Source organism: Prionailurus viverrinus, chromosome A1 (assembly GCF_022837055.1).
Source record: "Prionailurus viverrinus isolate Anna chromosome A1, UM_Priviv_1.0, whole genome shotgun sequence".
Classification (NCBI taxonomy): Eukaryota; Metazoa; Chordata; class Mammalia; order Carnivora; family Felidae; genus Prionailurus; species Prionailurus viverrinus.
In genome coordinates, this window is record NC_062561.1 from 136,857,894 (window position 1) to 137,146,251 (window position 288,358).

General features: G+C 39.4%; 4 protein-coding genes across 14 annotated transcripts; 3 read left to right on the forward strand and 1 right to left on the reverse strand.

The window, feature by feature from the left end:
* The first annotated feature begins 5,419 nt into the window (after positions 1-5,419).
* Positions 5,420-48,087, forward strand: NAIP (NLR family apoptosis inhibitory protein). Of its 7 annotated transcripts, XR_007153028.1 has the most exons (16): positions 7,598-7,616; positions 7,963-8,533; positions 10,014-10,113; positions 11,454-11,535; positions 12,438-12,489; positions 15,679-15,798; positions 18,122-18,221; positions 24,815-24,896; positions 26,060-26,117; positions 26,235-28,340; positions 31,646-31,813; positions 33,268-33,420; positions 33,762-33,848; positions 35,901-36,065; positions 39,374-40,896; positions 48,076-48,087. XR_007153028.1 is itself a non-coding variant. In XM_047863112.1 (15 exons), exons 2-15 carry the CDS (start codon positions 7,966-7,968, stop codon positions 39,736-39,738), a joined length of 4,206 nt encoding a protein of 1,401 aa, XP_047719068.1. In that variant the 5' UTR covers positions 5,420-5,554; positions 7,963-7,965; the 3' UTR covers positions 39,739-40,931. The 7 variants fall into 7 exon arrangements, 6 of the variants coding, with proteins under 6 accessions (XP_047719068.1, XP_047719152.1, XP_047719004.1 ...); XM_047863112.1 differs by lacking the exons at positions 7,598-7,616; positions 48,076-48,087 and adding an exon at positions 5,420-5,554 and having other exon boundaries at positions 39,374-40,931; XM_047863196.1 differs by lacking the exons at positions 39,374-40,896; positions 48,076-48,087 and adding an exon at positions 38,344-38,390 and having other exon boundaries at positions 7,181-7,616.
* Positions 44,502-85,989, reverse strand: SMN2 (survival of motor neuron 2, centromeric). 2 transcript variants are annotated; one of them, XM_047863536.1, is made up of 10 exons: positions 85,869-85,989; positions 70,739-70,810; positions 68,708-68,827; positions 67,603-67,803; positions 67,291-67,446; positions 64,709-64,801; positions 63,221-63,331; positions 53,176-53,226; positions 48,857-48,882; positions 44,502-44,857 (listed from the first exon to the last, which is right to left on the reverse strand). In XM_047863536.1, exons 1-8 carry the CDS (start codon positions 85,938-85,940, stop codon positions 53,179-53,181), a joined length of 873 nt encoding a protein of 290 aa, XP_047719492.1. In that variant the 5' UTR covers positions 85,941-85,989; the 3' UTR covers positions 44,502-44,857; positions 48,857-48,882; positions 53,176-53,178. The 2 variants fall into 2 exon arrangements, with proteins under 2 accessions (XP_047719492.1, XP_047719558.1); XM_047863602.1 differs by lacking the exon at positions 48,857-48,882.
* A 19,018-nt stretch (positions 85,990-105,007) lies between these two features.
* BDP1 (B double prime 1, subunit of RNA polymerase III transcription initiation factor IIIB) lies at positions 105,008-194,131 on the forward strand. 2 transcript variants are annotated; one of them, XM_047862993.1, is made up of 40 exons: positions 105,008-105,028; positions 105,180-105,453; positions 108,385-108,658; positions 110,241-110,350; positions 111,466-111,525; positions 112,626-112,754; positions 113,923-114,056; positions 115,265-115,359; positions 125,000-125,054; positions 127,790-127,933; positions 130,385-130,669; positions 131,016-131,163; positions 137,001-137,159; positions 141,084-141,243; positions 143,219-143,310; positions 144,201-144,405; positions 145,168-145,280; positions 146,212-147,802; positions 149,091-149,278; positions 149,724-149,946; positions 152,598-152,776; positions 153,531-153,735; positions 154,799-154,938; positions 157,822-158,020; positions 158,293-158,483; positions 159,497-159,881; positions 161,536-161,658; positions 165,691-165,727; positions 166,529-166,621; positions 167,703-167,928; positions 168,903-169,060; positions 173,773-173,923; positions 174,174-174,354; positions 177,152-177,215; positions 177,771-177,957; positions 178,945-179,149; positions 184,219-184,252; positions 184,883-185,150; positions 185,611-185,860; positions 191,424-194,131. In XM_047862993.1, exons 2-40 carry the CDS (start codon positions 105,242-105,244, stop codon positions 191,550-191,552), a joined length of 7,782 nt encoding a protein of 2,593 aa, XP_047718949.1. In that variant the 5' UTR covers positions 105,008-105,028; positions 105,180-105,241; the 3' UTR covers positions 191,553-194,131. The 2 variants fall into 2 exon arrangements, with proteins under 2 accessions (XP_047718949.1, XP_047718875.1); XM_047862919.1 differs by lacking the exon at positions 105,008-105,028 and having other exon boundaries at positions 105,061-105,453.
* Positions 194,132-201,552: 7,421 nt separating this feature from the next.
* On the forward strand, positions 201,553-272,801 carry MCCC2 (methylcrotonyl-CoA carboxylase subunit 2). Of its 3 annotated transcripts, none has more exons than XM_047865903.1 (17): positions 201,553-201,875; positions 210,518-210,584; positions 214,292-214,376; positions 216,668-216,769; positions 225,238-225,365; positions 227,071-227,183; positions 240,093-240,206; positions 246,832-246,896; positions 252,347-252,446; positions 252,558-252,653; positions 254,114-254,186; positions 257,526-257,602; positions 258,541-258,607; positions 262,025-262,181; positions 263,029-263,143; positions 265,613-265,698; positions 266,715-267,269. In XM_047865903.1, exons 1-17 carry the CDS (start codon positions 201,747-201,749, stop codon positions 266,782-266,784), a joined length of 1,644 nt encoding a protein of 547 aa, XP_047721859.1. In that variant the 5' UTR covers positions 201,553-201,746; the 3' UTR covers positions 266,785-267,269. The 3 variants fall into 3 exon arrangements, with proteins under 3 accessions (XP_047721859.1, XP_047721866.1, XP_047721851.1); XM_047865910.1 differs by lacking the exon at positions 266,715-267,269 and adding an exon at positions 266,525-266,707; XM_047865895.1 differs by lacking the exon at positions 266,715-267,269 and adding an exon at positions 270,497-272,801 and having other exon boundaries at positions 201,554-201,875.
* The last annotated feature ends 15,557 nt before the right edge of the window (positions 272,802-288,358 follow it).

Consider the following 288,358-nt stretch of genomic DNA (forward strand, 5'->3'; position numbering starts at 1 on the left):
CAAGAGTTCATGAGAAAGGGTGAGAAGTTTGAGTCCCCGGAACCTAGCAAGGAAGAAGGGGTCAGAAAACATTGGCACACTTTTGGGAAATAGTCTTAGGAGTGTCCTAATACCCTCTTTGGATTTGGTTTTATAAGAATAGAGGGTTCATTATATTCTTTCCATGTTCTCTAATCTCTGGGGCCTCCAGTTATGAGGTTGACTGGGGACTCTCCTGGGGTTTTCATGGGACTTAAATTCTTTATTTCACTTGACTAAATTGCTATTTGAGTCACACCTCGGGTCAGGGCCCTGGAAATAATACACAGCTTCTTGATTTATAAATTCTCTAAATAAACCTTGTACACCTGCTGCCTACCTGATGGGATCGTAGGCATTAGGACGTAGACACCAAAAAAAGGACACAAACTCTAACCCTGTGGATCGGTGGACCTCCCAGGCTAAGAGGCAGAGCTATGAAGAAGTCAGTTTGAAAGTGCTAATAACGAGTTCTCCTAAGTTTTAAGTGTTGACATCTAATTTTTTTTTAAATTTTTTTTCAATGTTTATTTATTTTTGGGACAGAGAGAGACAGAGCATGAACGGGGGAGGGGCAGAGAGAGAGGGAGACACAGAATCGGAAACAGGCTCCAGGCTCTGAGCCATCAGCCCAGAGCCTGACGCGGGGCTCGAACTCCCGGAGCGCGAGATCGTGACCTGGCTGAAGTCGGACGCTTAACCGACTGCGCCACCCAGGCGCCCCGACATCTAATTTTTAAAAAGCGCACAGGTTATACGATGTATAGAATTGCTGAATCGCTACTTGTACACCTGAAACTAATAAAACGCTATGTTAACTGTACTAGAATTAAAATAATTTTTCAAAAGCCACACAGGCTAAATAACACTTATCTACTGGCCTGTCTCTATCTTACTGTAAGGGCAGATAATCTTTTAATTTTCAGGTATCTGACTTTCCTGAGATGTGCCCCTCTTGGGATAAATCAGTTCCAATTTTAGGTATTAAGAATCGACTCTTTGGAGGAAGAGGGATGTTTCAAGGACCTTTATAATCAATGATTCTAAGGGCGGTTCCTGGACCAGTAGCACGAGCATCACCTGGGAACTATAGACAGGCATATTCTCAGGCCTGTCACCAGCGTTGGGAATGGGCCTAGACATCTGTGTCTCAGCAAATCCTCCGGGTGGCTGGGATAAATGCTAAAGTAGGAAAAGCACTGCCTCTCACCATATTGTAAACGTGCCCAGAGCTTAAAAACAGGTCCGAATAATAGAATTCTACTGACTTTTAAGGCTATGCAGAGTTCAGTGTCACTGGGAGTCAGTGGGGACTTCTTTCAACTGATAAGGGATATCCACTAAAAATCCACATCAAATATTCTTTTTTTTTTTTTTAACATTTATTCATTTTTGAGAGAGAGAGAGAGAGAGACAGAGTGTGAGCGGGGGAGGGGCAGAGAGGGAGAGAGACACAGAATCCAAAGCAGGCTCCAGACTCTAAGCTGTCAGCACAGAGCCTGACATGGGGCTCAAACTCTTTAACTGCGAGATCATGACCTGAGGCGAAGTCAGACGCTCAACCAACTGAGCCACCCAGGCACCCCCCACATCAAATATTCTTAAGGGTGAAAGTTTAGAAGAATTCCTAGTGAAGTCAAGAATAAGGGTGGGGTGCCTGGGTGGCTCAGTCAGTTGAGGGACTCTTGATTTCGGCTCAGGTCATGATCTCACGGTTGATGGATTCGAGCCCTGCATCTGGGCTGACGATGTGGAGCAGCCTTTGGGATTCTCTCTCCCTCTCTCTCTGTCCTTCCCCTGCTCACACTCTCTCTCTCAAAATAAATAAATAAACTTAAAAAGAATCTTATAAAAAGTAAGATAGGATATCAATTATCACTGTTTTAAAGCAACATAATATTGGGGTGCCTGGGTGGCTCAGTCGGTTGGGCATCCGACTTTGGCTCAGGTCATGATCTCGCGGTCTGTGAGTTCGAACCCCGCGTCGGGCTCTGGGCTGACAGCTCGGAGCCTGGATCCTGGAGCCTGCTTCGGATTCTGTGTCTCCCTCTCTCTCTGACCCTCCCCCGTTCATGCTCTGTCTCTCTCTGTCTCAAAAATAAATGTTAAAAAAAAAATTTTTTTTAAATAAATAAATAAAGTAACATAATATTGAAGCATAGAATCCATGTGAGAAGACAATGAAATGACTGTAAAAGACCAAAGTGTCATCATGTTGAGAAGATACAAATATCTACTTCCAATATACAAGAGGATTTACACTCATACATTTAAAAAAAAGTTTTTTTAACATTTATTTATTTTTGAGAGAGAAAGAGACAGCGTGTGAGCAGGGGAGGGGCAGAAAGAGAGGAAGACACAGAATCCGAAGCAGGCTCCAGGCTCTGAGCTGTCAGCACAGAGCCCGACGCGGGTCACAAACTGTGAGATCGTGACCTGAGTTGAAGTTGGACACTTAACCGACTGAGCCACGCAGGCGCCCCATTACATTCATATCTTTAAAACAGACCAGAAAGAGTCCTGTACATCACCAATAAATATTTTGAAGATAGAATTTTAAGTTAAAAAAAAATCCAATCCATAGAGGCAACAAAATCTATAAGGTGTTACAATAAATGTAATGTGCAGTGGGCAAGACGCACACAACATTATAGATGAACAGTAAGGTCGATTGGGGAAAGTTTTATAGGCAGAAGGGTCAGCGGTGTGGACAGGTTCCACCGACCTCTGGACTACCTATAAGAGGAATTGTTGGTTCAACAACAGCGGGATGCACCACAGAAAGTGCTTCAAAAGAGCACTGTCCCTGTAACATTATACATGCTATTAGAAAAGCGAGGAGGGGCTGGTGAATACCTGGTCATCTAGTCAACAATGATTGCTTCTTAGCTGGGAAAATGACCTTGTTGGATCAGAGCTTAGCCAGTGAGTTCACATTCCAATGATGCGGGTAACAAAAGCCTCCCTAACTCAGCAATTTGCTCAACTACCAAAAAGGGTAGGGAATGAGCTTTCTGGATTACCTAGGTTTGCCTTTCCCTAAAATCTAGCCTTATGGCAGCATAACATAGCGGTTAAAAGTGCAGACTCCATAGCCAGACTATCTGATTCATCTGAACCCCTATGTGCCTGAGTTACCCCGTCTGTAAAATGGAGATCATAATCATACCTACTTCCTTTGGACTGTTCAAGGGATTGGATGGACACATCTAACATGCTTAGAGCTGTGCCAGGCAAGTACTAGACCTTAATAAATTTACCTGTTAAATTACCTACTTAATAGACCTATTTATTTTAGACCCTAGTAAATTGCCCATTATTGGTAATAGTTACACAGTCTTGCTGAAATGATGTTAAAAAGTATAAACCCTCCAAAATTAAGAAAGCAGGAGGGGACCATCCGTGCATAGAATATTTTAACAAATTTTTGGAAGGTGGGAAGGCCACTGGGAGTTCCCTTGGGAACAGCACATCGCTGTAGTAATCAATGAATAGGCCGAAGAAAACCACAGCCCGAATGTACCCATAACCTGTGGGAGAGTATGTCCCCTGCAAAGAAGACTGGGGACCCAAATTGCCAGGTGAGAAGGGCAGGAATGGCAGGAAGGGCTGAATGTCGAGGGACCAATTTAAAGGCCAGCTCCCTCTACTGCACCATTAGGTTATTTGTAGCCAGGTGTTAGCCCCAAGGCAAAAAATCAGATTCTTCTCGAGAAAAACAGAGAAAAACAGAGAAAAAATGAACTTTGAGGAGTTAGTGTGGGCACTGTCACTCCCAAAGAATCCTTCCAGAACCGACCATTTGATGCTCAAGGAGCATCTCAAATGAGCTTTCTTTCAGCTGCTAGCTCTGTCCCTACAGGTAACTGGAAATCATTTTCTGAGGGGTTTCTCTGACATTTAAGGCTGGCTTGGCTGGGGTAAATCTTGGTTTTCCAGCGTGTTCTCCATAAAGTAAAGGGCTTAGGTTCAAATCACACTCATGTGACTTAATTGGATTTTTTTTAACCCTAACTCTGACCAATCAGCATTTAATTTGCTTCATTCTTAAATGAGAAACCGAAGACCAGGATACATTTGAGGAAAGCTGATGATGTGAAAAATAGACACCAAGATAAATGGTAAGAACCTTCGAGAAAACAGATAATGCAGGAGACAGATGGACTTAAACATCAGTATTGATAAAGTTAATTTGTAGAGAGGGACCCACAAAATGGAGATGACCCCAGGGGCCCAGGCCAAGTCACAAATCTAAACGTAAGTCAGGGGCAGCTGGGTGGCTCAGTCGGCTGAGGATCCCTCTTTGGTGCACAGTTTGTGAGTTCTAGCCCCGCATTGGGCTTCGTGCTGTCGGCACAGAGCCTGCTTCGGATCCTTTGTTCCCCCGCTCCTCCCCTCTCTCATGCTCTCTCTCAAAAATAAATAAAAACATGAAACAAACAACAACAACAAAGCCTAAGTCAGGCTGCACTTACAAGAAACACCTGTCAAGGAAGCCTAACAATACAAGTCACAATCCTTCAGCTCAGCTTTAGCTACTTTAGCTCACTGTAGAGAACAGAGCCTGCCAGCCTTACAAGGGAAGCGTCGCTCCTAGCCAGTCATACTGTTTCCATGTTAACTCTTCTCTCTAAAGCTGGCGCCAGCGCAAAATCCCTCGGGCAGAGCACGCTAGCTGCTTGTGAGGTCCTGTACTCCCCCATGCGTGGATTCTGTTCCCTTGAAAAAAGGACATCAAACTTGTTACTAGATTGTTTTAGTTTTGTCATTTGATAGTATCAGAGAAGAGACTGACAAGGATTGCACTGGTTTAAAAAATTAGATGTGAAAACAAGGAACCGTCACCACAAGGAAGAGCTGTGGGGGAAATAGAAGTAGAATGGCTGACACTAAGGATTGTTGTGGGAGAATTGAAAGAATATAGGAGAGGAAATCTCCAGAAAGTAGAGCAAACTAGTAAGAGAGTGTTTGAGGGAAAAGAAAGTTAAGACTTAGATTTCCAACTGAATGGGGATACCAGGCAGAGTGAAAAGAGAAAAACAGTAGGAAGTTAGGAAATTAAAGATAATCACCCAGGGCTGTTGGGAGCTCCACCTGTTCAGAATGAAAAAGCCCACTGGGTGCCCAGGGCAATGGATGTAAAAGCACCCACACCTAGACAATATCCTAAGAATGTTTATAACCCCAAAGATAAAAGAGAAAATCCTCAAAGATACCAGAAAGGTTAGAAACTGCCATCATCCCAGAAAGAAGATTTATACTAGCATCATAAGCTTTCATTAATCATGAACTATTTAGAATAAAATACTTTCTGCTGTGGGACTTGGCAGGTTTTATTATTCCTTTCGAGTTCTGACCTCATGCCTGTTGACTCACAACCCTGGAACACTGACCGGTAACTTCCCAGTGAACTGCGCAATTTGAGTTTTGGTTCCTCAAATGTTTTCTCAGTGCTTCCCATTAAAGGGCTAGCACAGAGGCTCTGCCACACACTCTCCTTCCTTCTGAGTGGGACCCCGGACGGACAAGCCTCTCAGTAAGTAAATGACCTTCTCTGACCATGGTGCTTTGCTTCCACACCTCACCTCGAAGTTCTCATGTTTCTCTCATTCCTGTTTGTCTCTTGGGAGGCCAGAGGACAGGCACTAGGGTCACACAGATGGGTTTGAATCCTAGCTGCACGACACAGGAGCCTCCCTGGCTCTCTTAGCTCTTACTGTAAAAGAACAGGAAGGCAGGGGCGCCTGGGTGGCTCAGTCGGTTAAGCGGCCGACTTCAGCCAGGTCACGATCTCGCGGTCCGTGAGTTCGAGCCCCGCGTCAGGCTCTGGGCTGATGGCTCAGAGCCTGGAGCCTGTTTCCGATTCTGTGTCTCCCTCTCTCTCTGCCCCTCCCCCGTTCATGCTCTGTCTCTCTCTGTCCCAAAAAAAAAAAAAAAAGAACAGGAAGGCTGGAGAGGGCTTCGGAGGTCTCTTCTGCCCAGAAACAGCCTGGGGACCAGCAAAACTGACCGGTGAACTTTGTTGTCTACGTACAGGACGACTGCGGACCACGGAGAGATAGGGATCCGAGATGCTGCATGTTGGCCAAACCTGAATGAAATGTCCAAAGTGGTGATGAATGTAGTCAGTCGTGTGCTAGGGTCTGAAACAGACCGGGGCGGGGGGGTGGGGGCAGCTGGCGTCAGCTTGTTTCTGGTTTTGGGACCGGTCACGCAGCCTAGTTTTGGTCACAGGACCAGAGGGGTCTCTAAGACTCCTCCTCAGATGAGATTATGGTTTCTCTAAGAGCTATCTAGGTGGTTCATTACCTAAAATGAAGAATGTCCTGTGCAACAGAGAAAAATCCCTAGGTACTGATCCTGGAGTCTGAGTCCCTCTCTCGTGTAGACCTGTTTTTAATTTTTTTTTCAATATTTATTTTTTGGGAGAGCACAGGTGAGGGAGGGACGGAGTGAGGGAGACAGAGGATCTAAAGCAAACTGCGCTGACAGGCTGACAGTGGCCAGCCCGACATGGGGCTCGAACTCAGCAACCACAAGATCATGACCTGAGTGGAGGTCAGACGCTTAACCGACCGAGCCACCCAGGCACCTCATGAATTTTAATTTTTGTATCTTATCTTTCACTGTTGTTAAAGCCTTATGTAAGTATACTGTGTAGAGTCTTGTGAGTTTTTTCAGTTAGCCAACCCTGGGTGATGGCTGGAGACGGGGCACTGTGATTGGCATAATGGAAACCCGTTGTTCCTCTTTAAAATTTTTTTTTATTGTTTTTTATTTATTTTTGAGACAGAGACAGAGCATGAACGGGGGAGGGGCAGAGAGAGAGGGAGGCACAGAATCGGAAACAGGCTCCAGGCTCTGAGCCATCAGCCCAGAGCCCGACGCGGGGCTCGAACTCACAGACCTCGAGATCGTGACCTGAGCTGAAGTTGGACACTTAACCAACTGAGCCACCCAGGCGCCCCCCTCTTTTAAATTTAAATGATGGCTAAGACTTTGGGAGAAAAAAAAAAAAGAATGAAAAGTGGGAGAATGAGAAAAGAATGAAAAGAGTTCAAGCCACAGAGGCCAGGCTGGCTGCTGAGGCATCAGTGGCTTGATTTCAAGTATGAGAACTATTGATGGGAGGAAAGCAGAGCAGGGAGGGACCGGTGGTAGATCCTGAACCAGAGCAAAGAGCTAAGCTATTCACACAAACTCAGAGACGAAGTCCTCCAAGAAAACCATTTCTTGGCTGGTTTGGGCTGCTTTGGCAAAAATGAAAGTAAGAGCCTCAGGCAGCCGAGCCCACCAAGGTTTGATCTGTTCATTCTGGGAAGGGATGTGATGGCAAAGGAGAGTTGGGGAGATATTTCTTTGGGTCATAATGTGATTCTCATCTGCCGGCCACCAAAGGGACTGTACAGGGCAAAAGAGAATTGGAACAAAGGGGCGATTCCGTCGAAACCTCGGTAACCTTCTGGTCTGATAGACCTTCCTGGATAACCTCCGCGCGGAGACAAATTTCCTGCACTAATGACAAAGGAGCTCTTCCTTGCACTGGATCCTGCCAAAACAAGGGCATGCTTGCTCTTAATCAAGATCCTCAGCTGCAGGTTTGCAGAAATGTGGGTAGATTGGCAAGTTCTTGATCAGCTGAACCGGGTAAAGGCGGGAGTGGGTGGGAAGTGCATAAACCCACCTTGCAGAGCTGAACCACCCCACTTCATGTTGGGTTTAACAGAAGATTAGCAGGGATTAACAGAAGATTAACAGAAAATTAACAGGGATTAACAGAAGACTCCTGAGGCTCCCAGAGTGTGGAGAATGCAAGCAGGCATGTTGCGGCTTGTTATATGATGGTGCTATGGGAGCCCCTGTTTTATGCCTTTGACCTAAGTGGTGACTTACCCGCAGCTGCTCAGGTGGAAGTTCATCAACCTGCTTTTCTTTCCTTTTCAGAAAATGGCGGCCCAGGAGGCGGCCCAGGAGGATAGGATTTCCGAGTTTGATTTTGCTTTGCTCCCGGAGCTGTCTGCTTTTCTCGGCATAGATACAGTTCAGTTCGCCAAAGAAATGGAAGAAGGATTTCAGAAGGAACGAGAAAAAATGCAGAAAGGCTTTAACTCACACATGCGCAGTGAAGCAAAAAGGTTGAAGAGTTTTGTGACCTATGAGCACTACAGCTCATGGACGCCACAGGAGATGGCAGCAGCCGGGTTTTATTTCACTGGCGTAAAATCTGGGATTCAGTGCTTCTGCTGCAGCTTAATCCTCTTTGCTGCCGGCATCCACAGACTCCCCATAGAACTTCACAAGAAGTTTCGTCCACGTTGTGAGTTCCTTTTGGGCAAAGATGTTGGTAACGTTGGCAAGTATGATATAAGAGTCAAGAATCCAGAGAACATGCTGAGAGGCGACAAAGCAAGGTACCAGGAAGACAGGGCCAGACTCGAATCCTTCCAGAACTGGCCATTTTACGTGCAAGCGGTATCCGTGAGGGACCTCTCAGCTGCTGGCTTTGTCTTTACAGGTAATTTTTTTTTTTTAATGTTTATTTATTTTTGAGACAGAGAGAGACAGAGCATGAACGGGGGAGGGGCAGAGAGAGAGGGAGACACAGAATCTGAAACAGGCTCCAGGCTCTGAGCTGTCAGCACAGAGCCCGATGCGGGGCTCGAACTCACGGACCGCGAGATCATGACCTGACCCGAAGTCGGCTGCTTCACCGACTGAACCACCCAGGTGCCCCTACAGGTAATTTTTAAAGTCATTTTCTGAAGTATTTCTCTGGAGTTTTGCGTTTGGGTTCCATGTTGGAATTGGAACATTCTGTGAACTTCTCCTCAGTTGTTAAATGAGTTACATGAGGCATAAGGTGTGTTTTATTAAAATTGAACCCTTGTAACTTGAACACACTGTACAAAGCATCAAGTTAATTTGCAAAATGTATTATAAAGTAAGGAAGTTACTTTTCCTTAAATTTGGACCTCAGACAATGCTGGTTGCGTTCTCACTGCCCTCGTAATAAATCACGAAGTCAAACTGACCACAGTTTTCTTACCCGTTCCCTGGTTCTTCTATGATCTTTAATTCTTTGTTTTTTTTTTTTTAATGTTTGTTTATTTTTGAGACAGAGAGAGACAGAGCATGAACGGGGGAGGGTCAAAGAGAGGGAGACACAGAATCTGAAGCAGGCTCCAGGCTCCAAGCTGTCAACACAGAGCCTGACGCAGGGCTCGAACCCACAGATGGTGAAATCATGACCTGAGCCGAAGTCAGATGCTCAACGGACTGAGCCACCCAGGCGCCCCTTTCCTTAATTCTTTTAATGGCTGCAGTATTGGGAGGGGGGGAGTTGTTTGCTTTAATTTTAAGGCTAACTTTAATGTATAGGGAGAATTGCACTCTAGAAAACTGCACTATGTTTGAAATCTCCTGGCCATGCCATAAATGTTAGGACAAGTGTGAATGACAATTTTGAAAGCAGCAATCATTTACTAAGTATGTGCTTGATGCTAAGTTCAAATTCAGCCTTAATTCTAATCCAACAACTTGCCCCTTCCCCACGTCTCACAGTTGAGTTTATTAGGCTCAAAGAGTTTAAGAAATGTGCTTAAGTCTCCACGGAAACTTCATGGTGGAACTACAAGTTACAGCTTCTAATGGTACCTTACTTTATGAGTGCTGGTGTTTCTTGGCTTCCTGACTCCTTCCCTGAGAGCTCAAAGAGCAAAACACCAGCCCTTGGAAGGAATTGGGGCGAGTGCATGAGCAGCTGATGGTTCTGTATGTGAAGTAGGGCTGTGGCTGAGGGGTATGGTACCCTAACTGCTCCCTTAGGGGAGCAGGGCTGTGTGTGGGTAGAGATTCAGCCTGCAGGGGGTGTGAACAGACAGACATGCAGCAGTGCCTTTTGCTCATGCACCAAGCAGTCAGCTCCTGGAAACTCGTCTTCTGCCCTACCCCATGGAGCCATTGCTGGGAGATCTAAATGTGTCCTTCGCATGTAGGTAAACGGGACACTGTGCAGTGTTTTTCCTGTGGTGGATGCTTAGGAAACTGGGAAGAGGGAGACGATCCTTGGAAGGAACATGCCAAGTGGTTCCCCACGTAAGTAGATAAATATATTTTTCCTGTAATTATCTTTGTTTTTGTTGTTGTTGTTGTTGTAAGGCAAAAGACAAGTCATCTGGAGTAGCGTCTTCAGTCTTGATCGTTTCCTATCCGATATTGGAACATTTCAGAATTTATTCAAGAAAGGCTTGATTACTTTGTGGAAAATGTGAATTGTATCATTTAAAATCACTTTGGGGCACCTGGATGGCTCAGTCGGTTGAGCGGCCATCTCTTGGTTTCAGCTCAGGTCATGATCCTTGGGTTGTGTGTTGGAGCCCCGTATTGGGCTCCACACTGAGCGTGGAGCCTGCTTAAGATTCTCTCTCTGTCTCTGTCTCTCTCTCTGCCCCTCTCCCCTGCTTGTACTCTCTCTCTCATTAAATAAAAAATAAAATAAAATCACTTCTTTTTTTAATGTTTATTCTTAGAGAGCACATGCATGGTCATGCATGTGAGCAGGGGAGGGGTAGAGAGAGGAAGAGAGAAATCCCAAAAATTCTGTGCTGACAGCCCAGAGCCTGTCATGGCATTCAAAGTCACCAACCCTCAGATCATGATCTGAGCCAAAACCAAGAGTTGGACACTTAATTAACTGAGCCTCCCCAAGCGCTCCATTATAAAACCACTTCTTAAAGGTTGTTTTATTATATCAGAATCCTATTTGGCAAAGTAGTTCCAGATCTGCCTTAATTAATAAAGAATAATTTGCAGGGGGATGATGTAAAATAGTGTATAAAGGAAGTTGGAAAGTAACGCCATGTTTAAAATCTTACTACACATGGTTCCATGTACTGCTGAATATATACCTCGTGCAAATGTTTTATTTCAAAAACTGAAAAGTTTTGATTACAACGTTTAGTTCTCTGCTTAGAAAATGAAGTATGTTTCAATTATCTTTAATGCTATATTGAGTAGTATTTTCTACACGACTTTACATCTCCCACATATGGATTTATTGCTTAAACCTTTTTTTAACTTTGATGTTGAAAAATTTTAACATTTATTATTTTTGAGAGAGAGGTAGATAGCGAGCAGGGGAGGGGCAGAGAGAGAGAGAGACAGAATCCCAAGCAGGCTCCCTGCCATCAGCACACAACCCGATGTGGGGCTTGAACCCATGAACCATGAGATCATGACCCGAGCCCAAACCAAGAATTGGATGTTTAACCAACTGAGCCACCCAGGAGCCCCTGATGTTGAAAATTTTAAACAAAAGTAGAACAGTTGGGGCACCTGGGTGGCTCAGTTAGTTAAGTGCTGGATTCTTTTTTTTTTTTTTAATGTTTATTTTTACTTTTGAGAGAGAGATGTTTACCCTTGTTTACCAATTACAGATGTGAATTTCTTCAAAGTAAGAAATCCTCAGAGGAAATTGCACAGTATATCCAAAGCTACAAGGGATTTGTTGGTGTCACGGTAATTTATAACAGCAAATATTTTCTCAAGTTGGCTTTTGGTTACCTGATACTTTGTGAATTAGAAGCGGGGGGGGGGGGGTGGCATTCTTTTTTTGTCATCGGCTCCATTTGTTTCTTCTTCCCTTCTTTCATTTCTCCTACCTCCTTTCTGGTCGACTGCAGAAAACCACATTGTCATGCTGAACTACAGCCAGTCTTACCCTCTTTGACTGGAGTCACCCTCACCCCCACCCCCACCCCACTTCCGATTCTGATGGCTGCCCCCACCTGAATGCCTGCATAAGATATTCACACCTGGTACCCCCAGCCCAGCTGGCCTCAGAGCTGCTGCCTCCCAGCTGGTTACTTTATACTCTATTAGTAAGGATTCCCTAGTGTCCGGTCACTTCCCGAATTGGCTTAAACAAGAAAAGAGTGGATTGGCTAAGAGGACTCAGAAGGTGAGAACCCTGGAAAGAAGATGGCCTGAAAGGGAGGAGGAGTGTTTGCTCAGAAAGAAGTCTGGGTGCAGTTTCAGGATTGGTTGCTTAACACCTAACCACCTCACTGAATCCGTTTTCCTCCATATAGCTTATACTGCCTCATTAGTCAAAGTACATCTGTGCAATGTTAATATAACTCTGATTTTGAACTGGATCTTTGGAAAACATGACCCTGAGAAGGCTCCCTGTTGGCTATAGATAAACACTCACAGGTGTTTTTTTTGTTTTTGTTTTTTGCACTGCATTAAAAAATTCCAACATCAATAGAGATGGAAATTAGGAATGATCCCACAAACCTGCCGCAACCCAATGAAACTATGGGGGGGCGGGGGAAGGAGAGTTCTTACCACTTGTGATTCATAGATCACTGTATTGTCTAAGTCAAATAGTGGATAACTTGAATATTAATTTTCTTCAGGGAGAACATTTTGTGAATTCCTGGGTCAAGAGAGAGTTACCTATGGTGTCAGGTAATATCCCAAAGGCTTTGCTTATTTCTTCCTTTGCTTTTTTTTTTTTTTTTTTGATCATCTTTTTTTTTTTTTTTTTCCATTCTCTTCCTTACATTATGGTGTCATAATCATTTTTTTTAATGTTTATTTTTGAGAGAGAGAGAGGGAGACACAGAATCAGAAGCAGGCTCCAGGCTCTGAGCTGTCAGCACAGAGCCCAACGTGGGCTCATACCCACAGACCACGAGATCATGACCTGATCCCAAGTCAGAAGCTTAACCAGCTGAGCCACCCAGGTGCCCCTATGGTGTCATAATAATTAAAAAAAAAAAAACTATTTTCATAAGAGATTTCTAGTCTTCGGGAGTGACTTAGTTTTTATTTTGTTTGGTTTTTTTTAATGTTTATTTTTGAGTGAGTGAGACAGAGTGCAGGCAGGGGAGGGGCAGAGAGAGGGATACACAGAACCGGAAGCAGGCTCCACTCTGGGCCGTCAGCACAGAGCCCAACGCGGGGCTTGAACTCAGGAGCTGTGAGATCATGACCCGAGCTGAAGTCAGACACTTAACCTACTGAGCCACCCAGGTGCCCCTGGAATTACTTTGGTTTTTTTTTGTTTTTTGTTTTTTTTTGCATAAATGAGCATACGACAGAGTTGGGTCTTCAACACTTTCTTTAGAACAATTTCCTAAATTTTCTGGATAAAACACTTCTGAATATCTTGAATGGATCAGTGTTAAGAAATTAGGTGTGAGGGGCGCCTGGGTGGCTCAGTCGGTTAAGCGTCCGACTTCAGCCTGGTCACGATCTCGCGGTCCGTGAGTTCGAGCCCCGCATCAGGCTCTGGGCTGATGGCTCAGAGCCTGGAGCCTGCTTCCGATTCTGTGTCTCCCTCTCTCTCTGCCCCTCCCCCGTTCATGCTCCGTCTCTGTCTCAAAAATAAAATAAACGTTAAAAAAAATTAAAAAAAAAAAAGAAATTAGGTGTGAGATAAAAGAAAATACATAAATTCCCCCAGTTCCTGGCACCTAGCGCCTAACACCCTTAAGAATTCCTAAGTGATCAGGGGCACTTGGATGGCTCAGTCGGTTAAGTGTCCTACTTCTGCTCTGGTCAGGTTCTCTGTGAGTTTGAGCCCCGCATCTGGGCTCTGTGCTGACAGCTTGGGGCCTGGATTCTGTGTCTCCTTCTCTTCTTACCCTTCCCCTGCTCATGCTCTGTCTGTCTCTGTCTCTCAAAAATAAATAAACAAACATAAAAAAAAAAAAGAATTTCTAAGTGATCAGAGCACTGAGAGGATCTTTTGTTCTAATGAGGTGGGTGGCTCTTGGGTGCTGTGGGTGGGATCCTGGATGGGGGCTGCTCATTAGGAAGGCCAAACCACCTTTAGAAGCTTGGAATTTTCAGCCCTTCCTCCCATTTTTCAGAGAGAGAGAGAGAGGAGGGGGCTGAAAGTGGAGGTAGTGATCAATCAGGCCTACATGAGGAAGCCTCCTTAAATAGCCCAGTAGTATAGTGTTCAGAGAGCTTCCCGGGGAGAGAATACACCCATAGCCAACTCCCCGTGGGACAGAAGCTTCTGTACAGAAGCTTCCCACACACACATACACACTGGGCCTATGTATGTCTTCATCTGGCTGTCCATGTGTATCCTTTATCATCGCCTTAAAGAAAGTGGTAAGTGTTTCCCTGAGTTCTGTGAGCCACTCTAGCAAATAAAGTGGTGTGGGAGCAGTCTTGTGTGGTTGAGCCCTTAACCTCTGGGATCTGACATATCTCTGGTAGAGTTAGATTTGGGTAAATTGTAGGACACCCAGCTGGTGTCAGAGAATGGCTTCAGGGGGTGGGCGTAGGACCCTCACACATCTGGTGTCAGAAGGGTTGTGAGTGTGATAGTTGTGTGAGAGCAATGGACACATAGGAAAAGATGGGTTTTTCCAAAATACTAAGTAATATTCAGATTAAAAACGAAGTTAATGGGGCGCCTGGGTGGCTCATTCGGTTGAGCGTCCGACTTCGGCTCAGGTCATGATCTCGCGGTCCGTGAGTTCGAGCCCCGCGTCGGGCTCTGTGCTGGCAGCTCGGAGCCTGGAGCCTGTTTCAGATTCTGTGTCTTCTTCTCTCTCTGACCCTCCCCTGTTCATGCTCTGTCTCTCCCTCTCTCAAAAATAAATAAATGTTAAAAAAATTAAAAAAAAAATAAAAATAAAAATAAAAACGAAGTTAATGGCAGGATCCTGTGTTCAAAGGTAGAACACCAAGGCAAGCTTTCATCTTAAACACGCAGAACCAAATTAACATAGGTTAGTTATGTTAGAGGACAGACGAAAGGGATATAAATGCTTGCCATGGTGATGTGGGAAACTAAGGCAAATGAAAAATTGAGTTCCCTTACTGCCTATAGCCCACTGACAAGTCCTTGAAACTGGCAGACTGTCCTCCTCGGAGCTCAGCTGTCTGATGATGACACTTTGCTGGGGGCAAAAGGGAATCTTAGTCTAACATTATCTCAATCTCGAGGATCCTGTAAGTCTACTTCCTTTACCTCAACTGCCCCAAGATGTATGCTGGCAATCATCCTCCAAGCTTATGGCCCCCCTGATAAGCATCTGCAGGGTCTCATGACTGAGGTTTTATTAAATATTAATAACTGACATTTCCCTAGCAACAGCTAGCCCCTCAAGGTCCTGGAAACCTTGCTTTCAAAATACCTTAGAGATTTAGTCTATCCCTGACCCCCTCCTAACATGAGGGTATATAATGAGTTACCCCTCACGACCCCATGAAGCTCTTCCTGCCCATGGGTCCTGTCCCCATATTTTAATGAAATCACCTTTTTGCACCAAAGATGCCTTCAAGAATCCTTTTTTGGCCATCGGTTCTGGACCCCCCCGCCGTCACCCCAAAACTTCATCAGTAGATGATGAAGAGATCCTTTTGAAAGGTTTTATTATCGAAAAATTCGAACCTACGCAGAAATGAGACGGTAGTATTTAGCCACCACATATCTACCAGTGCTTCAGCGCTTCGACATGTGGTCAGTCTTGCTTCATCGTAACTATTCCATCTTTTCCAACCCCTCCTCCAATTACATTGAAGCAAAACACAATGCATCCATATTCCATCTCTAGATACAAAGGGGTAATTTGAACACTGATAGCTGGAATCTCAAAGCTTGCTGATCTCCCCGTATGCCTTTTTTTCAAGCGTATTGCAATGACAACATCTTTGCTAATGAAGGACTACGACTGGATTCTTTTAAGAGCTGGCCCCACGCGTTCCCTGCAGGAGTTTCAGCTCTGGTCAGAGCAGGTCTTCTCTATACAGGTGAGTCGCTAGTTTCTGCCAAGCTCTGGTCTTGCTCTTTCTTATGTCCACTTAAACTCCATTGATACCTTATGGTCCTGGACTTGTGTTTATCTAGACTCAACAGTCTCTGCTTTTCTTTTTTAAATGTTTATTATTTTGAGAGAGAGAGAGAGCGCTCACAGGAGAGGGGCAGAGAGAGAGAGGGAGAGAGAGAATCTCAAGCAGGCTCTACACTGTTAGTGCAGAGCCCAACATGGGGCTTGAACCGTGAACCATGAGATCATGACCTGAGCCGAAACCAAGAGTTGGATGCTTAAGTGACTGAGCCACCCAGGTGCTCCTACAATGCCTTTTACTTTCTACACATTATTCTCCAACCCTCACCCCCTACCAACCTTGGCTTCCCTGGAAACTGTCACATGACCTTTGTACTTCCCTTCTGCTTCTATCTCTGTAAACTGAATTTAGTAGTCACGTGGCCATACCTACCTATAAGAGGAGCTAGGACGTTGGTTCTTTTTCCTGGATGACTAGCAAAAAGGGGGGTTTCTGTTACCATGGAAGAAAGAGAGATACCGGGAGTGTGGATAGCAGCCTTTGCCATACTCTATTTGGAAGAGAACATCAGGAAATTCTTGTGTTTTAGGTAAGTTTTTTTTTTTTTTAATGAAAGTTGATTTTTTTAGTCATCTCTACACCCAACATGGGGCTCAACCTCACCACCCCACAATCATGAGTCACATATTCTTCCGACTGAGCCACCTAGGCTCTCCCAGGAAGTTCTTCTTTATGATTTCCAACCATGTAGCATCTGCTGTCAGTTGGTAATGTTCTCTGTTTAGTTGTTGGTCCTCAGGCAGCTCCACTCTGTAATCCAGAGTGGGTTGGTTCTCCTCAGCAAAATATCTGTATGAGTACAGCAAGGTGATCAGAGAAAAGATAGTGTGCCCTTCCTAGGTATCTTGCTGGCCATTGCCTTTTTTTTTTTTTTTTAAGTGACCTCTAGGCCCAATGTGGGTCTTGAACTCACAACACGAGGTACAGGCTCTACCAACTGAGCCAGCCAGGTGCCCCTTGCTGTCCTTCTTTAGACCAAACACACACATGGAGTGATGATAGCAGAGGTCCATGCAGATCTCGTGCTGAGCGGTCAAGTAGGTATCAGAAATATCACAGGGCGTTGTGGGGTACGGGAATGCTATGGTCACTTTAGCAGACCTATTCCATTGGTACAAAAAAAATTTTTTTAAGATTGCACATTAAAAAAAAATTATTTATTTTTGAGAAAGTGGGAGACACAGAATCTGAAGCAGGCTCCAGTGTCTGAGCTGTCGGCCCTGAGCCTGACGTGGGGCTCGAACTCGTGAACAGTGAGATCATGACCTGAGTGGAACAGAGGCTCAATCGACTGAGCCACCCAGGTGCCTAGTACAGAAAAATCTTAATGCCTCACATTCTTAAGCATTTAAAAAGACATCCCCCCCCGCCCCCACCCAGCCCCGCTTTCTCCATACTCTATTCTTTCTCTTGTCAGTGTCCTCACCCTCTTCCTTTTCAAGCCTCCAGCTCTCCCCACAAATCTGAGTCCTCTGACCCTTTTAAGATTTTGCAATCTCTAAGACCTTGTAGTTTTGTCCAGATACAAAGGGGGGGTTTTCTTCTGCCCTAGCTTTGCGGTGCCTACAAGGGTCCAAGAGGAGAAGGAAGATGATGGATGTTCCATTTCTATTTCAATCATTTGGTGGGTTCTAATACTAATTTCCTTTCAGAGAAATAATTTCATAAGGCGACTTGATGCTGCTTGTAGTGAAATAAACCAGGGAATCATGTAGTAAGAGGCACTTGATTCTTCGTGAATTTACTTATATAAGGGGTGCTACATTTCCTCAAAGATTTTTCCCCTTGAGCTCCAAATACATTCTTTCTGTCCTATTCCTTAAACAAATACTTACTGAGTGTTTAATAAGAAGTGCTAGGTATTTTTCTAGGTCAGTGAGATTCATGAGTGAGCAAAACGGACAAAAATCTCTTGCTTCGAGGAGCTATAATTCCACATTCTGATTTGCAAATCTCTCTCTCCATTAAAGGAAGATGGGACAGGGAGAGGGTGTTCATCAAAGTGCCTGGTACCTTAGGAGCATTTGGTTCGTTAGTTGATTACTCTGTTGGCCAAGAGAAGAGTCCTACATAGAATATCACCTTGCTGGTGACCCCAACTGTGACTCTGTCGCAAAATCCGATTGGAAATGCGAAGAGCGTTTTGCTCATAAAGGCTTCGTGATTGTTATCTGTGACAGTTGACAAATGCACATACAAGTGGATGGAATTTCCTTACTTTTAGGCATGAAGGACATCGTCCAGTGTTTCTTCTGCGGAGGATGTATGGAGAACTGGAAGGAAGGTGATGACCCATTAGAAGATCATGCCAAATATTTTCCCAAGTGAGTGGAATGAATGTTCAGTGTCTGTGAATTTGGATGCACGTTTAATAATTCTCCCTGTCCCCCAGTTTTATTTTCTAAGTCTTCACCTATCTCTTGGATTCATGTTATGTAGCATGGGTGTTTATTTCTTTCATCCTCTTGCTCTTGTGGCATCCTTCACATGTAGAATTCCTTGCTACATGTGTAGTTCTGGTTAGAGCAATAATTTTTACATTACAAGTTTTTATTATCATGACTATATAAATGCTGTGCAGAGCTAAACCTTGTAGTAAATTAACACTTACTTTTCCTCCCTGTACAACTTTTTTTTTTTAATTTTTTTTTAACGTTTATTTATTTTTGAGACAGAGAGAGACAGAGCATGAACGGGGGAGGGTCAGAGAGAGGGAGACACAGAATCTGAAACAGGCTCCAGGCTCTGAGCTGTCAGCACAGAGCCTGACATGGGGCTCGAACTCGTGAACTGTGAGATCATAAACTGAGCCAAAGTCAGATGCTCAACCAATTGAACCACCCAGGCACCTCCCACCTTTTAAAATATTTATTAAAGAAGGTATAGCCATTTGCTTAGTTTTTTATATATAGTTAGTTCATCTTCAAATTCTCCCAAACGTTTAAACCTCCAATCCTTCATTTGGACCTACAAGATACCCCAGCATTTTCATTTTCTTGAAAGGGTCTGTCCTGATGTCTTCTGACCTGATCCAGTATGAACTACTTGTCCTGTAGGCACCTGGGATCCCGGGATCTTCCCTCACATTCATCCTGGGTATTCCCATTTCTTCCCTCCTGTGTTGTAGCTCCCGCTTGCTGGATCTAATGCCATCCTCTTGGTTAATTTACTAGTGCAGAAGATTATGCATATATTTATACTCCAAACCCCACACTTGTGTTTGGGTAGTTTAGCTAGTTTTAGTACTCTAGGTTAGAAGTCCTTCTCATTCTGAATCTTAGAAGCATTGCTACATTTCCTAATAGCTTCCACTGTTGCTGTTTAAAGTTCCATGCCTTTCTAATTCTTAATCCTGTGAGTGCCAACTACTCTACCCCTCTCTGGAAGCTTTTAGAATTTTCTGTTTGTTTCCAGTGTTCTAAAATTTCATGAATGAGGAAATGCCCATTTCTTTAATATTTCTTTTCTGTGAATTTTTTTAAAAAAATGTATTTTAGAGAAAGAGAGTGTGAGAGGGAGGGAGGGAGGGAGGGAGAGAGAGAGAGAGATTGAGAGGATTAATTCCAAGCAGGCTGCACACTCAGCACAGAGCCTGATGGAGGGCTCAATCCCACAATCCTTGGATCATGACCTGAGCTGAATCCACAAGTTGGACACTCAACCCACTGAGCCACCCAGGTGCCTGCAAGAAGAAATAGGTTCTTTTCACTTGGTAATTAGTAAGAGTTTTCCCAGAAATACATATTAATACATACAGATCTTCAAATACTTCCATCTAATTCTAAGATTCTAAAGAGGATACTGCTTCGAACAGGTTTTGACAGGAGTAGTTGTTGAGTTCTTCTTTATTATTTGGATTTAGTATCTAGTAAACTGTTGGGAACAGTAAGGACAATTTTTTTTATTAAAAAAGTTTTTTTTTTAATGTTTATTCATTTTTGAGACACAGAGAGAGACAGAGCATGAATGGAGGAAGGTCAGAGAGAGAAAGGGAGACACAGAATCTGAAACAGGCTCCAGGCTCTGAGCTGTCAGCACAGAGCCCGATGCGGGGCTCGAACTCACGGACCGCGAGGTCATGACCTGAGCCGAAGTCGGCCACTTAACCGACCGAGCCACCCAGGCGCCCCAGTAAGGACGTTCTTAATTCTTGGACAGATTAGTGAGGATGTAGTCTAATATTATTTAGAACATTTCTGGGAATCTATCAAACTCCCTTTTCTTCTTCCTCTTTTTTTGAAAAAAATTATAGTTGATACATAATACGTGAATTTCAGGTGTACAACATAGTGATTGAACATGTTATGTAGGCTATGCTCATCACAAGTGTAGCTTCTTTTTCAGTCGAAGTGCAGTTGACACTATGTTAGGGGTTTCAGGTGTACAATGTGGTGCTGTGACAGTCTAAACCACAACGTAGCTATCATCTGCTGCCATCTGCCTTTTTTATTTTCTAATTTTTAATTTTTTTTATTGTTTATTTATTTTTGAGAGAGTGCAAGCACGGGAGGGACAGAGAGGGAGGGAGACACAGAATCTGAAGTGGGCTCCAGGCTCTGAGCTGTCAGCACAGAGCCCGATGCGGGCTGTGAGATGACCTGTGAGATCATGACCTAAGCCCAAGTGGGATCCGTAACCAACTGAGCCACCCAGATGCTCCTATCTTCCTTTTTTGGGAAAAAAAAAAAAAAAAAAAAAAAAAGGAGCAAACTAGGATGCCTGCACTAGAGTACCTAAAATATTTACGTATGATTTAAAGGACTGTAATAAACCAATGAATCCATCCGTAAAGTTATGAAATGGAACATTACTAATTCTTTAGAAGGTCCCTCTGTGCCCACCCTCCCCAATTCTGATATCCTCATCCTTCCAATCCAGAATTAAACATGATCCTGAATTTGGGGTTGTTCCTTTGCTTCTCTTTAGGGTTTTATCAACTAAGTGTATATCCTTAAACATATTTAACCGCCTGTTCTTCAAGGTCAAATACATGTAAACATACTGCATGGTTGTTGTGTGATTGTTTTGTTTCATATGTTTTTTGAGACTGATCCATAATTACATGTTGAGCTGTAGTTCACTTGTCTTCACTGCTGTGTTCGTATGTTATTTTATGAATATATAAAATTTATCCATTTTTTTCTTGATTCAATACCTGGCTTGTTTTTTTTTTAAATTTTTTTTTCAACGTTTTTTATTTATTTTTGGGACAGAGAGAGACAGAGCATGAACGGGGGAGGGGCAGAGAGAGAGGGAGACACAGAATCGGAAACAGGCTCCAGGCTCCAGGCTCCGAGCCATCAGTCCAGAGCCTGACGCGGGGCTCGAACTCACGGACCGCGAGATCGTGACCTGGCTGAAGTCGGACGCTTAACCGACTGCGCCACCAAGGCGCCCCAATACCTGGCTTGTTTTTGAAGTGTTGCAAGTAATGCCACTGGGAACATTCTTGTATGTATTTCCCAGGGCTCGCGTTTGTTACTCTAAAATACATAACCATAAAATTGCAGGGTCATAGGTTTGTACCTATTCACCTTTGCTAGGTTATGCAAAACGTTTTTCAAAGTCGTACCAATTGATTTTCCCACGAGCATAGATGAGTTTCCACTGGTCTGCTTCCTCACTTGGTATTGCCCAAATTTTAATTTTCATCATACTGAAGATATTTAGCATAATTTCATATTTTCTGTATAACTGCCATGTTCTTTTCCTTCAAGAGAATGTGTCTTGACTATTCTTTGCCCTTGGCTCTTTCATAGAGAATATATGAAATGTTCTTCCCTATCCTTCATAATATTCCTTATTTTTAAGTCATTATCTAATATAGACCAGCTTTACTATAATCAGTTGTTACATAAGTGTTTTTTGAAATCATTTTTTTTTTTTTAACTTGAGAGAGACACACCACACCAGTGGAGGAGAGGGGCAGAGGAAAGAGAAAGAAAATCTTTTTTTTCTTTTAATTTTTTAAAATGTTTATTCATTTTTGAGAGATTGAGAGAGACAGAGCATGAGCGGGGAAGGGGCAGAGACAGAGGGAGACACAGAAGCCGAAGTAGGCTCCAGGCTCTGAGCTGTCAGCACAGGGCCCAACGTGGGGCTCGAACTCACGAACTGTGAGATCATGCCCTGAGCCGAAGTCAGACGCTCAACCGACTGAGCCACCCAGGCGCCCTGAGAAAGAAAATCTTAAGCAGGCTCCACACTGAGCATGGAGCCCGATGTGGGACTCTATCCCACAACCTTGGGATTAGGACCTGAGCCAAAATTAAGAGTTGGACACTCAACTGACTGAGCCACCCAGGCACCCCGTTTTTGAAATAATTCTACTTTTATATTTATGACTTGACATTTAAAGTGAGTTTCTGGTAGGCATAGTTGTGTCTTTGATTTTTTTTTAATAGTCTAATATCTGCTTTCTAATGGGGGTGTTTAAAAAATGTATATTTAATGTAATTATTGATATGGCTAGATTTAAATATACTATTTTGATACTTGCTTTCTATTTCTCCCATCTTGTGTTGACTTTCCTTCTTTCCCAATTGTTTCTAATTGTTTTTTTTTTTTTTTTTAAGTATTCCGTTCTATCTACTGTTGGCTGATTAGCTGTGCATCTTTATTTTGGCCTTTTACGGCCTGCTCTAGAATTTACACTATGCATGTTTAATACATTACAGTCACCTTCAAATACTATTATAAGACGGGACATAGAATGTATGAACCATATAACAGTAGACTCCTGTTTCTCCGCTCTTACGCTTTGTGCTTGTGTTGTCCTATGTTTTTACTTTCCACATATGTGACAAATCTCACAATACAGTGTTAGGTCTTTGCTTTCAACTGTTACCTTTTAAATACATTTTAAAAAGAAGAAAAGAATATTTTTTTTCTTTACCATCCAAGTTAAACATCCAAAGCACTCTTCGTTCCTTTACGTCCATCTGTTACCATTTTGCTTTTACGGAAGAACAGTGCTGGTCTGCTGGCTACCAAGTGTATTGGCTTTGTATGAAAAAGTCTCTATCTTATCTTCCTTCAGAGTCCTTTCCTTGATGGGTTTGTCAGTATAGTAACCTTGGACAGAAAAATTAAAAGTCCTACTTGCTGATGGGGCCCCCTGGGTGGCTCAGTTGGTTGAGCATCTGACTTTGGCTCTGGTCATGATCTCACAGTTAGTGGGTTTGAGCCCTTCGTCGGTCTTCTGCACTGTCGGCACAGAGCCCGCTTCAGATCCTCTGTTGTCCTGTCTCTCTGCCCCTCCTGGCTTGCGCTCTCTCTCTCTCAAAAATAAATTTTTTTTAAGAAGTCCTACTTGCCGTTTACCTGCAACTATCCTTTTATTCCTGGACTCCTTTCCAACCATGTAGGAAAATAAGAATGTATTATCCTTTGTTTTGATTCTGCAGCATGAAAATGAGCCTGAGACAGTTGGTTGTTCCTAGTTATCCAATTTATCTAGTCACTTCTATAGTTTTCATGTGTCCAAGGTAATCATTGTAGAACTCTTTAGAAATTTCCCCCTGGGTTCTTCAGGCAAACATCATACCTGGGTTTAAAGGATATCTACACCCAGTTTGATGATGTCTGGCAAATAGCTTTTGTTTCAAATTTTTATTTCAAACAAATTTAAATTCTAAATTCTAGTTAACATACAGTGTGATAGTGGTTTCAGGAGTAGAATTCAGAGATTCATCACTTACATATACCACCCTGTGCCCATCATAACAAGTGCCCTCCTTAAATTAATATCCATCACCCATTTAGCCCATCCCCGTACCCATCTCCCCTCTAGCAACCCTCAGATTGTTCTCTGTCATTAAAAGACTCTTATGGTTTGCCTCCCTCTTTTTTTTCTCCCCATGTTCATCTGATTTGTTTCTTAAATTCTGCATATGCATGAAATATATGGTATTTGTCTTTCTCTGACTTACTCACTTAGCATAATACATTCTAGCTCCACCTATGTCATTGCAAATGGCAAGGTTTCATTCTTTTTGATGGCTGAGTAACATTTCATCTTCTTTATCCATTCATCAGTTGATGGACATTTGGGCTCTTTGCATATTTGCCTACTGTTGATTGTGCTGCTATAAACATTGGGGTTCATGTGCCCCTTTGAATCTGTACTTTTGTGTCCTTTGGGTAAATACCTAGTAGTGCAAATGGTTTTTAAGTATATTTGTGGTTTTTATCTACATTCATGTTGATGGAGCTCTTTAGAAAATAAACTTTCGATTTGAGAATGACTTTAGATTTAGAGATCAGGTACAAAGATAAAACAGAAAGTTCTTATATTCCCATACCCAGTTTCTTAAATCATTGTGGTATGTTTGATTTAAATCACATTGGTATGTAGCCAACATTGGTACATTACCATCAATTCCAGCTTTATTTACATCTTAGTTTTTCTACTCAGGTCCTGTTTTTTGTTTTGTAATTCATAGATGGAGTTTTCTTCTCTGTTTTTGAATCTTTAGGTCCATTTTAGTAAGTTTCATGGATGCGTATTAAATGTGCACTCATTCCTCCAAATTTACTGGCTGTCTGCATTGTTATTTTGTGAACCATTTGCATTGCTGTTGCTGAGAACCATTCTAAATGTTTAATTTTTGCCGTTAAAAACTTGGTAACAGTGGGGTGCGTGGGTGGCTCAGTCGGTTGAATGTACGACTCTTGATTTCAGCTCAGGTCATGATCCCAGGGTTGTGGGATCGAGCCCCAGGTCTGGCTATGTGCTGGGCATGGAGCCTGCTTGAGATTCTTTTGCCCTCTGCCCTGCTCGTATGCATGTGCACTCTCTCTCAAAAAAGAATCCCAAAAACAGAAAACACAGAATTTTATTACAGTATATTTGAAAACCTAATGCAAACATTTAATTGCATACAACTGTTCTTATAACTTTTAACTTTGTGCTTAGTTGTCAGTTTCTCCAAAATCTGAAGTCCTGTGCAGAAGGGATTCCAGACGATCACAACCACTGTGAACTTTCTGAATTAACGGTAACGAACATCACCTTGTGAATTTTAACAGTATGTGATCATGTGATAGAAAAAATTGGTTTGTTTGTTTGTTTAGGGAGAGAGCTGGAGAGGAGCAGAGAGACACTGAGAGAGATTCCCAAGTGGTCTCTGTGCTGTCAGTGTAGAACCCCGTGTGGGGCTCAGACTCACTAATTGTGAGATCATGACCTGAGCCGAAACTGAGTTAGATGCTTAACTGACTGAGTCACCCAGGCACCCCTAGAAAATGGTTTTTGAACAGGAATTGCTCATCCTAAATAAGGAAATACGTTCTACAAATACCTATTAAGCACCTATCGTGTACTAAGTATAGATGAGGATACTATAACAAACAAGACCTAAAACTTAGCTTCACGAAATGTAGAGTCAGTCCCTTCTACTTTGGGGCCCAGACTCTTAGACTTAGATCTGATTAGCATCCAGGCTACCTGGATTCCCTATGTGATCTTTATTTGGAAGACATGAAATTTGACTTGGCCTTTCTCTAGGGCTCGGAAGATAATATTTTTCTTTACAAAAGCAAATGACCAACTGATAAATCCAGATCATAGGCTGGTCCCTTTAAACTGAGAAATCCTACACTGTTCTCTGAGATCAAAGTCACTGTTAACCTAGTACAGATGCACACACCTCTTCTTTGAGGCTGTATGTTAGATCTTTTATGTCTTTCATTCTACGAAAAGAAAACAAAGTAACTTGATCTGCACTTGATGGAAAAATAAAATTGAAGAAGAAAGTCTGGGGATATCTCAGTAACTTATTTTGTAAGAAATACGATCGTTCCATATCCCAGGTATGTATATTAAAAATGTGAATAACTATGGTCAGAAGCTGCACTCAGTTATGTTTGGAGGGCCCCTCTCGTTGCACACGTTGTGGTTCTGGTTGTCTAGAGAGGAACCACTGCCCGATTCACCTGTAGCATGTGTCGTACATGGGCCACCTAGGAGACACTTGAGGGTATTTGCAGATCATTTATTGTTTCATATTTGTGCTGCTCTCTCCTTCACCTGGCATAAACATCTGGGCGGGGGGGGGGGGCGGGGGCGGGGGCTTTGTTTAGATGTTTGGTCCCCAGCTGTGACATGATGCCCTACTGTCTTACACAGAATTTGATTTAACAGAGCATTTTATTTTCAAAGGACACCACAAGTGAAAGCTATGGTCAAGATTCAGCAGCAGTTAGTTCTGTAGTACCGGGTAAGGATTTCAAAGCGACACAGGGGATGATACGCATGTGTACCTCTATTTGTGTGTAGCAGATTTGAAGAGAGAGAGTACATCTTTGCAGCTCTGCCTTTTTTCTTCTCTCCACAGCAGCGGCCCAGGGTGAAGCCCAGTGGCTTCAGGAGGCGAAGAATCTGAGCGAGCAGCTGAGAGAATCCTATACCAGTGCCAGTTTTCGCCACATGTGCTTGCTTGAGGCCTCTCCCTCTCTGGCCACCGACCACTTGCTGGGTTGTGATCTAGCCCTGGCTTTAAAACACATCAGCAGTCCTGTGGAAGAGCCCGTGGTGTTGCCGGAGGTCTTTGCCAACTTGAACTCTGTCATGTGTGTGGAGGGCGAAGCAAGTAGTGGAAAGACAGTCCTGCTGAAGAAAATAGCTCTTCTATGGGCATCAGGATGCTGTCCCTTGCTGAACAGGTTCCAGCTGGTCTTCTATCTCTCCCTTAGTTCTACCAGACTGGACCAGGGGCTGGCCACCATGATTTGTGACCAACTCCTAAAAACGGAAGGCTCTGTCACCGAAACGTGCCTGAGGAACATCATCGAGCAGTTAAAGAATCAAGTGTTATTCCTTTTGGATGACTACAGAGAGATGTGCTCAGTTCCCCAGGTCATAGAAAAACTAATTCAAAAAAACCACTCAAGGAGCTGCTTATTGATTGGTGTACATACAAACAGGGCCAGGGACATCCGCCGATACCTAGACACGATTCTGGAGATAAAAGTGTTTCCCTTCTATAATACCATGTATTTATTACGGAAACTCTTTTCACACGATATGAGTTGTCTGCGAAAGTTTATGGTTTACTTTAGAATGAGTGAGAGTTTGCGGGGAATTCACAAGACTCCTCTCTTTGTAACATCACTGTGTGCTAACTGGTTGCAGTATCCTTTGAACAAAGCCATTGATGGTGTGGCTGTTTTCAAGTCGTATATAGAATGCCTTTTCTTAAAGCACAAATCTAAAGCTGAACTTGTCAGAGCAACCGTGTCCTCTTGTGGCGAGCTGGGCTTGAAAGGTTTGTTTTCATCTTGCTTTGAGTTCAGTGATGATGACCTTACAGAAGCAGGAATTGATGAAAGGGAAGGTTTAGTCTCGTGCCTCTTGAGCAAATTCACAGCCCAGAGACTAAGACCGGTCTACCAGTTTCTAAATCCCGCATTCCAAGAATTTCTTGCAGGGAAGAGGCTGATTGAACTTCTGGATTCTGACAGGCAAGAAGATCAAGATTTGGGACTCTCTTATTTGAAACGAATTAACTCATCAGTGAAGGCTGTAGGTCTCTACAGCACTCTTTTGAATTACGTCTCCTGCCACCCTTCAACAAAGGCAGGGCCAAAGATTGTATCTCATTTGCTTCATTTGGCAGATAGTAAAGAGTCATTGGAGATAATATTGAAAAACAATAACTACTTGAAGCACCATCCAGAAATTTCAGAGCAGTTGGAATGTATGAGGTCAGTGTGGCAGGTATCTCCAGAAAGTTACTTTTCCATCATTTCAAACCGGTTACTGTCTCTTGCCATAAAAATTGCTTACCAAAGTCACACTGTTGCTGCCTGCTCTCCATTTATTTTGCAGTTCCTTCAAGGGAAAACCCTGAATTTGGATGTACTTAATTTACCGTATTTTTTTGACCACCCAGAAAGCCTATTATTGTTGAGGAGCATCCAGGTCTCCATAAGAGGAAATGAGGTACACACACTAGATTTGTCAATCTTGGAAACATGCATAGACAAATCACAGGCACCGACTGTTGATCAGGACTGTGTTTCTGCCTTTGAATCTGTGAGTGAGTGGAAGCAGGATATAGCTGAGAAAGAAGAAAACATAAAGCACTTTGAGAACCTGAGACTCGCGAAACTACCAGACATCAGTTCTGGCTACTGGCACCTTTCTCCAAAGCAGTACAAGATCCCCCTTCTGGAAGTGCATGTGTCTGGAGGGGCCACTGTGAACCAGGAGATGCTCAGGGTTCTCACAGTCATTTTCTCAGCCTCGCAGTGCATCGAACTCCATGTACAAAACAGCGGGGAATTTATGGCCGGCATCAGCCCTGCTCTGGAGCAGAGTAAGGACTCTGTCACCAAGTGCTCAGTGTTCTGCCTGGAGCTGAGCACAGCAGAACAGGAATTGCTTCTCACCCTGCCTGCCCTGGAGTCTCTTCAAGTCTTGGGGACAAGGCAGGTACCAGGTACACCTGAATATATCTTAGATGACTATTCTGATGTGTAATTTTATTTTCTCACTCTTAGTTTTAGGTTGATGGAAACTTCTGAAAGCATGAGACCATAAATGCTGGCTGATAGAATAGATACAAGATAATCCTTTGACAAAAAGGGAATTAGATGACAAAAAAAAAAAAAAAAGATAACCATTGGCTAACCTATTTTTTCAATAGGATTAGTGAAAGGCCTCTGAATAATAGAATGCTTTTTGAATAATTGACATAAAATTAAAATATTAACCAATGAAAGCTTTTTTCTTTTTTTTTTCATTTTTTTTTTCAACGTTTATTTATTTTTGGGACAGAGAGAGACAGAGCATGAACGGGGGTGGGGCAGAGAGAGAGGGAGACACAAAATCGGAAACAGGCTCCAGGCTCTGAGCCATCAGCCCAGAGCCTGACGCGGGGCTCGAACTCACGGACCGCGAGATCGTGACCTGGCTGAAGTCGGACGCTTAACCGACTGCGCCACCCAGGCGCTCCTGAAAGCTTTTTTCTTAAAGTTTGCTTATTGATTGATTGATTGATTGATTGCACATGGGGGAAGGGGCATTGGGATGGAGAGACAGATCCCAAGCAAGCTACGCACTGTCAGATGGAGCCCAACTCGGGGCTCAAACTCAAAGTGAGATCATGACCTGAGCCAAGGTCAAGAGTCGGCCACTTACCCGACAGAGCCATGCAGGTGCCCCCCCAGTGAAGTCTCTTAATAACCAGACACAAATTACTTACTCATAAAAGGATAGGGGAGCCTGGGTGGCTCAATTGGTTAAGATCTGACTTCGCCTCAGGTCATGATCTCATGGTTCCTGAGCGTGAGTCCCACATGCGCTGAGCTTGAGCCCACTTCGGGTACAACAGGAGCCTTGCTGCTCTTTCTCTCTCTCTCTCTCTCTCTTTCTTTCTTGTGGGATTCTCTTTCTTTCTCCTTCTCTCTGTCCCATGCTCACTTGTGCCCTCTAAATAAATTCATTCATTCATTCATTCATTCATTCATTCATTCCATGTACCATGATGCTTGAGAATTACACTTACCCTGCCTGCTTAACAGAAGAAAGGGCTTGTACCCTCTGGGAAATAATCGCTCTCATTTGTGTCCCCTGTCACTTGTCTAAGCAATATTTGAGAGGTTTCAGTGTCGCCTTTGTGTGTCCTGCATTACATTTATTCCTAGATATTTTAGACACTTTTGTAAATAGTATTTACGTTGGTTTTTTTTTTTTTGTTTTTTGTTTTTTTAAATTTTCTGCTGCTAGTATGGCTTTGGTTTTCAGCAGTTTGTTATATGCCTAGGTGTGCTTTACTCTGTGTTACCTTGCTGGAGGGTCACCGAACGTTATTAGGATCTGTGGGTAGATATTTATCCTCAAATTTAGAAAACAACATACTCTTTTTAAAATGCCTTTTTATGGTGAAATATTCCTAACACTTAACGTTTTAACCATTTTTGAGTGCACATATCAGTGTCATTAAGTACATTTCCAGTGTTATACAACTAGCACTTTTATCCATTTCCAGAACGTTTTCATCGCTCCAAATGGTAACTCTGTACCAGTGAAACAGTGCCTCCCTCCTCCACCAAGCCACTGATAAGATCTATCCTACTTTTCATCTCTATGAATTTGTCCATTCTAGGTATTCCATAAGTGGAATCATACAACATTTTGGCTTTTTGTGTCTGGCTTGTTTCACCTGGCATATTTTCGAGATTCATTTGTATTGCAGCCTGTATCAGAACTTGGTTCCTTTGATAGCTAATCTTCCCATGTATATATCATGTTTTGTTTATCCATTCATCTGTTGATGGACACTTGCTTTGTTTCTTCTGGCTATTGTGAGCAATGTTGCTATCAACATGGGTGTACAAATATCTTTTTGAGATCCTAGTTGCAATTCTTTTGGATATATACCTAAAAGTGGGGTGCTGGATGATGTTAACAATAATTCTAATTTGTTTGGAACCTCTAAACTGTTCACTACAGTGGCTACACCAGTTTATATTCCCACCAGCAATGTATGAGGGTTTCAGTTTCTCCACAACCTTGTCAACGCTTGCTGCTACATATATTTTTTTTAATTAGAAAGTCATCCTATTAGGTGAGAAATGGTATCCCGTTGTGGTTTTGATTTGCATTTCCCTAATGACTAACAGTGTTGAGCATCTTTTCATGTACTTACTGGTTATGTGTCCTTTTTTGAGACAGGTCTATTAAATCTTTGCCCATTTTTTTTTTTTTAACATTTATTTATTTTTGAGACAGAGAGAGACAGAGCATGAGCAGGGGAGGGTCAGAGAGAGAGGGTGACACAGAATCCGAAACAGGCTCCAGGCTCTGAGCTGTCAGCCCAGAGCCCGATGCGGGGCTCGAACTCACGGACCGCGAGATCATGACCTGAGCCGAAGTTGGACGCCCAACCGACTGAGCCACCCAGGCGTCCCTATCTTTGCCCATTTTAAAAATAATTTTTAACACTTATTTATTTTTGAGAGGAGAGAGGGAGAGACCGACAGAACATGACCAGGGGAGGTGCAGAGACAGAGGGAGACACAGAATCTGAAGCAGGTTCCAGGCTCTGAGCTATCAGCACAGAGAGCTTGAACTCATGAACCATGAGATCATGACCTGAGCCAAAGTCAGATGCTTACCCTACTGAGCCACCCAGGTGCCCCATTCCTTGCCCATTTTTTAATTGTGTTATCTTTTTGTCTTGAGTTGTAGGAATCTTTATAGAATAACTAATATTGTAGTTATTGAATCTTTAATGGACATATGATTTGAAAATATTTTCTATTTTGGAGATAGTCTTTTCATTGTGCCAATAATGTCTTTAAATGCACATAAGTTCTAAATTACTGTTTTTGATAGCATATCTAAGAATCCATTGTCAAAGCCAAGGTTATGAAGATTGACTCCTATCTTTTCTTGTGGTGGCGGTTCCATTGTGAGTTAGCTATGTATGGTGGTGGGAAGTAGAGTCCAACACCATTCTTTTGCATGTTGAAATTCTGTCATTTCAACACTGCTTGGGAAGATGTCTTATTTATTTTTGTGCATCCAGAGTAGCACAGGGCTTCTCATAGAGTAATCAGTAGACACTACAAAAAGCAGCATGTTCATATATGTGCTTTCTAGAAACAAGAATGTTTTATGATATATGGAAGGTTTTTATTTGAAAATAAGAAAATAGATTGCTGACTCAAAATGACAGTTTCAAATTTTCCATTTGGAATTCCTTAGATTAATAATGGCAAACTGTGTGCTGATTTCTAGGTAAACTTCTTACTAATTTGGACAAGTTCCTATGCCTGAAAGAACTCTCTGTGGATCTGCATCATCAACAAAATGTTTTTGCACTCATTCCTGAAGGATTCTTCAATCTCCACCGCATGGAGAAATTATTGATCCAAATTTCAGCTGAGTATAGTCCTTCTAAACTAGGTAAGGATGGCACTTAGATTGACGTGTTTTTGCATCGTTTGGAAAGGCAACTTGGCCAATAACTAAGAGTTAGAGCTTTTGTAAATCTCAGGTTGTAGCCTGTATCCATAATGAATTGTGGGAATAGCACTCGTCCTCATGAAGAAAACAGAGAACTGTAGGGGCACTTGGCTGGCACAGTCAGTAGAGCCTGCAACTCTTGGTCTTGGCCTGAGTTTGAGCCCCATAGTCAGTGTAGAGATTAAAAAAATCTTTAAAAAGAAAGCAGAAAGGTATTTGAAATTATTGAGCCCTTACTATACACATCCTAGCAATTGTTTTTTTCCTTAAAACTTTTAGCGTTTTTATTTTTGAGAGACAGAGACAGTATGTGAGGGGGGGAGGGGCAGAGAGAGACACAGAGACGCGGGGCTCAAACCCACCAAAGGTGAGATCATGACCTGAGCTGAAGTCATACGTTTAACTGAGCCACCAGGTGTCCCGACATGTTAGGAATTGTTCTAAACATTTTTCAAATATTAACCCATTTAATCTTCAGACCCTTCTATGAGGTAAGGTACTATTAATGTTACCTTAAAGCTAGGGAAATTGAAGTATAAAGAGGATAAGTAATTTGCTTGAGGTCAACCAGCTAAGGAAATGGTAAATCTGGTAAATCTGGGATTCTAGGAGTTCTGATTACTCCTAAATCTGTGCTTTTAACCACTGGTAAAATGTCTCTCCAAACTATTTGGGAGAATTATTTTGATTTTATTTAATTTGCTCTTAAATTTCAACTTCCAGATCTTCCAGACTGGAGTGGAGGAGGGGGAATCTGCTGATGGGTAGCAATTGGAAGTATTTCCCCTTTTCTCACCAGCCTATGCTACTGATTGAACAATTTGTGCAGCCATCTTTCCTAAATGCATCTTGTAACAAAATGACTTAGGTGTCCTCAATTCCTAGTTTAGTGAAGACTGAGCCCTACATATTGAGGCAATGTAAATCTCTGTGGAATTAACATGAAGAGTTGCATGCTATAAAATTCTTTGAAGCTGGAAGTGGTAGTTTTCTTGTATTTGTCAGTAATTTTTACAACAAATTTAGGTTTGCATCAGATTTGTCATGGCTGTTATATTTCTTTGTATCATATTCCTACTGTGTAAATGCCGGTCACATGCAAACTTAAGACATTAGCATGTTAAAAGCCTAAGGTGACCTTACTGAGTCTAAACTCTTAGCTCTTATTTTATAAAAGAGAAAACTGATCTCCAGAGAGTGTCAGTAACTACCTGTCCAAGTTAACATAACTCACTGGTTAGTTGCAGAACTTGAACCTATAAGTGGCCCAATTCTTGGATCATTACTTCATGGTGCTTTGTTCTAACTCTGTATTGTTGAATCAGAATGATATGGCTAATTCTGAAAGAAATTTGCAATTTTCTCTAATTTCTGAAATCTTTGATATTTTATAGTTAAATTAATTCAGAATTCTCCAAACCTTCATGTTTTTCATCTGCAATGTAATTTCATTTCGGATTTTGAATCTCTCATGACTGCACTTTCTTCCTGCAAGAAACTCAAAGAAATTAATTTTTCTGGATCATTTTTCACACCCATCCCATTTGGTAAGACCTAAGATCATAAAATTTTGGTTTTAGATGCATCTGTATGCACAGTCATTTTAGGCACTTTTAAAAGGTAAATTTTATTAAATATGTACTTGAGGTCAAAGAATTAAGCTATTAGATCTGATTTTAAATGAATTTTCAAATAAGGTGTATTTGTTTCTGGAAGTTTAAATATTTGTAGTTATCAGAATTATTTCCTGAGCTTTAATTATTTAGCCATACTAATTAATAAAATCTGAATTACTGTATTGATTTCAGTCATTTAAAAAATACTCTTTACATACATTTGTTGGTATAAAAAATGTAGCTGACAAACCTATTTGTTTTCCCTTTTATAGTCACTGCTTTGCCAAATTTTATTTCCCTGAAGATACTAAGTCTTAAAAACCAACAATTTCCTGATAAGGAAACATCTGAAAAATTTGGTATGTTTGCAAAATTGTGCCTTTTACTTTTTATTCTTCCCCTGAAATCCTTCTTCTATTTTGTGTAAGCCACAGCAGATCACTATAGGTATTAGCAGCCCTTACTCATTTGGAGGAAGGGGCAGGGCTGCTCAGCTTTGAGCCTCCAAATGCCTGATCTCACTTGATCTCATTCAATAGTCACTCATTCTTAGAGTGACTTATTTCTTTGAATACATGTTTGGTCATTACAGCATGATGCAATTTGTCAGGGACCCATTCCAAACCTGCTAAATCCCTGTTATGTCAAAGGTTTTTGGAATATAGATAAAACTATCTTTTCAAGGTTAAGAGAACTTTGTGAAAACTCAGAATTAACAAAATGGTAACTATCGAAGTTGCCTAAATACTCAATTTTTTTAGGATTACAAAAGGAATGTGTGCTCATGGAAGAATTCTAATAGATGTTAAAAGATAAATGCAGGCATATTAGAAACTTTGAGAGTTCATTTGATCAAAAATGGATTTGAATCCCGCAGTGTCCAGTGAATGAAGGACATAGCTCTGAGAGGCTGAACCAAACGAAAGATTTTTTTATAGGCATAAGGGAGCAGGAACAGGGAAGTTATAGTAGACAACAAAGCAGGTGCGTTGGTTACTGTAAGGTTACTTTCCTTTAGAGGGGATGGCAGAGTTCTATTGGGTAGATTACCTAACTAGTGCTCATCTGGCGATTCCTGATTGGCTGGATTTAGATTCCATTTCTGGGACAGCTCAAACTAAAAATTAAGTCTTGGTTTAGTGATGTGGGGCTAGGCAAAAGCAACTCATTTTGGGCTTTTTTCTTTTTTCTTTTAACACAGGAAAATATAAGAGGAGGCAGTGGAGATAGGGAGTATAGAGCAGTTGTGCTTCTCAAACGTTAGCGTGATCACCTGGATGCCTTCCTCTTCCCTTCTCTCCTCTTGCCTGCCTTTGCAGGCAGCATGTGGCTGGGGGAGGGAGGAGCAGGAAGACTGAGTGGGGCAGAGGCAAAATTGAGGGGCCAAGGAGGTGGCTGGCATATACAACAAGTTGATTAAATTAATAATACATTAAGTATAATGAGAATCAAATTTCCTCATGGTTGGAGAAGGAATTGACAAATATTGAAAGGAGAGGCTAGAAAGAACTTTAAGGTATTAAATTAGATGTGGAAATACTGGTGTGGACTCATGGTTTTTAATGTGTGTGTGTGTATATATATATATATATATATATATACATACACATGTTTATATATGTATATATATACACATGTTTATATATACACACATATATATATGTGTGTGTGTGTATATATACACGTATCGTGAGCTACATATCTCTATATACACACATATACATAACTCGGTCAACTGAGATATTAAAAAAGATCCTAGTATTAATGAGTGCCCCAAATGCCAGATCTTGACTCCTAAATACTGGCCTCCCTAAAAGGAACCACGGTCTTTAGAGAAATGGCTGATAGAAGAACTGGATGGAACACAGAATTTAAATCCCAAGCTTGGAACACTGTTGGATGCTAGAAAATGTTAAAAATATTTCCAAGTCTAAGGTCTTAGAAGGAGATCACTTTCAAGTGATCCATAATGTACCAAGCCAAGGTGGGGTCGAAGTGCAAAGGTATAAGAGTAGCGGATTGTGAAGCTTTAGTGCTGGGAGGCAGAAGTAGAAGTCACTGAGGATGATATAGCAGGAGATAGGATTGAAAGGAAGGTGGCAAGCCATTTAAGAAGCTAGGAGAATATCCTGGAGGCCAGTAGAAGCTTAAGTCTAAAAAGGAAGTATCGTAGGCATTCTGGACCTCAGTGCAGGAGAGACTGGTAGGGGGACGGTGGAGGAATTGTTGACTGGAGGGAGCAGTGAGGATCAAGGTGTAGGCTGACCCCTTTCTCTTGCCCTTTGGAGAGGAAGAGGAACAGCCTCCATGCTACATGGGGCCTCCTGGACTATGCATGATCTTGAGGCTATACATTACCATTATTTGGTAACACATTGTATGGAAAATACCTTTTTTGTCTCTTCTGATAGCCTACACCTTAGGTTCTCTTAACAACCTGGAAGAACTGGAACTTCCTACTGGGGATGGGATTCAGCAAGTGGCCAAACTGATCATCCAGCAGTGTCAGCATCTTCAGTTTCTTCGAATTCTCTCATTGTGCCAGATTTTGGATGATGACAGTGTGATGGAAATTGGTGAGTTAGCCTTAGATAAATGGTTTCAGCTTGCAGAAAAGCCAGTGTTAGTACTCAAGCTTTCTCTTGCAAAATGTTGATAGCCTCCTGTTTGAGACTACACAGTGCCTCAAGTCTGTTTTGACTTTGTGTTCCTGATACCAGGCCCCATATCCTCCATACACTCCTTTTTATAGCATTTTAAAAACTGAAGATTACACATACAGAAAAGTACACAAATCCTAAATGTACAGCTCAATAAATTATCCAGTAAACATACATGAACATTTTATTAACCATACTTGGTGATTAACCATACTTGGTGGAAATCACCCAGATTACAGAGTATTGCAAAGATCACAGAAGCCTACTTCCTGTGTGCTCTGACAACATTCCCCTCCTTTCCACAGGTGACCATTAGACCCCTTTTGTTCACCATAGATTAGTTTCACTGTTTTAAACTTTTATGTAATGGAATCCCTCCCAGTATGTACTTTACCTTTTTTGGCTCACCTTTATATTCATTGCATATTGCTACATGTGGCTAGCATTCACGGATTTTCATTGCTATATATTATTCTACTGTATGACTATATATACTTCAACTTACCCATTCACAACTGGGTATTTGAGTTATTCTCAATATTTGACTAGTGTGAATAATGCTATGAACATTATTATGCATGACCTTTGATGTATGTATGGAAGTATGTTAGGGGTCGAATGTGTCTCACATGGTATAGACAGATTCAGTTTTCCACAGTTGTACCAATTTACATTTCTACCAGCGGTTGTGTCACATTCTGGCCTGTACTTGTACTGTCAGATCTCTGACCTTCAGCCATTCTGATGGATCTGTAGTAGTATCTCATTGTGGATTTTTTTCTATTGGTATATTTTTATGTTTTATGATGGGTAAATTTCAGCAACTTAGGTTTTTTTGCTTTTTTTTTTAGAGAGAGAGAGAGAGAGAGAGAGAGAGAGAGAGAGATGAAGAACAGGGCAGGGGCAGAGAGGGAGAGGAACAGCATACCTGTATCCCTTAGGTAAATATCTAGTAGTGGAACTGCTGGGTCATAGGGTAGTTCTCTTTTTAGTTTTTTGAGGAACCTCCATACTATGTTCCAGAGTGGCTGCACCAGCTTGCATTCCCGCCAGGAATGCAAGAGATCCTCTTTCTCCGTGTCCTTGCCAACATCTGTTGTTGCCTGAGTTGTTCATGTTAGCCATTCTGACAGGTGTGAGGTGGTATCTCATTGTGGTTTTGACTTGGATTTCCCTGATGATGAGTGATGTTGAGCATCTTTTCACGTGTCGGTTAGCCATCTGGATGTCTTCTTTGGGCAAGTGTCTATTCATGCATTCTCTCTTTTTTTTTTTTTTTTTTTTAAGCTGATTGGTTTACCAATTTATTGCTTTCATTTCTTTTCTTACCTCTATTGTCTTCTACAGATAGGTTTTTGTCCTAACGTCTTGAGATGGGATAATTTCAGTGCTTTTGGCTTTAGCTCCATCTCACAAATTTTACATGTCATATTTTCTTACATGTCTTAGTTCAAAATATTTTATTTTTTGGCCACACCAGGTATTTAGAAAGGTACTGCTTAACTTCACTGTTAAGAAAGAATATACATTATATGATTTTAATTTTGAAATTTGTTGAGACTTGTATTATGGGTCAACATAACATAAAATCACACTAAAATGGTCAATTTTAGTAAATGCTCCATTTCACTTGGAAAAAAAAGTTTTCTGTGGTTCCAATGAAATGTTGAGGGATGCCTGGCTGGCTCAGTGGGAAGAGTATGTGACTCTTGATCTTAGGGTCATGAGTTCAAGTATGCTCACATTGGGCATGGAGCCTACTTAAAAAAAAAAAAAAGTTGAAATTATTGTTCAAACGTTTGATAATTTTATGGATTTTTATTTGCTTGTTCTAACTAGGACAGGGGTGTTAAAATCACTCCAACTAATCTTCTTTTCCCTTTGGTTTGTTTTTACTCTACACATTTAAAATATATAGGTCCATACATATTTAGGATTTAAATCTAGCTACATAGAGATTTAGAATTGTTAAAGATTCCTGGCAGATCAACCCTCTTTATTTCTAGTAAAACTTCTTGCCTTATTATCAGTCATTTCATCATACATTAATACAGTTGCTCCGGTATGCTTTTGGTATTTGCATCTTGGCTTTTCCCTTCCTTTTAATATTTTCATGTCCTTATATTTAAGGTGTGTCTCTTGTAAAAATCTATAATTAGGTTATTTTTCTTAATTTTTTTAATGTGGGAGACAGAGGCTCTGAAGCGGGCTCTGTACTGACAGCAGAGAGCCTGATGTGGGGTTCAAATTCACAAACCATGAGATCAGGACCTGAGCCAAAGTCGGCTGCTCAACCTATGGAGCCACTCAGGTACACCCCCCCCCCCCCCCCCATTTTGCCTTCGTTTTTGACATTTGTTTCAGAGAGTATGGAATTTGATTTTGGTGCTCATTTTCTTTCACATTTCTAGCTCCCATCACTTCTTTTGCTCGGCAGGCAGTCTTTTTTTGTATTTGAATGTAAGGTTTATCTGGCCCTGCTTTAGTGGCTTTTAAGATTTTCTTTGCTTTACATTTTGTCATTTGCTATGAACTGAATTGTGTCCCTCAACGATCCATGTGTTGAAACCCTAACCTTTGGAGACAGTCTGCTTGAACAATGACAACACAATACCCTACAATGGTAGTTGTACTATGTTGTGCTTAGGTGTGGATTTCTTTGTATTTATTCTGCTTGGGGTTTATAGACCTTGAAGCTGTGGCTTGTTGTCTTTAGCCAGTTTGGAGAAGTTTTTGGCCAACATGCACATAGCTGCTTCCCAATTCTTTGTCATTTTCTTTACTCTCCTTCTGATAGCAGAACTCAACCTAATTTGGGGTCATAGTATCAGGAAAAAGAGTTCTATAGAGAACTGAAGAAAGAATGGCCCAGACACATTTGGGAGGGGAGAGATTGAGAGAGCATTTCAAATAGAGGTAATCATTTGCATGGATTAAAGATAGGCAGGAATTTGTTGTGAGAATAGACTGGAGAGGAATGTAAAAGCCAGACTGGAGAAAGCTTCACAGGATGTGTTAGAAAGGGTGAGTCTCGGGGCGCCTGGGTGGCTTAGTTAAGCATCTGACTGGCTCAGGTCATGATCTCACAGTTTGTGAGTTCGAGCCTCATGTCAGGCTCTGTGCTGACAGCTCAGCCTGGAGCCTGCTTCGGATTCTGTGTCTCCCCCTCTTACTGACATGAAAGTCCTTATGATTCTATTTTCACCAACACTTTGCTTTTATAGCCAAGGTAGCAATCGATGGAGGTTTCCAGAAACTTGAGGACCTAAATCTTTCAGTCAATCACAAGATTACAGAGGAAGGATACAGAAATTTCTTTCAAGCACTGGACAACATGCCACACTTGAAAGAGTTGACTATTTCTAGGCATTTTACTAAATGCATCAAAGCTCAGGCCACAACAGTCAAGTCTTTGAGTCAGTGCATGTTACGACTGCCAAGCCTCATCAGACTTAACATGTTAAGTTGGCTCCTGGATACAGAAGACATCACACTGCTTACTGCCATGAAGGAAAGACATCCTCAATCTAAACGCTTATTTATTCACCGGAAATGGGTACTGCCATTCTCTCCAACTGTTCAGGAATAGAAGATGTACCTAAAAACTGAATTACAAATTTGTGTCAACAATTCTAAAAACTTCCCTCTCCAAAAACATTTTATTAAGTCTTGCACACAAAAGGATATTTACAGTAAGGCATGTTAAAGAAAACCCCAAAACCACTACCAGAACCTTTGCAGTCCCTGAATGATTCTCCCCAACTAAATAGAAATCAGTTCTTCAATCAAGTTTATACACCTAACCCTCCATAATTGAGGATCAGCATCCGGTTTTCAGACTCACTGTGGTAAGGAGGATAAAAACAGCTATGGGAATGGAGTGAGGTACACAGATGGGTCTTAGAGCCACAATACGGAAGAAGTATTCAAGTTACATATAATGTGAATTTCAAGCCTTTACCACCAGTCCAGTTTAATCTTTTGTGGGCCAAGAGATACGCCTTAATACTTCTAAGATTTGTTGGGTATATTAATTTTGGTATAAGAGGCCCATACAATGTAGAAGTAAGATTTACGGGAAAAAGCTCCTAGCACAGAGGCTTTTGATTCAACACTTACTGTATCAGCATAAAGTACAAAACAGCACTTCTAAGATTCAGACTAAAATGGAGAGGGCACAGCCCTCAACATCAGGTTTGTTGAAATGCAGCCCAAGAAGGTTTGAGCTTTGGGCATTTGGCTGACGAAGTGCCTTAGAGGTATTAGAGGAAGCCATTCGTGTGGGGGTACTGCATTAGAAAAACCACGCGTTGCGTCGATCTGCTAGAAGAACACACTGGAAGCAGGGAAAGAAGTCTCTTGCTCCTACAGTGTCTTACCACTGCTCTCTGCTGACAAAGCTTTATACTGTGCCTGCTGCGGGGACAGGTCGTTACAGAGTGAAGATCTATTACTGCAGAGAAGGGCAATAAAGGCTGGATTTGGACACGAGAAGCAACAACTTGATAACTGATAAAACTATTACTTATTAAATAGCTTAGACCTAAACTAAAAGAACCTTGTTAGATTTAAGATTGATAGGATGCACATAAATATTTATAGAAAACGTCTTACATGATCTAGAAGACACAGGGAACCGGCTAATGATTGACTTCAGGGAGGGGGCCAGGATAGCAAGGGAATAGGAGGAAGGTCTGATTCTTTTTTCTTTGCAGATCTTTTGTACTATTTGAATTCTGTACCATGTGTGTGTACTATTAAAAATGGTATTTTAAAAACTAAGAGAACTCCATGCAAATACCTCTCCAAACCTTCTGATAAGGGCTTCTACTTTAAAGCAGGGGTCTCCAAGTATGGCCTGAGCCTGTAGAGCCTCTGAGTGAAGACTATTTTTTACATTTTTCCAATAAAAAAATAACATACATGGGACAGAGACCATGATCAGTGGCCTGCAAGGCTAAAATAATTCTGGCCCTTTACAACGAATGGAATACTTCCATGACAGACTGTTTTTAGATTTTAAGATTACCATGCCCTTTTATTCCTGTATATGTTAGTCTCCACATGATGCCCAGGCCATCCCTCATTGCCCTGACCGTCACCCTCATGTTTCTAGACTTCTCCCTTTCTGATCACACTTTCCAACACTCTACCACTCTCTAAATCCTTCCACTGTACCCTACCCACGTGAGAAACATCCTCTACCATTCTCAACTTCTTATCCAAACAATACCTTTATCTTCTTGTTCTAACTTCCCCTTTCTCGAATTTTTACCATGACTCACAGTAAGAAATTTCCTATCAACAATCAACACGTTTATAAACATGTACACAAATGAACCAAGATTCACAAAAAACTCTAAAAGCTGTATGTGATTTTACTAATATCATTTACTAATATTCAGAAATAGAAAATTCCTTGAAAGAGTTGTCTATACAGTGTTTTATTCAATTGTTCTTTCTTACATTCTCTCCTGCAAGGCTTTTCCTTTCTCCATAGCACTGGAAGAGCTCTTAATGAGGGTCACCAATGATCTCTGCAATGCTCAATTCGATAAACACTAGTCTGCATCCTTGACTTATTCACAGCACCTGACCCGGCAGTAGCTTGATGCCGCTGGTCACTCCCTCAAGTTTCATTTGGCTTCCAGGGCATTCCTTCTGGATTTCCTAACCAACCTAGAATTCTCTCAGCCTCCTTTACTGCTTTTTCTCATATCTGACCTCTAAACACTGACAGCTCTATGTAAATGCACTTGCTTCGTGATCTGGTCCTGTTGCATGGCTTTAAATTCCAAGTCTATGCTAACTTACCTATTTTCAGCTCTATCCCAGATCTCTCCTCTGAACTCTTGACTCCTATCTGACTCCTGTTAATGGGCATCTCAGATTTGACCTGTCTTAACCCAATTCCGGTCTTTGCTTTCCCACAAGTACTCTTGGTTACTTAATTTTTTTAGAGTGCATGCAACAAGGGGAGGGGGCAAAGGGAGAGAGAGTGAATCCTAAGCAGGCGCCATGCTCACCTCAGAGTCCAACACAGGGCTCAACCCATGACCCTGGGCTAACGACTAGAGCAGAGGTCAAGAGCTGGGACACTGAGCCGATTGAGCCACCCTGGCAACCCTCCCACAAGCACTCTTTATGCTGACTTCTCCATGTCTTTAATTCTAGCTTTGTTCTTCCACTTGCTTAGGCCCAAAATCTTGGGGGGTCATCCTTGATTTCTCTCTTTCATACTCTACATGTAATCTACTGACAAATGCTGAGCTTTACTTAGCATTTGTCAATAGATCCCATCACTACTGACCACAGGTCCTAGTCAGCCTGCTTCCTCCCTTGAAACTTATGGCCTATTTTCTATTAAAAATTTTTTTAAGCTTATTTTTCAGAGAGGCAGAGGTAGCATGAGTGGTGGAGGGGCAGATAGAGAGGGACAGAGAGAATCCTAAGCAGGCTAAGCATAGCCAGTACAGAGGCTGATGTGGGGCTGGAACTCACAAAACCATGAGATCATGACCTGAGCTGAAACCAAGAGTCGGATGCTTAACCAGACTAAGCCACCCAGATTGCCTGTAAGGTCTATTTTCAACACAAAAATTGCAGTCATAAGACTCTTCAATACATTAGATCACGCTATGCCTTTGGTTCAACACCTTCCCATGGCTCCCAGATCAAAGTAAATACAGTGGTCTATGTGTGACCTGACCCCTGACTACCTACCTCTCTTACCTCTATCTTTTTAATCTCTCCTCCTTGCTCACTTCCATTCCAGCCATACTGGTTTCTTTTGCCATTCCCTGAACAGACCAAACTTATTCTTAGGGCCTTTGTGCTTGTCATTTCCTTTGCCTGGGAGGTTCTCTATTTATGCGAATGGCTCTCATTTTCTTCACATCTCTGCTCCAATGTCAGCTCAATTTCCCTCACCGTTTTTTTTTTAACTTTTTAAAATTTTATTTTTAATCTCTACACCCAAATGGGGTGAACTGACAACCCCGAGATCAAGAGTTGCATGCCCTACTGACTGCGCCAGCCAGGTGCCCCCTTGATCATTCTTTTTAAAAAAGCATCCACAGGGGCCCCTGGGTGGCTCAGCAGGTTAAGTGTCTGACTGTAGATTTTGGCTCAGGTCATGATCTCATGGTTCACGGGATCAAGACCTGTCCTTTCAGCGTGGATCCTGCTTGGGATTCTTTCTCTCCCTCTTACCTGTTCTCGCGGGCTCGCTCTCTCTCTGAAAATAAAAACAATAAACAAAACAAAGCATTCACATTCCAACTGCATTCTGCCTAACCCCCTTTCCTGCTTCATTTCTGTCTATGGCATGTATTACTATTGCCACCTTATACATTTTGTTTACTAGTGTTCCCCACCAATGTAAGCAGGAACTTTCATCTGTTTGGCTTACTGTGGTCTCCAAGCACGTAGAAGAGTACCTAGCACATAAACAAAACTGAATAAATAATTCCTGAGATGAATGATTTGCCAGAACCTGCAACCACCTTCCAACGGCATTAGGTATCAAAAGACGTAAGATGCAAAAATGTCACTGAAAGCAAATAAGCTACCTTCATAACTGAATTTAATCTGCCACACCTACTTAGGCAATGAAAATATGCAGAATGTATAAAATACTGGCAGACTGTCATGAAAAATAAAAATTTACTCACCGATACCAGAAAGCTTAAGCCACTGAATATCCCATTCTGTGAAGCTTACTTACCAGGAATTGAATGTTCATTTTATTCAACAAATATGTACTGGGCAGCTACAAATAGGTTAGGCATATTTAGTGTTTCCAGGCAAAATCTCTGAAAGAAATAGAACTTTTTATATTAACCTCTGCTCCCACAGCTAAAAGGACTAGGAAGAATCCCTGGTGCATGGATACCAATGCTTACACTCAACTGAAACAATAGGATTTTCTCCCTCTCCTGAGAATTTGAAGTGACACACACATAGTCAAATGGTTGGTAGACGGAACCACAAGGTAGTGATGAGGGCAGAATAGCTTGGATAACCATGTTAGGCAATGGGCATGATGAAAATGTGAAGGAAGCTAGATGAAAGAGAGGCAGATAGGTGAGAGAAAGAGGAGAGGATAATGACAATATGACTTCCAAGAAACGGAACAAAGCTGTGGTTCCTGACTGGCGAGGTCTACTCCTGTGACACTCAGCTCCAGAGAAGCTGTGTTTCTTAAGCCTGGATTATCAGCAACACTGTTTTACAACTGGTTGTGTCTTTACAATACTACCTTTTCTCCAAATAAGTCTGACTAGTTGTCTTTATCCGTTACTAGATTTCCCTCACCATATATATTCTAAAAAAAAAAAAATACTCATACAGTCAAGCTTAAAAAAATTTGTCATTTATTTTTAAAGGCATTAATAAAAAGCTTAACATACTTACTAAGAAAGTTACAATATACAAATATGTTCAGTCGATATTTTCACAGATTGACTTTTCTGCACTATGTGTGACTTTGAGTTTCTTTTAGTTACTCACATTTCCACTGTTGAGTTATTCAAACTGATTATTCTCTTGAAACACATGGCTGGTTATCGAAGCATGAGTCACATGCAACATAGGGCAATGCAGATGGCTATGCCACCCAACCAACTGTTCATGAAGAAAAACATGAAATTTTATTCACATCAACCATGGCGCATCAAAATACCATTCTCCTTGGGAGAGAGCTGCACCTGAATTTGGAGAGAAAAAGTCCAGATATAATTATGCAATTTAAAAACTTATTTTCTTATAAAATAAAAAAAAAGGAAAGCAATACACTCACCATGGTAAATAAAACTAGAACAAAAGTATGCTAATATAGACTTTATGCAATACTAAATTCAATCTTTATGGGATAAATAGACTAAATGTGATATTCATTTGGAAGAGTAAATATGAAAGATTAAAAAAAATTTAAGGAGCACTGATATTTCATCTGTCCTAACAGAATTTTTTTTTTTTAATTTTTTAAACGTTTATTTCTTATTGAGAGACAGACAGAGACACACAGGGTGAGCAGGGGGAGGGGTAGAGAGAGGAGAGACACAGAATCTGAAGCAGGCTCCAGGCTCTGAGCTGTCAGCGCAGAGCCCAACATGGGGCTCGAACAAACTGTGAGATCATGACCTGAGCTGAAGTCAGTAGCCTAAGCAACTGAGCCACCCAGGCACCCCGGTCCTAACAATTTCTTTTTTAAAGTTTATTGAGAGAGAGGGGCACCTGGGTGGCTCAGTCAGTTAAGCATCTGACTTCAGCTCAGGTCATGATCTCGTGGTCTGTGAGTTCAAGCCCGGCATCAAGCTATGTGCACAGAGCCTGGAGCCTGCTTCAGATTCTGTGTCTCCCCCTCTCTCTGCCCCTCCCATGCCCATATTCTGTCTCTTTCTCTCAATAACAAATAACCTTAAAAAAATTAAAAAAAAATTTTTTGAGAGAGCGAGTGAGCTCGTGTGCAAGTGGGGTAGGGGCAGAGAGATAAGGGGGAAAGAGAATCCCAAGCAGGCTCCACACTGTCAGTGCAGAGCCTCACATGGGGCTCGATCTCACAAAACATGAGATCATGTCCTAAGTTGAGATCAAGAGTAGGACGCTCAAATGACTGATCCATTCAGAGCCCCAAAAGTACTGTGCTTTTATGGAATCCACGAGAATCAAAGAAATGATAAACTAGAACATAGTAAAAATGTATCTGAAATCTAGAATGAGTATTTATAAGATAAACATATTCAGGTTCATGCATACTAATGAACAGTTAGCTGCATATAAACAATGTTATCTACTTGGGCACCTGGGTGGCTCAGTTGGTTAAGTGTCCAACTTTAGCTCAGATCATAGTTTCATGGTTTGTGGGTTTGAGCCCCACATTGGGCTCTGTGATGACAGCTCAGAGCCTGTATCCTGCTTTAAATTCTGTGTGTGTGTCTCTCTCTGCCCCTGCACCACTAGAGCTCTGTCTCTATCAAAGATACACATTAAAAAATTAAAAAAATTAAAATTAAAAATTTTTTTAAAAAGTTAAAAAAGTTTAAAAAAAGAAAAAAAGAATGTTATCTGCTTTAGGGTGTCTGAGTGCCTCAGTGAGTTGGGCATCCAACTCTTGGTCTTGGCTCAGGTTATGATCTCATGGTTTGGGAAATTGGAGCCCCACATTGGGCTCTGCGCAGACAACCTGGAGTCTACTTGGGATTCTCTCTCTGCCTCTCATTGATTGATTGATAGATAAAACAATAAATAAAACGTTATCCACTTTAGATACACACAGACATACATGCACATGAATGAAATACTGGGAAAAGATGGAGTAAAAACTTGGGTTTGCTGTATGTAAATTCTCAATGAAATTGCTAACAAAGTTATTTTCACTCTCTCTCTGTTCTATGTACACTGCTAGTAAAATGACTTGAAAAGAAACGCATTCAATTCTCATTATTCATGGTAGTTATGTTCTAAAAAGTCACAACAGGTGGTGCCTGGGGGGCTCAGTCAGTTAAGCGGCTGGCTCTTGTTCTTGGCTCAGGTCCTGATCTCAGGGTTGGTGAATTAGAGCCCTATGTCAGGCTCTGAGCTGACAGTGTGGAATCTGCTTGGGATTCTCCCTCTCTCCCTTTTCCTCTGTGCCTCCCCATCTCTCAAAAATAAATAAATAATAAAATTAACACTGTTGTTTAAAGTAAAATAAAATAAAGTCACTAAAAACAATAAATGTGTGAGTACTAAGCCAATGCTCCTAGAAGAAATACAAGGCTAGGTTCAGGCAAGCCTCTGGTCACATTCTTATCAACTGACCAATTCCTAATCTTTTAAAATGTGTCTTTCTGATGAAAGACACGTTACTTAATATATATTGATGTTACAGGTGACTTTTTTTTTTTTTTTTTAAGTAATCTCCAAGCTCAACCTGGGGCTCACACTCACGACCAGGAGATCAAGAGTCGCATGCTCTACTGACATAGCCAGGCTCTTCTAACATACTGATGATTCATTAACACTGAAATTACAGTCAGTGGCACTAAGTCATGCCTGAATGGGGCTTACCTAACACATATAATTTCCCTGTCAGGCATATCATAGCCTTCTTGCACTTGAGAACACAAAGCACAATGTCTGGTGTCCACTTTATTTTTAAAACAAAAAAATTTTTTTTCAACGTTTATTTATTTTTGGGACAGAGAGAGACAGAGCATGAACGGGGGAGGGGCAGAGAGAGAGGGAGACACAGAATCAGAAACAGGCTCCAGGCTCCGAACCATCAGCCCAGAGCCTGACGCGGGGCTCGAACTCACGGACCACGAGATCGTGACCTGGCTGAAGTCGGACGCTTAACCGACTGCGCCACCCAGGCGCCCCTCTGGTGTCCACTTTAAAGAGTGAAATCAAAAGGCGCAGACACATGAATAATCTGGCACTAAAAAGACTGCACAAAGAATGCTTGTTTAGAGCAGGAGATGACACATGAAGACAGAGCACTGTTCAACCTCAGCTGAGAGTATCTGTGTCAGAGGATTCAAATTTTTTGCCACTCTGCCCTTGTCCATGAATGACGGCGAAACCACTGTAATTCTTGACTTGGGTATGATAGATAAATTTTGGCAAGCTGGCAAATTTGCAAACACAGTCTGTGAATGAGAACTGACTGTAGATAAACTATGAAAAACAATTTAAAGGAAACACAAATATCTAAAACGATAAAGGGAAAATAATCACACAGATAGAGGAGAGCAAACATTTCTGTCCAAATGACAAGAACCACTACCACCAAAAAGGAAGGTCAAATAAATGATAAACTAGAAAGCAAGTATTTGCAAATCCTATCACAGAGAATTCTTGGAAAACAAAAAGGAAAAACATAGATCCCAGTTAAAAAGTGGGCAAGGTGATACTCATAGTTTCCAGTAAACATAAGACAGAGCTCTTAAACACACAAAAAGATGAACTTTACAATAATAAAATCAATAAAAAAATTATAAGTACAATTAGAGGACTATTTCTAACTATTTGATCATGAATGATCCAAAGGTTTCACAGATTACTGAATAAGAATGTGGGAAACAGGAGCTCTCAAACAATGTTGGTGAGAATATAAATACAGTCTCTACTGAGAAGCAACATGGAAAAAATCTATTAAAATTAGATGGAGGTTCTCTTCAATCTAGCAGTTCTAATTCTAGAATCTAAATCCAGATTAGAATTATAGATTCTATTTAGAGAATTCTAAAGATGTGTTCATACATCTACAGAAAGAATTATGTAAAAGAATATAACTATAGCATTAAATAGCAAACAATTGGGAACAACCTAAAATTCCATCCATAAGAGCTCAATTAAATTAGTACAATTCTGTATACAAAAATATCATGCAATTTTAAAAAAACATTAAAAAAATTTTTTTATACATTTATTTTTGATAGACAGAGAGAGAGCACAAGTGGGGGAGGGGCAGAGAGAGAGAGAGAGAGAGAGAGAGAGAGAGAGAGCGCGCGAGCGAGCGCACGCGCCGAAGCAGGCTCCAGGCTAGGAGCTGCCAGCACAGAGCCCAATGCGGGGCTCGAACTCACAAACTGTGAGATCATGACCTGAGCCAAAGTCGGATGCTTAACCGACTGAGCCACCCAAGCGCCCCGAAAAACAGAACATTTTTATATCCTGGCATTGAGGATTCTCCAAAAAAATTCTGAAGAAAAAGCACTTACCTAATAAAGAACACTGTATGAATCACCTATAAAAATGAAAAATTTAAAGAGTTGGAAGGAGCAATAATGAAACATCTTATCAGATCTTTTTCAACTATATATTAATTTTACTGCCAATAAATGTACACAGCACAACACAACCATATAAAAATGAAGGGTTTTGTTCTGTGAAGTCTCCCTCACATTCTAGTCCCTCTTCAGAGATTACTTGAGTACAGCCCTGAGGCGACCCATCAATTCACACAGAGACATGTATGTAAATGCGTTTACATAAATGGCAGGTAGCATAACACATTTCTGCCTCTAACTTTCTTCATTTAAAAATATTTTCCTATCAGATTGCTCTATATAACAAGCAACAATGTAATTTTTTAAAATAAAATTAAAAGAATGATAGAATACAAGGATCCCCACGCTTCTCCAGAGTTTTAGGCCACTGCTGTTTACCAAAGACTTACACTAGCAACAACTGTTTTCACTAAACAAAAAAGTCTGAAGAGGATTTACCCTGTTATGAAAAAAGGCAAAGGGGTGCCTGAGTGGCTCAGTCGGTTGAGCGTCCGACTTTGGCTCAGGTCATGATCTCACATGATCTCATGGTTTTGTGGATTTGAGCCCCAAGGAGGCCGGAGCCTGCTTCGGATTCTGTGTCTCCCTTTCTCTCTGCGCCTCCCCCTGCTCTCATTCTATCAAAAATAAATACACATTATAAAAATAAAGAAAAAAGTGATGTCAAGGGAGGAAAAATGTATTGTGCATAAAATGCTATGATGGTATCTGTATCAAATATAGATGAATATGGAACAGTGTAAAATAATACATGAAAAAAGAATACTGTGATAGACACACATCTTAATTTAAAAATAGTGAACATTTTTCTTACATACTTTTCAAACATAAATAGAAAAAGGAGTACAATAAACATCAATATGCACACCATGTACACTCAACAGCCATAAATGCATGCACACACACATTTTGCTAAATCATGTTTTTTAAGTTTATTTATTGGGGGGTGGGGGGGAGGGGCAGAGAGAGAGGGAGAGAAAGAGAATCCCAAGCAGACTCTTGGCACTGTCAGCACAAAACCTGATTTGCTCAAGCCACACCCCTGGGATCATGACCTGAGCTGGAATTAAGAGTCGGATCTTCAACCAACAGAACCACCCAGGCACCCCACTGCCAAGATTTTATAGATGGTTCTTTCAACCAGATTCCAACCAGGGATACCACATTGCATTTGGCTGTTGTCTTCCAAGTCACTTTTAATCTAGAGCAGTTACTCCATGCCTTTTTTTTCACTTTTTTTAATTAAAAAAAATTTTCTTAATGTTTATTTTTTGAGAGAGAAAGAGTGTGTGTGTGTGAGAGACAGAGACACAGAGAGAGAGAGAGAGAGAGAGAGAGAGAGAGAGAGAGAGAGGGAGGGAGGGAGAGGGAGGGAGAGGGAGGGAGGGAGAGGGGCAGAGAGGGAGACACAGAATCCAAAGCAGGCTCCAGGCTCTGAGCTGTCAGCACAGAGCCTGTTGCGGGAACTTGAACTTGCGAGCCGTAAAATCATGACCTGAGCCGAAGCTGGACACTTTACTGACTGAGCCACCCAGGCACCCTTTTTTTACTGACTTTTTTTAAAAAATTTTTTAAATGTTTATTTATTTTTGAGACAGGGAGAGACAGAGCATGAACGGGGGAGGGTCAGAGAGAGAGGGAGACACAGAATCGGAAACAGGCTCCAGGCTCTGAGCTGTCAGCCCAGAGCCTGACGTGGGGCTCGAACTCACGGACTGCAAGATCATGACCTGAGCCGAAGTCAGACGCTTAACTGACTGAGCCACCCAGGCGCCACTTTTACTGACTTTTTGAAGAAAGGAGCCCAGTTATCTACTACAGCATTTCACATTCTGGATCTATGTGATCATTTCTTTTGTGAGGTCATTTAACTTGCTGCTCTAGCCCACTATTTCCAGTAAATGGGAAGCAGATCTTATAGGCTTGATTAAATTCCAGTTACACTCTTTTCACCGAAACACTTCACAGGCTATTTTGTGTATTTCACACTGCATCATATCAAAATCAAGTCTGACTGTCCCATCACAGTAGTGCAGTATCACCAGTGATTCTAAGAATCTCTTTACTGTAAAGATGGTTTTCTTTCCACACCACTAACCAAGTATTTGCTGAGATGATACTTTGACATCATGATGATTCTAGAGAGCACGTAGCTCAATCTTTTATCAAATTGTTTTGACATCAAATGCATTTAATATTACTATATGTATAAAACCCTCAAGACTGCACTAAAAAAACTAGAACTGATAAATGAATTCAGTAAAGTCACAGGATACAAAATCTGTTACATTTCTATACACTAATAATGAGCTAGTAGAGAGAGAAATTAAGAAAAACAATCCTGTTTACAACTGCACCGAAACCAATAAAATATCTAGGAATAAAATTAGCTAAGGAGTTTAAAGACCTGTGCACCTGAAAACTGTAAGACACTAATAAAAAAAATTGAAGATAACACAAATAGAAAGATATTCCATGCTCATGGAAGAGTTAATATAATTAAAATGTCCATACTACCCAAAGTAATCTACAAATTTAATGTAATCCCTATAAAAATACACAACATTTTCCATAGTACTAGAACAAATAATCCTAAAATGTGGATAGAACCACAGAAGACAAAGAAATCAAAACAATCTTGAAAAAGATGAATCAAACTGGAGGTATCACAATCTCAGATTTCAAGATACACGACAAAGCTGTACTGATCCAAACAGTATGCAACTAGCACGAAATCAGACACATAAATAAGTGGAACAGAACTGAGAGCTCAGAAATAAAGTCATGCTTATATGGTAATTAATCTTCAACAAAGGAAGCAAGAATATACAATGGGGAAAACCCAATGTCTTCAACAAATGGGGCTGGGAAGACGGGACAGCTATGAATGAAACTGGACCACTTTCCTACACTATAAACAAAAATAAACTTAAAATTTATTAAACACCTAAATGTCAGACCTGCAACCATAAAATTCCTAGAAGAAAACATAGGCAGTAATCATTTTGACATTAGCTATAGAAACGTTTTTCCAGATATGCAGCCTATGATAAAGGAAATAAAAACAAAAATAAACTATTGGGATTACACCAAAATAAAAAGGTTCTGCACAGTGAAAGAAACCAGCAAAAATGCAACCTATCAAATGGAAGAAGATATTTGCAAATGATGTATCTGATAAGGGCTTAATATCCAAAATACATAAAGAATGTGTACAACTCAACACCAAAAAATTAAATAATCCAGCTGAAAAATGAAAAGACATGAATAGATATTTTTCCAAAGAAGACATACAGATAGTCAACAGACACATGAAAACACGCTTAACCTCACTCATCATCAGGTAAATGTATCTCTAAACCAGAATGAGATACCCCTCACACCAGTCAGAATGGCTAAAATCAAAAACACAAGAAATCGTAACTATTAGTGAGGATATGGAGAAAGAGGAACCCTCAAGCACTATAGATGGTAATACAAACTGTGCAGCCACTGTGGACAACAGTATGAACATTACTCAAAAAATTCACAATGGAATTACCATATGATCCAGTAATTCCACTACTAGATGTTTACCCAAAGAAAATGAAAACACCGATTTAAAAAGATATATGCATCCCTGTACTTACTGCAGCATTATTTATAAAAGTCAGGATATAGAAACAACCCAAGTGTCCATCGACAGACGAATGGATAAAGATGTGATATGTACACACACACACACACACACACACACACACACACACAAACTGGAATATTACTCAGCCATTAGGAACAAAACTTTGCCATTTGAGACAACATGGATGCATCTAGACAGTATAACGAAGGTAACTAAACTAAGTCAGAGAAAGACAAATACCATATGATTTCACTCATATGTGCAATTTAAGAAAGAAAACAAAGGATCAAATTAAAAAAAGAAACAAAAAACAGACTCTTAAATATACAGAGCAAACTTGTGGTTGACAGAGGAGAGGTGGGTGGTGGGATAGGTGAAATGGGGAACGGGGATTAGGAGTACAGTTGTGGTAAGCACTGAGTAGTGTGTATAACTGCTGAATCATTGTGTTGTACACCTGAAAGTAAAATAACAATGTTAACTGTACCTGAATTAAAAATAATTAAAAACATATTTAATAGCTTTACATTAGCTTTTGTTTTTTTTAACATTTGATTTTTAAAGATATGTTTTCCCCAAACTGAAATTCATATAAAAGTAAGATTCACTTTTATAATGACAGTAGACTTACTTCTTAATTGAAATGTGAGCACCTTCCTTCTTTTTGGTTTTGTTTGAAACCCTGTAAGAAAACAAAGGAATTTTAAAGAATAGCATACACATTTTATACAGATATGAATAAACACTTTGTTTCATACAAGATGTTTTACTAATTCTATTTAACAAAATATCAGAAAATAAGTTTATGGCCTTCAAATGTGCTTTAAAAGTGATCCTAAAGAAAAGCACCTGAGTGGCTCAGTAGGTTGAGTGTCCGACTTGGGTTCAAGCCCCACATCTGGCTCACTGCTGTCAGCATAGAGCCCACTTGAGATCCTCTGTTATGTTCTCTCTTTGCCTACCCCCCGTTTGTGCTCTCAAAAATAAATAAAATCTTTAAGTGTTCCTAAAGTAAACAATTATTAGGCTGTAGTTAAGAAATTTTCTTCTTTGGGGGTGCCTGGGTGGCTCAGTTGGTTAGAAGTCCGACTTCAGCTCAGGTCATGAGCTCGCGGTCCGTGAGTTCGAGCCCCACATCGGGCTCTGCGTTGACAGCTCGGAGCCTGGAGCCTGCTTCAGATTCTGTGTCTCCTCTTCTCTCTGTCCCTCCCCCACTCATGGTCTCTCTGTCTCTCAAAAATGAATAAATTAAAAAAATTAAAATATAAAAAAGAAATAAAATTTTCTTCTCTCACTATGCCCAGTGATGTTCCTGAGCTAACTTACACCTTAATTCTTTCAAGTAAAATAAACACTGTGTCACACTTCATTTATTAAAATAAAACCATTAAGGACCACTACATACTAAAGAACACTTTAGAAGTTAAAACAAAACAAAACAAAAAACAAAACAAGATCAATACTCAAATATTTATTGTTTTTCCTGGTCAGACCTAACCCAAATGTCCTATTCACCTCTTCTGGCTTCCACATCTTCTATCTTCCCTTTTATATACACTAACTTTCTACTTCATTGTTAATCTATGTCTTACAGGCCATAAGATGTATTAAAAGTTATTTGTTCTTAAGAAGAACCAAAGTTATAGCCTATTTTATGTTATTCCAAGAACACTACTTTCACGTCATTTGCATTTGCTTGGATTTCTAGAGGTTAAGAGCTGGACCCAAATTCTATCTAGCTGGTCTTATGAGAACGGGTTGCCAACAGAAAAGTTGTCCAGCTCGTGTTTCTGTGAAGCAGTGGTTAAGAAACACTAGCTGAAGCTAATGGTGGCTCAAACATACTTAAGCGGTTAGGAAATCTGACAATGAGTAGTGGCTTCTTTTTAATGGTAACAATTTCAAAGAGATAAAAAATGCAAGATCCAGGAAACTACAATTTCTTTGCATTTTTGAATGTAAATGTATGTTTACATTGTATTGTATACAGATATAGAAATAATACTCTGTAATCTTAAGATCCTTTCTCAGGAACAAGTCAGTCATAGTTGGCCCTGAATTTCAGGCACATAATTCTGGGGACAAGACTGCTTTCCCCAAAACTGCGACTTGAACTCATAAAAGAAACAGAAACATCAGCAACTTAATTGTCAGGACCATAGTTAAAAGTCCAGTGCAAATCTGCTAGGTTTTAGTAACACAGTATAATCAGGTACATGTAATAGTAGTGCTTATAAATACAAATGAACCAAGTCTAACTTTCGTCCATGTCATCCTTCAAATTAAATATATTTAAAATGTCAGTACGTTCCTATTCTTTAATGGTTGCTAGAACTATCAAAATAGAAAATCAGGTCCATATCTACTTAAGGCTGTGGTAAAAGAGATGGTTTTTTTTTTTTTTTGTAATGTTTATTTATTTTTGAGAGACAGAGTATGAGAGGGGGAGGGGTGGAGAGGGGAAGCGACACAGAATCCGAAGAGGCTCCAGGCTCTGAGCTGTCAGCACAGAGCCCAACATGGGGCTCAAATTCACAAACCGTGAGATCATGACCTGAGCCGAAATCAGATGCTTAACCGACTAAGCCACTCAGGTATCCCCAAAATAGATGTTTTCAAGAGGCAATACACATGGAAATAAAAATTGTGGAAAGCCAGTCAGCAGTATCAAAAGCTATTAAAATGTTTACACTTTTTGACTCAGTAACAGTACTTCCAAATATCAGAAGGAAATAATCTACAAGAAGCTTTATATCTAAAAATGGTTATCTACGTTGGGGCGCCTGGGTGGCGCAGTCGGTTAAGCGTCCGACTTCAGCCAGGTCACGATCTCGCGGTCCGTGAGTTCGAGCCCCGCATCGGGCTCTGGGCTGATGGCTCAGAGCCTGGAGCCTGTTTCTGATTCTGTGTCTCCCTCTCTCTCTGCCCCCTCCCCCATTCATGCTCTGTCTCTCTCTGTCCCAAAAATAAATAAACATTGAAAAAAAAATTAAAAAAAAAAAATGGTTATCTACGAATCAGAGGAAAAACGTGTTAATGTTCAACATTCAGCAAACTATGAACTTATTCTGAACCACACTGAACAGGAGCTAGGCACTATCCCAGATGCTAGAATGCCAAGAGTTACCAAGATAGACAAGGTCCTTCCTCTTATGGAGCTTACGTTCTACTGGAGAAACAAACAGGTAAGGAAAATCAGGTTTCATAAATGCCACACAGAGAATCTAAGTGGGGTGATATGATAGAGCATATGGGCCTATCAGTTCTGGATTAAACTGGGAGAAATTTCAGGTGAGTTCTGAAAGACAAGAAGCTAGACAAGTGAAATCTGGGTTATGAGTTTCCAGCCTAAAGAGCAGGGAGTACAAAGGCCCTGAAGAAGGTATAAACCTGGTATACATTTGAAGAGAGGCCAGCTTTGTAAGAATGGACACGCATAGAATAAAATGTACATACAGAAGTGGGCAATATACACATCATGTAATATTCTGCAAACCAGGATAAAGTTTTGATTTTAACATAAGTGGAACTAGAAGGTATCAAAGGGTCTTAAGGGGTAGATCTGATCTATGTTACATTTTAAAGTATCACTTCTAGGGGCACCTGGGTGGCTCGGTCGGTTAAGCGTCCGACTTCGGCTCAGGTCATGATCTCACGGTCCGTGAGTTCGAGCCCCGCGTCGGGCTCTGTGCTGACAGCTCAGAGCCTGGAGCCTGTTTCAGATTCTGTGTCTCCCTCTCTCTCTGCCCCTCCCCTGTTCATGCTCTGTCTCTCTCTGTCTCAAAAATAAATAAACGTTAAAAAAGAAAAATTAAAAAAAAAAAAGTATCACTTCTAGCTGCTAGGTGGAGAACAGATTTGGTGGGCAGGCAGGGGATGCAAGATTCTAAAAGCAAAATAATACTTGGGATCTGCTGCAGAAAGAAAGATAAGAGATAAATAATGCCATATTATTCAGACATTAAATAAATAGCTATTACATGAAGAGCTATTACAACCCATCAACAAAGAGATAAACAGCCCGACTAAAAACAAAAACAGGCAAAAAATGTGGTTACTTCTTCAAAGAAGATATAACAAATGGCCAGCAAACATATGAAAAGATGCTCAACATCCTTTAGACATTAGGGAAATGCAAATCAAAACCACAATAAGTCCATTCCCGAAACCAATACTGCACTGTATGTTAACTAAAAACAACAACAACCCACAATAAGGTATCACTTCACACCCAGGGAGATAATAGTAAGTGTTGACAAGAATGTAGAGAAAAAGGGACCCTCACACATTGCTGGTAAAAGGTAAAGAGGTACAGTCATCTTAGAAAAAAGTTCAGCACTTCCTCCAAACTTCTCAGCCAGCAATTCTACTCCTAGATATATATCCAAGAAAACTGAAACTTATGTCCATACAAAATTTTACACACAAATGTCTGTAAAAGAACTACTCACTATAAAAAAAAAAAAAGAAGAAAATGGAATTACTCATTGTAGTCAAAAAGAGGAAACAACTCAGTGTCCATCCACTGATGGATAAACAAAATATGGTATTGTCCATACAAGAGAATAATTACTGAGCAGTAAAAAGAAATGAAGTACTCACACATACTATAGCCTGGAGAAACCTTGAAAAACTGAGGGTAAATGAAATAAATCAGGCACAAAAAGCCATGTATTTAACAATTCCACTTATATGAAAAGTTCAGAACAGGCAAATCTGTACTAATGAAAAGTAGATTAGTGCTTGCCCAGGGCTGGGTGGGTATACTACCAGGTGGGTACTGGAGAGTGATTGCTAACGGGTACAGGTTTTCTTAATGAGTGATAAAAATGTTCTGGAATTAAATAGTGATGGTGGCTGTAGAACTTTGTGAATATAATTTAAAAACCACTGAATTGTATACCTTTTTTTTTCAACATTTATTTATTTTTGGGACAGAGAGAGACAGAGCATGAACGGGGGAGGGGCAGAGAGAGAGGGAGACACAGAATCGGAAACAGGCTCCAGGCTCTGAGCCATCAGCCCAGAGCCTGACGCGGGGCTCGAACTCACGGACCGCAAGATCATGACCTGAGCCGAAGTCGGACGCTTAACCGACTGAGCCACCCAGGTGCCCCTAATTTGCTCAATTTTTAAAATGTATTCATGTATCATCTGTAATCAAGAAATGCATATATTCTTAAAGGATATAAAACAATGTAAATGGCATGATGTGAACAATATAAAAAACAAACCATGTAAAACTCCAGAGACAGGACAATAAAATGCAACAGATGGCTCTGGATTTAATCCTGGATCAAAGAAAGCAATCTTGGGGGCACCTGGGTGGCTCAGTCAGTTAAGCGGCCGAATTAGGTTCATGTCAGGATCTCATGGCTCTTGAGTTCAAGCCCAAGCACGGGGCTCTGTGTTGACAGAGCAGAGCTTGGAGCCTACTTCAGATTCTGCGTCTCCCTCACTCTCTGCCCCTTCCCTGCTCACGCTCTGTCTCTCTCTCCTTCAAAAATAAATAAACAGTAAATTTTTTTTTTTTAATAGGGGCACCTGGGTGGCTCAGTGGATTGAGTGTTCAACTTCAGCTCAGGTCTCGCAGTTGGTGAGTTCGAGCCCCACGTTGGGCTCTGTGCTGACAGCTCAGAGCCTGGAGCCTGCTTCGGATTTTGTGTCTCCCTCTCTCCCTGCTCCTTTCCTGCTCACACTCTGTCTCTCTGTCTCTCAAAAATAAATAAACATTAAAAAAATTAATGTTAAATTTATGTTAATTTTTTTTTTATTTAAAAAAAATTTTTTTTTCGTTTTATTTATTTTTGGGACAGAGAGAGACAGAGCATGAACAGGGGAGGGGCAGAGAGAGAGGGAGACACAGAATCAGAAACAGGCTCCAGGCTCTGAGCCATCAGCCCAGAGCCTGACGCGGGGCTCGAACTCATGGACCGAGAGATCATGACCTGGCTGAAGTTGGACACTTAACCGACTGCGCCACCCAGGCGCCCCTGTTAATTTAAATTAATGTTAAAATTAAGCAAATTTTAATTTTAAAGAAAGCTACTTTTAATTCTCTTGTAAGGGACATTGGTGAGACAACAGGCAAGATTCAAATAAGGCCAAAAGATGAGATCACAGAATTATATAAATTTTAATTCCTGATTTGATTACTATACTACGGTTGTATAACATTCTTAATTTAGGAAACATACTGCATTTAAATGTAAAGGGGTATAATGTTTGCAACTGATTATCAATTATTTCAGGGAAAAATACATATGCACATAAACAAAGAAAAAAAAGACAAGTATGAAATAAATGAGAATAATAAACCTAAAGTGGTACAGGGGCACCTGGGTGACTCAGTCGGTTCAGAGTCCGACTTCAGCTCAGGTCATGATCTCATGGTCCGTGGATTTGAGCCCCTGGACCGAGCTGACAGCTCAGAGCCTGGAACCTGTTTCAGATTCTGTGTCTCCCTCTCCCTCAGCCCCTCCCCAGTTTATGCTCTCTTTCTCCTTCAAAAAATAAACAAACATAAAAAAAATAAAAAAATAAAAGAAACTTAAAGTGGTACAAAGGTGACACTTGGGGACAATTGCATGAAGGATACATAGAAATTCTTGTACTATTTTCACAACTTTAAGTCTGAAAGAGATTTTTTTTTTAAGTTACAAACAAACAACAACAAAAAGCACTTGTATTTTGGTTTGGTTATCCGCCAAAGGTAAACTTTCACACACTACATGACCTAGCAATTCCACTTCTAAGTGTATACCCAAAAGAAATGAAAATGTACATTGACACAGAAACTTGTATACGCATGTTCATCGCAGCATTATTCGTTAAAGCCCCAAAGGAGAAATAACCCAAATGGAAAAAATGAGGTACACTCAATGGATTATTATTCAGCAATAAAAAATGGAGAGAGGGAGAGAGGGAGAGAGCGCGAGAGAGATTATGCTAAGTGAAGAAAGAAAGACACAAAGGATGACATTTAGTATAACTCTATTTATCCGAAGTGTCCAGAAAAGGCAAATCCATAGAGTAAGTTAGTCATTGCCTAGGCCTGGAAATTTTGAGGAAAATGGGGTACATGTTTGTTTTCTTACGGAAGGAGGGTAGATAATGAAGACATTCCATAAATGACTGTAATTATGGCTGTGTAATTGTGAATATACTAAAAACCCAAACCAGTGACTTGTATACTTTAAAAAGTGAATTGAATGCCATGTAAACTATATCTCAATAAAACTTAATTAGTTAAAAAAAAAAAAAAGTCACAGGCAATGCTGTTTTCCAAACTGGAAACAAGCTACATATCCATCAATGGTTAAAAGAAATAAACAGATTATAGAATATTCATGCAGAAGAACACAACAGAGCTACGACTATACACAACCATGTATATTACTCTCATAAACTGCTGAACAAAATATGCCAGCCACAAAGGAGTGTATGTATAATTCCAAACCATAAAAGTTCAAAAAAGGACAAAAGTACTCTATGACACTAAACGTTAGGAAAATGGTCACCCTTGGCAAAGGGATTAGTGAGTGATTAGAAGAAGACATAAGGAGGCAGTAGCTTATGTTTTTTTTAAAATCAAGCTGTTCACTTCTAATATATGCACTTTTCTGCATACATCTGTTTTTTTCTTTTTTATTAGAGAGGGGGAGGGAGGGAGGGAGGGAGAGAGAGAGAGAGAAGGTGCAAGTGAGCCAACGGCTGAGAGAATCCCAAGAAGGAACAAGAAGGGGAGAAAGGGAGGGAGGGAGGGAGGGGGGGAGGGAGGGAGGGAGGGAGGGAGAGAGAGAGAGAGAGAGAGAGAGAGAGAGAGAGAGAGAGAGAGAGAAGCGGGGCTCACCTGAAGCAGGGCTCCAGCTCATCTGATAAAGATGGGACTAGAAATCATGAACTGTGAGATCACAACCTGAGCCAAAGTCAGATGCTTAAAAGACTGAGCCAACAGGCGCACCCACCCCCGCTTTTTTTTTTTTTTTTTTAAGTTTATTGATTTGAGACAGACAGCATGAGCAAGAGCAGGGGAGGGGCAGAGAGAGAGGAAGAGAGAGAGAAACCCAAACAGGCTCTGCAATGTCAGCGCAGAGCCCAACGCAGGGCTCAACCTCACAAACTGAGATCATGACCTGAGCTGAAATCAAGAATCTGAGGTTTAACTGACTGAGCCCAACAGGTGACCTCTGCATACATATTTCAATACAAACACTATAAACACCAAATAAACCATGAACCTCTGTATAATATGAACTTGAAAATAAGTCAAAATATGGCCTATCTGGGTAAAAGAACTCTCTTTCCTTCCAAAAAACTGAATAAATATAAATCACATCAATAGTTTACTTATACACTATATGTAATATTTTTCCAAATATTTCATAATGAAAAATACACGCAGAGAAATACGAAGTGCAGAAAAGTGAAGCTTAGTATGTTAGGTAATTGGTCTCAAATTATAAATGGTTAACTTGTTACTTTCCATCATCTTTCTATTCATTAAAAGGGGAACTTCATCATACTATACAAATATACCAAGTTTATACAATGACACAAGAATACCTTTTATTATTTTTATTTAATTTTTTAAAAAGTTTATTTATTTTAGGGCGCCTGGGTGGCTCAGTCGGTTAAGCGTCCGACTTCAGCTCAGGTCACGATCTCACTGGTTGTGAGTTCGAGCCCCGCATCGGGCTCTGTGCTGACAGCTCAGAGTCAGGAGCCTGCTTTGGATTCTATGTCTCCCTCTCTCTCTGCCCCTCCCCTGCTCATGCTCTCTCTCTCTCTTTCTCTCAATAATAAATAAACGCTAAAAAAAAAAAATTTTTTTTAAGTTTATTTTAAGAGAGAGTGGAGTGGGGGGGGACAGAGGGAGGGAGGGAGGGGGAGAGAGAGAGAGAGAGAGAGAGAGAGAGATAGACAGAGAGAGACAGAGACAGACAGACAGACAGACAGACACAAAGAGAATATCCCAAGCAGGATCCACACCACTAGCGCGGAGCCAGATATGGGGCTCAAACCCATGAACTCTGAGATAGTGTGACCTGACGAGAAATCAAGAATCAGATGTGTAAGTGACTAAGCCACCCAGGTCCCCCAAGAATAGCTTTTATTTATTTATTTTTTTAAACTTTTTTTTTTTCAACGTTTATTTATTTTTGGGACAGAGAGAGACAGAGCATGAATGGGGGAGGGGCAGAGAGAGAGGGAGACACAGAATCGGAAACAGGCTCCAGGCTCTGAGCCATCAGCCCAGAGCCTGACGCGGGGCTCGAACTCCCGGACCGCGAGATCGTGACCTGGCTGAAGTCGGACGCTTAACCGACTGCGCCACCCAGGCGCCCCAAGAATAGCTTTTAAATAACATTAATGGGAGCACGTACAGATGATACATTTAAAAAAAAATCATACCTTTGAGTCAGTTTATTTATATCTTCCATATATTAACCAAAATTTCAAGTAGTTATAATATCACATCATGTCAGCATGGCATAGTAGCTTCCTTTCAAAAATTTAAAAATTTCCTGAAAAGTCACAATACATGTGTGAAACAGACTGATGTGTAAAATGGTACATACGGAGCGTCAGTTCGTAAGGTCCAGTTTGGGATGTATCACCTCAGGCCTTCCTCTATGCACAAAAGAACCTAACACCTTTTGTCTTTATTTCTTTTCTCAAGCTATTATTCTTTCTTTTTCTTTTTCTTTTTTTTAACGTTTATTTATTTTTGAGAGACAGAGCACGAGGAGGAGAGGAAGACACAGAATCCGAAGCGGGCTCCAGCCTCCGAGCTGTCAGCACAAAGCCCGATGCCGGGCTTGAACTCACAAACTGTGAGATCATGACCTGAGCCAAAGTCAGCCGCTTAACCGACTGAGTCACCCTGGCGCCCCTCATTTTCTATTTCTTGCAATGCATTTTGTTTTATATTAAAACACAAAGACAAGTGAGACTGGAAAATAATTTAAAAGAGTGTCATTAAATTAGAAAATGTATAATCAACATAACCTAAGAACAGGAACAAAATTTTATTTTTATTTTTTTAAGAGCAAGAGAGAGACAGAGTGAGTGAGCAGGGGAGAGGGGCAGGGAGAGAGAAAGAATCCCATGTTGGCTCCATGCTCAGCATAGAGCCCACCACGGGGCTCAACCCCACAACCTTGAGATAGATCATCATGACCTGAACTGACATCCAGAGTTGGACATCCAACTGACTGAGCCAACCAGGCGCCTCAACATGAAAAAATTTTAAATGAACTATAATTACACTTAGCAGGGACAATTCAAGAGAATGTAAGCCTTAAACAAAAGTTATATATATATATGTATTTTTGAATGTATTTATTTATTTTGAAGTAGAGACAGAACGTGACCAGGGGAGGGCCAGAGAGAGGGAGACAGAGAATCCCAAGGAGGCTCTGCACCTTAAGCGTGGAGTCCGATGCAAGTAATGAACTCATGAACCAGAGATCATGACCCGAACCAAAATCGAGTCAGATGCCCAATGGACTAAGCCACCCAAGCACCCCAACAGTTGTATGTTTTTAAACTTTATGAGGTAGTTTCAACCTTTATGATCTGCCAAACATAACAAACCACTTTTTAGTCACAAACAAAACAAGGTCACATAACCACAAAGTGATTGTCAGGAAAGATGCTGAATGATCACTTACCATATAGTAACCAGTATGATAGCCACTCATGTACCAAGAGATTAACATACTTCCCAAAGCATCAGCATCATCAAGAGAATCTGGACATATGGGAGGTGGTGGGGGAATTATCTGGAAATGGAGAAAGATATAAAGTCAATAACAAAAACTGAAGTCTGGACATCCATTTTACATAGAGAATGCTGGATGTTAGCTCTATCTTTCCCTACATTTCATGCCATTACCTATCTAAAATTTTTTTTTTAATTTTTTTTTTCAACGTTTATTTATTTTTGGGACAGAGAGAGACAGAGCATGAACGGGCGAGGGGCAGAGAGAGAGGGAGACACAGAATCGGAAACAGGCTCCAGGCTCTGAGCCATCAGCCCAGAGCCTGACGCGGGGCTTGAACTCACGGACTGCGAGATCGTGACCTGGCTGAAGTCGGACGCTTAACCGACTGCGCCACCCAGGCGCCCCTAAAATTTTTTTTTTTAAAGACATTTTGAGAAAGCCAACTGGTAACAACAGGCCAACAAAATTAAGATAAATAAAAATCAAAAGATAAAAGATCACATAAAATGTTTAGATATTTTGTTTTGATTTTCCAACTATTATTCTGTTCCATTATGAAGCTATGGGTAAAAGACCAAGTATATATACTTTAATGGTTTTCCTTAAAAAACATCCAGGGGCACCTGGGTGGCTCAGTCAGTTTAGTATATGACTTCGGCTCAGGTCATGATCTCGTGGTTCATGGGTTCGAGCCCCACATCAGGCTCTGTGCTGACAGGTCAGAGTCTGGAGCCTGCTTCTGATTCTATGTCTCCCTCTCTCTCTGCCCCTCCCCTGCTCGTGCTCTGTCTCTCTCTCAAAAATAAGTAAATGTTAAAAGAAAAAAAAATTAAAATACAACACTAAACAAAACATCCAAATAGCATTTCAAGTAAAGGTCTTGAGTAGAAAAACTGAGCAGCTCCCACTGAAACACATGGAATTTGCCACAAAGTATCTTGTATCTAGCCTACTGTTGATATCTCAAAGTCAGTCTACCGTTAGAAATTGGGACAGACCATGTGACACTAAATTCCAAGCACATCTGGAAGCACATTAATCCTTGTATACAGTGTAATTAAGTCCTTTAAAATAAGAGCTTCCTCCCTATAGAATGAGATATAACTTCTAAGAGGAAGGAAGCATGCAACATAGGGCTCAGATATTGGGGTAATAAGAGGACTAAGTCTGGATAGCAGAAGGACATTTAAAAAAGTAATCCAAGTTGGTTGGTTGGTTGGTTGGTTGATTTATTTATTTGAGTTTTTATTTATTTATTTTGAGAAACCAGAGGTCGGATGCTTACCTGACTGAGTCACAAAGGTGCCCCCAAAACCCTGAGGTTTACACATTAGAATCTGGCTGTAGGGATGGTATAAAATGACACTTCCATGTCCTGCTAAATCCCTAACTATGTATGAAAGCAAATTTTAATCTGAATTCTTTTACACTTACTGGTGGTCCAGAAGGAAACGGAGGCAACCAGCATGATAGGAAGTGTGGTGGTGGTGGTGGAGGTGGTGGTGGGCCATTGAACTTTAGACCAGGCTGTAAAGAACATTTCAAAGGAAGATTAATTTATCAATTTAAATATGAAAAGAGGAAAAGGATTCAATGTCTTAAGAACCTAAATAACCACCCAGAATGATACATTATACATATCAAAAGAGATGAAACAGGGGCACCTGGGTGGTTCAGTTGGATAAGGGATAAACATAAGCTTCCTACTCTTGATTTTTGCTCAGGTCATGATCTCATGGTTCCTAAGATTCAGTCCTGTGTCGGGCTCTGTGCTGAGTGTGGGGCCTGCTTGGGATTTTCTCTCTCCCTCTTTTTCCACCCTTCCCCCGGTTCTCTTTCTGTCTCTCTCAAAAAAAAGATGAAATAGAATTTCATATACCAAATGGTGAATTTAAACAAGACTCATAAATCTAGATTTTCCTCATTTCCTTTCATATCTAAACATTCAGAAAGTAAAACCAAAGTAAAAAGATTGCCAATTACCTCAGAAATCAGAGACTCTGTATTTAGCAAGATATTTCAATCATAAAAAAGATTGTATCTGCCACAATGTCGTTAATTGTGTAATCTTTTTATGGATGTCCCCTGAGTTACATATACTAACATAAGCATATATGGTAAAAATTAGTAAACCTCTCATTTAACAAGAAAAGTCAGCTCCCTCAGACCAATGAAGTACGATATGTAGATAAATTAAGAGGTCTGATCATTCTAGAAAGTGTAATATAATGCAAACCTCTTTAAGAAAGCATTCACAGGGGTGCTTGCGTGGCTTAGTCGGTGAAGTGTCTGACTCTTGGTTTCTACTCAAGTCATGATCTCACAGTTCATGAAATCAAGTCCTGCATCGGGCTCTGTACTGACAGTGAGGATCCTGCTTGGCATTCTCTCCCAGTCTTTGCCCATAACCGACTCACGCATGCTCTCTCTCTCAAAATAAATAAACATTTTTAAAAATGGTAAAGGGTCACCTAGATGGCTCGGTTAGTTAAGTAACAGACTCTTGATTTCAGCTCAGGACATAACCCCACCGTTTTGAGTTCAAGCCCACCTCAGGTTCCACAATGACCACACAAAGCCTGCTTTGGATTCTTTCTCTCTGTCTCCCTGCCCCTGCCCTGCACACACACACTCTCTCTCTCTCTCTCTCAAAATAAGTAAATAAATAAAAGGTTAAAAAAAAAGCACTCACAGAAAATCTTCAGAAAAAGCTTTAATAAGTCAACACTGATTTTTAATTTTATTATTATTATCGCCTGAAAACTATAACCTACAGTGAAGGGGTGCCTAGATGGCTAAGTTGGTGGAGCGTCCAACTTAGGCTCAGTTTGTGAGTTTGATCACCACATCAGGGTCCTTGCTGTAGGATGGATCCTCTGTCCCCCTCTCTCTGCCCCTTCCCCGCTTATGCGCGTGCCCGCTCTCTCTCAAAAATAAACAAACAAACAAACATTAAAAAATTTTAACTGCCTTGGTGCACCTGTGTGGGTCAATCAGTCAAGGGTCTGAATTCCGCTCAGGTCATTATCTCACGTTTCATGAGTTTGAGCCCCTCATCTGGCTCTGTGCTGACAGCTCAGAGCCTGGAGCCTGCTTCTGCTTCTGTGTCTCCCTCTCTCTGCCCCTCCCCCGCTCATGCCCTGTATCTCTCAAAAATAAACTTAATTAAAACAAATTATAAAGAAAGAAATCACTCATCTTCTCTAAAAAAAAAATTTTTTTTTAACCCCCAGTGAAGAAATCACTCCTTTATACAAAACAACTGGAGAGGGACACACCAACTTGGGTTCCATGATATAACTAAAAATTAAAAAAAAAATTTTTTTAAATTTTTTTAATGTTTGTTTTTGACAGAGAGACAGAGAGCGAGCAGGGGAGGGGCAGAGAAAGAGGGAGACACAGAATCCGAAGCTGGCTCTAGGGTCTGAGCTGTCAGCACAGAGCCCGACGTGGGGCTCAAACCCACAAACTGCGAGATCATGACCTGAGCCAAAGTCAAAGGTCCAACCGACTGAGCCACCTAGGTGCCCCAAAATCTTCTCTGTTTAAGTTGATTTGCTACTTACAGCCAAGAGACCCATAAAGGAAAAGAGCATTTACATTTTATTCTACAAAACAATCTAGGGCTTCAGGATTTAATGTATTAGATGCTTCTGTATTAGATGTAAATATTGTGTTTCTCACCAACTGTTATGTATCCTAACCAAATGACATGGAGAACCAGAGCATAACACCCTGGTGACAGTAAAATACCACTATACTTTCTAATGTAAATTCATGAGATTATTAGTCTAATACCCAATCCTCCATAAGAACAGCTGGGAAAGTCTTTCAGTGTAAAGTATTTTGCATTACTATTTTATTTCCTTTTCAAAGAATTTTCAAGTGTGAATTTATGATATCTACAGAAAGCTACAAAACTTTCAAGGAAAAGCTAAAACTCATCCAATGGAGGGGTGGAAAGTTATAAAATTATTAACTGTTTCCTGGGAAAACTTTTCTGGGCAGAAATGTACCTTTCCCGGTCCCAGTCCTGCTCCTGGCATGGGGGGTGGTGGAGGCAGAAAAGAGTTCCACGAAGCAGCTTTTGACTTGACGTTATTTGATTTATTTCCAGGAGACCTGCAGGAGTTCTCACTTTCATCTGTTGAAATTTGACTTTCATTTTCATTCTTTAAAAAGAAAAAATATACATACTTTTGTTATAAAGGTATCATGGAAAAAAGTGAATACTTCAGGGGATCAAACAACTTTGATTTTCTCATCTCCTCTCTGCCTCCAAGAATTCTTTTTTCTTTCCTTTTTATTTTTATTTTTGGTATCCTTACCTCCTGAGCATTCTGTTCTACATTATTATCCACTGCAGAGGCTGGGGAAAGTAGATCAGACACATTTTGCTCCTCTCTATTTCCATATCCAGTGTAAACCACAACGCAGGTTTCTCTCTTAAAATCAATTGAAGCAATGGTAGCTGGGTAAACGCAGCCGTCTTCTGACCAAATGGCAGAACACTTGTCACCAACTTTCCACTATAAAAGAAACCAAAGATACACACCCACACATATTTCTTTTGAAGAGGATAAATTGTAATCTTGTTTAGGTGGGGTAAGGTAGGTTGTGGAGTGGATAGTCTCTAGGTAACTGATCTGGAAGGCAGAATGATCTTTGGCTTGGGGCCAAAGACACATAAATCTGAATTTCCAGTATCAATATAATTTTGCTGTTTATATAATCATGCCACATATTTACCATGTAATATGAATTCTGCCAACTATATAATTAATTAAGACAAGTTTGTTAATCTCTTTAAGTCTCAATTTCTCATCTGTTAAGGAATTACAATAAAATCTACCTCATCTGTTTGTTGTGAAGAACAGAAAGGAGGGAGAATGTGTACAGGGTCCTGCACTCTGATTCAGCACATAGCCAGTGCTTATCAAATGGTAGCTCTCTTCCCCCTTGGTAATGATAATACTAAGGGGACTGACAAGGCACCAAAATATTTAGCTTTCAGGTCTGCTGTTTTAAATAGCAGAAATGATTTTACCTAGAATTTTTGGTTCCAGGGTATTAGTTTTAGGGTTTTTGAGGAAAAAAAAAAAAAGCACAGCCATTTCCCAGTTTTACAGTGCCAATGCAGTTTAAGGCCCCGAGGTGCTCATCCCAAGTGGCCATGGGCTCCTGTACCCCACGTCCCACATAAAGTAAACACAATCTTCAACATATTATTTACATTCCCACCTAACTCACTATACTTTTACTGACATGCATGTTCCTAAACAATAGAAAGTTTATCAGCTATCTTAGAAGTTTTATGATTACGTGTCAGTGGAAAACACTATACTAATCATGTAAGTTAAACATATTTTACACTATTATTACAAATAGTAACAAGAAATTCTTTGAAGTTCAATCTCAAGGTTTTAAAATAACCTGCTTCAGGGCTGCTGTGGTATTCTTTTTTTGGCTTTTATTCTTCTTAGCAGGTTTTCTTTTAGGTGTGCCTTTTGGTTTATCTGAAGCTTCAGAAATGTCACCATTCTTTAGAGCATGCTGTGAAAATAGGAAGAACAATGGACATGTTACAGGGTCATACTTGAAAACAAGTGTAACAATATAACCCAGTAACTACCAAGGCCTCAAGGCCCCATCAACTCAGCCTCCACTTCCTCTTTTTATCATCCCACATGCTACAACAACTATGCTGGAAGGCATCATATATCTGGTTATCAGCTCTAGGGACCTTTTTAATCAAGTCCTCACTCTCAACCTTCCTGTAAACTTAGATTCTGATGATCATTTGTCTTGATAGTCAAGACATTTTGGGTGATCTAACAATGTAGAGCTCCAATGCTTTATTACTCTAATCAAGTCTTAAACTTGGGCATTCCCAAAAAAGAACTGTCCATCCTTCTTTACCTGTTTATGATCATCTATCCCTATTACTTCAATTATAACCTCTATGCAGAGAGACTTCTCTTTTTTTTTTTTTAATTATTAAACAAAAATTTTTTTAATTATTTATTTATTTTTGAGAGGCGGGACAGGGGCAGAGAGAGGGAGGGAGACAAAGAACCCGAAGCAGGCTCCAGGCTCTGAGCTGTCCGCGCAGAGCCTGATGTGGGGCTCCAACTCACGAGGTGTGAGATCATGACCTGAGCAGAAGTTGGATGCTTAACAGACTGAGCTACCCAGGTGCCCCTTATGCAGACAGACTTCTAAATCTACTAACCAACTGACATTTCTTCTTCATTCAATGCAACATTTCCAATTACCAATTTCATATCTTCACATTTACTTCAAAAAACACAGTTTAAAATTAAACTGTCTTTTCCCCAAATTAAGTTATTTTCCTCTACTCACACTACTTCCCTCTGCAATATCATCAATCCCAGCCAACAATGAGCCACACTTTAATCTGCATTTTACAGAACCTGCATTAGTGTGCTTCTACCTTAAGGGTATATTGAAAAGCATTACTGGAGTGCTTGGGTGGCTCAGTCAGCTGGGCCCCTGACTTCAGCTTAGGGCATGATCTCATCACTCGTGGGTTTGAGCCCTGCAATGGGGTCTCCACTGTCAGTGTGGAGCCCGCTTTGGTTCCTGTCTCCCTCTCTCTCTACCCCACCCCAGCTAGGGCTTTCTGTCTCAAAACCAAATAAAAACATTAAAAAAAAAACAAAAAACCCTAATAAAAAAAAGAGAAGTATTACTGAGAAACTTGAATTCAGTTTTAAGGATAACATAGAGGTCTTATCTTTACCTCATGCAGTAAGAGTGACTAAGGGAAAGAAGTGGACTTTGTATTTGGTGCTCTGTATGAGGATATGCTCTTTGTCTGGACTACTGATGGCTCTTGCATGGTGCTCAATAAAGCTAAATACCTCACACAGTAGAGAAAGTGATGATGTTGGGCAACTGTGTAAATGTCTTGCTGGGGCCACAAAAACAGACTACATCTCCTTAAAGAATTGAATATTCCTGCCCTCAGGAACACCTGACTTGATAACCAACTCAGGATTTGGGTTAGGATTAATTTAATGTAAGTAAAGCACCTAGAATAGTGCCTAAAATACTGTGAACAGTCTACAAGTACTAATTATAGCACTACTGATATTTATCATTATTATTTCAACGAAGGCTTGTTAAATGAAAATTGTAATTTAGACTGCCCTTCTACTAATCTGAATTAGACGATTTCTATAGTCTGATACAATGCAAACACATTAAAAGTAATTAATGTTTAAGATTCTACTTAAATTGACTTTGCTAAAGGGGTGACATACAGAGAGCCTACCTACCAACTTCTAAAGGAAGATTATCATCTAAGTTAATTAACCAATGATATCTATTGGCCTTCAACATTAGAACGGAATAATATGTAATTCAACACTTTAAGTATGTTATCAGTTAATTTTGTCCCAAATGAGTAACATGAGGAAATAAGGAAAAGAGTTTTCATACCTTAAATGAAGCTACAGCTTTATCATAAGCTTTTATCAAAGCTGTATCATCCCAAATGTCAGAATCATCACTCTGGGAAGGGTAAAGAACAAACACAATTCATGTTTAAATGGGTTTCATAAAAAATGTAGGTTAGATACTGTCAGCAGCTATCTTACGCCACACATGAAGTTACACTAAAAACAGGTATTTTAAATCCTAAACAAAACTAGAGGAAGCCTACCTCCTTATAGAGTATGTGACATTACCCCCAAAGCTAGGCATATGTAAATATTCTAAGAGGAGTAAACTGAATGCTCCCTAATTGAATTTCTATCCACCAACCATAAGTGGACCTGTTCAAAGATAACTATGTTTCAAACTTTTCTAAGAGTTGATAAAAGGTTTAGTTTGGCAATGTGGGAAAACATCTCGCTATTAGCCTGACTTTGTTATACAGACTATGGTAATGCTATTCCGACCAAAGAATCTGAGGTCCAAAGAATACTTTTTTCCCCTTGACCTTGCACTATGTCTAGATTAAGCAAGGAAGAATTCTCAAAAGGTTTCAAGTTACAAATTACTAGTAGTAATTAATAAATCAATTTTCATTTTAAACAGGAGTGGTATTAAGTAATCTGGAAAAGACTGAAGTAGCATTTAATTCTATTTTTATTTAAATTTAATTCAATTCAAAAACATATTTTTGAGCATCCACTATCTCTTACACACTCATTTCTGAGAGGTATATGAAATCACGCTACCTGCTCTCTTCAGCGATGGTCTAAATAGGAATTTAAAACATAGTGTCACAGAAAATCAAAATAAAAAAATACAAAACATTTATGATGAGACATTACAGACAATACATGTGTGAATTAAAAGAAACAGATTTTCTCTGGTTCAAGAGGCCGACTTTGGAAGATCCTGAATTCACCTGCTCCCCACCAATGCACCAGATCTATAGCTACATACGGAACAACTTGCTCTAGGGTAAAAAGACAAAATCAAAAATACCCAGAAACTAGTTGAGCAATTCCTACACATTAGGCAAACATGAAAAAACAAATCCCTACAAAGAAGAGAAGCTGAGACATAGTCTTGCCATAAACCCCTTCCCAGTGCAGCAACCCATTATAGGGAGGAAACTCAAAACTCAGAGACTCTCCCTGAGAAGAAATGAATTTGAACCCCAAACTGGGCACTTGAACTTTTAAGACCTGTACCTGAGATAAGCCCCCAAGACATCTAGCTTTAAAAACTATGGGGATTCACATTCAAAGACCTACAGGAAAATAGCAAACTGAGAAAAAGCCATTAAAGCGCTCCAATGCCTGGATTTAATTGCCCAAGGCAGTTAGTGCAGAAACAATGGAGTAAAAGGCACACAAACTTTATGTGAAAGAAACTCATTTGCTTATTAAAGTGTTAGCCTGAGGGGCAGTCTAATTTAACACACACTTACAGGGCCCTGGTGGGATATTCTCAATGCACACAGGCTAGTGGGCACCATGTTTCTGCTCCTGCCTCGCTCCACACAATGCCATCTGTGTGCTCTCCCTCTTCTAAGTTCCAGAGCACTTGTGTTTCCTAGAGGGTAGCATTTGTTTACATGCACTTGGTACCCCAGTTTCCACACCTGGTGTCCCAGGCTTTTGCAGCTGTTGCTCAGGGAACACTCCGTAACCATCTGTCCATGGTAACTAGGGGGCTTTCCATTCCTGGGTTCCATAAGGCTATTCACTCTCTGCCTTATTCCAGCTTACTGTTACCTCCCAGAAAGAAGCTTATGCACTCTCTGGGTACCCTGATTATTACAAGTGCTACCCAGGGGATATGTCCAGATCACCTGCTCTGCAGGCTGAGTGGGCTTCTGCTTGCATTCCCACAAGACTGTATATATTTACGTACTTTAAAAGCTGCTGCCCAAGGGTCTGGCTCCCCAATCATCCTGAATCAAATTGTTGACTGAGATCCTCCTCCTTGGGAACACAGAGAGGTCTTTGCACACTCTCAACTACTGGGAACCACTAAAATTAAAATAGGCTGCTTGGATAATCACAAAGGTTTGAGAAACAACCAAGAGCTAGTGCAGGGTTGAACGATAAAGTTCATCTTCTACAAGATACTCCTTGAAGTCTGGCAGAGGTGGCTGTTATCTAATGCACAGAAACCAACTCACAAAGTCAAGCAAAATGAAGAAACAGAGGAATATGTTCCAAAAAAAGAATAAGGTAAAACCTCAAAAACCATTTCTTAAAAGTAACAGAGAAGTGATTTACCTGATAAGGAGTTCAATAGTCATAAACATGCTTATCAAGCTCAGGAGAATGAACGAGCACAGTGAGAACTTCAAGAAATAAAAAATAAAGAAAGTGCCAAAAAGAAAAAAAAGTCAGGGGCGCCTGGGTGGCTCAGGCAGTTGAGTGGCTGACTTTGGCTGAAGTCATGATCTCACGGCTCACGGGTTCGTACACTGCATCAGGCTTGCTGCTGTAAGAGTGGACCCTGCTTCAGATCCCCCGTCCCCCTCTCTCTGCCCCTCCCCACCTCAAAAATAAACAAGCTTAAAAAAAAAGATTAACTCCCCCCCTCTGCCCTTTCCCCCCTCCGGTGTGCTCTCTCTAAAATAAAAATTAAAAATAATAAAATAATTTTTTAAACTATGTATGGTGTTAGATGTTAACTAGACTTATTGTGGTGTTTGTTTTCCAAAGTGTACAAATACTGAATAATTATGTTGTACACCTGAAATTAATACAATGTTATATCTCAATTATACCTCAATAAAAAAAAGAAGAGAAAGAGGAATGGCTGGTGGATGATCATGGAGCAAACAGGCCTAGGAAATAAAAATCAGAAGGATGAGGACAGGTAGAAGAGAAAATAGAAAGCATTTCAAGAAAGATCACGGGCCAAAAAAAAGGCCTAGAAGCAAAAATAAACCCACTGACTATATGGTTTCACTTGTGTGAGATATCAAAAGTAGTCAATCACAAAAACAAAGTAGAAAGTTGGGGTTGGGGGGAAGAAGCAATGCTTTTTAATGGGTAGAGTTTCAGTTTTGCAACATTAAAAAGTTCTAGGTGTCTACCATACAATAACATGAATATATTTAACACCAACTGCACAGTTCAAAATGGCTAAGATGTAGGGCACTTGGTTGATTCAGTTGGTAGAGCATGAGACTCTTGATCTTGTTCGAACCCCACGTTGGGTACAGAGTTGACTTAAAACAAATGGCTAAGATGATAAATTTTATGTTATGTGTGTGCTTTTAAGCCACAATTAAGGGACACCTGGGTGGCTCAGGTGGTGAAGCATCCAACTCTTGATTTCGGCTCAGTTCATCTCACCGTGGCCAGAGTGGAGCCTGTTTGAGATTCTCTTTCCCTCTCTCTCTCTGCCCCTCCCCCATGCTTGCTTGCTTTCTCTTTCTCTCACTCAAAATAAATAAACATTTCTTAAAAATAAACCACAATTAAAAATAAAAATAAAACAATGTATTTTGATCACTTAGACTCCAAGTCCAACTAGAAGAATCAGGTTCATTCTACATAGTAGCTGAAGATAAGTTTAGATACATAATGTTGATGATGAGAGGACAAGTTACAAAACACCTTCAATTAGTATCTTGGATTTGGTATGTTAGTCAATTAATGAGTTCCAAAGAAGCCTATAATAAAACTTGTTTAGTTGCAAAACTAATTTAGGTGGCTCTCCTGTTAATCTCCATTATACAGAGAAACAGCTAATCTCATTTTTTGATAAAAACTCATTAAAAATCATTTAATCATTCTGTAGATAAGGAAAGTAATCACAGAGGTAACTGATTGTTCAAGGTTACACTTCCACTTAGAAAGGGAGATGTTCCTTAGAGATTTGGTACAGCCTGAGTTAGCAAACAGTAGAAATTAAGGATGATGAAGACATATTTTTTTTAAAAAACACAAAATTACAAGACACATCAGTGCTCCTACAACTGCAAATGGGGGCCATCTGTCTGGCTTAGTCAGAGGAGCATGTGAGTCTTGATCACAGAGTTCTAAGTCTGAGCCCCAGGTTGTGTATAGAGGTTACTTAAAAATAAAATCTTTAAAAAAAAATCCTGCAAAAAGTACTACTGATAAAGGAAGATGAATTCCACTGTTTCAATACAAGAGGGCATTCTTTTTTTTTTTACATGTATTTTGAAAGAGAGAACAAGAGAGTGCAAGCAGTAGAGGGGCAGAGAGAGAGAGAGAGAGGGAGAGAGAGAAAGAGAGAGAGAGGAGAGAGACAGGGAGACAGGGAGACAGAGGGAGGGAGAGAGAGAATCCCAAGCAGGCTCTGCACTGACGGAGGGGTTCAAACCCATGAACCAACCATGAGATCATGACCTGAGCCAAAGTCACACACCCAACCAACTGAGCCACCCACGTGCCCTCAAAAGGGCATTCTTAAAAGTAAAATACATAGCAACCAAACTCCTCACATGGCAATGATTATGCTCAGATCAAGGAAACAACACATTTCAAAATGAAGACACCTAAGATTTTATAGAAAGCTATTAGAACAAAAAATAGTTCAGCTAATAAAACTTCCCAAATAACAATCACAAAAAAAAGAAAACACCCCATTGAAATTAAATAAACTAGCATCTGCAAACCATCCTGAATCAAAAAATTTATAAACCAAGATGGGAAAACAGGGCAGAAGGGCAAGATTTGAATTGGGAGTTAAAATCAAGATAGAAATGAGAGAAAAAGTAACATTGGCTACAAAGTCTCCAAAGCAGAATATATCTGACTGAAAATTTAGGGGGTACCAAAGAAAACACATTAAAAAAAAAAAAGAAAAAGAAAAAGAAAATAAGTGTTAAATACAGACAGCTAGCAAAGAATATTTAATATATGTATAAATGTATATAGGAGTGCCTGAAGAATAAAAGCTAAAAATCAAAAACAAAATAAAATTCTAAAAAAAATCTCAATGCCTCTAAACAAAAAGACCAAGTCAGGTATAAAATAAAGAAAATTAATTAGTATAAGATTTTCCCAGAGAAATTTGTGGGAAAAAGTATGAGTCAAGGATTTTGTGATATGGCCTAGCTGACCTGTGAGCAGGAAAACTAAGTTTACAATGTTGAAGAATACTATACTCCCTAATCTTTCCAGAGAAATCTACTGAAAATAAGCTTCAACCAACCAAGTATGATCAGGGAAAACTTGGGTTAAAACAAAACAAGACCCAACCTTAGCAATTCTAACAGAAAAGTAAACTACAGTTGACCCTTGAACAACTGTGGGGGAGGGAGGCTAGGGGTGCTGAAAACTGTAGTTTTCATATATATATATTTAGTATTTATTTTTGAGAGAGTGCTAGTGGGGAAGGGGCAGAGAGAGAGGGGCGGGGGAGAGAGGACAGAGGATCTGAAGCAGGCTCTGTGCTGTCAGCAGCGGGTCCAAGGTGGGGTTGCAACTGGCTAACTGCAAGATAATGACCTGAGCTGAAGTCAGATGCTCAAATGACTGAGCCACCCGGTTGCCCCAGCTTTTTTTTTTTTTTTTTTTTAAAAGCAGGCTCCATACTCAGTATGGAGCTGGAACTCATGACCCCAAAATCAAAAGTTGCATGCTCTACCAAATGAGCCAGCCAGGTACTCTTCTGTGTATAATTTTTGACTCCCCAAAACCTTAACCATTATTAGCCTACTGTTGACCAGAAGCCTTACAAATAATATAAACAGCCCGTTAATATATGCTTGATGTATTATACACTGTATTCTTACAATAAAATAAAGAAAATATTAAAATTCTAAGGAAGAGAAAATACATTTATAATACTGTACTATATTTATGGGGAAAAAAATTCACATATAGGTGGACCTGTACAGCTCAAACCATAGCTGTTCAAGGGTCAATATATATTAAATTGACAAGCTGTAAAACTCAGGTGGAAATACAAAGGACCTAGAAAAGACAAATCAATTCTGAAAAAGCAAAGCAAAGCTGGAAGATTTACATTATCTTACTTCAACAAGTACTGTGAAGCTACTGTAATCAAAAAGTGTGCTATTAAAAATAGATTATTATTAAAGTGTGCTATTAAAAACACAGAAGGAGTACATGCACCCCAGTGTTTATAGCAGCACTATCAACAATAGCCAACCTATGGAGAGAGTCCAAATGTCCACTTACTGATGAATGGATAAAGAAGATGTGGTATATACATACAATGGAGTATCACTCGGCAATTAAAAAGAATGAAATCTTGGGGCGCCTGGATGGGTCAGTCGGTTGAGCGTCCGACTTCGGCTCGGGTCATGATCTCACAGTTTGTGAGTTCCAGCCCCGCATCGGGCTCTGTGCTGACAGCTCAGGGCCTGGAGACCGCTTCAGATTCTGTGTCTCCCTCTCTCTACCCCTCTTCTGCTTGTACTCTCTCTCTCAAAAATAAAAATAAATATTAAAAAACATTAAACAAACAACACATCTCAGCGTTTTGCCAAACAAAATAGTATACTGACAGCAAATAAACATATGAAATGATGATTAATTGATGGCTCAATTAGTTAAGCATCCTATTTGGCTCAGGTCATGATTTCATGTTTCGTGAGTTTGAGCCCTGAATTGGGCTCTCTGCTGTCAGCATGGAGCCTGCTTCAGATCTTCTGTCTCTACCTCTCTCTACCCCTCCACTGCTTGTGCTCTCTCAAAAATAAACATTTAGGGGCACCTGGGTGGTTCAGGCAGGTAAGTGTCTGGTTTTGGCTCAGGTCGTGATCTCACGGTTCCTGGATTCAAGCCCTGAGTTGGGCTCTATGCTGACAGTGTGGAACCTGTTTGCAATTCTTTCTCTCTTCCTCACTATCTGCCCCTCCCCCACCCTCCATTTCTCTCAGAATAGATAAATTAACAAACCTTAAAAAAAAGATGACCATGGGAATGCAAGTTGGTGCAGCCACTCTGGAAAACAGTATGGAGGTTCCTCAAAAAACTAAAAATAGAACTACCCTACAACCCAGCAATTGCACTACTAGGCGTTTATCCAAGGGATACAGGTGTGCTGTTTCGAAGGGACACACGCACCCCATGTTTATAGCAGCACTAGCAACAATAGCCAAAGTATGGAAAGAGCTCAAATGTCCATCGATGGATGAATGGATAAAGAAGATGTGGTACATATATACGATGGAGTATTACTCGGCAATCAAAAAGAAGGAAATCTTGCCATGTGCAACTACATAGATGGAACTGGAGGATATTATGCTAACTGAAATTAGTCAGAGAAAGACAAACATCATATGACTTCACTCATATGAGGACTTTAAGAGATAAAACAGGTGAACATAAGGGAAGGGAAACAAACATAATATAAAAACAGGGAGGTGGACAAAACATAAGAGACTCATAAATATGGAGAACAAACAGAGGGTTGCTGGAGGGGTTGTGGGAGGGGGGATGGGCTAAATGGGTCAGGGGCACTAAGGAATCTACTCCTGAAATCACTGTTTCACCATATGCTAACTAATTTGGATGTATATTTTAAAAAATAAAAAATTAAATTAAAAAAAAAAAGATGGGGGCGCCTGGGTGGCACAGTCGGTTAAGCGTCCGACTTCAGCCAGGTCACGATCTTGCGGTCCGTGAGTTCGAGCCCCGCGTCTGGCTCTGGGCTGATGGCTCAGAGCCTGGAGCCTGTTTCTGATTCTGTGTCTCCCTCTCTCTCTGCCCTTCCCCCGTTCATGCTCTGTCTCTCTCTGTCCCAAAAATAAATAAACGTTGAAAAAAAAAATTAAAAAAAAAAAAAAGATGACCATTTCAAAATTAACAAGAGTGTGGAAAAAGTGGAACCGTCATACACTGCTAGTCAAAATATAAAATGGTTCAACCACTTTGAAGAAGAGTTTGGCACTTTTTTTTTTTTTAAGGTCTGACTGGATTTATTCAATGGGTAGCATCCCATTTAACAAATAGAAGGGTGCTCCCAAGGCAGTTTTTTTTTTTTTTTAAATGTAGGCTCCATACCCAATGTGGGGTTTAAACTCACCACCCAGAGATCAAGAATCGCATGCTCTACCGACGGAGCCAGTCAGGCACGCCCCAAGGCAGCTTCTTAAAAAGTTAAAACACACCTACTCCATGAGTAGACTTCCAACAGAAATGAAAACTTATGTCCACACAGTCTTCTCCACTAATACTCACAGCAGCTCTATTATTAACCGTCCCCAATGAAAACAATCGATGGCACAAAAACAGACACATAGACCAATGGAATAGAATAGAAGCCCCAGAACTAGACCCACAAAAGTATGGCCAACTAATCTTTGACAAAGCAGAAAAGAACATACAGTGGAAAAAAGACAGTCTCTTTAACAAATGGTGCTGGGAGAACTGGACAGCAACATGCGGAAGATTGAAACTAGACCACTTTGTCACACCATTCACAAAAATAAACTCAAAATGGATAAAGGACCTGAATGTGAGACAGGAAACCATCAAAACCCTAGAGGAGAAAGCAGGAAAAGACCTCTCTGACCTCAGCCGCAGCAATCTCTTACTCGACACATCCCCAAAGGCAAGGGAATTAAAAGCAAAAGTGAATTACTGGGACCTTATGAAGATAAAAAGCTTCTGCACAGCAAAGGAAACAACCAACAAAAGTAAAAAGCAACCAATGGAATGGGAAAAGATATTTGCAAATGACATATCGGACAAAGGGCTAGTATCCAAAATCTATAAAGAGCTCACCAAACTCCACACCTGAAAAACAAATAATCCAGTGAAGAAATGGGCAGAAAACATGAATAGACACTTCTCTAAAGAAGACATCCGGATGGCCAACAGGCACATGAAAAGATGTTCAGCGTCGCTCCTTATCAGGGAAATACAAATCAAAACCACACTCAGATATCACCTCACACCAGTCAGAGTGGCCAAAATGAACAAATCAGGAGACTATAGATGCTGGAGAGGATGTGGAGAAACGGGAACCCTCTTGCACTGTTGGTGGGAATGCAAATTGGTGCAGCTACTCTGGAAAACAGTGTGGAGGTTCCTCAAAAAATTAAAAATAGACCTACCCTATGACCCAGCAGTAGCACTGCTAGGAATCTGCCCAAGGGATACAGGAGTGCTGATGCAGAGGGGCACTTGTACCCCAATGTTTATAGCAGCACTGTCAACAATAGCCAAATTATGGAAAGAGCCTAAATGTCCATCCACTGATGAATGGATAAAGAAATTGTGGTTTATATACACAATGGAGTACTACGTGGCCATGAGAAAGAATGAAACACGGCCCTTTGTAGCAACGTGGACCGAACTGGAGAGTGTTATGCTAAGCGAAATAAGCCATACAGAGAAAGACAGATACCATATGGTTTCACTCTTATGTGGATCCTGAGAAACTTAACAGAAGACCATGGGGGAGGGAAGGGGAAAAAAAAAAAAGAGGTTAGAGTGGGAGAGAGCCAAAGTATAAGAGACTCTTAAAAACTGAGAACAAACTGAGGGTTGATGGGGGGTGGGAGGGAGGGGGAGGGTGGATGATGGGTATTGAGGAGGGCACCTGTTGGGATGAGCACTGGGTGTTGTATGGAAACCAATTTGACAATAAATTTCATATATTGAAAAAAAAATAAACTCTTCAGCATAAAAAAAGGAAAACAATCGAAACATTTATGAACAAGTGAATGCATAAACAAATTCTAGTATAATAATAAAAAGGGATACTGCAGCAATAAAAAGGAATGAACAACTAATATGTACAACAAAATGTGTGAAACTGAAAACTATGCTGAGTAAAGGAAGGCAAACAAAAGATTTAATGTTTATAAACTTCTAGAAAATGCATACTAATCGGCGACAGAAAGTGTGATCCAGCAGTGATCAGGGAACAGCAGATGAGAGAAAGGAGAGTAGGATTATAAAGGGGTATAAAGAAATCCAAACCAGCCCACACAATGAGATCATGTGAAGCCCTGAGAGGACAGGAAGAAACAAAACAGCTTTCAATCTCTAGCTGCTCAGTCCTGGGCGGGCTACTGTAGCTCCAATGTCTATGTGAATGCAACCACGTGAAAGATCTAAAGGACAAGTGTCCAGCAAGGCCTTCACAAATTCTTGACCCACAGAAACCATGACAGATAATAAAATGATAATTACTATTTCAAGCTACTAAGTTTGGGGGAGTTTGTTAGATAACAAGAGACACCAGAACAGACCATCAGCACTGCTTTTATATAGCTGTTTCTTGGTCACTAGTATGCCTCATGTTCTCGTATCTTCTACAGTTGTCAACTGCTGAAACTTCTGCTGAGATCTCTTGAGTCATCAGTAAACCCTGCTCCCAATATCTTTAACCTCTTCTCTGAATATTCCCTTTACCTCCTTGCTTTAAAATCTAACTTTCCCCAAAGATGCCTCTTTCCTTGCAGATATCACAAATGAAATGTCTTCTCCATATCCCTCAAATCATCATACCACAGATAGGGAAGCAATCTTACTTGCTCCTTACACCCACTTCCAGATTTTTCCTCTCTCCTTCCTTCCTAAAAACCCTGTTTCAAGAACCCTGTTACTAGACTCCACTGTCTGCTGTTCCTCTTTATGTAATCATCTACAGCCATCTGAGCCACGCTTCCTCACTCCCCTGAGATTTAGCGTTGTCTCCAACGCTACTCCTGCCATTCTTGGTTATTAAAAAACCCACATAGCTGATTCTGCCAATACCCTAACCGTCCAGGTCCTTAAACTCCTCCATACTAATGATCTTGTACACCACCCAATCGCAGTTACTAGCTTCTATGGTTAACAATAACCGAACCTTTCCATAAACTCAGTTTAAAGAATCCTACTCTCCTTGAACAGAACACATGAACAGACATTTCTTGGAAGATGATAGAGGGCCAAAGACACATGAAAAGATGCTCAACATCACTCATCATCAGGCAAATGCAAATCAAAACAATGAGCTATCAACTGACACGTCATGTTAGCTAAAATCAAAAAAAGAAAAGAAACAAGGGTTGGCGAAGATGTAGAAAAAAGGAATCTTCACACACTGCTGGTGGGAATGCAAACTGGATCAGCCTCTATGGAAAACAATATGGAGACTCCTCAAAATATTAAAAACAGAACTATGTCCTCACCTGCCATGAAAACAGAACCATCCTATGATCCAATAAATTGCATTGCTGGGTATTTACCCAAAGAACACAAAAACACCACCCTGAAGAGATATACACACCCCTATGTTTATTTTAAATATCAATTTATCTTATAACTGTACTCTTTAATTCCCATCCCTTATATCCCCTATACACACACACACACACACACACACACACACACACACCCCTTTATCCATTCATCTATCAATGGATAATTGGGCTGCTTCCACAGTTGGCCTATTGTAAATAGTGCTGCTATAAACACAGGGGTGCATGCATACTTCTGAATTGGTGTTTTTGTATTCTTTTGGTAAATACTCACTAGTGCCATTGCTAGATCATAAGGTAGTTTTATTTTTAATTTTCTGAGGAACCTCCATCCTGTTTTCCACAATCTGCATTCCCACCAACAGTGCAGGAAGGTTCCTTTCTCTTCACATCCTAACACTTGTTCCTTGTATTCTTTTAGCCATTATGCCACGTCAGGTAATATCTCATTTTTTGAAGTAAACTATGTGCCCAATGTGGGTTTTAAACTCATGACCCTAAGATCGAGTCACATGTTCTACCAAATGAGACAGCCAGGCACCCCTCATTATGGTTTTGGTTTGCATTTAACTCATGATGAGTGATGCTGAACATTTTTCATGTGTGTTAGCCACCTCTATGTCTTTGGGGAAATGTCTGTTCAGTCTTCTGCCCTTCTTTTTTTTTTTGGTTTTTAAATTTTTTTTTAAGCTCAACATCCACCAACCTGGGGCCTGAATGGAGGACTCTGAGATCAAGAGTCATGCACTCTACTGACTGAGACAGCCAGGGGCCCCTCTTCTGCCCATTTTTAAATTGGATTATTTGTTTTTTGGGTGTTAAGTTCTATCAGTTCTTCACATATTTTGGATACTAACCCTTTATGGGCTATGTCATTTGCAACTATCTTCTCCCTTTCAGTTGGCTACCTTTTAGTTTTGATAACCATTACCTTTGCTGTGCAGAAACTTTTCATTTTAACGGAGTCCCAGTAGTTTATTCTTGCTTTTCTTTCCTTTGTCTCAGGAGATATATTTAGAAAAATATTATGACCAATGTCAGAGATTTCACTGCCTGTACCCTCTTCAAGGCTTTTTATGGTTTCAATTATCATATTTAGGTCTTTAATCCATTTTGGGTTTATTTTTGTGTATGGTCAAAGAAAGTGGACTAGTTTTGTTCTTTTCCATGCGGCTGTCCAGTTTTCCCAACACCATTTGTTGAGATTTTTTTTAAGTTCTTTTATTTGAGAGACAGAGAGAATATGAGCAGGGTAGGGGCAGAGAGAGAGGGAGAATCTCAAGCAGGCCTTGAGCTGTGCACACAAAGAGCAACACGGGGCTCGAACCCACGAACTGTGAGATTATGACCTGAGTCGAAACGAATTGGACACTTAACCAAATGAGCCACCCAGGCACCCCTAAGAGATTATCTTTCTCCCAATGCATACTCATCTCGCCTTTGCCAAAGATTAACTGACCATATAATTGTGGGGTTATTTTTGGGTCTTCTGTTCTATTCCACTGATCTATGCATGAATTTTTATGCCAGTACCATACTGTTTTAATTGCTACTTCTTTGTAACCTAACATGAAATCTGGAGTTGTGATACCTTCAGTTTTGTTCTTGTGTTTTAAGATTGCTTTGGCTATTCGACATATTGGAGTTCCATACAAATTTTAGGATCGTTTTAGTTCTGTGAAAAATACTGTTAGTATTTTCACAGGGATTTCATTAAATGTGTAGACTGCTTTGGGTAGTGCACACATTTTAACAATATTTGTTCTTAAAACCTATAGCATGGAATGTCTTTCCATTTCTTTGTCTTGAATTTGGCTGGCATTTCATTCACCTCTAAGTTTATTGCAGCATTATTTACAATAGCCAAATTACAGAAGCAGCCCTAGTGTCCACTGATAGATGAAGGCATAAAGATGTGGTATACATACACAATGGAATATTACTCAGCCATCAAAAAGAACAAAATCTTTTCACTTGCAACGATGTGGACGAAGCTAGAGAGTATAATGCTAAATGAAATAACTCGGAGAGAGACAAATACCATACGATCTCACTTATATACAAAATTAAGTAACAAAGTAAGAAAAGGGAGAACACCTGGCTGGCTTAGTCAGTACAGGATGCAATTTTTGATCTCAGAGTAGTGAGTTCAAACTCCATGCTGGGCTTGGAGCCTACTTAAAATAATATAAATTAAAATAAAATACTTTTAAAAAAAGAAAAAAGAGAGACAAACCAAGAAATAGACTTAACTATCAAAAACAAACTGATGGTTAACAAATGTGAGGGGGCTGGGGGGGGGGGGCACTGGTGAACTAGGTGAAGGGGATTAAGAGTAAATTTACCATGGTAAGCCCTGAGTAATGTATAGAAATTGTTGAGCCACTATGCTGTACAGCTGAAACTAGTTTAACATTGTATGTCAAGAACACTGGAATTAAAATTAAAAAAAAAAAAAAAAACTAAAAAAAAAAGAATCCTACTCTCCAACTATCACCTAACCTCTGCAACTTACTTCTTCTATCTGGATGATGACAATCATTCCACTTGACTAGAACAAAACAGTGATCCTCCAAATTTTTAAACTTTTACTATCCTAATGTCCTCCCTTCCTTTCTTAGCCAGCTTAAATTCCATGGTCAATTACTAACATAATTACCTTGTACCCCTCCCTCCCTCTCTCATATCCACTTGGTAAAACTACAGCCCTATTATTTTCAACACTTAATTCACTGTGTGCCTACCCTCACACACCTGAATTCAACTTAGCTGGAGAAAAACGCAATCAAGCTGTCTAGTATCTTTTAAACTCATGACCAAAATCTCAAGTAAACCTGTCATGTTGCCTAACAACACTTCCACTACATTTCCCTAGTCCAATACTCCTCTACTCTCCCTACTTTCCACCCACTTTCTACTTTCTTTCTGCTCAAAACTCCAACACCTGCCTCCCCTCACTCCTAGTTGATGACCTTATTTCTTTTACTGAGAACAGCCACAATCAAAAGACAGCTTCCACAAATCTCTCCACCCACACAAGTCTGTGCCCATGTAATTGTCACATGAACTGTCAATGTTTCTAACAAAGGCCAAATCCATCTTCTCTTATCTACTCTAGAACACTGCTTCGACACTTCTCTTTTGCCCCTTGTATCAAGTTTTCCATCCTTATTCAATCTTTCGCACCAGACCAAAAAGCGTCGAAACAGATTTCTATCATCTAACAAAAAAACCAGTTAAGAATCCTGTTTATTTTACCCTCCCCTTCATCTATCGGCCAATTTCTCTACCTTCTATTTACAAAACTTGAAATATTTATTTACAAGTTTTGCCTTGACTTTCTCCTCTCCCCGCTCCAAACTCACTCCAATCAGATTTCACCCTTATAAACCTATTTTCCTCCCTTATAAACCTATTCCACTTGCAGTCTTCTGACCTCAGTACATCTCCGGAAAAAACAATTTCATCTTTTCATGACTGCAGGTCAATCTTGGAATTATCTTTGATTTTCCTCTCTCAAACCTCCATTATCGAATCCATATGCAAAACCCGTTGCCTCTGATTTCAAATTATAACCGGAAAGCAAGTACCTTGCTTTCCATCGCTAACACCTCGATGTAAAACTGGCACATTTCAATAGTCTCCTCCTTGGTTTACCTGCTTCACCCCAGCCTGCCCCCGCACACTCCCCAATCAGAAACAATGGACAAACCAAGGCAAAATCAAGTTCAGGTAGGGAATCAGTTCTAACCCATCAGGGTGCCCAAGCCGCACGAGGAAGGAGCCTGTAGCTAAAACTCCCAAATGAGGAAAGCCGTAGAAACCTGTGGAATACCGCCCCGCAGTCAGCGAACCCGACCGGGCCAGCCCAGACGCGGAAGCCCCTAGCGGGACGCTCGGAGCGAGCCCAGTGAGCCTGTCTGAAGGCGATGCCGTCCAAGATCTCACCTGGCCCGTGCCACGCCGGAACAGCACCGAATCCTCCTGCTCGGGGACACCGCTGCCTCCCCCCATCGCCATGGCGAGCCTACTGCCGGGTACACGGCGTGGGCTCCGTCTCTCTGAAAGTGACAACTTCCGCCGCTGGAGGCTTCTGGGAGCGGAAGAGTACGGTGTCCTGCAGATCGGCCACGAGGCCTGGGACACTCCTGGTGCTTTCTCTAGGAGTCGACTTGCTCTTTCCTGTGTTCAATTATTTGGTTTCACATTTTCCTATGTTGGTAGAGTGATTCCCACCAAGGGTTTTTTTTTTTTTTGTTTTAAACAATATATTTTTTAAACAATAGATTTACATAGAAAATAATGTTCATTGCAAGTAACATAGAAAACATGGGTAATACAAAAAAATAAGGGGCGCCTGGTGGCTCAGGGGTTTGAGGGTATGGCTCTTGATTTCCCCTCAGGTTATGATCCCAGGGTTTTGGGATCCAGCCCTGTGTTCTGCTCAGCGCTGAGCCTGGAGATTCCTTAAGATTCTCTGTCACTCTGCCCCTCTCCCGTACTGCATGTACTCTCTAAAACAAACAAAAATAAGCCCAGATGTAACCAATGATGATGATATCGCCACCATTTAAAAAGTGCTTTACAGAGTTTTTTATTTTATTTTTTTAGAGAGAGCACGTGAGCCGGGGAGAGGGGCAGAGGTAGAGAGAATCTTAAGGCGTCTCTATGCTCAGCGCAAGGCCAGACAGGGGGCTCAACCCCAGCACCCTGGGGTCATAACCTCAGCTGAAATCAAGAGTCCCACGCTCCACCTGCTGAGTCACCCAGGCTCCTTTGTATTTTATTTTCACGACCCAATAAACGACGGGTTATTATTCCCATTTTAAAGATAAGTAAACTTACTGTGGTACTTGTATACTATAGACTACTACTCAGCAATTAAAAAATAGGAATGAGAATCTCCCGAAATGCTTAGGCTTGATTTGGGGGTTGTGAGTTTCAGCCCCACAATGGGTTGTAGAGATTAGTTAAAAAGAAAAATCTTTTAAGAAAGAATTAAGTACTGATATACGAGGGAAAGAAAAAAAAAAAAAAAAAGGAAACAGCACAGAGCATTTACACAGCTGCCTGGATTCCAGGTAGCAGAGTTCATTCCTTTAGCTACTTCTCAATTTTAACATTTAAGTTAATATCCATGCTCCCAAGTCTTCTTTGGTAAATTTTCAAACTTAAAAAAAAAAAAAAGGTCAAAATAAACAAAGGGGACTGCATCAAACTTTCATCCTTTCCACAGTGAAGGAAAAGACAACCTACACTGAATGGGTGAAGACATTCTCACATATGATCTGATAAGGGAATAATATCCCAAATCTATAAAGAACTCCTAAAACTCAATGTAAAAAAACCAAAACAGCAATCTAATAAAAAAATATGCAGAGGCCCTGCATAGACATTTCCCCAAAGAACACATGCAGATGTCAATAGGTACATGAAAAGATGCTCAGTATCACTAACCCTCAGGAAAATGCAAATCAAAACCACAATGAGCTATTACCTCACAGGTGTCAGAATGGCTATTATCAAAAAGATAAGCGAGAACAAGTGTTACTAAGGATGCAAAGAAAAGAATTCTCGTGGACTATTGGTGGGAACATAAATTGTTGCAGACACTAGATGAGTGGTAAAGATATGTTTACACACATGCACAATGGAATATAGTTATAAAAAGAATGAAATCTTTACAACAACATGGACACACCTAGAGGATATCATGCTAAGTGAAACAAGTCCAAGAAAGACAAATTACCATACGACTTCATTTATATGTGGAAACTAAAAAACAAATGAACATAATAGATTTATAGAGAACTCGCAATTGCCACAGGATGGGGGTGGGGGGAGTATGAGGATAAAGTGAAAGGGATAGAGAAGAAAAGTGGGATCAAATGTTGTCTCATGTTTAATGATATGCTGCGTTTTTTTTTTCCTGTCTTTACATGGGTCAAGCAGGTCTTTAAATCTTACTAGGCATTTACCATTTACTCTTCCAGATTATTCATTAATATTTAGATTGCCAGATGGATTCCATGTATATATGTATTATAATTTTCTTAAAAAATGTATCTACCCAAGGAAGTTTGAGGGCTCCCCTTTGGCTTCTATCAATATCAGAAACAGATCTATTTTTTTAAAAAGCCACTTAGATTTTTCTCAATTATAAAAATTCTCATAATGGCATTAAAAAATTTTTTTTTATTTAACAATTTTTTTTACATTTTCTTATTTTTGAGAGACACAGAGAGACAGAGCACAGGTGGGGGAGGGGCAGAGAGCAAAGGAGACACAGAAGCCAAAGCAGGTTCCAGGCTCTGAGCTGTGAGCACATAATCCAACCGAGGGTGCCTGGGTGGCTCAGTCGGTTAAGCGTCTGACTTTGGCTCAGGTCATGATCTCATGGTTTGTGAGTCTGAGCCCCGTGTCAGGCTCTGTGCTGTCAGATTGGGGCCTACTTCAGGTTCTGTGTCTCCTTTTCTTTCTGCCCCTCCCCCACTTGTGCTCTGTCTCTCAAAAATAAAAATGTAAAAAAAAATTTTTTTTAATGTTTAATTTTGAGAGAAGCTAAAAAAAAATTTTTTTTTTAACGTTTATTTAATTTTGAGAGAGAGAGAGAGAGAGAGAGAAGCTCAGAGAGAATGGGATAGAAGGTCCAAAGTGGGCTCTGTGCTGACAACAGGCCAAAGCAGGGCTCAAACTGACCACCTGGAGAGCAATAGTCACATGGTTCCTCCGACTGGGCCAGCCTGGCATTTGATGTAGAAATTTAGACAGAATTTGCAAAGAGGTGTTTGTCTTTATATTTTTTGAGATATAACTTATATACCATAGAATTCACCATCTTAAAGCATACACTTTAGTAGTTTTTAGCATATTTGAAAGGTTATAAAGCTGCCACCAATTCCAGAACATTTTCATCACTTTAAAAAGAAACATTAGCAGTCACTCTCCATTCTTCCCTCCTTCCAGCTGCTCACCACTACTAATCTACTTTGTCTTTATGGATTTACTTGTTCTGGATATTTTATACAAATGCAATCTATGGCCCTTTGTGTCTGGACTTTTTCACTTAGCTTAAGGTTTTCAAGGAAAAATTAGCATTTTAATACATTTAGAATGGCAGGTTCTTTGTTGAAAAAAGTATTTTTACTTACCAGGATCCTCAACAAAAATGAACCTATGGCATTTTTGCTCTCAAAGAAAAGATGATGTTCTTTTATTCCTGATGGTGACATTCATAATTGAATTACTATATTTTACAAAGTTATTTCATAAGACAGACAAAGCACTCAAAGCACTGTGTAGTGAACTTCCAAAGGAAAACCATTTCACCCGATTTGAAGGCACTTAAACATTAAATTTAACATCAGGAACTGGAACAGTCTTTGTGTATATGGAATTTCAATACCAAAATCCTACCTTCCAGGACTCTTGGAAATTGCCCTTGAGCAAATAAAGAATTCAAATGATTAGTGACCAGTCTTCCAATTTGATTTTCCAATTTGAATTTCAAATGGGATAGTGCATAAACAAATGACAAGGCCAAAGCCAATTAGTTCTTTAACGTTACATTATCAGGGTCTAGGGGCAGGAGATCATAGATGGGTCTGTGATTTTAGTACAAAATGGCTCACTGAACTGTTAAAGCAGCAGAATGTTAAAAATTACAAATGATGTTTTGGAAGAATATTTGAATGATTTAATAGACAAACGGTAGTGTAATTCATAAAGGGATAGATAGAATTGGCCATCCAGTATGTGAAGGTTTGAGTCCCCACCCTCCTATCCTATATCAAAATACATTCTGGGTGATTTTTATAAAACTTGGGATGGGGGAGATCTTAAGATAGAAACAAGAAACCATGAAAGTACTGAAAACTTGAATACCTTTTGGGAGTCAGGTGGGTAATGTAAATGAGTTAAGGAGGAATAAGCAATAAGAGGTTGTGGGTACTGTCATCAGTAAAGTGGAGCCTATACCTCCCCACCTCCCACTCACTCTACTCAATCTCTGCCCAAAGGTATTCAAGTTCACATTAAAAAGCTTTGACAAATGGGGTACCTGGGTGGCTCAGTTAGTTACGTGTCTGATTTTGACTCAGGCCATGATCTCTCAGTTCATCAGTTCGAGCCCCACATTGGGCTGTCTGCTGTAAGCCTGGGACCCTTCAGAGGATCTGAAGATCCTCTGCCCTCCTCTCTCTCTGCCCCTCCCCTGCTTGTGCTGTCTCTCAAAAATAAACATTAAAATTTTTTTTTTAAGTTTTAACATGTCAGTCAGGATAAGTCTGCAGTCTGCACCCTTACTTATAAAGAAACTACACTTATGGTAATGTAATTACAAGCAAAATAAAATGAAACTACAAAAAATAGTGTGGAAAATATTTGTAACCTATTAAAAAAACTGCAGAAAAACAGACAAGAACAAACTATTCCTTGAAGAAAAAAAAAAATGGCCAATAAATATGAAAATAAGCCTCAGCTCTGCCCTCAGCTGGCCTGATTTCACATCCCTAACCTGCCACTTACTAGCTGGGTAACCTTGGTGGCGATTCCTTAATTAAAATCTCAATTTCTTTATCTATAAAGATAGATATAATAGTACTCACATGTGAAAGCTAAGTAAAATAAAAAGCATAAAGCAGAGAAAATATGAGTACATCAGAAGAGAAAATCCAAATGCCCAATAAACGTGGTAAAACATTCAACCTCTGCAGTCAAGAAATTACAGGGGCACCTGGGTGGCTCAGTCCATTGAGTGTCTGACTTCGGCTCGGGTCATGATCTCGCAGTTCGTGCATTGGAGGCCTGTGTTGGGCTCTGTGCTGACAGCTCAGAGCCTGGAGCCTGCTTCAGAATCTGTGTCTCCCTCTCTCTCTGCCCCTTCCCTGCTCACACTCTCTCAAAAATCAACATGAAAAAAAAATTACCAACTAAGATACCACTTTTCCCGCTCAGGATAGCAATATCAGAGATTAATATTTGATGTTATCAAGGGCATGGGAAATGGAGAGCTATTTTCTTGTGGGAAATATCTGCTTAAAATTGCAAATGCATGGCATATACCTTTGTACTAGGAATCCTACCTTTAAGAATCCATTCTTATAGGAATAAAAGAACTATTACATAGTTAAGTATGCCTATATTACAGAATTGTTTTTAGTGGCAGAAGCTTACAATCATCCTCAATTTCCACGAGTAAGGAAATTACTTGATAAATTACTATACCAAGGTTAGATTTATAGGGACTGACCTGTAGGCATAGCTTAAAAAAAAAAAAAAATCAAGTTACAGTAAGTTTTCCACTTTTGTTTAAAAAAAAAAAATTCCCTGTAGTGGGTTGAATGGTGGCCCCCAAAATGATATGCCCACCAGATACAGCTATTGTGATTTGACCTTATTTGGAAAAGGGTTTTGGTAATGTAACTAAGGAACTCAGGATGAGATCATCCCAAATTAGAGTGGGCCCTAAACCTAGTGACAGGCATCCTTAAAATAAACAAGAAGAAACCTGAGAAAAGAAGGCTATGTGAAGAGAGACATAGGAGTTATGGTGCTACAAGCAAACCAATGTCCGAAGCTACTAGAAACTGGAAGAGGCAAAGATTTTCCCCTCAAATCTTCAGAGGGCTTATGGTCCTGCTGATACCTTGTTTTTAGACTTCTGGCCTGTAGAACTGTGAGAGAATAAATTTCTATTGTTATAAGCCACCAAGTTTGTGGTAATTTGCTATAGCAACCCTAGTAAATCCTCAATATCCGTTAGTTATAGTTATGTTTACGAATGCTTAAGTGAGAATTGAGGAAAACTAGACCACAGTTTTATGTATCTTATGTCCCAGCAACTTTTCATTCTTAATATATAATAAGTAGAAGTCATGACTACGAAAATATATATAAAAAATGTTTATGACAGAATCATTCTTAAAAACTTCAAACTAAGAGCAAACCAAATGTCCATGAAAAGTAGAGTGGATAACTAAGTTATGGTGTATTTATGTAACAGAATACTACACAGTTTCATGTTTAAGATGGAACTACTGATACATAAAAGACAAAGCATTCTCAAAGACATAATGTTGAACAAATGAAGTCCAACTCCCATGAGTACATACTGGGTGATTCCACATATGTAAAATTCAAAAACACGCAAAATGAATCTATAGTGATTGTCACAAAGCAGCCTGCTAGAAATGTCCATGTACCTTATTCTTGGTACAGTCTATGTAAAAGCCAATAAAAATAATATACTTACTATGTTCTTTAATACCATTTCACTGGGATAAATGCCCAGGATTGCAATTACTGGATTATACACTAAGGGTATATTTAGTTTCTTACGTTACTCATTTATGGCTAAAGTTCTTTCAGTCTTTTTGTTACATTTTCCCAAATTTTTAATCATGAGCAGACGTTGAATTTTGGGGGGTTGAAAGCTGGTGGAGATAACAGTGTATGACCTTCATCATTTGTCACACTTCAGACATTTCCTTCCCACCTTCACCATTAACCATATCATGTATCTGTATTTTTTAATTTTAATCTTAGCCTTGCAACAAGATTAGTGGACTCTACAAGGTTGCCCAGAATCTCTTCCCTCCTTTCTGGCAACAGAACCCCACATTTGCTAGGGGGACCAACTGTTCCTCACTGGATGAAGTCTTGGTTATACCATCATCTTAGGCACCGATCCTCCCCTTGCTAAGGGGTAAGCGTGTAACCTAAACAAGTTCATTTGGAGGAACTCTGAATGGCATTATGACTGAAAATAATTGCCCAAATTTCAATCTGATAGCAGCATTGTGGGGAAAAAAGCTTCTCATGGTACCTGGAGCTATCCCCACTGTTGACTTTTCCCGAGGCTTCCGTCTTCAACTTTTCCTTGGACTCTGGAGTCTGTCATCCACTTAAATATTCATTGTGGTTATTTGTAATTAATGATTCTGTTTGCAACTAGAAATTTCAATATACCATCAAATCACAGACCTGATGTGCTTCTAGGTCTTCAAGCATACCAATACATAACTCTATGTTAAGTGTTTATTCATAAGCCACCCTAACAGTCATCTTTAGTACAATACCTGGAACAATACCAACCCCCCTCCCCCCAATTCCAAGTCCTTGACAAAATCCTTCATCATGCAATATATGTCTGTAAAAACAAAGTATTCAACAGGATTTTGTCGATTACAGCCAGGTTGGTAGACTATTTCTTGGAAACTAAAAAAACTGTAAAAAACCTTTTTTCAGTAATACTGAAGGAAATGTTCCTGCATGGATCACCAGCAAGCAAAGTCATGTCCAACTGATAAAGTAGCATGAGTAGGATGTGGTATGGAAAATATTTCTATAAAAGCTCTATTAACCAAAATCAAATTTTAACATTTCAATTTTCCTGGGCAAATAGCCTAACAGCAGGCTACTCTGAACTTTTTCATGTTAGTTAATTTAGTGGTAAAAGGTTTTTGTTTTTAAGAAGCAAAGTTCTAAGGAAAAGCCTGTATGAAGTTTTAAACTTTGCTGTAATTTATGGGAAATTCTAACGGAAAATTATGATTGACAAGTCCATAAAAATAATTCAGTTTTTCAATTGAATTCTCATCGTTTTTTTTCTTTTTTTTTAAATAGGTCCTCGTCACCAAAGGCAAATAGGAGTTTACCTCAACAAGTTGACATGCTCTGTGCTTGGGTTGTATCATTGCTAGTACCCGACACAGATGGTAAGACGTACCAATCTCATTATCTAAACCGCCAAAGTCAATTTTATATTAGGTTTCCACATGAGGGATATTTTCCCTTCCGTAGCTTCATGAGGTATGATTGACAGTGTATTTAAGGTATACAATATGATTTGACATACACATATTGTCAGAGGACATGCTTTTTTAAGGTCAATAGTTTTCAAATAGCTTATAGGCTCAAAGCTACCAGCAGGACACATGCCTTGAATAGAAAGAAGAGCTCTTTTCATAAAGGCACAACTAGAAAATACATCAAGATTCTCACTTTATACAAGTGAGTAGACTCTTCCCAACTATGAAAACATGCAGAAAAAGAACAAAATATACTTTTTAAAAAGTGAGAAAAATAATGTCAGTAATCAGTATTTCCTGCAAGCTTTACTTTTCAAAAACAACCTACAGTGTGTTAAGTGGGTAACAATTTCTTACACACACAACTAACAGAAAAGGCATTCAAAAGGAGTCAAGCAGCTGATGAAACTGACCTGTTATCACCTTGGGCAGGAGTGGCTGCTACCTCTTACATTTCAGCAGGACTTAGGAAGATTGCTAACAACAATCCAGTACCTCCTATTAAGGATGATGCAAGACAGCAACTTTAACGCCTAGAAGAGTGTTCCGTGGTCTTCAGAATTTAAGTTACATTTTAAAGTTGGCACTACTTTGTCTAAATTTTTTTTTTTCAACGTTTATTTATTTTTGGGACAGAGAGAGACAGAGCATGAACGGGGGAGGGGCAGAGAGAGAGGGAGACACAGAATCGGAAACAGGCTCCAGGCTCTGAGCCATCAGCCCAGAGCCCGACGCGGGGCTCGAACTCACGGGCTGCGAGATCGTGACCTGGCTGAAGTCGGATGCTTAACCGACTGCGCCACCCAGGCGCCCCTGTCTAAATTTTATCTTGCTTTAGCAACATACCAAAAGAATTAACTAAAGTGAATATATAAATTTACTTCACTGACTGGATGCAATTATTCATCTATATTTTTCCTTACTCTCTTCTTATTCAGGTATTAAGGGAAATACCTTGACCAGTTACCCTCTTAGGCTGGAGCCTGCTTTGGAATCTGTGTCTCCCTCTCTCTCTGCCCCTCCCCAGCTTGTGCTCTGTCTCTCTTGATCTCGGAAATAAACATGAAAAAAAAAGTTTAGCTATTTAACTTACCCTGCTTAAATATACTACAACCAAAGAAACTAAAGTGTTAATACATTAGAGCAATTAAACTTCATTTCTTCATGTCACATAACTTTTGTCGGCTTTGAGGAAACAGTCATGTTCAAGTAAAAAATGAAACCCTTTATCTTAACAATGAATTCATTCAAGTAAATGCCAAATAATTAAGATTCAGTTTTGAAATCTTAATCATTACAACATAGAAATCTTCCTTATCCTAATATCCATGTTCTTTTACAAATTGTATTTTTCCCTAGATTTATAAGGATTAACTGATTAAGAAAAGTTTACATTTTGATACTTTTTATTTTTGAGAGACAGAGAGAGAGACAGAGCACAAGTGGGGAAGGGGCAGAGAGAGAGAGGGAGACACAGAATCTGAAGCAGGCTCCAGGCTCTGAGCTGTCAGCACAGAGCCCAACCTGGGGCTTGAACCCAGAAACTCTAAGATCATGGCCTGAGCTGAAGTTGGACACTTAACCAACTAAGCCATCCACCTAGGCACCCTGATTTTTTATTTTTACTTTTTTAAAGAGACAGAGTGCAAGCAGGGGAGGGACAGAGAGAATCCAAAGTAGACTCTATGCTGCCAACACAGAGCCTGACACAGGGCTCAAACCCACAAACCTTAAGATCAATGACCTGAAGTTGGTCGCCCAACCAAGACATTGGTAGAGAGAGAAGGAAACAGAATCCCAAGCAGGCTCTGTGCTCCATCCTAGGAACCTGAGATCATGACCAGAGCCGAAACCAAGAGCCCCTCTTGGTGCCCCTCTAATTCCATCTCTCAGTAGAGCGCTCACTTGGGATTCTCTGTCCCTGTGTCCCAAAATAAAAAAAATTAAAAAAAAGACATGGATGGCACAAAAACAGATACTCAGATCAATGGAACGGAAGAGAGAATCCAGAAATGGACCCACAAACGTATGGCCAACTAATCTTTGGCAAAGCAGGAAACAATATCCACTGGAATAAAGACAGTCTCTTCAGCAAGTGGTGCTAGGAAAACTGGACAGCGACATGCAGAAAAATGAACCTGGACCACTTTCCCACACCATACACAAAAATAAACTCAAAATGGATGAAAGACCTAAATGTAAGACAGGAAGTCATCAGAATCCGCGACGAGAAAGCAGGCAAAAACCTCTTTGATCTTGCCCACACCAACTTCTTACTCAACACGTCTCTAGAAGCAAGGGAAACAAAAGCAAAAATGAACTATTGGGACCTTATGAACATAAAAAGCTTCTGCAGAGTGAAGGAAACAATCAGCGAAACTAAAAGGCAACTGACAGAATGGGAGAAGGTATTTCCAAATGACATATTAGATAAAGGGTTAGTATCCAAAATCTATAAAGAACTTATCAAACACCCAAGAAACAAATAATCCAGTGAAGAAATGGGCAAAAGACTTATCTCCAAAGACATCCAGATGGCCAACAGACACATGAAAAAGTGCTCAACATCACTCATCATCCAGGAAATACAAATCAAAACCACTTGAGATACCACCTCACATCTGTCAGAATGGCCAACATGAACAACTCAGGCACCAACAGATGTTGGTGAGGATATGGAGAAAGAGGATCTCTTTTGCACTGCTGGTGGGAACGCAAATTGGTACAGCCACTCTGGAAAAGAGTATGGAGCATCCCCCAAAATTAAAAATAGAACTACCCTACGACCCAGCAATTGCACTACTAGGTATTTACCCAAGGGATACAGTATGCTGTTTCAACGGGGCACATTCACCCCAATGTTTATAGCAGCACTATCAACAATAGCCAAAGTATGTAAAGAGCCCAAATGTCCATCAATGGATAAATGGAAAAAGAAGATGTGGTATGTATGTACAATGGAGTATTACTCGGCAATCAAAAAGAATGAAATCTTGCCATTTGCAAATATGTGGATGGAAGTAGAGGGTATTATGCTAAGCTAAATTAGAGAAAAACAAATACCATAGGACTTCACTCCTGTGAGGACTTTAAGGCACAGAACAGACAAACCCAAGGGAAGGGAAGCAAAAATAATTTAAAAACAGGGAGGGGGACAAAACAGAAGAGACTCTTAAATATGGAGAACAATCGGAGGGTTACTGGAAGAATTGTGGGAGGTGGGATGGTCCAAATAGGTAAGGGGCATTAAGCAATCTACCCCTGAAATCACTGTTGCACTATACACTAACTTGGATGTAAATTTAAAAAACATTAAAAAACTTTTCAAATTACAATTGTGAAAACAAAAAGACATGGAAACTACTCATTATGGAAAAAAAAAAAAAGCAAAGGATACAGCTCAGAGCCTAACAAGTGCTTTGTATTCACGAATTATCAGTATGTAGAAAATCTGGAGATGGGAGTTCAGAAATCAGACCCATCAGGAATCTTTGTGGATGGGGTGCGTGGTTCAGTTGGTTAAACGTCAAACTCTGGATTTTGGTTCCAGTCATGATCTCATGATTTGGGAGATTGAGCCCCTGCTTGAGATTCTCCTCTCCCTCTTCCCTTTTATTATAAAGTTGACTTTAATACCTACATTAAGTTTATGACAAAGATTCTAGATTTAAAAGAGATTATGTTAGCTTATCACATTACCTGTTAGATAAACGCTCACTGCTGATAAAAAAATAACATTCAACAATATGTCTCATGCATAGTTTTTGTTTTATTCTTTGAAGAATGGTTCTGAAACATCACACTAAGTCAGGCTGAGAGGTAAAGTTTAAATAGTTTTGTAAGGACGTGTTGTAACATAGGACTGCTTACTCCACAAAATTTTAATCAGAGCTTATGATACACCTTGTTGGCAGAAGCACCCAGGTTTTCCAAACAGTCATCATTTTTCTCTCGTCTGCATAGACTTCTTCTCATTAGCTGCCTTCTGCTTTTGTTGCATTATCTCAGAGTCCCTATAATGGGGGAAAAGGCTGTAAGTTGTTACATAAAAACTCATTTTACATTCTCACTTGTTTTCTATACATAACCCATTAAGCATATTAAGATACAATTTAAAACAAGATAAGAATTCATGTCTTTGTTTTCTTGGAGACAGAATGGGAAAAAAAAAAGAATGGAAGGGCTTTGAAGCTGGATCTTATTTTGAAAACCATCCCTGTTGTTATGGTCTTGGGCAAGTAACCTCAAAGATCTTTCAAAATCACGACACTACTTACCAGGGTTGTTCTATGGAATAGCTACCAATGTATACACTGGCCATTAGGCAGCTACATACAGAATAATGGCAATTACTCTTGGTTGTCAACACGAGACCCTTATTTAAAAAAAATGTATTTAGGGGCGCCTGGGTGGCGCAGTCGGTTAAGCATCCGACTTCAGCCAGGTCACGATCCCGCGGTCCGTGGGTTCGAGCCCCGCGTCGGGCTCTGGGCTGATGGCTCAGAGCCTGGAGCCTGTTTCCGATTCTGTGTCTCCCTCTCTCTCTGCCCCTCCCCCGTTCATGCTCTGTCTCTCTCTGTCCCAAAAATAAATAAAAAACGTTGAAAAAAAAATTAAAAAAAAAAAATGTATTTAATGCCTTTGTAATCAACACCTACTATCTGTTCATGAGTTCCAGCCCTGCATCAGGCTCGTTGCAGACAGATCAGAGCCTGGAGCCTGCTTAGGATTCTGTGTCTCCCTCTCTCTCTACCCTCCCCCTCTCGTGCGCTCTCTCAAAAATAAACATTAAAAACAAACACAAAAAGCTTATGTATGAGTATGAAGGAAAAACAACACACCTACAAAGAAAAAAAAAAAAAGCAATATTTACTTTTCTGTTTGAAACCAAGCTCTGTTGTGCTTGCTGTAACCTCAGTAATGTTACTGAAGTTCAGAGCATCAGTTTCCTGTTCTAAACATTGAGGCTAACATTCCTTCTCAGGGTGATGAGTAGAGGTAAAATGCACATAGTACCTAGAACAGAGCTTTCTAACAAGTGGATAATAATTCAACAGTGACTATTATTGAACCAAGCTAGACTAGATCTAGAGATCTAGACATCTTCACTAAAAATTCCAGGTTCAGGGGCGCCTGGGTGGTGCAGTCAGTTAAGCGTCCGACTTCAGCCAGGTCACGATCTCGCGGTCCGTGAGTTCGAGCCCCGCGTCGGGCTCTGGGCTGATGGCTCAGAGCCTGGAGCCTGTTTCCGATTCTGTGTCTCCCTCTCTCTCTGACCCTCCCCCGTTCATGCTCTGTCTCTCTCTGTCCCAAAAATAAATAAACGTTGAAAAAAAAAATTAAAAAAAGAAAAATTCCAGGCTCACTGATTGGTACTATGTTCACTTTTACTCCAATGTGAGTAAGGAGAAATTTAAGACAAACCTTATCACTTTACTACCACGGAAAGCATCAAGTGATAATTATCCCAATGTGGGGCTTCAACTCATAACCATGAGATCAAGAGCTGCATGGTCCACAGACTGAGCCAGCCAGACACCCCAAAACACTGATCTTTAACTCCAGTTGCACATCAGCATCACCTGAGCAAATTTTTAAAGTTAGGTTTAACTTACACACAATAAAATTTATCCAGAGCACCTGTTATGCCCAGCCCCAAACCAATTAAAGAAGGACTGGAATTAAAACACAGGCTTCAGTAACACTCAAGGCTTCCCACGTGTTTCTAATGTGCAGGCTTGAGGACCACAGAGAAGCCCTGCTAAAGCATGTGCCGTCACTTCTTCACCTGACCTCCAAGTTGTACATAGACAAAATTAGAGGGTTTTTTTTTTTTTTGTCTCCCATTATACCATGCTTTTATGTGTTCTGGAAGGCCTAACAGTGGGGAAATAAACTACTTGTTACCATCTTAAAAACAGAATGCCTATTTGCAATGATGGCTGCTTCTCTTTGTTCTTCCTCTTTACATACTACCTCAACCCTACACGTGCTCCCCTTAAATGGGAATTTAAAACACTGACATTTATTAAAGACCTCTAATAATTTAGAGACCCAACTTTCTAGTTGTGGAAGCACTGACTTTCTCAACAAATTATGCTTGGAGAGTTCTAGAATTAAGTAATCTCCTGGCCTCAAAGCCATTCTTAATTAAAACAACAAAAATTGGGGTGCGTGGGTAGCTCAGTCCATTAAGCATCAGACTTGGATCTCAGCTCAGGTCTTGATCTCAGGGTTTTCAGTTCAAACACCTCATTGGGCTCAGTGCTGGGCAAGAAACCTACCGAATAAAACCTTTTACAAAGCAAAACCAAAACACATGCTGGCTTTCATTAAAAAACAAAACAAAACAAACCCCCCAAAACCCCCAAAGTACAACAAAGTAACTACAGTGCAATTTTGAGTTATTTGTTTACTACTGTAAAAAGGCAGCAGATTGATGAAGTTTCAAGGGTTTAAGTACACGTATCATTTAAAGCCATCTTCTTGGTGAGAAATTTTAAGCTGTGCTCTGAGAGTATTTCTGTATTATTACAAAATTACAATTAATTTTCTATTATTTCTTACATAATTACGTATCAAGGCTGTGGACCTGCATTTTCTCCAACCCAATGGATCTTCAGAAATGAATATAGCTACACACACTTTTTTGTGTCTCTTTCCTAACATTTATCACTGTAATTGAGTCACCTGTCATCCTGACAAGGTTGAGTCGGAGGTCTGCTTCGGAAATGTATCCCTAGCACCTAACAGTGTCTTTCATATGGGAGGCATTCCATTACTTAGCTAAATGAAGTTCTTATGGTTGTGGTGGGGAAGCAGAAGATTCATCCAGGGATTGAGATGACTGCAGTCATATAGTTACAGCATGTGCAGCACAGCTGTTCATCTGTGACCCCTACTACGCAAGCTAAGCTTAGTTCTACCCAGGATTTAAAAAAATTCTTTCCATTCTTAAAAGGAAAACTTCAGAGATTTGACAATTCGATTAGTATCACTTACCTCTGCTTTCTCTGAGAGGTAGTCAAGCTATCCTCTTTTCTTTTTCCCTTGCTAATTTCCTGGGATTTCTTCATGTTTTTCTGGCGGGCAAGTTCTCGCTGATTTCCGCCTGCAAAGTTAAACAGTCATGCTCTTTTCCCATTTCAAAAATTAATACGAATTCCGTTAAAAGACTCTTATTTAAATGCATCTGAAGTTAGCTTTTTATTTTTTAACAGGCCAGCAGAGCACTGCACTGAACAGAGTTCCCATAGTAGCCGAGGAAGAAGCTCAAACACAAACACTTCAAGTCTTAAGGGTATTATCATACCAATTCAGGTGTTCAATTAATGTAAATACCGGATCACTTATAGCCAGCACTCCACTCCTGTGTCTATATGGGTCAGTACGTTCCAAATTAAGGTCTAGCTTTTGAGGAGTATGGAGAGAAGGATAGATACACAGGGAACACAGCTCCACAAGTTGGCCCATCACAATTCCACTGTTAAGCGGGTAAACGCAAACGGTTCGGGATGCATTACCTGGAAGGGCCAAACAAAAGAACTAGGGAGGGAACTCAACCAGAGCTTCCTGTCCTTCTCAGGCCTTAGGACCTTAAGGACCAACTATAAACCACTTTCTGACCAAGCCCCGTCCCGGGGCCGCAGTCTTCACACACCTCACCTCCGGAGAGGTGTCCTTTACCCTGTAACTCGCACTTGGCCGGCAGGCACATGCCCCACTTCTCAGGCGGGCCCGAAGCTAACCGTCCCTCTCCCTCGGTGGGCTGAGAATGGGGTCCCCGCGCCGTCGGACCTAAGGGGATACATCAGCCGGCTCCCGCCTCCTCTCCAGCCGCGCCTACGGACCTCGGCTTCCTCTGCAGACGCTCCCCGCCGCGTCCCTCACCCGTCCGCATACTCACGGGCCATGCCGACACCCGACCGAACCCAAAAGAGAGCCACTCGGAGAAGCAACGGCCTCCTAACACGCTCAGCGGTCGTCCCCCCCGGCGGCTCTTGAAGGCTGAGCCCGCGCGGGCGCTCAGCCGGGCTACGCCTCTGCTCCTTCCATCGCCCCGCCCACCGAGGCCCGACCGCAGCCTCCCACGAGTCAGGCGGCTGACTGCGCGTGCGCCGCTGGGCAGGCGGGGGCGGTCCTCGCCGTGGGTCCCGGGCTGGCACCTTCTGGAGTTTAATCTGGGCTCGCATCCCCTCGGTCACGCAAATTTGGTCGAGTCTAGAAAGCAGGTCCTGCGTCTGTGGATTTTCCTCACTGTGTACCGAGCCCTGGGGGTTGGCCAGCCCCCTCTTTTTGGTAACGACAAAAACAAACGCCACTATATCTAACTTTTAGACCAAGAACGTTAGCGTTCATTAATCCCCTTGCAGAATCGGGAAGAGGAGGAAGGGGACAAAACCGATTAAGGGTTAACTCAATATGCAAAAGACAGTTTTGGCTCTTTACATATTTTTTTTATTTCAGCACCAAACCTAAGTAGGCTTCATTGTTCCTATTTTGCGGAAGAGGAGATTGAGACTCTGAAACGAGGAGCGACTGTCCTAACAGGTAGGGACTCTTAGAAGTGAGATTTATAGTGAAGATGGACTTTAAATCTGTTAATTTCCCTTTTAGTCTCATTGCCTTTGTCGCGGTGGACAGTACCGAAGGAATTTTAGGTTAATGGCTCTGTGCTTGGGTTGTATGATAGGAAGGGAATAGCAGGGGATGCAGTTTTATCTCCTATTCACAATAACCTTAGAACGTGGGTAAAAGCCGTGGAGCATTTGCCATTGCTAGAAGCATGTGCAAAGATGCCTGAGGTTAGTTTGATACTTACGTTTTTCATCTCTCCCGTTACTTATTACAAACAAACGTGTAGAGTTACTCTGTACACCCTAAAATCACCTTTTTATAAAGGCTTTTATGTTGGAAAATTTCAAACATCTACAACAGTATGGAAAATACTGCAATGCATTCTCAAGTATATGTGACCAAGCTTCAACAATTTTTATTTTAACTCCTAAAAGTCACCTATTTTACAGAAGGTAGGACAAAGTGAAGACTTGGGGCTCTGGAGATGGAATGTCTTGGTTGAAAGCCCAGCTCTACCAATGAGTAGATGTGTGAACTTGGGTGTGTTATTGCAGTAAAGCTTCCATATTAAATGGGAAGGTAAATGTACCTCTTTAACTGAATTAATGTATGTGAAGTACAAAGTGTTCAGTATATGTTAGCACTCAATATGTTAGCTATTAGCAATCTTTTAACCTCAGAGAGCCTTGTGTGCTTGTCACTCAGCCTAAACCCCACCTGTCTTCAATACTGTTTATGAGCCAAGCATCTGATTCCACTTAAACAACCTCTTCTGGAGTAAATTGAGCAGGGGGAAAAGATTGACTTGTGTGCTGGGTCATTGCGAAGAAGGGAGGGAAGCAATTTGGGATTGGAAAGTAAGTGGAAGTGTTATTGTTTGTGTATGTAGTCTTAATTTACAGTCTAATTGACCTTTTTCTTTGCGGTTGAAAATATACTTTGTGAATGGTAGGGATATACTCAAGAGATATTTGGTGTGTCTGCTAGAGAAAACTGAAGACTTTCAAAATTACTCTGATGCCTTTAAGAATTTACTCCACAAACTTGGTTGTGTAACATATCTTAAGACTTTATATTTAATAATAAAATTAGATCTGATTCTGTTCCCTTATTTATAGTAATGACAAATTAAATCCTTGTTATTAATTGCCTTACCTACAGAATTGTGGGAGTGCCCTAGATTCTTAGATGGAACATAACATTTTGGGAAAGGCAAGATCTTTATACCAGAATATACTGGGCAAAGCTAAATGGTCCTAGTAGTGGCTACAAGATTCGTGAGACATCTTCATTAGGGGGCTCTTTGTCAAGTTCTTGACGTTTTTTAGGTGTATCTGAAGCCCTGTTCCCTCCCCAGATTACTGGAGGGAGCCTACAGAATCCACAGACTTCCATTTTCTTTCCAGTCTTAGAGGAATCTCTTCTCTCTAACGTGCTTTCATCCCTCTTACTCTCAAAAACGCTTCTCTTTCTTCTTCTGGATGACATAGCAACCTCTTTAATTAATTAAAGATTTTATTATTTTGCCATTAATATAGCAGGATGTTCTTGTAGAGTTTTATTCTTCCAAAAAGGAAGTTGGGCCTGGCTGTTGCAATGAGTCAGGGAATTAAAAAGCTCGCCCATACTGTGTACAGCCAATCTCATCTATGGCCATTTTTCTTCTAATCATATAGGTCTTCCCTAACCATATTACCTAAAGTAAGCCAGCCTCCCAATAATCTCTTTCATAATACTCTTTAAATTTCTTTCATGCATTTAATACACTTTTAATCTTGTTTACTTGTTTTATTTTTTTCTCCCCAACCTAGAACACCTTATTTATTGCTCTAATGCTACCTCCTGAAGCAGATTATGAATACATATATTAACTTACTATATAACTATATAGTTAAATTTTTAAAGTGTTTATTTTTGAGCAGACACAGAGTGCCAGTGGGGGAGGGGCAGAAGAGAGGGATACCTATATTCGAAGCAGGTCCCAGGCCCTGAGCTGTCAGCACAGATCCCTACACAGGGCTCAAACTCACCAGCCAGGAGATGTTGACCTGAGCCCAAGTGGGATGCTAACTGACTGCGCTACCCTGGAACCCCTATAACTATATAGTTTTAACTATAATACTTTTTGAACACGTACATTAAAAAGTATACAAAGGTATACGGTGAATGATCTTCATGCCACGACATGTTTCCCGTAAACCTAGTTCCCCTTACAGGAGATAACTTACCAGTTTCTTCATAACTGAATTTGTAATCTATGTTCTACTCAATTTAGAATTTCTAAGCCCTGGGGATGCGCTGGCGAACAGGCACTACTCTACAATACCTTCTTCTTTTTCAAGTTTTTAATTATTTTTCATAATCTCTACCCCCAATATGGGGTTCGAACTCATGCCCTGGTATCAAGAGTGGCAAGCTCCTCCGACTGAGCTAGCCAGGCGCCCCATGATTTTAATAGTCTTATAAAGGGTCTTGGGTCTTAAAAGGGTCTTATAAAAAGTCTATACAGGGTCTTGACTACCTCCTTTCACTCGTTTCTGTAACTCCTAGGGACGCTGGGAGAGGGGAGAGCTGACCACGGAACATCTCAATTTCCGATTCACTAGTAACTCTGTAGTTTGACAGTTACCATGGCTCCGGGCGCTGTGCGTCTTACGCTTTTCCTAGGCGCTGGCTGATGGCGTAATCAGTTCCGGCGCCCTACGAGGGCGGGGAAGCAAGGTACTGGGGGAAACTTAGCAGGGTCATGAAGAAGAGGCGGCGGCGGGAGGAAGGAGGAGGTGGTGGGGGTGTGAACCTGCGGTAGCTGCCCGCTGGGCTGGTGGTGTGGCCGTGTGGAAAGGACGTAGTTCTTAATCCCTTCTCCCGGCAGCAGCCGGGGCTCGGGGCTGAGAGCGGCCGTGGGGCCGCCTCCCCGGGCCCCCTGGCTCCGCCATGTTCCGCAGGGCACGCCTTAGCGTGAAGCCGAATGTCAGGCCTGGTGTAGGCGCCAGGAGCTCCTCCGCTCCCAACCCCCAACGTGGACAAGAGGCTCCCAGGCCCCCGGATACTGCAGCCGCTTCTTCCCCGAAGCCAGCGGAGTCTACAGATGTGCCCCCGGTGGATTTCGGGGGAACGGAGCCGCAAGAAAACCCTCCCAGGAGCAGGTAAGAGCATGCAGAGAGGAGCATTTTCATCTGCCCCGCCTCTCTGGGCCTGTCACCCGGAATATGACCCCATGAATTTACTTTAGGAGTATTCTGTCGCTTGCATTGAGTCTTACAGTTGAGACTCTATGAACCTACTCCAAACTGCAGTTTGTCACTCTGGCCACAGGGTGTGGCACATGTGGATTTTGTTAAAGGTCTGTAGTTTCTCCGGGTGGGAATCTTGTCTTCAAGTGGTGGTGAGAAGAGTCTTGACGTGAAATTTACACGTGGTAATGTTAGAGAGCTTAGATTACTTTGCCATAGTTTTTTTTTTTTTTTTTCTTCCTTCTGGAGCACTTTGCAGGGGTAGGTACTTTTTTAGATTTTCAAAAAAACATTGATGTAGTCTTAAAAGACCAGTGTTACATTGGTTATGCTGAGTTGTGTCAATGGGGAGGAGATATGGCTACTTGATTTGATTCCAGGGCGTGCCCCTTTATAGTGGCCATGTTTTCTGAAGGGAAAAAGCATGTGCTAATACCACATTTGGAGTCAGGATTTTTTTTTTTTTCCTTAAAAAATTTTTTTTTAATTTAATGTTTGTTTATTTTTGAAAGAGCGGGAGAGGGGCAGGGGAGAGGGAGACACAGAATCTGAAGCAGGCTCTGAGATGTCAGCGCAGAGTCCAACACCCAGCTGGACCTCACAAGCACAGAGCCCAAGGCAGGGGCTCGAACTCACAAACCGTGAGATCATTACCTGAACCTAAGTGGGACTCTTAACCGACTTAGCCGCCCAGGCGCCCCAGGATTTTTTTCGTAATTTAACAGTTTATCAGACTTTGCCCAGGCAGAATTTGCTTATCTGTAAAATGGAAATAATATTCTCTGATTTGGAGAGTCAAGTTATTGTGGAGTTTAGAAAAAACTGACAAACTCTTGAATAGGACATGGCAGAATAGTTGTCTACAAAAAGTTGTCTTTTTTAAAATAAAAGCAATGGTAGTAAATAACAAAGTAGTTAAAATTAAGCCATGTTGGGCTACTAATGGTCTCTGTTTCTGTGATACATATGCGAGGAAACCAATAAAAATGGATCCTATTAAATGACAATGAGATGGTGTAAATTGTTTGTATGCTCTAACCAGAAGGTGAAAATTTTATCCTTTTCTTTTTGGCTTAACTTCCTCTGTTGGCCTGAACTGGTGCTGGGTATAGGATGTTATTTTGCCAGCTTACTGATACTTAGTAATATCCATGTTTCTTATATGAATATTTTTTTCAAAATTCCTCCTCAAAAAAGAAATAGAAGTAACAGTCACTGTTAATAAAGTTTGCAGAGGTCCTGTTAACTTCATACAGATGCATGATGATTGATAATTTAATAAATTACTCTGATTCTGTAGTCTTGAGACATTAGAGGTTGGGAATATTTGCTTTCTTAGAGTTGGCATTTAGGGAGTATATTTGATTATTATTATTTTTTTTTACTATGTGTTTTCTTTTTTTGCGGGTCTTTGCAGCTGTAAAAATCTATACGGTGTATGTTTTGTCCTCAACGATTCAACATAATTGAATGAAATGCACAGATGCATGTATCATTACAAAGCCTGATCTCGGTGTCATAAGTTTGGGCCCTATGTTGGGTGTAGAGATTACTAAAAAAAAAAAAAAAAATTAAAAACATGGAGCTATCCTGCAAATAACCTGGAAAGGTTATTCTATAGGTTTAGGCATTTTCTACTTTTACATAAAACTAATAACATGAAAAATGTAGACTGCTTTTAATTCTTACACCCTCTCTCTTCTTGACTTAATTTGCTTTCAGGCCATTCCTGAAATGTGTATATCCGATCTGAACCATATCTAATATGTATTTTGGAGTGACCAAGTACTTTTTTAAGTTAGGAGTTTGATAGCTGTGTAAGTATTCATACCAGACGAAAGATGAATGATTTCTACCTCAAACAGTATTTGATTGGATTAATGTAGCTCAATGTAGATTCTCAAATACTGTAGTAGAGATATTTTAGCAATTTGATGTTTTGTGTGTTTGGTTTGACTCATCTCAGGTTGATAAAGTAATTTATAATTTAGATCAGGTAGGGGGATGTCAATATAGATTATAAACTTAGTTTTTAAAAAAATAATTGTCGGGTCACTTGGGTGGCTCTGTCGGTTAAGTGCCCGACTTCATCTCAGGTCATGATCTCACGGTCCATGAGTTAGAGCCCCTCATTGGGCTCTGTGCTGACAGCTCAGAGCCTGGAGTCTGCTTCAGATTCTGTGTCTCCCTTTCTCTCTGCCCCTCCCCTACTCTCCCTTTGTCTCTCTCAAAAATTAATAAAGATTAAAAAAAAAAAAACTTAAAAAAAATAAAAAACCAATTGTCAGTTATATAGTGATTGAAAGTAGGGTAATAGAGTTTTAATTTGTAACTTGGCCTTTTGTTTTTCTTGAGCGAGTTAGGATGAGCATAAACTTATATGTTGTAATGCACTAAGGGACTTGACGTTTGAAAAAGATCAGCAGTCTTTGTTAGAATTTATGCATCTGTTAAAATTTTAGTAAAGGGGCGCCTGGGTGGCTCAGTCGGTTAAGCGTCCGACTTCGGCTCGGGTCATGACCTGTGGTTCACGAGTTCGAGCCCCGCCTCAGGCTCTGTGCTGACAGCTCAGAGCCTGGAACCTGCTCTGGATTCTGTGTCTCCCTCTCTATCTGCCCTTCCTCCACTCACACTCTGTCTCTCAAAAATAAATAAACATTAAAAAAAATAAAAATTTTTAGTAAACAAAGTTTTTATTGGAATCTGTCATGAATAATGTGTATCTCAAGTCGTTGATTGTTTTAATAATGAGATTTTACTGGTTTAGATTTTTACCAGGCTAGTTTTTAAAACTAGAATATGAAAGATCCATGGTGTCTTTTTTTTTTTTTTTAATTTTGACAGTGATGAAAAGACTGACAATGAGAATTATGTTGAAGAATCCAGTAAGTCTTCCTCTGCTGTTTCACAGAGAAGAAAGCGAATATCAAGTACTACTCTGGTTAAGCCTGGTGTCAGTGTTCCTTCAGAATCTCATCCCTTATCTACAGTTAATCAAGAAGTTCCACAGCCAAAGCCTATTTCAACAAAAGAGAAACAGCCATGTTCAGACAGATACCGAATATATAAAGCCCAGAAACTAAGAGAAATGTTAAAAGAAGAATTGAGAAAGGAGAAGGTAAGGGAGAAAAATCACATTTGACTGTTCCTACTAGGTTTCTGTTTTTATGTTAGGCATCATTTGGAGGAATAATATCTGTAGTATTTAATGGAGCATAACCACTTAATGTTCCTTATTTTAATAGAAGATCCCCTTTTGTGAATTGAATGATTAATAAGCGCGATGGACTTAATAAGCTATTTTTTCCGCTACGTTAATTTTTATATTCATCTATATCTTTTTTTTTAAAAATTTTTTTTTAATGTTTTTTATTTATTTTTGAGTCAGAGAGAGACAGAGCATGAACAGGGGAGGGGCAGAGAGAGAGGGAGACACAGAATCCGAAGCAGGCTCCAGGCTCTGAGCTGTCAGCACAGAGCCCGACGCGGGGCTCAAACTCACGAACCATGAGATCATGACCTGAGCCAAAGTCAGATGCTTAACTGACTGAGCCACCCAGGCGCCCCTCATCTATATCTTTGATTGATTTTGGTGAAGACCAAAAATAGAAGGTCTGTTTCTACACACATAGAAAATATACAAAGCATATTTATAAAATAAACTTTAAGTATGATTTTTCGTGACATGAATAACATTCATTTGAATTAAGACAAACTTGAGCAAAATGAATTGGTAATATTTTATAAATTGACAGTATGGAAATTATAAATGGGAAAAATTTGCATTTATGTGTATAGTAAAGCCCATCTTTTTAATCTTGAAGAGCGATTATTTTTCCAAGATTGCACTGTACCAATAGTGAAACATGTAAGCTCTGCAGTTAGATACTTAAGATCTGAATCTTAGAGTCATCCCTTAGTATGTATTGTTGGGCAATTTAATTGATTTTTCTGTCTGTCTCCTCATCTGCAAAATAAGACTGATGATAGTATGTATCTCATTGGAGGGTTGCAAAGATTGGATGAGTAAATATATGTAAAACACATTTAGACTAGTGCCTGGCAAACAGAAGGAGCTTAACAAATGTCAGCTTTTATTATTACAAAATCCCCTTGTTAATTCAGAGGAAGGCACTTAGTATGGTGCTTTATATTATTCTATCATCTTTGTATAGTAGATACCACTGTTTTACGCAGGTGGAAACAAGTTTAGAGAAGTTATTTGCTTTGTATCACATATCAGTGCGATTTGAATCTATGTTGTTTAAAATCTAGGTCTCTAAAGATGTTCTATAGAATCTGCTTAGGTAGATTTATTTTCAGGAAGTAAAAAATTAAACATTTGCTGTAAGAATTTTGTAAAATTCACAGAAATCTAGTTCATTACAGGGTAAACAAAAACTATGTATTTATAAATGCTTAGCAAACTATTATAGTTAGAAGGCATTAGTAAGTATGATTTTATACGTTGAGCTTTTATCCAGACCTAGACACTTTAGTTTTTAAAATTCCTTGATGTGCTACACTGTTTAATAATGCAGTTTATGAAGTTTGTCCTAAAATTGGGAATAATCATGATAAGAATAATACTAAATCACTTGCAATGAATATAACAGTGGGATATACCTTTGAATATAGTACATGTGAAATTCTACATTTATAAAAGAAAAGTGGATCTTTGTGTGTGTTTGTGTGTCCAGAAACAATGGAAAAACAAATATGCCATAAATGAAAGTCAGAAGCCACCAGATCGTTCAAAAATGACTATGAGAGATTTCATATATTACCTGCCAAATAATAATCCAATGACGTAAGTAAATTTTTCTTGTTGTCCTTTCTTTGGGTATGTTGTGAGTTAAGTATCACTTTTAGAGTACAAGTTCTTGTTTTCCAAAAGTATGTTGGCAAAACTTATAGCAAATACGATGTTTTTTCGATAGAATTTTTAAACAACATTTAGTTGTATTTCAGGTAACTGCTTTCTTGGGATGGTGCCCTTTTCCTCTGAAATTAAAAATAAGTTTCCTTTCTTTTTATTTTATTTTATTTTTAACATTTATTATTTTTGAGACAGAGAGAGAGCATAAATGGGGGAGGGGCAGAGAGAGAGGGAGACACAGAATCGAGAGCAGGCTCCAGGCTCTGAGCCATCAGCCCAGAGCCCGACGCGGGGCTCGAACTCACAGACCGCGAGATCGTGACCTGAGCTGAAGTCAGACGCTTAACCGACTGAGCCACCCAGGCGCCCCCAAAATAAGATTCTTTTGTTACATTACCAAAATGTTATAAAACTAAACAACTTTAACCAATACTGCAGTTTGTGTTTCTTGTACACTATACCCTGATTTTAAAGGAACGCTATAATTTTTATGCTCTACCTCCTAATTATTTATAGTGGATATTATTTATCTTCTAAGAACAAAGCTTCTTTAGTAAAGTTAGCCTGAGGAGGCAGATGGTTTATAATAAATCTCATTGTTATGTTGTTGATGGTTTAGCAGGTGGATGCAGGAGTGTAGCTTTTTTCAGGTTTACCAGGTCTTTGGGTTGCTGCCGAAGGGCCAGAAGCCTAGGTGGTAAGTTGTTTGACATGTAGGATTTGGAGATAAGCCATGTAGGTTGCTTCAGACATGAGGACTGGGAGAGCCTCCCTTCACTAAGGAATTAGAGAGTAAAAACGTTCCTACCTAGGGCATGGCAGGTTTATATTTGATGACAAGGTTTTTGACTGAGAAATTGACTCTTGGGCCACACCGTTATTAATAATAGTGTTATGGTTTATCATATAAAAAAATGCAAGTTAAAATAATTTCCTTCTTGCCAATGGGTAGAATTGACAAGATATATATTGTTCATTTAAAAATATTTTTTATATTAAATATTAAATTGTCTCACATTTAAAAACAGTTGTTGTTTGTTTATTAGTTCTTCACTGGAACAAGAAAAGAAAACTGAAAAATCATTGACACCAGTCCAGACAAGAGAGTAAGCATTTTATCTTAGTGTTTTTTTAAAATAAGTTATTTGATGGGTACAGTTTTTAAAAAAAGAAATCAAATGATGCTTTTTGTTATAGTCAAATTGCATGTGATAGGAATGTTTAGATAGAATCACTAGCAAGAATAAAACTTACTGTCTGATTTAAATCAAAATGTAAGGCGGCCCATACTGTGTATTATAATGGAAATGGCCAATGGTGTTATTTTAACGAAACCTTATATTTTATTTTTATTTATTTTAAAAATATTCTTTTGTTTAATATTTATTAATTTATTTTGAGAGACAGAGTACGTGTTCATGATTGCGGGGGAGAGGGGCAGAGAGGAAAGAGAATCCCAAGCAGGTATTCCCAGAACTATCAGCATGGGGCTCCATCTCCACAAACTGTTAGGTCATGACCTGAGCTGAAATGTTGGATGCTCAACAGATTGAGCAACCCGGGGACCCCTCAATTGAAGCTTTTAGAATTAAAAAGGATTTTGTTTTGTTTTAGAATAGCATAATAAAACAGTACAAAAATCAAATGGAACGAAAGTGTACTGAGAAGTCTTCCAACTCTGTTTTTCTGTCATCTGGTTCCGCTTCCTGAAGGCAACAATTGTTACCAATTTTTTAACGTATCATTCTAATTCTATTCTGTGTCTAAACAAATAAACGTGTATATATTTTTCTTTTTCTTTCCCTTTTATAGTTTAAAAAAAAATTTTTTTTTAATGCTTTTATTTATTTTTGAGAGAGAGACTGAGTGCAGGCGGGCAAGGGGCAGAGAGAGGGAGACATAGAATCCGAAGCAGGCTCCAGGCTCTGAGTTGTCAGCGCAGAGCCCGATGTAGGGCTTGGACCCACAAACCACAAGATCATGACCTGAACTGAAGTCGGATGCTTAACTGACTGAGCCACTCAGGCACCCCATAGTCGGGGAAATTTATAAACACGTCCTTAACATGTAGTATCTTTACTTAGGGTATAGGGAAAATTGGAAATCGAATGAAGGTTGGATTTGAAGTAATTTATTTCAGAAGTTGATAGTACTCAGGAGATCCTTCTCCTGGATATATGAATTAAGCTATCTTTACATTTGGTAGGCAAGAAGGTAAAAGTACTCCTGATGCTGAAGGTCATGAAGAAGTAGAAGAAGAAGTGGATGACGGGCCATTGCTGGTTCCTCGAGTAAAAGTGGCAGAAGATGGTTCCATTATTTTGGATGAAGAAAGGTAAGTTAAAAAAAAAAGAGATTGTGGTTTCAAATATAAGAACAAATGTGCTTTGTCTAATGAGAGAGATTGAATTTCTGCATCATTCATGGTTACCTGAACATATAAACACTAATGTTTATATTTTTTAATGCGTGTTATAAATAGAAAGACGAGTTAGATTGATTTGTAATTTTTAGCAATTTTTATGCTGTGTTTGTTATAAGAAGATGGTATTGCTGATCCGTCATCCATTAACCTTCCACAATTGTTTTACTAACTTTACTGGTAATTGGGATGAGCTCCTGAACTAATTATATGCTGGTCTCTACTGATGATACATTTCAAAAATTGGCTCAGTCTTGAACTCAAAATTCAGGTTTTCTTATTATTAACTAATACCATATTTTGGTGTGTGGTTATAACTAATGAAAATGCAACAAATGAATCAGGTTTAATCAGGGCTAATATTTTATATAACTTTTGTTATGACAAGGTTTAAATTCACTTTGTAGTTTCTCAGTTATAATATTAAATTTTTCAAATTTGGCATTCTGGAATTTGTTGTTTGTCCAAAGTGTGTTTTTTAAAAAACAAGATAAATTCACGAGTAACTAAATATAAAAGAGGGATGTAAAGTAGTCTGACAGTTCAGTATAAAAATCTTTTTATAGCATATAAAATTCTACGATAATTAAACATAAATGCAGTACTTTTAATAATTGTGTGTTTTTTGCCATTATTTTGTGATGATCATTTTACTGGTCATTAAATAGTTAAAAGCATTGTACTGCTTTGCTTACAGGAATGTAGAACAAAAACATAAGATGCTTATGTTTCTTATCTTCTCTTGGGTTTAGCATGATAAGGTAATATGTGTTAAATGTAGGGGACATACAGAAGTCAGTAAAATATAAGTAATTTTTTGGTGGCCCAAAGATAATGCGTAAATTTTATATTGCTATTAACGATTTCAGAAGAATGTTGGCATTTAATTTTATTCCTTGGCAATCACATTTTAAGTGAAAATTAACAGAATCTTGGAAAATATGCATACCTCAAGTATATATTATTATACTTTTGTTCCGATTCTGTCATGGCACATTTCAAAATATAACTATTCAAATATCATGTATTATTTTCTTTCTTGTTCTAAGTGCAGATCTATTTAAAAGTGTGTCTCTTTCAGTTTAACTGTAGAAGTTTTAAGGACAAAAGGCCCCTGTGTTGTTGAGGAAAATGACCCCATATTTGAGCGTGGTTCTACAACTACATATTCCAGCTTTAGGAAAAACTATTATTCTAAACCATGGTCGAATAAAGGTAACTAATTTTCATTTTAAATTTTGTGGATATTTATTTGAAGTAAAGTGAATTATTTAAGTAAATGAAATGAAAACCATGTTATTTTCTGTCTAGCTAATTTTATTGGAACTGACCTCTGCATCCGTTCCCCCCCCCCCCCCCCCCTTATTATGGAACTCCATCTCTGGCTTTATCTTAGTGATCTTTTTAGGAATTAGCATTATGGTAATTTGGGTAGAGTAGTCCTCTCTGTCAAATCCCTGTATAAAAAATAACATGGAAAACTATTAATATTTCTAATACTCATAATAATGTTCTATCTTAGATACTGTTGTATAACAGAGTTTCTAAGCGTCAAAATTGTGCTGTTAAAAAGCATATACTACTTTTTTTTAAGTTTATTTGTTAATTTTGAGAGAGTTAGTGCAAGCAGGGGAAGGGTAAAGAGAGAGGGGGAGAGCGAGAATACCAAGTAGGCTCTGCATTGTCAGCATGGAGGCTGATACCGGGCTTGAATTCATGAACCGTGAGATCAGGACCTGAGCCAAAATCAAGAGTTGGTCACTTAACCGACCGAGCCACCCAGGCGCCTGAAGCTTATAATACCTTTTGAATGGTATCGCTTATTCTTATAAAAAATAATGCAAGTTGTTTTTGGGGAAAAAATGAAACAGAACAGAGTAATTCAGGACAACAAGAAAGATTCTATACTTTCCTCTTCTGTATTCCCCAATCCTATTTTATTGAGGTTACTTCTTTTAATATTTTCTTGTGTGTTTTTTTGGTTACTTTCACATACTACTTAGTGCACCTTAGTTGCTTATGTTAAGGCAGTAATATAGTGGCTGTGACTGATGGTTTTCTTAAGAACACTTTGAGACCAGATAGGCAGAATGTTGTTTTCTTCTTCTTCCTCTTCTCTTTCCCCTTCTTCCTCCTTCCTCTTTCTTCTCTTCTTCCCCTTCTCTTCCCTCTTCCTAATTTTAGCTTCTTGGTATGAGTTTATAAATTTCTTATGTTTCTGTATTAAAGTTTAGACATTATTTTAGATGCATGAAGTTCTTAGCAATAAAATTGACTAAAGATTTCCTGGCCTTTAATAAAAGACTATTAGATACTCTCAAATTTATTTTTAACTCAAAATATATACTTCATGTAAGATTTTTTTTTTTCCTCTGAAATATTGGGATTAATTTTCATTCTTTCTAAATCTTTTATTTTTACAGAAACAGATATGTTTTTTTTAGCCATCAGCATGGTAGGAACTGACTTTTCTATGATTGGACAGCTTTTTCCTCACAGAGCAAGGATAGAAATTAAGGTAAAGTAAACCCAATACATTTGTTGATTGGAAAAGGACCAAAAATTACTAATACTATTTTTTTAACTTTTGTTTAAATCTCAGTTCATCCTTATTCGTTACTAGTTTTGAGTACATGTGTCCTTTTTTACAGCTCAGAAAGTAATGCAGTATTACTGAATTTTAATATGAGTACAGTCTCCTTACCTTTTAGTGTATTATCTATGTCTTGCTCACTTCTAGAATGGATTTTAGGGAGTACCCATAAAACCAGTGAATCTAAGATAAAAGAAGCATTATGTAACGAAGAGGGAAGAATAAATGTATCAGAATACGTATTTGGATTAAGGGTAGCTTTTGAACAGAGTGTATTGCTTAATTTCCTAGGAAGGCATGAAGAGAGGCATGCTAAATTAGATAATTCCCATGATCTGATCTAACTGTTGCATTCTTAGGCTACCTTAACTTTGTGGACAGGGCCACTATTAACAAGAGCAGTGATGTAAATTAGTGCTTTACTATGCCTAACAGAGTGAGTAGTATTCTCTGTTTTATTTTTCCCTTTGTGAGAAACTTAGTTACAAGTTTCCTGGGATGGAGTGCATATGAGTGCACACTATTTAGGCTGTCATGCATTTTCAATTAAAAAAAATTTTTTTAATATTTATTTCTGAGACAGATACAGAGCATGAGTGGGGGAGGGGCACAGAGAGAGAGAGGAAGACAGAATCCGAAGCAGGCTCCAGGCTCTGAGCTGTCAGCACAGAGCCCAACACGGGGCTCGAACTCACAAACCATGAAGTCGTGACCTGAGCTGCAGTCGTTCGTTCAACTGACTGAACCACCCAGGCGCCCCTATGCCTTTTCAATATATTGTGAGCCCTTTTTTTATTAAAAAAATTTTTTTTTAGTTTTTTATTTTATTTTTGAGAGAGAGAAACACACAGTGAGAGCAGGGGAGGGGCAAGAGAGAGATAGAGACAGAATCTGAAGCAGGCTCCAGGCTCTGAGCTGTCAGCGCAGAACATGACATGGGGCTTGAACTCACAGACTGCAAGACCATGACCTGAGCTGAAGTCAGACACCCAACCGACTGAGCCACCCAGGCACTCCTATAGTGAGCTCTTTATTCAACCATGGGTTTTTTTTTCTTCATTAATTAAACTATCAGGAAAGACAGATGTTTTGTTCTTGTGCTACACTAGGCATGGATCCATCACCTGGGGACCATTATATGGTGTAAAGGTTATTCTGTTTCTGCAAAAGAAGAATTGTTTATATTTATGTTCCTTTTCTAATGTTGATCTTTGATATAAGGAGAAGAAAACGTTAAAGTATGTGAAGGCTAGAAATTGTCTAGGGGAGCTCTCTGATCTGATTAATTAATGATATATTTGTCACTAAACTATTTCTCCCCAAAATTGTTTAGACTCCTCCCCTAAGTTTAGTGTAGTTCTAACAAATCTTTGGGCAAAATTTAGAAAAGTGAAAATTTAGACTAGTGGATTGTATTGGTTTTCAAATATCAAACCAGACTTGTGTTATTCTTTCTGATGTTGGATTTTATTATATTTTCTTGAGAATTTTTTTTTTTTAAGGTCATAGAGAGTGCATGCATGTGAGCTGGGGAGGGGCAGAGAGAGACGTGATCGGGGATCTGAGGGAGGCTCTGTGCTGACAGCAGCCAGCGTGATGGAGGATTCAAACTAATGAATTTATGAACGATGAGGTCACGATCTGAGCCAAAGCTAGATGCTCAACTGACTGAGTCACCCAGGTGCCCCTCTTGAGGATTTTTTGCATCTTTGTTCATGAGGGATATTTTGAATATTTATTTATTATTGATTTAGTTTTGAGAGAGGAGGGGGCAGTGAGAGAGAGGGAGAGAGAGAATCCCAAGCAGGCTCTGCACTGTTAGCACAGAGCTTAATGTGGGGCTGGAACTCATGACTGAAACGATCTGAGTCGAAATCAAGAGTTGGACACTTAACCGACTCAACCAGCCAGCCGCCCTATGAAGGATATTTTGCACCTTTCTTTTAATGCCTTTATCGTATTTTGGTACCAGGATTATGCTGGTTATAGAAAATGAGTTGGACAGTGTTTTTGTTTTTGTTTTTTTTCTTTTATCTGAATGAATTTAAGATTAATACTATTTCTCCTTTAGTGTTCAATAGAATTCAACAGTGAAAACCTTCAGACCTGTAATTTTCTTTGAGGAAGCATTTTAAGTTCAGTTTCTTTAATACATATAGGTATATTCAGATACTCAGTTTTTTACTTGTCAGTTTTGATGCTAAGTTGTTGAATTTATGAAAATTTTGAACATTGATTTTTAGTACTTTTTTTCTAATTAGACATTTAAAGCTATACATTTTCATCTGAGTCCTGCTTCAACTGCATTTCATAAATTTTGACAGGTTGCTTTCAGTGTTTCTCAGTTAAAAATATTTTCTACATGTATTTCTGTTATTTAGAAGTGTGCTTAATTTCCAAATATTTGGGACATTGGTAAATACTTTACTGTTTTGTAATTGTTTTATTAATTCCATTGTGAACATCAAATATATAAGCTGTAAGATTTGAGTCTTTCTGAAATATAATGAGATTTATTTTAAAAACATGTTATATTCATCTTGGTCAGTATTTCTGGTGCACTTGAAATGAGTGTATACTCTGTTGTTGGATATGTTGTCTAGTTCTAGTAGTTAACGAAGCAAAGAATTGACATCTGCCTTCATGATCATAGATTCGCCTCTTTCTGTGTTTATATTCAGTTTTTGACGTATATTGACTTTCTTGTGTCATTCACTTTTGGGCACAGTAATGGGTACATTTACTTTTAGTGTGCTGCTAAATTGATCATACAGCAATTGTCTTTCTCTGATTTATATCACTTAGTATAATGCGTTCAGTGTCCATTCATGATGTTGCAAATGGGAAAATTTCTTCTTTATGGCTGGATAATATTCCTGTACACATACACACATATGTACCACATTTTTTCTTTTTTTTTTGTGCTTTGCTTTTGTAATTTTTATTTTTAATTTACTTCCAAGTTAGTATATAGTGCAACATTGATTTCAGGGCTAGATTCCTTATTGCCCCTTACCCATTTAGACCATCTCCTCTCCCACAATTCTTCCAGTAACTCTCTGTTTGTTCTCCATATTTAAGAGTCTCTTCTGTTTTGTCCCCTTCCCATTTTTATATTATTTTTGTTTCCCTTCCCTTATGTTCATCTGTTTTGTATCTTAAAGTCCTCATGTGAGTGAAGTCATATGGTATTTGTCTTTCTCTGACTAATTTTGCTTAGCATAATACCCTCCAGTTCCATCCACATAGTTGTAAATGGCAAGATTGCATTTGTTTTGATTGCCGAGTAATGCTCCGTTGTGTGTGTGTGTGTTTGTGTGTGTGTGTGTGTGTGTGTGTGTGTGTGTGTGTGTATACATACCACATCTTCTTTATCCATTTATCCATTGTTGGACATTTGGGCTCTTTCCATACTTTGGCTATTGTTGCTAGAGCTGCTATAAACATTGGGGTGAATGTGCCCCTTCGAAATAGCATACCTGTATCCCTTAGGTAAATATCTAGTAGTGCAGTTGCTGGGTCGTAGTATAGTTCTATTTTTAATTTTTTGAGGACCCTCCATACTGTGTTCCAGAGTGGCTGTACCAATTTGCATTCCTGCCAGCAGTGCAAAAGAGTTCCTCTTTCTCCGCATCCTCTCCAACATCTGTTGTTGTCTGAGTTGTTAATGTTAGCTATTCTGACAGGTGTGAGGTGGTATCTCAGTGTGGTTTTGATTTGTATTTCCCTGATGATGAGTGATGTGGAGCATTTTTGCATGTGTCGGTTAGCCATCTGGGTGTCTTCTTTGGAGAAATGTCTATTCATGTCTTTTGCCCATTTCTTCCCCTGACTATTTGTTTTTTGGGTGTTAAGTTTGATAAGTTCTTTATAGATTTTGGATACTAACCCTTTATCTGCTTTGTCTTTTGCAGATATCTTCTCCCATTCCATTAGTTGCCTTTTAGTTTTGCTGATTGTTTCCTTTGCTGTGCAGAAGCTTTTTATTTTGATGGGGTCCCAATAGTTTATTTTTGCCTTTGTTTCTCTTGCCTCTGGACATGTGTTGAGTAAGAAGTTGCTATGGCCGAGGTCAAGAGGTTTTTGCCTGCTTTCTCCTCGAGGATTTTGATGGCTTCCTGTCTTCCATTGAGGTCTTTCATCCATTTTGAGTTTATTTTTGTGTATGGTGTGGGAAAGTGGTCCAGGTTCATTTTTCTGCATATTGCTGTCCAGTTTTCCCAGCACCATTTGCTGAAGAGACTGTCTTTATTCCATTGGGTATTCTTTACTGCTTTGTCAAAGATTACTTGGTCATACATTTGTGGATTTATTTCTGGATTCCGGATTCTGTTCCATTACTCTGTTTTTGTGCCAGTGCCACATTTTCTTTATTCATTTCTCACTGGACACTTGGATTGTCTTGGCTGCAGTGAACAATGCTGCAGTGAACTTGGGGATACATACATCTTTTCAAGATAGTGATTTTGTTTCCTTCAGGTAAATATGCAGAAGTAGAATTGCTAGATCATGTGATAATTTCATTTTTTAATATTTTTGAGCAACATCCATACTGTATTCCATAGTAGTTGCAGTAATTTATCCAGTCTGACACTCTTTTAGTTTAATTTTATTATAGGTTGTATTTCTGAGAGAGACCAATTCATGGTCATTGAATTCTTACGTTGACCCTGATTTAAAAAAAAAAAAAAAAAGAGAAAATGTCTGTTGTACATTTCCATGTAATAATTTAGTTCATTTACCTTTAATGTAATAACTGATATGACTGGGTTCAAGTCTATCACCTCACTATTTTCCACTTACCCATCTGTTTTTTATTCCTCGTTTCCTGCCTTCTTTTGGGTTATTCAGATAAATCTTAGTATTCTTTCTTATTTTCTTTATTGTACTGTTTTACTCTTTACACTTCATACTCCATATGTAATAATCTCTTACAAGCATATTCCATCTACCCTTCATCCTTTGTGCAATTATATATTTCACTTTTACATACTATAATCCAGTTTTACATCGAACTTATTTTAGCTTACAGTCTTTTGTCTTTATTTATTTATTTTATTTTTAATGTTTATTATTTTTGAGACGGGTGGGAGGGGAGTGAGGGAGGGAGACACAGCATCCAAAACAGGCTCAAGGCTCTAAGCTGTCAGCCCCCATTGTCTTGTCTTGAAAGGAAATTGAGTAGAAAAGTAGAAAAAAGAAACTAGCCTTACTATTTAGCCACCATTTTCGATGCTTTTCATTTCTTCGTGTAGGTTTGGATAGGAGATTTACTGTTGAAAAATTCTCTCAGGTTTGATTTATCTGAAAGTCTATTTCAGGTTTTTGGTTTTTTTTTTGGATATGCAAGTGGTTTGATAGGTTTTCCTTTCAGTGTTTTAAAATTGTCATTCTCTTGTCCATTGGCCTCCAGTGTTTTTGATGATAAGTCAGTCATATTTTTTGTTTTTATTCCCCTGTATGTGATAAATTGTTTTTCTCTATTTTTGAGAGGTTTTAACTCTGGTGTTCAGCAGTAGGGTTATGATTTTCGTATGGATGGTTTCTTTTCAATATTTTTTCTACTTTGTCCTTTTCCTCTGGGACTCCACTTATGTCTATTAGCCTGCATAACATTATACTTCAGGTTAAAGCTCTGTTCTTTTCTTTTCCTGATCTTTTTTCTCTATATCACTTGGTTAGTTTCCATTACTGTATTCACAGGTTCACCCTGTCTTCTGCTGTCTTCGTTCTGCAGATACGCCCATTCAGTGAATGTTTCATTTCTCATGTTACATATTTTTCATTTCTTTAATTTCCACGTGGTTATTTTTCTTAGTTTCCTTTCTTCTGAGATTTCCCTGTTGATTCCGTATTTTTCTTTAAATCATTGAATATATTTATAACATGTTTTAACTTTCTTGTTTGTTAATTTTAGCATTTAGATCATGTTGAGATCTGTTTCTGTTGACTATTTGTGCATCACATTTTCTTCTCATGTCTTATGGAGTTTTTTGTTTTTTTTTTTTTTTAAGTTTATTTGGAGAGACAGAGCACATGTGTGTTAGCGGGAGGGGCAGAGAGAATGGGAGAGAGAGAATATACAGAGCCTGACATGGGGCTCGAACTCCTGAACCATGAGATCAGGACCTGGGCCAGAACCAAGAACCAGATGCTTAAGTAGCTGAGCCTCCCAGGCGTCCCTTGTGGAGGTTTTTTAAAAGATTTTTTTTTTTTAATGTTTATTTTTGAGAGAGAGCATGTGCGTGAGCGAGAGTAGGGGAGGGGCAGAGAAAGAGGGAGATTTGGAATTCAAAGCAGGCTCCAGGCTCCAAGCTGTCAGCATAGAGCCTGATGTGGGGTCGAACTCACAAACCACGAGATCATGACCCAAGCTGAAGTCGGATGCTTAACTGAACTACCTAGGCGCCCCATGGATTTTTTTTTTTTTAATTTTTTTTTTTTTTTTAACGTTTATTTTTGAGACAGAGAGACAGAGCATGAACGGGGGAGGGGCAGAGAGAGGGAGACACAGAATCGGAAGCAGGCTCCAGGCTCTGGGCCATCAGCCCAGAGCCCGACGTGGGGCTCGAACTCACGGACCGTGAGATCATGACCTGAGCTGAAGTTGGACGCTTAACTGACTGAGCCACCCAGGCGCCCCTCCATGGATTTTTTTTAAACTGAGTACTGGAAATTGTGGATGATATGTTTGATAGTGTCTAGATTATGTTTGTTGGTTTCTTTCCTTTAAAGAGTATTAAGTTCTAAAAGGCAGTTAATATTCTCTCAACTCTCCTTGTTATTGTCAAGGCTTGATTTTAGGCTTTATTAAGGCAAATCTAGGCTAATCCTTTTTCTAGGTTTTTTATCTGAACCATAGAAAATCCTTTGAATTAGTTTTCTAAGTTCTCTGAGGACCATCATATTAGTACTATTCGAGATGCACAGAAGAGATGGTATAATTCATTACATATCGTGAATGCTTTAGGGCATTAGAATTTAATTGTCATGCTAGAGCCCTGAGTGAGAAAGCCTGCTCTAAGACTGTGGTCCTTATCTTGAAGCGGTGGCTTTTCTGGTGTCTAAAGTAAATGTTTGGGTATTAACTAAGTCTTTTCTTTTGTGAGGACTAGAATTCTGTCAGCTTGCTCTGTTATGTAACTTCTAGTATCTTTCTTTTCTCATTCCTGGAGTAGTTGTTTTCTACTAGGCCTTAGGCTGTTGGTATGTGGAACCCAGATATAGACCAAGTACCCATGGAATACTTCCACTAGGCTTGTGAGACTTCTTTTTATATAGCTGTCTTCTCGCTACAACCCCTAAATATTCTCTAGCTCTTGAGAGCTCTGCTCTCTTTGGCGTTTATCTCCTCTTCATTGTTTAGGGAATTTAGCCCAGAGAGCCATGGTGAACATGGGTACATCTTAGATGTTTCCATTCTCTCCAGAAATGTGAAGTTGTAGTTTTACTCTTGCTGTTGTCCATTGTTTGCAAACATTTGATTCATTTATTTGGTTCAGTAGTAAAGTTATTTTTGGTGTGGTTGGATGGATGTGTTGAGTAAGCCTGTAACCAGTTACTTCATCAGAGTCAGTGGTGGAAATTATGGGATTTATTTTACAGTCATGGAATTTAGTTTTCAGTAGTTCCTGCCTATAAATTCAAGGAATAATATCAATACATTCTTTACAAATGTTTTAAATTGTTCTCAATTATGTTCCTCATTAGGTAAAATATGGTATAGTATTGTTTTAGAATTGAATAATGCCTAAAGCTTATTGGCATTTCTCTTAGGATGTTCAATTTAGTGGTTATATAGCCTCTCATTTTTATGGAGGTAACTTTTGAGGAGATGTTTAAAGAATAATATCTTTTTTTTTTTTTTTAATTTTTTTTTTTTCAACGTTTATTTATTTTTGGGACCGAGAGAGACAGAGCATGAACGGGGGAGGGGCAGAGAGAGAGGGAGACACAGAATCTGAAACAGTCTCCAGGCTCTGAGCCATCAGCCCAGAGCCTGACGCGGGGCTCGAACTCACGGACCGCGAGATCGTGACCTGGCTGAAGTGGACGCTTAACCGACTGCGCCACCCAGGCGCCCCAAGAATAATATCTTTATGGGAGAAAGATAATGATCCTTGAAAACTTAAGTGTTATTTACTTGGGAATGAGTTTTACGAAGAAAATAAAGACTGGAAAAAAAAAGGATAAACTGTAGATGAAAAGATGTTGAAGGCCTATGAAGTTTTTAAAATATGGGCAAGGCTCACCTAAAGAGTTTAAAGATGCGTGTGCCCTTGAATGATAAACAGTAAGGAAAGCAAGATAGAGCTTTAAATAAAGTCAGGTCAGTGGTTAGGTTCTTTCAGAGAGAAGAAGGGGGCCATGAAGCGCTTCTTTGTTTTGTGATTTTCTCTATTTTTTCTCAATAAAAAGTTTGATTTTTGTATTTTCAATAAAAGCTTTTAGACTGATCTATAAAAGGGAGAGATTGGTGATTATGCCCTCTCCCAGAATGTAATTGCATGATTTGATAATCTTACAAACAAGCTTATACCTTCACACTTCCTAATGATCTTAGTTAGGATGGATTGAACCTTAAACTTTAACCATCTCCATCTTAATGGAGGTAATCTGGAGTGCTACAGGGAATGATGATCTCTGGTGCTCAGAAAAGCATGAAGAAATGTGCCTTAATATAAAGAAGTCTCTCTTTTTTTTTAAACGTTTGTTTAATTTTGAGAGAGCGTGCGCACACACATGTAAGCGAGGGACGGGCAGAGAGAGAAGGGGACAGAGGACCAAATGGGTCCTGTGCTGATGGCAGAGAGCCCAATGAAGTCCCTAACCCTGAGATCATGACCTGAGCCAATGTTGGATGCTTAACCGACTAAGCCACCCAGGTGCCCCAATATAAAGAAGATTCTAAAGATAAACTTGGCCTGACTCAAAAATTTGTTTTCTCACAGTCTCTCTTCTGTGCCATAAAAAACATGAGAATAGTAATATAAGATGTTTAACTTGATATGAATATATTAGTTTTTAAAGAGTTAATATTAGTTGGCTTAATTGACAACAGTTTGATTTGTTACCAGGCTAGTTAACTTAATTTTTTTCTAGCCTCTGTAACTCTAGCTTCCATTGCTGACTTATGCTGTTGATTATAAGGAGGTTCAGGGAGCTCAGTGTAGATCATCATCTCTTTTTAAAAAGATGAAGGTTTAAGTAGCTTGCCTGTTGGCAAAGATGTTATGTACAAGAGAATCATTTGTTATAAGAATTTTATTTATTTTTGTTTTAGAGAGAGAGAGAGTGTACAAGCAGGGGGGAGGGGCAGAGGAAGAGAGACAGACAGACAGAGAGAATCCCAAGCAGGCTCCATGCTTCGTGTGAAGCCTGACTCAGGACTTGAGCCCATGACCCTGGGATCATGACCAGAGCCGAAATCAAGAGGCAGACACTCAACCAACTGAGCCACCCAGGCACCCCAGAAGTTTTATTTTAATGCATATTTTTTAACTGTAATCTTCACTTTTTTAATAGGATAAAATTACTATAGGTTTTTGTTTTCTTTTGTTAACAGAATAAATTTAAACGTGAAGAGAAAACAAATGGATGGAGAATAGACAAAGCCTTCCGTAAGTATTAAGACCTCTTTTATGACATATCACTTGGAGATCTTAAAAAAGGACCAGTTTGGTTCCGGTGTGTTTTAGATTTGTGTTTTCTCTTTATTGTCATAAGAAGAATGAGACTGGACATTTTTCTCTTGAGCAGTGCAGGCCTGGCAGCTGATAACAGATCTATAGACAAGGGATTAGTAAAACATTAAGAAGCAAGTAAGCAGAGTTTTGAGTTCCAGAAGTTATAGAGGGACTGAAGACACCTTTTCTAAGTGGTTTTTTTGTTCTGAGTCAAGTCTATTCAAGAAGGAATTGTTTCTGGAAGAACTAACAGTATAGATGATTCCTTCCAGTGGCCAGTCATTCATTCAGTTAATAATAGTAAACTTGTGAGAGCTGTTTGATGTTCTAGGCATTGAGGATATAATGGTGAGCAGAGCAAATGAGAAGTCTGCTTTTAGAGCCTTAAGTCTAATTAGATGTGGAAAAGGATAAAGTCAGTAGTCACAGTTAATTGCAGGTAGTGATTAGTTTCTAAGAAGAAAAAAGGGAGTGAAGAGTAGATATGTAGAATTGGTAGTCAGGGAAGTTTTGTCTGAAAAAGTGGCGTTTGAATTTATACCTGAAGGGATGATACCTATTTTTCAGCTTTTAAATAATTGCTTTACTGCAGTTAACATTTTTTCTTTTTGAGTCCAGAGAAGAATATCAAGGGATCTGTACAAAAAAAGCAAAATTAAATGTATTGTTTAAAATAGTACCTGTAGAGGCACCTAGCTAGCTCAAACAGAAGAGCATGCAATTTTTGATATTGGGATCAAGCCCCACGTTGAGTGTAGCGATTACTAAAAAAAAAATAAACTTAACAAACAAGAGTTTAAAAAAAATAAAAATAAACCTATATTCCTTGTCAGGAAGATAATTATCAATGTTTCAGGATAAATGTATTCACTGTCCTTTTGCTGTAGTGCTAATCTTAGGAAAAAACCTGAAAAGGGGATTGATGTCATATAGCACGTGTGTTTACCTTACGAGGAGACCCTGAGATGAGTGGCGTCTACTCACAACGTTGTATTGGGTCTTTAGGGATAGCACTTCCAAGAATAGCTCCTGGAAGATCTGGAGTATTTTAGTCTTCTATTTTGGAGAGGTGGTCATGAAACTGTTCATTATGTTCAGTGCATTATAATCAGAAGAGAATTCATAAATCCATAAAGTCTTCATGGGGTATGGAACCATTGTTAAGACCATTTTAATAGATTATTTTATTTTACTGAAAAAATTTTTTATGTTTATTCTTTAGAGTGGGAGAGAGGTGCAGAGTGCAAGTCGGGAGGAGCAGACAGAGAGAGGGAGACACAGAATCCCAAGCAGGCTCCACACTGTCAGGACAGAGCCTGACATGGGGCTCGAACCCACAAACTGAGAGATCCTGACCTGAGCCGAAGTCAGATGCTTAACCGACTCACCACCTAGGCGCCCCTGTAATACACAATTTTATTATTGGCTGATTTGGGTGCTTTGTAGTGGAAAATTACAAAAAATTAAACTGCAATTTTTTTTTTTTTAGAACTTCTATTTTCAATTTCTCTGAGAATTTTTTTTAAGTTCATTTTTTTTTTTTGAAAGAGAGCGTGTTCAGGGGAAAGGTGAAGAGAGGTGGCAGGGGAGGATGGTGGAGTAGAGAATCCCAGCAGGATCTGCACTGTTAGTGTGGAGCCCATTGTGGGGCTCGAACTTACAAACCTTGAGGTCATGACCTGAGCTGAAATCAAGAGTTGGGCATTTAACCAACTGAGCCACTTAGGCGCCCCATTTTAGTTTTTTAAAATTTAATTTAATTTATTATTATTATTATTTTAATGTTTATTTTTGATAGAGACAGAGCACAAGTGGGGGAGGGGCAGAGAGAGGGAGACACAGAATCCAAAGCAGGCTCCAGGCTCCGAGCTGTCGGCACAGAGCCCGATGTGTGGTTCAGACCCACAAACTGCGAGATCATGACCTGAGCCGAAGTTGGACGCCTAACCGACTGAGCCACCCAGGTGCCCCCATGGCTCTTTCTGATGTAATGACATTGATGGGTATTTAGTGAGAATGGTCCTGATCAATATTCACTTGTTTCCCTCTTTGCTGATATTTGGAAGATTAAATAGTGAAAGGGTTGTGATGAAGAGAGGACATGAGGTAGAGAGGCTTTGAGGAGTTAGTCATCTGGTCTTTTCTCAAAGTTGATTTGTAATGTACATACAGCACAATTTATAGTTTGAGTTTTGACATAGGGTATACTTGTGCAACCACCACCCAAAACAAGGTATGGAATGTTTTCATCGAACAGAAAGGCCCCTCTGTCCCTTTGTAGTCAGTCTCCACAGCTATCCTGATGCAGGGCAACTGCTATTTTCATTTGAATCACCATAGATTAGTTTTGCTTGTTCTAGAACTTCTTATTCATGGAATCATACAGCATGTGCTCTCTTATGTGTGGCTTCTTTCAGTCAACATTTTGAGATTTACCTATGATATTGCTTGTATCAGTACATAGTTGTTTTTTTGTTTTTTAAACTGATGTTACTTGTTCCTATTTATTGCTCAGTTTTCTTTTGTGAGTCTCTACTACAGTGACTAGAGTTGGTTATCCATTCTCCTAATAAGCCCATTCGCTTTTGATGTATGGTACTTAATTTGAAAATTCTTTTTCTTTTTTTAAAATATAAACTTGTGGGTTCTTTTTCTCTTTTTTTAAACAGAGGAAAAGCGCCCTTTTGACTTCGATTTTTTTGCTCATTTGCTTCAGAAAGTTCTTGCTGAAGAAGAGAAAAGAAAACAAAAATCTGTTAAAAATCAGAGTTCAAAGGAGAAGAAATCTTCTAAACCACGGAAAAACGTAAAAGGTATTTAAAAGAAAACGTGTTCTATTATTTAATAGTGATACACTTGGAATATTGTCCCTCGAGTCTTTGAGCATTCCTCTGTAGTTTAGGTAGTTGAGATCATCAGGGCATCCGTTTGGGGAGACTTGATTTTTCTTCAGTCTTCCATTTATCTGGCCTAAAATAGCACTTCCTTTTAAATTTAATAATTTGCATGGCTGGGCTATTTGACATCTTTCTTGCTTCTAGAGTGTTGCTGTAGCTAATAAAAGAGCACTGGAATTTGGGGGTGTCATGTTTGGTTACTTATTATCATTTTCCTTTGTAAAACAAACCTGACACAAAGTTCTAATGTTTAAAAAATGGAACTCTGATACTTTTGCTTGTGACTGAATTGCATTGTTTGAGCACAGTTTATTTCTGAGGGTTAGTGTTGATTGGTGCTAGGTAGAAACTTGTGTATATGTAGGCATTTCTATTTTTAGGCACATATTTTCTTGATTATTTGAATTCTGATCTAGGAGGATAATGTTTTGTTACATCAAGTACTTTAAAGAATCATGGAACTATGGGGAAGTTTATATGTTAGGTTGTTCACATCCCAGACCCTTTCCACATGTTTTAGTCACTTGGAAACAGCCCTGGAGATCTTGTTAACTCTCCCTATGGTCTCACAGTTTAAGTATTGACAGATGTAGGACTCAAACCTAGGGCTGTGAGAGCCTGCTTTGGGGGTCTGCAAGACTAATGCGAGGTTGGATTATTTGCTAGGAGACTCAAAAGATGCAGTGTATGGTTTTAGACCAGCTGAGATTTCTTACAGTGAAAGGCTATGGAACAGAATTAGCAAAGGGAGAAGCTACATGGCTCAAAGTCTAGGAAAATCCAGGTACAAGCTTACAAGAGTCTTCTCTCCTAGAGTCCCACAGGAAGTGCTTCATTTCTGTAGCAACAAGTTATGATGAGATAGATAAAAAGTTGTCTGCCAGCTTTCTTGTTAGAAACTGAGGGTCCAAGGTTTTTATTGGAGGCTAGCAATGTAGACACCCTCTGCCTGGCACATATCAGAATTTGGAACTCCCAAAATGAAAGCAGTTGTTCAGCATAAACCATAGTATTGGTACAGACGTTTTGGGCACACCGGGCCACTTTTGTCAGGCTGGTGTGAATTCTCCCCAAACCTATGTTTCCAGACACAGCCTAAGGGTCAACATTTTAATCAGGCCTTTCAAGGGATGGCTGCTGCAGCCTGCCTGGTGCATTAATTGTCTTCTGCACAGAGCAGTCCAGCATTTCTTTTCTTGGAACATGATGTCTCTATCTTTTTAAAAATAGTGTTGGTAACTATAAAATTATTATATTTTTTAGTGTTTTTTTTTTAACTTTTATGGCCCTGGGAAATTAAAATAGATATATTAACATGATTATTATGTTATAGGTCATATCATAAATAACACGTTGTGTTTTATTTAATGTGAGAACTTTTTATAGTTTTTTTATAACAAGTCTCAGAATTTAAAAATTGCTGATTATTATTCTGATAGGAAATCCAGTGTTCTCAGTTGTAAATTCTTGTTTTGACTTTTTTTTTTTTTTAGCAAATTGAATGATGTTAATTTTATTATTTTTTAAGATTAGGGTTTTTTTTTGTTTTTAAGACTAGATATTTTTAGAGATGTCTTGATAACAGTTGTTGTGAAGTTTGCTTTTGGTTGATGTCTCCATGGTGATTTCTCATTTCTTTTTTTAAATTTTACATATTTTTATCTTTTGATGCAGTTGACTATTATGTCTTCATTAAAAGGATATTTTAAAAATTGTTTAAAATTGTTTAAAATATTGTTTAAAAATATTTTTTGTTTTTTTTTTTTTTTTTGAGAGAGAGAGAATCTTAAGCAGGGTCCCTGTTCAGCGGTGAGGCCGAAGCAGGGCTTGATCCCACAACCCGGGATCATGACCTGAGCTGAAATCAAGAGTTGTATACTTACCCAACCAAGCTACCCAGATGCCCCTAAAAATATTTGTTAGAAAGGGTTGTTCACTGAAAAACAAATAATACAGCAAATGGCGAATTCTCTTTCCTACCCTGCCTTCAAATCAAATTGTCCAGATTTTCTAGGGATAACTGTTAGTAAACACTTCTTTTGAAGTATATGTGTGTCTTAGAGGATATGTAATTGTTTTTGCTTAATAAAAATGAGATCATAATCTATATGTTCTCTGCAACTTGAGTTTTTTGTGCAAAAATACCTTTTGAAATCTTTTACATTACTACTTACAAGCCTACCTCATTATTATTTGTTCTGTGGATTTTTATACCATAAACGTGTTACAGCTTCTTTAGTCCCAATTGGGTATTTTAGGTTGTCTTCAAAGTTTTGCCCAGATATCCCTGAGTATTTATCTTCTTCATCTTTAAGATTTTTCTGTAGGTTATTTATATGTCTATAACAGTATCTTTTATTTTCAAAGCAAAAAAAGTTGCCATTGAAGGAGGAAATGATGATCCAGATGAGTCTCTGAGCAGCAAAATTTCAGATACAGAACAGTCTCAAAAGGATGCTCAAACGGGTGAAGAAGAACAACAGTCTCAGACTTTATCAGAACAGGATTCAGAACAGATTGCATTAGAAACAGACCTAAATCAAAAGAAAAAAAGAAGAAAGAATCAGGATGAAACTGGTAAACAGGAAGTAAAGAATCTTTCAGGAAATGCCACTGTTCAGTTAGATCATTCTAGAGGAGAAAAACACATAAGTAAGTTTCTTACGTGTATTGATAGTCCCTATGTAACTTGAGAAGACATGTACTGTCAGGATGTATGTAATTTAAATACTTCTGAGTAGTAGCGATTAATAACGCTTAAATTCTACAAACTGCCCAGGAAATTTGGGCTGATCTATAAAACACAGTTAAACTTTACACAGTTGTGAGTTGACTAAATTTTCATAAATGTTCTAAAATTAAGATCTCTGCCTTGGATATTGGAAATTGTGGAATGGATTAATGATTTGTAGGAATAGACTGTTTTATGTAAATTCCTGTGTGCTTTAAAAAGTGGATGTTTTCGTTTTTTAGAATAACATGTGTTTTGTATTCATAGATAACAGTCAGTCTTTAAGGCCTGAGATGAATGAAGATGAAGGCAATAAGGAACAGAAGCTTTCTTGCATACAAAATATAGATGACATTGTGGATTTATCCTCCAGTGAAAAAATTGAGAAAAGAACTGATCCTATCCTTTTATCGAGGTATTCTCTATACCTTTACTGACTTTGTCTACATCTTCTGTTAGTTACTGAATGGGAAGTGTGACATCTCCAGCTATAATTTTGAATTTGCCTATTGTTCTTCTGAGTTCTATTTGTTTTCATGACTTTTGAAGCTCTCTTATTAGGTGTGTGCATATCTAGGATTGTTGTATCTTCTTGGTGAAATTACCCTTTAACATTTGTGGATATCATTCTGATACTGCTCTTTGTTCTGAAGCTTAACTTTGCTACAGCTGTCTTTCGGTTAGTGTTTGCATGGGCTTATCATTTTTTATAAAGATTTTCTCTTTATTTTTGGTTTTTAGCAGTTTGAATATGTATATCCTGCTGAGTTTGTTTTTTTAAAATGTGGTAAAGAGCATGTGAGATGTGCTGTCCTAACAAGTTGATAATTTCTTTTTAGTGTCATTCATTTTTGAGAGAGAAAGACCGAGTGTGAGTGGGGGAGGGGCAGAGAGGGAGACAGGGAATCCGAAGCAGGCATTAATCAGGCTCTGAGCTGTCAGCACAGAACCTGACACGGGGCTGGAACCCACAAACTGTGAGATCATGACCTGAGCCAAAGTCAGACGCTTAAGTGACTGAGCCACCCAGGTGCCCTGGTACTAACAAGTTTTTATTTTTATTTTTATTTTTGTTATTATTTATTTATTTATTTATTTATTTATTTACTTATTTATTTTTTAATGTTTATTTATTTTTGAGACAGAGAGAGACAGAGCATGAACGGGGGAGGGTCAGAGAGAGGGAGACACAAAATCTGCAACAGGCTCCAGGCTCTGAGCTGTCAGCACAGAGCCCGACGCGGGGCTCGAACTCACGGACCGCAAGATCGTGACCTGAGCCAAAGTCGGCCGCTCAACCGACTGAGCCACCCAGGCGCCCCCTAACAAGTTTTTAAATTGCGTAGTAGAGTATTATAAACTATTAGCAAGGTGTTGTACATAAGATTTCTAGACCTTTTCATCTTGTATGACAGATACATTCTATAAATTGAGTAACAACTCTGCTTCCATTTTAACCCCAGTCCCTGGCTGCCATCCTTCTACTTTCTGTTTCTGTGAGTTTGGTTTGTTTAGATACATCATATAAGTGGAATCATACAGTATTTGTCTTTCTGCGACTGGCATATTTCACCTTGCATAATGTTTCGAAGTTTCACCTGTGTTGCAGCATGTGACACTATTTCCTTCTTTCTTTGTGGCCAAATAATATTCCATTGTACGTATATATCACATTTTCCTCTTTCACTTCTCTCTCCATGACCATTTAGATTGTCTCCATCTCTTGGCTATTTTATTATGTTCTTAATAAGTTATATTGCTTTTGTTTATGTTTTTTTGAGAGAGAGAAAGCATGCACATGTACAGGGGAGGGCCAGAGGGAGGAGAGAATCTTAAGCAGGCTCCACCCTCGGTGTGTAGCATAACACAGGGCTCAGTCTCATGACCATGAGATCATGACCTGAGTGGAAATCAGGAGTTGGACACTTAACCCACTGAGCCACCCAGGATCCCCTCTGTGCTATTTGATTTGATTGGATTTTTTATTAAAAAAATTTTTTTTTAATGTTTATTCTTTTTGAGAGACAGAGACAGAGCATGAGTGGGGAGGGGGCAGAGAGGGAGACACAGAATCCAAAACAGGCTCCAGGCTCTGAGCTGTCAGCACAGAGCTCGACATGGGGCTCGAACTCACAAACTGCGAGATCCTGACCTGAGCCGAAGTCAGACGTTCAACCAAATGAACCACCCAGGCGCGCCCCTCTTTGCTATTTTAAATAGTGCTATGATAAGTTTGGGAATGCAGATATCTCTTTGAACTCCTGTTTTAATTTCTTCTAGATATATACCCAGAAGAGGGATTGCTGAATCATAGGATAGTTCTATTTAAAAAAATTTTTTAAGGTTTTTCTTTCTTTAAAATAGTGTCTACCCCCAGCGTGGGGCTCAAACTCACAACCAGAAGATCAAGAATCACATGCTCTACTGACTGAGCTAGCCAGGTGGCCCTGTATTTTTAATTTTTTTGAGGAGCCTTAACACTGTTGTTCATAGTGGCTGTGCTATTTTACATTCCCGAGCCAGCAGTACACAAACATACCAGTTTTCTATAAACTGGTTTTCCTTACCACCACTTGTTATTTTGTGTTTTCTTTAGTTGTATTTGATAATGGTTATTCAGACATTTTGGGTTTGATTTGCATTTCCATGATTAGTGATGTTGAAGATATTTACATATACCTGTTGGCCTTTTGTATGGCTTTGAAAAAATTCTATTCAGTCCTTTTTCATATTTTTTAACTAGGTTATTTTCTTTGAATTATAGGGATTTAATGTTTTTTTTAATGTTGTTTATTTTGAGAGAGAGAGTGTGTGTTCTTGTGCGCGCATAAGCTGGAGAGGAGCAGAGAGAGAGAGGGAGAATCCCAAGCAGTCTCCATGCTGTCAGTGTGGAGCCTGATGTGGGGCTATATCTCATGATGGTGACATCATGACCCAAGTGGAAATCAAGAGTCAAATGCTCAACTGACTGAGCCACCCAAGCACTCCTAGGCATTCCTTTTATATTTTGGGTATTAAACTAACAGATAAATGGTTTGCAAATATTTTCTCCCATTCCACAGGTTGTCTTTTGACTTAGTTGATGATTTCCTTTGTTGTGCTCAAGGTTTTTAGTTTCTTTTTTTTTTTTTTTTTTTTTTAATTTTTTTTTTCAACGTTTATTTATTTTTGGGACAGAGAGAGACAGAGCATGAACGGGGGAGGGGCAGAGAGAGAGGGAGACACAGAATCGGAAACCGGCTCCAGGCTCCGAGCCATCAGCCCAGAGCCTGATGCGGGGCTCGAACTCACAGAGCACGAGATGGTGACCTGGCTGAAGTCGGACGCTTAACCGACTGCGCCACCCAGGCGCCCCAAGGTTTTTAGTTTCATGTTGTTCCACTTGTGTGTCTGTGGTAGTTTGTTCATACAATTTGGAAGGTTAATACTTTGTTTGAAGCTGAGTCATGGCTCTTGGGTCCTTAATTTTCTAGGTGACAGACATCTAAATTATGGTTTCTGAGACACAATTTAATTTCATAAACTACACACAAAAAATACTGATGCCTTTTAGAGGACAAACAACCCTGTAATGACTGTTAAGATCCTAACTGGTTTTGTAAAACAGTGAGCTGATTCTAAAATTATTATATACACAAGATTGGTAAAACAGTGAGCTGATTCTAAAATTATTATATACACAAGATTGAATGGTCATGAGTGGTAAAGACAATTTGAAAAACAACAGTTCTGGAGAGGAAATATATTAATACTTTAAAGCTAGAATAATTATCCTGATGATGAGTGATGTTGAGCATCTTTTCATGTGTCTGTTGGCCACCTGGATGTCTTCTTTGGAAAAGTATCTATTCATGTCTTCCATACATTTCTTCACTGGGTTGTTTTTCGGATAAATTTGGTAAGTTCTTTATACATTATGGATATTAACCCTTTATCTGATAGGTCATTTGTGCATATCTTCTCCCATTCTGTTGGTTGCCTTTTAGTTTTGTTGATTGTTTCCTTTGCAGTGCAGAAACTTTTTATCTTGATGGGGTCCCAATAGTTCATTTTTGCTTTATTTCCCTTGCCTTTGGAGACATGTTGAGCAAGAAATGGCTGCATCTGAGGTCAAAGATGTTGTTGCCCGTTTTCTCCTGTAGGGTTTTGATGGTTTCCTGTCTCACATTTTAGCTCTTTTATCCATTTTGAGTTTATTTTTTGTATGGTTTAAAAAAGTGGTCTAGTTTCATTCTTCTGCATGTTGCTGTCCAGTTCTCCCAGCACCATTTGCTAAAAAGAGTGTCTTTTTACATTTGGATACTGTTTCCTGATTGATGAAAAGATTGTCGACATCACTCATCATTAGGGAAATACAAATCAAAACCACATTGAGATACCACCTCACACCAGTCAGAGTGGCTAAAATTAACAACTCCGGAAACACTAGATGTTGGCGAGGATGTGGAGAAACGGGAACCCTCTCGCACTGTTGGTGAGAATGCAAACTGATGCAGCCTTTCTGGAAAACAGTGTGGAGGTTCCTCAAAAAATTAAAAATAGAACTACCCTACAACCCAGCAATAGTACTACTACGAATTTATCCAAAGGATAGAGGAGTGCTGATCCATAGGGACACCTGTACCCTAATGTTTATCAGAGCGCTCTCAACGATAGCCAAATTATGCAAAGAGGCCAAATGTCCATCACCTAATGAATGGATAAAGAAGATGTGGTTTATATATACAATGGAATACTACTTGGCAATGAAGAAGAATGAAATCCTGCCATTTGCAGCATTATGGCTGGAACTGGAGGGTAATATGCTAAGTGAAATAAGTCAGTCAGAGAAAAGACAGATACCATGTTTTCCCTCACGTGTGGAACTTGAGAAACTTAACAGAAGACCATGGGGAAGGGAAGGGTAAAAAAAATAGTTACAAACAGGGGGAGGGAGGCAAACCATTAGAGACTTTTAAATACACAGAACAAACTGAGGGTGGGTGGGGAAGAGGTAAGGGAGAGAGGCAAATGGGTGATGGGCATTGAGGAGGGCACTTGTTGGGATGAGCCCTGGGTGTTGTATGTAATTGATGAATCACAGGAATCTATCCCCAAAACCAAGAGCACATTGTATACACTGTATGTTAGCCAACTTGACAATAAATTATATTAAAAAAATAATAAAGCTAGAATAATTAAAACTGTGTTACTGGCACAGGAACAAATGTACTCAGCAGAACTGAATGTAGAGAACTTGGGAAAAAAGATTTAGTACTCTGGTACATGGAAGAGGTAACATTAGAAATGAGTGGGTGGAAAAAAGAAATTAGTGGGTGAAGAGTGAATGAACTATATTATATTCATTAGATGGTGCTTGGGTGTAAAAAAGATAATATCCTTATTTCACCTTTGCTAACTTTCTGATAGATTAAAGGCTACATATATAAAACAAATCTTTAAAACTTTTAGAAGAAGATGTCGGAAAATATCTTTGTGATATCAAGGATTTCTTAAGATATAAAAAGCAAAATTTAAAAGATAAAATTGATAAATTTGACTGCAGTAAACTTAACTTTTTTTGACAAAGGTTTCATAAAGAAAGTGAAAGGCAAGCTGCTGTTGGGGAGGTTTTATGTATGTCTAACCAGAAAGGAATATATAAAGAGGTTTTGCTGATCAGTCGGGAAAAGACAAACACCCAGTAGAAAAAATGAGGGAAAAAATGTCTGGCTAAATGCTTTATGTGTTGAAACTGGTTAGTACATGGCTATCATTTATGTTGTTGTTAGTTGAAATATTTCATAATACAGTAGTCCTCTCTTTGCATAATACAGTGTTAACTGCAACTTTTGCGTATTGGAGCTATGTCCTCGGATTACAAAACTTTTGGTTAGCAGGATACCATGCAAAGCAGAGCCCTATGTGTATAAAATTTAATGAGAGAAAAGTCCTCAATTTTATTATGATTTTACATATAGATTTGATTTGTCAACCCCATGTATGTAATTAAAACTTTTTAATTTTGTGACTTCTCAAGTGGTTTCCCAGGCCTGTTAATTTGCGGTTACTACTTTCTCTGAAGGTAGAGTTTTTAACAACATGGTACAAGAAGGATCATAGAAAAGCCGAAATATTTATCTGATAGTTCCAAACTATGAACTATCATTTTCTAAAGTGGATTTATGTATTTAAAAAAAACTTTTAAGTAGCTATTATAAGACATGTATTACTAAAAATTTCTTTTCCCCTGATGTGTTTTCATTTGCTTAGTGGTCAACAAGATGCCACGCCATTAGCAGCTGAGACTTCAGAATCAAGCCCTTCAGATTTGCCTTTATCAGAAGTTGAAATTAGCACACCAAGTGAGGTTAATAATGCTGAAAGTAGTTGTACAGAAGAAAGCAATGTTGACCTAAAAAATAAATCATTGTAAGTATTTTACATGGTAAGATTTTAAAATTTAGTTTCAAAATTTCATGCGTTCTTATTTAAGAAATTATAGTGTTGTTTTCTTTAAGGATTAGAAAGGGACTGTAGACCATTTAATATATAATTGTACCATGGTCTAAGTGTGACGTCAAGGCTTATCACTTTATGTTTCATTACAGAAAGATTCCCTTTTTTTTTTAATTTATTTTTTATTTTGGATGTTTTTTATTTCTGAGAGAGAGAGAGTGAGTGAGGAAGGGGCAGAGAGAAGGAGATAGAGGATTCTAACCTGGCTTTGTGCTTACAGCAGTGAGCCCAAGGTGGGGCTCAAACTCACAAACTGAGATCATGACCTGAGCAGAAGTTGGACACTTAAATGATTGAGCCAATTAAACTTAACTTGGAAGCCTACTCTTTGGTTTATTTATTTAATTAGACAAAGAGAGCATGAACGTGTGAGGGGCAGAGAGAGAATCCCAGCCAGGCTCTGCTCTGTTAGCACAGAACCTGATGCAGGGCTCGATTTCATGAACTCTGAGATCATCACCCCAGCTGAAATCAAGAGTTGGACACTTAAATGACTGAGCAACCCAGGCACCCCTCCTTGTTTTGTTTTGTTTTAAGGTTTATTTACTTTGGACAGAGAGAGAGGGAGAGAGCACAGAGCCTGTCAATGACCTCAATCCTATGACTGTGAGATCACTATCCGAATGGAATCAGGAGTCGGGTGCTTAACCTACTAAGCCAGCCAGGCACCCCAGAAAGATTGTCTTTCATATCTGATGTATAGTTATGATAGGAGCTTTATGCAAAGTGGTGACTTATGATGAAATTCTAAAATAATTTGAAAGGCTAAACATTTGCTGTGATATACTACTTTTACTCGGTCTGAGTCATTTTTCAAAGCAGATTTTTGATATTGATGCCTTTAAGGATATTATATTTCCTTGTATGAAAATAGTGACTAATATCTTCACTAAAAATGGAATAAAAACACCAAAAGAATCTCCTTTTGAAGAGAGGTATCTCAAAAATTCAGACTTCCTTTTTGTGTTTTTCTAACCCTTCACATAGGCTTAAAAGCTATTTAGTTTATGAATTTTTATTTTCGGTAAAGCACAGTCACATTGAGAATTAAACTTTTTTTAAATAAAAATTTCTTTGAAATAGGCCAACTATTCTTTCTATGTTTGTTTTTTATTTATTTTGAGAGAGGGAAGGAGAGTGCTTGCAGGGGAGGAGCAGAGAGAGAGGAGAGAGAGAATCCTAAGCAGGCTCCACGCTCAGCGCAGAACCTGATGTGGGACTCCATCCCACAAACCATGAGATCATGACCTGAGTCAAAATCAAGAATCAGATGCTTAACTCACTGAGCCACCCAGGTCCCCTCTTCATTAGTTTTGAATGGCTGTGTAGTGTTTTGGTGTATAGATGAATTATAGTTTATATTATCAGAGCCCAGCTGATGGTTATATGGGTTGTTTTTTCAAATAACAGCACAATGGTTAGGGGCACTGACCTCTGGGCAGTTGAAAATCCATGTATAACTTTGACTCCCCAAAACTTAACTACTAATAGTCTACCGTTGCCTGGAAGCATGATAACATAAACGGTTGACCACACATATTTTGTGCATTATATGTATCGTATACTGTATTCTTACAATTTAAGGTAAGCTAGAGAAACAAAATGCTTTAAGAAAATCATAAGGACGAGGGGCACCCCTTGATTTCAGCTCAGGTCATGATCTCACCATTCGTGAATTTGAGCCCCCTGTTGGATTCCATGCTCCTAGTGTGGAGCCTGTTTGGGATTCTCTCTCTCTCTCCTTCTCTCTGCCCCTCTTCTGCTTGTGCTCCTACTCTCTCAATAAAATAAATAAACTTTAACGTGGTGCCTGGGTGAGTCAGTTGGTTGGGCGTCTGACTTCAGCCTAGGTCAAGATCTCGCTGTTGATGATGAGTTTGGACCCTGAGTCGGGCTCCACACTGACAGCTCAGATTCTGTGTCTCCCCTTCTCTCTGCCCCTCCCCTGCTTGCGCTCTGTCTCTCCCTCACTCAAAAATAAACACCAAAAAAAAAAAAATTTTTTTTTCAAATCATAAGGATGAGAAAATACATTTATTGTACTGTACTATATTTATTGAGTAAAATCTGTGTATATGTGGACTTGTACAGCTTAAACTTGTGTTGAAAGGTCAGTTGTATGTATTTTTAGGGTGAATTGCTCAAAATGGATTCGCTTATTCTAATGTGTATGTGTCTGTGTATATACATGTACACACTTAGGATTTTGAGAGATACTTCCAAAATATTCTCTGTAGGAGTTGGACTAGTTTATATTCCCACCAACATTGTAAGAAATGTCTCCTTTTTCAGAAAATGGTGTTAAACTTGGGTTTTTGATGGTCTTGATAGATTATAAAATATCTTAGTATATTATCTCCCCCCCCACTCTTCCTTTTTTTGGCAGGGGTATGTAGTTTGATTTCATTGTTTTTATTGAGTTTTTTATTTTAAAGTTTCCTAACCTAAGGAAAAGTCAAAAGAAGTAAACAATGAACGTCTATGTATAATTCCCCTTAGATTCTCTGATTCTTAATGTTAATTTGTGCTTGCTTGCACATGCCTGCACACTCTACCTCCCCTCACCTTTAATTTGTAGTTTTCTTAAAACCTATTTTTCTTTTTTCTTTTTTAAAACTTTATATAGTTTGTCCATTTTTTAATTTTAATTTTTTATTTTTTAAATATTTATTTTGGGGGGAGCACAAGTGGAGGAGGGGCAGTGGGAGTATCACAGAGGATCCAAAGAGGGCTCTGCGCTGACCAACGAGCCCTATGTGGGGCTGGAACTCGTGAACCGTGAGATCGTGACTTGAGCTGAAGTCAGACACTCAGCCCACTAAACCACTCAGGTGTCCCTGTCCGTCTTTTAATAAGTTATTGATGATACTGTTTTGTGGGAGTTCGTTATATTTTAGGGAGACTAGTCTTATTGTATGATTTGTAAAACATGCTTTCTCGGTTGGTAGTTTGACTTTTGACTTAGCCATGTTTTGGCTATGTAGAAATTTTTTGATTTTTATGTTGTCAAATTTCTCAAATTTTTTTTCTTTTGTAGCTCCTGAATTTTTAGTTAAATTTTATAAAGGCTTACCCCACCTCAAGGTTATAAAGAATTCATCCGTGTTTTCTGTATGACTTTATTTATTTCTGATCCATTTGGAATATATTATGAGTACAGTGCAAGGAGCGGAGCTAATTTTTAGTCCCCAGTGTTAGTTTTGCCATCACCATTACTTTGATATTATTTCTTCTTCTTCTTTTTGTTTTTTTTGAGAGAGACTAGGCTCAAGTGAGTGAGGGTCAGAGAGAGAGGGAGTGAGAGAGAGAATCCCATGAGGGGCAGAGAGAGAGGGAGAGAGAAGCGAGGCTCACCTGATGTGGGGTTGAACTCACAAATTGTGAGATCATGACTTGAACCCAAGTGAGAGGCTTATCTGACCGAGACACCCAGGTGCCCCACTTTGATATTATTTCTGACAATATGTTATTCTGTATTTCATCTTCACTATTTTGAAAAGCTACCTTTATTATATTCTATCAAGTGTTTTGGAGTCACTTCTCAATTTTCTTTTGTGTTTCATTTATCTGTTTATTTACATGTCAGTACCAGTGTTTTAATTATTGATGCTATAGAGTTTGTTTTTAACATCTGGTAGAATATGTTAGTTACCTCCTCATTGTTCTTCGTTTTCAGTCTTCTTTGCTACTCTTATTGTAAGTTAGTTTAAAGGTCTTCTTTTTTGGCTCTGAGTGGATTTTTAAAGAATTTTTCAGAATTTTATTTGACTGGGCCTGCATGTTGGTATAATTTAAATAATGTTCATTTTTTTTAAACATAAAAACTACATTTTTTAGGGAAACTGATCAATCAGGAAGTGTTAAACTGATGGCAAGAAGACAACTGCAGAGACCTAAACCCAATTTATCAAGGGCAGTTGGGAAGAAATCTGTTCTTTCACAAGGTAAAACAGATGCAGAGAGCAAGAGTTTACATGCCGAAACTTCAGTGGAAAAGGTATGGAATAAGAGACTTCATGGAAATTAAAATTATGAAAATTTTCCCAGACTGGGAAAAAATTTGTTTTGGTTTATAATGACACAGTAATGTGACTGATACTAGAATGAAGTTACAAAGACTTACACATTAATATTCAATGTGTCTTCCTAGTCTCCTATTGATGCATTTTCTTAGAAGCTAGGGCATATCATTTTCAAACATCCTCAGTAGTGACAAATCTGTTTTTTGTTTACATAAGATTTTTATTCAAAATATTTTTTAAACAGTTCTATGTAAAGTTATATCCACAACGCTTTCTCCACAGACATATTCCTGTCTTTCACATACTTTGTCTCTTTTATATATATAAACATTTCTGTAGTTTATTTTTTTAAGTTTTTTTTTAAAGTTTGATTTATGTATTTTGAGAGAGATGGAGACATTGTGAGTGGGGGAGGGGCAGAGAGAGAGGGAGAATCCTTATCAAACAGGCTATGCACTGTCAGCGCAGAGCCTGTTGCAGTGCTTGAACTCAAGAAACTGAGATCATGACCTGAGCTGAAATTAAGAGTCAGACGCCAACCAACTGAGCCACCCAGGTGACCCATAAATAGGACTCTTTTAAGGAAATAGAGGATAGTTTTCTAGAGGAGGTGGGATTCATGGGTCAAACTATTTTAAATATTTCTTGGCTTTTGTCAGATGACAGTAAAAAAAAAAAAAAAGTCTGTTTACATTGCTCCAAGCATTAAATGCATGTTCCTTTTTTCCTATATCCCTGCCACGTTATATTGTCATAAATTTTTTATTTTTGCTAAAACACATTTTAAAATGTCAGTCAGCTTTTTTCCCTGTCATGTGAAATCTTATTATACTTTTTATAATACAGTTATATTTTTGTCTTTTAAAATTTGAGAAAAGTGGGAAAAACAGATTGATGTAAAAATTAAAACAAATTACTTGTGATTTCATTATCCGGATGGAACTAACCTTTTAGCATACATCTTTCCAGCTTTTTTTTCCTTCCTTCCTTCTTTCCTTCCCTCCAAGAGCATGCGTGCGCATGCACATGTATGACAGGGGAGGGTCAGAGAGAGAGGGAGAAAGAGAATCCCAAGCAGGCTCCATGCTATCAGTGCAGAGCCTAACACAAGGTTCGGTCCCACAGACTATGAGATCATGACCTGAAGTGAAATCGAGTTGGATGCTTAAAAGACTGAGCCACTCAGGCACCCCGTGTATTAGTATTCATTGTTTTTTTATCCTTTGGTACCTAACATTTCATAAATGTTTTTTCATATTATTATGTTTTGAAGATACAGTCTTTAGTGACTTCGTAGTTTTCTGTCAATGGGTACACCTGAATTTATTTAACCATTTACTCATGATTGGATTTTTTGTCTGTTCACGTTATTTAGCATTTTATATAATGCTCTTGTGAAAATTCTTGGAGTTTGTCTAAATATTTTCTTTATAGAGTCTTAGAAATGGTATTACTGAGTCAAAGACCATGAATATTTTTTTTTTTTTTTAATTTTTTTTTTTCAACGTTTATTTATTTTTGGGACAGACAGAGACAGAGCATGAACGGGGGAGGGGCAGAGAGAGAGGGAGACACAGAATCGGAAACAGGCTCCAGGCTCTGAGCCATCAGCCCAGAGCCCGACGTGGGGCTTGAACTCACGGACCGCGAGATCGTGACCTGGCTGAAGTCGGACGCTTAGCCGACTGCGCCACCCAGGCGCCCCAGACCATGAATATTTTTAAGGCTTTTGATTTCATATTGGGGAAGGGCTTTCCAGAAAGGATGTACCAATTTTTGTTTCTGCCAGTAATATATGGAAATATGTTTTATAATATAGCTGTAGCTATCATTTTTAAAACTCTTATAGTTAGAACAAAAAATGATATTTCACTGTTTTAATTTCCATTTATTACAATGTTTGGACTTTTTTTATGTTGTCAATAAAATGTAAAAAAATTGAATTCATAGAATCAAATGGAAAAGGATAAAGTGAATACATCTGACATTGCTGGAATGGAATATACAGAGAAAGTGAACCCAGAAACTGAGACTGTGTCTAAGTAAGTATTTAGAAAGTAGAATAAAAGTAGTAGCTTTTAGGAATGACTGTAATAACATCTGTACTGGATGATGTCTGAATTTTGTTTTCATTCAGAATACTTAAGTCTTTTTTTAACTATAGGTGTGTTGAAACATTTTCATCATGTTCCTTATGCTACTGGAGAAATAAATTATGATAAGGATCCATTGAGTTACGACTTAAATTTCTTCCTCAACTTACTAACAAGATTTTAACAAAGTCTTGTTAGATGAATTAATGGTTAAAAGATACATGTTTCTGGATAATTTTATTTATAGCAGGAGGTTTCAAAAGGGAATATTTAACTTGGAATGCAGATTCAGAGTAGCCCCTGCTCTAATATGCATCTGAAGTATTATAGTCTGGACTGTACATTTATTCCATAATCTATGTCCAGTGCCCTGGAAGTGTACATTACATACAAACTAGTATTTTTATTTTTATTTATTTAATTTTTGAGAGAAAGTGCACATATGTGTGTGTGCAAACTCACAAGGGCCAGAGAGAGGGAGAGAATCCCAAGCAGGCTTCACACTGTTAGTGCAGAACTGTTGTGGGGCTCGATCCTACAAGCTCTGAGATCCAAGACCTGAGCTGAAATCAAGAGTCAAACACAACCCGACTGAGCCACCCAGGTGCCCCTACAAATTAGTATTCTTAGTGGGGAATGGTATTACATGTCTGTTAGGGACAGATTTTTCCAGTTTTGTGAGGGTATGTTTTTTATAGTCAGGCTTCCAAAATTATGTCTGTTCTAAAGGATACTTGTAATTTTATATTCCAAACAGTTTACTTATTCATACATGGGAGAGGAGAATACTGCAAACATATATGTTACTTCAGGATGACCATAATTTTATTCTTTTGTAGTTGTTCTAGTTTGAGTGAAAAAATTGGTGTTCAGGACGACGATCAAACAAAGGCTTTAAGACCAGCACGACTAATGAGGGGCCGACTGCAAAGGCCAAAGCCAAATATAGGTAAAGCTGCTGAAAGAAAAGAAATTCTTACATCACAGGAAAAAATTGGGGCCAATGTAAAAAAGAATGAAAGTGAATCCTGTATTGCTAGAGATGTAAGTACTCTGATTCTGTGCAGTTTTTTTGTTAAACAAGTATTTAAGTCCCCTTTTACCCCCCTTCCCTTAAACTGTAAGACTGTACAGTTCTGTACATTGTTTATAAATTTAAATCCAAAATCTCAGAGCTAGTAGCTTTGTCACTTGTGATGCCATTGAACTCTCTGCAATCCATATTTTGTGCATTTACATAATGGAGCATGTTTAACTTGCACCCCATCACTCACATATTTGAATTACACTTCCTTTTTGAAAATATGACTAGGTATGTGACTTTTAACTCTGACTTAAACAGAGTAAAATGGTAAAAGCTTCCTACTAAAATATAATTCCAACAACTAAAGATTATTAATTTTTGAGTTATTTATACAATAACTAGTGTTTGTGTTAAGAATAAGAGTTAAGATCCTAGTCTGAGGTTTGAATTTGTTTTGTTATAAATCTCAAGGTCTGTACTGTAATAATAGTAATCAGAACACAGATCCCAGGGAGTAATTCTATCAGATGAGACTGAAGTGCAGTAACTTGCTTTCTAATTAGGAGGAAAAGAGTGGGGCTGTGAGATGAGCTAGAAGGTATAGCTTATGAAATTTTTTAAGGTCTCTAAAGAGAAAACATTAAAAAATGTCCCTTGAATATCATTTTATAATTTTGAAATGTTTACCATTTTCCTTGGTCTCAAATCAGGCAAAATTTTCAGTGCAGTTTTTTATAGATGGGTGTTTCATTGTGAACCCTTAAAAATGTTTTGTTATTAAGAGTCCTGAACAGGTAGAAGATCAGTCATGTAAAAATTTTGAGTTTGAAGACATCACGTCACAATCTGAGAAAGAAGATAATTTTTTTCAAATGAATGTTAGTGAGCGTCTAAGGTAAATATCCTCTTATTGGTTATGTAATGTTTGAATTTTTTTGTTAAGTTTTAGAAATGTTTAATCAGTTTTTTAAAACAAAAGCAAATGAGACTGATTTGTAATCTGTGTATCAAATTGCTTAATATTTACAAATATAACCTCACTTTTCAGGGCAATTCATGTCATAGTTTTCATGTCAGTTTCTCAGTTATTGGTGATTTGATGAGTTGCTTACTCATAAATTAGACCTTGAGTTAACATGATTGGCAGTATCACTTAACATGCATATTAGATCAAATATCTATGTCCAAATATGAAATGCAACTTATTTTCTTATATTTGTTTCTTTGGAATTAGATCCACATATGGCCTTTAAGATTCATGTAAATTTTATGTAAAACCCATATATAGAAACCTGTACTTCTAGCCACTGCTCTCTTATATTTTTTCTTTCCCCTCTGGAACATACCCAGCAAAATCGATGGAATTGCTAGTATACTTTTAGAAATTGTTTTCCCTTTGGAAATATTCAGTGTACACAAAAGTAGCAAGAACAGAATAATGGACTCCTGTGTACCTACTGTCTGGTTTCAACTATTACTAGCATTTTATCAATCTGTATGTTTAAAGTTTGGCTTTTCCTAATACTTTCTTGTTCACATGATACTTGCATGTGGCTTTTTGAGATGCTGGTCAAATCTGGCCATAGAAATGTGCTGCTTAACTCTTATGGCAAGGCATATGTCTGTGTAAAGGGTAGTAGGGGCAAAGAGGTAGGAGTAGCAGAGATTTTTACCCAGAGATTCTTGAGGCTTCCTTCATATTTTACTTTTTTATTTGAGAATTCCTGGTGTTTCAGTAGTAGTTTCTCAACTATCCTCTCTTCAGTTGGCAGTATGGTTTAAAATTTGATTGGGTGTCCTCTTTTTTTTTTTTTTTTTTTTTTAAGTATTCAAGAGGATAATAAAGTCCCAGTTCTGAAAACTCGGTTACAGAAACCAAAGCCAAATATAGGAAGAGGAGCTAGAAGACGAGAAGTTTTCTCAAAGGAAGAGGTATCAGAGGAGATAGTTGCCTCGGGACAATTGACAGCAGCTTTGGGAGAAATTAAGAGAGTGGAAGAAACCTTACCAAGGGAGAAGATATCACTGGAGGCTAATAGTACTAAGGAAATGAAGTCACATTTTAAAAAAACTAGAAGAGATGTCTCTCCCATAGAGCAGATAGCAGAAACGATTGACAACACTGTGGAAATGGAGACAGATTTGAAAGAAACTAGAGGAGAGATTTCCTCAAGGGAGAATATATCAGAGGTGTCTGATGTCATTGAGGAAAGAGTGACAGATTTTAAAGAAACTGGAAGAGAGATTTCCTCAAGGGAGAATATATCAGAGGTGTCTGATGTCATTGAGGAAAGAGTGATAGATTTGAAAGAAACTGAAAGAGCAGTTTCCCCAAGGGAGAATGTATCAGAGATGTCTGATGTCACTGAGGAAAGAGTGACAGATTTGAAAGAAACTGAAAGAGCAGTTTCCCCAAGGGAGAATGTATCAGAGATGTCTGATGTCACTGAGGAAAGAGTGACAGATTTGGAAGAAACTGGAAGAGAGGTTTCCCCAAGAGACACTATATCAGCGATGTCTGATGTCACTGAGGAAAGAGTCACAGACTTGGAAGAAACTGGAAGAGAGGTTTCTCCAAGGGAGAATATATCAGAGGTGTCTGATGTCACTGAGAAAAGAGTGACAGATTTGAAAGAAACTGGAAGAGTGGTTTCCCCAAGAGACAGTATATCAGAGATGTCTGTTGTCACTGAGGAAAGAATGACAGATTTGGAAGAAACTGGAAGAGAAGTTTCCATAAGGGACATTATATCAGAGATATCTGATGTCACTGAGGAAAGAATGACAGATTTGGAAGAAACTGGAAGAAGAGAAATATCCTTACAGGAAGATGCCCCTGAGGAGGTCAGCACTACAGATGAAGTAGAAACAGGTTTGGAAGAAACTGGAAGAGAGATTTCTGTAAGGGAGAATATACCAGAGGTAATTGATGTCACTGAGGAGAGAGAGACATCTGTGGAAGAAACTGAAAGAAGAGAAATAGACACACAAGGAAAGGCCTTACAGGTCAAGACTGTAGGTGAAATGGAGACAGATTGGAAAGAAATTGGAAAAGAAACTTCCCTGAGGGCAAAGGTACCTGTGGAGATCAGTGCCTTAGGGGAGAGCGAGATTGATTTGGAAGAAACTGGAGAAAGAGACCTTTCCCTGATGGAGAACATATTAGGAAAGACAACTGCTATTGAAGAAACAGAGGCAGATATGAAACAAAGTGGACGAGCAATTTCCTTGAGGAATCCCAGCTCAGAGATTAGTGCTACTGAGGAAATGGTTGCAGATTTGGGAACACCTAGAGAAATGGACATTTCCCTAAGGAAATATGAAGCAGAGGAGACCAGGACCTCAAGACAAATGGAGACAGACTTAATGCAGAGCAGTAGTGGTGGCTGCAGCACTGTGCCTTCACTAGATACCAAAGTATGTATTTTTCTGTTTTTGGGAAAAACTATTTTTGAGTACTTTTTAGAGAAAAATTATCGAAATAAAAACCGTTATTATTGCTCTTAAATCCCTCAAAATTTAAAATCTCTGAAAGCTTAAAGTCTTCCCTAGCCCTAAATTCTGTGTTTTAAGACCTTAAAGAAACTATATATCTTTTTAAAAAAATAATTCAAAAAGATTTAATTGTGGAGAAGTTACCATTCTTAATGTCAATTCCAAGTTACTTTTATTTATTTTTTATAAAAAAGTGTTTTTAAGGTAATTTATTTTGAGAGAAAGCGCCCATGTGTGTCCACACGCATGAGTGAGGGAGGGGCAGAGAGAGAATCCCAAGCAGGCTTTGAGCCGTTAGCACAGAGCTTGACTCAGGCTCGGTCCCACGAACCTCGATATCATCACCTGGGCTGCATTCAAGAGTCAGATGCCCAACCAGCTGAGCCACCCAGGTGCCCTGAAGTTAATCTTTTATTTAAAAAAATTTTGTTTTTGTTTTTTTTGTTTTTTATTTTCTATTTGAAAGAGACAGAGCAGGAGCCAGGGGAGGGCCAGAGAGATGGAGAGAGAATCTGAAGGAGGCTGCAGGCTCTGAGCTTTCAGCTCAGAACCCAACAGGGCTTGAACTCAGGAGCAATGAGATCATGACCTGAGCCAAAGTTGAACGCATAACTGACTGAGCCACCATGCACCCCCAAAGTTACTCTTTTACATAAAAGGAATATAGGGAACTGGAATATAGGGAGTTTGTGCTAACTCTAGAATGAACATACATTGGAATTATTTCTTTTGGCCACATCTTTCTCAGTTATTTCCTTTTTAAAAAAAATTTTTTTTTCAACGTTTATTTATTTTTGGGACAGAGAGAGACAGAGCATGAACGGGGGAGGGGCAGAGAGAGAGGGAGACACAGAATCGGAAACAGGCTCCAGGCTCTGAGCCATCAGCCCAGAGCCTGATGCGGGGCTTGAACTCCCGGACCGCGAGATCGTGACCTGGCTGAAGTCGGACGCTTAACCGACTGCGCCACCCAGGCACCCCTCAGTTATTTCCTTTTATTAAAAGTTTGCAATTCGGGTACCCAGCTTGCTCCGTAGGTTGAGCGTGTGACTCTTGATCTTGGGGTTGTGAGTTTGAGCCCCAGATTGTGGGTGTAGAGGTTACTTAAACATTTAAAAATAAGTTTTCTGTTACTCGAGGTTCATGCTTTTGTGACTTTTTCCATTTGTGCTGATTTACTGTGGATGATTTCCTTTGATTATTCCTCCAGAACATTAGCAGTGAAGTACTATCTATGGTACTTATACCTGAGGCAGAAAAAAGAAATTCTGAAAAGGAACTATCAGGTCACTTGAGTAGTTTGAAGACTTCCTTGCAGACTTTGGAACTTGGTAAAACCGAAGACCAGGGGATGCAATCTCCAGATGCTCCAGAGCAGTTTTCAGATAATAATTCAAGGTACAAATGTATTGGTCTGTGTGCTTTTAAAGAAAAAGTCTCTAAAGTTACATTTTCAGATTCTGTGAAACAAAGGTTTTAAAACGTATCATCTATAGTGTAATGTTGCAGATTCCAAGCTAGTTTTGGGATGACTGGAGGTGAGTTTTGAGGTAATTGTGATAATCTATTGAGAGAATTACTAACATCAGAATTGTATGTAACAAATATTCCTAAGTCAGTATGGGTGTGACAACGTGTATTTCCTCTGTGCAAAGGTGATATTCATAGGCTTATACCTAGATTGTACACCTCCTGTTTTTTTGGATCTACCATATTGTTCAATTTTTTTTCCTGTTAAGAATTGGAATTCATGTTTACTGCCAGTTTCTAAAGTTGTCCTAAGTCTCTGGTCTCATTTGCCCCTTCATCTCATTCTAAAATTTGATAATCCTTATTCCAAAAGCAAGTCTCTTCCTCAAGAACAGAAGCCATTTGAAGTTAAACCAGCACCTTTTGTGAGAAGTCGATTCAAAAGACCAAAACCAAACTTAGCAAGAGCAACTTTAAAGAGAGAGACTACGGAAGCAGGAAAATTTGTACCTGGGAAGAAATTGGAAACGGATAAAGCTGAGACTGTTGTGTTACAGCAGAGCAGTGAACAGATGAACACTGTCCCTTCTCAACATGTGAGTGCTGTGGAAGGTGGAGGGTTTTTATTTTAGCTGTTACGGTTACTGAACTAAAGCAACTGGGATTAACGTTTCACAAATATTTTCTCCTGCAGTTTCTGTTGCATGTGACATTAGTGTTGCTGTATTTAATGTGCCTCATTATTCCATGGGTTTTTTTGTGAGAATCTTGAATGTTTCATGGTGCGCAAGTGTGTCATGGAAGGACATTTAAGGGGGTTGGGATGCCACGTTCTGACATGCATTCATTATGTGACCCGAGCCAAATGGTGGCAGCTCATTTCTTCATAGGAAAAATGAGATTGATGGTCATTTTTTGTTTCATTCTGTTGTGAAGGGTGAAATACAAAGTTAAAAGCTTGATAGGAGTTAAAAGTAAGTTAAAAGTAAGTTTAGTTTACTTTGTTAACTTGGTCCATAACAAATTAAGATTGTGTGATATAACATCAGAAACTTTGAAGTGAAGTGTTAACACTCATTAGTTGACTGTTCTAAACATAAAAGTAGTTTTTTGGCCATATAGATGGCAACAGGTATATGAAAAGATCATCAGCATCATTAATCATCAAGAAAATGCAAATCAAAACCACACCTCACACCAGTCAGAATAACTAGTATCAAAAAAGACCAGAAATAACAAGCGGTGGCAAGGATGTGGAGGGAAAGGAATCCTTGTACACTGTTGGTGGGAATGTAAATTGGTGCAGCCATTGTGGAAAACCGTATGGAGCTTCCTCAAAAAGTAAAAATAGAATTACCATGTGATTCACTAATTCTAGTATTGGTTATTTACCCAAAGAAAATGAAAGCTCTAATTCCAAAGATATAGGCACCCCTATGTTTGTCATAGCATTATTTACAATAGACAAGATATGAAAGCAACCAAAGTGTCCTTCAACAGATGAATGGATAAAGATGTGTTATATGTATATATATAAAAATCCACAATGAATATTGCTTGCCATTTAAAATAACGTGGATGGACCTACAAGTCTATTTTGCCAAGTGAAATATGCTGAGAAAACTAAGAGAAAGACAAATAGCATATAATTTCACTTATATGTAGGTTCTAGAAAATAAAAGACAGAAACAGTCATAAAGACAGAAAACAAACTGGTGGTTGCCAGAAGAGAAGGGGTAAGGGAGATCAACAAAATAGGAAAAGGGGATTAAGAGGTACAAACTTTCTGAGCCACCTGGCTGGCTCAATCGGTAGACCATGCAACTCTTGAGGTTGTAAGTTTGAGCCCCCGGTGGGTGTGGAGATTACTTAAAATCTTGAAGAGGTACAAACTTTCAGTCATAAGTAACTCAGGGAGATAAAAAGTACACCATAGGGAATACAGTTAACGTAGTGACTACACCTGTCGGGGTGATTATCAAGCAGTGTATGGAGCTGCTGAATCACTGTGTTGTATGTCTAAGACTAGTAACATTGTACGCCACCTATACTTCAGTAATTAATAAAAAACTAATAAAAAAATGACCGGCGCCTGGGTGGCTCAGTCAGTTAAGCGGCTGACAGCCATGTGCTGACGTCTCAGAGCCTGGAGCCTACTTTGGATTCTGTGTCTCCCTCTCTCTCTGCTCCTCTTCTTCTTATTCTCTCTCTCTCTCTCTCAAAAATAAACATTGAAAAAAATTAAAAATAAATAAAATGACAAAAAGTGCTTTTTTGAAATAAAATTCGTCTTTTATGTTTTCAAAATAGCTTAGTTCTTACTGTGCTTAAAAATTTGTACTTTTGGGGTGCCTGGGTGGCTCAGTCAGTTAAGCGGCCAACTTCGGCTCAGGTGATGATCAAGCGGTCCGTGAGTTCGAGCCCTGCATCGGGCTCTGTGCGGACAGCTCAGAGCCTGGAGCCTGTTTCAGATTCTGTGTCTCCCTCTCTCTGACCCTCCCCTGTTCATGCTCTGTCTCTCTCTGTCTCAAAAATAAATAAACGTTAAAAAAAAAAAAGTTTAAAAAAATTTGTACTTTTTCTTCCTGATCTTATATTTTTAAAAGGTGTATCTTTTTTTATTGGTTATTTTATCTGATTATAAAAATTTCAGATTGAAAAAATAGGTAATCTAAAAAGTGAGAGTCCTTTATAATATTCCATTTCTCCATCCCAAGTTAATCACATAGCTATTTTGAATGTATCCACATAGCCTTTTCTGTATAGATACTTCTTTATATAAATAATAAAATGTTGTGGGTATTTTTATTATTTTGCAAAAATGGCACCCTAGCTTGCCTTCTCATTTTTTCACTTAACACAGTATTGTGAACATATTTTTGGATCATTATATAGAAATTTATCTTCTAAATGGCTTTGCACCGTTGCATTATAAACAAATTATAATTTATTTATTCAATACCCTACTGATAGGTTTGTCTTATTTCTAATTTTTTGTTTTCTTGCTTTTCTGGGGGGCTATTGCTATAGCAAATGTCCTTGTATGTAATTTTCTACATACTTACTTGAGTATTTTTATAAGATAAGTTTCTAAAAGTAGAATTTCTGGGAATTAAAATTTTTGGTAGATACTGTTGTTTTCTCTGCAGAGACTTGACCAATTTATTTTGCTTAGTAGTGTATGAAAGTTCCTATTTCCCTATACTTTAACCATACCCTTGATGAAATTTTTTTGTCTGCCTTCTAGGATGTTGCTTCCCTAATGGCAGCAGGAGAAAAAGACAAATCAGGTCACAGTCAGGAGGAGGTTGTGATATTACCATGTATACAGACTGAAAAGGACCTTTCACCTTCAAGTTCTTCTGGTCCTCAAGAGGAGTCTCAGCCTGTGCAAGCCCAGGAAAAGGAATTAGTTGTTTCTATGGGGTAAACAGTGATAGTTCTTTGAAAATCTAAAATATTAAAAAGAAAAAGAAAATCTAAAATAGAATTCCTTCAAATATTTCTCCAGTGTTTTTGAGATGTGTTAATGTATTTTAAAAGTGAATACCAAAAATACTTCGTTTATTTTTATTCATATGGCAGACTGCCTAAAATAGAAAATCACATTGAGTTCTACACCTTTTAATGCTTGACTGCTTATTAGATTCACTGTTAGCTGCTTAAGGTTTTATACAAAGCATTGCATTAAAAAACACGTGTGTATAAGATTTATATTAATTATCTTCTTAAAAATTTTGGTAAAAGACATAAAATTTACCAGTTTAATATTTTTTTTTTTTTATCGTCTAATGGCATTGAGGACATTCGCATTGTTTTACAATCTTTGTCACATTTCTCTCTAGAACTTTTTCATGTTCTCAAGCTGAAACTCTGTACCCCTTAACAAGACCTCCCTAACCTCCCTCTTCCATTCCCTGGCAACTACCATTGTGCTTTCTCTCTGTCTGTGAGTTTCAGTCTTCTAGGTACCTTATATAAGTTCATTACCTTGTGAAAATTAAAATAACCTTTTTTTTTTAATAAAAGAAGATTTATGTATCATCAGAAAATAGATTTTTCTCTAATGTTACAAAAAGTTTTATAGTTTATTAGAGGAGATTCAAATTTTGTATTTTTATGGTGGTTTTCATCTTTTTACATTTCAATTCCCTCTCTTTGTCCTGGTCTTCTTTTCTAGGGCTCATAATATAAACAGTTCCCAGCAAGAATCCAAGGAAAGTGTTGTCCCAACCATTCGAACAGTAAGGGGCCGACTTCAAAGACCCAGACCAAACATAAGAAAGACTGGACAGAGGCATATAGAAAAAGGTGAAGCCAAAGGCATAGTTGAGGAAGAAAAAACAGTAGTACAGAAAGATGAAACTAAAAAACTATTGGCTGTGGTGAGTTATTGTTATATAATTAAATTGAGCCTTTTAATGCATGTTAAAATATGAAATGACAGTTCAGACTTGGCTTAGAGTATAGGCATCTGACACTCTAATCAATGAATATGTAACATAACCTAATTCTGTTCCAGATTTCCTATTCTGGATTTTTTTTAAGTGAAAATGGATATATATTTTTTCCTTTTTAATGAACTCATTCATTATGAAATGGGTTCAGTCATTTCATAAATGTTCAGTCAGTATAAAACAACATAATGACTCTCCCAGTCTTATTACACTGAGGTAACTACTGAAAACCTTCTGACATATCTTCCTGGGTATATCTCCATCCATGCATGTGTGTGCACTTATGTAAATTTAAATAATAAATTCGTCGGGGTGCCTGGTTGGCTCATTTGGTAGAGCATGTGACTCTTAATCAGGGGATGTAAGTTCTAGCCCCACAGTGGGTGTAGAGATTACTTAAAAATAAAATAATTTTTTTAAATTATAAAATTACTGTGTGTTAGTTTTATCACTTAGTTTTTACTTAATATGTTGACTTTTTGCATCAAGAAATATGGAGACGCATCATTTTTCACTACTGCATGACATCCTGCTGTTTGAATGAAAATTTAACCAATCTCTTACTGATGCATCTTGTGATACGAGTCTAAGTAGAATAATGCCCTTTTCAACAGATCTTGTGCTTTTTTTTTTTTTTGTCCTTTTTATTTGTCTACCAAGGGAAAATCTAGATTTAAAGTGATGATAATCCTTGTTTGAACCCCCCTGCACCCCAAAAGACTGTGCTTTTAAAAAAAAAATTAATCATTTTTGGTGAGGTTGTTCACAGCAGATAACTATTGTAGTTTTTAAAGCATTTTGTAAATGTAATAACTGCAATAAATGAAACTTTCTCTCTGAATTAGGACTTTGGTTTTGGGCAGCAAACATGAACATTGCATACCTAGTTTGACTCTTCATTTTGAAAAACTCAATACCTTTCTTAATGATTGAACAATTGTAGGAAGTATGTTCACTTGTTGAAAAAAATCATCTTGTTTTGTCATTTTAGCCAAATTCTCCAGTTGGAACTGAAATTGAAGTTGTAGCCTCCAAAGTTTCTGAAGGTAGACTACATGAAAACCAGAGTCACATGGTTCTTGTAGACCCTCTTCATGTTAACAAAGTAAATGTTTTAGATGAAAAGATGAGGTGAGTTTGCTTTTAATCAGAAAACCATAAAACTTTCTAAAGATGAAGATTGGATAACTTCACATCGAGAACATTGTGTTAAAGGATAAATAGTTAATTATGAAACAGAATATTTTAAGTATGCTTCTTCAGATAGTATAAGAATTGCATGATTGATACTCTCGTAATTTATAATTTCTGCACAAAGCTTGGTGAACCTCATTATTTTTTACTTTAAAATTCAATTTGTTAGTAAACAGAAATTCTTAAGTTCTTTGTATGTTTACAGTTTATATCTTATTGAAATTCATAAATAGGAAGTTCAGTGAAGTATATATGTTGTATTTAGAACTGTGTTCTAAGCCATATGGTGAGAATGTCCTTTAAAAGAGTTAACCCTAGAAAAGTGAAGATATTTTAGTACCACCACTTTTATTTATTACTTGCAGTCTGCCTTATTATTACTGATACTACTTAAAAAAATTTTTTTTTAATGTTTTTTTTAAATTTATTTTTGAGACAGCATGAGCAGGGGAGGGGCAGAGAGAGGGAGACACAGAATCGGAAGCAGGCTCCAGGCTCTGAGCTGTCAGCACAGAGCCCGACGCGGGGCTCCAACTCATGGACTATGAGATCATGACCTGAGCTGAAGTCGGACACTTAACCGACTGAGCCACCCAGGCGCCCCACTGATACTACTTTTTAATTAGTGGTGATGAGAGAATGTTTCATTGCACGGGTGCTGCTGGAGAGAAGACCCAAAAGAAGTGATGGAGCAGGTCCAGATGATGTATAGGGGGAGAGAACAACAACTTGAAAATACTGCAGGCAAGAGCATGCCTGACTTGTTTTGAGGAACAGCAAGGGGAGCAAGTTTGAAATGGGTAAAGAGGGAGAGAGCAGTAGATGTAAGAAAGATAGAGCCCAGCCGAGGGCAATGGCAGATTATATAGGACTGTTGTAAGGAATTTGATTTTTACTCTAAGTGAACCTTTAAACACTAGTGACCTTCAAGATCAGTGTTTCCTAATGCTCTCATTTATAATTGAGTAGGTTGACCTAGAGGATTTAAATGGCTTGTTGAAAGTAACATTGCCAAATTAGTTTTTAAAGTTAAATTTTCAGGATTTATGACTTTCAGACTAGCAAATTGACATAGTTATTAGGCAGACCTTTCTGTATAAAGAAAGAAGCTTTACATGTTTCAAGAGATATTATGTGGAGCCTTTGTGTTTTTTAATGAGAGAAATCAAACCTTTTTTTTTTTTTAACTTTTTTTTATAGATCAGGCATTGGCTGTTTTTTTTTTTTTTTTTTTTTTAAATGTTTGTTTATTTTTGAGAGAGCCAGAGCATGAGCAGGGCAGGGGCAGAGAGAGAGAGGGAGACACAGAACCCATCTGAAGCAGGCTCCAGGCTCTGAGCGGTCAGCACAGTGCCTGATGTGGGGCTTGAGCTCATGGACCATGAGATCTTATTTGAGCTCAAGTTGGATGCTTAACTGACTGAGCCACCCAGTGCTTCCCCCCCTGCCTTTTTTTTTTTTTTTTTTAAATTTTTAACGTTTATTTATTTTTTGAGAGACAGAGTGAAACAGGGGATGGGCAGAGAGGGAGACACAGAATCCAAAGCAGGCTCTAGGCTCTAAGCTGTCAGCACAGAGCCCGATGTGGGGCTCGAACCCACGAACCGTGAGATCATGACCTGAGCTGAAGTTGGATGCTTAACCCACTAAGCCACCCAGGCACCCCAGAGAGAAATCAAACTTTTAATTTTCCTTTTTGGAAACCCATACTCCAGCCCACAGCCCCCTGTTTTTGAAAAACCTTTTTCTATTTGTGAAATTTATTCCAGCTGTTTACTTTATCATGAATGGTAATTTCTTTAGGGTATGTAATCTTAATAGTTTTAAAGTTAGGTTATTCCGAAGTCCAGTATTATCTCTTTTGACTTCAGTAGCATTTTATCATTACTTGCATTTGTAAAATCACACTTGACTGTCAATAGCTTAAGTTAAATACAATGTTTTCCTAAATACGTTAGCCTACATTGGAATGTATTTAGCCACATCATAACCCTGTTAGAATTTCTTGTGAACTTCCTAGGTGTTTGACTGACCAAAGAGCTTAGCAGGGTTGGAACATTTAGAAATGTAGTTAACTACTTTCTCTTCTAGATAATTTAGTGGAAGTATTACTCAAAATTAGTCTTTAATACAGATCTTTCAGAGAACTCCTGATACTTAATTTTCTTTATAATATCTAGGTTTATGTTAATTTTAAACTTCCCAGTTCAGAATTCACATCCTTGCTAGTTATTAAAATATTTTCCAGGAAAACCTAGGATAGGTGTTTAGGGATTGTCTTGGGAGCTATTCGTACTCTATTGAATGTTAAAACCTTGTCTTTGTCTGATTTGGCAGATACACATGGGTTATATTGAGATCATATGAATCTGACTGTTAGTAAATCCTTTTCCATTAGCTGATAGGTTTCTGATAGGAGAATGGACTCTGGCTTTCAAGCCTGGTCTTGGGCCATAAGGACCAAGGATGTAACCATTGTACATTTGTCCTTGTTCAAGTATTGGCTTTTTTTTTTTTTTTGTATTTGGTTATTTCTCTGAAAATTACTTAAAGTACCATGACACTACACATCAGAATCAATGAATGAAAGTAAGAAAAGATTGTTATTGTAAAAGTATTTTCCAGATTATACAGAAACTGCAAGTTGTAAAAGCTTTTATGTTCTTTATATCATCATGTGTGCTTGGTTTTAGAGCCAATTTATATATAGTCCTTCGAACATAGAATTGGCTTGTGTTCAAAAGTGTTTGACATAGCAGCTGTTAAATCAACAAGGAATTGTGATTTTGGTTTTTCAACATGATTTGTACTTCGTTCTAGACCTGAACCTAAAAGGTATGTTCCTAGTCCAGCACAGTTGACAAGAAGGCAATTCCAAAAGGCTAAGCCAAATTTGGGAAGAGCACATGGTAAGAAGGAGGAACTAGGTATAGAAAAAGACAGAACAGATCAGAGTGATGCAAGGAAGCCAGAAGATAATTTGCTGCAGCCAGGAGATGATACCCAGCTCCTTCAAAAAGTAAGTTTGAAAAAAAACTTTTTATCATTTGCTCTGTTTTGTCAAGATCGTGACGGAGAGAATTTATAGAAAAATACAGTTTTGTCTTTTGTACTGTAACCAATTTTATAAAAATTGAGCTACTTTCCAATATTAAAAAATTTAGAAGCTAGTCATCGTGTGTGTGTGTGTGTGTGTGTGTGTGTGTAAGCTTAGAGCTTTAGGTCCAACCCCCAAATCAAATTACGATAGAGATTGTTTGCATGGTAACATTAGCTGTTCTTAAATTTAAGGAAAAGGCTGAGTTTCTGACATCATTGGACGTTTCAGCAAGAAAAGATTGTATAGATTCCAAAGAGGCTATTTTGGCCAAAAAAGATACCCAATCAGAAGTTGGACCATCAGGAAGTGTTGGAGAAAAAACTATAGTGGATAATTCTGTGTCTTCAGTTGTTGAAGTGCAGTGTGTCAGTAAACTAACAAGGTAAAGTTTTATTTAACAAATATCTTCAGAATAGGAAATAAAAATAACTTACTCTTTATGGCTGTCCTACCTTGATGGTAGAGTGAAAAAAGATGGCTTGTTAACAGAAGTGTAGATAATTTTTTATTGACAGATCTGTTTCTTAACCACTCAAGTTTTTTTTTAAACTTTTCAAATAAGAGAGAGAGTGCACACATGTAAGCAAGGTATAGGGGCAGAAGGATATAGAGAGAATCTTAAGCAGGCTCCACACTCAGCACAGATCCTGATGTGGGCCTCGATCCCATGACCACAGCCAAAATCAAGAGTTGAATGCTCACCCGACTGAGCCACCCAGGTGTCCCTACCTATGATTTTTATTTACTAAAGTTTATCTTTTTTTGATGTTCTTAGGAAGACTTTTCTTTCCTATGTTTAAAATTTCTGAGTGTTGAGTATATTAGACATGAACAGAAGTCTGATAAAAGAATAGTGTGTATTACCTAAATAATTAAGGTGCTGGTTTGAATGGGGTCGCAAACTAAAGTGAAGGGTACTCATGTTCTACAGTTTACAGGGAAAGTGGAAAGGAACTTAAGTTGTAAAAAACAACATCGTTCCATGGGTTTTCTGCCTTCTCTTTTTTCTTTTTACCTAGTCTGTTTACCCAGTACTGTATACCAGTATCACTTTTTGATCCTATATTCTGTTTTATTGGACCATTTTCTTTTCTCATTTTTTTCTAATAATTTCTAGAAATTATCACTTAAATAGCAAGGAAAAAATGGTCCAGAATTAAAAACTTACCATGAAAAATGTGTAGGTAGATAAACGAAGAACAAACTCTGAATAAGGAACTAGTAGTAATAGTAAATTTCTTTATTTCACGGCATAAGTTTTTGACGTAATGGGTTGTGGGAGTTTTCATTTTAATGCCTTGAACTGGGATTTCATTCTAAAATTTGGTTTCCATTAAAATTATCTTTATCCTTGTGCATGTAATGACTTCATTGTTATTTTGATTATACATCCAGCCCTCCACAACTATTGAAAGAATCAAGTTACTCTAAAATTGCTCTGGATCGAAGAACAACGATCTCTTCTTCTGAGAACGAGGTGGATCATGGTGGAAGGAGAATGCATCGAAAGATCAAACCAAATGTCACTAGGGGCCGTGGATCAAAACGAATGCGAAGTAAGACCTCTCGGAAGGAACCTCGTGCTTCCAAGTCCACGCTGGTGACTCTTCGGGCTTCTCAGGAAGAAGATGAAGATGATGCTGAAGATTTTGAGCCTGATTATGAAGAAGACAGTTACCATCTTGCTCCAGAAGAAGTAAACAAAGCTCCAGTGTTTGTTCCCATTGGTCTCAGATCTCCCGAACCTGTTACTGCTCAAATTGAGGAAACGATGGAAGAGGTATTTTGTTTTTTGAATCTTGGAACTTTGTCTTACTTGTTTTTTTCTTGTAGTGAATCATTATTTCTTCTTAGTGATTATTAGGATTTGAACAGTTCATTTGCTAAATAAACCCTGCCGTATGCAATTTGTTTAAGCCCTGGTAGATATGTGAAGGAATCAATTAGAAGGAGGCTCCTGTATTACTGAACCTCTATAATCTAGGCCTGCCATGAGGTGGCCAGTGTAATAATGATAGAAATCTGATTTCACTTGAATGTGGAGGCTACTAAATCTACTTTCTGATTAATTTTTCCTTTTCATTTTGGCAGATGTTTTAACTCTCTGGTAGGTTCAGTATAAGCTCTGGTTGGTAGAGAAGGTAGAAGGGACACCTTTTTTTTCTTTTCCTTTTCTTTTAAATGTGGTAAAGGATCCCTGAGTGGCTTAATTGGTTGGGTGTGAGACTCTTGGTTTTGGCTTATGTCATGATCTCACAGTCGTGAGATTGGGCCCCACATCAGCCTCTTTGCTAGGCATGGAGCCTGCTTGAGATTCACTTTCTCCCTCCCTTTGTCCCTCCCCGCCTTGTACTTACTCCTGCTCTCTCTCAAAATAAAAAAATAAAATTATGAAAAAATCGTAAAATACACATACCCTAAAATATATCCTAGCCATTTTAAAGTGTATATAGTTCATTGGTATTAAGTGTATTCATATTGTCGTGCTACACCATCACCATCCATCCACAGAGGTTTTTTTGTCTTGTGAAACTAAACCTGTACTCATTAAACAATAATTCCCCAGTACCTCCTCTCCTCTCATTTATGGCAAGCACCATTCTACTTTTGTCTTTGTGACTTGACTCTAGGTACTTCACATAACTGGAATCATAACAGTGTCTGTTTTCATTGTGATTGGCTTATTTCATGTAGTATAAAGTTTTTAGTGGTCATTCAGATTGATATAGTGTACATGTATCAGAATGCCTTTTTTTTTTTTAAAGATTAAAACAATTTTTTTTCTTTTTTCTTTCTTTTTTTTTTTTTTTAAATTTTTGAGAGAGCAGAAGCGGGGGAGGGGCAGAGAGAGAGGGAGACAGAGAATCCCAAGCAGGCTCCACCCTGTCAGCGCAGAGCCCGATGTGGGGCTTGAATTCAAAAAGCCCTGAGATTATTACTTGAGCTGAAGTCAGATGCTCAATAGACTGAGCCACCCAGGGGCCTCCAGAATGTTCTTTTTTTAAGGCTGAGTGATATTTCATTACATATCTATACCACATATCTTTTATCTTTTCATCTGTCAGTGGACAGTTGGGTTACTTCTACCTTTTGGCTATTGCAAAGAATGCTGCTATGAACATGGGTGTACAAATACGTCTTCTAATCCCTGTTCTCCATTTTTTGGGGGATATACCTAGAAGTGGAATCACTGAATGACATGCTAAATTGTACATTGGATGCTTAACCGACTGAGCCGCTCATGCGCCCCAGACATCTCAAAAATCTTAAATGTTTTACTTTTGCCAAGTTGATGTCGTCATTTTAAGAATTGCTGTATTTTTTAATTGTGTATGAACGTGGATTATTTCTTCAGTTTAACACCCTTTATTTTAGTTGTTTGTTTTGCTGAGTATAGTATGCCAAAATGAAATAATGAAATTTCATTTTGATAGCTTGAAATAACTGTGAATGCACCTGATGTAGGATGTATAGCTGTTGTTGAGCATCCAGTCTCCAGCACAGATGTGACTACTCAGCAAATGAAACAAGAAGAAAATTTGAAGGCATTATCTATGGTAAGCATCCATTCTAATATGTTTTGTCTTTAACTCTGTTTACTTTAAAAAAAAAATAGAAGTTTATTTTGAAAGTTTTAAGTTTATAAGCCATTCTTACTAATTTCTCTCATGCAGGGAGCTATAAGTATGAATAGTAGAAACTGGTAAATAATCCAAAGATTTTATATTTCACTCACAAAGCATTGATTTGTGTATGTTTGTGTGAGTCACTCTTAATATCCTCATAAACTTAAGTTAAAGTTCTGTTGCATTAAATCTGTATTCAATATAAATTATTTAAAATATATTTAGTTCCTTTTTGTTTGATACTCTTCCTTGTTTTTGCAAATCAAGTCTGGGAATTATTTATTAAAATTTTTTTTTTTTACAGTTTATTTATTTTGAGAGAGAGAATGTGCTAGCAGGGGAGGGACAGACAGAGAGGCAGAGAGTGAATCCCAAGCAGGCTCCACAATGTTAGTGCAGAGCCCGATGCTGGGCTCAGTCTCACAAACCTTGAGATCACGACCTGAGCTGAAATCAAGAGTCGGACACTTAACCAACTGAGCCACCCAAATACCCTCACCTTTTCACATTTTTTAAATTACTGGTCTGTGTGTCTTTTTGTTGAGTTGTAAGAAATTTTTAAATAGTAAGGATATAAGTTCCTTATCAGATATACGATTTCCAAATATTTTCTCCTCTTCCGTGAGTTATCTTTTCAATTTTTTTTTAAATTAGAGCATGAATAGTGGAGAAGGGCAGAGGGAGAGAGAGAGAATTCCAAGCAGGCTCCATGCTCAGTGTGGAGCACAGTGCAGTGTTTGATCCCACAACCCTAGGATCGTGACCTGAGCCAAAATCCATTGTCGGATGCTCAACTGACTGAGCCACCCAGATGCCCCTGTCTTTTCATTTTCTTGATGGTTCCCTTTAAGTGCAAACGTTTTTAAATGTGATAAAGATCGTTTTATGTCTTTTTTCTTTTGTTGCTCAGGCTTTTGTTGTAATATTTAAGGTATCTTTGTGAAAGCCAAGATCTTGAAGATTTACTCCACTTTTCTTCTAATAGGTTTACAGATTTTACTGTAGTTTTACATTTAAGGCTTTAATCCATTTTGAGTTAATTTTTTATATGGTATGCGGTTAGAGTTCTTCATTCTTTGCATATGACAATACAGTTGTCACACTGTTTCTTTGAAAAGACCATTCTTTCTTTATTGAATTCTCTTGCATTCTTGTCAAAAATCAATTGGCTGTAGATGTATGGATTTTTTTTCTGGATTCTTGGTTCTATTCCATTTCCTTTCTCTTCTTGTACCAGTGATGCTCGATTGATTACTGTTGCTTTGTGGTAAGTTTTGGAATTAGGAAGTATAAGCCATCCTACTTTATTCTTTTTTTAGGATTGTTTTAGCTATCGTGGGTCTCTTGTAATTCCATATGAATTTTAAAATCATCTTGTAATTTTCTAAAATTTTTTTTTTTCAACGTTTATTCATTTTTGGGACAGAGAGAGACAGAGCATGAACGAGGGAGGGGCAGGGAGAGAGGGAGACACAGAATCGGAAACAGGCTCCAGGCTCTGAGCCATCAGCCCAGAGCCTGACGCGGGGCTCGAACTCCCGGACCGCGAGATCGTGACCTGGCTGAAGTCGGACGCTTAACCGACTGCGCCACCCAGGCGCCCCAAAATCATCTTGTTATTTTCTACTCGACATAATCTAAGATTGTGATTGGGATTGCATTGAATCTGGGGATCACTTTGGGGGGTCTAGTCCCATATTAACAGTTTTCTAATTCATGAACATGGATATTTGCCCATTTACTTAGATCTTCTTTGATTTCTTTCAATAGCATTTTGTAGTTTGCAGGGTATAAACTTTGCACTTCCTTTGTTAAATTTATTTTCAAGTATGTTGTATCTGAGGCTCTTGTGAATGGATTGGTCTTCTCAATTTCACTTTCAGGTTTTTCATTGCAAGTGTATATAGAAATACAATTGATTTTTGTATGTTGGTCTTGTATTTTGCAACTTTGCTGAACTAATTAGTTCTAATAGATTTTTAGTGAATTCCTTAGGATTTTCTATTTACAAGATCATGACATGTGAATAGAGATAGTTCTACTTCTGCCATTCTGTATTAGTTTCTCAGTGCTTCTATAACAAAATGCTATCAACTAGGTGGTTCAAAACTACAGAAAGTTATTTTCTCAGTTTTGGAGGCTAGAATTCCAGAATCACCATCCCCCTTCTGAAGACTCTGAGGGAAAAACTATTCAGGCCTTTCTCCTACCCTCTGACAATTGCCAGAGATCCTTGTCATTGCTTGGCCTTATGGCAGCACATTTCCAACTTCTGCCTCCATTGCCACATGGTGTTCTTTCTGTATGTGTGTCCTGACTTTTCTTCTAAAGACACCTGTTGTATTGGATAGGGCCAGCCCTAATGCAATATGACCTCATGTTAGCCTGATAACATCTGAAAAAGCCCTGTTTCCAAATAAAGTTACATTCATGGTACTCAGCTTAGGACTTCAACATATCTTTCTCAGAAACAGAATTTGACTTAACACTTCTCCGTCTGGATATCTTTTATTTCTATTGCTTGCCTAGTTTCCCTTGCTAGAACCTCCAATACATATTGAACAAAAAAGTGGCAAGAACGCATACTTTTGTCTCATTCCTGGTCTTAAGGGAAAGCATCCAGTCTTTCACCATCAAGTTTGATGTTAGCTCTGGATTTTTCATAGGGTTTTTTTTTTTTTTTTTTTTTTTAATCAAATTGAAGTTTCAGTCTATCCTTGGTTTGTGTGAGAGGATTCTTAGGAAAGGATGTTGGCAGTTTTCATATGCTTTTTATGCATCTTTGGAGATGATCATGTGATTTTTGCTTTTTTTTTGTACTGATAATGATGTATTACATTCATTATAACAGGATGTCAAATCAAAAATTGCATCCTACTTGGTCATGGCATGCAATTTTATGTTGCTGGATTTGGCTTGCTGGTATTTTATTAAGGATTTTTATGTGCAAATTCATAATAGATAATTCTTCTGTTTTCTACTATGAATCTGACCCCAGATTCTTGGGTCAGGAGCTAAAGTCCTGATCCTCTTAGAAAGAAAGGCCTTCTGCTGGGACTTGCAAGGAGAATGGAGCCTTATTTTCTTGGTTGCAAATGTCTGAGGTGGAGTCTCTGGTTCATTGAGCTGGGAAGAAGGAGCGGGGAGAGAGTCTTAGTTGAGATACCACAGGCTCTTACTTTGTTACCTTATTTTCATCAGTTGCTCAAATAGAGGTTTCTGTTGCCTTTACGACCATTTCCAGAGGCTTTAAATGTTTGGTTTTATTAAATTTTACCAGTTTCACTGGGGAGAGGGTCAGCAGAGCCTTATGATGTCATGCTGGACATAGATCTTGTAACCTTTTTATTTTTTTTTTTAAGTTTATTTATTTTGAAAGGGAAAGAGAAAGTGGGGGAGAGGCAGAGAGAAATGGAGACAGAATCACAAGGAAGCTCCACATGACAGTGTGGAGCCCAACAAGGGGCTTGAACTCATGAAGTGTGAAAACATGACCTGAGCTGAAATCAAGAGTCAGATGCTTAACTGAGCCACTCAGGTGCCCAGATCTTGTAACTTTTTAATTTATTAAAATTCATTTAAGTTTTAAGCCACCTAGTTAAAAAAAATTGGTGAGATTCGTCAGACTTTGGTTTCCATTGGATTAAAACCAGTGACAAATATGACTGAAGTTGAAAGATTATGAAAGTGAAGAAGTGAAGTAAGCCTAGTAAATGCACATGGTAGATGGAATATGATTAAAGTTAAAAAGAAAAAGTAAAATAAGTAGCAAGAGACAAAAGAATTTGGCTTTTAAATTATTTCTGTTGATGAAATATTCTGAATAATTATAAAGGGAAAGCACAGTTTCCTCTCCTTTGTAATCAGAAGCATAGAAGAACTGTAAAACCATAGTGCTTTTTGAGACATAGAACATATATTTGGGAAAATACATAAGGCATTGCTTATCTTTTCCTCTTCTAGGAAATGACCACAGGTGAACATACCCAAGATGAAACAGGTAACTGTTAATAAGGAAACTGCCAAAACTACCTGGTTAACACTAGCAGGGTGATTTAAAATTTTTTTTTTTAATTTTAACTTAATTTTTTTTAGAGGGAGAGAGCCATATGAGTGTGCATGTGCAAGTGGGTGAGGGACAGAGAGAGAGGAAGAGAGAATCTTTTTTTGTTTTGTTTTTTAAATGGTGATTTATTTATTTTGAGAGTGTGAGTGAGGAAGGGGCAGCGAAAGAGGGAGAGAGAGAATTCCAAGCAGACTCCACGCTGTCAGTACAGAGCCTGACATGGGACTCGATCTTATGAACTGTGAGATCATGACCTGAGCCCAAATCAAGAGTTGGAAGCTGCTTAACTGACTGAGCTGCCCAGGCACCCCTAGTATTGGTATTAGTTAGTAAATGAGTCCTTGCTGGGAGTTGAACAAAAAGTTTCCACTGTTGAATGTTTTATCTCCAGGAGAAACTTGGATTCTTGGAATAATTACTTTATGAAGTGAGTTAAGAGTTAAATGTTTAATAAAGAAGTATTATTTCCTCTGATCTGCACAGGTTTACTTTCTTCGAAGGTAACTTAAGTTATTTAATGGGAGGGAGGCATTTTCAATGAATAAAAGCTAATAATGCATGATTTCTTTTTTTTGTAGTAATAAAATACTACCCTAGTAAGGAATTAGTGGTATGGAAGATATTGAAACTTGTTGCTAGAGGATAAACACCTGCATTAAAAATGTTTTCTAAGCAAACAATCGTAAATTTCCAGATTCATCCTTCTGTTTTAATGTTGTTACATTTTCTCACAAGGTACCAATGATGGAAGCACTGAAGCTGCTATAACTTTACTTACAATGGGAGATCTAGTGTTGCAGTCAGAGATTGGTACAGAACAGAGTGATGGTAAGAATGAAAGATAAGGCCTACTGAGAAAAACCTTTTAAAATCCAACTTCTAAGAAATTATACCCACAGTTGAGTAATAAGTCAGTACTTCTACATTTGAAGTTGGTATAATTTTGTTGTTTTTCCAGAAGTAAGTAATATGTGTGCATTGATGCACCCACCTCAGCGCATTTAGATGTAGTGGCCACCATTTCAAGATAGTACACTTGGTTTATTGAAAAAAGGTTGTATTTCTGGAATAATCCAGTGAGTCCTCCACCTTTCTCATCATAAACATTGGTTAATTGAGATCACTGATCACTTTATACAGGTTTCTTTAGCCAGAGGAGCTCCTGCTTTGGATAGTCTTCACAATTACCTGACAGTGGAATACCGTATCAAGGGACAATAACAGTCAATGACATAATTTAGTTTGGACTGTTTCGTTAGTTTGAACCCAGATTTTTAATATTATAGGCTGGCCTTAATGGAGAAGCTATGGTCTTTACTCTCTAAGCACCTTCTATTTTAAGTACATTAAATGGATAGTTACATTAATTATTTTCCTGTTAATTATTGTGCCTGGACATGAGTGGGTTGCCATTTTTACTATATATTATTCAGGGCCTATAACTATATATTTATCAGAGAATTCTCTGGTCTGTGTTTCTTACATGGCTCATTCTCTCTCTCTGTCTCTTTTTTTTTTTTTTTTTTTTAAGTAAACTGTACACCCATCGTGGGGCTCAAAATCACGACCCTGAGATCAAGAGTCACATGCTCTACTGACTGAGCCAGCCGGGCACCCCTATATGGCTCCTTTCTCAGTGATAGAGCATTGCTTTGGAGCCTGTCACAAATCTCTAGAACCTAAAATACAGGTTTTTAAAAATTGTAAATGAAGGTGATAATATCTTGAAACTTACTTGAGGCTATGTAGTTACTGAAGGCAAAAAGATTCATTTTTACTTATAATAGCACAAAAATTTTAGTGTGTGAGAATTATTAAGCCTATAGTTGTTTAATGTTGAAGGATTTACTTTCTTTGGATATCTACTTGTATTGGGTCAATTTTAATTTTCTGTTCTTTTCTGTAATAGGAGTATGTGTACTTCTTGATGTTCATTCAAAGGATAAAAGCTGTGTTCCTTTTAGCCCAGATAATGTAAATCACAAAATTGTTCGTGAATGTCAGGAGCTTTCTTCACCTGTCAGTAGTACATCTCCTTCACCATTAGAAGAAAACAAGATTGTATTGGAAGAGCAAAGTACTAAAGAAGAAATTGGTTTAGTGGAGGAAGTAAAGGAAAATGCTATATCAACCAGGTTTAATTTGCTTTATTTTTTTTCCTTTTTTTTTTCTTTTTCTTTTTTTTTTTTTTTTTTTTTTTTTTTTTTAAGTAGGCTTCATGCCCAGTGTGGAGCCCAGTGCAAGGCTTGAACTCATGTTCCTGAGATCAAGACCTGAGCTGAGATCAAGAGTTGGATACTTAACTGACTGAGCCACCCAGCCCAGATGCCCCTATTTTGCTTTATTAAACTCTTGAGTTTTACTAGAAATTAAGAGTGCCGGGGTGGCTCAGTTGATTAAGCATCTGACTTTAGCTCAGGTCATGATCTCATGGTTTGTGAGTTCAAGCCCTGCATCGGGCTTTCTGCTGTCAGCACAGAGCCCACTTTGGATCCTCTGTCTCCCCTCTCTGCCTCTCCCCTGCTTGCACTCTCTCTCAAAAATAAATAAGCATTTTAAAAAATTACGAAGAAATTTATTATAATAAATATATTTAAGTCAACTATCGATTAATTTATAATAGGTTTTGAGTAATACTTGTGTAAGTGTAAATTTTACTGCTAATTTTTCAGCCTTTAAAGTGAGGATTGGCTGGTTTGACTTTAATGGTTTGAATATTTCTATTTATTTATGTATTTTAAGTAGGCTCCACACCCAATGTGGGGCTTGAACTCATGGACCTGAGATCAAGAGCTGCATGCTCTACTGACTGAGCCAGCCAGGGACCCTTAATGGTTTGCATATTAAAGTTAATGCAATATGTGCATCTTTGAAGCTTTAATGAGATAGTTTTATGTAACTATAGTCTCTGTTTTACAGACACGGTCCAGATTCTCTTTCCTTCTCCAGACTTTCAGTAAAGTAACTTTAACATTAAAAAATGAACACTTAACAGAGATTGTGGCACCTGAGAAGGTGGCACGTAACTATATAAGAGTAGTGAAGAAGGTGAGAGAGGTAATTCTGACACAGTTGATGAATTTCTCTCTTCCCATCTTTCTTTTTCTAGGAATACAACCTCTGATGTGACCAGTAATTTGAGAATGAGAAGTAGATTTGCCAAGCCTAAGCCAAATCTTAAGACTTTAAGGACCAGCAGGTTTGGCGTTCATCAGGAAGTTCCCAATTTGTTTGCAAGCCAAGGAGAAGTAGTAGAAAGTCAAACAGGTAAATGTGTTTCCCTTAAACAGCTACAAAATTACTTTTATAGGAGAATTTGCATTAACATTTCAAGTAGAATATTTGGTTGTTAAAATTATTTTAATTTACTATTAAAAAGTTTCAAAAAGTAGAATGACTTATAAAATAAATACCAATAAACCCATCAACTGGCTTCAGTAATTATTACCATTTGCTCTTTAGATGACCCTTACTAACACAGGTTTGAATTGCATAGGTCTACTATACATGGATTTTTTTGATAAACAGTATAGTACTATAAATATATTTTCTCTTCCTTAGGATTTTCTTAATATTTTATTCTAGTTTTATTGTAAGAATTTGGTATATAATACATATACAAAATATGTTAATTGACCATTTATATTACTGATAAAGCATCTGGTCAACAGTAGACTATTAGTAGTTAGGTTTTTTGGAAGTCAGTAGTTAATATGTGGATTTTTGACTGCATGGGAGGTTTATACCCCAATCCCCCCATGTTATTCAAGGGTCAACTGTATGTATTTGATCAGACATTTTTTGTATGTGTGCACATGGAATATTCACATAAACATTTTTAAAGGTAGATATACATGAATGTGGCAAAAAAATAAGACAGTGTCTATAAGGTACAAAATTTAAAAAACTTCTTCCTTGGTTCCCAGTCCCCTAATCTCACTTGTAGTGGTAAACTGCCATTAAGTTTGTAGACTTCCAGGAGTGTATTATACACACAAGCATCTAAATGTGAGGCTGTGTGTGTGTACATACGTGCATCCACATATGCATACACATATATGTATATAAACACATGTATATTCCTTTCAGAAAGAATAAAAATATAAGCATACTATATCATATATAGTGTTCAGCCCTTAGGAAAAAAACAATTTTACTGAGATAATTCTATGTAATACAGTTAAACCCTTTGAAGGGTACAATTCAGTGGTTTTCATATATTCACCAAGTTATGTAATCATCACCGTTAGCAGGCACTCCCATTTCCCCAAGTTCTAGGCAATCACTAATCTTTTTCTGTCTCTGTAGATTTGCTTATTTTTGATGTTTTGTATGAGTGGAATCACATAAGTGGTCTTTTGTGTTGATGTCTTTTACTTAGCATGTTTTCACAGTTCATCTATGTTGTAGTATACATCAAATACTTCATTTCTTTTTCTTGTCAAGTATTCCATTGTATAGCTATATTACATTTTGTTTATTCATTTATCTGTTGTTGGGCTTTTGGGTTGTTTTCTGGTTTTTGGCTCTTGTAAGTAATGCTGCTAAGAACATTCATGTGTAAGTTTTTGTGTGGACATATGTTTTCATTTCACTTGGATTTACATCTACAAGTAGAATTGCTGGATAATATGGTAGTTCTATGTTTAACCTTTTGAGAAACAGCCAAACTGTTTCAAAAGTGGTAGCAGCATTTTTTAATTTTTTTGCTTATTTTAGATTTTTTGTTTTATTTTTAAGTAATCTCTACCCCCAACATGGGGCTTGAACTTGTAACCCCCAAGATCAAGACTTACATGCTCTACTGACTGAGCCAGCCACACACCACAACATTTTGTATTTTCACCAACATTCTGTGAGGGTTTCAGTTTCTATTCTCTCAGACCCTTGTTATTAGATATTCTAGTTATCGTGAAGTAGTATCTCATTGTAGTTTTGATTTGTGTTTACCTGATGACCAAGGATATTGAGTATCTTTTCATGTGCTTATTTATGTATCTTTTTTTTAGAGACATGTCTGTTCAGATCTGTGCTTATTTTTAAATTGGGATATTTGTCTTTTTAAAATCTTTTTTTTTTTTTAATGTTTATTTTTTGAGAGAGAGAATGTGAGCAGGGGAGGGGCACATAGAGAGAGGATCTGAAGTAGGCTGTGCTCTGAGAGCGGAGAGCCAGATAGGGGTCTCGAACTCACAAACTGAGATCATGACCTGAGCCAAAATCAGATGCTTAACCAACTAAGCCACCCAGGTGCCCCATGGGATTTTTCTCTTTTTAATATTAAGAGTTCTTTATATGGTAGCATTGTTTTTAAAGATTAGTGTATTGAAAAAAATCTGTCTATAGGGTCACATAGGGCTCTTATTTTTTTAATGGCCTTACTACTTTGTGATGTACATGTTGAATCCTACTGCCACTTCTTTTTCCACCTCCCCTCCCTACCAAAGGCCCAACCCCTTTAGGTGCTAGTGAGAGCAGGAAAAACTGCATGCAGTAAGCTGTCTAGATTGTATAAAATCCTATAGGTAGAAGATCTGGATGGTTAGCAACATCTTTTCCCTGTTGGGGGTTCCTGGTTTTTGGTATTTCCTTTCAACCAGCAGTGCCTATGGTTCAGTTAGTTAATTCATTACTTACTCTGGGTTCAGGAATACCCAGAAGCTGTTTCAGTATGCAGGGTGAGGTTACCTTACTTATTTATTTATTTTATTTTTATTTAAAAATGTTTAATGTTTTATTAAACTTTTTTTTAATGTTTATTTTTGAGAGAGTGCAAGTGGGGGAGGAGCAGAGAGAGAGACAGAGAGAGACAGAGAGACAGAGAGAGGGAGAGAAACAGACACAGAATCCGAAGCAGGATCTGGGCTCTGAGCTGTCAGTACACAGCCTGAAGCAGGGCTCAAACCCATGAACTGTGAGATCATGACCTGAGCTGAAGTCAGACAGTTAACTGACTGAGCCACCCAGGGGCCCCTAAAAAATTTTTTTTTAAATGTTTGTTTATTTTTGAGAGAGAACGTGAGCGGGGGAGGGGCAGAGAGAAAAGGAGACAGAATCTCAAGCAGGTTCTGTCCTGTCAGCACAAAGCCTGACATGGGGCTTGAACTCATGAACCGTGAGATCATGACCTGAGTCTAAGTCGGATGCTTAACTGACTGAGCCACCCAGGTGGCCCTAAAAATTTTTTGACTGTGGTTGACACACATACACTAGTTCCAGTCATAGTACGTAGTGATTCAACAAGTTTGTACATCGTGTTCTGCTCTCCAGAAACATACCTACCATCTCTCACCATACAGTACAATTACAGTACCATTGATTATATTCCTTATGCTGTGCCTTTTATTCCCATGATTTATTCATTCCATAATTGGAAGCCTGTATCTCCCACTCCCCTTCATCCACTTTGCCCATCCACCTACTTCCCTTTGGCATCAATTTTTACTTGGTATTTATAGGTCTGATTATGCTCTTTGTTTATTCATTGGCTTTTTAAAGATTCCATAGATGAGTGAAATCATTTGTTGTTTGTCTCTCTCAGTCTGACTTATTTCACTTAGCATAATACCCTCTAGATCTGTCCACGTTGTCGCAGATGGCCTGGTGTCGTCCTTTTTTTTTTTTTTTTTTTAAATTTTTTTAATGTTTATTTATTTTTGAGACAGAGAGAGACAGAGCATGAACGGGGGGCGGGTCAGAGAGAGAGGGAGACACAGAATGTGAAGCAGGTTCCAGGCTCTGAGCTGTCAGCACAGAGCCTGATGTGGGGCTCGAACTCACGGACTGTGAGATCATGACCTGAGCCGAAGTCGGCCACTTAACCAACTGAGCCACCCAGGCGCCCCCCCCTCCCCCCCCCCCCCCCCCCGTGTCGTCCTTTAATGGCTGTGTAATATTCCGTTGTGTGTGCATGCCACATCTTATCTGTTCATGTATTGATGGACACTTAGGTTACTTCGGTATCTTGGCTTTTGTAAACAGTGCTGCAGTAAACATAGAGTTGCTGCACATATCCTTTGAATTAGTGTTTTCATTTTCTTTGAATACCTACTAATGGAATTTATTGAATGATATGGTAATTCTAAATTTAATTTTTAGAGCAATATCCATACTGTTTTCCATCATGCCTGTATCAGTTTACATTTCCACCACTAGTACACAAAGATTCCTTTTTCTCTACATCCTGAGTTTATTTTTGTGTATAGTAGAAAGTGGTCCAGTTTCATTCTTTTGTATGCAGCTGTCCAGTTTTCTCAGTAACATTTATTGAAGAGACTGTCTTTTCCCCTTTGTATATTCTTGCTGCCTTTGTCATAAATGGACCATATAAATGTGGATTTATTTCTAGACTCTCTGTTCTCTTCCATCCATCTACTTTTTTGTGTGTGGGCCAGACCATACCATTTTGATAATTACAGCTTTGTAGTATATCTTGAGATGTGGGAATATGATACCTCCACCTTTGTCTTTCTTTCTCAAGATTGCTTTGACTATTCAGTCGTGTGATTCCATAGAAATTTTAGTATTATTTGGTCTAGTTTTGTGAAAAATGCTGTTGGTATTTTGATAGGGATTTGAACGTAACTCTTTTATATAGAAGTCATTTTATTCTTCTTTGTGGAGCAGCTCCCTCCCCAACATTTCCCCCAAGGTGGAGCTAGACCTCATATGTTCCCACCTCTAAACTTCTTTTGTATGTGGGTTTGTGATTATATTGCTGTCATCATAGGGTGGACCTAAAATTGCTGTGACAACCACGAGTGAAAAATGTGTAGTGTAGCATTCATTAATCCTCTGTTTCAAAAATCTCACTGGCCAGGATCACTCTTCTGCCATGTGAATAAGCTTAAGTTTTGGATTAAGAGAAATTGGAAGAGTTGCTATATACTGATTTGTCTTTGAGGAGAGAACATATTTCTAATGTGGAGGTTTTAGCTGTACTGTTTTGGACTGTATCTTAAGTTTGTTTTTTGTTTAAGAAACTGAGAAAAATGGTTCTGAAGCAATGGGGGAATTACAAGATAAAAAATTTGAATCACTTACAACAGCACTGAATAATGAGAACATCTTGGCATGTGAACATGGTATTGAAGAGATGACTATTTCTCAAGAAGCAAACCTAACTGAAAGGTAAGAGGGAGGAGATTCCGGAATTTTGTTTATATTCTCTTTCAGCTACAGTAATTAGCTATAGCTTTAGGAATTTGTTGGCAAAAGGGGGGGTTCTGTTGCATTAAATGTATTTTAAAAATTTGGACACCATTAAATAATCTTTGACTCATTTAGCTCTAAACATTACTCTGTGGTTGTCCACTTGGTTTCACATTCAAAACTGTAATACATACTCTGAAGATCTAATATATACTAATTTCTCTTTCAGAAATGATGATCAAGAAGAGGAATCTCAAAAGGTTCAGTTATTTTCAGTTGATCCAATTGTTTGCTCTGAAACAAAGCCCCATACGCTTGGTTCAGATATGGGTCTCGGTGAGAGTTGTATCAAAGAGCCAGAGAGAGAGGACTCTAATGGAGACACTGTGCTTACACTTAATGTGTCAGAGGTAAAAGAATGTAAAATATATCATGGTGGGGCTGGGTGTGTTCCCCACTTAAAAAAAATTAAGGTGTAATTTACATAGAATAACCTTCACCCTTTTATGTGCACTTCTGCAAGTTTTGGCAAACATATATAGTTGCGTAAACACATGAACGGTTCCATCATTCCCCACATTTCCCAGGGCCCTTTTTTAGTCACCCCCTTTTACCACCCCCACTACTTGGTGATCACTGATCTGTTTTCTTTCCCTATAGTTTTTTTGTCTTTGCAAGAATGTATTGTGATATATTTTTTTATTAAGTGTATTTTTAGTCTTTGGAGCATAGATAAAATAGCCAATACATAGCTTTGCCATAAAAATTTGGAAAAAGGAAGTGTTTTGTATACAGACTATTTACCTCTTGCTTGCTGGCCTCTGAGTCTGAGAAATACATTGCAGGTGTTTCCTTGAGATATTATTATATGTTCATTGCTGTGTGAGATATTGGACAGACAAAGTTATGGGACTCATATGAGTGAATGCTTAGGCTCTGATGGGTGCTATGAAAGCAAGTTGCACAAGACTCTTAAAGGAGTGGTCCTCAATCCAATCCAGTAAAATCAGTATCTGGAAATAAGGTGTAGGCATTTGCAGGATTTTGTTTTTTTGTTGCTGTTAAAGGTTCTTGTTATTCTAATGTGTAGCTGGGACTGAAAGAAACCACGTGGGTGGCTTAGTTGGTAAGTGTCTGACTCTTGATTTCAGCTCAGGTCATGATCTTGTGGTTTGTGAGTTCAAGCCCCACATTCTGCTCCATGCTGATAGTGCCGAGCCTGCTTGGGATTATCTCCCACTCCCTCCCCCTGGCCCCTGGTCTCAAAATAAATAAATAAACTTACAAGAAAAAAAAATCCTGGATCTAGAAGAACAGGTATAAATTAGCCAGTTAAAGGGAGAGGAACATGTGTAAAGAACAGGTGTGAAACAGCATGTCATATTCAGGGACTATAATTAGTTATGAGTGGAATATAAATGAAGAAGTAGTTAGAGTGAGGTTGGCAGCCTGGGAACAGATCATAAAAAGAAATTTTTATGGCTTGTTAAGGAGTTTGGATTATATCCAAAGTTAAGGGATTTTCCCTACCCCCCCAACATGTTTGTTTTTACTTCATATTTTGAAATAATTTCAAGCTTGTTGAAAAGTTTCAAAGATCTTACATAGAATTCTTACATAGAATCTTTACTTAGATTCATTAGTTATAAACATTTTGCTTCATTTGCTTTTTCTCTGTCTTGTTCTCCATCTCTATAGATACATACTTTTAAAAAACTGAACCATTTGAAAGTTGCAGATGTGAGACTTCACCCATAAATACTGCAGCTTATATCTGATATGAACGAGGATGTTTCTTATAGAGAAATGATACTCTTGTCATACTCAGTATTACCATACTGTCTAATATTGATTTAATAACAATATGTAATACATAGTTCCAGTCAACGCTCTCACATTGCATTTAGTTGTGATTCTCCTTATTCTCTCACTGTCTTTCAGTGTTTATTTATTTCTTTTGATAGAGCAGGGGAGGGGCAGAGAGAGACGAAGACAGAGAATTCCAAGTAGGCTCCTTGATGTCAGTGCAGACAGAGCCAAACATGGGGTTCGATCCATGAACTATGAGATCATGATCTGAGCTGAAATCGAGAGTTGGAGGACGCTTAACTGACTAAGCCTCCCAGGCACCCCTCTCCTTATCCTTTTTTTTTTTTTTGAGAGAGCATGTGCACCTGTGCGCACATGTGCAGGAGGGACAGGGGAGAGGAAGAAAAAGAATCCCAAGCAGGCTCCATGCTGTCAGTGCAGAGCCTGATGTGGGACTGGATCTCATAACCGTGAGATCATGACTTGAGCTGAAATCAAGAGTCAGATGCTTAACTGACTGAGCCACCCAGGCACCCTTCCTTATTCTGTTTTAATCTAGAGTAGCCCTCCTGCCCTTTTTCCTCTTTTGTGAATTTGACATTCCAGGCTAATTCACAATCGGGGTTTTTGTTTTTGTTCCCTGTTGTTAGATTCAGGTTAAATATTTTTTGGCATGATTATTACCTAGGTAACGTGTTCTTCCTTTTGTATACCTTTATTAGACATGTAATGTCAGTTTGTCCCATTATTGATGATGTTGACTAATTACTTGGCTAGAATGGTGCCTGCTAGATTTCTCTATATAACAGCATCTTTTCCACATGGCGTTAGTAATTTTTCATATGACACCCAACAGACTTCTACCTAGTAGTTTTAGTATCAATTGATGCTTACCTGAATCAATTATTGACATTGTTGGTTACAAAACGTTTAAGTTTTAAGATTTTAAGCAGTAGAGAATTAGAGTAAGAATTGTATTTTAGAGATTACGTTGTTGGCAGTTTTGTGGAAAACAGATTGGAAGGAGCTGTGTTGGAGGCAAGGAAACATTTTGCTTCCATTCAGATGTCATCTAATAGCACAATGGCTGCTATTATAATGGGGAAAGAGAGAAGGTTGAAGGATTTGAATCTCTCTTTCCTGTTGCTTCAAAAATAATTTGATGAAATTCTCATATTTAACAATTTACTGGGAATTTCTTTGTGTATATGTATGTTTATTTAAAGGAATCAAAAGTTACTGGTACTACTGGTTTCAAAACATTTGGAAAATTATATATGGTTAAATAGTTGTTGAATTTTGAAGCAGTCACTCTTCCTGTATCCAATTGTCTGGAAAGCTTTTTAAAACTAAAATTTGGTTGATCTCATTCTTGAATTTTAATTAAATTTTTTTTAGTGTACACCAAGTAGTATGCCAGAAGTTCAACAGGAGAATGTAATCAGTTCTCAAGATTTAACAGGTATGATAATCTGCTTTGATAAAGCATCATCAAACTGAATAGTATGGCTTTTCCTTCCATATCCCATTTGATTATGAAAAAAACTAAAACAGTTTTTAAGTCTGCAATGGCCTTAAATTATGAAGTATTTTTTTAATGGTTTATTTATTTTTGAGAGAGAGAGAGAGAGAGAGAGAGAGAGCGAGCATGATTGGGGGAGGGGAACACAGAGGATCTGAAGTGGGCTCTGTGCTGACAGTAGCTAGTCTGATGTGGGGCTTGAACTCACGAACTGTGAGATCATGTCCAGAGCTGAAGTCAGATGCTTAACTGAGCCATCCATGTGTCCCAAACACTTGAAGTATTTTAGGTGTAATTTTTTAAATTCAGAATTATACATCTCCTCTATAGTGAACCATCTTTATCCTTTATGAAATTCCTTTTTATTTTTGTGGGTGTAATTTACTTTTTATTCTTGTGTATAAGTTGTCTTGAGACTTTAGAAATGTAATAAATTAATGATTTTCCGTTGTTTCATGGTTCAGCTTTTCATTACTAACTTTTAAACTTTGATAGTCAATCTAGTTGCTAACGTACATCAAGGTGGTGAAGATGAACAAGCATTCATTTTAACTCTGGTGGAAATCCCAACCAATGCCATAGAAGAATATACTGATACCACTGCCCAGTTAATGCCAAACCCTTTACTGCCAGCGCCCATATTGATCAAGTCCGTGAATACAGAAGAAAGGAGTGACGTGAGGTAATGAATGACCTCAACTGTTTTAAGTTTTTGTTTAAATTCCCGTTATTTAACATACAGTATAGTTTCAGGTGTATGGTGATTCAGCACTTCCATATAGCACCCAGAAGCTAAACTATTTTTGCTAGGAGGAAAGGTGCTTTATTACTCAGATAGTATTGACTGAATAAGCCATTCACCAACATTATTTGTATTTGTCCTTATTTAGTAATTATGTGATAAGTTAGAGAAGATATCATTGATTTTATATCTGATAAAGCTGCCATTTAAGTGTGTAATACTTTTGTATGAAACTTGTTTCGTATCTTAAGTATTTTGAAAGCTAAAAAAAATTTAGCAGTTTGGGTTATAAAATGCCATCTGTTAAAGGTGTGGTTACTTTGTAAGCATATATATTTTAAATTCTGAAATAAATACGTTCATAGAAGTTGCAAAAATAGTACAGAGAGATGACATTTTTGTATGTTTTTAATACTGTTAATTCTTTTCTATAGAATTGTTGTATTTTAACGGTCATTGGTTAAGGCACTTAATGGTCAAGTAGCATTAGATGTTGAAGCCTTTCATATTTGGAAGAGGGATTTTAGGGGTGCCTGGGTGGCTCAGTCAGTTAAGCATCCGACTTTTGATCTCAGCTCAGGTCTTGATCTCAGGGTTGTGAGTTGAAGCCCTGCATTTGGCTCCACGCTGGCTCCTACTTAAAAAAAAAAGGAAGAAGGATTTTAGATTGAAATTTTAACTCTACAGACAAAGAAAACACTATTTTTGTACCTTAGATTTAATTCAGTATTAGAGAATGTGTGAGTTTTATAGAGTTGTGAGTTTTTAAATACGAATAGACGTCAAAACTAACATTTTTGTGAGCTGGCCATGTAAATATTAGTTACTTGAAAGTTTTTTGGCAGCTGTCATCAGGATAGCTGAGCCTTTAACCTCATTAAGTAACTTCTAATTTGCTGATTTAACATGTATGCATTTCCTATGCAGTATGAGTTTTCCAGTAACTTCAGTTGGTCAGGATGCCATGTGTATATCTGATTCTGGAAGAGAGGATTCTGAAAAGCTTCCTGCTAATTTGGATCTTATAACTAGGAAGAGATTTCATTGTACGCTTGATGAAAGTGACCATGTTCCTCCTGCCAAAAAAAGTTCACTCACTTCAAGAGATGATTGTCAAAATTATACCTCTGAGGTAAGATAGAATTATCAAGCACATAAGATGGCCATATTACAACGGATCCATTTGTTTCCTTTAAACTCTTTAAATAAAGATAGTTCTAATAGTTTTCACCATAAATAACCCAGCTAAAACTGGTTTTAGATAATCACTTTTAACCAGTTCTAGGTGAAAATTGATTGACATTCATCAGGAAACCCATTCCCAGTTGTGTGTCATTGGCTAAAAATAAGGCCAAAAGCCTCCTGTAGATCTGGATCCTGCCTCTACCATTTAACAGCTGTGGGACCTGAGTCAAAATAGGTCTTCTCTGTGAATGAGTTCCCTATTGTGTAAAATTATTACAGTAATATCATCACTACCGGGATCATAATGCTTAAAGCTATCCATTGCTCTTAGGAAGAAGACCCAGGACCTCAAAGGCCCTCTATTTGTCTGGTCCATTTCTGTCTCTGGCCTCACCTTCTGTTTGTCTCTCCCTTACTCTCTGACTATATTGGCCGTCTTTCAGGTTCTTGAATGCATCATACTTCTTCATATCCCAGGGCATTTGTTTTATTATCTCCTCTATATGAAACATTACCTTGCCAGACATACACACTTCTTTAGCCTCCATCATCACTACCTCAGGGAAGCCTGAAGACACCATGCACATTTGATCACCAGCCACTATGTTAAAGGTTTCTTGGCACCCTCTTGTTTTTGTTTCTGATACTCATGATAATTTATCTCACTATGTAGCTACACTTTGGAAAAGTTAATTTAGAATCTATATTCTCAATGGGACAGTTGAAGACCAATCATCCTTAGATAGCAGACAACAGAGGCAATGTATTCTTTTATATCTGATAGGTGGAAGATGGTATCCCAGAATGTTTTTCATTTCTCTTATTACAAGTAAGGTTGAACATGTTTCATATGCTTAGAGCCATTTGTATTCTTTTCTCTGTGAAATGATTCTATATTCTTTCACCATTTTTTAATTGCATTGTTGATCTTTTTCCTACAGATTTGGAGGAACTCTGTGTAATGTATGTCCATGAATGAGTTGCAAATATTTTTTCCCAGTGTGTCTTTTGACTCTACTTTTTGAGTTTTCTTCCCTTGCAGACATTTTTTGGTTGAATTTTTCTTTTTTTTTTTAAGATTTTATTTTCTAGTCATCCTTACACCCAACATGGGGCTCAGACTTAACAACCCTGAGATCAAGATTCACATGCTCTACTGATTGAACCAACCAGGTGCCCCTGATTTTTTAATATGAAAATTTTCAAGCATTTAAAAAGGTAGACAGGGTAGTATAATGTCTCCCCATGTACAGGTCACCCAGTTTCATCAATTTATCATCATTTCTTACAGACATTGTTTTGTTCAAAAGTATATTTAATGACTTGGGGAAAGGATCATAGTACATTGCTATGTGCAAAGCCAGGCCACCAGTTTATATTATGCCATTTAAAAATGATAGATGTACGTTGATGTGACTGTATAAGAACAGTATAATGTCTCGGACTTATTTGTGATTTTTCTTTTTTTTCATGATTTTTGTTTTTTGACCTTTGTTTTCAGCTTTTTAACAATGAAAAATTGCTTATAAAATGTCATAATTGTAAATTCTGGAATACACATACTGCATTCAGATAGACATGCAAACAATTTTAATTTTTCTGTAATCATATTTATCAGTATTTTTATGTATGGCTTCTAGGGACTGTGTTAGATAGATATTGAAAGTCCACTTTGAGACTTAGTAGGAATTCTTAGAGTTAATATTACTGATTTGTTTAGAATTTATTTTGGTGTTAGGGAGAGTGAAACCAACTTCATTTTCCCCAGGTGCCTGCCTAGTTGTCTCAGCACCGTTTTTTGAATAATTTATCTTTTCTCCACTGATTTAAAATTCCATTCTTATCACATATTAAATCCCATATGTATTTGTGTATATTCCTAAACTTTCTTTTCTTCTACTTTTAGATTCACCTATTTATTCTTGGGCCAGTATCCCACTGTTTTATATATAAAACTCTGTTTATATAAAAACTCTAGTTTTTAAATGCTTTACTGTCTTAAATGGAAGGTTTCCCTCTCCTCCCACATCGCTTTATTTTTTTCTTTTCTTTCCCTTTTTTTTTTTTTTTTTTAAGTTTATTTATTTTTGAGAGAGATAGCACACGAGCAGGGGCGGGGCAGAGAGAGAAAGAGAGAGAGAGAGACAGACACAGAAAGAGAGGGAGACACAGAATCTCAAGCAGGCCCTGGGCTCTGAGCTGTCAGCACAGAGACCCAGAGCCCGACACCGGGCTTGAACTTAAGAGCAGTGAGATTATGAGCTGAGCCAAAGTCAGGGGTTTAACAGACTGAGTCACTCAGGTGCCCGTACTTTCTTATTTTTTCTTTTCAAGTTTGTATATATTCTATATTCAATTTTGTATATATTTCTTTTCAAGTGTGTATATATTCTAAAGTTTGGGTTTTTTTTCAAAATTTTACTTAAATTTTAGTTAACGTATAGTGTAATACTGGTTTTGGGAGTAGAATTTAGTGGTTCGTCACTTAAATAAAACACTCAGGGGCACCTGGCTGGCGCAGTCGGTTAAGCGTCCGACTTCAGCCAGGTCACGATCTCGCGGTCCGTGGGTTCGAGCCCCGCGTCGGGCTCTGGGCTGATGGCTCAGAGCCTGGAGCCTGTTTCCGATTCTGTGTCTCCCCCTCTTTCTCTGCCCCTCCCCCGTTCATGCTCTGTCTCTCTCTGTCCCAAAAATAAATAAACGTTGAAAAAAATTTAAAAAAAAAAAAAAAAAAAAAAAAAAAAAACACTCAGTGCTCATCTCAAAAAGTGCCCTCCTTAATACCCATCTCCCATTTAGCCAATCCCCCCCCCCCAACCTCCCTCCGTCAACCCTCTGTTTGTTCTTCTTCATAAAGAGTCTCTTATGGTTTGCTTGCCTCTCTCTGTTTTTACCTTCCCATATGTTCATCTGTTTTGTTTTTTAAATTCTACATATGAGTGAGATTGTACAGTATTTTTCTTCCTCTGACTTATCTCGCTTAGCATAATACACTTCTTCAGTTGATGGACATTTGGGCTCTTTGCATAGTTTGGCTATTGTTGATAATGGTGCTGTAAATATTGGGGCGCATGTACCCCTTTGAATCTCTATGTATCCTTTGTGTAAATACCTAGTAGTACACTTGCTAACTTGTGCAGTAGTTCTAGTTTTAAATTTTTGAGGAACCTCCACACTGTTTTCCAGAGTGGCTGTCCTAGTTTGCATTCCCACCAGCAGTGTAAGAGGGTTCCCCTTTCTCTGCAACCTCATCAACATCTGTTGTTTACTGCGTTGTTAATTATAGCCCTACTGGTAGGTGTGAGGTGGTATCTTGTCATGGTTTTGATTTGTAATTCCATGATGATGAGTTATATTGAGCATCATTTCATGTGTCTGTTAGGTATCTGGGTGTCTTCTTTGGACAAATTTCCATTCATGTCTTCTGCCCATTTCTTAACTGGATTGTTCATTTTTTGGGTGTTGAGTTTGATATATTCTTCATAGATTCTGGCATATTACCTTTTAACTTTATCAGATATGTTACTTGAAATTATCTTCTCCCATTCCATAGGCTGCCTTTTAGTTTTGTTGATTGTTTCCTTCATGCAGAAGCTTTTTATCTTGATGAGGTCCCAATAGTCCATTTTTGTTTTTGTTCCCTTGCCCATAGCATTGTGTCTAGTAAGAAGTTGCTACGGCTAATGTCAAAGAGGTTGCTGCCTGTGTTTTCTTTTAGAATTTTGATGATTTAAAGTCTATATTAATTTTATAATTAGCTTGTTCAGAGCTTTAAAAAATCCTATTGATGCTTGTTTTAGGATCATATTAACTTGACCACTTAAGATAGGGAAAATTGATGTCGTAATTGTGATGTTGAATTTTTTTTCTTTATCCAAAAACGTGGTATGTCTTTTCATTTGTTTAATTATTCTTTTATGTCTTTTAGTGGTATTTTCATCTCCTCTTCATTTAAATTCTCCATTTCTTATTAGGTTATACCTAAGAATTTTATCTTTTGTTGCTATTATCGTTGAATTCTTTTCTATCCGGAGAGCTTACTAAATTCCTCTCATAGTATACAGTAATTTTTCTTTTGTTTCTGTTGGGGTTTCTAAGTAAAGTCATATTATCTGCAAATAAAATTTTAATTCTTCTCATCTACTTTATATACCTTTAGTTTCCTTCTCTTTTCTAACTATATTGGCTAGTATAATTTTAAAAAAAAGTCAGAAAATAGTCTTGATAGTAGATACATTTTTCTTACTCCTGACTTAAGTGGGAATATTTCCAGTGTTTATGAAGTGAGATGCTGGTTTTTGAATTGTAGTAATTATAGTTTATGGTGTTAAGAAAATGTCTTTTTATTCAATGTAAAGTTTTTTCCAAGTATGAATATTATTGGACACTTTCGCTACAAACAGAGAGATGATGATAGTATTTTTCTCCTCAGTTCTGTTGAATTATATTAGATTTCATATATTGAATCATCTTTGCATTCCTGAAATAAACTCTGCTTGATTATTATGTTAGTCTCTTGATGTGTTGCTGAATTATGTTTATACTATTTCATCTGATATTTTTGTACTGGTTAATTTGAATCAATATTAGCCTTGATTTATAAAAAGCATTTGGAAACTTTCCCTCTTTCACTGTGCTCTAAAACAGTTTAAAGAATAGGAGCAGTATCTTTTTTATAAGTGTTTGGTAGAGTTTCCATAAGCCATCTTTTACCCTCGAGCTTTCTGGGAGATACCTGCTTTCTTTAGTTAGAAAAGAGGGTGGGAGGCACCTTGGGGGTTCAGTATCTGACTCTTAATTTTGACTCAGGTCACGATCTCATGGTTGGTGAGATTGAACGCCCATGGTGGGCGTTGTGCTGACAGTGCAGAGCCTGCTTGGGATTCTCTCTCTCCTTCTCTCTCCGCCTCTCTGCCATTTATGCACACTGTCTCAAAATAAACATTAAAGAAAAAAATAGAAAGACTGACTTGATACATGGATTCAATTTTTTTTGTAATTTTTTTTTTAAAACAGGGGTGTTCAGAGGAAATAAGTGTTGAGGAAACAGGTGAGTGAAATAAATTTTAATGTGATTACATTTTGTTATTTTTGGATATTTTTGATGCATCTATTCAAATTTGGAATTGAAGGAGAGTCTTGCTTACTTTCTCTAAGTATTTTGCTTTTATTATTAGAAGTTTTTCTTCTTAGCTGAGATCTTGGATTTGGCACTTTCGTAGACATAAGCTACTTTCATCCTGTAATAACAGAAAACCATATGGCTACAGAATTTCCTGTAAAAGCTTAACAACTATATTTCAGGAATTACAAAGCTGAGCATAAAGGAGTTTTTATGGTTCCTTAGGTTTACCCAGAGATTAGAAAAGACATATATATATGTGTATATATATATATATATATATATATACACACACACACACAGAGAGAAAGCTTTTCTAGGTAAAAATAGGTTGATATGACTATTTTGTATCTGAATACAGAAACTGTTACCATAGCTTTGTACCAGTTACAATTCTTAACAGTCCCGATAACTTATATATTAACTTATAACTTAGCTTACTCTTATTAGGGTAGGTTTATGATAGAATGTCCTGATTTTTTTCCTTCAAATATTGCAGTTCAACTGGATATATAAATTTCAAGATGGATGCTTACCATTTGTCTTTGTTTTTTGAAGGGGAGTCTTACAAGGGACAAGATACCTTCCCTACCTCAGGAAGCACACATACAACTCCAGAACCTCAGAAAGAGCAACTTGAACCAACTTTGCAGTGTATAGGATCTCAGTCTCTTGATGAAATAATAGACACGCATGCAGAAACGAGTACACCTCAGTTACCTCAGAATGAGATGATTGTCTCTGATAAGGAAGAGGGAACTGGTGCTGCTTCAAAGTCTGAACAAATGGGTAGCATCACAGCAGCTTCAAAAACCCCATTATCCAGGTACCATGAGAAGCTCTTTAACAAATGCTCCTTTCCATTTCTGTCTCTCAAAGGACAAATGTAACCTCTACACAACAAATATAACATAAAGACTAAGTCTAGTACTAAGGATGATGTTTTATAAACATATTCCTCTGTCAGTAATGTAAAGGGGAGGAGTTTTGTCAAAGAAAATTCAGTAATGTCAACATTTTTGCAAGACTCCAGACAAATACAACATTCTGTATAACAAGAGCTTACCTTTAGATGCTGATACTAACTTTTAGGTAGAAAATCTGCATAGGTAGCTACTGGTATGATGGAATAAATAATGATCAGAATAATAATGACACTTAGTAGACGTGCTGATGCCACTAAGGTGGTATATCACATGTGCCATTTTAGCATTAAAGGAAAGAAGTTGGTATTAAGAATGTGTCTTCCTGGATATCTTTGAATATGCTTACATTTCCATTTCTAGACCTGGCAGAAGACCCCTGGGATTTTTGTCTTTAATATGTTCAAAGAATAGTTTGGAGTCTGATGAACCTACTCATGTTTATAATAAGAAACGCCTAAAGCCTTTTATACCTACACTAAGACAGAATTTGAAAAGATCAAATCCACTCAATGAAAGCCAGAAAAAAACCCAAGAGTCCTCTGATCTGCTTCCATCTCCAAGTGTTGTTGTTAATACCGAATCTGAGAATATTGGCAGTTCACCAGCTCAGGTATGTGATAACTATCATATTTTATTATTTGTATAGAATGGGTTAGATATCAGACTCAACTAGGAAGAACATGGCAATTGTTATTTTCTTTTGGATGTCAGAAATTATGTCAGAGCATCGCTTGTCCATCTCCTCCCCGTCATACCTCATTATAAGGGAAAGAAGGTAGGTGTTGAATTAAGTTACAGCTCCTTTAGTACAGATCTATTAAGCTAGTCATAAATGGACACTTAACTGATATTCCTTTAATGCAAAGAAGTTTTTTAACCTGTGGAAGCAAAACAAAGCAGTAGTTTCATTCTTTTTGCCTTTGGGGAAATGTCCTGGCACCCATAAGAATTCAAGCAATGGTGTGGTGGCTGGGTGGCTCAGTCAGTTGAACATCTGACTTTGGCTCAGGTCATGATCCCACCGTTCATGTGTTTGAGCCCCCTTCAGGCTTGCTGCTGTCAGCACAGAGCCTGCTTTGGATCCTCTGTTCCCCTCTTTCTCTGTCCCTCCCCTGCACTTTATTTCTCTCACAAATAAATAAACATTAAAAAAAATTTAAAAAATTCAAGAAGTGGTAACATTAGAATTTGTATGTTTCATTTCTCTATATTCTGAAGCTGTTCATATGGCAACTACTGGGATGGAAAAATTCATGAACTTGTATCAAAAACTTTGGAAGAATATTGGGGTTGGTTACTTATGAACTCAACACAGGAAAGCTATTGGATAGCATGAGCCTCAAAAGGAGTACTTTTATAAAAACCATCTTTAAAAAATTTTTAAATGTTTTATATTTCCTAGAATTATTTTCTGAGACTAATATTTTATGAGTCTTTATTATTGCCAAATTTCTTTGGAGAACAGTTATTATAATTACCAGCAATGTAGCTATGCCAGTTAAATTACATTCTTGCCAGCATTAGATCTTACTCTTCAAAGTAAATTTTTTCTTAATTTATGTAACGGTAGAGGGTGGAAATGACATTTCATTTGTTTAATTTGCATTTCTTTAGTTATTAGTGGCTTGGTTGTTTCCCATACATTTACTACATTTTCTCTCTCTCTCTCTTGCTCTTTTTTTTTTTTTCTTCCTGTTTTGTTCCTATCTTTTGCTTATTTATAGCTTTTGGGATCTTAGTGGTTTGCTTACCAGTTTATGTCAGATCCTTAGGTAACAAAGCCACGTACCTTTAGCTCGTTGCTTCAAGTAATTTTTTCAAATTCATTTATTTTTTAAAATTTTGGAGGTTTTTTATGATGAATTCTAAATACATTTTACATAAAGAGGAATCACATTTTGCATTTCTGTAACTTTCTACTAAGGCAGCAAGGTCGGCAACATTAGACAGATTAATGGGAAGAATGTTCGTTGGTTTCTGTGCCAATTATCTGGAAGCCACTGCCTTCAGAGTCTGGACATGACGTCAAATACTGGGGAAGCAAACACACATTCACACATTCAATAACTGCCGTGACAGATGGAGAGAGAAGACATTGGGAGCAGACAGAAAGGCTGACTTTCATCAGATGCAGCATTTACTAAACTCCAGGCACTTGGACACCATGTTCATGGTTCCTACCATGTTACCCAGCAATGTGTAAAAATGTAATGACTCACTGAGCACTTACTATACTCAAGATTCTTGTCAAATACCTTCTTTTTTACACAAACATCCTTGTAAGATAGATATTGATGGTATTACTCCCACAGGCCCAGAAGGTTAAGTGACAGAAGGGCCCAAGTCCCACGGCTTCCATGAATTAGGTTAAGAATTTACTGAAATACTTTTTAACTACTTCAACAGCACCAAGCTGCCTCCAGGTTATATGGTTTATCCCCTGTTAGTATCATCATTACTCTCATTTACTTCATGGGTTTTTTTTTTTTTTTAATTTTTTTTTTTCAACGTTTATTTATTTTTGGGACAGAGAGAGACAGAGCATGAACGGGGGAGGGGCAGAGAGAGAGGGAGACACAGAATCGGAAGCAGGCTCCAGGCTCTGAGCCATCAGCCCAGAGCCTGACGCGGGGCTCGAACTCACGGACGGCGAGATCGTGACCTGGCTGAAGTCGGACGCTTAACCGACTGTGCCACCCAGGTGCCCCATTTCATGGGTTTTTTTTTTTACTTTATTTTTGAGAGAGAGAGGCAGAGAGAGAATCGCAAGGCTCAGCCCTGTCGGCGTCGAGTCCGACGTGGGGCTCAAACTCATGAGATCATGACCTGAGCCAAAACCAAGAATCAGACGCTTGGCCGAGTGAGTCAACCAGGCACCCCTACTTCCTGTTTTAAAATACAATTTTCATTTTTAGTAAAATATATTGTCAATAAAACTTTAAATTTCTACCATAAAAAAAATAAATAAAATTTTGGAGGTTTTTTAATATGCATAAGTTTTTTTTTTTTTTTACGTTTATTTATTTTTGAGAGATACAGAGTGTGAGTGGGGGTATGAGTTTTTCCCCAAGGTATAAAATGTTCAGTAATCAGTTTTAAAACGAACTCTGTTCATGGTTATTGACTTTGGTATAGAGTGAGGCAAGACTAATTCTCAAATTGCTATTTTATTATTTTTTGTGAATAAGTACTATATTCTACAGGTTTTCAAATTCATAATCTACAAAAAAAGTTTACAAAGTTTCTGACATCTGTCCTTTAGCTTCCTTGTTTCCCCTTTTTATAAGTGTATGCTGTTAATCAGCTGTTGGTTTACTTTTCCAGAGATGTTTTATGTGTACACAAATATAAACATTTTTCTTCTTTTTGCTTCATAAATAGCAGCATACTGTTCTTCCTTGCTGTTTTCACCATAACAGTCCGTCTTAAAGATCTTTGCAAAACAGTATATAAAGAGCTTACTCCTTCTCTGCCTCAGTCTCTCTCTCTTTTTTAAAATGTTTATTTTGAGAGAGAGCGTGGGTAGGGGAGAGGCAGAGAGACAGGCAGAGAGAAAGAGAATCCCAAGCACTCTCCACTATCAGCGCATAGCCCATCGCAGAGCTCCATCCCACCAACTGAGATCATGACCTGGGCTGAAATCAAGGGTTGGACGCTCAACCAACTGACCCACCCAGGCACCCCATCTTTTTTTTTTTTTTTTTTTTTTAATCTAAATTAAACTTTTTATTTTGGGATAATTGTAGACTCACATGCAGTTTTAAAAGACAATACAGAGATCCCATACACCTTTTATCCATTTTTCCCCAATGTTAACGTCTTGCAAAAGTATGGTACGGTATCACAACCAGGATAACAACAATACCACAGTCGAGCTACAAAAGAGTTCTGTCACCGCAGAGATTCTTTGTGTTGCTGTTTATAGACACACTTCCATTGCACTCCCTCTACTCTCCTTAACTTCTGGCAACCTGTTCTACACCATTAAATTTGTCATTCAAAGAATGTTATGTAAGTGGAATGTTGTATACAGTTGTGTAAATGGAATCATACCTTTGGAATTAGCTTTTTTCCCCACTCAGCATAGTTCCCTAGAGAGTCATCCAGATGGTTTTATGTATTTGTTCCTTTTTAATGCTGAATAGAATTCTCATGTTTATCCTTTCACCAGTTGAAGGACATCTGGGTTATTTTCAATTTTTGCCTATTATGGATAAAGCTGCTGTGAACATTCATATGCAAGTTCTTGTGTGGATGTAAGTTCATTTTTCAGGAATAAGTGCCCAAGAGTGCCCTCATTATTTTTAATGACTATATCATACTCCATTGTTTGTGTGTACCATAGAGCAATATTGGTCTCACACTGGTAACTTAGGTTATTCCTAATGATTTGGTAGTTCACATAATGTGGTAATATCTAACTTAGAAATGAGTGATTTTACACTTTTATCCATAGGTTGAATTCCTTCCTAGAAATAGAATTGCTGATCAAAAGGAATGAGCATTCTTTTGACAGATATTACTTGATTGCCTTCCATAGCGAATATATCCGTTTGTATTTTTATCAGTAGTATATGAGAGGGCCTTTTTCCTCACGCTAGCACATAATCAATTTTTTTCACTTATGACATTCTTCATAGATTTAATGAGTATATATGAGTGAAGTTGAGCACCTCTTCATGTATTTGAATCACTTGTTTTCTCTGAACCATCTGTTCGTATGTTTGGTTTATTAGGCTTTTTCATATTGATTTGTAGAAGCTCTTAAAGAAAACCTTTTGTGACAAAGGTTGTACATGGTTTTGTTTATTGTTTTTTTGTTTTTTTTTAACCTGTATGTCCTTTATCTTTTGATTTTGTGTATGTAGTTTTTGCCATGCAGATGTTTTTTATTTTTACATAGATGAATTTATCACTCTTTCCTTTTATGGCTTCTTCCTTTCTGGTCATTTAAAAAGACACTCCTTCTCCCTTATTCCAGGATTATGAAAGTGTTTTCCCATGATATTTTAGAGTAGATTATTTTTTTCAATGTTTATTTTTGAGAGAGACAGAGTGCAAGCAGGGAAGGGGCAGAGAGAGAGACACAGAATCCAAAGTAGGCTCAAGGCTCTGAGCTGTCAGCACAGACCCTGACACAGGGCTCAAACTCAGGATCATAATCTGACTTGAAGTCAGACACTTAACTGACTGAGCCACCCAGGAGCCCCTACATTTACATCTTATAATTAATCTAGAATTTATTTTGTTGAGGATATAGGTTTGACTTTTTTTTCCCCCTGAGATGGTTCTACAGTTGTCCAACATAATTTTTAAAATAATACAATTTTCCTTTTTTTTTTTTTTTTTGAAATGTCACTTTTCTCAGATACTAAATTTCCACCTGTATGTGTTGGGGATATTTCTAGTCTTTTTCATTGATACATATATCTGTTCCTATGTCTTAATTTGTCATAGATTTCTAAGTATGCTAATTTTTGATAGGATTGCTTTAATTTGTAATGTTTCCTTGAATACTGTTCTGTTTTGTGGGTCTATTCTATTTAAAAAAAAATTTTTTTTTAATGTTTATTTATTTTTGAGAGAGACAGAGCACGAGTTGGGGAGGGACAGAGAGGGAGACATAGAATCTGAAGCAGGTTCCAGGCTCTGAACTGTCAGCACAGAGCCCAACGCAGGCCTCAAACTCACAAGCCGTGAGACCATGACCTGAGCCGAAGCTGGCTGCTTAATCAACTGAGCCACCCAGGCGCTCCATGGGTCTGTCTCTTCTTATGCAGATTATTAAAACTTTTCATTGCAGATTTGATAATGTTAGTTTTTTCTATATTAAAATTTTTTTGTGGAAATTAGGGTAAAATAATGGACCTTGTGTATACTGTAATTAATCTAATCATGCCTGCTGTTTTATGTTGAGTCCAGTTTTATTAAAACTAATGCTTGAAAGGTTACCTTATTCATAAAACTCTTACTATGTTTTGTATTGTTTCCCTAATATAACAGCATAGAAATGAAATTATTTGGTCAATGAGCATGAACATACTTAAAACTCTCACTGTATTGCTTTGTGGTAGTTTAAACTGATAGGGAAAAGCAGTATCAATTTAGACTACCACTACCAATATATAAATGTTATATTGCATGCTTATTATTATTTTTTTTAATCTTTTTAGGTTTCTTATGATCGTCCCTTACCAAAAGAGGAATGTAAAACTGGCCAAACCCGGGCACCTGAAGAGGGGCCAACCACAGTCTCTGAATATTTTTTTAGTGATATATTTATTGAAGTGGATGAAACATAGTAAAAGTCTTTTTTGTTGTTTGTTTGTTTTTTTTTTCAAAGTCTAGGATTTCCAGAGTCAATTATATCACCTAAGCAGTATTTAGAAAAAAGCATCACTGGCTGTTTTTCTTTAGATTGACTTTAAATATTTAATGAGCTTGATTTGAAGCTTTTATAATCATTGGAAAACATTGCTGAGGTTCCTTTCATTCTGATTGATTCAGCATTTTGGAAATACAAAGCAATTAAGACTGCTTCTGAGACAGAAAAAGCTTCTCTTGTTTACATTTTTACTCTTCCTGTGCTGAACATACATGGACATTCTGGAGTGTTTTGGATAAATGTTTATGTATAAATCACAGTGCCCAAGTATTCGGAGGTGGATTGTATTTAACACTTAGTGAACTTCTTTTGTAAAGGTTTTTTTCTGGGGTCTTTTTTTGGGGGTGGGAGGTTTTTTTGTTGTTGTTGTTGTTGTTGTTCTTTGTTGGTTTTGCGGAAGGCCTTTTCAGTTGCCTCTCGGTATATGAAAGCATATTGTGAAACTCCACTTTAGTATGGTAAATGTTAAAAACTTTTCTATTTTCATCTATTTGACTGGAAAATATGTATTTTTCTAATTGATGTTGATGTAACATTAGTCCTAATTGAACAAGTAAGTAGTATTTAAACTTATTATTTATAAAGACGAAACATCAAAAAGTTTATTTATTTTTAAATTGTTTATTTAAAAGAATATTCAGTTTTAATTATTTTCACCACTCAGATTATGGGTAAAGAAGGCATTGAGAAATTTATGTTTGTCCCTTTTCCCTCTTTAATTTTAAAGATATTTAAAGTTATATCACTAAAGTATTTGGATAGTATATGTTTTGAATACATTTTTTCTCATAGTTTAGTATATTGAATTTGTACTGTGAATTTTTGGTTTTTGTTATTTCTTGGATAATCTCAGGATTTGATTGGGGGAAAAACCCTTAATTTATGAGGGAGATTTACATACAAAACTCAATCCCCTTTACACATACATATGCTTATACACATTCCTGTTTTAAAAAACTGATTTCTTGATAGTTTTTTTCCCCCATTAAATTTTGCTTAAGGAACACTCAGACCTTTAAGCATCGAACATAATTGTGATGTTAAAGCAGAAAATAAGAGAATAAGATTTTGTTCAGTGATTATCATCAGTATTAATTTAAGGGTTGTTTTTAATTTTGAAATTTTGTTATTTACATATGTAATTCCATTATCCACCCAAGCAAATCTTTGGTGGTGGTTCACATCAAACTTCTTAAAAGCAAATTTAATCTTCTATTTGAAAAGCCTCAGAGCAGGAGTCAAAATATTTTCCAGAAAATATTTTTGAACTTGTGGGCCAGAAGGAATCTGTGGCAACTACTAAACTCTGCTATTTCAGTGTGCAAATAGCCAGGGGACACTTAAGTGATTGACATGGCTGGATTGGGCTTTTAGTTTGACCCCTACGTTAGACAGCAATTTTCATACCTTAAGGTGCTGACATCTTTATCTTATCTATGAAATATTCATCATTGAAGTTATGAGTTGTGCATCACAGTTAAAACTGTGTTGATTGATTGCATTACAAAATGATCAGTATTTCAGCTGGGAAAATATTTTAATGTCTAGATAACTGTATATTGAAAAAAATTGTGGCCAGTTTTTGAGTTCATTAGTAAAATCGGATATGGCTCAACAATAACAGCTTATTCATTGCTTTACAGTGAAATTTACAATTTAACTTTTTTGTCATAAAGGAAGATCTATAAATCTGGGTGGAAATTCTCAATAGGTATGCATTAATTTATTTTGTGTGATTAAGATGTCACAAAAAAATCATGGTATTAAATCACATTGCCATTTTAATGCCCTGTTTTTATAAAATTTTTTAAAGTCTCATATTCTGAAAGTTTCTTTCATTCAGTTAATGTTAGTTTCAGTGTTAAGTTGCCACAGTTAAACTTTTATTTTATCCCTTGTGTAATATTTATTTTTTAACTTTGCTAACATCTGTCTCATACATCTATAATGAATTGGTTTTATGGAAGATATAATTTCTTACTGTATAAGAAATAATTTTATCTTTGGGCATTCATTGTGTTAGAGAATCAAGTCAGCCAGCTAAATTGTCCTACTATTATATCCTTAAAACTAATCTGGGAAAATGAGAAAACGTAATCAGTGTCTTTACCTTACAAGGTGGAAAGAATTAGTCACACCTATATTTAATCTGATTCATGTAAAGATGATGTTGTGAAGAATTGTATAAATCTTAAAAGAGGTATGAATAATGGTTTTGTTTTCTTGACTTTTCCTCCTGAAAACTTAGGTCTTAGCAAGCAATCAACATGATGGTTTAAAAGCCTAATTGTTGGTAAATGATTGAGGCACAGATAAAATTATGAATATCCACTGTTGACCATATTATTTGAAATAGAAGTGACCATGTGTATACTCTCTTGCTTGAAGGAGTTTTTGACAAAAAGCAATATCTGTCATTTGTAAATTTTCTTGTTCTAAAGAAAGCAGTTATGTTCTATAGGTATAAATTATGTAAATAAAAGTTATTTTATACTATTTCGGTTGTGTTTTTATTAATAACTGAAAGATATTAATGTTTAATTAACCAAAACTTGTCAGTTTTTCACCTACAGCTTTCTTCCTTCCATAAAAATATGGTATACCTGGAAGAATTAATCTTTTATTTGATACGCTTGCTGTGAAGGGTATTTTTTTGATCTTGTAAGAATAAAGAATATCCTTTCCCCTCATTCCCACTTAGGACACGTGGAGAGTTGCTTTTTTGCTTCTATAATGAATTTTTAGGTACAAGAACTCTCAATCTCTTTCACTCTTTTTTCTCTTCCCATTTTGTTTTCTCTGTAGAGAAAGGCAAATGGGAAACTTTAGTCCTGAACATAATATAAGCCTGGACTTCTGAAGTGGATATTGGCAAAATCTTAGCTGGTCAAAAAATTTGGCTGAGAGAAATATTTGTAGAAATTTTCCTAAAGGGTAGTCTAGTCATTTCTCCAGATATAATTTTTATATTGAATTTGGTCACATCATCAAAGAGCTATGTATATGGGCCGCCTACATTGTTTTGTCTGCTTGAGGTTAGGGATATTATGTCAAATAGTGCAAAAGCCTAAAGAAATTGTTATTTTTACTATAATGATGTTACAGACTTTTAAAAAGTTTTATTACCCAATATCCTACTTAGAATCTGTAGGAGACATTTGACTTCAGTGCCAGGAATAATTGGGCTTCTGTTCAACTGGTCTGGTATTTTATGTGGGCTGTGTGTATCCTTATGTTGTTTTCTTTATCAATGCAAAGCTAAATTTGTGGCTAAAATTCTGACTTTTTACTCTCATTTCCTCCTGCATGGATTTTTAAAAACTCACTTTTTTAAAACAATAGGTTACCATTTATTATGCTAGGCACACTACTAACCTTTTAATATGCATTATTTCATATTAAAAAAATTATTGTACATGGCTTAAAAAGTAAAGTAGTGCTAGATGTCAAACTAGCTATTTCTTCTGTTATTACATATTTCTAAATATGGTTATTCTGTTAATCTCTTATTTATGAATATTAGGCATTGTGAATTGACTTAGCTTTCTTGGGACCTGGGTGGCTCAGTTGGTTGAGTGCCTGACTTCATCTCAGGTTGTGATCTCATGATTCATGGGTTTGAGCCCCACAATAAGGCTTTGCACTGACAGCATGGAGCCTGTTTTGGATTTTATGTCTTTCTCTCTCCCTCTCTCTCTGCCCCTCCCCTTCTGTCTCGCATGTGTGCACGCTCTCTCAAAAATAAAAAAAAAAGAGTATTAGCTTTCTTAAACTGTCCCTTCCATGCCTTCCCTCTTAATATGTTACAATTATGGCTTAATCCATATTTAATATTGTTATTGTATTAATTGTAATTATTCAATGCTGTACCACATTATGTACTAAAGTGACATTTATGGTGCAACCTTTTGTTTTTCTTGGAGTTAATAATTGCTTCAAAATGCCTCTCCATATCATTTTCCACGTGGCCAAACTGCCAGATAAACAGTTTGCTTTTTTTCCTGGAAAACTTTATGGACGTCTTTCTTCCTACTGTAACTGGTCTAGTGGCTTCATAGGTCTTTATGTGCAGTACAGCTGTCATTGTGGTACTGCCCTTTGCCATTTCTCTATGAACTTCCTACCCTTCTTTCCTGGTTTAGATTCTCTGTAGTGCCCATGCCATTGTCTTTCTTGATTTTTTTGGTGGGTATATCCTCCACTGTTTACGGCAAGAGGATACATGGGTGATAATATTATTTAAGACATTTCGTGTCTGAAATTTCTTTATTCTACTCGCAGGCTATGAATAAAATCCTGGATAATTTGAAAATGCTTTTCATGTCATTTTAAAGGCATGCTCCATTGTCTTCCAGTTTGCAGTTTCTATTCTGATTCCCTATCTATCCTTTGAAAGTGGCTTGCCTATTTACAGTTTTATGACCTGGTATTGTTCACAATAATGAACTTTGGTGTAAGCTTGCCTTCCTTTCCCGCCCCTAAATTCATGCTGCTGGAAACTTAATGGATCTTTTTAATATGGAATCTTCATTTACCTCCCTTCTGGGAAACGTTCTTATATTATTGTTTTGATAATTTTGTCCTTTTCATTTTCACGGTTCTCATATCTGCAGTTTCTATTAATCTTTTTTTTTAATTAAAAATATTTTTATGTATTTATTTGTTTTGAGAGAGAGAGAGAGAGAGAGAGAGAGAGAGAGGGAGGGAGGGAGTACACGCATGGGAGGGGCGGAGAGAGAGGGAGAGAGAATCCCAAGGAAGCTCTGCACTGTCTGCACAGAGCTGACGTGGGTCTTGATCTGAAGAACCATGAGATCATAACGTGAGCCAAGATCAAGAGTCAGATGCTTAACCGACTGAACCACCCAGACACCCCTGCAGTTAACAGTTTTAAGGCATAGTTTACATTTAATAAGATACACAGATCTGAAGTACTCACTTTGAGCAAGGACAATGCATACACCTTTGTAACTACCCTGCAAAACAAACATTTCCATCATGCCAGGAAGTTCGCTTAAGCTCTTTCCCCTCTGTCACCTAGAGATTAGTTTTGCTTGGACTTAAACTTTGTGGAATCACACACTGCCCGTTTTTTTCTATCTGGTTACTTCTGCTCAATGTTTTTGGGATTCATCCCTGTTAGCAGTTTGCTTTTGCTGCTGAGTTTTATTCTATTTTATGAGTATACCACATTATACGAATACACCATAATTTCCTGTTCATTTTCCTAGGGGACTGTTTATATATTCTTATGCAAATCTTTTTGTAGACATGTTTTTATTTCTCTTGTGTAAATCCATACTAGTGTCACCTCATTTGTTACATTTCTAAGTACTTGATGTTCTTTTTTTTAAAAGATTTTTTAATGTAATCTCTATACCCATCGTGGGGCTCAAACCCACAACCCCAAGATCAAAAGTCATATGCCATACCAAGTAAGCCCGCCAGGAGCCCCAAGAGTTGATGCTCTGTGATGACATTATAAATGTTTTTAAAACCATTTATAAATGGTGTTATAAATAGTGTTTATTTTCTAACTGTTTATTGCTAAAATATTAAAACATGATTTTTGTATTATAATAAATATTTTAACAGTTTTCTATAGCACCCATTCATAGTCTTAAGGTTTATTTTTTTTTAAGTTTTTAAAAATATTTTTATTTATTTTTGAGACTGGGAGAGACAGAGCATGAGCAGGGGAGGAGCAGAGAGAGAGGGAGACACAGAATCTGAAGCAGGCTCCAGGCTCTGAGCTGTCAGCACAGAGCCTCATGTGGGGCTTGAACTCATGGACTGTGAGATCATGACCTGAGCTGAAGTCGGACGCCCAACTGACTGAACCACCCAGGCGCCCCCATAGTCTTAAGGTTTAAAAGCAACCCTTGGGTCTATTAAAGGAAGCCTTTCAATATTATAGCAATGCTATTTGCCTTTAGCAAACAGAGTTAAAAACTCAATTATAGTAAGATACACAAGTATAAACCACTAAAACTTTAGATAAGTATAACATTAAGAATAAACTGAAGTTAAATGCCAACCAGGAAATAATTGCTAACCTCTCATTTATCTAATAAATTTATCTAGCAGAGTATCTTGTTTCCTTATGACATGTTTTCCCATCTTAATAATTTCTCATTAAGTGACTAATTAAAGCTTGTAATCTCTAGCTTTGATTACATTTCTACCAAATTTTAAATTGGAAATGAGGCTTAAAATTTTATTTCCTGGGGTGCCTGGCTGGCTCAGTCAGTTAAGCGTCTGACTCTTGATTTTGGCTCAGGTCATGATGTCACAGTCATGAGATTGAGCCAATCATGAGGTCAAGCCTCACATCAGACTTTGCGCTATAGCTGGGAGCCTGCTTGGGATGCTCTTCCTCTGCCCCTCCCTTGCTCATGCTGACTTGTTCGCTCACTCTGTCTCTCAAAATGAACATTAAAAAAAAATTTTATTTCCATGTTTCCTTCCCTTCTACAGATTAAAATTCTTGATTTCATATATTTATTTCCAGAAGCTTTAAAAATTTTTTTCATAATCCTGTTCTTGTTTCATGAATGCCATATATTTCCATTTTTCTAAGGATGTTGCAGTTTATTCTGTTCCTTTTACTACTGGTTTCTTCTGAGGTTTTTTTGGTTGAGGTGGGTATCTTTTTTCATGCTGAAAACTTTCCTCAAATGCCTGTTGATCCTTGGCTATCCATGTATATGTTAGAGAAAGTTTCTAAAATGTTGATTGGGAGCTTTTACAAACTTAATGGATTATAGATAGATAGGACATGCCAATTTGGAGGTACACTGTAGATGCATTATTTTCTAAGGAATTTTTCCATTGGGGAACTTCAAATGTCACTGTTGATCTTTTCTGTTAAGTGTTAAGGTTTCTCTGGACTTCTATATAAACTTCTATATGGATTTGTTGTAGATAAATGCTGGTAGCCAGCATTTGAGACCTTGGAGGAAAAAAGAAGGTGGGGAACAGGGTTTTCTTGATTTGGCCTCCAAACTTTTAATCTTTTTGATTTCAGTCTGGCACTTCACTCTTGTCTAATGTCCCTATATTTGAAATTTCTGAGATGGCAATTTCTCCAGAAAATTTCTCCTGGGCAAAGTGGGAATGGAAACCCAGGGTTCTAATTACTTCTTATACAGATTTCCAAGTAGTTCCACTGTTTCTTGGTCTCCACCGCTTCTCCCCACATCCATCCACACCTTTCTCTATTGCTGGTACCACCAATTTCTGAGCCTTGCAGGGATTTCTGGGAGGTAAACTGACTTGTTACTTGTTTTTATCTTCCACTGCAAGCACTTAGATTTCAGCTTCCTTTTTTCTGCTAAATTTATCATTCCTATTTTTGCTTACTGTCTTCACATGTGTCCTAGTTTAACTGAAGGTGGGATATGAATTCTTTTTTGTGCTCCTTTGTTGCTTTGGGATCATTTAAGAGAGAAAGAGGTAAAAACATCTTTATTTCCATTATGAAAGCTGAAATATCGTATTCCCTAAATGAAAAAAGTAAACAACACTATGAACAACTCCACACCAACAAACTGGATAACCTAGATGAAATGGGACAAATCCCTAGAAACAAAACCTACCAAGACTACATTGCAAGGAAATCGAAAACTTGAGAAGTGCCTGGGTGGCTCTGTCAGTTGAGAGTCTGGCTCTTGATTTTAGCTCAGGTCATGATCCCAGGGTCATTGGATCAAGCCCCGTGATGGGATCCGCGCTGAGTGTGAAGCCTGCTTAAGATTTTCTCTCCTTCTGCCCCTCTCCTCTGCTCGTGGTGTCTCTCTCTCTCTCTAAAACAAACAACAACAACAAAAAAACAAACTCCAGACAAAATTTGAATAGATATACAGTAAAAAGATTGAATCAGTAATCAAAAACAAACTCCAGACAAAAAGGACTTTGTGGCTTCAGTAATTCTACCAAACATTTAAAGAAGAACTAATACCAATCATTCTCAAACTTCTACAAAAAATTGATGAGAACACTTCCTGATGCTTTCTGAGGCCATTATCCTGATTCCAAACCCAGACAATGACACAAGAACCTTACAAACCAATACCCTTATGTATGTTGATGCAAAATCCTCAATACAATACTGGTAAACTGAATTCAGCACCATAATAAAAAGGATTATACACCATGACCAAGTGGGGCTTATTCCTGGAATGCAAAGATGATGGTTCAACATACCAAAACTGATCAATGAAATATACCACATTAACAGAATAAAGAAGAAAAAAAGACACACATGATCATTTCAAATGATGCAGAAAAACATTTCACAAAATTCAACACTCTTTCATAATAAAAACAATCAACTAAGGATACAAGAAAACTACCTTAACATCATAAAGGCTGCATATGAAAAATGCACAGCAAACATCATACTCAGTGATGAAAGACTGAAAGTGTTTTCTCTGAAGATCAGGAACAAGGCAAGAAGGTCCACTTTTGCCACTGCTATTCACATAATGCTGGAAGTCCTAGCCAGAGCAATTAGGCAAAAATGAGAAATAAAAGGCATTCAAATTGGAAGGGAAGAAGTAAAATGATCTCTTTGCAGATGAGAAGTATGTAGAATATCCCTAAAGATCCACCCCCGCCAAAAAAACCCTGTTAGAATAAATGAATTCAGCAAAGTAGCAGGATACTGTTAGAATAAATGAATTCAGCAAAGTAGCAGGATACAAAGTCAACACACAAAGACCAATTGGATTTTTATACACTAATAATGAACAAGTTGAAAAGGAAATTACAGAGACAATTTCCATTTACAATAATATCAAAAATAATAAAATACCAAAAGCATAAAATAAGAATTAACCAAGGAGGTGTAAAACTTGTCCAATGAAAACTACAAAACATTGCTGAAAGAAATTAAAGACACAAATACCTGGTAACACATTCCATGTCCATGGACTGCAAAACTTAATACTGTTGTCAATATATTTAAAAAAAAATTTTTAATGTTTATTTCTGAGAGAGACAGAGACAGTGAGCGCGCTAGCATGTGTGGGGGAGGGGCAGAGAGCGAGGGAGACACAGAATCTGAAGCAGGCTCCAGCCTCTGAGCTGTTAGCACAGAGCCCGATGCAGGGCTCAAACTCACAAACTTTGAGGTCATGACCTGAGCCAACCAGGCGCCCCATTAAGATGTCAATATTATCCAGTGTGAACAGATTCAATGCAATCCCTATCAAAACCCCAATGACATTTTTTTTTTCAGAAACAGAAAAACCCATACTAAAATTAATACGGAATCTCAAGAAGCCCACCCCAAATAGCTAAAAACAAAAACAAAACACCTGAAAGAGAAGACAAAGCTGGAAGACTCATGAAATTATAAGACCCAGCGCCAGAAGAGCAATGGACACAGGAGACACTGAAGAAATATTTGCTCAATGAATGAATAAATATGTATCTCCTTTAAAGAGTTTTGTTTCTCAGGACAGCTTAATTGCCTGTTCGGTTTCCAGCTCTCCTATAGGGATAAGATTTTTCAAGTGCCAGCCCCCCCTTTTTTTTAAAATATGAAATTTATTGTCGAACTGGTTTCCATACAACACCTAGTGCTCAACCCAGTGCTTATTCTCAGTTTTTAAGAGTCTCTTATGGATTGGCTCTCTCCCTCTCTAACTTTTTTTTTCTTTTCCTTCCCCTCCCCCACAAGCCCCTTTCTATTAAGAGGGGAAGAAGAAAACAGCACGAGGAAAACCAACAGAGACGATTCCCAAGATACTGAACCTCACCTAGCCAGCACAGCAAGCAGACAGGAGGGGCGGCAAGGGGAAGGTGGCTCCGCCTCCGGACCGCGGAACTCCCGCGCTCGCGAGGGGACAGGACCTCGCGGTGCTGCGCCTCTGTCGCTTATTGGCTGAGTTCGGGGGGCGTGGTGCGCAGCGTCGACCTTTTACGGCTGGCGAGCCCACGCACGTGCCGTGGCTGGCCTGAGACTTTGGGGTGTTTCACGCGGGTTGGGCTGTAAGGACGCCAGCTGAGTTGCACCCCGACTCAGGGAAGCCGGCTGGGAAATAACCAACTCTGAACCTGCGCGGGCCGCTCTGTTGCGCTAGTTCTTCGCTCCGGGCCGGCTGTCATGTGGGCTTCCCTGAGGTTAGCCCTGCGGCAGTGCGCCCGCGCCCTTGTCCCCGGGCCGCGCGCTTATCACGGAGACTCGGTGGCCACACTGGGTACCCAGCCGGACTCGGGTTCTGCCATCTACCAGGTAGGCTGCGCGAGCGCTCCGGCGGCCCGGGCCTGGAAACCCCTGACTGAGCCTGTGACTCCTCTTCCTGTGTCCGCCAGTGTGGGCCGGACAGGAATAAACACTGGCCGGCCAAGGAAGCCGGTGAACTGTGGACACACTTTAACAGCTCTGTTCTTTTCTCTGGAGCCTCCAGTCATGATTCTGGGACACAGTAGGGGTCGTGAAGTTTGCAGAGGAAGATAGTTCCAAGTAAAATATATCTTAGTTCACTTTTAGCACTGGCACTGTATTTTGTATCTTTGAAATCACTGGTTCTCAAAACCTGACTTAGCATTGTCAGCCGAGGAACTTGTCGAATATACGGCTGCGTTAAGCCCTGGCCTGGATCTTTGGGGTCTCTGGGGTGGGATCCTGGTGTTTGCCTTGTTAGTGAAGTCCTGAGGGCTTGGCGAAGTCCAGCTTTGGGAACCACTTGCCTGGTACAGATAGGGTTGTGCTTACCAGACTTTAGTTAAATAGTTGGTTATGTTAATAGAACATACTTATCGCATGCTGTCTTTGAATAACCCTTTCTTGGAATTGGGAGGTATAACAGTGTCACAGAAACAGCTTGTGAAATTTCAAAGCCGGGAAATTCCACCCTATCCCATGGTTTCTGAGGTTATACAGATAACATTTAAGTTGTACAAGTAACTTTCAGAAAAGACATTTTATTTTTTTTATTTTTATTTAAAAAAAAATTTTTTTTTTCAACATTTATTTATTTTTGGGACAGAGAGAGACAGAGCATGAACGGGGGAGGGGCAGAGAGAGAGAGGGAGACACAGAATCGGAAACAGGCTCCAGGCTCTGAGCCATCAGCCCAGAGCCCGACGCGGGGCTCGAACTCACGGACTGCGAGATCGGGACCTGGCTGAAGTCGGACGCTTAACCGACTGCGCCACCCAGGCGCCCCTGGAAAAGACATTTTAAACAGTTTCCTTACATCGAAAGAAAATAAGCAGGCTGAAGCAAACAGTATCCAGTGAGAGGGTTCCTAAAGTCTAGATTTTCTGGGGTCGGGAGAGAACTGTTTAATTCAGAAATATTAAGTGGTTTCTTTGGTTTAGGCAGTATGTTAGGTACTTGGTATAGGTCATAATTTTGTGGGGAAGGTGAACAAGAAAGCATGTACTTACAGTGCATTGTGGTAAGTGGTATCTAAAACTTGAAAAAGGTGGTTACAGAAAGCCACAGATACAAAGTAATGAGTGAGTTGGATCTTGACTGTTGTTGGGTCAGAGCTGGTCAGGTTCAGAGTGGAGAAGGAGAGGCAAGTCTGTACAAACTACGGAAGTTATGAGAACATAGATAACCAAGTTCTGAAAGCATATAGAGGGTATGAGGACTTAGAAGTAATGACTAGGGAATGGAATTGATGGAGTCGATGAATTCATGGAGTAGATGAGATTAAATAGTGGAGCGTTTTGCGTGCTGAAGCCACCTTCGGATTTCATTTTGCAGGCTGTCTGCTAAGATATTTAAGTAGGGAAGTGGCAAAATCCTATGGGATGTGATCGAATCATTAGTGTGGTGGCAGTATGGAGGAGAGACTTGTTTCTGTTTTGAATATGACTTCTTGGCTGGGTGTTCTTCTGGTTGCTGTAGGCTTTTGACATTTTCCAGAGTTTCTGTAAGGTTATTTTAGCCAGTTTTTGGTTGTTTGGGCCTGTCTCTGTGGGAGAATGAGGGCCTGGAGCTTCCTGGTCTGCCATCTTTTTGGCTTTAGGTCCAGGCCTGTGTTTTGTTTTGTTTTGCTTTTTTAATGTTTATTCATCTTTGAAGGAGACAGACAGAGTGTGAACGGGGAAGGGGCAGAGAGAGAGGGAGACAGAATCTGAAGCATGCTCCAGGCTCAGCTGACAGCACAGAGCCCGAACTCACGAACTGCATGATCATGACCTGAGCCGAAGTTGGAGGCTTAACTGACTGAGCCACCCAGGCGCCCCGAGGCCTATGTTTTTGATGGTGGCTGTTAGCTAGGGGTTTGGGGGTATAGGCCTGAGCGTATAACTTCTTTCTTTGTGTAAAATGTTTAATGTTCTGGTCCGGTCTGTGCACTAGTAATTAGAATACGGAAGTAGTTGTGGTATGATGGGAAAGGTCTTAGTCTAGTATTTCATGTATGTTAAAAACTAAAAAATAACATATTTCCATGGAGAGGAAAAACAGGAGGGAAATAAGCTAAAGTGTTAACAGTGGCCCTGTGAGTGGGCAAAGACAGTGTGGCATAATGGTTTAAGAGCAAGGTTCTGGAACTAGTGAGCCTTGGCTTAAATCCTGGCTCTACTACTTGTTAGCTGAGTGATTTTGGACTAGTTACTTAACCTCTCTGTACCTCAGTTACCTCAATTGTATAATAGCATTAATAACTGTGCATATCTTATAGAACCATCAGGACAATTAGTGGCTGCCTGTAACATTGCCTGGGACATAATAAGCCCTCAAGAAGTATTAGCTCTCACAACTTTTCCTTCCCTCCGTGATGTCATCTCAGGATCTGTTTAGCTAGCTTTTCGCTTCAGTAATGCTGTATAGCAAACAATCCCAAGATCTCTGTGTCCAAAAGAACAGATATTTATTTTTTGCTCTGGGATCAGGGTTGGTTGTGGTGGTTCTTCTCTGGGCAGCATACCAGATTCAGGTCTGCTGTATTTGTTTTTTATTCCCAAACTCAGACCGAAGGGGCAGTGGCTGCCAAGGGATGCTTCTCTCATAATGGAAGGCTGGGGTTCAAGACGGGACTATGGAAACACTGTCCCTCTTAGAGCCTTTGCTTGCATTTGGTACACTGTCACCCTTGCCCACATTCCACTGGTCAGAGCAAGTAAAAGGGACAGACTCATGGACTGTGGGTGGGGACAAATAATCTCACACTGAACCTTGGCAAGGATGAGAGGGACAGAAGAATTTTGAGTAAGTAGTACATTCTGTCTCATGCTGTAGAGGTTGCCACATAAGCTCCACCTATTATGTCTGAGTTCAGGGACAAAGAGGAGGAAGGGAGAGTAGGCGAAAGGACACCCTCACCTGTTTGTTTTCTTTTTAAGAAGCCTTTCTAGAAGTCATGCCTAACAACTTCTGCCTCTATTTCATTGGTTAGAATTTAGTCACATGGCCACACCTGTCTACAAAAGGAGGCTATGATGTTTTACTTTTCCAGCAAGGCATGTTGTTACCTTGAATAAAATTGGGATTTCATCATTAAGAAAGATGGAAGAATGGATATGGATAAGCAGCTCTACGTGTCTGCCACAGATAAACGGTAGAGAGAGAGTGGATGTGTTCTTATGTTGGATGTTAAAAGATTTCACTTAGGTGTATCCTTGTCTTCTGGGGCCACCAGCTACAAGTAGTAAACTTTAAGGCAAACAAAAACCCACAAGAGGGGAACAAAAAATAAAGCCATGCCTTGGGTGGGAGATGGCACATAGGAGCCCTGGCCACAGTCTGGTTTCTCTCTGCCCAGTTTTCTTAGTGACTAGGAATCCAAACTGCCTGCTGTCACTTCTCATGTCCATATGCTTCAGAAAGCCTTGGCAATTGGTGACAATTTCCTTTATTTCTTAATTGGAAGACTGGCTTAGCTAGGATAAAGATCCCTTGTATAAGTAGCTTTAGGTTTGATTGACTTTGTTCTAAATTGGTCAATGTCATAGGCTATAGCAATTGTACCTTGGGTTTCAGCCCACTTTAGTAGAGAATTACTTGTTTTCTCTGTGTGTATGGAACTACTCATCAATTCTGAACTTTGGTGCCTGTGGTTTGCAAAGTTGACAGAAGACTAGGAGGTAGAATGCAGGTGGAGGGGCATCAGCTAATTATTATTTTTTTTTTCACTTTAAAAAAATTTAGAGAAAGAGGGACAGAGGGAGAATCTTTTTCTTTCTTTTTTAAAAATATTTATTTTTGAGAGAGAGAGGGAGAATGCAAGTTGGGGAGGGACAGAGAGAAAGGGAAACACAGAGTCCAAAGCAGACTCCAGGCTCTAAACTGTCCTCACAGAACCCAATACAGAGCTCAAACTCATGAACTGTGATCCTGACCTGAGCCAAAGTCCGACGGACGCTCAACCAGCTGAGCCACCCAGATGCCCTGCTGAAGGAGAATCTTAAGTGGCAAGTGGAGCCCCACTCGGGGCTTGATCCTACAACCCTGGGATCATGACCTGAGCCCAAACCAAGAGTCGGATGCTCAACCGACTGAACCACCCAGGCTCCCCGAGGTCAGCTAATTCTTGATGAGTTGGGGGGAAAATAAGAAACTACGGCACAACAAAATCCCATCAGCCTCTAGATCTGCAAGGGAAGAAGAACTTGTTGAAGGATACTGGGAGGACACATTTAACATTGTGGGAAAAATCTAGGGGACAAAGAGAACATGTCAAGGCAAAAAAAAAGATGGATGAACTTAGAAAAGACTTAGTTTCAGAAAATTTCAGAATTTCAGAAAAGACTTAAGAAATATCAGTCGCTTGTGGCTATATAGACCTTCCATAGAATCCTTTCAAATAAACTGTAAAAAACTGTAAACTGTAAACTTCCTCTGACAGCTGAGGAAGTGTCTTCACTAATTGGATATTTGATTTTATTAACAGAGTATTGGTATGCAGTAATGGTCCTCATCTTTTGGAGATTTGGAAATACTTACAGAGGAAGTGTTATGTCCAGTATTTTCTTCAAAATAATTCGGGGTGGGGGCAAAAATAAAAAAACTTGGGCCATTGTGGATAATTGTTGAAGGACTTTGGCTACATTTATTATACTAATCTTTTTTGCTTTTGTGTATGTTTGAAAATTTCCATGAAACAAAGTTAAGTTTCTTCTATTTTTAATTTTTATGTTGATTTATTTTTGAGAGAGACACAGAGCATGAGTGGGGGAGGGGCAGAGAGAGAGGGAAACACAGAATCTGAAGCAGCCTCCAGGCTCTGAGCTGTCAGCACAGAGCCTGACACGGGGCTCAAACTCATGAACCATGAGATCATGACCTAAGCTGAAGTTGGACACTTGACTGACTGAGCCACCCAGGTGCCCCTAAATTTCTTTTATTAACAACAATGACAAACCCCATTAAAGAGGAGCTGAACATGTTAGAGAAATCCCTGCCCCTTCACTTTGCCATACTGTAACCTGTCTATTCATTTTCTAGTGCTGTTGAGCTAAATAAGTTAGGACTGAGAAGGAGATAGTATGTCATAATGACTGGATGGACTTGTTTGAGAATTAGCTGCAAATAATGTCACTGGAAAAACTTTTTTTTCTTCATCCTCTCAATTTTAAACTAATAATATAAGCTTACTCCAAGGTAAATGTGTTAGCTTTTCACATACCTTGCTGAGACAGTAGGTATTCAGATTTTTTTTTTCCATTAGCACCAAATTCCTTTTATTGAACTTGGAGTCACATGTTGAACAATATATGTGGCTTCTCTTTTCTTTCCTACAGTGTATTTTTCAGATTATCTTTTAACCTGACTACTAGAAAGTGAAGAGACACAAGGGTTAACAGTTTGGATGAGGTTCTTTTTCAGAAATTCCTTAAGCTCAACAGTGAGCACATCTTTTGTTGAATAACCATAGAATCACATGCTGAGAGTGGCAGAGAGAGAAAGTGAAATTCCAAACAGTGGAGCATTTGAGAAGGCTGCCTATCCTCATGAAGGCGCTTCACCATCCGTGGGGATTCTTGAGATCAAGGTTTCTAAGTGGCTGCTGGCTGGCTCAGTCAGTAGAGCGTGTGACTGTTGATCTCGGGGTCATGAGTTCTGGCCCTATGTTGGGCATAGAGCTTACTTTAAAAAAAAAAAAAAGGTATCTTAGACATTTATGAGGTGGATTTTTAACCTTAGAATAAAGGTAGAAGTGACAAGTTAGACTTTAAGCACAAAACCAGCAAAAAATATTTACTTGTTGCAGTAAAACAATCTGCTTTCCTTTCCACTTAGCAACATAGTAATCAGATCTTTTCCTCACCCTGTGTGTTCAGCAGCACCAAGCGGGTGCCCAGGGCCTGAGACCAGAGTAGCACCCAGCCCTGAGCCACAGAGCTGCAGCGCAGGGTCAGGTGAGAGAGTCCATAGAGAAGATGCCCTTTAGCTATAGATAGGAGTTGGCCACCAACTCCGTCCCCCGGAGCTTCCTTACCACTCTGTTTTGTTCATACAAGGAGGTCTTCCCCTTACAAATTCCCTCTGCTGTGTCTCTCGCAGACGACAAAGGAGTTCAGGACGCAGCTCCTGCTTACTAGCAGTAGTTCTCAGCCTAGGAGGCTGTCAGTACCGAGGTTGGATGTTAGGTTTTGAAAGGCTGCTCGGTCTCCTCATACACGTCAGGTGGCATTACACACGTTGCTCTAATGCCATCTCTTGGTGATGGGCTGAACAGACACGCTCCAGTGCAGAGCTTTGTTTCTGTCTGAGGCAATTCATGAAGTTGGGAGTTTCTGACTTTGCTAACTGTGAATAAGAAGGATCTCTAACCTAGGCTTTGTAGTAGAGCGAAATTCTCAGCTTCCACTGCCTCATGCTCTTAATATCAGCAAATACTATGGTAATCTGAAAAAATTCTGGTGATAAAAGAACCCTTTGCCTATTACCAAACCCCCCTTTTGGTAGGTTTCCAATTTGCCTTGAGGGTAACTCAGAAATGGAGACTGTGGGCCAGTGTTCCTCTGTTTTTGGTTGGATATTTAAATCGCTTGGGGAACCTTTATGGTGCTTAATGCCCAGGCCACATTTGTAACCAATGACATCAGAATCTCTGAGGGTTTGTTTTTATTTTTATTTTTCAAAGCTTCCTAGTGATTCCAATGTCTGTCAAGGTTGGGAAACAACGTTCTAGGCGAGTTACGGAGTTCTGTTCCCACAGGTTGTCTGCCGTAGGACAGGGCTTGGGAGACCTAGCAGGGAAGTCATCACAGGGCTAGCAGGCAGAGATGGTTCTGAGGTGGGGACCTCCCTGATCCAGGGCAGAGGTTCTTTCTCTAACAATCTGCTGCTTCTCCCTTTTTTATTTTCTGCATTTTGCAGGGCAAGAGAATGTAGCAGAAACCTTGACCTTGGGAGCTCTTAGAGCTGTAGAAAATAAATAATAGAGCTCTGTTGTAAACACGGTAAATTCTTCTAATTTTGAACAGCTGGCAAGCTGCTTAGTATTGCATCATGTAAAAGCAATTAGATCATCAGAGATGTTAAAGACATCGTGGGGAGCAAAATGTATTAGTGGGCTAAACTCTGAATTTTCACAAAAACTAGCTATTCAATTCTTGGTCTAAAGTAATATACTGATCAAACAAAATTTACAGAAGGTGAAAAATGAGGCCCTGTACCCTTTTTCCACCTCTCACAGTTTATATTTTCTTGTATGTTACTCTAGAAAATTTCTAAAGACGTGCAAACATAGAGTTTTGTTCCTTTTTATTTATTTATAAATTTTTTTTTTAGTGTTTACCTTTGAGTGGGGCGGGGGGGGGGGGAAGGCAGAGAGAGAGGGAGACAGAATCTGAAGTAGGCTCCAGGCTCTGAGCTGTCAGCCCAGAGCCCAACACGGCACTCGAACTCGGAACCCATGAGATCATGACCTGAGCTGAAGTCAGACGCTTAATTGACTGAGCCACCCAGGTGGCTCTTGTTCCTTTTTAAATATAAAATAGGATCTGTTGTGTTTCCTGGGCTCTGTTTTTAAGTGTAATTTGTCAGTTAGCAAGTGTTTTTTTTTTAATGTTTACTTATTTATTTTAAAAAAATTTTTAATGTTTTATTATTTTTGAAAGACAGAGAGAAAGAGTAGGAGAGGGGCAGAACAAGAAGGAGACACAGAATCTGAAGCAGGCTCCAGGCTCTGAGCTGTCAGCACAGAGCCTGACACGGGCTTGAACTCACAAACTGTGAGATCATGACCTGAGCCGAAGTTGGATGCTTAACCGACTGAGCCACCCAGGGGCCCCTTATTTATTTATTTTGAGAGAGAGTGAGCATTCGAGCAGGGAAGGGGCAGAGAGAGAGAGAGAGAGGAAGACCAAAAATCCCAAGCAGCTTTTGCAAAGTTAGTGAAGAGGGTGATGTGGGGCTTGAACCCACGAACTGTGAGATCATGCCTTGAGCTGATATCAAGAGTCAGATGCTCAACCGACTGAGCCACCCAGTTACCCCCAAGTATTTCTGCATTGGTTGGAAACTTCTTAGGGCAGTGATTGATGGGACAGAAAAAGGAAGATGGCATTTTAATTCTCTAAGGGCTTATATTCCTTAAAATAGGAAAACAAATAGAAATGAATTAAGTTTGGTTAATGCTGAAGGAAGAAAGATGGTAAATGAGTAGGAGTGACCAGAAATGAGAGGTGTTACAGATGAGAGGGAACACGAATTGATCTCTAAAGAGGGGTAATATTAGGATTGATGGACTGGAGAGGGAAGGTGGTAGTGAAGGGGAGCTTGGGCAGAGGTGGAGAGGCAGGAGTCATCCTTTTCATCCGATGGAGTGACCACATGGAGGCCACATGGGTAGGTGTGAGGCCACATGCGGTGACACATGATGTTCACATTAGCCCTTACTTTGGTTAAAAAAAAAAAAAGATAATTGCTTTCTAATATTACTCTCCCTTTCTTTGCTTCTGTTTTAGGAAAACTATGAACAGATGAAAGTACTTGTAAATCAGCTCCATGAACGAGCACAGAAAATAAGATTAGGTAAACACTCATTTATTCTTCCTTTTATGCTTTTAATGAAAATGTTCCTTGATAGTTATTGGTTTTAGGAAAAACCAGTAGCAGTAAGCTTTGACTCTTCAAGACTGTTCGTTGGTGTGCTGACATTTCATTTTTTCCTGTTGTCAGTTTTTTTGCTCTTACAGCATTGCCATTATGTGGGAAAAAGTAAAATTTCAGATTCATCAATTTAAAAAGTTTTTTTATATTTATTTAGTTTTGAGAGACAAAGCATGAGCAGGGAAGGGGCAGAGAGAGAGGGAGACACAGAATCTGAAGCAGGCTCTGGGCTTGAGCTGTCAGCCCAGAGCCAGATGCAGGGCTTGAATCCACAAACCAGGAGATCATGACCTGAGCCGAAGTCAGACGCTCAAACGATTGAGCCACCCAAGTGCCCCTCAGATTCACTAATTTTTAAAGTATTTCTGCTTAAAGGCTTATTTCAGCCACAGCATCCATTAAAATTTTTGTTTTACCTGAAGCAACTGAAACCTTTTCTGTTCATTAGTTATATTCATCCTATATACTAATTTTGCGTAATTATGAATTTTCTGCTTTGTTATATAACTTGTAAATAATGTCTATGTGGGTTTATTGCTGATTAAATAAGTGATATTTCCTAAGAACTTGGCAAATTGTTATTATTTTCTATTTTCAAATTGTGGACATAATAGACATCCTTTTGCTTGGAAGAAATTGCATCATGGGGAATATAAACTATTAATGTATAAACAGTTACAGCAAATTCTGCTGTGCCATTATTGGTCAATGCAAAAATTTACTTTAGAAGGCTTTGTGAGTTGAAACTAAAAGGTATTTCCAAAATAAGTTGGGTTTTTTTTTTTTATTTTTTAAGCTTATTCATTTATTTTGAGAGAGAGAGTGTGTGTGCCTGCTTGCACATGCGAGCAGGATAGAGCAGAGAGAGAGAGAGAGAGAGAGAGAGAGAGAGAGACTCTCAAGCAGGTTCTGGGCTCATAGCACAAACGTGGGGCTTGAACTCACAAACCATGAGATCATGACCTGAGCAGAAATCAAGAGCTGGATGCTTAACATACTGAGCCCCGCAGGTGCCACTGTAAGTATTTTGATAGATTCTGAAGTGCTTAGCTTTATAATGCTGCGTGATAATTACTTTACCAATATGGAAAAGCACAAATAGTTTTGGTGGTTAAAACAGGGGACTTGTAATGACCTAAAGATGGTTTTTGAAGACTTTTAAAATGGAAGTTAACTCCATGCATACAGTTCTAACAATGCATGTCACAGTTGAAGTGACATTTGTGCTGTGCAGGCAGAGGCAGACAGATGTGTTGATTAAAAGATGCTTGGGGCGCCTGGGTGGCTCAGTCACTTAAGCATATGACTCTTGATTTCAGCTCAGGTCACGAACTCATGGTTTTTGAGTTTGAGCCCCGCATTGGGCTCTGTGCTGACAGCATGAAACCTGCTTGGAATTCTCTCTCCCTCTCTCTCTGCCCCTCCCCTGCTGGTGCTCATGCTGTCTCCCTCTCTCTCTTTCGAAGTAAATAAACTTAAAAAAAAAAAAAAAAGATGCTATAGGGGTGCCTGGTTGGCCCAACTCTTGATTGTGCCTCAGGTCATGATCTCGGTTGTAGAATCAAGCTGAGTGTGGAGCCTGCTTGGAATTCTGTCTCTCCTTCTCTCTCTGCCCCTCCCTCACTTGCACGTGCATGTGCTGTTTCTCTCTCTCTCTTTCAAAATAAAGAAACATTAAAAAAAAAAAGCCACATCCTGTAAACTGTAAAATGCTTCCTGATTTCAGGGATGTTAAAAGTGTGAACAAAATGTATCTATTAGAATGAATGCAATATGGTAAACGAGCTAGGAGAAGGGCTTTGCAGTCTCCAAGTCTGTGGAAATGGAGATAGTGCAGAATCTTTGAGAATAATCCTTGGAAAACTAAGATGCTGTGTCATGTTGTTTTTATGGCTATCCACATATACCAAGTCAGTTTAAATGCCAGAGGAGCAGAGCTCTGTAATCTGAAAATCTGCTTCAAGGATAGCCCTCTTTCTGATTTTTCCTAATAAAACTGGAAGTCACCAACTGTTCCAAATTGCCAATTCATACTCTAGGCAGAATTAACAAAGAATGGTTTTATCTTAAGTACTTGGAAAACAAATGTGTATGTTTCTTATCACTTCTTTGTCATTCTACCTTCTCTGGCCACCTCTCCCTTGCTAGTCCTTTAGTGAGTATTTAGGTCACCTGACTCTCCAAAGACCCTCACCACAAGACCTGGCTTTCCTTTCATTGCCTCAGGTGCATTTTTCTTGTAATATTTATTTTTAAACAGTATTATTAAGGTGTAACTGACATACAATAAACTGCATTATTTAAAATGTACAATTTGAGTTTTGACATAGGTATATTCCTTGTGAAACCGGCACTACAACCAAGATCATAAACGTGCCTCTCCCAGAAATTTCCTGTGCCCCTTGATAACCCCTCTCTCCTGCACTCTCCTACACCCAGACCCACCTTAGTAGGGGAAGTCAGGTCCTCTGAGTGGTTGGGAGAAAGAGAAGAGCGGTTTGACTTCATCACACTATTTTGGAACTAAATCTTTGCCTCCTAGAATTATTTTCATTTTAAAAGGTTAAACGTGTAATACAATTTTCTTGGTAACTTTAAGGCAGATTTAATCTTAAAAGTATGCCATCTGCCTCTTCAGGAAAAAAAAAAAATTCCCTTGGATAGAGGAAAGAGGCCTGGTTTGAAAAACAAGGTAATACTTGGAAGCTTGTATGAAGTAGGTAAGAGCTTGTTTTCTCCCCTAAAAAGCCCCCAAAGAAATAGCTTTTTTAGATAGCTGAACACTTCATGAGCCCCAGAGCAGATTAAGATGAAAGTCGTGGGCACCAGTGAAAATAAACCTATTAAGGTACTGTATGATCCTTCCCTTTCTGGTCTGATGCCTTGGGTTGCTGAGAGTGGGTTATCAATATTCACGAGATACCGAGCCCAGCAGCTGTCAGTCTCGGGGAGGGTTGGTGTGCTGTTCACTTCAGGCAGCCTCACCCGGTTACCTCCGTGGGCTCTTTGACTACTGTAGTTTTCTTGGACCGGAGCAACTTGAGGAAACACAGAAGCCAGTCTCTGAGTGAAGATACTAACAGAAGTGGACTTCTTAGTTGGCATGTTAGGTGTGCAGCTCTCTCCCATTTGGAGACAGTGTAAAAAGTTATGGGTCGCCTACCTTTAGGTAAGTCTTGCCGCACTCATCATGGAGGTCATTTCTAAAACAGTGCTTTTCGCCTGGGACAAATGAAGCTAGGACTTTTTCAAATTTCACATAGTACGTAGCCGAGCGCTAGGTAGTCGTAGGTATTGAACAGGTGTGGAGTTGAGGCAGTATTGGCAATGCATGAGTTGCAGAGAAGATGCTATATTATTTCTTTAAGCAATTACCAGTGAATTCAGAAAATGTATGGTATGCTGTGAAATCAGAAATTGACTGATTTTTTTTTTTTTAATGCAAGTTTATTTACTTCAGAAAATAAAGCTTGTGAGTTGAATGGAAGATCTGAAAATTAGCTGTTTCTGAAAAGATACGTTGAACTTTTAAAAGTGCTGTATTTTGGGCTGTTTTATGTTTTTCTGGCCTTAAATTACTGGGAGACCTTATATGCTATCAATCTAATCTAATCATGTTTTTATCGCAGGAGGCAGTGAGAAAGCCCGAGAACGCCACGTATCAAGAGGAAAACTTTTAGCCAGAGAAAGAGTGGACAGTCTTCTAGACCCAGGGTTGGTATTGCCCAAGTGCTAACTCAAGTGTTCTCTAATCTGTGGTACTTTCTTAAACAGTTTTATAAATAAGTGATTTAAAATTCTGATTCTTACTCTAAGATTCAACAACAAATGTTTATTGAGATTCTAAGTGTCAGGCACTGTTATAAGTGCTAGTGATACATGAGTGAACAAAACCGACACAGGTCCTTGTCCAACTGGAGTTTACATTGTAGCAGGAGGAAGTAGAAAGTAAATGACAAATGTAAGTTCTGCAGTATGTTAGAAGGTGATAAATGTCATGGGAAAAAGAAAGACTGGAATAAGGGAGGAGGGTCAAGTTGTAGTTTTAAATAAGGTGGTTAGGGTAGGCCTCATTGAGAAAGTGACATCTGAGCAAAGATTTGAAGGAGTGAAGAGAGAGAGCCCTGAAATACAGTGAAAGAGTGTTAACAGACAGAAGGAATAGCCATTGCAAAGGCCCTGAGGTAGGAATGTGCAGGATATGCTGATACGCTCAAGAACTGAGGATGCCAGTGTGTTTGGGGTAGAAGACATGAAGGGGAGAGTGGTAGGAGGTAGGGTTCCATTCCATAAAACCTTGGAGGTTAGTGTAAGAGTTTTGGCTTTTTTTTTTTTAAGTTTATTTTTATTTTGAGAGAGTGAGGGGTGGGGGGTGGGTGGGGAGAGAATCCCAAGCAGGCTCTGCACTGTCAGCGCAGAGCACGATGTGGGGCTTGAACTCATGAACCATGAGATCATGTCCTGAACCAAAATCAAAAGTCGGAGGTTTAACCGACTGAGCCACTCAGGCACCCCAAGAGTTTTGGCTTTTATCCAGAGAGGAATGAGGAGGCTCTTGGGATTTTGAACATGAAACTATTATGATCTATGTGACTTACATCTGAAAAGAGTCATTCTAGCTGCTGTTTGTGGAGTAGAAAGTGGGCAGCAAGGATGGAAGCACCAAGATGAGTTAGACATCTGTGGCAGTGATTCAAAGGAGACATGATGTGACTTTGAACTTAGGATAGTAGTACTAGAGGTGATGAGAATGTCCTGTCAAGATAGAGCTAACCCAGTGGGATTTCCTGAAGGATTGGAGTGGAGGGAATGCAGGTGGAGAGAAGGGAATGAGGACTCCAAAAGTTTTTTTTTTTTTTTTTAAGTTTTATTTTTATTTATTTTGAAAGAGGAGCACAGTGGGAGAGGGACAGAGAGGGAGAGAGAATCCCAGGCGGGCTCCACACTGTCAGTGCAGAGCCTGATGTGGGGCTCAAACCCACGAACTGTGAGATTATGACCTGAGTAGAAGTCAGACACCTGACTGACTGAAACACTCAGTCCTTTTTTTTTTTTTTTTTTTTAATTTTTAAAGTTTATTTACTTATTTATTTTTGAGAGAGACAGAGAGAGCAAGCAGGGGAGGGGTGGTGAGAGAGGGAGAGAATCCCAGGCAAGCTCCACACTGTCAGTATGGAGCCCAATGTGGGGCTCCAACTCACTAAGCGTGAGATCATGACCTGAGCTGAAATGAAGAGTCGGACGCTTAACCGACTGGGCCACCCAGGCGCCCCTGAAAGTATTTTTTTATGACATACACCCATATTCCCAACCTGGAGGCAAAAACACTGTTAACACCAAGTGTGCATCCTTCTAGACTGTTCTTAGGTGTATGTATAATAGACACTTTTTTTTATAAGAAAAATGGAATCATACTAAATGTGGGTGTTTTATAACACCCTTTTTTCCCCAACTTAACTAGATCTTGGACATTTAAGTAAGTGAAAGGTGGAGTAATAGCCACAGTGGTGTGGAGCCTGGTCCCTGGGGTTAGATTGCTTATCAAAACCCAGCTCTGCCACTTACTAGTTGTGTGACTTCAGACAAGTGATTCAATTTCTTTTTTTTAGTTTCCTCCTCTGTCAGTGGGGATCATAATAGGATCCACCTCAGGAAGTAGTTCTGAGGTACAAGTGAGTTAGGTTTCTGAAGGTCCTGAAAAAGAGCTGGGCAAAGGGTAGGGGCTTATATAAGTGTTACATGCTATTCTCTTTCTGTACTAATAAACACATTGGTACGACATCCTTTAAAATAGCTACTTAGTGTTCTATTTCATGGCTATACTGTGTAAATCCTCAAACTACCCACACTAGATTTTGCTTAAATATTTTTCTTTTTTGTGGATTTTATATATGTTCAACATGCATGCTTGAAACATTGGCTTGTTAATCTTTTCCACGTATAACTTTAAATATGCATTTTTAAAAAATAACTTCAATTCAGGCAATATCCTTTCTTCCCTGCAGGTCTCCATTTCTGGAATTTTCCCAGTTTGCAGGTTACCAGTTATATGCTAATGAGGAGGTACCTGCCGGTGGCATTATTACAGGCATTGGGAGAGTATCAGGGTGAGTGTTCTACTTACACTCCATAATGTGGGGCAGGAAAAGATTGACGGGCACAGTCTTCCAGCTCTCACTGCTTTGCATATGAACTTGCAAGTTTTGTGCTATTTATATTATGTAGCTGAGGCTTCCTGCCCAGACATGTATTAGATTTATCTGTGGAGATTTAGAGACAAAGACTGAAGGGAAAAAAAAAAAACAACAAAAAAAAACCAGCACAAATTCTGGGGCTCAAATCCAAATCATCCTACATAATCAGAATCTGCAGGCGTGGGCTTCACTTATATCGTTTTCCAAGGCTCTGTAGGTGATCTCTTGGACATCTCTGGTGAAAACCACTGTCTTAGAGGAGTCATTCTCTAATTGTGCTCTTCAGGTAGCATCAGCATCACCTGAGAACTTGACAGAAGTGTAGATTACTAGGTCTTCGTAAGAAGTATTAAATTAAATTTTGAGGGTGGGGCCTGGCAATCTGTTTTTTAACAAGCCCTCCAAGATTCTGGAATACTAATATTTGAGAACCACTCTAGACTTGGGGAATTTAGATTGCTAGAACTTAAATTTACTTGCGTATATTTATGTATGGTCTCACATTTACCATCTCAAGTTAGCATGCCAGACATTGTAGTAAACACTTCCCACTGATTGGTTGTTTTATTTTACTTATGTATTTTTGGGGGGAGGAGGAGAGCTAGAGCACACATGCGTGTGGGGGAGTTGCAGAGGGAGAGGGAGAATCCTAACCAGGCTCCACACCCAGCATGGAGCCCAGCGCAGGGCTCTCTCTCTGCTCTATAAGTGTGAGATCATGACCTGAGCCCAAATCAAGAGTTGGACACTTAACTGGCTGAGCCACCCACGTGCCCCAGTTGTTCTAATGATCACCACAGCTATGTGAGAATGGGTATTACTGTCATCATCCCTGTTCTGCAGGCATGGAAGCCTGCTTGGTAAGATCATAACTGGCCCAAGATCAAGACCCTGGCAAAGCCCAGCTTTGACCTCAGGTGGTTGGACTCTGAGCCTGATACAGTTGCATTTGACTCCGATGCTGGTTTATCGCGTGTGTGTTCTCCCACCTTCTCCCCATAATTCGTGCCTTCTGGGGAGGTACGGCCATAGCCATTCACCATTGTTGCTTCACCTTCCTGTACCCCCACAACTCTTCCACTCTTTGTCAGTTGTGGTCTGCTTAATATTTACCCAGTGTGGAGACACTTTCTTTTTGTAGTCTTAGGGGACGCTTAAAAATAAACCTTTCATGGGGCGCCTGGGTGGCGCAGTCGGTTAGGCGTCCGACTTCAGCCAGGTCACGATCTCGCGGTCCGTGAGTTCGGGCCCCGCGTCAGGCTCTGGGCTGATGGCTCAGAGCCTGGAGCCTGTTTCCGATTCTGTGTCTCCCTCTCTCTCTGCCCCTCCCCCGTTCATGCTCTGTCTCTCTCTGTCCCAAAAATAAATAAACGTTAAAAAAAAAAAAAAAAAAAAAAATTTAAAAAAAAAAAAAAAATAAACCTTTCATAAAAGGATAAACTTCATGCAGAGTTAAACTAAATTCATAATCATGAAATACGTAATTAAGCAGGATAGTTACTGATAATTATGTCTCCAGTCATAATGACAGCAGGTTAGAGCATGCTCTTTCACCTTTCCTGTGCATATATTAATATCTTATTATTTGTGCTTTTATATTTTTCATTTTCGTTTTCTTTCTTTGTGCCTTGTTCTCACTTTATCAAGTTTTCAGCTTGGAAGGAAATTGAATTACACTTAAAAGTTGTGTGGGTTCAGGAGTTGTCAGCCTCCATTAGAATCCTGGCTTTAGCATTTTGTAGCTGTTTGACCTTTAGCAAATTGCTTGACCACTCAGTGCCTTGGTTTTCACATCTGGAAAATATGATTCATTATAAATTTTTTTTTAATGTTTATTTATTTTTGAGACACAGTGAGAATGTGAGTGGGGAAGGGATAGAGAGAGAGGGAGACACAGAATCTGAAGCAGGCTTCAGGCTCCGAGCTGTCAACACGGAGCCCGATACGGGGCTTGAACTCATGAACCACGAGATTATGACCTGAGCAGGAGTCGGATACTCAATCAACTGAGCCACCCAGGCGCCCCAAGATAATATGATTCATTATAAAATGGAATAATCTACTGTAGAGGGTTGTCATGGAAGAAGAGAAAGAAACAAGAAAGGGAAGAAAAACACCTCTATTCCTTAAGAGATGCATAATACAAGTGTACTTTTGCCCCTGAGAGTAGACAGACTCGTGTAGATGAGAGTAGAAGCTCTGTTCCCTGCAGCAAGGTCATTGGTAGCTTCAGCCTGGAGCTTTTCAGAGCCAAATCCATTCATACGGTCATTAAAAACTTTTTTTTTTTTTTTAACATTTTTATTTATTTTTGAGACAGGGAGAGACAGAGCATGAACAGGGGAGGGTCAGAGAGAGGGAGACACAGAATCCAAAACAGGCTCCAGGCTCTGAGCCGTCAGCACAGAGTCCGACGCGGGGCTCAAACTCACGGACTGTGAGATCATGACCTGAGCCGAAGTCGGCCGCTCAACCGACTGAGCCACCCAGGCGCCCCAAAAACTTTTATACCTTTATTGCTTTCTTATATATTTTTGAGCAGTGCTGCGTCTATTGATCTAGGCTCTGTGATACCTTCTGAAGTAGACCCCAAGAAATTTAATGAGGAGACTTGTATGGAATTTTATTTATAAACCAGCTTAGAATCAAGGATTCCTTGCCTGAAATAGTAACTGGCTGATGAATAATTGAGCCGTAGTCCTTTTCTCTGGCAAATTCACATATTTTACATGGCTTATTAGGTCCTGTAAGAAACAGTCCCTGCCTGCTTTCCTCACCTTACCTTTGTACCTCTATCACTGTGGCCATCCTGCTCTTGCTGTTTCATGAACACGCTAAACACACACACATATATATATATATATATATATATATATGCCCTATACTCAAGCCGTTTTCTCTGAATCAAGTGTTCTTCACCTGATTCTTTGGCTTTTGCTCTCCATTCATATTTCCCCTGGAGCAGTGCTTAGGAGCGTGCATTCTAGAATCAGACTACCTAGACTCAAATGCTGGTTTTAACTTGTTGGTTGGTAACATTGGGCCAGTTGCTTAACTTTTTTGTACCTGTGTCCTCATCTGTAAGTGGGATATCTCACATACCTAAAGCCTTGAAAGAGCACCTCGTACATCATAAGTGACACATCAGTTTGGGCTGTTACTGTTATTTTTACCATTCCTTCACCATTATACCGTAACATAGCCCCATCTCAATTACTTTGTTTTATTATATATTTTACCTTGTTTTATTATGTGTTCTATAGTAACTAATAATAATAAATATTGTATTACTATAATAGTGTGATTTGTAGATAGATGTATTTAGGCATTCAGATGACCAAAATTTGCTTCTCATATGTATTTGATCTTTGTCCACAGTTCCTGGCTCATAGCTCCCCAAAACCCTTGGAAGTACTGAGAGTGGTCATGGTGAACTTTGTTCTATCAGTGAAGGTGGCTTTTGGACCCCACCCCAGGGCAGGGTCTAGTTGTTCAGAGAGCCAACTGTGTGATTAGAGGGTTGGAACTTCTCTGCCGTACTTATTCCCCCAATCCCCACCTTTGGGGAAGGGAGAGGGGCTGGAGATCGAATCAGCTAATGGCCACTGAATTACTCAGTCGTGACTAGGCAGTAAAGCCTACATAAAACCCAAGAGGACTGGGAGCTTCCTGGTCAGTGAGCATGTGGAGATGAGGGCAGAGTGGTGCACCTAAGAGAGGACATGGAAGCTCCCCGTCCTTTCCCCATACCTTGCCCTGTGCATCTCTTCACTGAGTGTTAATTTGTGTCTTTTATCATGTCTTTGATAAAACGGTGAACTTAAGTGTTTAAGTGTTAAGCATTCTAGCAAGTTAAAAGAACCCAAGGTGGAGATCGTTGGAACTTATAGTCTGTAGCTGGTTGGTCAGGAAGCACAGGTCACAGCCTAAGCTTATGATTGCTATCTGAAGTGGGGGGTGGAGAGCAGTCCTGTAGGACTAACCCTTAGCCTGTGGAATATGATGCTGTTTCCGAGCAGATCATGTCAGAATTGAGTTGAATTCTCAGACACCAGCAATACCCCCGCAGAGTGTCCGAGAATTGTTTGATGTCGAATGTGGGTGAACCCTCCTCCGCACATTGGGACTGGAAACCCAGAAAGAATTGGTGTGTGTAGAATTACCTTGTTTTATTACAGTGTCATAGCACATATAATCAGAAATTACCTAACGGATTTGTTGTGTGTTTTTGCTTCCCCTAACTGATCCTTTCCACTACAATGGGAGGTCTGTAACATCAGGAATTTTGCCCTTCTTGTTCACTCCATGTCCTTAGTTTCTAGAAAAGGACAAGGCATATAGAACACACTTAAAAAATATTTGTTGAATAAATGAATGGATGTCAGGGGTTATTTTATAGGCCAAGTTATAGCTCTTGTGGTTATTTCCAGAATGAGATAGTGAAGTTGTATCACACTTACAGGATGATGCTCTGTTTTTGTTTTCTTTATTTGGGGGCTTGGTGTGGAATCCCCCTTACTCTACAGTGATTTCAAGTAGTTAAAGACAGGGAGCAGAAGACAGCTTGGTTTAATTCCACTGCACATTTTAAACCATGTAATCAGAAGTATCCTACCAGACACCAACTTTCAAGTCGTTCTCTATGCACATCAACAACAGGGTTTCATACTGAGCGTATGCATTTTGCCCCACGAGACTCCTCTCCATGAGAGTCTGGCCAAGGAAAGACTTACCTTTTCCCTAGACTTACCATGCTGGCCAAGGAAAGACTTACCTTTTCCCTAGAGCTGTGCCAGTGTTAGATATTATGACTGAAAAGTTTCACTCATTTACTAGGTGTAAAGTAGCAGTTCATTGTGATTTACACGCACCTTTCTTACATAAATAGTGTGGTTGTATATATTGTCACCACTCTTTCTCTGGCCAATGCTAGATGCCCAAACTGGTTTAAGAAAGAAAGAATTTATTGACTCTTAGCTGATAAGTGTGAACATAGCTGGATGTAGGAGCTCAGACGGTGTTATCAGGTCACAGGTGTGTTTTGGTTTTATTCCCAGGCAAGCTTTCTAAACCCAGAGGCAGAGCTAGCCAGAGACATCCCAGTTTCTGTTCTGTAAGGTCAGTAGCTGAGGTAGGAGAGCCCCAAAGGGGTTAGGCTTGGGGTCCAAGCACTCCCCCCCTTTTTTTTTTAAGTACTTAAGTTTTATGTTCAAGTTCAAATGATCCTTTTTTCTGGTATTTGTTTAAGAAAACTTTTTTGAACTTAATGTTTATCTTATTGTCTTGTGGTTTGAGTTAGGGGTCCAGTCGCCCAGCTCTCTTCTTAGAATCCTACTTAAATTCCTTAAATTAGATAATCCAGAATAACAATAGCTAACATTTATCCAGTGTCCACTATGTGCCTGGGAATATTTTAAGTATTAAATGAATATTTTTTTATTAAAAAAAAAAAATTTTTTTAACGTTTATTTATTTTTGAGACAGAGTATCAACAGGGGAGGGGCAGAGAGAGAGGGAGACACAGAATCTGAAATGGGCTCCAGGCTCTGAGCTGTCAGCACAGAGCCCGACACGGGGCTCGAACTCACGGACCGTGAGATCATGACCTGAGCCGAAGTCGGACGCTCAACCGACTGAGCCACCCAGGCGCCCCTAAAAAAATTTTTTTAATGTTTATTCTTGAGTGAGAAAGAGCACGAGCAGGAGAGGGTCAGAGAGAGAGGGAGACACAGAATCTGAAGCAGGCTCCAGGCTGTCAGCACAGCTGTCAGCACAGAGTCCAATTCGGGGCTTGAACTCACTAACTGAGAGATCATGACCTGAGCCAAAGTCAGACACTTAACTGACTGAGCCACCCAGGTGCCCCAAGTATTAAATGAATGTTAAATCACTGAAATAAGTATGAGTATTATCCTTATAAAGTAGATACTACTGTTATCCCTATTTAAAATTTTTTTTATCACGTACAAGTGAGAAAACTGAGGTATATGAAAATCAGCTTTCTTGAGGTCACTTAGGAGTAAAAGTAAATGGGGGCCCACGCCCCTTGCTGAGCCACACTGTGGACTTGGGGTAGAAGGATCTGGTTCTTTTCTATACCTTTGAAGATAGGCTTTGGGGACCAGTGTCACTTGAACCACATGGATTAGGTAAGAGGCAGTGTCTGAAAGAAAGTTTGGTTCTGTTGCCAAAATAATAGATTGTGGGTATACAAAACCAGTAGATGTACAGTGCAGTCTTTTTGTGGACTAATTTTATTTTTTATTCCGTAACATGTCTGTGACCTTTTTTGTTTGTTGGTTTGTTTGTGAAAGAGAAAGAGCACGCACAGCATACACAGGTGAGCTGGGGAGGGACAGAGGGAGGGAGAGAATCCCAAGCAGGCTCCATGTTCAGTGCAGAGCATGACGTGGGGCTCGATTCCATGTTGCTGAGATCATGACCTGAGCCAAAATCCAGAGTTGGATGCTCAACGTGACTTAGCTACCCAGGTGCCCTTGTGACCTTTTAATAAGCAAGTGAGAGTGGCTCTGTCTCTTGTGGCTCTGTCTCTTGTTCAAGGTCACATGTTCAGCAAGTGGCAGAGCCAATATTTCACCATAGCTTGTCTGATTCCATAGTCTGGCCCCTTTCCTGAATCACAGCTTCTTAAGCTTTTTTAGGGCACCACCCCCAGGGTGGGGCAGAACAGTGCACCCTGGAGGTGTGAGATGATAGCCTCAACAACCTGCCAGAGCATAAATTTCCTTTGAAATCTAATTTGTTTACTAAAGTCATGAAAAATTGGCAGTCCACTCTAAAATGCTAACTGTAATGTGGAAAGAAGCTTTATATCAATAAAATAGATGGCTCTAAGGAGAGGAACCCTTTTATCTTGTGGGGAGCACTGCTGGCCACGTACCCTAATGCGAGCAGTCCGTTGCTACCTGAGGCCGCTGTTCAGTTGCTGTTCTTTACTTTATTTTCAACAGGGATTCAGTGACTCACTTTTTAGAATTCTAGAGAATATAAAGTGAGGTTTTAAAACATATAAATAGGAGTGCCTGGCTGGCTCAATTGGTGGAGTGTACAGCTCTTGTATTTGGGTTGTAAGTTCAAGCCCATGTTGGGTGTAGAGATTACTTAAAAATAAAATCTTAAAAAAAAAAATCAGAAATATAAACAAGATTACATTTTTTATTTTTATTTTTTAATATTTTTAAATGTTTATTTATTTTTGAGACAGAGACAGAGCATGAACGGGGGAGGGGCAGAGAGAGAGGGAGACACAGAACCCGAAGCAGCCTCCAGGCTCTGAGCTGTTAGCACAGAGCCTGACACGGGGCTCGAACTCACGAACTGTGAGATCAAGACCTGAGCCGAAGTCGGACACTCAACCGACCGAGCCACCCAGGTGCCCCAAGATTACATTGTTTTTAAAGAACCCACTGTTGTTCACTCAGGTTTCCTTCTGGTTTCCCGGCAGGGTTGAGCAGTTTCCCTTACAGGTGGTCTGCACTCACCACTCTGCTCTTTGTGTCCTCCTTATGGGCGTGGCACTCAGCTAAGTGGTTCTGGTGAGAAAGGGCACCACCGATGATGCACTTTAATATGTTTTCAATACACTACTTTATCTTATTTTTTACTTTTTTCAAGTGTGGTTTTTAAATTTTATTTTGAGAGAGGGAGGGAGAGAGAGACTCCCAAGCAGGCTTCACACTGTCAGTGCAGAGCCTGGCGTGGGGCTCCAATTCACGAACTCTGAGATCATGACCTGAGCAGAAATCAAAAGTCAGACACTCAGCTAACTGAGCCACACAGGTGCTCTCAATATGCCATTTTATAGTTTGCATCTATTGTTACTTTAAGCAAGATACTGTGTTTTAAACTTGTTTTAGTTTTTTGAAAAGTGTGTGGTAGTAATATTTAAGAACTTTTGAAAATAAGAAAAATAAATTCTCTTGATGGATCAGTTTTCATTTTTCAAATTACCATCCTAAAAGGAAACTTGGTGGTTTATTATGAGAGATTTCTCACCCTTGAGATTTGGATTATTTTTGTGTGTATATTTTATTATTGTTTCACTAGGATCATTTCATTGAAAGAACCATTATGAAATGTGGCTGAGGTTGTTAGTTTTTCACTGCTAATAGACGACCGATGACTCTTTAAAAGTCAAGTGTGAGTTTGTAAACTTGTTAAAAGTAATGATATAAATGAGTATGTGGACTTTGATTAAAGCTTGCTTTCATATCATGAGATCATCTGCTAATGACTGTCATTGGTGATATGTACTAGAAGTTGAAGGTTGCATTGGAGTGTCTTACAATGAAATGTACTTGGCCTTTTAACTTTGAAGAAGTCTCTCTTATTCTCTTTGTGATGAAATTTCTGTCTTTCAGAGTAGAATGTATAATTGTTGCCAATGATGCCACCATCAAAGGAGGGACCTACTATCCCGTGACTGTGAAGAAGCATTTGCGGGCACAAGAAATTGCAATGCAAAACAGGCTCCCCTGCATCTACTTGGGCAAGTCACAAGAGTCGTAAAATGAATTATTTTTAGGTGGTAAAATGCAAGAGTGTTTACAAGGTTATATATGATGTCATCATTTTTTTTTTTTTTTGACAGAGTGTGGGGGAGGGACAGAGAGAGTGGGACAGAGGATTTGAAGCGGTCTCTGTACTGACAGCAGAGTCCCATGTGGGGCTTGAACCCCAAGCCAGGAGATCATGACCTGAGCCGAAGGCGGGCTTAACTGACTAAGCCACCCACACCCCCCCATCATTGGGTATTTTTAAAAACTGTTGGTTTCTTCCATAATTACAAAAGAAATGCATGCTCTTTGCTGAAAACTCAGGAAGAAAATGTGAACAAGAACTACCCATAACAACATCACTGAGGACTAACCTGTGACAGTATTTTCATGTATGCCAGTTTTTTCTCTACATGGGTGTAGATTTTTTTTCTTCTATATATTTTCTTTTTGTCTTAACCTTAATGAGTTCAAACTGTGAGAAAATAATAGTTAATATTTATGGATCTCTTGAGTGCTAGGTACTAATTTAAATGCTTTGAGTATGTATATAATTTTCAGCAAATGCAATTTAAGAAATTTAATTTTTAATGAAAGTAAATTTATGTTTGAAATTAAATTACACTTAAATCTAAGGGTATTTCAAAAGGAACATAAAAAGCAAGGCAGTTTAAAATTGGCACTGCCTGGATAATGGTTTAGTTTGGTGAAATACCAGCATATATATATTGTTCATTTTTGCAAGTGTTTGAACAGGTACTGACTTAGAGATTTTTTTCCCTGCAAAAGTGCATTTACCTGGGTGACTCACAGTGTGAACTTTGTTTTGCACATACAGAAAACAGCAAATGAGGCCCTACTGTTTACAGGTGCTGTGCCAAACACTGTAGGTAATGGACTAAAGAGTATTATGTTGTCCCCATCTTGGGCAAGCTTAAATGCACCAGAGACAGGATGTCATGTAGTAAATAACAACAAAAGACATGATGATTGTAGGCAAGAGTGGTGGGCATAGGACTAGCTAACTTTTCACAGCATTGTTTTTTGCACTCACTCTGTGCTGAACTAAGTAAGTGCTTTATATACATTATTTCATGTCACCCCAGGAATAGCTTCCTGGGAGAGCTACTGTTGTTACTTTGATTTCACAGGTGAGGAACAGGGAGCATAGAATGGCTAGGACATGCCGGTAATCACACAGATATGAAGTAACCAAGCTCTCTTCCAAATTCAGCTTCAGCTGACCTTCTTATCCCCCACTCAGCCCTGCAGTATAAACAGTCCCAGAGACACTATGTGACAAACTGTCACATGAATTCTGCATGTGGCTTTGCATTGGTTTAAAAGAAAGAAAGACATTTTTTTTTTTTTTTTTTTTTTTTTTTTAGCTGAACTGGTTAAAAATTTGCGGTGTTTCTGGGGCTTTAGCTGGTCCTCAAAGGAGAGAATGTCCTAAATATTTCAAGTGGAATTTTGCACAGGGAGGAGTGCCTAATGGATTTGATGAAAACTGAATTTTTTGGCTGCGTTGGGGGACTGGAGAAAGATGCTGTTGAATAGTTTAGAACGGTGATAGGGCAGGTTTTGTGTGAATGTGATGAAGAACTGTTGCTGTCAGCGGTACACGTCTTCCTTCCTGTGTACAGCATGTTTCGTTCATTCAGATGTACTTATTTCTGTTATTTCCCTTGTCTTCAGTTGATTCAGGAGGCGCAAACTTACCTTGGCAAGCAGAAATATTTCCAGATCGAGATCACTTTGGCCGTATATTCTATAATCAGGCAATTATGTCTTCTCAAAATATTGCACAGGTAACTTCTCATTAATGAAAGGTATTGTTTTTTTGCTCCAAATGCCTTTGCCAGCTAGATAGCCTGAGGTGATTTAAAACAGAATTTAACACAGAATGTAGATTTTTTTTCCCCCCACAGAAAGTGCCTTAAGGTCAGATTATTCTCTTAATTATGGGCATGCTTTTATGTTTTAATAAAGGCTGTTTCACTAAAGGAAAAGAGTTCGTCAAAAGAAAGGACACTGTGTAATTGGGTTTTTTTAATTTTTAAATTTTTTTACATTTTTTTATTTTTGAGAGACAGAGCATGAGCAGGGGAGGGACAGAGAGAGAGGGAGGGAGACACAGAATCCGAAGCAGGCTCTAGGCTCTGAGCTGCTAGCACAGAGCCTGATGCGGGGCTCAAACCCACAAACTGTGAGATCATGACCAGAGCCGAAGTTCGACGATTAACCGACTGAGCCACCCAGATGCCCCAGTAGTTGCTTTTTTAGGACTACACTTTGAGACATTTCTGGTGTCTGAATGAGGAGACATGGTTTGTGAGTTTGAACCCCGCTTCGGGCTGCATTTTGACATTGTGGAGCCTACTTGGGATTTTCTGTCTCCCCTGTGTCTCTGTCCCTCCCCTGCTCGCTCTCTGTCTCAAAATAAATAAATAAACCTTAAAAAAAATGTCTTTTTAAAATTAAAAGTGTCCATATATTTTTGAGTAAGTAGTACCTGCCTATGATTAAAAAATCTGAAGTGTCTAAAGGGCATTTGAATGCTTTCCTTTTTCCTATTTTAGTTTCTTAAAAATCTTAACATCAGTATTTCTTTGAGCCACTTCTCTTAGCATTTCTTTTCTCTGTTTTACTCCAGTAGGAAGTTCAGGGTAAAGATTTACCTCTTTTCTTAGAAACCTCTTGGAATTTGAGGAAAATTTCCAATTTCTCTTGTGTACTAGTTTCCATAGTGCCTATCCTGATCTTTTCCCCAGTAAATGAGCCCTAAACCCGATGTCTGCACTGTAGCTGTTGCTTCATACTTAACTGAAGAAGTCAGGCTGTGTGCGAGCACTCTTGTACTAAAAACATTGTGACTTTGCCTTCTTTTATCCTAGAAACAGTTGTCCCTCTTCCTCTCCAGGGCTAAGCTTTTCATTTATAATCCTAATGCCAACCCCTCCTTTGTGCCTCATCATTTGTTCCTCTTCTCTCTCTTACTCTAATATTTTCTCATCCACTTTTTTTTTCTCACAGTCAATAACTGTGTTGACTTCTTCTGCATTTTTTTGTTTTATTTATTTCTTTTGAGAGAGAGAGAGAGAGATTGAGATTGTAAGTGGGGAGGGGCAGAGAGAGAGGGAGACAGAGAATCCCAACCAGGCTCTGCACTGTCAGTGCAGAGGGGATTGAACCCACCAACTGAGATCACCACCTGAGCTGAAATCAAGGGTCCGATGCTTAACTGACTGAGCCACCCCATGTGTCCCAACTTCCTCTGTTTTTTTTTTCTTTTTTTTCTTTTTATTTATTTATTTATTTATTTATTTTTTCAACGTTTATTTATTTTTGGGACAGAGAGAGACAGAGCATGAACGGGGGAGGGGCAGAGAGAGAAGGAGACACAGAATCAGAAACAGGCTCCAGGCTCTGAGCCATCAGCCCAGAGCCTGACGCGGGGCTCGAACTCACGGACCGCGAGATCGTGACCTGGCTGAAGTCAGACGCTTAACCGACTGCGCCACCCAGGCGCCCCAGCTTCCTCTGTTTTTAAAGGAAAAAGAAAAAGCACCAAAAGCCGTGACAAAAGAAAAGGACCTTTGCTAGCTTCTTCTGTTCCCTGAAGCTTCCCTCCTTCCCTGGATCAGCAGACTTCTTAAAACCTGACCTAGGACCTTTGTTCCTGACTGCTCACTCCATAAAACCTACTGCCTTTGGAGGTCCTACTAGCCTCCTAGAGACCAGATTCTTTTTTTTTTTTTTTTTTTCAACGTTTATTTATTTTTGGGACAGAGAGAGACAGAGCATGAACGGGGGGGGGGGGCAGAGAGAGAGGGAGACACAGAATCCGAAACAGGCTCCAGGCTCCGAGCTGTCAGCACAAAGCCAGACGCAGGGCTCGTACTCACGGACCGTGAGATCATGACCTGAGCTGAAGTCGGACCCTCAACTGACTGAGCCACCCAGGCACCCCTAGAGACCAGATTCTTACTCCACATGACCTCTTTTGTTCACTTTCCTGAAATCTTCCTTAGACTTTGTGCCACTGGCTTTCCGTATTCCCCCAGGCTCTCCGTTTAATCCTCTCCACCCAGGAACTTGTCCTTAATGGTTTCATAAACTCTCATGACATCCCTTTCATATCCGTGATCTTTCCTGACCTCTCTCTGCACCTTGGGAGGTTCTGCTGTCTTTGTGGATTTCCCTTTGGTACTTAGGGGCTCCAGCTAGACATTGAGCACATTCACTTCTCTACTGATGGTTCTTTCACCCGTGTCCCTGTTTGCTCTTGATAGTACTTCCTTCTTGAGCTTTTCCCTAGGATTGAAACCTTGGTGTCATCCTTGACTCTTGCCTGCTTTTTCCCCTACCTGCCCCTACCTGATCATTTTGGTAAAAAAAAAAAAAAAAAAATGTGTGTGTGTGTGTGTGTGTGTGTGTGTATCTATATATAGATATATAAATCTGTCTGTCTATATATTTCTCATCTTTGTATCCCCAGGAGCTCCTCTGGTGCTGGACAGATAATCAATACATAATAAACCTTTGACAAAGACCTGTCGATTTTTATCTTTGGATTGGCCCTCTCAGCTCCATTCCTACTGCCATCACCATGGGTAGTTCGGGCCTACATTACTACTTAGAGTGTGGCACTAGCTTCACCTGTCTTGTGTTCCTGACTACCTAGTCTTTCCTTTTCTGTCCACTGTACATGTTACTGTAGCATTACTCTTTATCTGGTTCCTGGCTCAAAACCATAATTTATACAAAACAGACTTCAGACTTATTAGCCTGGTACGTAAGACCCCTTGTGGTCTAGTTCCGATCTTATGTTCTGGCCTTACTGCCCACTGTCAGTCTGAACCACTCACTATTCTTCATATGTACCATGGCCTTTCATGACTGCTCAGGTCCATGCCGGGCCCTCTCTTCCCCATTCCTTGCAGTCTAAGTCTCCAGTCCATTTTCCAAATGCATCTCAGATGCCATCTCTTGCAGGAAGGCTTCTTTTTGAGCTATACCTTAATAATGACGTTTATTCCTTTTATCTAGATATATCCTAATTTCCCTCACTAGACTCTAAGCCTCTTGAGATAAGAGACACCATCAGATAAATCTTTATATCCTCACACATTTCCCTGAGAAGGTACTTAGTCAATATTTATTTAAAAAGTGAAACTCTTGGGGTGCCTGAGTGGCTCAGTGGTTAAGCGGCCCGACGTCAGCTAAGGTCATGATCTCATGGTTCATGAGTTCGAGCCTTGCATTGTGCTGTGTGCTGACAGCTCAGAGCCTGGTGCCTTCTTCGGATTCTGTGTCTCCCTCTCTCCCTGTTCCTCCCCTGCTTGTACTCTGCCTCTCTCTGTCTAAAAAATAAATAAACGTTAAAAAAAAAAAAGAAGAGTGAAACTCTTTATGACTATTCAAGTGATATCTGATGTACTGAGTATATCTTACATTTTAATGTATGTTTTATTATTTACTGAGGCCTTGGCTTGGATGGATAAAAACAAGTTCTTATACTTTATTTTTTTAAAATTTTTATCCATATTCTTTATTACATGAAGCAATCACTTGTTTAACTCCAGTTATGTTACATGTGCATTTTGATAGGGAACTCTAGCTTCTTTATTTGTTCAGTTCCTTCTTTCCTCCCCAATGTTGGTTTTTATTTAATGTTATTAACCTTGCCCATTATAGGTCCACTTATCCACTTATTTCTAAGATACATGTCTCTTGACAATCATATCTCTGTTATTTCCTGTATCTTTGCAGTGGTAAAAATGTGGACAGATTTTTACCAACCTGGAAGGTTTAAAATTTTTGTTTTTGCTCTCAAGGAGAAAAGGCAGTTATATAAGACACCTACCCACATCTGTATTCTCTTGTCATCTTTCCCTCCTTTCTGGTGTATTTTAGAACTTGTTTTTTTTGTTTTTGAAGTTTAAAGACTTGGCATACAGGTGTCTGGTGGTCTTACTTGGAGTCTCATGTCCTGAGGATACCTCACCTGGACTTTCTCTAAACCCATGCCTGATGTCTTGATGATCTTGGAAACATTGCTTCTGTTATTTTCTGTATTGTGGCTCCACGTTGCTGGCTTTTGAAGTGTGAGGCATATATTCTGTTCAGAAGTGGGATCTTTGTTTTCTTAGGTCTCACATTAGCATTAATTTTTAAAATTAGTGGACGGGGTGCCTGGGTGGCTTCGTGGGTTGAGCGTCCTACTCTTGATATTGGCTCAGGTCATGATCGTGGGATCAAGCCCTGCCTTGGGCTCCATGGTAAGCATACAGCCTGCTTAACATTCTTTCTCCCTCTGCCTCTGTCCCCTGCTCACGTGTCTCTCTGTCAAAAAAAAAAAAAAAAATTTAAAATAATTTAAAACTTAGTGGTGGTCTGGTCTAGCTGGGTCTTTGCCCGGCTGCATCATCCTGTTTGACTGTCATCCTTTAGTGCACCAGGAACAAAATGTTTCCACTGTGACTAACAGTGTATTTCTTCTGAAATAGTCGTTATTCACCTAGCCATGTGGAGGTGCAGCTCCTGTTTTTCCTTCGCGTGTCTGCCTGTTTGTTCTTCTTTTGGAGATGTACTTAAAATTATTTCAGGAGTCCCTGCTTCCTTCTCTCCTTCCCTGTCCCCACTTCCACCCTCTTGGCTTAGCTCATTATTTTTGAAATTTATTTTCTTTGCTTTAGATCATGGTAATTGTTTTGAGGGAGTTAGTTAAGACAGGCACCGTATATCATTTTTTTTTTCCATTCAGAAAAGTTGGTTTTATTATTTTTTAAATATTTATTTATTTATTAAAAATATTTTTTTAACGTTTATTGATTTTTGAGAGACAGAGCATGAGCGGGGGAGGGGCAGAGAGAGAGGAGACCCAGAATCTGAAGCAGGCTACAGGCTCCGAGCTGTCAGCACAGAGCCCAATGCGAGGCTCGAACCCATGAACTATGAGATCATGACCTGAGCCAAAGTTGGACGCTTAACCAACTGAACCACCCAGGCACCCGAAAGGCGGTTTTATTAAAGCACACGGATAAGACCCATGGGCAGAAAGAGTGCCCATTATTTTATTTTTTTTATTTTTACTTTTTCATGTTTATTTTTGAGAGAGAGAAAGAGAGCGTGAGTGGGGTAGGGGCATGAGAGAGGGAGACACAGAACCTGAAGCAGCCTCTAGGCTATGAACTGTCAGTGCAGAGCCTGATGTGGGACTTGAATCCACAAACCATGAGATCATGACCTGAGCCAAAGTCAGATTCATAACCCACTGAGCCACCCAGGTGCCCCAAGGGCTGCCCATTATTTCAAAAACGCATTTCACCTTGTCCATGTTGTCAAGTAGGGCCTAGGGAACAAAATCACTGATTGCTTTGAGGCTGATAAAAAGGAAGAAACAGGATATTCTGGATAAGGTGGACTTTTTGTTTTCTGTGCACATTTTATCCTATCTATTTAGCACAGATAAGCATGAGTACTCTAGAATCAGTGGTGTGATCGGTCAGTATAATTGATTGTGATTTAAATTTTGGAGAGCTAATGAACTGATAGGTGAATTTTGTGACTTTTTAAAAAAAAATTTTTTTTTTTTAATTTACATCCAAATTAATTAGCATATAGTGCAACAATGATTTCAGGAGAAGATTCCTTAATGCCCCTTACCCATTTAGCCCATCCCCCCTCCCATAACCCCCCAGGAACCGTCTGTTTGTGCTCCATATTTAAGAGTCTCTTATGTTTTGTCCCCCTCCCTGTTTTTATATTATTTTTGTTTCCCTTACCTTATGTTCATCTGTTTTATCTCTTAAAGTCCTCATATGAGTGAAGTCATATGATATTTGTCTTTCTCTAATTTTGCTTAGCATGATACCCTCCAATTCCATCCACGTAGTTGCAAATGGCAAGATTTCATTCTTTTTTGTTGTTGTTGTTGTATCTTTTTTAATTTTAAAGATTTCATTCTTTTTGACTGCCGCGTAATACTCCATTGTGTGTATGTAGGTGTATATATACCATATCTTCTTTATCCATTCATCCATCAATGGACATTTGGGTTCTTTCCATACTTTTGCTATTGTTGATAGTGCTGCTATAAACATTGGGGGTGCCTGTGTCCCTTCGAAACAGCACACCTGTATCCCTGGATAAATACCTAGTAGTGCAATTGCTGGATCGTAGGGTAGTTCTATTTTTAGTTTTTTGAGGAACCTCCATACTGTTTTCCAGAGTGGCTGTACCAGCTTTCATTCCTACCAACAATGCAAAAGAGATCCTCTTTTTCCACACCCTCGCCAACATCTGTTATTGCCCGAGTTGTTAATGTTAGCCATTCTGACAGGTGTGAGGTGGTATATCTCATTGTGGTTTTGATTTGTATTTCCCTGATGATGACTGATGTGGAGGGAGCATTTTTTCATGTGTCGGCCATCCGGATGTCTTTGGAGAAGTGTCTATTCATGTCTTTTGCCCATTTCTTCACTGGATTATTTGCTTTTTGGGTGTTGAGTTTGATAAGTTCTTTGTAGATTTTGGATACTAACCCGTTATCTGATATATCATTTGCAAATATCTTCTTTCATTCTGTCAGCTGCCTTTTAGTTTTGGTGATTGTTTCCTTCACTGTGCAGAAGCTTTTTATTTTGATAAGGTCCCAATAGTTCATTTTTGCTTTTGTTTCTGTTGCCTCCAGAGACGTATTGAGTAAGAAGTTGCTGTGGCCAAGATCAAAGAGGTTTTTGCCTGTTTTCTCCTCGAGGATTTTTTTACTTCCTGTCTTACATTGAGGTTTTTCATCCATTTTGAGTTTATTTTTGTGTATGGTGTAAGAAAGTGGCCCAGGTCCATTCTTCTGCATGTCACTGTCCAGTTTTCCCAGTACCACTTGCTGAAGAGACTGTCTTTATTCCATCGGATAGTCTTTCCTGCTTTGTCAAAGATTAGTTGCCCATATGTTTGTGGGTTCATTTCTGGGTTCTCTGTTCTATTCCATTGATTTGAGTGTCTGTTCTTGTGACAGTACCATACTGTCTTGATGATTACAGCTTTGTAGTATAGCTTGAAGTCTGGGATTGTGATGCCTCCTGCTTTGGTTTTCTTTTTCAAGATTGTTTTAGCTATTTGGGGTCTTTTCTGGTTCCATACAAATTTTAGGATTATTTGTTCTAGCTCTGTGAAGAATGCTGGTGTTATTTTGATATGGATTGCATTGAATATGTAGATTGCTTTGGGTTGTATTGACATTTTAACAATATTTGTTCTTCCTATCCAGGAGAATGGAATCTTTTCCATTTTCTTGTGTCTTCTTCAATTTCTTTCATAAGCTTTCTATAGTTTTCAGTGTATAGATTTTTCACCTCTTTGGTTAGATTTATTCCTAGGTATTTTATGGTTTTTGGTGCAACTGTAAATGGGATCGATTGCTTGATTTATTTTTCTGTTGCCTCATAGTTGGTGTACAGAAATGCAACCGATTTCTGTGCATTGATTTTATATTCTGCAACTTTGCTGAATTTATGAATCAGTTCTAGCAGTTTTTTGGTGGAATCTTTTGGGTTTTCCATATAGAGTATCATGTGACTTTTATTTTTTAAATGGAGGCTCTGTAGGTAGAGGAAGAAAACAATGTGATATAGGCAGTATTTGCTTTCCACATTAACTTGAAATTGAAAAAGAAGAGAAATTTAAAAACATATTATACTTTTAATGGCTTTTCCATCAAGCAACTGAAACGTTTCCCCCCTGTAAGTTATATTACATTTATCACCGTGTACCTTTGAACTGGGTAGTCTTCTGTAATTTCTCAGTGGAAGGATGGAGGTCTAGAGTTCACACAGCTTTTCAGAATTAGGTATAAAACCTCTTGACTCTCTCTCAGAGACCCTTTCTGTAGGGCAGACTGCTGACCTACAATATGTAATTTGGTTTTGGTGCAATGAGAACCAGTCTCTCTTTGTTTAGGCAAGACCTGGAGGGTAATGAAATTTTGTCTGAAGTTTTTGCAGACTCTTACTTCTGTTTTGGAGAATCTCATTTCCTTTTTTAAAGGAGTTTTTTATTTTTTATTTATTTTATTTATTTTATTTCTACTTTTTTAAGTTTGAGAGGGGAGGAGAGAGAGAGAGAGAGAGAGAGAGAGAGAGAGAGAGAGACAGAACACAAGTGGGGAGGGGCAGAGAAAGAGGGAGAGAGAGAGAAGCCCAAGCACGCTCTTGCCACCAGCGCTGACTCCGATGTGGGGCTTGAATTCATGAACCGTGACCTGAGCCAAAATCAAGAGTTGGATGCTTTACCAGCTGAGCCACCCAGCGCCCTATTTTTTATTTTTTAAGTAGGCTTTATGCCCAGCATAGAGCCCAACATGAGGCTTGAACTCACAATCCTGAGATCAAGACCTGAGCTGAGATCAAGAGTCAGGTACTCAACTGACTAAGCCACCCAGGCACCCTGCATCTCATTTCCTGTTACTCAAAATTTCTGCTTGTGGCTTCTCTGGTAGTGATGGCAGGCAGTGTTATAGTCAGTTACATATCCTTCTTAGCCTTCTTGCTGCTTTCTTGGTCTTGATTTAAGTCTTGAGTCACCATGGACCTCCTCACCCTGTGGGAGAGACCTCTTGGCTTGTCCACATTGCAGGAAGCCCACCTCATGGGTGACTGGGTGGACTGTAGCCTCTCAATGGAGTTCTTGGGAGTTGTCCTGTGTTCTGATGCACATGAGAGTCACTCTAATGTCTCCCCTGATTTGGTGCATGTGTTGTGCCCCCAACACAAGCCTATACCCTGAGTGTGCTCAGTATACGTTATGTTCACACATCTTACTTATGCCCTTTTAATGTCCTCTTAATAGAGAAAGCAGCAGAATTTTCTTCCTTGGGGTCTACATCATTTGTCCAGCATGGGCAGCGTGAGATCGTTGTTGTACCACAGACAAATGCTTTGGGACAGGGAAAGCCATTAGAGCTGTTTGGCCCTGGGGTTCCTGTGCTTTGTGAGAAGAAGGAGCAGACGCAGTGGCAGGGCTCTTTTTGATGGACATTCACCCTGTTCTGCAAGTAAGCGAATGGCTTAGAATTAAATGATGAGAAGAGGAGATTCTGCGACAGTGGTGACTTCTCTAATCTAGGTTCTTTTATTTAATTTTTCTTTTATCAGAATTTGCTTTAGAGATGCTAAGTTTAATGTCTATGAGATACTTGTGACTAGCGTGGCCTGTTTCTTTTTTTTTTTTTTTTTTTACATTTATTTATTTTGAGAGAGAAAGAGAGCATGTGAGCAGGGGAGGAGCAGAGAGGGAGAGAGAGAGAGAAAATCACAAGAAGGCTCTACACTGTTGGCACAGAGCCCAACATGGGGCTCAAACCCACAAACCATGAGATCATGACCTGAGCTGAAACCAAGAGTGGGACACTTAACCGACTGACCTACCCAGGCACCCCTAGCCTGTTTCTTATTGATAAAATTTGAGAATTTTGATTCTTATATACTTAATAATTTCAGCTCTTTTTTAAAAAATTTTATAATAGCTTTATTAAGATCTAATTCACATACCATACAATTCACCCATTTAATATGTACAGTTCAGTGGTTTTTAGGATATTCCTCAAGTTGAGGCAATTCTAGTACATTTTCATCACTCCAGGAGGAAATGCCATATCCATTAACAGTCACTGCTTATTTCAATCCAGTCTCTCCAGCCCCTCGCAAGCACTCATCTGACTCTATGATTTGCCTATTATTCATTTCATTTGAAAGGGATCATATAATAAGTGGTTTCTTTCATTTAGCAAAATGGTTTCAATGTTTACCCATGTCTTTTGGTTTTTCATTACACTCTGGGATGGTACAGCATTCTGTTTATGGACTGTCTCCCATTTCTGCAATAGGGGAATGGTTTACTGAAGGGCAGCAACAACAAATAACTTTTTTTTTTTTAAGTATTTTCTGTTTTTTTTTGTTTTGTTTTTGATGTTTATTCATGTTTGAGAGGCAGAGACAGAGTGTGGGTGGGGGAGGGGCAGAGAGAGAGGGAGACAGAATCTGAAGCAGACTCCAGGCTCTGACTGGTCAGCCCAGAGCCTGATGGGGGGCTCGAACTCATGACCTGAGCTGAAGTTTATTCATGTTTGAGAGGCAGAGACAGAGCACAAGTTGGGGGGGGGGGGCAGAGAGAGAGGGAGACACAGGGTCTGAAGCAGGCTCCAGGTTCTGACCTGTCAGCATAGAGCCCTATGTGGGGCTCGAACTCATGAGCTGTGAGATCATGACCTGAGCTCAAGTCAGACGCTCAACCGACTGAGCCACCCAGGTGCACCAACAGCAAAGTACTTCTAAGCAAAGACCGTCCCAAGGCTTCAGATGTGCTTCAGTTGTAGTTACTTTAGATGCTGTTTGATCTCTGTGATAGTTATCCATTGCTGCAGAACAGAGTACCCCAAAACTTGGTAGTTGAAAGCACCATTTTTTACCTCACAGTTGCTCTGGGGCACAACTCTGAGCACAGCTGAGCCGGATCCCCTAGCTCTGGGTCTCATGTGGCTGCAGTCCTCTTCAGTCTCCATTAGTAAGGGTCTGCCCCGGCTTGCTCACGTGGTTGTTGGCATGATTCAGTTCTCTGCAGGTCTCACTCATTTTCTTGTAAGTTGTTGGCCAGAAGCATGTCTAGGTTCCTTCCCAAGTGGGCATCCGTATAGAGTAAGTTACCACATGTCAGCTAGATGCATTAGGGTGAACAGGCAGGTGGGCAAGAGAGGGAGCCAGCAAGGTGGAAGACAGAGTCTCTCATAACTTGATCACAGGAGTGGCACTTGCTATAATCTATGTATTAGAAGCATGTTACCAGATTATATAGGACGTGGATACCAAGAGTTAGGGATCAGTGGAGGCCATTATCAGTTCGTGCAAGAGAAGTGGATTGTTGGTTTCCTTGGCTTTGGAAATGCTTTGGAAAAAACCGCATCTGAAGTGCCCTTAGGAATATGGCAGAATTCCCTAGCATAGATGCACTAATAATTTGTTAGCGATTCACTTGTGAAACTTTTCTACCAAACTGGTAGGTCTTTTCTCCCCCTGAGATGGCATGATGGCATTCAGCTTCATTTCCCTCATTTTTATCTTACTACCTTTTGACAAACAGATTCTTCTTTCCTTCTTTACCAGCCACCCTGCCTCCCATCCTTGGTCTCTGAATATTTGCTGACAGTTGCTATTGCTTTCTTTTGCTTTCAGTTTGTTTTCATGGAACCCTGCTATGCCTGTTTAGTTCTTCAGGGCTTTGAAATTTGTCCCTTTTTAGATTTTTACTTCACTGTGACTCTTCTCTACTTCCTTGACTTTTATTTTTTTGGTACTGAAATAGTTTGAACTGTATCTGCCGTTCGTGTACAGAGAGCAGGCTGATAAGGTGAAATTGTGTCCTTTACTCCTGATAGAACCTTAAAAAAAGCCCATAAAATATTTCAAAAATGCAGAAAGAACAGAGAATAGTACAGTAACAGAATGGAACACTCATGTACCCTCCATATGGATTTATGAAGTGTTAAGATCATTTGTTTTTTTCCCTCAGATTTTTAAAGAACTTATTAACAGTTGGTGTATTGGTTCAGAATGCTGTGTCGATGGATGTGTTGGTTATTTACTATCTTCGTTTTCATGAACACTGTCACAGTGAATGTTTCCGGTGCTTCTTTCCTTGTTCAAGAACTTTTCTAGCCATAGATACTTCGAAAATAAACTTCTGATTGATAAGCAAACACAATGCGTGATAAATACTTGTAATATGTTGGCAGTGCAATTTTGCAGCCATTTTTAATAACATACATGAAATAGGGAAAAATACTTTTTGTGACTGCCATTTAGATGGAAAAATGTTAACTCGTGCTGTCTTGCATCTTTGGATTGATACTAGTGTAGCATTTTCATTTCAAAGTGGGTATTTGTATGACTGTAAGAAAACTGATAGAATGGATATTGGAATTAGTAGCAAAAACTGCTTTCATATGGTAATTTAAGAAAATAGCCATTACATACTTTTAAAAATTTTCTCTGATATTATTTATGCCTACTTAGACACAATCAGCCAAACCCATATTTATTATTCTTTGTGTCTTATTAATCTGTAAGTAAGAGTTGTTTTTAAAGCTTTATTATTAAAAATTTTAAATACCCATAAAAGCAGAGAAAATAATACTGCGAATACTCAGGTACACATCACCCAGATTCTACACAATTGACTTTCTTTTGAGCAAGATTTTCAACTTTGATGCTAACATTAGTTTTATATTTAGAACGTACCATATTCATTGTTACACAAAATATTAACACTTGGAGAATTATTTCACTATTTCAGTGAGGAAAGTGGTAGTTGTTGAGAAGACTTATTAGTTTCAACACAGTTTTGCTAATGTTTGGGTGGCTTGTGGAGTTTCTCCTCTCAGTTAAGTCGATCAGGCTAATGGTCTAAATGGCCAGTCTTCTCTCTCACGGGGAGACTGTCCATAAGTTTTGTAAAAAATGTGATCTAAGCCCTTCAGAATGCTTTGATAGAAGTAGTTAGGAAACTATTCCAAACATTCGGAGGACCATTTTTAAAAAGAACTATAGGGACCAGCTAGTAATATCTCCTGGTACTACAACGTTTATGAAACTGTAGATCCAGAGACTATAATTAACTCTTTGAGCCTTACCTCAGGGGTTTCTTGTCTGCTTGCATTGCAGATAGCAGTGGTCATGGGCTCCTGTACGGCAGGTGGTGCTTATGTGCCTGCAATGGCTGATGAAAACATCATCGTACGCAAGCAGGGCACCATTTTCTTGGGAGGACCCCCATTGGTAAGAACATAGTTTTGATTGATTGATTGATTGATTGAAGTAAAATATACATAATATGAATATTACCATTCTAACCATTTTTAAAGACACAGTTCTGTGGCATTAAGTGTATTCACTTTGTTGTGCAACCATCACCCCCATCCACCTCCAGCAGTATCTCATCTGCTCTAACTGAAAATCTGTACCCATTAAACACTAACTCCCCATTCTCCCCAACCTCCACTGTCCCTGGCTACTCCAATTCTACTTTTTCTATGAGTTTGACTGCTGTAGGTACCTTGTACAAGTACAGTCATACAGTATGTATCCTTTTGTGATTGGCATATTTTACTTAGGATAAGGTCCTCAAGATTCACTATGTTGTTGCATATGTCAGAACTTCCTTTTTAAGGCTGAGTAATAGTCCACTGCATGTATATACCATTTTGTTTATTCAGTCATCCATCAGTGGGCTTTTGGGTTGCTTCCACTTGAGGGTGTTGTGAATAATTCTACTGTGAACATGAATATACAAATATATTTGAGTTTCATGCTTTCATTTCTTTTGGGTATATGCTCAGAAGTGGAATTGCCGGAGCATGTGATAATTTTGTGTTTAATTTTTTGAGAAATCATTTATTTTTATTGCTGAATAATATTTCATTGTATGGATAGGCTGCATTTTGTTTATCCATTTATCAGCTGATAGTCATGTGGGTTGTTTCCAGTTTTTGCGTATTATGAATAATGCTGCCGTGCACATTCACATCCAGCTTCTTTTAAGTTTATTTACTTATTTTGAGAGAGAGAGCGAGCGCGCACATACACACATATGAGCAGAGGAGGGGCAGAGAGGGACAGAGAGAATCCTGAGCAGGCTGTGTGCCATCAGCATGGAGCCCGACACAGGGCTCCAGCCCACGAACTGTGAGATTATGACCTGAGCTGAAATCAAGAGTCAAACGCTTAACTGACTGAGCCACACGGGTGCCCCCACATCCAGGTTTTTGTATGGATATGTTTCCCTTTATAGTGGTTATATACCTGTGAGTACAGTTGCTAGGTCACATGGTAACTCTGAGGTTAACATTTTGAGGAAATACCAACCTGTCCAGAGCATATTTTATATGCTTGGCAACAGTGTGTGAGGGTTCTGATTTTTACATTTCCTTGCCAACAGTTGTTATTGTGTATGTGTTTGATGATAGCCATCCTAGTGGATGGTACCTCATTGAGGTTTTGATTTGCATTTCTCTAATGGTTAATGACATTGAACATCATTCATGTACTTGCTGGTCATTTGTGTATCTTCTTTGGAGAAATGTCTATTCAGATCCTTTGCCCATTCTTTCATTATTTTTTTTAAGTTTATTTTGAGAGAGAGAACATGCACGTGGGGGAGGGGCAGAGAGAGAATCCAAGCAGGCTCTGCCCTGTCAGCGCAGAGTCCAAAGTGGGGCTTAAACTCATGAACCGTGAGATCATGACCTGAGCTGAAATCAACATTTGGACGCTTAACCAGCTGAGCGACCCAGGCGCTCCAAGATCCTTTGCGCATTTGTAAAATCGGGTTGTCTTTATTGAGTTGTAAGAATTCTTTATATGTTCGGTATACAAGTCTCTTTTCAGATATGTGATTTGCACATATTTCCTCTCTATGGATTGTCTTCACTTTCTTAATGGTATCTTCCTTTGAAGCATGCACAGTTTTAATTTTGATCAAGTCCACTTTATGTATTGCTTTTCTCTTTTTGCTTGTGCTCTTGGTGTCATATATGTGACGGCTTTGCCTATATTGCAAGATCATGGAGATTTAATACTTCAGTTTCTTCTCAGTTTTATAGTGTTAGCTCTTTTAGGTTTGTAATCCATTTTGAGTTCATGTAGGTAGGATTTAAGGAAGGAGTCTGACATTGTTTTGTATGTGGATACACAATTGGCACAGGATCATTTGTTGAATGGCTGATGAAATAAACTTACTTCTTTTTTTTTTTTTTTTTTTTTTTGAGTCAATTCAGTCAACATGAATTTCTTGAGCACACTTTTTTTTAGAAAGAGAGAGAGTGGGGAAGGGGCAGAGAGATCTAGGGAGAGAGAGAGAATCCCATACAGGCTCCATATTGTCAGCGTGGAGCCTGACAAGCGGCTCAAACTCACAAACCGTGATATCATGACCTGAGCCCAAATCAGGAGTCAGAGATATAAGTGACCGAGCCACCCGGTGCCTTACTTATTTTTTCTTTTACATAAGTTGCAGTACTGTTTGACTCAGGGTCAACAACAAGCCGATAAATTGTTAGGTGAAAAAAAATAGCAAGGTGCTTGCACATATGTCCACTTTTTTGTAAAATGGGGAAATTATACATTTATGCATATATATAATGCATGTATATGCATATAATGTGTATGCATATAAAACTCTAAAAAAGATACAGTAAACATAGTTTAAATGCAGAGGACATGGAACGGGGTGGGACAGACACTTGACTTTTTTTTTTTCTGCACATAAACATTTTGAGATCTTTAGCTCTCTGAGCCTTGTGAAAATGTTACTTTTCAAAAAGGTTAAGTTTTTATAAAAAGGAACAATGTAGAATAGCTATGAGAGGTGCTCTAAATTTCTAATACTAGCAATCTTTATGAATCACTTGTAGGGCCAGCTATATAATTTGCAGACCTCAGTGCAAAATGAAGATACAGGACCCCTTGTTCAAAAAGGAAGAAAAAAATACTGTTAAAGTTACTAAAATATAAAACGTTTTCCTTCTATTGTACCTTTGCCTGTCACGGTGTTTTTTATTTGCTATTTAAGGACATGTTCTCTCCAACATGGAATACACCCTTTCCCTGGCACTCGTCCTTCCAGTGGGCCCACCATTCAACTCCTGATGGACATATGACCTCCAAGGGTATACAGCCTCTGCTCTACGATGTGCTTGGTATCCAAATGGGCAGAGGCAAAAGCCTGTCCCCTAGCTCCCACCTCCACTGAGTCATCTGCTAGAGAATACACCTCAGTCCTGCCAGCCCAGGATCGTGCTGGTGCTGCTGTGCTCCACCCTGAGATGCCAGGGGGTGCATGCCTGACCCCTGATCCTCCCTGTGCCCATACCAGGCCCCCACTGGGGGCAGGTGTAACAGTTGCCATGCGGGGGCAGGGAAGAGCAGATAGGGCAGAGCCCAGTGCCCAGGCATCAGTTGGCAGGGAAGCAGGGAGCCAAGAACCCTTTCCACCGAGGTGGGGGGAGGCAGACCAGGCAAGAGTTCTGAACCCCAGCACATAAGCCCCATCACTGTTCATTTACAGAACACAAATTCAAAGATAAAATTAGAAAATCTGGGGCACCTGGGTGGCTCAGTTGGTTAAGCGTCTGAATCTTGATTTCAGGTGATGTCATGATCTCACGGTCATGGGACCTACTTAAGATTCTCTCTTCCTCTTCCCTCTCCTGCTCATGTGCATATTCTCTCTCTCTCTCTCTCTCTCTCAAAAAAAAAAAATAAATAAATAAAATTAGAATTCCAATAGGTAACTACTGAGCATTAAGCCCTAAAGCACAGGGCCCTGCACACCATTACCGGTCACTTGCCTGTGATGCAGGACTGAGGAGTGGATTACGTAATCCTAGACTCTTCCCCATTCCCTCTTTGATCAACTCCATTCCAGTGTTGTTCAGTAATGCTGTCTTCACTCTGCTGTGCTTGTGTCACAGTCTGGTCCCAGACTTCAGAGGGATAAAGGGAGGGTAGGTGAAGACACAGGTGATTACTACATCTTAGAGAAATGTCCCATTATTTAAATGAATTCTAAGAATGTTATTAGGTAAGAGGAAGAATGTCAAGGATATTCTAGAACTGTGATATCCATATAATGGAATATTATTCAGCCATAAGAAGGAGTAAGTTCTGACATATGCTACAACATAAACCATGAAAGCATTATGTCAGACACAAAAGGAAAAGCATTGTGTAATTCTGCTTCTATGAAATATTTAGAATAAGCAAATATGTAGGGACAGAAAATAGATTAGTCTATTTTGCCAGAGACCAAGAGGAGGGTAGAATGGGGAGTGTCTGTAATGACTATAGGCTTTCATTAGGGAGTGATGAAACTTCTAGAATTAGGTGGTGTTGATGGTTCCACGTTCTTGTGAATACACTAAAAAACACTGAATTTTATTCTTCAGGTGTGAATTTTGTGGTATGTGAATTCTATCTCAGAGAGTAAGTTTATTGCTTTAAAATTCGGTAAAAAAATCATCTTTGGTTTTGGAATAGTAACACAAATTTATTTTAAAAAGTATGTTGAAAACAGCTTATGCTTGCTTTGATGTGAAAAATGTGTATTTTCCAAATGGTTGTGTTCATTTTTAATAAATTTTATTGAGGATCAGGTAAGCCTGAAGAGGTTAAGTTTTTATATGTAAAAAAATTCTGAAGTCATTATTCAGAAGGCTTCTGATATCAATTATTCTTTAATATTTTTCTAGTTATATATGATACCTATCGTTGGGTAATGAGAGGAGAGAATTCATTCAAAATTTACCTTTGTCTAGTGAAGGGTATACACTTTCAGTAGTTCGTATGTGTTTTTCCTTAAAGAATGAGTAAAGATGGGACTGACACCTTTTTGGGATTGTAGGCAGCATGAGAATACTGGAAGAACACTAGCTGTTTTTAAGAGAAAGCTTTGTCTAATGTGCAGTTGCAGTGTCCTCCAGTCGGTGGGTTCAGATTTACCCTGTGCCTCAGCCAGGAGCAATGAGGCAGCCAAAGTCAGCAGTTCTCTTACACAACTCGACTCTGATCTGTAGTCTCCCACTGAAAGACATGGTTACAGGTTTAAAAAAAAAAAAGCAGCAGCAGCCTCATCCGCTTCAGGGTTCTAAATTTTGACACTTGTTTTTCTGAAAGTTGAAAAAGATTTTGTGCATAATGTGGGGTTGCGTTGCTATAGCTTTTAGTCACTTAAAGTGGCTGGAAAAATGCATAATAATAAGACCAATTTTTGAAGGATCTTTTTGTTCTTCGGTCTTCTGAACTTAATGTTTAGTAGATTGAGCTGTTTTTGATTTTTATCATCTTTGCACCTGTCACAGTATCCGACATGTTGTGGGTGGGTGTTCAGTAAATATTAACCAATGACGAATCCTTATTTTATCAGTTGATATTAGTCAGAACCCTGGAAATAAGTAAATAGAGCATAATGGTTGTTTATTCCTTTTTTGCAACTTTAAATATCCAGACACCTCTTATAATTAGTTATTGTCTGGGCTGAATGCTATTTTACAATGAATATTTTGGGAAGAAGAGAACCAAGAATTTAGTCCTGTGGGTGGAATAATTGGAGGTGAAAATTTTAGTTACTTTTCCCTGCGCAATAATATTTTATTTAAGACAGAACTTTTTTTTTTTAATGTTTATTTATTTATTTTGAGAGAGAGATAGTGTGGGAGCATGTGCAGGGTGAGGCAGAGGGAGAGGAAGAGAGAGAATCCCATGCTATCACTGCAGATCCTGACACAGGGCCCGATCCCACAAACTGTGAGCTCATGACCTGAGCCAATACCAAGAGTCGGATGCTTAACTGACTAAGCCAAGACAGAGCTTCTGAGGTAGGGAGTAAGTCCTTGCTACGTTGCAGTTTAGATAAATATTCATTATTCTAATAAAAACATGTTTCTATTTGAAGAAAAAGAAATCAGTCAACCCAAACAGGTAGGAATCAATAAGCAATTCCTAAGGGATCAGGTTGGCGTTTAGCACTAAATAATTTTTCTTTTTTTTTTTTTTTTTTCTGTTAGAATTTCTCAGGCTGTAATTAAGTCATATGTAATTTATTACTTGAGCTTCTTTCTTTTTGGTCATATTCTGCTGAATCTTAGATATGGTTAATCTTAGAGACTTTTTTTTTTGCCATCTTAAAGGTATTGTACCTTGAAGAGTTTGTGATAGTTACTGGAATTTTTCAGGATAGCCAAAAATGGCATTAATTCATTAAATTTATTGAGCATTCAAAGACAAATACATCACAGTTCCTGTTATCAAGGAATTCACAGTATAGAGGAGACAATAGAGACATGTGCAGATTATTGACATACGATCTGATAGATGCCCTGTTGGAGGTGTATGTGGAGTATTCTTGGACCACAGATGAACAAGCACTGTTCTTTTAATTGCTGTGGAGACTCCTTAATGATGAAGAGGCCTGGGCAGGTCAGGAGAATCCACATAGAGCAGCTGGGGTCTAAAGAATGAAGGGGGATTCCTCAGGTACGTGACAGAGAGCAGGGAGCCCAGGTAGTGGGAACAGCATATGCACAGACACAAATGCTTTGACATGCATAGGTTAGGAGAAGGAGAGTGGGCTTTCTCAGGCCAGAAATACCTCGATTCAACTCAGGTTCTGTCACTTGCTCAGGGGCTGTGAGGAAATTCTCTGGTGACTCTGGGTTCAGATTTTTCATCTGTAGACTAGAGACCATTTTATGCAGGTTTGCTAGGTGGGTGGAATAAGAAAACAGAATCTTAGCTCTGTGGAAGAAAGAGTGTTAGCCATAGTCAGGTTAGAAGACTTGCATGGTAGGTAAGCATTCGTATTTCTCCAATGGGCAAAACTCACCCCTGACTTTTATCGCTGCTGTAGGTTAAAGCCGCGACTGGAGAAGAGGTCTCAGCTGAGGATCTTGGAGGTGCCGATCTGCACTGCAGGTGAAACAGAGGCCGTTGTTTCTTTCCAGGATTCACTGTTGCCTGTTTGTCCGTTTAAGAGAAAGTTTAATTATTTTTTCTAAGAGTTAAACTTGCCAGATCTGACCACAGTCCATTGGTTCTTGAGCTGCTGTTTTAGGGTTCAGTTCTTTGAACTGTAGAGCTGCATTTCTAAGCTAGAACATCAGCTTTTCCGTTGTAGCCTAGAAAAACTGGAGAGACAGGTTTCTCATTTCTTTAACAAACATCCATCAAGCACTGGTTATGTGCCAGACACTGTTATAGGTATTCAAGATAATAAGGTAGACATTGTCTTTGACCTCAAAGAGCTTATTAACATCTTAGGGAGGTGGGTGATAAGTAATTTCCAAAAAATGATATAAATGTGTACATGTGATAAGGTCCACAAAGAAGTATAGGAAGGGCATATAGGAGGTGGATCTAACCCAGTGCCTTGCAGGCATTAAGACTTTGTGAAATTAATATTTGTTAAGTGGAGCACAATGTGCTGGATGGTGAGCTGTGATTCAACAACAGACCATGAGAGAAATTGAAATGGACAAGTGTATTACTCACAGAACCTGGAAGAAGTACACGGCATGCCTCGAGGGACCACACTGGGAGCTGTTGGCAGAGCGCAGACAGAGGCAGAACCTGAGCACATGTTTTTCTTAGGGTCCATGTTGGAGCACTTTGGGGTTCCCAGTCTAGGGCTAGTTTAGTCCATTCAAACCCAAAGATGGGAGTTTCGTTCAGTTCCATATGGGTCTTCTTTAAGGAGCACATAAGGCATGCAGGAAGGAGCTGGGAGGCAGGGAGACTGTTGATCACGAGGGTTGCTGGGGGAGTCATATCAGGACTTACACGTGCTTGTGCTCTGTGGCTGCTGTCCAGAGCATGTGCTCGCATGAGCGTGCTGGAGTGAGTTTAAGGTTCCTGCAGGCCACTCAGTCAAACGAAGTAGATGCTGAGGCAGCCATCTACCATGAGGTAGCTTAGCTAAACTCTCAACAGCAGTAAGTGCATAACAGCTGGTACTCGGGGGGGGGGAGGGGGGCAAAAGCCCTACTTTGTGGCACCTGCCAATGCCCCTGGTGTAAATTATCCCACCGAGGCTGATTGCAAGGTCCTGAGAGGACACCACTGAGTGTGGAATCAGGAAGAGGTGCACACATCTGGCTCTTGTGAGTCAGTCGTGAGCTGGCTCCATCATGTCACTGGTCTAGTCATTTCGGGTTACAGTTCAGGGCTAAGAAGACTGTCTACCTCCTAGAGTTTTGTGAGGATTGAGATGATACATATAAATTGCTTGAAATAGTACCTGAAGTAAGTACCTATAAATGTTAACTGCCACTATTTTTGTTGTTGTATATCATAACCTGTCATTAAAGAATTTGGACTTTTTTTTTCTTTTTTTTTTTTTTTTTTTTTTTTTTTTCAACGTTTATTTATTTTTGGGACAGAGAGAGACAGAGCATGAACGGGGGAGGGGCAGAGAGAGAAGGAGACACAGAATCGGAAACAGGCTCCAGGCTCTGAGCCATCAGCCCAGAGCCTGACGCGGGGCTCGAACTCCCGGACCGCAAGATCGTGACCTGGCTGAAGTCGGACGCTTAACCGACTGCGCCACCCAGGCGCCCCTGGACTTTTTTTTTAAAGAGAACTTTAAGGAGTTTTAAGGAGAGATATGCTATTATGAAATATTTCATCATAAAAACTCCCCCTGGCTGTAAAACAGAGAACATTTAGGGATTTGGCATGAGTCTACCTGAGGGACCAATTCGGGGGGTTTTATCAGCAGTATAGGTGAGAGATGCTGGTGGCTATGGTGGTCATGCACGTAGGGGGAGTGACCAGGTTCAGGCTTCCTTGAGACAGAACTGAGGGACTTGCTGATGGATGTCACATAGGGGTGTAAGAAAGTGGGGTAACATAGGTGATAACTTGACATGGTTTCATTCCTGAGACAGGGAAGATGGGAGGAGGAGGAGGAGATCTGAGGATGGGGTAGGGGGATTGGGTATTCCTCTTGGACCGGGTAAGTTAGAGGCGCTTGAGACATCCAAGTAGGGATACTGGCTGAGCAGGCAGTTAATTGATAAGAGTCTGCTCCGCAGATCAGCGCTGGAGATCTTTAATTGGGAGTTGTCAACATAGAAGTAGAATTTAAACCCATGGGACTAGTTGAGCTAGCTCACCCCAAGATGGGGGTAGATAAAGAAGAGGGCCCAGGACCATACCCTAAAGAAGCCAGGTATAAATTGCAGGTAGACCTCGTGATCAAGCTCCCTGGCTTGGCAGGTGCATGAACCCCTCTTTGTGCTGCCAGACCTCAAATCCAGAGAGGCAGGAGGCTACGGGAGCAGTCTAGTAGGTAGGAGAAAGAAGACAGGTACAGCATTTCTATTTTCCTGTCAATAGCACCACTGCGCCTTAAGAAAAGTTGGGGAAAGGAGCTCCATTTGCCTCAGTTTTTCCTTCATTCCCTTCTCACTGAGAGCTTACTGTGGTTAGATTGATGGCACTCAGTGTTGTAAGTAACACAGAAAAATTTCAGGCCTGGTCTCTCCCCTCAGGATTAATAATTTCATTACGAAGATAAGAGAAACCAAAGAGCTAAAAAGCAATTACAAAATGAATATGCTAGCTTGCTTCCAGCTTTCCAACTAGAGGCAATAGGAGGAGTGGTTAAGGGAGCGGTGTTGTGCTTAGGACACCTAAGTTGTGTGTTCTGCATGCGTGGAACAGAGCACTTGTTTCTTTACGGTGAGCACATGCGTGTAAGCGGACTTACTGTGGTCCTCTCTGATCGATAGCATGGGCCGTTGCAGGCAGACGTTGGTGTGGGAGGAGGAGGGAGGGAGGCCGTGGCAGGCAGCCGGGAGGGAGGAGCACGCCAGTGGAACAGGTGGGTGGAATACAAGGTGGACTGCCACTGTTTGTGGTTGCTTAACGGGAGAAGGAAATGAAGATATCATTGGACGAGCAGTAGTATAAAAATTTTTTTGATTTAAAAAAAGTTATCTGGTGCCCATAAACACTGTAGGCAGTATGCCAAGTTGGGCTGTAGGTTCCAGAATTCATCTTCTGTTTGCCTTGCTTACTGCTGTTGTGACTGGACCAACTATGTACTTCCCTGAGCCTCTTGTCTTCGTGTGTAAATGAAGATAATAATAGTTCCCACCTCCTAGCAGTGCCTGAAGCCTGCTAAGCACCCTATTGCTACTAGCTATTATTACTAATAATATAACCTGTTTAAAATCATGAGATAATGATTAAGCGGTGATGGCTTGGTTTTTGTTTTTTTTAACAGTGTAATAGATTGCTTTGGGTTTTCTCTGTCTTTGTAAATACATATATTTAAAAAAATTTCTAATGTTTATTTGTTTTTGAGAGAGAAACAGAGCACAAGTGGGGGGAGGGGCAGAGAGAGAGGAGACACAGAATCCGAAGCAGGCTCCAGGCTCTGAGCTGTCAGCACAGAGCCCGATGCAGGGCTCGAACCCACAAACCACGAGATGATGACCTGAGCCAAAGTCAGATGCTTAACCGACTGAGCCACCCAGGTGCCTCTTTGTAAATCCATATTTAAACCTCTTTGATTAGTCATCCTGAGGAGTTAATGTGACATAAAGACTTTCATAATATAGTGTCTCATCAAAGGTTTCCCTTTCCTGCTGTTTTCATGAATACTAGGCAGTTTTGAAAAGAAAGCATTTTATTTTAAATATTTACTGATTTGGAAGTAGTTCCTTCTGCTGCTGTTTGCTTACTGAATTATTACAGTGCAGCTAGAAGTCAGCAATTATAGCTGGAATTATGTATGAAGCATTTAAAAGATATGGTTAGTTGTAAAATGTCATTTTAAGTTAAAAAAAACTGAAGGGTCTAGTATTTGCAGCGTGTAAATACTGTAGGACTAAACACGGTCTCTATGCTCATTTAGAAACACCCAGTCCAGAGGTAGAGAGTGCCTTGAAACCACCGTGAGAACCCATTTCTAAGAAATATCTATCAAGGGTTTGGCATTTTTCCCTAGACAGGACATCACAATTATCACAATTTAGTTGCAGCAGATTAGTCCTTACTCATAAAATGAAGAAAAATTTTATTTTTTTCAGGTACATATTTTTGTCTGTGTTTATCATCATTTTAGTTAGTTTAAAAAATTTTTTTTAAGTTTATGTATTTATTTTGAAAGAGAGCAGGGGAGGGGCGCAGAGAGAGGGAGAGAGAATACCAAGTAGGCTCTGCACTGCCAGGGTAGAGTAGGGTAGAGGTGAGATTGTGACCTGAGCCAAAATCAAAAGTTGGACACTTAACCGACTGAGCTACCCAGGCACCCCTTATTTATTTATTTTTTAAAAGATTTTATTTTTTTTTTTTTTAATTTTTTTTTTCAACGTTTATTTATTTTTGGGACAGAGAGAGACAGAGCATGAACGGGGAAGGGGCAGAGAGAGAGGGAGACACAGGATCGGAAACAGGCTCCAGGCTCTGAGCCATCAGCCCAGAGCCCGATGCGGGGCTCGAACTCACGGACCGCGAGATCGTGACCCGGCTGAAGTCGGACGCTCAACCGACTGCGCCACCCAGGCGCCCCTAAAAGATTTTATTTTTAAGTAATCTCTCCATTCAACGTGAGGCTTGAACTTAATACCCCCAGATGAAGAGTCACATGCTCCACTGACTGAGCCAGCTAGGTGCCCCTACAGTTATTTTTAATATTATATTACAGAGTCATAGTATATCTACCTGTGAGATAACAAGCCATCTAATCAGAATAAAACTAATAGAGCAAGCCCATGCATCATTCACACCGAACTTGAAACTGAGTGGGAACTTCAGTGGCCCTTATCACACTCCTATTATCAATACCCAGTTTTACCATTGATCCAAGGGACAGGGTCTTCAAGCCTTTGTATGTTACCTATAGCAGCTTACTCTTAGGGTGTAACTTTGTAAGGTGCTCCTCAGCTGTCTCTCTGAAATGAGAGACCATAGTTGGCATCTTTGTTAGGAGCTTAGTTAGTGACAAACACTTTGTTGTTATGGACTACATTATGCCATCTGTGGTTGTTGAACTTTAATCATACACAGCTTTGTTTGAGGTGCATGGGAGGAGCATTAAATAGAAGTCCTCATCAGCAAGGCTCTCTGGTCTAGTAGAAGAAGGTCAAGATTAAGAACTAGAAGGTGTGGATTCTTATACAGCTACTGCTGATCCTAGGGCAAGGTACTTAATTTAAGTATACCTCAGTTTTTCCTGTTTGTGAAATAAGGATAATACCGTTCTGCCACGGCCATTGTGAGAATCAAATTAGATGACATGTATTGAAGTATTTTGGAAGTGAAATGATGCTATCCTTAAGTGAGAGAAGATATTTGGGGTTTAAGATACTTCTTTCCTTTTCCCTGTTCTGATTATTTTAGTGTGCTTTACTCTGTAGAAAGTCTGGAGTATCCGACTACTATGCTTTGGATGATACTCATGCCCTTCACATAACTAGGAAGATTGTGAGGAATCTAAATTATCAGAAGAAATTGGATGTGAGTTGGTTATGTTCTTCTGTTTTTTATTTTATTGAAAAGCATTTTGACTTATGTTACCCTGAATAATGTCTTTTAACAGGTTGATGTGGTTGTTTTATATTTCTGCAGGTTTCCATTGAGCCTTCTGAAGATCCTTTGTTTCCTGCTGATGAATTGTATGGAATAGTTGGCACTAACCTTAAGAGGAATTTTGATATCCGAGAGGTGTGTGGAGTGGAACTGTGAGCTATAAACCATGCTGTCAATCTCATTATATCCATTTGTAAGGCTGCAATCTATTTAGATAGGTTGGTGCCTTAGAGCCTACTGTAGATCTCAGTAGGGAGTGACATATAAGGGAAAGATCTCTTACTAGAAGAGAGAGGGGGATTAAAATCCTCTTAATGGTTGGGAAGTTTTCATTGCACAGTGATGAAACTTGCTTTGTTCAAAAATAGGACTCATTATTCCTGTGGAACTTAGGAATGATGTAGGTAACTTCATAATTTTCAGCTGTTTCTTTTTAGTGTTCTGATTTTGGGAAGTGGATGCAATGTCAGTAAGTTGTTGAAAGGAAAAAAACGTACCGTTTTAAATCAGTATGACATTAGCAGAGATTAGACTTTTGATTACAGTTGAAGCTGTTGCTATGGTTACAGATTGTCGACATGGTCTTCTTTGGTCTAGATTGACAATTTTTAGTGCTTGCGTATAGCATGTAGTCTTTTGTTTGCTATCTGACAGAATATTTTTTAAATTAGGGAATTATCTTTTTTTTCAAATTAGGAAATTATCTTACTATCAGATTCTGTGCCTTAGTTTTCCCCTTGACTATATCCATTTAGCAGTTGATGAACATTTGGGCTCTCTCCATATCTTATCTATTGTTGATAATATTGCTGTCAACATCGGGGTGCCTGTGCCCCTCAAATCAGTATTTTTGTATCCTTTGGATAAATACCTGGTAGTACAATTGCTTGGTCATAGGGTGGTTTTACTTTTAATTTTTTTGAGGAACCTCCATGCTGTTCTCCAGAGTGCCTGCACCAGTTTGCATTCCCACCAGTGGTGTAAGAGGGCTCCCCTTATCTTTTTGTTTTTCTTTAAACTGGATGAGAAAAGTGAGGCTCAGAGGACTTGAGGTAGCCAGGCTGTGACTCTGGTTTCTCAGCTGTAGAGCCAGGAATCAGGGCTGGGTCTTCCTCTCAGCACTATTTTCTTAGGTTCATCACATCCTCACAACCTTGTCCCACCTTTGCAGAGGCGAGAACTGAGACTCCCTCCAGGACATGCAAGTCCTATTGATCCCTTAGGTTGGAGGCTAAGTCTCCTGACTCTGAGCCTATCCCATGCTTTGTGGTTGAATCCCTGACCCTCAGCTGATACTTTTGAGCAGCTCCTGGAGCTCTCAGTCCAGCGTGCAGCCCTTACAGTCTCTCTGCTTCTCTGCTTTGTAACATGGTGCTGTTGCTCTGACCACGCAGTGTAAAACCAGGGCCCAGAATGACTTCAGGGTATCAACCATGCATCTAAAGTGAAATTCTAGTGAGAAGACTTGCTGTGTAGAGTGAAATTCTGTGAAAGTAACAACTTAAGCATGAATTTGTTTTCCTTATGACTAACGTTAATGCAAAAAATTCTTTTGTAGTATAATATCTCAGGGACACTGTTATTTTTCTTCTTAGGTCATTGCTAGAATCGTGGATGGAAGCAGATTCAATGAGTTCAAAGCCTTATATGGAGACACATTAGTTACAGGTATAAAGGCAAAGAATTGAAAATATGAACATTTTCTTTTTTTAAAGATTTTATTAAAATTTTTTTAATGTTTATTTTTTTTTTTTTTTGAGAGAAATAGACAGAGTACTGAGTGGGGGAGGTGCAGAGAGAGAGGGAGACATAGAATCTGAAGCAGCTCCAGGCTCTGAGCTGTCAGCTCATAGCCCAGTATTGGGCTCGAACTCCCGAACTGAACTATGAGATCATGACCTGAGCCAAAGTCAGATGCTAAACTGACTGAGCCACCCAGGCGTCCCCTTAAAGATTTTATTTTTAAGCACTCTCTACACCCATCATGGGGCTTGAACTCACTATCCCGAGATCAAGAGTCATATGCTGTACTGAGTCAGCCAGGTGCCCCTGAACTTTTTCTATTACTTTGAAAATAAGTGATGTTTTATCTCCAGGTGTTGATGCACTTGGTGTGAGCTTTGTTATTTAGAGCAGGACAAGTATGTGGGTCTGTATTCAAAAGGAGTTATTTTGTGAAGATGACTTGGAGCTGAACAGCTTCCTAGATCCAGAGGGTTTAGTATGATGATGGCTGGATGCTGTGGTGCAGGACCTTGTCTGTGACTTGGTGGAATTCACCGTGTAAAGACCCGTTACCGCAGTAAAATTAGTGGGAGCATTTGTAGTTCTTTTTATTTGGATAATTTGGGGTTTTTTTTTTAATTAAAATTTTTTTTAACATTTATTCATTTTTGAGAGTGAGAGAGAGTGTGAGTCGGGGAGAGGCAGAGAGAGTGGGAGACACAGAATCCGAAGCAGGCTCCAGGCTCTGAACTGTCTGCACAGAGCCTGATGTGGGGCTCGAACTCACAGACCACAAGATCATGACCTGAGCTGAAATCGGACACTTAACCAACTGAGCCACCCAGGTTTCCCTTGTTTGGATAATTTGTAATTATTTTGAAAATTTCAGCACTGTTTCCTTGGTTCTTTAGTCTCTAATTCACTGGGAGGTTTTATATAATGTCCTTCCTAGAAGGACCTTCTCATAGCCTCTGTGTGGGTCTAATGTCGAATCATGTAAACACTAGACCGAGAATACAGGACAGAAAACCACGTCTGAAAAAACAAATAAGTCTATTTATAAAAGTTCATTCATTCATCTAAAGTGTTAAGTTTGCAGGCTCTGGAAGAAAAGTGTTTGAAACATAGATGCTAGACCCATAATAATCTATCTTGGACGAATGGCAAAACGAATTCTCTGAATTTTATTTGGTCTTATGAAAGCTAGAAAATGTAGTAAGTAATCTGAAGGCAACATATCAGAGCGAAAAAAAAAAAATAACTCTAAAAAATCCAAATTGCAAATCTACGTGGAGGCTTAAGGATAAATCACAACACTTTCTCCTGGTGTGATTTATGAGCAATAAAAGCGTTCACACTGGGAGTGGAATTTATGTTTTGTATTGAGGTGTTTAAGTGATTAAGAGACTTTTGTTTGATATATAGACAGGATTTGTGGCCAAATAGTTCCGGATGTAACGCTCACTGTGCAGCGGTTTGAAACAAGTCAGAGCTGTTTCTGCTTCTTTTCCAAAGATGGATGGGCTGTCCTTGTCATCTGTTTTTACCAGTTTGCCCCTTACTTGCTCAAAGACCTGTGGTACCTTTGTCCCCTAGAATACTGAGGATATATGTAATTCCTCTGTCTTGAATTCAGATAAGATTGGAGAAAGGGAAGGGGAAGTGAGAAGTGAGAAGGAGAAGAGGGGAATGAATGGAGGTTGGTGACAGGAAGAAGTATTGGGGGGAGGAAGAACAGATTTTTCTGAGGATCAGGTATCCCTGGCAGCTCTTAAGAGTTTCTTCCTGCCTCTGCACCTGCCTAGGTATGCCCTAGTAGTTTCTTGGACATTTTGCTTTCCTGTTTGGCTCGAAGGAAGCTGGTGAAGGCACTTCCTCCATGTCCCTGATATAGTGGGGCATGTGCCCATGGGCTTGGAGATCCCAAGCCAGGCTCAGGATGGGTTGAAAGTCTAAATAGCTCACACAGGGCAGTATATCTTAGGAGCAGCACCACACTGCCAAGAGATGTGCAGGTTCCCAGCTGGTTTTGTGGGGGTGGGGCACAAAAGTGGAAGCAGATTGCTAGACCTTTGGAGAAGGTCACCCCTTTGCACTGTCTCTGTAAGTGGCATTGCCATTTAAGAAATGCAGCATAGGCTTTTGGCTGGGATTTTAGGACTGAAAGATTAAGAAAACCAAGACAACGCCAGAGTAAAGAACAAAAACAAGTTTTTAAAAATTCAGTGTTCTGGCATATCAGCAGGTTGACACTCTCTCTTATCCATTAATTTTCCTTCAACAATTTTTCGAGCACCTGCTTTGTGTCACACACCACTTTGTGTCGCACACCACATGCCGAGCGTCTCAGTTGGCAGCCGGTGTATCTTGAGCTTGAAGACAGAGCGGGGTCCCCAGGCCCTTTGGGAGAGTGCTTTGTCAACAAGCACTGTTTGTTGACTCTTGGGTTCCAAGTGTTTGATACCTATTTAGAGTCCTCGTTAGGCTTGTTGCAATTCACTCTTGGGAAGATCTCTGTAGTTTTTCAGGTTTACAAAGCCTCCTGAAATCCCCTCAGGTGTCTCCCTCACATACTAATCGTTTTCCCCCTTTTTCTTCTCCCTTTGTGTCTGTGTGTATGGAGAGTGGGTGTTTGCAGCGGTAGTGGGACTGGTGGTGAGGAATAAAGGAAGCTTTTAGAGAAAATGAAAGTGCAGTGGTTCATTGTGTGACCACCGGCCTCGACTGTGCTCCCGCTTTTGAAAGCAAGTTGGCCTGGGTGTTACATGTAAGCCAATTTAACAATAAATTATATTAAAAAAGAAAGAAAGAAAGAAAGTTGGCCTTTGCTGAGTTTATACCCTTTACCTCAAGGGCCTGTCATTGCCACAGGCACTTTCAGGCAAGCCAGTCACCTGAGAATGACAGATAGCTCTGAACATGGGCCTTTAAAGGGCTCTCCGCCTGTGATTTGTTCCATTTCAGAATGTCCTCTGTCTGGTACTTAGTAGGCACTCGGACATGCGTTACACAAATGAATGGGCAACACCCTACCCCATCATCGAACCAAACCAACCAGTCAGACAAAGTGATAACTTTACAGGTAACACACTCCTTTCAAGGAAGCAAAGAACCCAGATTCTCCAGTACTTAAGAAATTGTGACACGAGCTGTTCTGTACCCTAGACAGAATCCCCACGTTTTAAACTTTGATTTGAAATTAAAGAATGTGTAACTATGTCTGTTAGCTGTGAATTAAAAATCCTGTGGAATACATAAATCTTTTTTCAATTTTCTTTTGAGGATTTGCTAGAATATTTGGATACCCTATAGGTATCATTGGAAATAACGGAGTTCTCTTTTCTGAATCTGCAAAAAAGGCAAGTACTGTTAAACATGTTTCAGGATTTTCTGTTTTAAACTTTGAAGGTCAAGTAATGAATGAAAGTTTATTGCATGAAAACTTTAAAATATTTAACCAGATGCCTTAGTAGGCAGAACACTGTATGTGCATGTGAGCGTGTGTGTGTGTATGTTAGTGTTTGAAACCATTTATATGGGGGTTTACATTAACATGTTTTATCTAGAGCATTATTTAAACAATGAAATGTTTCAGGGAAGTTTTGATACGACGCTTGAACTGTAAGTGCTGTGGATGACATGTATGTATCCTCAGGCTGTAGGAATACTTGTTTTAAAAGTGCTTATATTGTTTTAATTTTTACTAAAAGTTTTTTTCTTAATGTTTATTCATTTTGAGAGAGAGAGAAAGAGCTCAAGCGGGGGAGTGGCAGAGAGAGAAAGAGAGAGAGAGAGAGAGAGACAGATTCCCAAGCAGGCCCTTCACTCCCAGCACAGAGCCCATCCTGGGGCCCCATCTCACAAACCATGAGATCATGACCTGAGCTGAAATCAAGAGTTGGGCAGTTAACTGACTGAGCCACCCAGGTGCCCCTCTGTTTTCTTTTAAAGTGGAAAACTAAGGAATTATAGTGAGGCTCAGGAATTCCCACTGACAAGCACTTCTAGTTTTTGTGTTTCACTTGCTGTTCAGAATGTTAGTGATTGACTTCATCCCTACAGCTGTGAGCCAGTGATCACACACATGACTGCAAACAAATGTAGTACAAACCATAGTCGACGTCCCATTGGCTGTGGGTCCACACGGGAGTATTATTGTTACTGTTACCGTAAGGTCAAACTAGCCAAGCACAGGGTACACTTTCCTATCGCTGACCCAGGTATGGTGTTTGTAGGATGCATGATGGCTACAGATTTGTTCACCCCCCTTTAAAAAGATTACTTCATTTGCTTATAGGGGGCTCACTTCATCCAGTTATGCTGCCAAAGGAATATTCCTCTGCTGTTCCTTCAAAACATTACCGGTAAGAAAATAGCTTAATCAGTTTTGTTGCATTATTCCAGAGATTAACTGTCCAGTAGGACTCAGATATTGGGCAGTGTAGACATAGAGCACTTCCATTATAGCAAAAAGTTCAACTGGATACTCTTTTGTAGAGTCTCTTCAAGGATTAACACTTCATGAATCTAAAATGAGATGTTTATCCCTATTTGGATAAAGCAGTTTCTCAGTTACATGTATCACAGTCAGAGGGCCTCCCTTTACTCCTATATGTGCATACCTATGCCCCTTCCTCCCCCTCCCCGGCAGGGCTCTATTCTCTCCCAGAAATACTGATCTCACTACCAGAGAGTGTTGTCTGACCCATCATCTCTTTCCTAGCACTTTGTTTTCCATAAAGGCTTTCAAGCACATGCTATGCTCCTTCCTTTTCCTCATCTTTTATTGTGTGGTTAATTCTACTTGAAGTGACATACTAGAAAAGGTGTATGTACATCCTGAACAATAGTCTGAGGATTTGAGTTTGGACTCCGAAGAATAGTAAGATCAGTATCCCCTCTCTGGATTTCATGTTTCATAGATGATCTTAATAGGGTGGATGAAATGATTTTTAAGGTCTTCTGTGGTTGTAGAGTTCTTTTTGCTACAATTCTGTGTTATTTATCTTGTTTGTGGAACAGTGCCTAACCTATAGGGGGCACTTAGATACGGTGGTTAGCTGAAAGCCCCCCCTCCTCCTGTCTTCAAAATGATCCCTGGTTATCTCAAGCTCAAAGGAAGGAGGCCTCTTAGTTAGTCATTAGAATCAGGCGAGCCTTCACAAGAAAAAGGAGTTTGGCTCCTGCTAGTCAGCAGGGCATTAAACAGTCCTGGTGCAAAAACATCTTGATCTGGTGCTTCCCTTAAGTTTATGATAGTTGATTAGATGGATTTTGAGAGGCGTTATGTCCCAACAGCAGCCTGAGAGAGCACTTTGTGGCAAACCTTGTGGAAGGGCAGATAAAAAGAATTCTGAAGCTTCAGAGGACCTTGTTTCTAATAATTTGATGGTTTATTAACCACCAGTAAGTTAAACCTTGTTCTTGGAAGTTACACCTACATTTCTGTTCTTTGGTTTTTTGGTTGGGTTGGGCGCAGAGTGCAGAGGTTGTGTTTGATTTTGCAATCTTGCATTTGACAGTCCTGTGTGACATCCATGGAGATACACATACAAAAGGCAGTTGAATAAATCTATTTTTATTATTATTAAATATTTTTTTTAACATTTATTTATTTTTTTATTTTTATTTTTTATTTTAATTTAATTTTTTTTTTTCAACGTTTATTTATTTTTGGGACAGAGAGAGACAGAGCATGAACGGGGGAGGGTCAGAGAGAGAGGGAGACACAGAATCGGAAACAGGCTCCAGGCTCCGAGCCATCAGCCCAGAGCCTGACGCGGGGCTCAAACTCACGGACCACGAGATCGTGACCTGGCTGAAGTCGGACGCTTAACCGACTGCGCCACCCAGGCGCCCCTAACATTTATTTATTTTTGAGAGACAGAGTGTAAGTGGGGAGGGGCAGAGAAAGAGGGAGACACAGAATCTGAAGCAAGCTCCAGGCTCTGAGCTGTCAGCACAGAGCCCGGTATGGGGTCCAAACCCGTGGACCACGAGATCATGACCTGAGCTGAAGTCTGATGCTTAACCGACTGAGCCACTCAGGTGTCTTAGCAGTTCAAAAAATCTTGAACACAGAGGACGTGTGTTAGCTGCATGTAAAAATATAGGCATCCTCAGAATATGTAGATGTTATTTAAGACTGTGGCAAGAGATGAGAACACCCCCGAAAGAAGACAAGAGGGCTCAGGGACAGTCTTTGAGGACAGAACTCTGATTTTTTCCAAAGAGATGAGAGGAGAGGAAGGAAGGGAGCATGATTATGTTGTTTTTTATGCTGGGAAGGATTAGGAGAAAGACAATTGAGGTGGCACAATCTTTTTTTTTTTTTTTTTTTTAAATGTTTATGGTATTTATTTTGAGAGAGAGAAAGATAGTGAACAGGGGAGGGGCAGAGAGAAAGGGAGACAGAGAATCCCAGGCAGGCTCTGTGCTGTCACCTAAGAGCCTGATGTGGGGCTCAAACTCATGAACTGTGAGATCGTTACCTGAGCCAAAACCAAGAGTCAAACACTTAACTGACTGAGCCACCCATGCACCCCGTGGAATCCTATTTTTGAAGGCAAAATCATCTCCAGGGAATAGAGAAGCGGTAGGGTGCTGGGTGAGGGATGAGAGCTTGAAGGTAGCTGATATTTGAGCTAGCTACTGTGGAATATTTCAGGAAATCAAGACAAGGCAGGAAGAGGTGCTCTGAGCTATTGAGAGGGCCCTGTTCACAGGGGTCCCAGGGAAGCACAGTGTGCCTGGCAAGGATGAGGGCTGTCCTGTCAGTACCGCTGTGTCTGCAGCTTGGACAGCTGTCCCATAAAAACTGAATGGAATCTGATGACTTGATTGCCGGGGACTTGCAAAACAAAAACAGTGACAGCCAGTTAGGCAAGTGAGTGGACGGTTGGGGAGGGAGACGCATGAAGCCTGGCTTGGGTTTTGTGAGGTGAGCAGGAAGGAGCCCGAGGCCTGGAGGGCCCAGTGCAGCTGCAGAGCAGTCTCCCATGGCCAGGAGCTTGAGGAAGCACAGGAATGCTGTAGTTGCCGTGAAAAATTCTTCCACCATGCTATTGAGTCACTGGCGGGGGGCTCTTACCATCTTTGAAACATCTATCTTTTTATTTCATCCAAATTTTAAAGCAGTGCTTCAGAAGGAACAGTTTATGTATTAAACCAGGTCAGGACATATGGAAGCCCTTGTAGCTCGGCTTGCTACAGCATTTCGTCCTGAGCTTGCTGTGTCATAGTCCTTCATCACCGACTGCTGTTTGGGGAGAATTTTTGACGGTAAACTCCTGGCATCCTGATCTTGTTTGAGAGCTGTGTGTGCATCCAGATGAACCATTTTAATGGTTTCAATAAAATGAAAATTTTAGAAGTGATTAGAGCAGTTTTATTTTATCTTTTAAAAAAAATTTTTTTAATGTTTATTTATTTTTGAGAGAGAGAGAGTGTGAGTGAGGTAGGGGCAGAGAGAGGGGGAGACACAGAATCCGAAGCAGGCTCCAGGCTCTGAGCTGTCAGCACGGAGCCTGACGCGAGGCCCAAACCCCCGAACCACGAGATCATGACCTGAGCCAAAGTTGGACACTTACCCGACTGAGCCACCCAGGCTCCCCTTATTTTATCTTTTCAAGCAAACTTTTTGGGGGTGTATATTTCACATGTAAATATTTTGTTACAGTGAGAGGCTTTGTAGTAAAATACAGTTTGACAAGATGTTGGATTTGACTTCTGCACATAAATTCCATTACATCCAGAGGCTCTTTTTCTGTTCTTTTCCTTAGGATTTATGGTTGGTAGAGACTATGAGGCGGAAGGAATTGCCAAGGATGGTGCCAAGATGGTGGCTGCTGTAGCCTGTGCCAATGTGCCTAAGATAACTGTCATCATTGGGGGATCTTATGGGGCCGGAAACTATGGGATGTGTGGCAGAGCATATAGGTAGGTGATTGTCAGGGTTTTCTCTGAGAAAGAATCACACTTCAAGTATATTTATAAATGGTCAGTTTGTTACAGGTTTATTTGAAACATAGAATGGCATTCACAAATTTTGATCAGTTATACCGTAATTTGTATCATCAGGAGGAGTGAAATGAAATTTAAGACTAAACGTGCTACTTGGAAGAAATCCACAATGGGAATCAGGAAATATTTTGCGATGGCTCATAATGTCATAATTTATGTGATGCAGCTAAGGTCTTGCTTTGAGGAAGGTGTGTACTGGACATAAATATACATAGACTGGAAAAGAAAGGCTGAAAATCACTGAGCCAGGCTGCCAGCTCAAGAAGTGTGAAGAAGAACAGCTTATTAAACACAAGAAAATAGAAAACAGGACACATTAAAGAGCGAACATCGTAAAAATAAAAGAATCAGGAAAGCCCAGACTTATTTGTTTAAAAAGGTTAACAAATTTGATCGTCTCCTAATAAAACTAAAAAATAAAGCAAAAAGACTTTAGATCAGGAATGGAAAACAGGACATAAGCACAGGTAATAAGGGGATATTTTGAATATTTTTATGCCCAGTAAGTTGACATGAAATGGACAAATAAAATTTATCAAAACAGACATCAGAATCATGTGGAGAACTTAAAAACCCAACTACACTCAGTACACACCTCTGGAGATTAGTCTGGGGTAGGTTCCAAACGTGATTTTTTAAAAAAATGCCCTTGGAATACATAGCTGGAATGAAGAACCACTAATTTAGGAGGTAATCACAGGCCTGTGAAAACCTCTGTGTTGTACAGTGAATTAATTTGATCATTTTTCTTCCCCCCCTACAGCCCAAGATTCCTCTACCTGTGGCCAAACGCTCGTGTCTCAGTGATGGGAGGAGAACAGGCAGCCAATGTGTTGGCCACAGTAGCAAAGGACCAAAGAGCACGTGAAGGGAAACAAGTAAATGCTGTTTTTTCTGTGTCTCTGGGTTTGGCTGAGCCAGGGAGCATCGCACCCAGAACTCCTCAGTGTTCGAGGGTTAGGGCCTGGCTTCACTTAGAAGATGCTGACTGTCAGCAATTTGGACTTCCATATGCTCTATCTCTCTTGTTAGAGCTACTTTATTGGAGGTTGCTTGTTGTAATTTTTCAGAATTTCCAAGAAAATACTCGAGAAACTCAGACACTGGTCTGAGGCATAAGGACCTTAGGTTCTTAGTCATTTGCAGTTAGTGAGATTTAAATAAATGCGATTTACTTCTTTGATTTTATGACCTAAAGCAGCAGAATTTTGTTTTTTCCAGTTTCTCTCTTAGATTGTCCTTGAGTGGGAGGGCCCGGTGCTTTAATTGAGAATTGAGTAACATTATTATACTGTGCACATATAAATGAAAAATGGAAAGGTCACTGGAAGCTTGATGAAAGGCAAATCAGCAAGTGGCTACTTTTAGTTTTCTAAATGTTAATAGTAGGTACTTTTAAGTGATTGTTTTTTAGGCCTTGACAGCAACATCACACAAAAGGTACTGACTGAGTACTCCACAGGGTATAGAGTGCTCAAGCACCTTAGAAGGTTTACATGACTTGGAGAAAATGTGAGGTTCTTGCCCCTTGAGTAGCTGACAGTCTGGGGGCGGACAGCTTATAATCTGAGGGTTGAGTGAACAACAGAATAATTTATTAAGGCAAATTCTTCTTTGCAAGCAGTTGTTGTGAAAATGGATTCTTTTGTTTGTGTCTCAGAGATTCTTCTGAAGTTGTGCATTAATTTTTATTAGTTATACTACTACTTTGCATAAGCCCCGAACCTTAAAATGATTGATGCATGTTCTTGGAACTGTTTACGTGACCTGTTTTATCATAACAGGGCATAACATGGAGGAGGCCCTGCCTTCTAAGGTTCTCATTCCTGCCAGTTAGGATCATCTGGTCAACTGCCTAGCTTGTGGAATGGGGATAAGATAAGCATGAGGGGTGGCTCCTGCCTCTCTGAATGCATCCTACTCATGCTTCACATCCTCAGTTGTCTTTTGCAAGCAGCAGGAATTCTGCAGACTTAAACTGAAGTTTCCTATTCATTTCCGTACTGATGAGTATCCAAGTGAAATGAGAGGTTTACTCTTGTGTTTGTTGTGTATTTGTGTGTTAGGCATCAGAGGTGTGAAATTCTACCTGATATTTTAAAGACCTATCTTTAACCCTAGCCCAGTATGGTAGTCTTTTATTAAACAGTTGTTCTTTGATTGATATACAAATATATGAATTCATTTATTCTTATGTATGAAAGTATAGGATTTTAGTGGTTCTCTCCCCAAATTCTTGACATATAAGTGATACTAAACTATGAAAGTACATAAAAGAAGGTTGGATTTATTTGAAATAAGTCATTTGTTTTGGTGTGAAATACTTTTTAAGCTGAAAACACTTTCCAGGGTTTCAAAATTGGTTTGCATAAAGATTTTTGCAACTGAATTAATTATCGCTTGTTTCTGGCAATACTGGTGGGCAAGCCATTAAATTTTTAATTAGAGGAAAATATCTCTCAGCTATTTGGGTTTATTCAAGTGGTGGTTGATATTTCACCCATTTAAACTTTAAAATTGTTTTAAATTTGGCTATTTTGAATGAAAATTCCCTACGGGACACCTGGGTGGCTCGGTTGATTAAGCATACGAGTCTTGATTTCGGCTGAGGTCCTGATCTCATGGTCGTGAGATGGAGTCCCACTCTGGGCTCTGTGCCGACAGTGTGGAGCTTCCTTGGGATTCTCTCCCCTTCTCTCTGCCCATACCCACCACTCTCTGTTTCAAAAAGAAAAAAAACCCAAAAAAACCCACAACAATCTCCTACTGGTCCATGTCCAACAGAAGCTGCTAAATGTAAAATTGCCCTTTTGTTACATTTTGTATAATTCACATCCGTTGTTAGGCCCTGCTAGAATACTCTATCCCCTTGGGTTTGTTTTTGTTTTTCAAGTTTATTTACTTATTTTGAGGGGCGGGGAGGGCAGGGGAGGGACAAAGAGAGAGAGAGAATCCCAAGCAGGATCTGTACTGTCAGCGTGGAGCACATTGCAGGGCTCGATCTCACAAACCATGAAATCACAACCTGAGCCAAAATCAAGAGTTAGATGCTCAACCAACTGAGCCACTCAGGTGCCCTGCGATCCCCTTGGTTTTGAACCTTACACTAAACCGCCTCAAGAAGTTGTCTCTGACAAGGGAGATGTAATGGTGGACCAGTTTGGCACTCATGTCTCAGGTGAGATCATGTGTGCTAAAGTATCACTTGTCATCTATATATGTCACTGTGCAGATGGTGGTTGTGACATTATTACTCAAGAAACGGTCACCCCTTTTTCCTTGAGGTTCTCTTGAGTGGATCTGTTGCTTTAGTACAGTGGATTCATTCATGGTCCCTTTTCTTTCAGTTCTCCAGTGCAGATGAAGCAGCTTTAAAAGAGCCAATCATTAAGAAGTTTGAAGAGGAAGGAAACCCTTACTATTCCAGTGCAAGGTGGGAGCCAGGGAAAAACTACCTTCTGATACCTCCTGGTGGGTGCATCTGGGCTGTAAGGGCAGCAGCTTTACAGAGATACAGGCAGTTGGGTTGGTCTGGCCTTTGTAGGAACCAGAAAACAACTTTTGGCCGCACATAATTTTGTATTATTGTCTCTATAATGGGAGTACCTGCTGCGGAAATCCCACCCCTTCTCCCAGGCTGGGCTATGGACCATTACCATTGGTCTGATTCCACAACTCTCCACCATTCTTTCCACCACCACCACCTCCCCCCACACCTTTTTTTTAGTGTTTATTTTATTTTTGAGAGAGAGATAGAGAACACATGAAAAGGGAAGGGGCAGAGAGAGAGGAGAGACACAGGATCAGAGGCAGTCTCCAGGCTCTAAGCTGTCAGCACAGACCTGACACAGGACTTCAACTTACTGTGAACTGCAAGATCATGACCTGAGCCGAAGTCGGCACTTAACCGACTGAGCCACCCAGGCGCCCCCTTCCTTCTTCCACTTCTAAATGAGGTGTCTGGGCCTGCAGGGGCTAAAAAGTTAAGAGTTATAATCCTGGCTGTATCATTTTCAGGAATTCGTTCTTTTATAGTTTTTGCTTAAATACGTGGATTCCTGCCATGCCCCTGTCTTTATTTTGTTTTTACTCCCATTTTAAAGATGACTTTGGTTGAACTGTTGAACACGTTTTGGCACTTGATAACGAGTGTGCTTGTGCACTGAGGAGGTGATTACTCACAGCCAGGGTCTGCGTGTCAGCACCAAGTAATCACCTCACACACCATTGCAACTCTTGGTTCTGTTTGTTTCTTACAGCCTTTAATGAGGTCATAAATCATCGTGGCCTGCCCGGGCTGCAGACTTACTGCCGTGTGTGCATTCAGACCTCTGTTTTCAGCAACTTTAATGTTCTTCATTCTGAAGAATAATCTAAGCTTCATATCTTCCTTTTATCCCTTGGGCATATGGAATAAAGAAAATAACTATTTGTGTCTTTTAAAATTAGGTTACGGTGTGATTTGTGTCATTTACTGGGGAAGGCAAACTGGAGAGGAAGGAGAAAAGAAAAAAATTAGAATCCGTTTCAGTCATCAGCACATCTTTCATGGCGGGTACTGCTCCTGGCACTTTGGGTACAGAGGCTGAACATACTTATTTTCAAGAGCGTATAATTACTTTTGAAATGAAAATGGTACCATTTGGCATTTTTAAAAAGCCTATTTCTCTTCTTGGTAATATGTATTTTTGTAAGTCGATTTGCAGGGCTATTTTGTTGTGGGTCATTGATTCATTAAATTAAGATGAAAATATTTTATAGTCTTTGAGACATAAACATGTTCTTGTTACCATCACTTAAACAGACTTAGATAGTAGCCAGTAGAAGCAAAGAGGAAATAGAAAACCCTAAAAAAAGGTTTAAGAGAAAAGAGTAAATGGTAAGCTCACATACAGTTTTTTTTTTTTTAATATATGAAATTATTTTCAAATTGGTTTCCATACAACACCCAGTGCTCATCCCAACAGGTGCCCTCCTCAATACCCATCACCCACCCTCTCCTCCCTCCCACCCCCATCAGCCCTCAGTTTGTTCTCAGTTTTTAAGAGTCTCTTATGCTTTGGCTCTCTCCCACTCTAACCTCTTTTTTTTTTTTTCCCTTCTCCTCCCCCATCGGTTCCTGTTAAGTTTCTCAGGATCCACATAAGAGTAAACACATATGGTATCTGTCTTTCTCTGTATGGCTTATTTCACTTAGCGTAACCCTCTCCAGTTCCACCCATGTTGCTACAAAAGGCCATATTTCATTCTTTCTCATTGCCACGTAGTATTCCATTGTGTATATAAACCACAATTTCTTTATCCATTCATCAGTGGATGGACATTTAGGCTCTTTCCATAATTGGGCTGTTGTTGAGAGTGCTACTATAAACATTGGGGTACAAGTGCCCCTCTGCATCAGCACTCTTGTATCCCTTGGGCAAATTCCTAGCAGTGCTACTGCTGGGTCATAGGGTAGGTCTATTTTTAATTTTTGGAGGAACCTCCACACTGCTTTCCAGAGTGGCTGCACCAATTTGCATTCCCACCAACAGTGCAAGAGGGTTCCCGTTTCTCCACATCCTCTCCAGCATCTGTAGTTTCCTGATTTGTTCATTTTGGCCACTCTGACTGGCATGAGGTGATATCTGAGTGTGGTTTTGATTTGTATTTCCCTGATGAGGAGCGACGTTGAGCATCTTTTCATGTGCCTGCTGGCCATCTGGATGTCTTCTTTAGAGAAGTGTCTATTCATGTTTTCTGCCCATTTCTTCACTGGGTTATTTGTTTTTCGGGTGTGGAGTTTGCTGAGCTCTTTATAGATTTTGGATACTAGCCCTTTGTCCGATATGTCATTTGCAAATATCTTTTCCCATTCCGTTGGTTGCCTTTTAGTTTTGTTGATTGTTTCCTTTGCTGTGCAGAAGCTTTTTATCTTCATGAGGTCCCAATAGCTCATTTTTGCTTTTAATTCCCTTGCCTTTGGGGATGTGTCGAGTAAGAAATTGCTACAGCTGAGGTCAGAGAGGTCTTTTCCTGCTTTCTCCTCTAGGGTTTTGATGGTTTCCTGTCTCACATTCAGGTCCTTTATCCATTTTGAGTTTATTTTTGTGAATGATGTGAGAAAGTGGTCTAGTTTCAACCTTCTGCATGTTGCTGTCCAGTTCTCCCAGCACCATTTGTTAAAGAGACTGTCTTTTTTCCATTGGATGTTCTTTCCTGCTTTGTCAAAGATGAGTTGGCCATACGTTTGTGGGTCCAGTTCTGGGATTTCTATTCTATTCCATTGGTCTATGTGTCTGTTTTTGTGCCAATACCATGCTGTCTTGATGATGACAGCTTTGTAGTAGAGGCTAAAGTTTGGGATTGTGATGCCTCCTTCTTTGGTCTTCTTCAAAATTACTTTGGCTATTCGGGGCCTTTTGTGGTTCCATATGAACTTTAGGATTGTTTGTTCTAGCCTCGAGAAGAATGCTGGTGCAATTTTGATTGGGATTGCATTGAATGTGTTAGATAGCTTTGGGTAGTATTGACATTTTGACAATATTTATTCTTCCAACCCATGAGCACAGAATGTTTTTCAATTTCTTTATATCTTCTTCAATTTCCTGCATAAGCTTTCTATAGTTTTCAGCATACAGATCTTTTACATCTTTGGTTAGGTTTATTCCTAGGTATTTTATGCTTCTTGGTGCAGTTGGCTCACATACAGTTTCTTGTTTGTTTTTGTTTCTACATCAGATTTTGAGTGAAATGCACAAGGACAGTTGAAATATTAAACTTTGAAAAATAACGTATCTCGTGTGAGCCATTCATTTGTTTTTCAGCCCTGGCTAAGTCATCTCTTGAGAAAGACTGAATTGTTTATTGTTTTCATACTTACATTAGTATTATTATTTTAATAGGCTGTATTCAGGGCAGGGGAGCAAATGGCCCAGATGTATTTATCTCTGGAAACAAATATCAAAAAACACTAAGGTGTTTTTTTGTTGTTGTTGTTAATTCATAGATGCTTAGGCCTTTCTGTTAAAACACTTGGTGGCATGGAGTCAGCAGTTTTCTTTACAAGATGAAAGGATTTTCAAGCCAGTTCATGGCACCTTCCTTGGATTTCATGAATCTCATCCTACCAGTAAACTTGTGCGGTCTATTTTGGCTCTACCATGGTTGGCTCTGTCTTTTCAGAGACCTCTTTCATTATCTGCTACCGCGGATAATGATGTTCTGTGTTTCTCTCAGTCCTTCATTGTTACGTGTGCAGCATGCCAGTTTCTTCTGCTCAGTTCTTTTTATAATCAAAACTTTTTCAGGCATTTGATTAGGGCCTTTTACCTGGAGCACTCTTGTTAATGACCATCACGAAGCAGGCCTGGCTTCGCTGTGCTTGCTGCGTTATTCTGCTGTTGGCGTCAGAAGGGGGTGTAATCAACTGACCTGGTTACACATGACAGGAGTGGCCTCTTCTTACTGGCTGTTGCTACTTCAGGGTCCCCATTATGAATGTTTTATGAGCAAAGATTTGATTCATGGTCTGTCGATCTAAGTATGGTTTAATAATTGATGCTATTGTCTAGATACTGAAAGCAGTTTGTTTAAAGAAAGCCAAACAGCCACCACTAATGACCTTTAAAAAACAGTATTTCTCATTCATCTTTTTTGTAAAACTGAGGTTGTCAGTGAAAAAGCAGATTTGTACTTCAGAGTTTCTTTTGAAAGCAGCTTAAAGCTATTACTTTCCTATTGTAGCAAAAGACAAAGAACTTACATTGAAGATACTTTAATAAAATAGTGAAGTCTATTCAGTCGTTTTTGTAGTTTCTTAAAAGTTTGGGAATTTGGGGGAGTACACCTTTTCCAGTAGAGACTTTGGTTTGAGATCATTACCTGGGTTCATGTTTCTCTCCATATTATTAAAAGGAACACATCAACTTGTATATTTATGTGGGCAGAAGAACAGGAAACATTTTCCTGAAATAAATAAAAGTATTTGAAAATCAAGGATTATTTTGTGGTTTCTGGAAGCAGTTCCCAAAACCATAGCTCACTCTGACATTCTTTGAGGGTCTGGGATCAAAGTCCTGTCATTTTTCTTTGGGAAGAATATAGTTTCAGTTGTGAGAATGTAGTACCCAGAAACTCATTGGTAGATCCCATGGTACCTGAAGAAAAACCTCAGCATTTCTGGGCATAAATTATATAAATGGTAGTTTGGTGGTAGATTCCTAATAACTTTTGCTTTGTTCTTTTATCAGGCTGTGGGATGATGGGATTATTGATCCCGTGGACACCAGACTGGTCCTGGGTCTCAGTATTAGTGCAGCCCTCAATGCACCAATCCAGAAGACTAACTTCAGCATCTTGAGGATGTAACTGGAGTGTGAAGCATCTTCCATTGGATATGTACCAAAATTGACATACCAGTAGCCTTAAAATTTTAGACGTTTCCCACATGTGGCTATTATGGTAAAATTGTTTTCTTAACACAGTGCATCGTACTTTTCTACATTAAACAGAAATCAGTGAAGATATTTATTTGATAAACTTCAATTCCTTGTCTATTTTCTTTGAGAAACTTTTCTGTGGCTCAGCTTTACCACCCATAAACTGAAGAGAATAACTTAAGTTATCCTTTCTAACCCACAAGTAGCATGAAAGTCCCATAACCTATACACTGCAGGTATGTTTGAGATTATTAACAGAAAGTCATTTTTCCTCTGAAATGATTGTTTTGCTGATTACACATGATGATATTTTAACACACAGAATTTTTAAAAGCATCAATTACTCGTCTTTTTAGCCACTACTCCTTCCCTTAATAGTCACACTTGTTGTCTGCATTTGGGGCTCTCTTTTCTACCCATTCTCTCTCAATCCTTCTCCTCATTGCCTTCCCCTGCCAATACCCTCTCCAAGGTTTACCTCCATGTTGCTGAAACCAGTGGGTTCTTTTCTGACTTTATCTGACTGAATTCTCTGAAGCATTCAGTGCACTCGAACACTTCCTCCCCGCAGTGCTGGCCTTAGCTTCTAGATCGAAACTTTAGGTTTTCTGCCAACCTCTTTGGCCCTTCTTGTTCTGTCTCCCTTGCCCTGCCCCTGTTCCTCTAGTGATTTCTCTCCTACTCCCTTTACTATTTGTCCTGATTTTTCATTAGCAAAACATGAAAGTATCCCCTTGTTCTTTTTAAAAAAATTATGGTGAAATACACAGAACATAAAATGTATCGTTTTAACCACTTTTAGGTGTACAGTTCTGTGGCCTTAAGTCCATTCACATGGTTGTGCTACCATCACCACCATCCATCCATCTCCAGAACTCTTCATCATTCCAAACAGAACTCTGTTATTAAATAGTAACTCCCCATGCCCTCGCTCCCCTCCTCTGGCACTCTGCTCGTTCTTTTTTGTTTTTTGTTTTTTGGTTTTTTTTAGTTTTTTAATGTTTTTATTTATTTTTGAGAGACAGCGCTCGAGTAGGGGAGGGGCAGAGAGAGAGGGAGACAGAATCCGAAGCAGGCTCCAGACTCTGAGCTGTCAGCACAGAGCCTGAAGTGGGGCTCGAACTCACGAGCTGTGAGATCATGACCTGAGCCGAAGTCGGACGCTCAACCAACTGAGCCACCCAGGCCCCCCTGCTCATTCTTGAATGTGTGTGTTACTCATGGTTAGGTTTATTCTCTCTTGGTCATATCAGCCCTTCTTATGGCTTCAGAAGCCATCTAAATGCAGATGATTCCTGTGTTGACATTGTTCTCCCTGAGCTCTAGACCTGTGTATCTTAGGGATCTACTGAATGTCTGCACTGGTGGTCTTTTAGGAACCTCAGATTCAGGCATCAGGGTCAATTGATTTTGCCTCCTCACTATCTCTTAAATTCCCCATTATCTTTGTCTTTCACTTCCAAAGGCCTTAGAAGTGGTCTACCTGCTTCTAGTCTTAGCTAGTCTTGCGTCTGCATCCCTGTGAGGTAGGATGACCATTCTAAGTGCACACCTGGTCATGCTGCTCCCTTGCTTCAGTGTCTCACAGGTTCCCTGTAGAAGTACTAGACCCCTCATGACCTCCATGATCGTGACCATCACATCCACTCTTCTGTCTCATCTCCTTGACTCTTTCCCACACATGGTGTTCCATCTGTTCTAGACTTCTAGCTCCTCGAACCTACACAGTCCTTCCCACTTTAGGGTCCACCACCTAATGTTCCCTCTGCCTGTACTTTCTCTGAAGCACTTACCTTTTGTCTCCGTGACTTCTCTGGGCTGGGTTAGACACTATCTGCTCTTGAAAAGCACCAACCATTTTCTCTGTCTTAGGTATTTATGAGAAACGTAAATATTTCTTTAATATTGCCTTCCTGCTAGACTGTAAGCTCCCTGAGAGCAAGGATCTCCTGTTTAGCCTGCATCTCCATTCCCTAGCACTTGGAGATGCTCACATATTTATTGAATGGTTGAAAAATCCAAATTTTAATTGGTGTCCTCAGGCCACATTAAAATTAATGATTAAATGATATAATACAACTATCAAATGGTTTCCTAATAAAATTAATATTTCAAACATTGTGCGTGATGTTCATTTTAGGCAGCATTTGTGTATCAGAAGTCAATTTAATTTTTTGAGATGTGTACAGATAAATGTGTAAAGATAAGTGTTGGACTTACTTAAATAAATTTGCACTTTAAATAAGTAAAGATAAGTGGGTTGCATTTTTGGGGCACCGGGTGGCTCAGTCAGTTGAGTGTCCGACTTCGCTCAGGTCATGATCTCTTAATTCATGAGTTCGAGCCCCACATCGGGCTCTGTGCTGACAGCTCAGAGCCTAGAGCCTGCCTCCAATTCTGTGTCTCCCTCTCTCTCTCTGCTCTTCCCCCACTCATGCTTTGTCTCTTTCTCACTCTCAAAAACAAATAAACATTAAAAGAAAAAAGGAAGTAGGTTGCATTTTCAGAAGGATGTTGGAGGAGGTCCCTGAGAGGATGTGACTGACTGCTGGTTCACCTGCTAACCAGACCCGGCAGCGGGAGGCTCCACAACCCCTCCCCTTTCCTTGGAACATTCGTCCCTGCGTACTGTTCCTGTAGTGGCCGTCCTTTCAAGAACACAGCCTTGAGAGACAGGTGTTGTTGAGAGCATCTGAACCCAATTAAGGCCTCTTTATAAACAAGGCTTCTTTACAACGTCTCCGCACGTTGGTGTGGAGACGCCCTGGTATTGTGACTGGTGCTGACCACCCCCAGAGCACATCCCCTCACCTACCAACGTGGCTTGGCCCACTTCTCTCATCCCTCGGCCTCCCTCTTCTGGGGCTGGTTTTCGAACCAAGAAAGAAACACGGTAAGTATTTTAAAATAGTGAATTATATTTTCAGTTAAAAGTTATGTTCGTGTCAGAAGACAACAAATTTTTTCTTAATCGAGAATAGGTAATGTTTCTTTGCTAGGAACTATCAACAAGTCAAAGATTGATGGTCTTTTTAGGAGTGTTTTGGCCTCTCAAAAAAATCACAGTCATCACTCAGACCGCGCTTAAGATAATTAAAATATATTGCATAGTTTATCCAGTAAAAATAACAGTTTTACCAAAACAAGCAGCAGTTTTTGTCTGCCCCTTCCCAGCTTTACGGAGACGCAGTTGACATATAACATGTAAGTTTAAGGTGTACAACATGATGATTTAATACATGTGAATTGTGAAATGATTACCACAGTGTGATTACTTCTTAACACGTTTGCCTCACATAACTTTTTTTGTAGGGGGAATGTTTTCTACATTTCAGTTATAAATAAGAGCAGCTAGGATAACATGAATAATTTAGAATTTTAAGAAATATACAGCTAATTAATCTCTAAATTAGCCCTCTGTGTAAAGAATAAAAGAGACAAAAGTATTTTTCAGTTCCCAAGGAAAAATTGAAATTAGAATTTGTCAAACTTTTTTTTACACTGCCAGAAGGCATTGTTGAATGTGCTAGTGAAAAAAATGTATCTTTTTGGGGAGAGGTCACATAGTCCTTGTTAATTTGAAATGTGTTCGTTGGTGTTCTGGAAGGATGATTGTTTACTGTTCTGGCCAAAGCCAGTTCTTACAAATCCTTTAATTATTGGTTCTGAAATTCAGTATTTAGAAAAACAGCAGGAACATGATAATCATGGCCTCTGGGTATTTCTAACAGTTCTCTATAAATGTTAGAAATTAAATACAATCACTAATGATGGTTTTTATTGTTTTGACAAAAAGTCGACCACAAAACACTGAAAATAATTTTCTTATATTTAATGTGCCTCAAATTCTCTTGCATCTGAAATCAGAATGTTAAGGATCAAGTTGCTTTTGGAGCTAAATGAAAATTCTCTCCACTTTTGACCTGTTTAGGCAAATGTACATTCCAAGTGATGTTTGCAATCAAGCTAATTGATGATCCACTCTGGGACGCTTGAGAGGAAACAGGCCCAGATACTAATCATCACACTGACATACAGGTGTGAGCAGATGGGGGACCTGTGGTTGCTCTCTCTGTAGTTCATTATCATGGAATGAGTACTGATGCTACCTGTCAGGTTTGGTACTTCTTACAAGCCACTGTTCCAGATACCCACTGTGTAACTTTTTGGTGGCTGAAAACAATACAAGTTCATTCTGTTAGAGTTGCAGGGGTCAGAAGTTTAAAATCTAGGGGGCGCCTGAGTGACTCAGTCGGTTTAGTGTCTGACTTCGGCTCAGGTCATGATCTCAGAGCTGTGGGTTTGAGCCCGGCGTCGACCTCTGTGTTGACAGCTCAGAACCTGGAGCCTGGAGCCTGACTCAGATTCTGTCTTCCTCTCCCTCTGCCCCTCCCCCGCTCTCTCTCTCTGTCTCTCAAAAATAATTAAACGTTAAAAAAAAAGTTTAAAATCCAGATGGACATAGGGCTGCATTTCACTCTGCAGGCTTTGAGGGGAAAATCCGTTTCCTTGCCTTTTTCAGCTTCTAAAGGCTGCCTGCCTGCTTTGTAAACTTTTATTTATTTATTTAAAATAACTTTAATTTTTCTAATGTTTATATATTTGAGAGACAGCGAGTGGAGGAGGGGCAGATAGAGAGGGAGACCCAGAATCCGAATCAGTCTCCAGGCTCGCTCTGAGCTGCCAGCACAGAGTCCAACATGGGGCTCAAACTCATGAACTGTGAGATCATGACCTGAGCCAAAGTTGGACCCTTAACTGACTGAGCCACCCAGGCACTCCTGCTTTGTAACGTTTTTATTTTTATTTTTTTAATGTTCACTTATCTTTGGGAGAGAGAGAGAGGGAGACACAGAATCTGAAGCAGGCTCCAGTCTCCAAGCTGTCAGCACAGAGCCCGACGTGGGACTTGAACTCAGAAACCATGAGGTCATGACCTGAGCTGAAGTCAGATGTTTAACCAACTGAGCCACCCAGGTGCCCTGCTTTGTAACCTCAATACAGACTTCAGTATGATATCAAACACCTCTGTGTTAGCATTCTAGAGAGGCATTTAATTGACTCAAGAGGAGAGTTGACCACAAGGCAGGGGCAGTTTTGCTTTCTGTAGCACCCAGCATTTCAATGTGTCTGGTGGCTTTTTCTTTCACAAAAGTGACCCAAATCACAGGTTTGTGGTACTCCTTATGTTAAGGAAGAGAAGTGTCTGAGGGAGAACAGAGTCTTAGAAGTTGGTGATTTAACAGAGAACTGACTGAAGAGAAAACGATCAGAACTACTTGTCAGAAGTAAGCTGTAGAAATTTAATGTGTAATTCAGCAAGTGTTGATTGTACTAAGTGAACAGGTAACAGTTTTGGAATAGTTGGGCTAATGTCAAGAAGTTTCTGTAGGAAACGTATTTTACATTTTTTGATAGCTCTATCGTACTCTTATGTTGTAAGATAATTGAAAATAACATTTGTTTTAAAATTACTTGTAATTTAAAATCCAGTACCGTTTTTTGTAGAAAATTTAGGGACAGTAAGGAAAGTGAAAATTCTCTAATTTCACCACCCAGAGATAGCTGCTGTTATTACTGATTTCTTGTAGACTGTACTATTCTCTTTTTTTCTATCTGTGGGAATTTCTTTTCACAAAGAAGTTATTCTGTAATCTCCATTTTCTCTGAATGCAATATACATGTATTGACATGTTTCCATGTCGTGTAATATTTCACCTACAGTAATTGTGATGTTGCCTGATAAGACATTGTATGGACACCTGTTTGATTTAACCACTCCCCTATGGTTGGATACTTAGGTTGTTTCTGGTTTCTCACTATTATAGCTAATGCTGCAGTAAATATCCTACAGTTTCTTTACATAACTGTGATTATTAGTATAAATTCTTAGAAGTGAAGTTGTTGGATCCAGGTGTCTGTGGACCTATTGCTGAATTCTGTTCTATAAACGTGTACTTATGGTGCAAGGGTTGCTGAGCACAGTAATGACTCTGGTGCTTTCAGATGCTGAAGTAACCTCCAGTAGAATTTAATTGTTTAGGAAACTAGTGTTTTCATTAATTTTTAAAAGTTGTGTCTAGGTAACGATGTGACATTAGTAACAAGTTGTGAAGACTTAGCATAAATGCACGGGTGGTGTCGTTGTGGAAGGACTGGGAAAAGATGGGAGAAGGCCACTTGAATCCTAGTTGCACTACAGAAGAATTATGTGAACTTGAGGACGATGGGAAGGGACCAAAGTCAGTCTCTCTGATCCTGCAGTTGTTTTCCTTCTCTCTCCAGTTGCTCAAGCTTTCTCTCTGCTTCCCTAGATCCCCTTTACTTCTACTAGTATTGGGATAAGTGGGCTGGGAGGGGTGAGGACTGGAGGCAGGGGAAGATCTTAGAAGGAGGGGATTTAAGAGAGAATTTAAAGAGAAAACGTGAGCAGATCTACTTGTTAGAAGTAAGCTGGAGGAAAAGAAAAAGGGGGTGTGCTAAGAACTTTTTTTTAATTACTATTATCCTGCACTGAGTGTGTGCCAGCTGACTTGGTGAGAGTGAGGTGGAGATCACCTGCCAAGAGGATGCATTCTTCAGCTTTGTCAGAGTTTATTTTATTCAAATGAACAAACATTCCCTGAAGGCTTGCTGTGTGTCTGGCTTTGGGATAGAATACAAAGTAAACACAGCGGTTAACAGAAATAAGTGTCTAAGTGCATACACGTACACAAGTAAGTACAGCATGGCCCCATCCTTGTATAGTCATAGGTCAGTGACTTGGGAGGGTATTTTCACCTGCTCAGTCCCTCTCCGTTGTCTTTTAGTAACTGCACTGTTAAATCCCTTTGGGAACTACACCTCTCCTGTGCTATCGTGGCAAGTGTCAAGCAAAGAGCCCTGGTTTCTAGCCGAGAGCCGGACACTTCACCGAGGCCTGGCCAAGCTGACTTAAGCCATTGGATTCTTGAGCAGAGGGAGGAACGTGGAAGACAACCAGCCCTGAGTTGTTCCAGTGGCCTGTCAGACAGAGGCTGTTCGTTGGTTCTTGCTCTGTATCACTGGCACCACTCTGGTTACTAATACTCTGGGTGTGAAGTATCCTGGCATCCTGTTTTCTTGCAGCAATTTCCTTTATTTTTTTTTTTTTTGTAATGTTAATTTTTGAGAGAGAGAGAGAGAGAGAGAGAGAGAGAGAGAGAGAGAGAGAGAGAGAGATGCAGAATCCCAAGCAGGCTCAAGGCTCTGAGCTGTCAGTGCAGAGCCCAACATGGGGCTCAAATCCATGAAGTGCAAGAACATAACCTAAGCCAAAGTTGGACACCATGCTCAACCGACTAAGCCCCCCCCCCCCACCGGCTACCCCCCCACCCCCAGCAATCTTTTTAAAAAAACTTGTCAGAGTCAGCTCCAGTGCTGTAGCAGCAAATACTAACTGGTAGCATGTCCTGCAAGACAAAGGTTAAGATAAGTTCCTGTTTTCAACTTTGATGAAAGCTTTACCGCCTACATTTTAAAGAAGACTTTTCAGGGGTGCTTTTTGGATGGCTCAGTCAGTTGTGCGACTAACTTCAGCTCAGGTCATGATTGATCACATGGTTCATGAGTTTGAGCCCTGCATTGGGCTCTGGGCTGACAGCTCAGAGACTGGAGCCTGCTTCGGATTCTGCGTCTCCCTCTCAGTCTCTGCCCTTCCCTCACTGGTGCGTGTGCACCGCCCCCCTCCACCCCGCCCCCGCCACACACACACTCTCTCTCTCAAAAATAAACATTTAAAAAAATTGTAAGCATTGAAAAAAAATTTTTTTAAAAATAAAGAAGACTTTTCAGAAATGAACCCAGTGGGATGTTGAAAGTAAGCAGTGCATCCACAGGAAGGATGTGCCTTCTCACTGCAATGAGGATGGATCAAGCATTAAAATTGCTACAAGGGAAACTCAATTTATTGCAACCTTGTGATCACTAAAATGTGTCACTGAGCAAGATTTTAGGTTACTTTTAATCGAAATCTAAAAAATCTGACCATCTTCCATTGGAGATCATTTAAAAACAGCCATTCCAAGAGCCAGAAGGAAGAACTTTTTAGGCTTTTTAGGTACCTGTTGGGTAGCCTTTTTCTCATAGGAATGCTAAACACATTGTCTATAATCTCTTTTGAAGTGTTAACAGGTTGCTATTATTATGTGGGTGGTGGCAAGTACTTATGAGGTTCTTGTTTTTATTTTGGAGCTATTGGTATTTTCATTTTGTCTTAATTTTGATGTGGCCTTTCTTCCAACCTTCTGTATCCACCATGAGGGACCTAAGAAAGACAACCAGAGGATCAAGTTCCTAGACCAGAGCACTGTAAAGTGTTCGAAATGGGTCATAATTTAAATCCATAGTAGAATGTATTCAGCATTCCCAGTAAGAGAACTAGAATTGCTTACTGGACATAGAGCTCAACTTGGAATCAAGGGATTTGGGGTCTTCTTCAGAGGGTAGTACTAACTACTTGTCTAATCTTGGACTGGTCTTTCCTTGTCTCTTAAATTTCCTTGTCTCTTAAATCTGAGCTGTCAGCACAGAGCCTGACACGGGGCTCGAAAGCACAAACTGTGAGATCATGACCTGAGTCGAGGTCAGGTACTTAACCGACCAAACCAACCAGGTGCCTCTTTCCTTGTCTCTTAATACAGGATTGACTTGATTAGTTTCACATTAGAATCAACTGGAGAGATTTTTAAAAATGCTTAAATCAGGGGTTCTTGGGTAGGATTCTAAGATCCATCTGCTTTGATGATACTATCACCCTTGTATATTTTTGGTTAGGTCATTGTATATTTCTCTTTCTCCCTCATTTTCAGCATGGGATGAATTGTTCTAACTTCTTGAATCCTGATTCATGGTCCAGGCTGAACATTAGAATCACCCGAGGAACTTTGCTTACAAAAAATCCTGACACCCTCACCAGACTCCAGATAAGTAAATCACACTCTTTGAGGTTATCTTTTTAAAGTATATTTATTATTTTTTGAGAGTGAGAGAGAGTGCACAAGTAGGGGAGGGGCAGAGAGAGAGGATCCCAAGCAGGCTCCAGGCTTTGAGCACGGATCATGACCTGAGCCAAAATCAAGAGTCGGACACCCAACTGACTGAGCCACCCAGGTGCCCCAAGACTCTTTCAGGTTAGGATGCAGGCATCAATAATTTTTAAAGCTCCCTTAAATGATTCCAGCGTGCATTTAAAGCTGAGAGTCACTTCATAGGGTGAGGCTACCTCAGAGGATTTTAAAATGGAGCAACTAGCTATTCATTTCAAGACCTTTGCATGCATTTAAAATCTTAAGTTTTAGCTTGCATAAACATTTTTTTTTAATTTTTTTTAACGTTTATTTATTTTTGAGACAGAGAGAGACAGAGCATGAACGGGGGAGGGTCAGAGAGAGGGAGACACAGAATCTGAAGCAGGCTCCAGGCTCTGAGCTGTCAGCACAGAGCCCGACACGGGGCTCGAACTCACAGACCGTGAGATCATGACCTGAGCCGAGGTCGGCCACTTAACCGACTGAGCCACCCAGGCACCCCTGCATAAACATTTTTTGAAGGTACAGTTCACAGCCAAGATAAAGGTGTGCCTTATTTCGACTTCTGCTTGTACCTCATTTTAGGCTAAGTGCTGATAGTGCTTAAATAGAAGTTTCTGAGATTTATCCAAAGTGATGGAAAGAAAGAAAATCAGAGCCAAAACAAAACAAGCAGAAGCAGAAGTATTTTTACATAATGGAGCTAACAGCAGCTGACATTTTGCTTCCACAGAATTGTTTTCTGAATCATCTCTTTATGCCTTGGTGCCTCTGTTGTAACTTCTCAGCAGATTAAACAGAGCGTTGAAGTCTCTGAGGACCTCTGGCAGTTCCTCACTCTCAACCAAGCTTAACCAGATAAAAAGAATAATTATCAACATGGATGGTTGATAACTTGAGATTACATTTAAGACATTTTTGTTATTATGGCAAAATATATATAACCTAGAAATTTCCATTTTAACCATTCTTTTTTTTTTTAAACATTTTATTTATTTTTTTGAGAGAGAGCCTGAGCAACGGAGGGGCAGAGAGAGTGGGGGACAGAGGATCTGACACGGGCTCTGTGCTGACAGCAGAGACAGATGTGGGGCTCGAACTCACGAACTGCGAGATCATGACCTGAGCTGAAGTCGGACACTTAACCGACTGAACCACCCAGGTGCCCTTCCATTTTAACCATTCTTGATGTACAGTTCAGTGGCATTAAGTACACTGCTGTGCAGTTACCACCACCACCCAGCTCTAGAACTTTTTCATCCTCCCAAACTGAAACTTTGTGCCCATTAAACACTAACTCCCCATTCTTCTCTTTCCCCAGTCCCTGGCAACCCTATTCTCCTTTCTGTCTCTATGAATTTTGTCTATTCTAGGTATCTTCTATAAAGTGGAATCAGAAAATATTTAGCCATTTGTGTCTGGCTTATTTCACTTAGCGTCTTCAAGGTTCATCCAGAGATTATTTTCGATGGACTATATCCATATCACAATTGGGTTAGGTCCATAAAGGCGTCAGTCCTGTTTTACTTGGACGTGCAGGTGTTGGAGGACGTTCTTATCTCCCTGGGGCCCTCAGACTTTCATGTGGTTCAGCTGAAGTGGTTTGCATTTGGTCCTTTTCTCAACAATGGCAACCTCCTAGTTGCTCAGTCTGGAAACTCAGGTGTCATTGTGACTCTTACCTCTTCCTTACCTCAACAATCCATTGCCCAGTACATTTTATTGTTTGTTTTTTGAGAGAGAGTGTGAGCTTGAGTGGGGGAGGGGCAGAGAGAGGGGGACTGAGGATCCGAAGTGGGCTCCTTGCTGATAGCAGCGAGCCCAATGCCTGGCTCAAACCCACGAACCATGAGATCATGAACTGAACCGAAGTGAGTTGCTCAACCGACTGAGCCACCCAGGTACCCCTAAATTTTATTGTTTATACCTCTCAAAGACCTCCCTAAATCCTCCTTTTTTATCATGCAACTGGCTTAAACTCAGACCTCCATCTGTTCTTGGGGATAAGTGTTAGAGCCTCTTAGCTGGTATCCCTGGTTATCACTGCCATCAGTCATAATTTTATTCATTCATTCAACAAGTATTAAATTACATGAACACTTCTTGTCAGGCATTGAGCTGACCTCTTAAGTTACAGTCTTGGGCATAGCCATTTGGGCCGTTTATCTCCAGTAAATCTGATTTTACCCAAGCATGTCTGTTTCTAGAGTCCAACTTTTCCCAGTCCACTCAGTGCCTTAAAATAAAGGATTGAATAAAGATTCAAAGCTTTTTGCGGGTGAAATCAAGGGTTCAAAACAACAAGTGGAAATTTAAGGGGACAAAATACATTCTTACATCTAAATTCAGGAAAATAGCTTATGTATAGAACTAAGGAAACCTGGCTTTGAAGCAGCTCCTATGGGAATAAAAAAAAAAAGACCCTGGAATTTTGTTTATCAGCAAACTTGACAGAGGTTAACTGTGATGAGACTTTTGTATAAGAACTAGCCGCATTTTAGGCTACACAAATTAAAATAGTATGTTCTGACCATTGGTCACAATAATGCTTATAATTTGGCCCGATCTTTGTCTGCAGCTCTATAAGCTGTACTCTGTGAAGAATATTAACAAATCAGAAGGCATGCAGGGCATTGGTTCTGAGCCCTGAGATCTGGGCCTTGGCTGTACTTGAGGACAACGTAAAAAGTACAGGTTCCTGGGATCCACTCTTGGATATCTCCAAGTCATTCTCATGGACATCGTAGATTGGGCACCACTGAGGTGGATGACTTGAGCAGCATGATTTAGGAAATAGTGAAGGAAGTGGGTATTTAACTTCGAGAGGACTATGGGAAGACGAAATAGGTGTTTGCAAGCTTTGAAGGGTTGTCATTTGTAAATTGAAATGGCAAACTGAGGGGAAGGTGTAGAATGATGCGAAAAGTTTTAGTAATAATTTGCTCATATTGAGAGCAATGTGCTTATGGATCTGCCATCCCAGGAAAGATTAAAGAGGAACCCCGTGTCAGGGATTCTGTATAGCAGCACTTCAAACTTTAATGTGCATGTGAATCACCTGCATTATTAAAATGCAGATTCTAATCTAGTAGGTTTGGGGTAGGGCCTGAGATTCTGCATTTCAAATGGCTTCCACTGATGCCAGTGCTTCTGGTCTGTGGACTACACTTTAGCAGAAGGCTGTAGGGGATGCTGGCACTGGTTGACCAGATGACCTAGATGATCTCTCAGGTCCGAGTGGGTATTCAGTAAAGGTTAATCAGTTGAAGATGGAGAAAGCAAGTTATCAGCCTGACCCTGGAATCCTTCGGAACTTACGGTGTGGAACATATTTTAATTTATCCCTTACATTTCTCTAGAAACTAGTTATTAAAGATGAGCGATCAAGAGCATCAGCTTCAGAATCACATAAACTTGGGTTTCTGTCTTGCTTTCCCCGTTAATAGGATTATAAATCTGGGCAAGCAACAACCTGAACCTCATTTTCTTCCTTTCTAATAACCTCTCACAGGTTTTTATGAGCACTTCATGTATTAATGTATATAAAGAGCTTAATGTAGATCACGTGCTTGATAGGTGCTCTCCATGATTATTTTTATTAACATATCCATCTAACCATTCGTTGTCATCCTTCCCACAACTCCTATATCTTTGGAGGCCTCCTGAGAGCTCTGCAAATGTAGAGCATCCAATGAGCTCAGAGCACAGGCATTCTCCCCAGATATCAGTGAGATTACTGGAAATACTTCTTATGTGTGTCTCATGTCTTTTCTGTTGGCTTTTTTTTTTTTTTTTTCTTATCCTCACCTCCCCAGGTCGGGAGCTAAATAGTTTCTCTACATCTTTTGACCAAAATTTTAATTGAATATAATTTGATTTCCTGATCCTATAAGTCAGGAAAATTTTCAGTTTAGACGTTGAAATGGATGCTACTGGGTGTTTGTCCAGCATCTGTCCCCCTCTTTTCTCTCATACAGAACTCTGTTGTTGTTGTTGTTGTTGTTGTTGTTTAGTTATTCATACTTACAAGTGCATCCATGTGCTTCAGGGAAGCCTATCGGCTTCCTATTCAGCTCCTGGTGGGCTTGACTGGTTTAATGGGTTTCTCGTTCTCTTTTCCAGGGACAAGCCCAGAGGTTGGTATGGGAGAAAATCTGTGGAGGGGTGGGTGGTTCTGGGAGATATTTCTTTGTCCCAGAGAAAAGCCAGAACATTTGATCTCTTTCTTCTTCTGGACCTTGGCATATGGGGATGTGACTCTGGATCTGTGGAGCTTTGCTGCATTCCCTGAGAGGCTGAAGCTGTTATTGAGGGTGCCAGAGCATGACGCAAGGGTCCGGGTCTTCGGTCGCATCATTGAGCCACAGAACCACCATTCTGAAGCTGTTCCTTCTTCTTATCCATACAGTCTACATAAACGCGTGGGATAAAATTTAACGGGGAATATTTTAAAACACAATTTGTAAATTCAGGATCATTTCAAAGACTGAGTGTGTTCAACTTTGATGACCCCCTCCAAGTGTCAAGTGCACATGCCAGCAGGGAAGTGGGGGCATGGAGGTGTCTGCAGGGTGCCAGAGGAGACGCGAATTTGCCATTCAGATCCCCATTCTGTCCACACCATTATTACCTGGCTCTTAAATCCCAGGTGTCTGCCCTGACTCTTTGGTTGTTAGTGGAAGTTCCTCTCCTCTAATCATCTAGATTGGGTCTTAGTGTAGTATGAGGCCACATGTAGGTCTTTATATCCCAAGGTGATGGAGATAACTGATGGAATAATGAATAAAAGAAAAGGCCTGTATTAGTGTGCTGCCTGTGTGAGGGTTTAGCATATGTATCCTCACTGCTGGACCTTGAAATTGCAGCTGTTCAGCTCTGGGAACCATGAGTGTGGAAAGTTTTCCTCTGACCAGTCTCCATACAGCCCTGTGCCCTGCCCCTCCTGTAGGCTTCTGATACGCTCTTTAAGCAAATATCTTTATTTTTTTCCAGTATGGTTGACAAGAAATTATATATTTAAGGTGCACAACATGTTTTGATAAATGTGTACACTGTGGAGATGATTACCACAATGGAGCTAATTAACATTCATTACCTCACGTTCCTTTTTCTTTTCTTTTGCATGTAGTGAGAGCACTTAAGATTTACTCTGTAGCAAATTTCCAGAATACAATACATCATTATTAACCATAGTCACAATGCTATACATTAGGTCTCTAGAATATATTCATTTCTAACTTAAGTCTGTGCCCTTTGACCAACATCTCCCCATTTCCCCCCCTACCCCTCAGCCCCTGGGAACCACTATTCAACTGTTTCTATGCGTTCAACTTGGTTAGATTCCACATATGAGATCATGCTGTGCACTCCTGAGATAGCCAATCCCCCTGACATTTTCTAAAAAACCTTTTTTAAAAAAATTTATTTATTTTTGAGAGAGAGAGAGACAGAGAGAGAGCGTGAGCCAAGGAGAGGCAGAGAGAGAGGGAGACACAGGATCTGACGCAGGCTCCAGGCTCCGGACTGTCAGCACAGAGCCCGGTGAGATCATGACCTGAGCCAAAGTTGGATGCTTAAGCCAGAGCTCAGTGAGATCATGACCTGAGCCAAAGTTGGATGCTTAAGCCAGAGCTCGGTGAGATCATGACCTGAGCCAAAGTCGGATGCTTAAGCAACTGAGCCACCCAGGTGCCCCGAAAAACACTTTTTTTTTTTTTTTTATGAAATTTATTGACAAATTGGTTTCCATACAACACCCAGTGCTCATCCCAAAAGGTGCCCTCCTCAATACCCATCACCCACCCTCTCCTCCCTCCCACCCCCCATCAACCCTCAGTTTGTTCTCAGTTTTTAAGTCTCTTATGCTTTGGCTCTCTCCCATTCTAACCTCTTTTTTTTTTTTTTTTTCCTTCCCCTCCCCCATGGGTTCCTGTGAAGTTTCTCAGGATCCACATAAGAGTGAAACCATATGGTATCTGTCTTTCTCTGTATGGCTTATTTCACTTAGCATCACACTCTCCAGTTCCATCCACGTTGCTACGAAAGGCCATATTTCATTTTTTTTTTTTTTCTCATTGCCACGTAATATTCCATTGTGTATATAAACCACAATTTCTTTATCCATTCATCAGTTGATGGACATTTAGGCTCTTTCCATAATTTGGCTATTGTTGAGAGTGCTGCTATGAACATTGGGGTACACGTGGCCCTATGCATCAGCGCTCCTGTATCCCTTGGATAAATTCCTAGCAGTGCTATTGCTGGGTCATAGGGTAGGTCTATTTTTAATTTTCTGAGGAACCTCCACACTGCTTTCCAGAGCGGCTGCACCAATTTGCATTCCCACCAACAGTGCAAGAGGGTTCCCGTTTCTCCACATCCTCTCCAGCATCTATAGTCTCCGGATTTGTTCATTTTGGCCACTCTGACTGGCGTGAGGTGATACCTGAGTGTGGTTTTGATTTGTATTTCCCTGATAAGGAGCGACGCTGAACATCTTTTCATGTGCCTGTTGGCCATCCGGATGTCTTCTTTAGAGAAGTGTCTATTCATGTTTTCTGCCCATTTCTTCACTGGGTTATTTGTTTTTCGGGTGTGGAGTTTGGTGAGCTCTTTATAGATTTTGGATACTAGCCCTTTGTCCGATATGTCATTTGCGAATATCTTTTCCCATTCCGTTGGTTGCCTTTTAGTTTTGTTGGTTGTTTCCTTGGCTGTGCAGAAGCTTTTTATCTTCATAAGGTCCCAGTAATTCACTTTTGCTTTTAATTCCCTTGCCTTTGGGGATGTGTCCAGTAAGAGATTGCTACGGCTGAGGTCAGAGAGGTCTTTTCCTGCTTTCTCCTCTAAGGTTTTGATAGTTTCCTGTCTCACATTTAGGTCCTTTATCCATTTTGAGTTTATTTTTGTGAATGGTGTGAGAAAGTGGTCTAGTTTCAACCTTCTGCATGTTGCTGTCCAGTTCTCCCAGCACCATTTGTTAAAGAGGCTGTCTTTTTTCCATTGGATGTTCTTTCCTGCTTTGTCAAAGATGAGTTGGCCATACGTTTGTGGGTCTAGTTCTGGGGTTTCTATTCTATTCCATTGGTCTATGTGTCTGTTTTGGTGCCAATACCATGCTGTCTTGATGATGACAGCTTTGTAGTAGAGGCTAAAGTCTGGGATTGTGATGCCTCCTGCTTTGGTCTTCTTCTTCAAAATTCCTTTGGCTATTCGGGGCCTTTTGTGGTTCCATATGAATTTTAGGATTGCTTGTTCTAGTTTCGAGAAGAATGCTGGTGCAATTTTGATTGGGATTGCATTGAATGTGTAGATAGCTTTGGGTAGTATTGACATTTTGACAATATTTATTTTTCCAATCCATGAGCAGGGAATGTCTTTCCATTTCTTTAAATCTTCTTCAATTTCCTTCATAAGCTTTCTATAATTTTCAGCATACAGATCCTTTACATCTTTGGTTAGATTTATTCCTAGGTATTTTATGCTTCTTGGTGCAATTGTGAATGGGATCAGTTTCTTTATTTGTCTTTCTGTTGCTTCATTGTTAGTGTATAAGAATGCAACTGATTTCTGTACATTGATTTTGTATCCTGCAACTTTGCTGAATTCCTGTATCAGTTCTAGCAGACTTTTGGTGGAGTCTATCGGATTTTCCATGTATAATATCATGTCATCTGCAAAAAGCGAAAGCTTGACTTCATCTTTGCCAATTTTGATGCCTTTGATTTCCTTTTGTTGTCTGATTGCTGATGCTAGAACTTCCAGCACTATGTTAAACAGCAGCGGTGAGAGTGGGCATCCTTGTCGTGTTCCTGATCTCAGGGAAAAAGCTCTCAGTTTTTCCCCGTTGAGGATGATGTTAGCTGTGGGCTTTTCATAAATGGCTTTTATGATCTTTAAGTATGTTCCTTCTATCCCGACTTTCTCAAGGGTTTTTATTAAGAAAGGGTGCTGGATTTTGTCGAAGGCCTTTTCTGCATCGATTGACAGGATCATATGGTTCTTCTCTTTTTTTTTGTTAATGTGATGTATCACGTTGATTGATTTGCGAATGTTGAACCAGCCCTGCATCCCAGGAATGAATCCCACTTGATCATGGTGAATAATTCTTTTTATATGCCGTTGAATTCGATTTGCTAGTACCTTATTGAGAATTTTTGCATCCATATTCATCAGGGATATTGGCCTGTAGTTCTCTTTTTTTACTGGGTCTCTGTCTGGTTTAGGAATCAAAGTAATACTGGCTTCATAGAATGAGTCTGGAAGTTTTCCTTCCCTTTCTATTTCTTGGAATAGCTTGAGAAGGATAGGTATTATCTCTGCTTTAAACGTCTGGTAGAACTCCCCTGGGAAGCCATCTGGTCCTGGACTCTTATTTGTTGGGAGATTTTTGATAACCGATTCAATTTCTTCGCTGGTTATGGGTCTGTTCAAGCTTTCTATTTCCTCCTGATTGAGTTTTGGAAGAGTGTGGTTGTTCAGGAATTTGTCCATTTCTTCCAGGTTGTCCAGTTTGTTGGCATATAATTTTTCATAGTTTTCCCTGATAATTGTTTGTATCTCTGAGGGATTGGTTGTAATAATTCCATTTTCATTCATGATTTTATCTATTTGGGTCATCTCCCTT

Bases quoted from the DNA above. Each gene is read 5' to 3' on its own strand.
- NAIP (XM_047863112.1), top strand. From the start codon at position 7,966: ATGGCGGCCCAGGAGGCGGCCCAGGAGGATAGGATTTCCGAGTTTGAT. The intron at 15,799-18,121 runs GTGAGTCGCTAG...CCTTACTTTTAG, and splicing joins AGCAGGTCTTCTCTATACAG to GCATGAAGGACATCGTCCAG. The intron at 33,849-35,900 runs GTATGTTTGCAA...CTCTTCTGATAG, and splicing joins GGAAACATCTGAAAAATTTG to CCTACACCTTAGGTTCTCTT.
- SMN2 (XM_047863602.1), bottom strand. From the start codon at position 85,940: ATGGCGATGGGGGGAGGCAGCGGTGTCCCCGAGCAGGAGGATTCGGTG. The intron at 70,811-85,868 runs GTGAGATCTTGG...TACCCTTCCCAG, and splicing joins TCCGGCGTGGCACGGGCCAG to AGTGATGATTCTGACATTTG. The intron at 68,828-70,738 runs GTATGAAAACTC...CTATTTTCACAG, and splicing joins AAGCTGTAGCTTCATTTAAG to CATGCTCTAAAGAATGGTGA.
- BDP1 (XM_047862993.1), top strand. From the start codon at position 105,242: ATGTTCCGCAGGGCACGCCTTAGCGTGAAGCCGAATGTCAGGCCTGGT. The intron at 127,934-130,384 runs GTATTTAAAAGA...TTATTTTCAAAG, and splicing joins ACCACGGAAAAACGTAAAAG to CAAAAAAAGTTGCCATTGAA. The intron at 131,164-137,000 runs GTATTCTCTATA...TCATTTGCTTAG, and splicing joins GATCCTATCCTTTTATCGAG to TGGTCAACAAGATGCCACGC.
- MCCC2 (XM_047865895.1), top strand. From the start codon at position 201,747: ATGTGGGCTTCCCTGAGGTTAGCCCTGCGGCAGTGCGCCCGCGCCCTT. The intron at 214,377-216,667 runs GTTGGTATTGCC...TCTTCCCTGCAG, and splicing joins GACAGTCTTCTAGACCCAGG to GTCTCCATTTCTGGAATTTT. The intron at 240,207-246,831 runs GTAAGAACATAG...TCGCTGCTGTAG, and splicing joins TCTTGGGAGGACCCCCATTG to GTTAAAGCCGCGACTGGAGA.